The 266003-nt window shown below is 53.4% G+C and overlaps 10 protein-coding genes, 1 long non-coding RNA gene and 1 pseudogene across 40 annotated transcripts; 5 read left to right on the forward strand and 7 right to left on the reverse strand.

Moving 5' to 3' along the window:
- The first annotated feature begins 275 nt into the window (after positions 1–275).
- On the forward strand, positions 276–11807 carry SEMA3G (semaphorin 3G). Of its 3 annotated transcripts, none has more exons than XM_036102623.2 (16): positions 276–469; positions 2221–2381; positions 2480–2542; positions 2806–2925; positions 3199–3289; positions 3414–3530; positions 3778–3923; positions 4126–4240; positions 4335–4404; positions 4709–4853; positions 5129–5360; positions 5463–5554; positions 6235–6276; positions 7015–7243; positions 7515–7654; positions 8975–11807. In XM_036102623.2, the coding sequence occupies exons 1-16, from the start codon at positions 361–363 to the stop codon at positions 9413–9415; spliced, it is 2313 nt and encodes a 770-aa protein (XP_035958516.2). In that variant the 5' UTR covers positions 276–360; the 3' UTR covers positions 9416–11807. The 3 variants fall into 3 exon arrangements, with proteins under 3 accessions (XP_035958516.2, XP_077933472.1, XP_077933466.1); XM_078077346.1 differs by lacking the exon at positions 8975–11807 and adding an exon at positions 8323–8666; XM_078077340.1 differs by lacking the exon at positions 2806–2925.
- Positions 11808–16775: 4968 nt separating this feature from the next.
- PHF7 (PHD finger protein 7) lies at positions 16776–32324 on the reverse strand. Of its 3 annotated transcripts, none has more exons than XM_036102627.2 (11): positions 31597–32324; positions 30251–30371; positions 29199–29251; positions 28726–28817; positions 23948–24049; positions 23443–23567; positions 22818–22977; positions 22159–22265; positions 21569–21685; positions 21027–21151; positions 16776–17548 (listed from the first exon to the last, which is right to left on the reverse strand). In XM_036102627.2, the coding sequence occupies exons 2-11, from the start codon at positions 30292–30294 to the stop codon at positions 17484–17486; spliced, it is 990 nt and encodes a 329-aa protein (XP_035958520.1). In that variant the 5' UTR covers positions 30295–30371; positions 31597–32324; the 3' UTR covers positions 16776–17483. The 3 variants fall into 3 exon arrangements, with proteins under 3 accessions (XP_035958520.1, XP_035958518.1, XP_035958519.1); XM_036102625.2 differs by lacking the exon at positions 16776–17548 and adding an exon at positions 20261–20815; XM_036102626.2 differs by lacking the exons at positions 16776–17548; positions 30251–30371 and adding an exon at positions 20261–20815.
- Positions 32325–32605: 281 nt separating this feature from the next.
- BAP1 (BRCA1 associated deubiquitinase 1) lies at positions 32606–41425 on the forward strand. Of its 3 annotated transcripts, XM_036102628.2 has the most exons (17): positions 32606–32755; positions 32854–32883; positions 32993–33047; positions 33999–34131; positions 34512–34631; positions 35086–35147; positions 35235–35377; positions 35607–35685; positions 36142–36265; positions 36554–36701; positions 37202–37386; positions 37840–37973; positions 38524–39002; positions 39114–39274; positions 39543–39635; positions 39757–39829; positions 40031–41425. In XM_036102628.2, exons 1-17 carry the CDS (start codon positions 32719–32721, stop codon positions 40162–40164), a joined length of 2190 nt encoding a protein of 729 aa, XP_035958521.1. In that variant the 5' UTR covers positions 32606–32718; the 3' UTR covers positions 40165–41425. The 3 variants fall into 3 exon arrangements, with proteins under 3 accessions (XP_035958521.1, XP_077933502.1, XP_035958522.1); XM_036102629.2 differs by lacking the exon at positions 33999–34131 and having other exon boundaries at positions 32705–32755; XM_078077376.1 differs by lacking the exons at positions 32993–33047; positions 33999–34131 and having other exon boundaries at positions 32669–32755.
- A 514-nt stretch (positions 41426–41939) lies between these two features.
- DNAH1 (dynein axonemal heavy chain 1) lies at positions 41940–117986 on the reverse strand. Its single transcript, XM_078077386.1, has 78 exons — positions 117806–117986; positions 114715–115075; positions 113636–113708; positions 111314–111488; positions 110756–110912; positions 109703–109835; positions 107215–107376; positions 106380–106632; positions 92372–92529; positions 90918–91129; positions 89991–90289; positions 88422–88572; positions 87249–87442; positions 86928–87153; positions 86321–86440; positions 85870–85952; positions 84645–84786; positions 84044–84199; positions 83459–83657; positions 83125–83378; positions 82342–82554; positions 80704–80868; positions 79458–79579; positions 79252–79357; positions 78580–78759; positions 77833–77973; positions 77068–77231; positions 76761–76874; positions 76094–76282; positions 75704–75809; positions 74899–75012; positions 74308–74457; positions 72893–72979; positions 72596–72782; positions 70159–70250; positions 69806–69960; positions 68500–68677; positions 67520–67714; positions 67311–67430; positions 66886–67044; positions 66620–66727; positions 65411–65551; positions 65106–65266; positions 64515–64672; positions 63982–64155; positions 63169–63207; positions 61410–61588; positions 60201–60431; positions 59116–59312; positions 58559–58694; positions 57456–57664; positions 57172–57343; positions 56260–56451; positions 55791–55901; positions 54787–54972; positions 54179–54370; positions 52889–53056; positions 52598–52789; positions 52335–52466; positions 51747–51872; positions 50967–51086; positions 50695–50844; positions 50410–50570; positions 49371–49596; positions 49028–49223; positions 48569–48720; positions 47690–47886; positions 47294–47442; positions 46894–47048; positions 46681–46812; positions 45749–45919; positions 45483–45662; positions 45238–45414; positions 44441–44611; positions 44148–44278; positions 43440–43791; positions 42653–42887; positions 41940–42109 (listed from the first exon to the last, which is right to left on the reverse strand). The coding sequence occupies exons 2-78, from the start codon at positions 115054–115056 to the stop codon at positions 41988–41990; spliced, it is 12807 nt and encodes a 4268-aa protein (XP_077933512.1). The 5' UTR covers positions 115057–115075; positions 117806–117986; the 3' UTR covers positions 41940–41987.
- Positions 117987–139846: 21860 nt separating this feature from the next.
- GLYCTK (glycerate kinase) lies at positions 139847–172310 on the reverse strand. Of its 12 annotated transcripts, none has more exons than XM_078077433.1 (8): positions 171058–171268; positions 153012–153048; positions 149661–149927; positions 145192–145363; positions 142621–143036; positions 142228–142379; positions 141434–141609; positions 139847–141092 (listed from the first exon to the last, which is right to left on the reverse strand). In XM_078077433.1, exons 5-8 carry the CDS (start codon positions 142995–142997, stop codon positions 140226–140228), a joined length of 1572 nt encoding a protein of 523 aa, XP_077933559.1. In that variant the 5' UTR covers positions 142998–143036; positions 145192–145363; positions 149661–149927; positions 153012–153048; positions 171058–171268; the 3' UTR covers positions 139847–140225. The 12 variants fall into 12 exon arrangements, with proteins under 12 accessions (XP_077933559.1, XP_077933518.1, XP_077933523.1 ...); XM_078077392.1 differs by having other exon boundaries at positions 145139–145363; XM_078077397.1 differs by lacking the exon at positions 171058–171268 and adding an exon at positions 153788–155108 and having other exon boundaries at positions 145139–145363.
- WDR82 (WD repeat domain 82) lies at positions 171405–190377 on the forward strand. The gene is made up of 9 exons (XM_036088440.2): positions 171405–171858; positions 176134–176231; positions 179180–179246; positions 183642–183741; positions 184242–184358; positions 184812–184967; positions 185391–185460; positions 186021–186163; positions 187555–190377. The coding sequence occupies exons 1-9, from the start codon at positions 171698–171700 to the stop codon at positions 187582–187584; spliced, it is 942 nt and encodes a 313-aa protein (XP_035944333.1). The 5' UTR covers positions 171405–171697; the 3' UTR covers positions 187585–190377.
- LOC118533263 (deoxyuridine 5'-triphosphate nucleotidohydrolase, mitochondrial pseudogene) lies at positions 181850–182259 on the reverse strand (annotated as a pseudogene).
- A 1957-nt stretch (positions 190378–192334) lies between the features above and the next one.
- PPM1M (protein phosphatase, Mg2+/Mn2+ dependent 1M) lies at positions 192335–197042 on the reverse strand. 6 transcript variants are annotated; one of them, XM_036088439.2, is made up of 10 exons: positions 196791–197042; positions 196029–196152; positions 195633–195887; positions 195079–195191; positions 194650–194734; positions 194425–194543; positions 194199–194262; positions 193861–193968; positions 193603–193751; positions 192335–193242 (listed from the first exon to the last, which is right to left on the reverse strand). In XM_036088439.2, the coding sequence occupies exons 1-10, from the start codon at positions 197012–197014 to the stop codon at positions 193098–193100; spliced, it is 1386 nt and encodes a 461-aa protein (XP_035944332.2). In that variant the 5' UTR covers positions 197015–197042; the 3' UTR covers positions 192335–193097. The 6 variants fall into 6 exon arrangements, with proteins under 6 accessions (XP_035944332.2, XP_077933579.1, XP_077933573.1 ...); XM_078077453.1 differs by having other exon boundaries at positions 193099–193727; XM_078077447.1 differs by having other exon boundaries at positions 193099–193751.
- A 2582-nt stretch (positions 197043–199624) lies between these two features.
- Positions 199625–205208, reverse strand: LOC118533265 (uncharacterized). The gene is made up of 3 exons (XR_004916148.2): positions 204495–205208; positions 203493–203964; positions 199625–199761 (listed from the first exon to the last, which is right to left on the reverse strand). It is a non-coding gene; the product is annotated as an uncharacterized LOC118533265 (long non-coding RNA).
- A 94-nt stretch (positions 205209–205302) lies between these two features.
- Positions 205303–215024, forward strand: TWF2 (twinfilin actin binding protein 2). 2 transcript variants are annotated; one of them, XM_036088442.2, is made up of 9 exons: positions 205303–205465; positions 208943–209020; positions 211266–211444; positions 211823–211918; positions 212129–212233; positions 212371–212496; positions 213615–213765; positions 213899–214020; positions 214416–215024. In XM_036088442.2, exons 1-9 carry the CDS (start codon positions 205441–205443, stop codon positions 214581–214583), a joined length of 1050 nt encoding a protein of 349 aa, XP_035944335.1. In that variant the 5' UTR covers positions 205303–205440; the 3' UTR covers positions 214584–215024. The 2 variants fall into 2 exon arrangements, with proteins under 2 accessions (XP_035944335.1, XP_077933649.1); XM_078077523.1 differs by lacking the exon at positions 205303–205465 and having other exon boundaries at positions 211139–211444.
- A 141-nt stretch (positions 215025–215165) lies between these two features.
- On the forward strand, positions 215166–230699 carry TLR9 (toll like receptor 9). 5 transcript variants are annotated; one of them, XR_013449717.1, is made up of 3 exons: positions 215166–218261; positions 219169–223096; positions 230050–230699. XR_013449717.1 is itself a non-coding variant. In XM_078077495.1 (2 exons), the coding sequence occupies exons 1-2, from the start codon at positions 218259–218261 to the stop codon at positions 222262–222264; spliced, it is 3099 nt and encodes a 1032-aa protein (XP_077933621.1). In that variant the 5' UTR covers positions 215166–218258; the 3' UTR covers positions 222265–225939. The 5 variants fall into 5 exon arrangements, 2 of the variants coding, with proteins under 2 accessions (XP_077933621.1, XP_077933630.1); XR_013449716.1 differs by lacking the exon at positions 230050–230699 and adding an exon at positions 223210–225939; XR_013449715.1 differs by lacking the exon at positions 230050–230699 and having other exon boundaries at positions 219169–222454; positions 223028–225939.
- Positions 228700–242611, reverse strand: ALAS1 (5'-aminolevulinate synthase 1). 3 transcript variants are annotated; one of them, XM_036088436.2, is made up of 11 exons: positions 242451–242611; positions 241272–241491; positions 238312–238539; positions 237365–237514; positions 236723–236945; positions 235292–235476; positions 234346–234525; positions 233842–234006; positions 231523–231791; positions 230693–230855; positions 228700–229008 (listed from the first exon to the last, which is right to left on the reverse strand). In XM_036088436.2, the coding sequence occupies exons 2-11, from the start codon at positions 241468–241470 to the stop codon at positions 228848–228850; spliced, it is 1923 nt and encodes a 640-aa protein (XP_035944329.1). In that variant the 5' UTR covers positions 241471–241491; positions 242451–242611; the 3' UTR covers positions 228700–228847. The 3 variants fall into 3 exon arrangements, with proteins under 3 accessions (XP_035944329.1, XP_077933637.1, XP_077933640.1); XM_078077511.1 differs by lacking the exon at positions 242451–242611 and adding an exon at positions 241852–242013; XM_078077514.1 differs by lacking the exon at positions 241272–241491 and having other exon boundaries at positions 242451–242576.
- Between the last annotated feature and the right edge of the window lie 23392 nt (positions 242612–266003).

A 266003-nucleotide genomic window follows, 5' to 3' on the forward strand; every position in this document is an offset into this window, starting at 1 on the left:
CCCCCGACCCCCCGTGACATTTTGTTGGAGCCTGGGGACTTGGGTCTGTGGACATTTTGTGTAAACCACCCACACCCCAGCCGGGAAAGAGTCTCCCCAATGGGAAACCAGCCAATGTGACACAGAGGCATTAACCACGCCCGTGAGGGTGGAGAGAGGCCACAGGTGGATGACGGAGGGGAGGGGGCCTCCCGCTGCTCCCTCCCTCCCTCCTCCTCCTCCCCGCCTTCCTGGCCCTACGGGGGTGGAGCCCTGCCTTATAAGTGTCAGGCCTGGCGGCCGCGGACCAAACTACACCCAGCGGCCAGCAGCGGACCGAGAGCGGCTCGGCCGGCAGCGTGGTGCCCTTGGTTCCCCAGCATGGCCCCCTCGGCCTGGGCCATCTGCTGCCTCCTGGGGGGCCTCCTGCTCCGCGGGGGCAGCCCCAGCCCTGGCCCCAGCGTGCCCCGCCTACGGCTCTCCTACCGAGGTATGGGCGGTGCGCGCCCTGTTCAAGTGCGCGTCTGTGGGAGCCCGGGACCCTGTGACATCCCCAATTGGGGGGCCCAGCCAGCCCCGGGCAGTCTCTTCTGCCAGCTGGAGGGATGCAGTCACTCCCGCACAGCCCGTGGGAAGGACTTCACGGTCATTCCCCGAGATGGTGCTCCAGTTGCCGCCAGAGGCGGGAACTGGGAGGAGGCAGGGGCAGGTCCCAGAAGGGTGGAGGTGGGAGAGACAGAGACACAGGCGGGCAACCTGAAAAAAGGAGAGAGGCGTGGAGGCTGTAAGAGGCCTCAGGAGGGATGGGCAGAGAGAGATGGGGAGGGACGGAGAGGACAGGTCTGCAAGAGGTGTGCACTCAGCCTGGGTGCCTTCGCGAGCTTGGGGCAGCAGCCTGCAGTGGAGTCCCTCTCCCCTATCCCCACAGCCAAGCGCCCCCCTCCCTGTCTGCCTCTTGTATCCCATTTCACAGTGCTGGCCTTAGTCCTTCCCTCTCTGTCCCAGAGGCTCTTCACAGCCCAGGGGCGATCCCAGCTTCCCCTCTTTGCCCATCCTGGCCCAGGAGTTTCCTCTGCAGCTCTAACCTGGTGTGCTGGCACAGACCCCTCTGAATTCGTGGGGATGGTCCACAGGGAAGGTCCCTGAGACACGGGCACTCCATGACACTTCTTGGGGAAACCAGAGGGGTGATCACCTTCCCTGGAACCCCAATCCAAGTGGGGAGACCCAGCCTGCTCTGGGAAGTCTGAGAGGGGAGACATGGCTCCACTCTGGAGAGTCCGTAGTTGGGTCTGGGTGTGTGGGGGGGGATGTGGTCCTGTCCTGGGAGCTATGGTTTGGGGCAAAAGTCAGGCTATAAGAAAAAGCCTAAATAGGGCAAATCCCCTGGCAAGTACTGTCAGCCATGGAGGGCTTCCTGGAAGAGGCTGTTGATGAGTTTTGGGATTGAGTGGGTACTGGGCTGGCCAATTTGAATGGGTCATCCTTTGGGCAGGTGTAGGATATCTGGCTTTCCCAACGGTGGCCAACGCCCCTTCCCACCATATCCTACTGTCTGCCCCTTTGGCCACCTGTTACCTCCACCCCCCTAGCCAAACCCCAGGAACCCATTTCGGGATCCTCAGCTCCTGGGACCAGCATCCCCAGCCAGCCACCCTCCACCCCCACCTCTGGGGCCTGGGAGGACAGTACCCACGGAGGAGAAAGTCTTCCTTAGTCACATCCCTGGACTAGAGCCTTGGGCTCCACCTGGCCACACCTGGCCTTCCCCATACCCAGGGCCTTTGCCAGGTGTTCCCTCTGCTGGGAATGTCTGTCCATCTGTCCCACGGAGTCAGCCTTGCCCACTGCTCACACTCACCCAGGCTTCCTCCAGGCTCTTCCCAGCACTTTGCCCAGCTTGCTACCATAAGTTCTGCCGTGGTACCATCTTCCCTGGGGACTGGGGAGGGCCCAGATGGGCACAGATGAGAAGGAGATGTTAACAGAAAGATCAAGGGACTAAGGGATGGAGGGGTAGGAAGCAGGGCTCAGAGCTCTATGTCCCACCCACCCCCAGGAGCCATTTCCCAGAAGCCCTCCAACAGGCCAAATGGATGGAAACATTTTCCAGATGTGAGTGTGTGTGGGGGGGGTGGTAGTGAATGCACAGCTGGGGCCCTCCACCTCCTGCTAACCAGACCTTAGCAGGGGGATGTGGGCTGAGCAGTAGGCCCTGACCCCCAACCTGCTCCCTCCTAGATCTCCTGTCTACCAACCGTTCTGCTATCTTTCTGGGTCCCCGAGGCTCCCTGGACCTTCGGGCCATGTACCTGGATGAGTACCGGGACCGCCTTTTTCTGGGGGGCCGTGATGCCATCTACTCTCTGAGGCTAGACCAGTCGTGGCTGGATCCCCGGGAGGTGAGCGGGACTGACGGAGGGGAGGGTCTGTCGGAGAGCTGGGAGGCCAGACGGGGAAACCGGCTGTGAGGTCAGGAGTCAGCCAGGCTCTGTTTCAGGTCCTGTGGCCACCGCAGCCAGGACAGAAGGAGGAGTGTGTTCGCAAGGGAAGAGACCCTTTGGTGAGTGCTGTCAGGAGTGACTGCCCCCCCACCCCTGGCCAACACCCTGGGCTTGACCCCCAGGACAGCCTGTGGCCACCCTCCCCAGGTACTTGTGCTGGGGGCATTTGGAGCAGATCCTGAGGGCTCTGGAAGGTCTGTGAAGAATGTCACCCTCGCCCTAGATCCCCAGAGCCGATCAGCCAAGCAGGGCTGAGTCCTGGGGCCCAAGGAGACGGTAAACACCTCCTCACCCCCTCCACCACACCCCTTCTCCCTGCTAGGTGGAGTGTGCTAACTTCATACGGGTGCTGCGGCCCCACAACCGGACCCACCTGCTGGCGTGTGGCACTGGGGCCTTTCAGCCCACCTGTGCCCTCATCACGGTCGGGCACCGTGGGGAGGTGAGCCTGGGGCAGGCCCCACGAGGGACTGGGAGGCAGTGACATTTCCACCCTGCTGTCTGAACACTCCCCATTGAGCCTGGCTCGGGGCAGAGAGGTCAGGGGCCTGAAAGGCATCTTTGTGCCAGGCTGACCCTGTTGGCAAGGCCCTGAATGAGGGCGCCTTCCGCCCAATCTCCAGCTGCACGCGATGGCCGCTGCCTGGGGCGGGGGGGGGGGCTGGGGCTGCTTTCCCAGGTGACACCCTTCCCTCCCTTCCTCCCTCTCCCCCAGCATGTGCTCCACCTTGAGCCCAGCAGTGTGGAAAGTGGGCGGGGGCGGTGCCCACATGAGCCCAGCAGTCCCTTCGCCAGCACCTTTGTAGGTGGGTGATGCCCAGGCCAGGACGGGCATGAGGAGGGTGGGTGCTGGCCGATGTCATTGGGAAGGGTTGGGGCCAGCTATGGGGCCTGGCCCTCCTGCGCTGATTCTGCCCCTTTCTCGCCCAGGTGGGGAGCTGTACACGGGCCTCACGGCTGACTTCCTGGGGCGCGAGGCCATGATCTTCCGGAGTGGGGGTTCCCGGCCAGCTTTGCGTTCTGACTCTGACCAGAACCTCCTACATGGTGAGCCCAGAGTCTGCCCGGGGCAAGGCTGGCTGGGGTCTGCCCCCGGCACCAACAGAGAGGCAGGAGAGCCTGGCACTGGAGTGGGGATGGGAGGGATGGCCCAGCCCCACTCTACTCCCTGGGATTCCAGCCTCCAGTGGGGTCCCTGTGCCTCTTCCCCTCCCCGCTGCGTCCAGCACCTCTCCCCCACCCCCATCCTCCCCTGTGAGGCCCTCCCAACCAGCTGCACCCTGTTACCTCCCAGACCCGCGGTTTGTGATGGCCGCCCGGATTGCTGACAACTCCGACCAGAATGATGACAAGGTGTACTTCTTCTTCTCGGAAACTGTGCCCTCGCCCGATGGTGGCCCAGGCCGTGTCACTGTCAGCCGCGTGGGCCGTGTCTGTGTGGTGAGAGCTGTGAGGAGGCGGTGGGGTTCAGATCCTCACCACACCCCCTTCCTGCACCCGTCCCCACCAGCAGCAGGAGGGAAACTGAGGCGAGCGGGCGAAGCCAGCATCCATGCCTCTCCCCCCAAGGGTGAGGGCGGAGGAGCAGGAGGGGGGCCCATCCCCGGGGAGCTCGAGGCTGACTCTGACCCTCACCCCCCAGAATGACGCCGGTGGCCAGCGAGTGCTGGTGAACAAATGGAGCACTTTCCTCAAGGCCAGGCTGGTGTGCTCAGTGCCTGGCCCTGGTGGTGCCGAGACCCACTTTGACCAGCTGGGTAAGGGCACGGCCAGGGCCAGGCCTGGGTGTGGGTGTGGAGGGCTCAGAGCCAGGGAGGGGGTGGGCATTGACGGTGGCCTTCTGTCTCCCAGAGGACGTGTTCCTGCTGTGGCCCGGCTCAGGGAAGACCCTCGAGGTGTATGCTCTGTTTAGCACAGTCAGGTGGGCACACGGGCTTCCCCTCACATCCCCATCCCTGGTCCAGTCTCCGCACCCCCAGCGTCCTCTGTTGAGCCTCTGCTTTTATGTCCCGACTTTACCAGGGGTCCCTGTCTCTGTCCCTGACTCAAGGACTCGAAGGCTCTCTTCTCTCTCTCCCTCTCCTTGTCTTTGCCTGGGTGTCCTCGTTTTCCGGTCTCTGCTGTCTGCAGGCACCACCCCTCTCTGTACTGTCCATGGAGCCAGGCTGCCCCCTTCCCACCTGTGACAGCCACCCTGGCCTGACTGTCCCTGTCCGCCCTGACAGTGCCGTGTTCCAGGGATTCGCCGTCTGCGTGTACCACATGGAGGATATCTGGGAGGTTTTCAAGGGGCCCTTTGCACACCAAGATGGTCCCCAACACCAGTGGGGACCCTATGGGGGCAAGGTGCCCTTCCCTCGGCCTGGAGTGGTGAGTGTCTGCCTGGAGCCTGACCAGGGGAGAGGGCTGAACGGTGACTAAAGGGACTCCACCTTGGGACAACTTTGCGGCTGAGCTGGGGCTCCAGAGGGGCCAGGTGGGGTAAGGAGGGGAGCCGAGCCCTGACCACGTTAAGGAGCCTCTGCTACAGCCAGCGCGGCCCCTCCGAGGTGGGCGTGCCCGGGCAGGGAGGCCTGGAAACAGGCTGGGGCGGGGAACGTGTGGTCCCAGGATGCTTCAGGTCCTCCCTCTGCTGCCACTCACAGTGTCCTAGCAAGATAACAGCACAGCCGGGACGACCCTTTGGCAGCACCAAGAACTACCCAGACGAGGTGCTGCAGTTTGCCCGAGCGCACCCACTTATGTTCCAGCCTGTGCGGCCACGGCTGGGCCGCCCTGTGCTTGTCAAAACGCACCTGGCCCAGCAGTTGCGCCAGATCGTGGTGGACCGCGTGGAGGCAGAGGATGGGACCTACGACGTCATCTTCCTGGGGACTGGTGGGTGGGCTGAGTGGGGAGTGGGGTGGCCCGGCTGGGGAGGTGTGCCGGTCGGGGGGCGGGGCTCTCCTTCTCCCACTGACCCCTCCTCCCCTGCCCCAGACTCAGGCTCCGTGCTCAAAGTCATCGCCCTCCAGGGTGGGGGCTCCACTGAGTCCGAGGAGGTGGTCTTGGAGGAGCTCCAGGTGTTTAAGGTGAGGACAGGCTGCGGGGAGGAGGTACTGATGGGAAGGGGCCCCTCCAGCCCCACTGCTGCGTCTAGGCCTGGCTCGGGGGACACAGGAGCAAAATGCAGGAGGGGGTGGGCCTGTTCTTACTGACCTCGCAGACAGCGGGAGGAGAAAGTGAGACCTTCGCTGCTGCAGGGCCTTGATGGTGCTCTGTCTGGCCGTGGGGCCCGGAGAAAAGTTGGAGGACCCAGGGAGGGTGTCCAAGGTGGTCACCCCTTGACAAAGCCCTGCCAGGCTCAAGTCACAGTGAGGGGGTGGCTGAGACCCCAAGTCCCTAAGGGCTTCTGTGGGCCCCCCTATAGAGCCAGGCAGGGCGTCATCTGTATCTGGGGGACTGCTGTGCTCCTGACAGGGATGGGTGATGTGGGACGGTTGCCTCATTGCTCAGAACAGGGCTGTGGGAGGGGACGCTGGAGCTTTGTGCTTTTTGCTAAGCCTCCTCCTTGGAGGCCAGCCAGCGTGAGGGGACCTTTCTAATAACCCAGCGTCTGGGAAAGACGGTCTGGCCTTGGTTGCCAGGGAGTGCACTGACCCAGGCTGGGAGGTAGGTGGCTCCCACGCTGGGGCTGGAGGAGGCTGAAGCGGGGACGCAGGGGAGGTCTGGCCCCAGCCCACCCCTCTCTGGGACCCTCCTCCTTCTGCAGGTGCCAGCACCCATCACTGAGCTGGAGATCTCTGTCAAAAGGGTAAGAGCAGCTGCTACCCCGCCCTTCCTCCTTCCTCTAACCCCCCGCTGAAGCTCTTTGAGCACGATGGACTGGCCGCTGTCTGCTGGAAAGCGGTGCTGCGGCAGGCCCCGGGCTGCCTGATAATGAGGCCTTGTAATGAGGCTCGAGAGTCCAGCGGGGAGCTGAGATGCCCATGTAGGAAACCAGTGGGCAGTGGGAGCCCTGAGTCAGCGAGGCTGTGTTCAGAGAAGGGGAGATCCACAAAGGCCAGTCCCCCTGGGTAGACAGCTTCATGCTTGAAAACAAAATCCAGAATTTAAATCCAATAGGGGAGAGCCACTTTTTAGAGGCCTGCTGCGTCCTTTCGCAAGTGGCAAAATCTCAAGCCTATCTGCCATGGTTTATCTTTGGGTAAGTCCCAACTTTTGTATTGGGATTGCTTAAAGCAGAGTGTACTAAGCTCAGAGGCAAGTCGGGATAAAGGTCATCGAGGTAGAGAGCAAAAGTCAGCAGCAGGAAGGGCCTGGAGAAGCCCCTAGAGAAAAGGTCTGCCCCAAGCCCTCCGTGTGCTAGCGCAGGAGCTGCTGTGCGTCAGGTGCGTGAGAAACATTTTTGGTATCTGGGGACGCATCCAAGAGGTTCTGGAAGACTGCCTGCAAGTGGTGGGGCGGTCTCAGGAAGCCCGAGGGGGCCCAGAGCCTAGCTGCTTCTAGATGGGGCCCAGGCTCACGTTGGCCCTGCTTGTGTCCCTCCCAGCAAATGCTGTACGTGGGCTCGAGGCTAGGCGTGGCCCGGCTGCAGCTGCACCAGTGTGAGACTTACGGCAGCGCCTGTGCCGAGTGCTGCCTGGCCCGAGACCCATACTGTGCTTGGGACGGGGCCTCCTGCACCGGCTACCGGCCCGGCACCAGCAAGCGCCGGTTCCGCAGGCAGGACATCCGGCATGGCAACCCTGCCCTGCAGTGCCTGGGCGAGAGCCAGGAAGGTGAGTGGCGGCAGGCACGGGGGCACCAGCCGGGCTCCCACAGGCCCCTCCTCGCCCCTCTGGCCTGGGCTCAAGCCCTGGGAAGTGTGGCCTCAGACTGGTCCCGTGTTAACAACCCGTCCCCCCTCGGTATTCCTACGTGTGCAGTTCCCATCAGTGTATGGGTGGAGGGTCTTTGGACAGAGTGATGGACACCTAGGTCCCTGTCACACTGGTGGGGGCCCCCGGGGTCCCACAGTCCTGAGCTGAGCCCCCCTCCAACACCCCCCAGAAGAGGCTGCAGGCCCCGCAGCGGCCAGCACGGTCTACGGCACGGAGCACAACAGCACCTTCCTGGAGTGCCTGCCCAAGTCCCCCCAGGCTGCCGTGCACTGGTTCTTGCAGAGGCCGGGAGGCCAGGGGCCTGACCAGGTAAGCAAGGACCCAGCCTTGACCCAGTGCAAGGAGCCTGCATGTGTCCTGATGACACATCCCCCCCTGAACCCCAAGTCCTGAACCCTAGGAAGGGGCTCTGGGGGGAACCTGCCAGGGCAACTGAAGAAAAGTACGTATTAAGTCACTGGGGTGACTGGAAGAAGGTGCCCTTCATCCTGCCTCTGGGAACCCCCAGGCGAGATCCAGCTGCAAGGCGTCCCGTGACAGGGAGCCCGCTAACTCCCAGGCACTGAGCTGAGCTCTGGGAGGTGGGTAGCAGAAATGGAAGAGAGGAAGGGGGGCTGGGCGGGTCAAGAAGTCCCCCATGCTTACACATATGGCTCATCTGTGAAGGGATCTCTTTCCCAGGGGTTCTTGGTTCTCCTCCGCCCAGGGTGGCGCCTAACTTGCACTAAAACTTGCACACGCATACCCCCCTACACCCACACCCACTGCCTAGCTCAACACTTCCTCCATGGAGTCCAGCTGTCTGCCCAGGCCCCTCTCCTCCCCCATCCGGAAAGGTCTGTCAACCCCAGAAATGGCTTCAGGCTGGGGCCTACGGAGGGTGTGGGCGGGGCGGGGTGAGGAACCATTCTCCAGCCTCTCCCACAGGCAGGGAAGGGGAGGGAGTGGGTTGATCATAGGAGGGGCTCTCCTTCCAGCTCGGGAACTGGGGGAGGCTGGCTTTGGGCCAGCTGTCGGGCTAGGCACTAAGAAGACACCCCCAGGAGGCCAGAGGCAGCGAGTGACAAGATGGTCACGCAGGACTTACCGCCCAGGCCGTCCAGCCTCCACGTGCAGATGAGCAGACAGGGCCCAGGCCGGGTCAGAATAGCACTGCGGCCTCCTGCACTGTGATGGGTACCCAGCCCGCCCCTGGTTGGGGGGAGTGAGCAGTGCAGACAGGGACTGGGAGGCTGTGTGTGTGTGGGCAGAGTGGGGGGGACTTCTGGTCCCAGGGCTATGGGTATAGCCCTCCCTGAATAAAAGCCCACAAATACCTTTACCCACCCTGGTCCCTGGGACTATGTGGCAGGGCCCCCTAAGGCCAAGGTAGGTGCCCCAGAGCTCTGACTAGGGGAGAAACCAAAAGCCTTCTTTGCAAGCCCCGTCCTGGGTCCTGGGAAGGTGAGACCTTGCCTGCAGGCTCACAGTCTGGAGGAGGAGGCCAGCCTGGGCAGGAGAGAGCGGGGAGGGGGGAGTGCTTCAGCGCCGGGCCCTGAGATGTGAATCTGGAAACGAGGAGCAGAGAGAAACGGATGGTGTGTGCGCGCCGCTCCATGCCCCCCTCACACCCTGCCACGCCCCCAACAGGTAAAGACAGATGAGCGGGTCCTGCAGACAGAGCAGGGGCTGCTCTTCCGCAGACTCAGCCACCTGGACGCTGGCATCTACACCTGCAAGACGCTGGAGCATGGCTTCTCCCAGACCGTGGTCCGCCTGGCTCTGGAGGTGATTGTGGCCTCGCAGCTCGACAGTCTGTTTCCTCGGGAGCCAAGGCCAGAGGAGTCCCCAGCCCGGGGAGGCCTGGCCTCTACCCCCTCCAAGGCCTGGTATAAGGACATCCTGCAGCTCATCGGCTTCGCCAACCTGCCACGGGTGGACGAGTACTGTGAGCGCGTGTGGTGCTCCTCCAGGAGCCGAGGCAAACAGGCCAAGGGCAAGAGCTGGGCGGGGCTGGAGCTGGGCAAGAAGGTGAAGAGCCGGGTGCAGGCCGAGCGCAATCGGACGCCCCGGGAGGTGGAGGCAACGTAGAAGAGCGTGGAGGAGAGGGTGGTCGGGATGCACCAGGTGGCCCAGCAGCCCCCAGAGTCTCCCACCCACCCAGCTAGGGCAGAGGGGGCCCAACATGCCCGATTGCCTCTTAGAGATGGGAGTCCCTGCCCCTTATACTTCTACCAGGCTGCCCACAGGAAAGGCTGGGGCCCGATGGAGGGGCCCCGTGTCCGAGGCCTGTTCCCTGCCCCTCTGTGCTCCCAGTTCTAGGCTGGAGCCAGCACCCTCTGGCTGCGGCCAACCCTGGCGGGCCTGCTGTTTGTTCTCAGATATGGCCCCCAGAGCACATTTCCGGTTGTGCCCGGCGGTGAGAGGGCTGGGTGGTTCTTTCCCAGCCAGCAGAACAATGGCCATTCTGAGTGACCCTTGGAGTGGGTGTGTGGGTGCGTCCGAGGAGGTGCCTGGGCAGGGGGCCTTAGGCAGCCAGAGGAAGATAGAGGTTGCCTCTTGGCTAGCACCCATTAAGAGGACCTAGTGTGACTTGGGGTGGGGAAATGGAGGCCCTGGGAGGGTGGAACAGCAAGACCTCCCCCCCCCACTTTGTGCCCTGGTATCTTGGTGCTCCCTTCTGCTGCCCACCACCTCTTCTCCATCACAGAATCGTAGAAGCATTGGCAGTCAGAGCTCCCTGGCACCCGGGGGATGGTCTGGGTCTCCAGGCCCTACTTCATAAACCAAGCTGTGTCCCACAGCCTGACTTGCCTCCCCAGACCCCAAGCTGCCAGCCCAGGTTCCCTGGGATGCCCAGACCTCCTGATGGGATTCTCCCTTCCCACCGTCAGGGTCTCCATGCTGATGAGCAGGGAGAGGGTGGGTTCTAGGAGAATGTCATCCCCCTCTCTGTGGACTAGACATGGGGAGAGGGGAGCTGGGGAAGTGTGGGGCAGGAGGAGGGGGCTGTCTTTCACAGGGCAATGCAAGCATGCCCACAGCTGGGGAGGGCGGGAATGTGGCAGCTCCCTGAGCAAGCTGCAGCTGGTGGGAGGACCAGGCGCAGGGCTTTGCCAGGGGCCACAGAGGACTGGGAGGCTTCTGGGATGGGGAAAGGGTGACAGACACTAGGATGGGCTATGGGACCCCAGAGCAGGCATTCTCAAGAACCCAAGATAGCATCAATTAGCTCAGGAGCCACAGGAAACCAGATGTTTCCCACCCTGGAATCTTTGGTTTCTACTAAGTAAGGGTTGGTGGTGAATGGTTTCATTTATGAAGACTTTTCTCTTTTAAGGAAAAAAAAATGGAGGGCAAAAACCAGTTCAGTCCTGCTGGTTCTTGGGGGTGAGGCTCAGGTGGCCAGGATGCATTTTGTCTGGGTGTGTAGGGAGGTGTTTTTGCCATTAGCAGTGATGTGTTTCTTGGGCTGGGGAGCACAGAGGGGAGGAGAAGAGGACTGAATGAAAAGTCATTCCCAGCCTGCATATGAGCAGGTTAGTGACGCACAAAACCAACAGGAGGGGGACAAGAGCATCAGGTTCAAGATTCCCTCCACGAAAACAACCAAGGTGAAGAAAGGAGGGGAAAAAAAAAAAAAACAGATAAAAAGCAGGACAGGGCTTCCGGCTCCATTGAACTCAAACCCAGACTGTGCATCTGCCTTGGATATTATCTGAGTCACCCCGTCATGCCCAGAGAACTGGGATCCGAAATAGGCCCCCCCTTCCTCTTTGACTTCACAGGCAATGAACCAGAGGCACTGAGATCGACCTGACAACCCTTTGGGAAGCCTCGGGCCTGGGGTTGCTGTGGCTGGGTTGTCCGCAGGTAAAAGCAGAGGAGAGGAGGACTGTGGGGAGTGGGGCTGGAGAAGGGAGCAGAGGGAGAGGTAGAGGCCATGGAAGAGGGGCAAGAAAGAGCTCCATCCCTGGAGCCCCAGGAATGGGTGTGCAGAACTGCAGCCCCTCTATCCCAGCGAAACAAGGAAGAAATGCCGAGGCTCTCAGGGGCCTCTAGGCTGGACCCAGGCATGGCCCGCTCCAGGCGTGGGCCACTCTACGCAGGGTTCTCTGGGGAAGTTACTCTGGAAAATGGAAGAGAGGAGCTCAAAATCCTGAACAAAGAACACCTGCACTTAGAAAATTATGGACAGCTTCTGCCAACTCCCCACAACTCCCACCCCGGTGGTACTATGTGTGATTAACACCTGGAGATGCTTCTATGTGTGAATTCTATTTTTATATTCATATGTTGAGATCGGCCTTGTGGTTTCTCTGTCTTCAGAGCACCCTTCTTGTAATTACTATTGTTATTTTTATTGTCATGACCACCTCTGTGCTCTGATGAGGATACACGGTGGTCTACCACACAGACCTACAAGGAAGGCGATGGAGTGAATATTTATATCACATAATTATATCATTATTGTATCTCTGTATTTCTGTTCTAAATTGATGCCATCTGTGTGAGCTAGAAAGGAAGAGCCTTTCCATCCATTCCAGGAGGAGACGGCCACCCTAAGGGGTATATTCTAGAAGGGAGGGAGATGGGCAGGAGGGGAAGGAAGGAAGGAGTCAAAGGGCTTTGTCTAGGAAACTGAGTTCGCTTATTAAGTTAGGAAACTCCTGCCCCTCAGGCTTCTGAGACTGACCTTCTTGGGCTTCAGGAAGATCTTGAGTCAGAAAAAAAAGAAATGCTGGCAAAGGGCAGCTGGGCACGTAGGCAGCCCTGTTCCTTCTCCACAATAACACTTGATATTTGTAACAGCAACACTTGGCCTGGTGCCTGTGTTCATCGCAAGCCACATACCAACGTATATTAAGGCCGCCAGTGCTCTTGCCTGGGGTGCTGGGCTGTGCTGTGGGGGTTGAAGCTTCTGAGGAGGAGGGGATGTCTGGATGCCGCTGAAGGCGCCACTGAGTGTGCCCCCCCCCCCCGCCCTCTGACCTCATGCCCCTGCCCAAATAACAGAGCCCAGTGTGCCGGAGGGAGATGGGAAAGGGCAGGAGCCATTCGAAGGTGGGAGGGACATCTTGCCAGGGAGACTAGCCTCTTGCTAGTATGCTGAGTATGAGCCCCTCAATCCATACTACAGAGTAGGGGGGCTTCACGAGTCAGTCATCTGCCCCATCTGGTGGCCCAGGAGCAGGGCCCCTCCTTTTGCCCCTGGGCCTGACAGAACTGAGCCGCTGTGTCCTGCCCTAAGCTGCCACCACCACGGCCACAGCGGCCTGAGAAGCATCAGCAGCAGTCCCTCGGCCCAGAGTGTGGGGCTGGGAGGGACTTGACCTCCACAGCCACTTCTCTCCCTAGGCCACAGCACCTCCGTTCCCACCTTCCCACCCCTTGGGCCTGGACTTCTCCCCCTCATGCCTCCCACCTTGAGCCCTATTTCCTGCCTCAGGGGCCTCCCTCTCTCTCCCTGGCAACTTTTTCCTCCAAGTCTCATACTTCCCCTAGTCTTTGGGCCAGTGTCATCATTACCCAAATGGGTTTAGCGTGACAAGGGTCAAATAAATACGGGGATTTCTGTCCCTTTAGCCCCCCTGGGAGCTGCTGTTTGCCCTGTGAATCCCTAAGAAGCCCACAATAATGTCTCATTAACTTGCATGTCTGCTGCAAGCTACATGATTCTCCCAAACCTGGGGTCCTTTTTTCCCCGTCAAGTAATCACCACCTCATGTTCCTAATGTTTTGAAGCATACTTTAGGAAAATGCAGATTTGATTAATTCCTTCCCCTGCCATGTGAGCTTAGTTTATTCATCTCTGCTTTCTAAGCCTGTAAACTGTGGAGGCCCTGGCCTCCCAGATCGAATAGCCACAACTTGGCTTCCCGTGGCAGGCACCAGAGCGGGACCCGCCATCCCAGGGCCAGGGCTGCCAAGCCACCAGTCTGCTGGCCCCTGGGCCTGGCCTCTGCCCATCCTCCCACACTCAGTCTGCCTCCACAGCCCACTTCCTGGCAAGATCCTCTGTGGATGGCTAGGGTTCACCCCAAGACTGTGGCTGTCCAGCAGTCCAACAGACTCATTTCTAACGGGCGGGCGGGGGGGAGGGGGGTGTGTGTGAGAGGGAGGGAGGGAGCAGAATAGAGGAGGAAAACAGCTCTTTTCACTTTCTCAAGTGGCCTCCTTGCACTCAGCTAAGCCCAGGTCAGTTTCTAGACATCCCTAGAAGCCCCCAATTGGAGGAGGGAGCAGGTGGCAGCCATCAGGAGCCAGGCTGTCCTCTCCATGGGCCCAGGTGCAGGTACAGCGGGGGTGGGGGGGTGACCAGGGAACCCACTCACATGCCTCTGCCAGTCCAGGGCGCTGAGGCTTCCCCAGCCAGCCACATCTCCTTCGTAGAACTAGGAGACACTTGCTCAGAAACAGCCCGATTTCCATTCCTAGTTAGGGATCCACCCCAGCCTTCCCCAAGTGCTGGCTCTCAGGGTCTCCCAAAGAAGTTTCAGGCCACACCAAGATCAAATCCCCAAGGTTTTCTGAGACTACAGACTTGGCCCTGGTGTAGGGAGAGGGTGAGTGGGTGGGGCTAGGTTTCATACAATACCTGACTAGGAGCTTAAGGATTGTTGGGCCCCTGCCCTGGCTCCTCTCCCGGATTCACCCCCCACCCCTGGGGAACAGGAGATGAGGCAACAGCAGCTATGGCCCTGTGCCCACTTCCCACTGCCCTGCCCCTGCCCACCCTTGCCGTGGCTACCACTCCTGGGCCTGTTCCCTAGAGGCCTTGTCCTAATGAAGCCTTTCACTTTCCCCGCTGGATTTTCACTAAGGAAACTCCTGGTTCCTCAATGGAGCCTTTTAAAAGATCATTCTCCACCGAGGATGGGAAATGTTGCCCAGACTCATAGAGAGGCCTCAGAAGGGACACCTGCTCCTATCCTCACCCAGACTTTAGCAGTCAGCTAGGAGCTTGCACTCAGGGACACTGCTGAGGGGTACTCAGGTGACCAGTCTTGACCCCTTTTCCCCAGGGAGGAAGATGACTGGAGTGTACCCTAATCCATCCCAACGGGGTCTGTTTCACTTCCATAAGCATCCTGTTGGGCAGAGAGAGAAGACCAGGAAAAGGGGACCATTGTGGGCTGGCAAGGATTTCAAAATGGACCAACAGAGGCCTGCAGCAGAGTCCAGGTGTCTGTCATCAAATGGAAAGGACTACAGTAGTAGGGACACACGAAGCCCAGATAGTTAGGAGGACAAGGGGGGCTCTGCCCTCACAGATAAAGGTACAGAAGAATGATGTGGCAGACCAGCAGCTTGCTTTATGGACATGACCTCATCTGTTCACGCTGCCCCCCCACCCCCAGCTGATAAGAATCTGGTGCTGTTTCCTGTAGTCCAAGGGTCTCAGACAATGGTGTGAACAGGCTGGCCCTGCTGGAAAGGACATTGTTTAGGGAAGAAAAAACACACCAGCACAAAGACAGGGCAGGACCTGTCTAAATGTAAGGGTCTGTTTACAAATCCCTGATTTCCAAGAGGGGGGAACACAATGGGGAATTGTTTTTGGTGAGTCTGGAGTCCCCTCCAGAATGCTCCTGAGGTCTGGGGATGGCTTTGATGGCCTAGACAGGTCTCAGATGCTCTGAGGGGGATGGACACTGATGGCGTGGATGCCTTCCTGTTTATCAGAGGTGCTCGCAGGGCAGGGTCAAGGAACAAGATTACACCAAAGACAAGGGGGAGAAGCCCTGGGCCTCTCCTTCCATCCGGGCCTCTCTCCTTCCATCCGGGCCTCCTGCCGTTGCACCACTCAGCTGTTGCACATGCTAGAGGTGGTTTGCTACAGAGAAGCTAGAACAAGGTTTTCGTTTTTTGTTTTCTGAAATATATCAACTTTTTGGTTTATGGCCTCCAATTGCCAGATTGCTTTTTGGAAAAAAATGTAAAAGGCATGAGACCCTTCCAAATAGCAGACGCCACCCCCCCCCCCCCCGCCCCGCCACGATGGGGCTTCCTAGCTTAGTCAGTAGGGAGACTTCTCATACCTGCCCCCCCCCATGATGTTGCACTTCACCTCCAGCCAGTCTGGGAGTATATAGGAGCTAACACAGTGTCCCCGGGGGCCGGGCCAATGGAGATGCTATTTCTCATAGCAACCTCCTGTCTGGTCCACACGTTAGAGTCTTTGATGTCACTAGCCAGAGGCCTTAATATCAATGTGTGCGTGTATGTGTAAGGACAGTGGGGCAGAAGAAGAACAGAACTGTATCATCCATTTCCCTTGGGACTGGCAGTCCTCATTTTGGGGGGGAAGAGGAGGGCAGCTGGCATTAGGAGGATCACTTTGGGTCTGGACGGACAGGCAGACCTGTCTGAGGATATGACCCGTGATGGAAGTGTCATTAGTAACTTTTATCCTAATCTCTAAACCCAACAGGAGCCCACCTCGTGAATAAACGCAAATGGATGTGTTTAGAACAAGTGAGGAGCAGTAAGTCCTATGCAATCCCAAAATAGCAGCAAGCTTTAAAAAATAAGCCGTTCTCAACTCTTAAGGGGGCAGCATCTTCTTCCTCACTCTGCTGACAGCGCCCTCTGGTGTTTGACAGCAGAACAACAGGCTCATGAGTACAAGCTACAAGCCCTTCCATCTCTTCAGTAGACATCAAACTGCCTCTGAATGTGGGGTCTGGAGCCACACACCCCGGGGGGGAGAAAGGTTAATAAGACAAACAGGCCCCTGCCTTTAAGGGGCTTCCCATCTAGTGGGAGAGATAGATACACAACTGTAGGGCCAGGTGGAGAACGATGCCTGCTCTAATAGGAGTATAAGCAGAGACCAGTGCAAGTGAAAAATGGCCCTTTTGCTGGGTTCAACAGGCTGAGGATAGAGGCTATGGCTCCCCAGACTGCAAACCTTATGCTCAGGGCCCAGTGTTCCAGGGTAGCCAGGGCAGAGTGCCCGTGGGTGGGGTGTCCAGAGAGATGCTGCTGAGTAGGGCCATGTTTGTGGAAGGTCTTGGATGCCAATCTCAGCAGAGCCATCCTAAGAAAAGAGCTAGCAGATGTTTATGGTAATTAGCAGAAGGGAAAAGGGTGGATTTGTCAGCACAGCAAGTGGACATAGGAAACCATGCAGGGAGAAGGCTTTTGCTGCAGTCCTCTGAGGCACGGGGGTCTGAGCTGAGCACTAGCGATGGGATAGCAAAGAAGGCGAACATTTGTGTAACAGCCAAATTGACAAGAAAGAGGGTGGTTGAGGATAAAGGAAAGTAGAAGCAGATACTGAGATTTTTGGCCCTAGTTTATGGTTCCTACAAAGGTAAGAATTAGAGGAAGTAGAGAAGGTGAATTTGGGGGGAATTTTTATTTAACATCTATTTCTACCCTCTCCAAGTGAACTATTTGTTCTAGGTCCTAAGTTATAAAACAGTAATTAATTCTAACAGACGGATCACTTGTGAAAACATGTATTTAAATCATACAAGAGGAGCCTGGAGCATCTTGTAGTGCCAAAAAGTAAAGAAGGGCTCAAAAAACCCCCAAAACCAAAATAACAAAACAGAACAAAATACACAATAATGGGGGTATGTGAAAAGGACTCAGGAGCTCCCAATGGCCAGAACTGGAATAATTTGAGCAACAAATAAATCAAGCAGTATTGGATTATAACCCAGAATACACTATGCAAATCCCTAAGTCTAGAGTGACATAAACGAATGACCGAATAAATAAGTGGAAGAGAATAGGTAAATCTCCCATGCAGAAGAATTCCAAATAATGTAGATATTCTGTCCTCGAGGAGGGAGGGGACATAGATCGCCACTCATTAATTGTGGGCTACACAGAGCAACTTCCTTCCAAAAGGCACAGTCTGGAAAGTGGGGAAAAGAAGTAACTTTACGCTGGAGAAACCTGACAAACATACCTCACCAGATGATCAAGGTCACCATCAACAGTGGAAGACATGTTGATAGTCTGTAACTTGGATATGATGTGATAACAGCACTTTACCTGTGTGGTCTCCCTCCCCCAGGCCCATAACCCTAGCCTAATCGTGAGAAAAACATCAGACAATACCAACTGAGGGCTCTCAAAATACCTGACCAGTACTCCTCAAAACTGTCAAGGTCATCAAAAACAAGGAAAATCTGACAAACTGTTACAGCCAAGAGGAACCTAAGGAGACAGGACGATTCAATGCAATGTGGTCTCCTGGATAGGGTCCTAGAACAGAAAAGAGACATTAGGTAAAAACTAAGGAAATCTAAATAAACTCTGGGTTTGAAAATAATGTATTGGTTCATTAATTGTTACAAATGTACTACATTAATGTAAGATGGTACTAAGGGGGGAAATAGGGTTTGGGGTATTTGGGGAATCCCTGTACTATCGTCACAATTTTTGTAAATCTAAAACTATCCTAAATTAAAAGTTCATTTAAGACAAAAAACCCAGTTATTTAGTGGGGAATGACTGATTAGGTGAAGAATAGAACATTTCAAAATTGGGGACTTTCCAGTCAGCTATTAAAATCAATGGAGAGTAAAGGTATAGAGATGAAGAAATAGTTAATAGGGAGGAGTGTGACTGTTTTCTAGGTATCCATAAGGTCAACTGCACCCAGAGATCAGGCAACTGAATAAGTGCCCAAAGCACCCCTTATCCTCCCCCCCCAAGCTGTACCTCCCACCCACTGCAGCTGGGTCCCAGAGGTACTGCCAGAGGACCACCACTTTCAGTTAAGATGGTGTCTCTCACACTTGAGTAGTATCCAAGTGGATCCTTTTTTTTCTAAGTTTTATTTATTCATTTGAGAGAGTGCGCACACGAGGTGGGGGGAGGGGAGGGGCCGAGGGCGAGGGGGCCAGAGAAGCAGTCTCCCCACTGAGCAGGGAGCCCGATGTGGGGCTCGATCCCAGGACCCTGAGATCATGACCTGAGCCGAAGGCGGATGCTTAACTGACTGAGCCGCCCAGGCGCCCCTCCAAGTGGATTCTTTTTAAAGGGAAAGATACTACCCCGGATGTCTAAGAATATGCCTGGTGACCCAAGTTATAGAAATTCTAGATTAAGAATCTGAAGTGTTAATCTTGGAAGTGTCTTGCAGTTGTGAATTATCACTACAAGAGTTGAGTCTTGGGGCGCCTGGGTGGCTCAGCGGTTAAGCGTCTGCCTTCGGCTCAGGTCGTGATCTCAGGGTCCTGGGATCGAGCCCCGCATCAGGCTCCCTGCTCGGTGGAAAGCCTGCTTCTCCCTCTCCCACTCCGCCTGCTTGTGTTCCCTCTCCCGCTGTGTCTCTGTCTGTCAAATAAATAAATAAAATCTTTAAAAAAAAAAAAAAAAAAAAAAAAGAGTTGAGTCTTTAGGATAGGTAAAATATCATTTGTTTTTGAAATGAAAATCCACAATTTAAAAACTTAGTCACTTGCAGAGCTCTGACAAGGTGTCCCTGGAAACCCAGGTTAGGAAGCACAGCACTGAGTCATCAAAATCATGGGAGAGAAAAGGAAGAGAAAAGGCAGAGGTGCGGGCCGCCCTAGGGTGTTAGCTGTGCAATAGGCCCAGTGAGAGGCCGGCTCAGGAGTCGGCTCTCGGAGGCCCGTCTTTCAGAAAAGAAGTGCAGCTAATAGTGATCTGATGTTTGGCTTATGAGGAAGATTGTATTTTGAGGCAACTGTCACGTGGAACATTTGGGAAGAATTAGCCATAGGTACCTCACAAATTGAGCAATACAAAAGGGATAGGTATTCATTTCAGGAAAAAAACCAATTACAGGAGAGGAAAAATAATCCTAGCGTACTGCTTGGCTCAGAGGTATACAGCGTTTACATGGTCACAGCAAGTAAACTGAAGGTTACTAATGTAATCACTGAAGGTTAATTCAATAAAAACTGTGATGCAATTATAAAAGATGGAGAGAATGAAAGTGGGGAAGTCTCAAAGGAGCAAGATCTTACATGACATAATAGGAAGTCAGTAACATCTAAGACTAATGAATCAAGAAATGGCTAAAATAATGGACAGTAGTTGCCTTTAAGGAGCGGGATTGAGGGTAGGGAAGGGTAAGACAAGAGACTGTTTTTCATTATAATCCTTTAAGTACTTCTTGACTTTTAAAATTCTGTATTACTTTGCCTGCATACTTTGATAATAACAAAAAGACACAAATAACCTACCCCACATCCCATGTGATTCCAAGTGGATCTGGTCAAATCTGAAAGTGATCGCTGTAAACACCAAGGATGGAAGTCTCCAGGGCTCAACAACTTTTGAACCAAGAACCCCGTCCTCCACCATTGGTTACAATGACTCAGTGAGACCCTGAGCACTGAGTATCTGGCAATGGTCCTGAATTTCCCCCGCTAATCTAAATCCCACAGAATCATTAAAAACAAAAATATGTGAGATAGGTTCCATTCAATTTCTCCCAAGACCTTCTGCCAGATTCCCATCCCAGCTGCCTTGCCTAATGCAACTGTCCTGGCATGGTTCCCTTACCCGAGACGGAATTGCCTGAGGCACCAGGCAGCGAGGTTTTGAGTGGAGGTATGCTGCAGACCACACGGCCTGCAGTGGACGGAGTCCTTCCACCCAATGTGAGCATGGCAGTCCCTGGCCTGTTGGAGTCCAGGGCCCCAAGCCTTGCAATGGTGGCCTATTCTCAGTCCAGTATGGCCCCCTTTGCTGGCTCACTTCCCTGATGAGAGCCTGTGTTTATTTGTGCAATGATGAAATCTCTGTCCCCGCCCATAAAGTTAATTTCCCTGCAAACTGCTTCCCTCCAAAGCAACATGTCTATGTTTGAAGTTGAAAATTCTACATTTATTCACTGAATTTTATAGATTAGAAGGGTACATTTTCTATTTCCTCACTCTACCCTCCGGATTCCTCAGGATGCTAGATAAATTCCAGAGTGAATTTGTAAGGAGACACCAATGGAGAGAAAACCTTTATTTGCATAATAACAAACGTGGGTGCAGTAAGAAGAGGCATATGAGAAGCAGATTAGGGTGGGAGAAGAGGAGAAGGCTCTCTGGGGATCAGGCAGAAAGAGCAGAGGCACGCTCATAACTGCTAACACATTCCGAGGTTGGCATCTGGACTCTGCTCTGTCCTCACGCTCCCCTGGGACTTCTCTTTCCTTGGTTCATACTCTCACTGCCGGCCCTCTTTCCTTGCCTCACAGTCCCAAAGGGCTCCCTCCCTCAAACCCGGTGAAGGAGCACAGCTTCATATCCAAATGTGCTTGGCAGCGACTACTCAGAAGCTGTTACTTGGATTTTTTGCAGCTCTTAGTGACACGCTTGGACCGACAGGAGTGGCCCCTCCTGCCACCAGAGGACTCTGGCTTTTCTAATAAGGAAGGTCCCGGCCAATCAGTCCAAGAAGGGCCTGGATTCTCTTCCAGGCTGGCGTTGCTGCAGAAATGCCCCCCGGGGTGGAAGGTGCTGCTGCAACAAGGGGTGTCACCTGAGTTTTCTGGGGTATAGGCTGCGGTGGAAGGCAAGTGGAGAGGAGGACTCAGGCCTCCGTCTCTCCGGGCTCAGGTCCTTGAGCCCCTCCCTAGCTACTTCCCTTCCCACACCAAAGGCGCAAACTCCGAGTCCCCATCCAGGGGCATACCCTCCTCCTTTCCCAGGCACCACAAGTCCCCCCCCAGCCCCCGCCCAAGTTCGTAGACCAGACCACCCCCCAGTCCCACCTGTGGCTCCAGCAGAAGGGGCACACTCCTCACACTCCCACTTCTTACTGTTGGATCTAAGAGAGGAGCAGTCCCTGTGGGTTCCGTGGGATCCGCAGGTAGCGCACAGAATGAGACGCCACCTCCTGCAGGAGAAGCCAAGGAAGGCTTGTGGGGACAGATAGGACATTCACTACCACTCTCTGAATGTCCGCTAGAGGCCAGGCCTTCGCTGAGGGCTTCCCAGGCAATTTGCACCGTACATTTTACCCAGGACCCACTGTGGCTGAGCGCCAATCCCCGGACCCTGAACTTAGGCACAGATACCCGGAAGGTGGATTTGGAAAGGAACTGGACCCAAGGGTTGCTCCACTGGGCACAAGGACCCTGCAGGAACCTGTCCCCTTGTGCATGAGTGAGTCCTGGGCTGGTCAAGTATGGAACTTGGGTTCACCCTGAGGTCTGTAGACAAGAGCAAGTTTCTTGGTCCTGATAACCATGCCAAGGTCTAACTCCAGGATGGCACCAATGAGAGATCTTTCTAGCAAGGAGCCTTTCCCTACCCTTCTTCCTCAAAGCTGTCTCTGCCTTTTTCATACAGACAGATGGGGGCATCACAATGTTGATAGCGCTCATACAACTCTGAGAAAGCCCCTGGCTCGAGCTCCCAGGCGGCATCTCTGCAGTGGGAAAAGAAACAATGAGTAAGGGGCACATAATTGGTGGTGAAACCTTTGTCTACCTGGGAGGAACTAGAAAGAACTCAAGCTAGCACTGCAAAAGAGCTCAACAGGCTGCATGAATACTTTAAACAAGATGGGCTGAGTGGTCTGGCAGTAGGAGAGGGTGGAAGCAGGATGAGTGGAACATGGGGGTTTCTTAGTTCCACACTGGAATTCAAGAACCAAGCCCCAGGGAGTTCTGATCCCCAAGCACCCTTTTCAGGAACATGTCTACCCCCATTCCCACAGTGCACCCCCACCTCCTTTTCTTTTGATAACTGACAAGCCCTCCCTCCACTCCCTCCCTCTTCACCATACGCCAGTGCCTGGGCTGCTGCTTCATCCTCTGAACTAACCTCACACTCACCTCCTCTCTAGAAATCTAGGCAACCCACTCCCTGGCTCAGTTCCCGCCTTAGAGTTTCCACTACCTGTCTGGAATATGTATTCCCATTCTTAGCATTTCTTGAGGAAACTCTTCTCGATTGTTACACTGGGGACATTTGAAGAAATGTTTTGCCGATGTGTGGGCATACTTCTGTAAGAGAAACATGGAAGAGCGTTGTGTTTATAAAAACACCATCTTTGATCACCTTCTCTCCACCCCAACCCTCATCTCACAAAGAGGGTGTTGCCAAGAGAGCTTGATTGGAGATTTCCATAAAAGGGCTACGGGTGGGCTAGTGTGAGGGGTGCAAATCCAGGCATCAGACCAGAGACCACGCTCAATTCGAGAGAGCTCCCAGGAGTGCCTCAGCTGTCACCTCTGGCTGTGGGGCCTGCACTGCTGACCCATTCAAGGGTCCCTTTCCTTCTGTCCCAGGAAGCAAGGCTGATTCTGAGGCTGCTTGACTCATTCCAGCTCGTTTGCTCTAGCCCTCCTGAGGATTTTGCTCAGTCTAAATGTTATCACGGATGAGGTCTTACAGGTCAGGGGTGACCAGAGATTGGGCTGACTTTCCTCTGCCTGGAACCCTCCCTGCATATAGGCCTCCAGGATGGAACAGAGAAGCTAAGACTGCCTGAGCATTCCTAGGGTGCTCCGAACTAGAGAAAATGTGGAAGGTCCCCAGGGTGGAGAAAGCCCCACCTGTATGCACTTGCGGTGGTAGATAGTTTGACTACAACATGGACTCTGGATATTTTCGACACTTGCTTGGGATAAGTCTTCACAACACAAGACACAGCTTTCCTCCCCTGCCTTCCCCCGTTGGATGTCCTGTGTTGGGCGATGTTTTCCACAAAATGATCTGAGGCAGAACAAACAGACTTGATTTCTGGTTTGTCACTGATGCAGTCTTCCGGCTGCCTGGCCTAGGAAGAGCAGCCACCCAGGCCGATGCCCAGTGAACCTCCATGCTCACGGGGAGGAGGAGGAGCAGGGAGGGGGAAAGCCACATGCCTTCTCACAGCTGTTGCCCCACTGAGCAAAACTCCCGGGACTATCCCCACAGTCTCCTGTTCCTGAAAGCCCTGCTGAGCTCTGAGCAGCTGTCTAAGAACAGCAGCTGCTTGTAATTTAAGAAGGGGCTGGGAAGCAAGAAGGAAGCCCTGGGAAATCGCCAAGTCAAGACACTGTTTCTCATTATTGAATGGTAGGACAGATTCACCAGTGAATCAAAACAGGCCTGTGAGAACCGGACTCTGATTTCATTGGTGGCTAATTAAGAGCAACTTGCAAAAGGGCAGCCCAACTTTTCCCCTTTATCACTCACTTGTACTCTCCAAAAAATTGTGAAAGGCAACCCCTTTCTTGGCCACAAGGAAGATGGAAGTTTCTGACGCATTGATCCTTCTGGCAGTTGATGGCAGCTCCCTTTTTCTTGCACACAAAGCAGATCTGCAAATGAGATGCCAGGCAGTGCTCAGGGCCCCAAGAAAGACAAACAGACATTCTGCGGCACATCATTCTATGGAATGGAAATTCTAGGAAGCAACAGCCATTTCCTTTCCTCAGTTGACCTGAAAGCTCTTGGGGTCACCCTGAAGCTGAGCTTCAAGCAGCACTAAATTATTTTTTTCCCCTAGGATGTTGCTCCTTCTCCTCACTTAGGATACTACACCCCAGAGAAGCATGCAGCTTAAGAGAAGGACCTGTTGAGAAATCCAAGAGTCCTTTGACTTCTGAACTAGCAGCTAGGGAAAAGAACAGAAACAGGGACGATCAGAGAGGTATGAGAAGAGGCCTATCCCGAGGCCCCCGTATTGGGGGATTCTAACCTTCCTAGAAGCCCGGGCTGCCTCCTTTTTGATGTCTTCAGGCAGGAATCCATGGAAACCTCTGTTGGACTGGCCCCTCTGAGGCAGCTTGCTAGATAGGATCTGGGGGAACAGTAGAACCAGGCTGTCAACATTGATGATCGGTGAAACAGTGCAGTGGGGTGAGGAGGATGACAGGGTAAGAGAGCTAGAATATAGAGCGTGGTGCGATATATATGCATTTACAGGATAATTTACTTAACAAAGGCTTATATAGCATTGCTCTAAGTGCTTTTCAAATATTAACTCATTTAATCCTTATAACAACGTCAGGAGGTAGGTACTATCATCATCCCCGTTTTATAGGAGAGATTATGTGATCTGCTTAAGGTCACAGGACTCCAGAACCTGGGCTCTAACATACCTCTGTGTTACACTGTCTCTCATTTACCGAGGATTGCTTTTCTGTGCTGAGCCCTTTGGGGAAACACTCCCTGTATATTGACTCATCTTATGTTCACTGCAACCCTGGGACAGATGCTATTGTGATCCTCATCTTACAGAGGAGCTCTGAGGTGTAGGATGGTAAGTGACACGGCTGGGGTCACACAGCAAGGAGGCAACAGAGCCGGCCTTCACATCCACGCCCACAGAATCCACACTCTTACCCTGCCCACTGTACTGCTCCTTAGTGCAAAATAAATAGTCTTTTCAGAGTGTGTTCTCTACAGGAAGGCAAACAGGGCTTTAAAATCTACCCAGGACCCACTGTGGCTGAGTGCCAATACCCGGACCCTGAACTTAGGCACAGATACCCGAAAGGTGGATTTGGAAAGGAACTGGACCCAAGGGTTGCTCCACTGGGCATAGGGGCGCCTGGGTGGCACAGTTGGTTAAGTATCTAACTCTTGGTTTCAGCTCAGGCCTTGATCTCAGGGTCATGAGATGGGGTCCAACCCACATGGGGCCCCACGCTCAGCACAGAGTCTACTTATGACTCTCTCTCCCTCCCTTTGTCCCTCCCCCCTGTGCTCTCTCTCTCTCTCCCTCCCTCCAAATAAAATAAAATCTCCCAACTATAGTCATTCTGCCCTATTGGGGAAGGGGAGGAATTGAACTCTTCTTTAAAAACACAATTTTAAGGGCCTTTGCTTCTGAAAAGCCCCCAAAGCAGATTCTAGAATGGGAAATCAAGGAAAAGGACAACAAACTGTTCATGTACCCATGAACTGTTGTATGCACATTGGAAGAACGTCAGCACCCCAGCCCCACCCCAAGAATCTTCCAAAAATATGGGGAGGGTGCTGGACTTCCTACAGTGATTACATGTAATGTATAATGGGGACCCAGGTTATTTTATTTTGACATTATAGAAAAGGTGACCCTACAAGGTTAGATGACTTGAAGACACTTGGATTATAGCTATATGTTCCCAATTAGGATTAAAACGTATCTATTCCACACTAATTATCTCAGGGCTTTAGGACTATATGAGTGATTTCTGTTTTATTTATATTTCTAAGTATTACTAATGTTTTCTACAATGAGGATGTATTATTTCTATAAACAGAAAAATCAATAGTGACAGATTAGAAATAATCTAAATGTCCTTTAAAAGCGGTTTGTTTTAATGCTTTTTGGTACCCCCATCCCATGGAATACCAATTAGCTATTAAAAAGAAAAAAACTAGATCAATACGTTCTACGTGGAAAGATCTTCATAAGTATTAAGAGGTAAAAAACAAGCAAAATACAAAATGCTGTGTATAGTATGTTTATTTTTATGTTGAAAATGTGTATGCTTGTAAAGGCACTGAGATTAACCAAGACCTGACACCCTAACCAGACAGGATTTACAAGAGAGGAAAATCACAGACTAGTCTTTCTCACCAGTAGAGGTGTAAAAATGAAACAAAATATTAGCAAATTGAATCCAGCACCATATAGAAAGGATAATACATCATGATCAAGCAGGGTTTATACCAGAAATGCAAGGTTAGTTTAACATTAAAAATTAAATCGACGTAACAAGCCCATAAACAAAATAAAGGAGAAAAAATGATCATCTCAATAGATGCGGAAAAAGCATCTTGACAAAATTCAATACACATTCATGATATCCTCAGCAAACTAGAAATATAAGGAACCTTCTTTAATCTGATGAAAAGTCTACAGCTAACATATTTTAATGTTGAAAAATTGGATGCTATCCTCCAATGTTGGGAGTAACACAAGGATATTTACTCCTGTAACTCCTATTCAACACCTGATCGAAAGTCCTACCTAGTATAATAAGGCAAGAAGAAGAATTAAAAGAATTGAAAGATTGGAAATGAAGAAATAGAACTGTCTTTATTCACACTACATGAGTGTGTACACAGGAAATCCTAAGGCATTTACCAAAAAAACTTAAAAATAAAAACAACTACTGAACTAATAAGTGAACTTAACAAGATTGCAGGATATAAAATCAACATACAAAATAAACTGCACTTATATATACCAACATCCAAACTTGAAACTGAAATTTTAAAATACCATTTATAATAGCATAAAAATCACAAATATTTACACATGCATTTAATAAAAGATGTGCAAGACTTCTTCACTAAAAAAACACTGCTGAATAAAAAATAAGGAAAAAATAAATAAATAAAACATTGCTGAGACAAATTTTAAAAGACCCAAATAGGGTGCCTGGGTGGCTCAGTTGTTTAAGCAACTGCCTTCAGCTCAGGTCATGATCCTGGAGTCCTGGAATCGAATCCCGCATTGGGCTCCCTGCTCAGCGGGGCGTCTGCTTCTCCCTCTGACTCTCCCCCTTCTCATGCTCTCTATCATTATCTCTCTCAATAAATAAATAAAAATGTTTTAAAAAAAAAAAGACCCAAATAAATGGGGAAATATATCACTTCCATGGATTGAAGATTCAATATGTCAATTCTTCCCAAATTGATCTATAAATTCAATGCAATCCCAATATCAATCCCAACAGGCATTTTTTTTTAAAGCAAAACTGACAAGCTAAATGTAAGATTTATATGGAAAAGGACCTGATGGCCAAAACAATCTTAAAAAAGATTGTAGAGGGGCGCCTGGGTGGCTCAGTCGTTGAGCGTCTGCCTTCAGCTCGGGTCATGGTCCCAGGGTCCTGGGATCGAGACCCGCATCGGGCTCCTTGCTCTGCGGGAGGCCTGCTTCTCCCTCTCCCACTCCCCCTGCTTGTGTTCCCTCTCTCGCTGTGTCTCTCTCTCTGTCAAATAAATAAATAAAATCTTAAAAAAAAAAGATTCAAGAACGTATAATACTTAATTTCAAGACACTATAAAGCCACAATAATCAAGATAGTGCAGTACTATTGTAAGGATGATGCACAGATCAATGACATAAAATAAATCATCCAGATCCACAGATATATGGTCAATTGATTTCAACAAAGGCATCAAGGTAATTCAACGGGTAGGCAAAGATATCTTGGGACACACACAAAAAGCACTAATGATAAAAGAAAAACAATTGGTAAACTGAACTTCATCAAAACTAAAAACATTTGTTCTTTGAAAGACACCATTAAGAAAATGAGGCATGCCATGGACTTGGAGAAAATAGTGACAATACACATATCTGAAAAAGGGTTTGCCTCCAGAATATATAAAAAACTCATAAATTGATAAGACAAAATAACCTACTTTTACAAAGGAAAAATACTTGCACAGACACTTCACTAAAGAACATATGTGAATGACCAGTAAGCACACAAAAAGAAGCTCAGCACCTTAAGTCAACAGGGAAATGCAAATTAAAACCACAATGAGATACCAGTACACACCTAATAGGATGGCTAAAATTAAAAAGATTGACCATATCAAGTTCTGGCAAGAATATTGTGCAATTGGAACTCTCATAAATTGCTAGTGCGAGTGTAAACTGGTACAACCACTTTGGAAAGTGATTTGGCAACTTCACAAAAAGTTAAACATACAGTTAGCACACAACCAATAAATCCACTCCTAGGCATTTGCCCAAGGGAAGTGAAAATACGTGTTCACAAAAAGACTTGAACATGAATATTCATAGCAACTTTATTCATAATAGCCCCCAAATAGAAACAATTCAAATGTCCATCAACAGATGGATAAAATAAGCCAATTACAAAATATTCATACAACAGAATACTACTAGGCAACAAAAAGGTACGAGCTACCAAAACACGCAACAACATGGATGAATCTCCAAAACACTGCATTGAGTAAAAGAAGCCAGACGCAAGACTACAATTGCTGTAAGAGGAGACAAAAGTAATCTATAGATCAGAACAGTGATGATCTCTGAGGGGACTGACTGGAAGGGTACGGGAGGGAACTTTCTGGGGTGATGGAAATACTTTGATTGGGATGGTGTTTACACGAGGATATACATTATATCCCCATGATATAGGAGCTTATCAAAACTCATCAAACTGTACACTTAAAATCCGTGCAAACTATAGTATGCAAATTATAGCTAATTAAAAAAAAGCATAGTGGGAAAAAACAGCTCGAAGGACAGTTGACAGCATGTGCTTCTGAGGAGAGGGAGAAAGATTGGGAACACTGTTTTGGGAAGCAACTTTTTATTGTACATTATACTGTCAGGATTTTATAGCAGGTACGTACATTACTTCTTAAAGACTAGATTTTAAAAAGAAAAAAGCTATTAAGAAAAACAAGGCTATGTATTTGAGGCTGGATGAAAAACAGAGAACAGACTATACAGCAAAAGCCATGAAACATTCAAAGCAAAGGGGACCTTATACTCACAAGACAAAAATAATGCACGCTGAGATTGTCTTTCTGAAGAAATTCCCCCAGTTTTTCGGGATCCCCAGGCTCTCGAAGGCATAGCCGGCAAACTGGAAGAAGGAATGTTAAGAATTCATTTTGGGAGCACAAGGAAGAGTCATGTATTGGGAAGAGGACATTTTGACAAGGATGGAGGTTGGGATGAGGTTTTGCATGGTATCAGTTAGGCCTTTATATAATTTTGGCCACATTTGAGTTGGCTGCAGCTGCTCACTTTATACACTTTTCTCTCAAGTGGCTTTAAATAACTTGTTTCTTGAACTTTGGATTAGCCATTTAAAAATCAAGGACCCTGAGTTCTTCAGGATCTTAGAGAATCTGGGAAATGAGTAGGACGGACAGTTAGAGAAGTAAGTCTGCCGCCCTACATAGGTGACCTTGGCTGAGGTTGGAAGGCAGCAGTTGAACAGAACACCTCCAGTCTTTCTTACCAGGCCCCGAAGATGGCTTCCTTTGGGTTACCCTCCTTGTCTTGGCAGATTTTCTATACAAGAGAAGGAAGAAGTACAGGGTGGTCTTTGAGGATCCTGTCAACATCCCTTGTAATATTTCCCTCAAAATGCCTCCCTGGGTCTGATGAAGGACCAAAATATCAAAAGGCTAAGACATCAGTTTCTTTTTTTATTGCATTGTTTTTTTTTTTTTTTTGCGAGCACAAAACATACCCACTAAGTCATTTGAATTATGTGAGATTGTAATTATCTTCCTGTTCTCATTGGCTGTGCTACCTGTGTAGACTGAATGAATGCAGGAGCAAACCCCCTTTTGCTCTTTTACTGTTTCTTCTGCCACCTACTCTGAATCTCTGGTGGCACCATGTTCACAGAGCAGAATGAAATACTAAAATTGAGGGACGCCTGGGTGGCTCAGTCGGTTAAGCGTCAGCCTTCGGCTCAGGTCATGATCCCAGAGTCCTGGGATCAAGCCCCGCATCGGGCTCCCTGCTCGGCGGGAAGCCTGCTTCTCCCTCTCCCTCTGCCTCTCTGCCTGCTTGTGTGCTCTCTCACTTTCTCTCTGTCAAATAAATAAATAAATAATCTTTAAAAAAAAAGAAAAAGAAATACAAAATTGAGTGTAAATTTCCTATTGCGAAGCACTATTCCTGGCTCTGCCCATGTATTAGCTCAATGAATCCACATTCATTGAGGCTCGAAAAAGTGGGTGCTATTATGATGCACATTTTCCAGGTGAGGAAACCGAGGCATAAAGAAATGAAGTAACCTGTCCCAGGTCACCTAGTGTCTAACACCAAGTGTTAGAGCCCAGATATGAATCTAGGCATAGGGCTCCAGAGCCAGCACTTTGCTATTAGGGACAGCCCTGGGGGCACAGGTGACCGGGCAGCTTCCAGGGGACCACTGGTGTATGCTTCCACACTCCCCAACCCCAGCCCTCAAGACCACACAGAGGGGACAAAAAGTGCAGCATATACCACGGGTCTCTGGACAATTTCTCCCGAACTCCCTCATGTCACCTGGTCTACCTCAATCTTTGACGTTCCTTCTTCTTTTCTTTTATAGTCTTCATAGACACTCCAGGGACAGACTCTCTCTCCTAACTGGAATTCTTCTATACTATTATGAGGACAATATAGGCTCTTCCAGCTATAAATATAAACAGGGGTTGATCAGCAATTTAATTCTACATTTGGTTCCACAGGGTCAAAGTAACAGTGTACCTCACCTCCCAACCCACGTGACAAAATAAAAGGGACCCACCCACTATCAAGGCTAGTAGTAGCCAATAAATATTAAATCACATCAAAACTGTTCTAGGCATTTCACCTGTGTTAATACACAAAAACTCTGTGCAGGAAGTACCACTACTATCCCCATTTTCCAGACAAGGAGACTGAGGCACAGAGAGGTCACAGAGAGGCACTTGCCCAAGATCAGAGTTACCGCTATTACTCCGGAGAGTAAGAATGGGAACCACTACCTGAGCTGACTAAATGGGTCTTCGTTTTCTTCGTGCCTACTAAATGCACGAGGTAGCACTCAGGATAAAGGGGCTCATTTGGCATCCAAGTATAGGTGCCTTAATTCTACCCAGTAAAGGCTTAAAGAAGGTAGCTCTTTCCTAGGAAAAGGAGCCCCTGGGATTTTGGCTGCCTGAAGCAGGAACTCCCTCTAGTGGGAGACAAGAGAGAACACCGACAAATCACCCTTTAGCTCCTCTCACTTGTCGCCAGGCTCGGCTGGCCATTGAGGTTTGGTCTGTTCCCAACCTTTCTCTAGATCTGAGCCAAGAGTAAAATGTCCCAAAGTGGAGACGACACCCTGCCTCCCTTCCCCCACCAAGGTCAGCAGACCGCAAATTTAGTTTTCATTGGTTAATGGGGAAATCCCTGAAAGGGAAGAGACCATTGAAAAAGACATAAAATCCACTCCCATGAAGGGAGGACCGTGTCTAGTCAAGGGAGAGGGGAAGGACAGCATTTCTTCGAAGGAGAGCTGCGTGAATCAGGTCACTCCAGGGACAGACACTCCAGCACCCATGTCCTCAGAGCACAGCTGGGAAGCGTAAACATCTGCAGGGGCTGTCCACTGTTCTCCTTGGATACAACTGCTAAGGCAACTAACTAGCTGTTCAGAAAACTAAGACTAGACTACGCTTCCTCTCATTGTGTTTGCTCCATCTCCTCTTCCGACCCATGAGTTGCGCTTGCAGAAGTCATGGCACTTGATGGCTTCTTCTTCAACAAAAGCACTTGGCCGGGCTGGAAGAGGAGAGAGGAGGGCGCGCAGCTAGGGGACCCGCTTTCGGGGCTGCTGAGCGGCTCTGGGTCGTTGGGGGGAAATACCGGCCATCTAGCCATAGAAATAAAACCTTGAAACGTCAGTTCTTTGCATCGCTGGACCAAGACGTTCCTTGAGTGGGATTCTGTGCACACTGGTAATTACGGGAAGACGCAACAATCTTCAGAGCATTTGAGGAGGGACGTTTCAAATGTCGATTTCCACGAGCAGCTCAGTCCGAGATTTCCTAACCGAGCGGATGCTCCCTTGGAACGGTTACCAAGCTCTTTCACTGGATGAGTGCTGGGTAAAGGCTTGTTGAAAAAATTAAAAATAAATTAGCGTGTTCGGCCCCGCCGCCGCAAGAATAAACAGTGATTTATTTGGAAAATACGTGTCGGTGTGGCCACAACCGCCCCCCGGAGGTAACAGCCGGAGAAGGGGCTCAAGGAGCATCCCGCGGATGCCAGACCAGGCTCATGTCGCGCCTGCCGGGCGGCTGGTGTGGGGCCGGGCCGGAGGTCGCCTCCGCCGCTCGCTCCTCACGGTGGCGCACTGGCCGTCGCTCCCGGCCGGGGCCGCCCGCCCAGCTGTCGCCGAGGGCGCCGCTGTCCGGAGCTTTATTCGTTGTCACAAGCCGTGGTAGCTACCTCACGGGCGGCCGCCCCGCGCGGTGACTGCGCCGGCAAAGGGGGCGAGCGCGCAAACTGGAGCCGGGTCACGCGGACTGCGACCCAGGGAGACTGCGGCCGCGGGGACCACCGCGTCGCCGACCGTTAGTAGAGGAGGACCGCTAACGGCCGCGCGCTAACGGCCACGCGCCCAGCCCGCCCCGCCCCTTCCTCTCGCACCGCCTGCTCCCGGCCCTGCTCTCGCACCGCCCCCTCGTCTCGCACCGCCCCCACCCGCCCCGCCTTTTCCTCTTGCACCGCCTGCGCCCAGTACCACCCTCGCCCCGCCCCTTCCCCTCGCCCCGCCCTCTCGCGCGAGCGCCCGGACCTCGAGAATCGATCCCGCGGAAGACAAGCCCAGAGGCGGGGCGGAGAACGTCGCGCCGTGGTGACGTAGTGTCGCCGGCGCGGGCGGGTGACGCCAACTGGGCCCGTTGTCTGTGTGTGGGGCTAGGGGCCCCGGGGCGGCGGGGGCTCCCGGCGCGGGCGGCGGTGGGTCGGGAGGGCCTGGACATGGCGCTGAGGGGCCGCCCCGCGGGAAGATGAATAAGGGCTGGCTGGAGCTGGAGAGCGACCCTGGTGAGGAGGGTGCTGGGCGGGCCGGGGGCTGGGGAGGCCGGGTGGGCCCAAAACTCGCCCGCCTGACCACCACTTGCTCCTCTTGTCGCCCCACCCAGGCCTCTTCACCCTCCTGGTGGAAGATTTCGGTAAGAGCCTCTCCTACTCGCCGGATCCGGGCTGTGGGGGCCCATTCCTGTGCCCTCGCTCTACAGCCTGGGGCTGCCCTTCCCGACTTCTTTCCTTCCCTGATCGCAGGTGTCAAAGGGGTGCAGGTGGAGGAGATCTATGACCTTCAAAGCAAATGTCAGGGGTGAGTGGCTTGGTGCCAGGGCCTTCCCTTACACCCCGAGGGCAAGGGGAGGGCCAGGAGAGGAGTGCCCCTCAAGGGAGGTAGTGTAGGAATCCCAAGTTATAAAATCTCATACATGGAAGCATCCCTCATCTTTGGGTGCCCTCCTCATCAAGCTGATATTTTTGTTTTCTCCCAGTCTTCCTTCAGCACTTCCCTTTATGTAGTAGTCCCTTTCCCGCTGTACAAATCTGACCATCCTTTGGAGTACAGTTCAGCTGCCTTTTCTGGTCTTGTAGCAGGAAGGCAGCCCCTTCTCTTGACTCAGGTCACACAGTGCCTGCTGTAATTTATTAATTACAGTTTTCATGTACTCGTGTGCCAGTGGCTTTCATCCCTTCACAAAGGTCTTGCATTGATTGGTTGGTGTGTGGCATCTGACAAGGCCCCTATAAGGTGACCAACCTCAGGGTCTTGGTCGTCCTGCAGAATAGAGGTGTGGAGCGACTACAGTGCATGAACTGAGAGGTCTGTTTTTATCTTCCAGGAAAGAAGGGACTGATCTAGGTGTTCATTTGCTTTCTTCACTGCACTGGGGCCCAGGCCTTGGGGTTCACAGTGAGAATTAGTGTTCAAATTCCTCGATCAGAGTTTTTTTTCTTTCCTTACCTTCTGTTCCTACCTTGTCATGGGCCATGGGTTCCAGCTTTTCATCTCTTCTCCAAAAACCTTAGACTTCATGAGGACACAGCGTATTCCGGAACATCACAGCCAGATGCTTGACTCTGGGTTCTGGGTGTGAGGGCTGAGGGCCAATTTAGGCATTGTTGGAAAGAAGTGAGGGTAGAGGTGGGATCACGGAAAGGGCACCCGAGTTGTAACACAGTGCGGGGGGACAGGCAGGAAAAGAAAGGGGATGCTGATTGCCTTCCCCCACTTGGCTGGTTTAGCTTTGCCCCTTACTTTCCCCAGCCCAGTGTATGGATTCATCTTCCTGTTCAAATGGATCGAAGAACGCCGATCCCGTCGCAAGGTGTCTACCTTGGTGGATGATACGTCTGTGATTGATGATGATATTGTGAATAACATGTTCTTTGCCCATCAGGTCTGCTGGGCTCTGTGTTCCGTTTGGAGGGTGGGATGCTGCCATTGTCTTTGCTGGGAAGTGGAAGTGGGGGAAGGCAGGAGGAGGAGATAGGCAGATACCAGGAGTGGCGGTTAGAGAAGTCCCCTGGCAGAAGGAACTGAGCTCTTAGTTCATTACAAAAGGGAATATCTTTAGAGCAGGCTGGTGTTGAGTCCCCTCTGCATGTCCCCAGACATCTGGTGGGTATTTAGTTGAATGAACAAATGTTGGGTGGAGATGAGGAGAGCTGATGAGTTTTGTTGTTCAGATAGGACTGTCCCTCTCTGGGTCCCCATTCTCAGTGAGTATGGCTTGGGGTAGGTATGCTGTGTATGAGTGACTGTTCTTGGGTTTCACAGCTGATCCCTAACTCTTGTGCCACTCATGCCCTGCTGAGCGTGCTCCTGAACTGCAGCAATGTGGACCTGGGGCCTACCCTAAGTCGCATGAAGGACTTCACCAAAGGCTTCAGCCCTGAGGTAGGCCGTGCGCAGTCCCTCAATCCTGGCTCACAGCTTGCTGGGCAGATCTGACTCCCAGGCCTACTTGTAATGCTACCATATAGCATATGACACTATGAGGCCCTTTTCTTTCAAATGATTTACCTTATGTTTGGCCCTTAAATTTTAGGCTCAATTGTCAGGAAAGACCTAAGGAGGAAAGGAACATTCCTTAAGTGACACTATGTTAGGAATTTCTTTGTCAGGTCTGTATCAGGCCGCGTTGCTCTCCAGTGTCCACTCATTACCGTGCAAGACTAACCCCATCCTTCTGGGGCTCTGGAGTTCTTTTCTGTCTTCACTAACCTTTCAGGAAAATCCATCTATGCTGCTTCAGGTTCCTGGAACGCCTCCAGGCCTTCTCTCCAGAGCTTTGCTTCCCACCCAGAGGCCCACCTGAGAAATTGTTTTGATGTCTTATTTCCTTCTCTAGAGCAAAGGATATGCGATTGGCAATGCCCCAGAGTTGGCCAAGGCACATAATAGCCATGCCAGGTGTGTGGGCGCTGTGGGAGCTGATGGGAGTGGGGACGGCGGGGGAAGGGTTGTCCCATTCCAGGCCCTGAGTATGTCCTTCCCCAGGCCTGAGCCACGCCACCTCCCCGAGAAGCAGAACGGCCTTAGTGCCGTGCGGACGATGGAGGCGTTCCACTTTGTCAGTTATGTGCCTATCACGGGACGGCTTTTCGAGCTGGATGGGCTGAAGGTCTACCCCATTGACCATGGTAGGGACCCATTGGGTTTTTCTGCTTACCTTCTAGGGAGCTGGGGCTCAGGGTCCTCAGGTGCTTGGGGACCCAGTGGCAGGGGGGTGGTGTTGAGGGCATCCACCTCTGGCTGGGTGGCACCCTGCGCTGTACTACCTGACCACACCTCTCCATCTTCCTTCCCACTCCTGGCCTGCCCAAACTCAGGGCTTCCCACCGGCTGACTCCTCATCTTGGTCTTCCCTAGGGCCCTGGGGGGAGGATGAGGAGTGGACAGACAAGGCCCGGCGGGTCATCATGGAGCGAATCGGCCTCGCCACCGCAGGGTAAGGGCTCTGTGCTTGCCCTTCCCTCTGGAGCTGTGCCCCCGTTGGGAAGGACACAGAAAAGGGAAAGCAGAGGTCAGATGACTCGTGCAAGGCCACATGATGAATCTGGCCAGGTCAAGCTTAGATCTTGGGCTTCCGACTCCTTGCCCTGTTTCCCACCCAGGCTGCCTAGGGCCTGCTTCAGGACAGGCTGGGGAGGGGCAGGCCTGTGGAGCCCTAGGTGGCCCAGGCGTCACTTGCAGGGCTCACTTGCTGGTAGGCCCCTCAGGCAGGTCATTGGAAGGCGCCGGCTCAGCTGCCTGGCGGGCATTACTAGCTGCCGCCCGCCTGTCGGGGTGGGGCCTGTACCTGTGGCTGTAGTTGGGACTTCAGGGGGCCCTGCCAGCTTGTTTGTCTCGACCTGATGGCGGTGCTGGGCGGGAGCTGCTCTCACGGCGGCGGCTGTGACTGCAGGGAGCCCTACCATGACATCCGCTTCAACCTGATGGCGGTGGTGCCCGACCGCAGGATCAAGTACGAGGCCAGGCTGCATGTGCTGAAGGTGAACCGTCAGACAGTACTGGAGGCCCTGCAGCAGGTGGGGACCCTCCCGCCATCCCTCTTCCCCCCACTGGGGCGTGGTCTCTGGTTCCCAGATCACTCTTTATTATGGATCTGTTGAGCTTCACCTGACCATTCCTTTCCTTTGCTTTCCTCTTGGGAAAGCTGGGACTTGGGGTGGAGAGGGGGAATAGCTTCTAAAAGGAAGTTTGGGTTCAGCTGTTGTATTTCCTTGTGAGCGAGTGGGTAGAACCAAGGCCCTCTGCTGTCCAAGCGAGCGGCTGGGTCTGCATTCACGACTCTGAGCCTTGGATTCTGTTTTTAGCTGATCAGGGTAACACAGCCAGAGCTGATTCAGACCCACAAGTCTCAAGAGCCACAGCTGCCTGAGGAGTGCAAACCAGCCAGCAGCAAGTCCCCCCTGGCGCTGGAGGCAAGCAGGGCCGCAGCTGCCTCCGAGGCCACTCACACAGGTACCAGGGATCTTGGCGCCTCCCCTTGGCCTCAGAGCTTGAGCTGAGAGGCCCAAGCAGAGCAGGTCTTTTTGTATGGATGCGCTTGGGCAGAGGTTCAGAGGCTCCTATGGGAGGCCTGAGGCCCTGGTGCCTGCAGCCCTCTCCCCTCGGAACATGGAGGGAGAACAGTCATCCCCTAAAGAAAGGTACCTGTAAAGGGCTGACATTACCACAGTTCCTGAACCTTCTCTATAATAGATATTCCCTTTTTAGTTTTCTTAAGAGGCTTTTCTTTTTTTTCTCCTTCTGTCTCCCTCCCTCCCTTTTTCCATCTCATTCTTCGTCTTGCTCTGGGCCCGTGACCTAGAGCTTGCGGGCTCTCATCCCGTTAGCTAGTGCATCTGTTCTTCTCTGGCAAGGGAGGAGGGAGCAGTGCTCTGTCTGGGGAGATGGTGGGCTGGGACAGGTTTTCTTGGGGATCTGGCTGAAGGTCCTGCCTGTGCTCCTTGTCCTCTCAGATGGTGTGGAGGAGGTGGCTGGTTCATGCCCCCAAGCCCCAACCCACAGCCCTCCCAGCAAACCCAAGCTGGTGGTGAAGCCTCCCGGGAGCAGCCTCAACGGGGTTCCTCCCAACCCCACTCCCATTGTTCAGCGGCTGCCGGCCTTTCTGGACAATCACAACTATGCCAAGTCTCCCATGCAGGTGAGCTGGGAGCACCCTTGCCCAAGCCCCTCCAGTACTTTCTTGAGAGGCTGCAACAAGCTGTTTCCTTAGGTGGTTCTTTGGTGTTCACCCTATACCACCTAGGTGGCCAAGTCTCTCTGCTACCCAGAAGCCCCCACAGGGGCTTAGAGAGGCAGAGAGAACTCCCAACTTTCAGTCCACTCACACAGCAGTGGGGCAGGATGTTTAGGGCATGTTCCCGGTACCACTCGATGAGTTAGGTTTTGCTGGCAAAATAAAGGCACATGTTTCAGGGTGCTCAGTTTGTCTTTGGGTGGGCAGCAGCCTCCCCAGGAGTCACAGGTGGGCTCGGAACACCTGGGGTTCAGTGGACTCGACCTGGAGAGCCGTGTTGGTTTTCTGGCTGTGAGTGCTGTGTCCAGCCGGGGCTGACTGGTCCCTGCTTATGGCTGCCCTTGGTCTCTGCCTCAGGAGGAGGAAGACCTGGCAGCAGGTGTGGGCCGCAGCCGAGTTCCAGTCCGCCCCCCCCAGCAGTACTCCGACGACGAGGACGACTATGAGGATGATGAGGACGACGACGTGCAGAACACCAACTCTGCCATCAGGTCAGCCCCAGCTCTGGAATGCTAGAGGCTCGAGTGCTGCAGATCCTATCTTGACTGTTCCAACCCATGTCTGAGGTTGCCCGAAGCGTATAACACTGAGCACCTGTGGGAGGCTGGCATGCTGGGGCTGACTCCAGATCCCTGGTCCCCAAGACTCCAGGAGGCCTTGGGGGAGTGTTGAAGACATTTAACCAGATAACAAGGCCTGTCCTGTTGGGAGGTGGCCTTTCGGCTAGGCCTCAAAGGATTGGATGAAGCAGGGATGGAGGAGATGGGGCGGGGTGCAGCCCTGTCAGAGGGCACGGCATTGTCAGAAGGCCAGAGTGAGGCGGCTGGAGTAGAGGTGGCCTTCGAGAGCACGTGGCTGTGGCTTTTGGAGTTTAGGGTGCCAGGCTCAGCACGGCCAGGTCAGGCTGCTGGGCCCAGTGCGAGGAGCCGCAGCATCCGTCCCTGGGGGCCAGGATGTGTCCGGGGCTGTTCTGGGCACTGCTGGGCGGGGTCACCCAGCCCCTCCCCTCGGCTCACCTCTCCTTGGCGCCCCCACCCCCAGGTACAAGCGAAAGGGGCCAGGGAAGCCGGGGCCCCTGAGTGGCTCTGGGGACGGGCAGCTGTCAGTGCTGCAGCCCAACACCATCAACGTCTTGGCCGAGAAGCTCAAAGAGTCCCAGAAGGACCTCTCGATTCCTCTGTCCATCAAGACGAGCAGCGGGGCGGCCAGCCCGGCCGTGGCAGTCCCCACACACTCACAGCCCTCGCCCACCCCCAGCAACGAGAGCACGGACACGGCCTCCGAGATCGGCAGTGCTTTCAACTCGCCGCTGCGGTCGCCCATTCGCTCAGCCAACCCGACGCGGCCCTCCAGCCCGGTCACCTCCCATATCTCCAAGGTGCTTTTTGGAGAGGATGACAGCCTGCTGCGTGTTGACTGCATCCGCTACAATCGCGCTGTACGCGACCTGGGTCCTCTTGTCAGCACGGGCCTGCTGCACCTGGCTGAGGACGGGGTGCTGAGCCCCCTGGCACTGACAGGTGCGCCTGGGCCTGGCTCACTGGCCGCTTGGGGCACTGGGGGAGAGGGGGGTGGCCAAGTGACCGCCTGGCCTGCGCTCTGAGGGGTCTTCTCGTGCCTTCTCTTCCCAGAGGGTGGGAAGGGCTCCTCACCCTGCAGCAGACCGAGCCAAGGCAGCCAGGGGTCCAGCAGCCCGGAAGAGAAGGAGGTAGCGGAGGCTTTGGACAGCAGAGAGAAGCCTGGCTTGGCCAGGCCTGGTGAGCCCTTGAGCGGAGAGAAGTACTCTCCCAAGGTGAGTCCCTTTGCGGCTTGCTCTTCCAGTCTGGCCGGAGGTGGGGGCCTGAGGCACTGCTGCCCAGGGGCTGGGGCCTGCGGCTTCTGGCGTAAAGGTGGGGGGGCGGAAGCCGGGCACCAGGAAGCCCGTCTGGGTTGGGGCGCTGCCGGGGCCTTGGTAGGCTCTGTGGACGCTGGCTGCTCGTCCTGGCCTCCAGCTGCCTCCTGGTGGGGGGACTGGGGTGCCGGCCAGCCCCCCTCAGGGCTGCACTGCCGGGTTTTGGCAGGAGTTGCTGGCGCTGCTGAAGTGTGTGGAGGCGGAGATTGCCAACTATGAGGCCTGCCTCAAGGAAGAGGTGGAGAAGAGGAAGAAGTTCAAGGTGGGTCATCCCCCCAGCGGCTGGTTCTCTGCCCGTCTTCCCAGCCGTGGGACCTCCCGAGGCCAGCTGGTGGCTGCTCCGGGGAGCTGGGCTGCGGTGCTCTCATCCTTCTCTCCCGCAGATCGACGACCAGAGAAGGACCCACAACTACGATGAGTTCATCTGCACCTTCATCTCCATGCTGGCCCAGGAAGGTGAGGGCACTTACCGCCGCAGCTGACCTGGCATGCCCTGCCGGGGACCATGTCCCTCAGGCCTGTCTTGGGGCTTGAGCAGACTGGGGGGGCCCAGGGAGGGCCGGGAGAGCCTCAGCTCCTGGCCTGAGGCTGTGGCCCACGGAGCGGGGGGCTGCTGCGTGTGCAGCCGCCTGCTCAAGGGCCCCGGCCTCTTCGCAGGCATGCTGGCCAACCTGGTGGAGCAGAACATCTCGGTGCGGCGGCGCCAAGGGGTCAGCATCGGCCGGCTCCACAAGCAGCGGAAGCCTGACCGGCGGAAACGCTCGCGCCCTTACAAGGCCAAGCGCCAGTGAGGACTGCTGGCCCGTACTCTGCAGCTGCTCTTGCCGCGTGGCCCCCACCGGGGCCCCTTCCCCACCCCACTCCCTCTCTTCCCAGTATTACTGAAAAGTTGCAGCCAGAGAGCCCAGCCCCTGGCAGCGGGAGCCAGGCTGGAGTCCGTGCACTGTGGCCCAGGGCCGGGCAGGGCAGGGCAGCCCCATAGTGCTCTGGGGGCAGCAGGTGGAGCGGGGGCACAGTGAGGTGCTGCGGCTTCCTCCACAGCCGGCTGTGGAGTGGCAGGACCTGGCCTTTCTGCCTTCAGCAGAGTATATATTTTACCTACAGAGACGTCTATTTTTCTGGGCTCTAACCCATCTTGCCACCACTGTGTTGACAGAGCCAGCTTCCTGACTGCATTCTTTCCAACACTTGTCATCCTGGTGGGCCCAGGTCCCTGCGTCATGCTGGAGTCATGACTGCAGGGTCCCAGCTGGGGGCCTGGGTGGGCATTTGGGCCCTGCGCTCTAGCCCCAGCCACCAGTCGTCCCTGTTGTGAGGAAGCCAGGTTTGTTCTTCCTCCCGGGAGAGCTCCAAACTCAGGGACCCGGCTGCTGGGCTGGATTGGGAGTGGGGTGTCCTAGTAAGGGTGGAATGAGCAGCCCGCTGGGGTCCCACGGCCTGAGCAGAGAGAAGTATTGAAGCTGTTTATTGGCCTGTAAACTCCCTTCCTGGCTTTAGCCGTGCTTGTCAAGACTGCTGTCTGCAGCAGGGCTCTGGGGCTCTTTGCCTTCAGTGTTGTAGCCCTGGCAATGGGCCTGCCTTGGGCTCCTGGGCTCTGCCCCTGGAGCCTGGGGTTCAGAGGGGCCCCTGCCCAGCCCCTCAGTATTACCGTGTCTCCCTCCTCTTAGGGATAGCGGAGACAGGGCTGCTTGCAGGAAGCTGACACCACTTGGCTCTCCGTGCCACGCCAGCTTCTTCAGCCTCTGCAAGGCACTCAGGGTGGGGGACAGCAGGACTAAGACAACCAGTTGGAGCCCCAGTGTTCCCAGAGGGCCTAATGCCAAGGGGCAATGGGCCCAGCACTGTCTCTGGAGCTCAGGCCCCAAACAGAGCCCCATGGACTCTGCCAGATGGCTTTGAAGGTGATCTAAGCAGGCCCCTTATCTGTACATAGTGACTGGGGCAGGGGATGGCTGGCCAGTGTAGAAGCCACCTCTCTGTGCTGAGCACAGCCTGACTTCTCTGGCCCCTGTAAATATTGGATCAGTGAATAAAACTCTCCTAAGAAATGAACTCTCCTGTGGTTGCTGGCCTAAGATTTATAGGCTAGGTTGTGGTGAGAGGGAGGACCTAACCAAACCTGGGCCCAAGAGCCTGTGACCCGAGGGGTGAAAAGTACGCATTCTCAGGCATCCATCCTTCTGGGGCAGAGATTCTTGGGACCCTAGACCCAGGATTTAGGACCTGAGCTGAGGAGGGGCTTTGGGTGGGCTGTGGAACCTGAAGAGGACACTTTGGGAGGAGAGAGACCTGGCTTTCATCCGGTTTTCAGGGCCTTGCTACCTGAACAGATGCCGGGGCTCTGGGCTGAGGAGGCGAGGTAGCCTCTAGTCTCGCCCGGTGCACTGTCCCTGGAGGGGTCCCCTTGGAGGGCACAGCTCTACCCTTGTTGCATTTGGACAGGTCCAGCAGGCCAAAGCTGCTAAGCACCCTCACTCCCGAGGCCGCCGCAGCCCCTCACCCCCACCGCTGCCCCGGCAGTGAATCCTGCGGAGGGGCACAGACATGAGCAGCGGGGGCCCAGCTGGACTGCTTAGAAAACGGCTTTAATGGCCCCAGCTCTTCTGTCCTGAGTCTAGTAGTCCAGGGCACAGATGAGAGCCACACCGCGCTTTATCCAGTGTTGCTGGGGCTGATCGGAGGGGAGCTCCACGGCAATGATGTAGTTGGTGGAGTGGCCTGTGGTCGATAGTGTTCCTGGAGCAGACAAGAAGGGAGGGTTGTCTGTCACAAGAGTAGGAACAGGGTAAAGGCAATGGACTCAGCAGATTGAGACGGTGGCAAGCAGGGGCCCTGACCCGAGAGGAAACCTGCCTGGTGAGTGGGTCCGGCCAAGGCTCAGGCCTGCCCAGGGTTATTACACTGACAGTTGAGGACAGGAATGGGAGAGTTGGGGCCACTGCTCATTCCCTGTTGGACCCAGCACAGGCCCACCTCCCCGCTAAGTCTCCCTTACCTACTCTGAACCTTCATTAGCATACTGGGGCTCCCAAGACCCAGGTGGGTCTGCTGAGGGAGGCAAGAGGATGGGGAGCTCAGGGGCCACTTACCACAGACTGAGCCCAAGCTCTGGGCATTACCCTCCCTGCCTGCTGGTGGTCCAGCTCTGGCCTGGCCTGCTCACTCTCAGGAGGGCTGACCGGCCTCTCTCAGCCATTCTGTTCAGCTAACCTGACCAGTTAGGCTGGCCCAGTCCTGGGCCCCCACCCATGGTGCAGGTTCCCCACCCTGGGCCCGTACCCGCTCGGGTCAGCGTCTTGTAGATGGGGCACAGGTAGAAGTCCTGGTTCTGGATCTTGCGGTTCTGCGTCGGCAGAAGCCAGATGACAGCCATCTCTGTGTATAGCTCCTTGGGCCGAGATTCAGCCAGCTGGAAGGCTGCAGGGTCCCAGCGGGCACCTTCCAGGAACAGTCCATGGATGTAGCACCCCTCACTGGGCCTTTTCTTGAGCTCTGGCACTGACTGGTGCATTACCTGTGGTGGGCGCACGGACATGCCCCCGCACGTGGACTGGGCTCAAGAGGCACAAACTCCCTCCTGAGAGTCCTGCCCACCCGCCCATTACTCACCCACCATTTTGTTTTGTTTTATTTATCTGCTTTTCTAAGATTTTTATTTATTTATTTGAGAACGAGAGATAGAACACGAGCAGGGTGAGGGGCAGAGGGAGAGGGAGAAGCAGACTTCCCGCTGAGCAGGGAGCCCGACGCGGGGCTCGATCCCAGCAGCCCAGGATCATGACCTGCGCCGAAGGCAGATGCTTAACCGACTGAGCCACCCAGGCAACCCACTCACCCACCATTTTAGTTGGCAGTCTGCAGTCTGTGTCCAGCCCCTAGGGATTTCTTCGGGGTTCATAGCCACTTCTGGCTTGGCTCTCCCTGCCCCCCAAGACCCACTCAGGACCCCCGACTGGCAGCCAGCTGTGGCCTCGGCGCCCCTCCTGCCTGGCCCCTGTAAGTACTGGGGGCCTGACCCAGGCCATACTCCAGCCTGACCCTGGCCTGACTTTGGCTGTGTGCAAACCTTGAAATCAAACGAGATGGTGTCAATGGAGATGACAGACTTGCGGGCAAAGTTCTGCAGCGTGCCTGTCAGGAAGGCCTGGGGGAAGAAGAAGCCACTGATCCAGAAGACAGCTGGGATGCCCCCTTGGATCCAGGCCTGCAGGAAGTCCAGGCGCTGCATCAGGTCCATGACCCATGAGGACAGCGGCTTGAGCGATGGGTAGGCCTTCGCGTTCCAGAGCTCAGGCACGATGTTGTTGTACAGGCTGGTGGCCATCAGCTCCAGCTGTGAGGACATCACCACCAGCCCCTTGAGTGCCTTGAGCAGGTCTCGCAGCGTCTCTGTGATCACCTGCAGCAGCCGGTTGTACCTGTGGGGCGAGCGGCAAGGAAGCAAGCAGAGGCTGGGGGCTCCACAGCAGTATCTGTACCCCCCACTTGTAGGCCGTGGACAGAAAAACAGTGGCCCAGCGTGGGGGCTAAGAGCACGGAGCTGAGTCGGGCAGCCTAGGTACTGATCTCAGCTCTGCTCCTTAGCAAACATGTAACCTTAGGCCACTTCACCGTTTCGGGCCTTGGTGTACTCATCTGTGAAGTGGGGACAATAAAACGTAGCTGGGTTAGAGCATAGACGCGGCACGGCGCCCGGCCCAGAGTAGCCGTTGCTGACATTTCTCTATAATAACTCTCCGTAATAAGTCAGGGCTGGGGGTGGCAGGGGGATTACCGGATGACCTCCTGTACTAGCACTGTGTTCATTGACTCCTCATACAGCACGGGGTACTTGGCCATCACCAGCTGCAAGTTGATGGGCTCAGGAATCTGGAGCAGAATATTGTGGGCCACATCCTCCACTATCTGTGGGGGCAAAGGGACACGCGGGGGGTCAGGGCCAGCACCCCTTAATTCCTGCAGGATTCCACATGCACAGAGTTCCTTCCCATGGGGGAGCAGGCGGGATAGTGGGTGGGAGACTGGCCCTGCCCAACGCGTGCGCGCCTTTCCCCTGATGCCACCTACCTCCTCCCGGCCCTGGCCGCCCACAGAGGACGATTTGGGCTGCAGCTGGATGATGGCACCGAGCAGGCCGTAAGTCTCATTCTGGGCGAAGGTGATGTTGGCATTGTCGTGCAGGCCAAAGATCTCAGGCATGTCATTGAGAGGGAGGCCTTTGATGTAGGAGAGGTAGCCCTGGAGGGTAGGAGGGCCACAACTGAAACCTCGCTCTACCCCCAGCCTGTGGGGGGTCCTCCAATTGGGCACAACTCCCACTTGCCTCCCCGACTTGGAACCCTTACGCATCTCCCTCTTCTTAGAGCTGCATGGCTTCTGAGGCGCTGTGTGGGGAGCCCTCGCTTCCCTCCCAGCCCTCTGCCTGCTGGCATCCTGCCCCCCCCCCCGCCCCCGCTCCTTCATTCAGCCGCTCCAATCAGTGACGCTCCCCTCCTTACAATCGTGACCCACACTCCGACACACACCCCGGCCCTGTAGCCTCCCTGCACATGTCTTAGCCGAAGCACCATTTCCTCTGGGACCCTTGGAGAGGCTGCCCTGCCTCGACTGAGTAATTACACTCAGGCAGTGGCTGAGCAGCCAGACGTCGCCTCTCCCCACAGAGCCCGAGCTCCAGGGGGCAGGGACTGGGTCCGCCTCCCTCCCTGTGGCTCTCTTTGTGGGAGGGAGTAATCCGTGAACAGCAGCGGCTGGGGGGCCGGGGCCACGCCTCCTCTCACCCAGCTCCCAGGTGTTCATGGCACCCCCGCAACCCAGCCTGGCTGGCTGCCCGCGGCCGTCGGGGGGTGGGGGGGGGCGCTCACATTGAGGTCGTAGGTAGGCTGGATCTGGTGGTAGATGCCCGAGGCGCTGTAGCTGTGATCGTGGAAGAGCACGGAGGGGCTGTAGTAGTCCTCCAGGATGTTCATGACGCAGCGACGGTCCCAGTCATCCGTGACACGGCCCCCGTAGTTGATCTCCCCGGCCGTGTACTTGAGGACCTACGGGGTGGGTGGGTGAGGGCCCCCACAAGCGCCCAGCGCCCCGCCTCAGCCTGTCCCCGGCCCACCTTGTAGGGGATGTCGTCATACTCGTCCAGGAACATCTTGAGCTGGCTGATACAGATGCGCAGGTCCCCGTCTGTGAACTCGTAGGGGATGTTGAAGCCCAGGGGCCCAAACTTGCGGCGCTCCAGCGCATTCCCGTGGAACAGGCACAGAGACAGCAGCAGGGACTTGAACTCCAACACCTGCAAGAGGCAGGGGGCAGGGAGTGAGGGGCGGGCCCAGGCTGAGGCAGTGGTGGGGGGTGGGAGCGTGCACCCCTGCACTTCACCTTGTGGCAGGAGTTGAGGAAGTTGTCGCTCAGGCTGCTGTAAGACTTGAGCAGGTTGGCCTTGACGCCACGTGGCGGCTCAATGGTCATCTTGGAGCCATTCTGCAGGATGGACACTGGGAACTTGTTGCTGGGCAGGCTGGTGAGCCACAGGCGGAAGTCCCGGTGCACCTGGTGGCCACGTACCACGTGAGCATGGGGACCCACGCCTGGTGGCTGCCCCACACCAGGTTCCCTGGGCCACCGGCAGCTTGACCCTCCCCCTGGGTGGGCCGGGCCAGGCCAGGCTGCGCAGACCACTGATTAAGAATATCGGTTTTGGGGCGCCTGGGTGGCTCATTCGGTTAAGCAGCTGCCTTCAGCTCAGGTCATGATCCCAGGGTCCTGGGATCAAGTCCCGCATCGGGCTTCTTGCTCAGCAGGAAGGCTGCTTCTCCCTCTGCCTCTGCCTGCAGCTTCCCCTGCTTGTGCTCTCTCTCTGACAAATAAATAAATAAAATTAAAAAAAAAAAAAAAGAATATCGGTTTTATCAGGTCATGGTCTCAGGGTCGTGAGATCAAGCCCCGCATCGTCTCTGCACTGGGCCTGGAGCCTGCATGGGATTCTGTCTCTCTCTCCCTCTGCCCCCCAACCCCACCCCAAGGGGGAAAAAAAAGAATATGGGCTTTGGCAAGTCTCAGCGTCACCAGTCCACGCTGGGTGGACGTGGGCAAGTCACATCACCACTGGTAGCAGTAACGCGAGGAGCTGCTGAGAAGATAAATCTAGCTGAGGCTTGTTTCATATATCACTTCCTGAGTGCTGTGTGCCCAGGCTGGGCTGGGGGCTCTGTGGGACGATCTCATTCAGCCTCGTCAGGCCTGGATGGACGTGTCGGTAGCCCCTTCAGTGAAGGAGGCCACTGGGTCTGTGGCAGGTGGGGGCAGCACACCTTATCGGGGTTGATGTGCTCGATGAGGCGCTCCAGGGCCGGCATCCAGCTCGGTGCCAGGTGGCAATTCTGGAAGAAGACCCACTTGCCCCTCTCTATGGAGCTGCGCATCATGGCTTCTGCCCGAGGGCCCTGTGGGGGCGGGAGTGCTGAGCGGCGAGGTGCCAACCGGCCCAGCCTCCAGACCTCCGCCCCTGCCCACCCGGTCCTTACCTGGCCCTGGCCCAGGGAGATGGCAGAGAGCTTCTTGGAGAACTTCATCTCTTCGGCAAACTTGTAGAGGTCGGCAGCAGGGTCGGTGCCAGGCGACAGCACAAAGATGAGGGGCGTGGTGGAGCTGGAGTCTTTGAACACCACTGACAGGTCGGCTGCCTGCAGGTCAGGGAGAGATGCTGGGTCACCTGGGGCTGAGGGAGGGCAGGGACCAAGGCAAGGCAGGGGGTCCTGGGGCTTCCAGGGAGGCTTCCCGGTGGGGCCTGGAACCTCCCAGAGCCTTTGGAGGGTGTGGTTAGGAGTCCCAGCCTGACCAAGGCTGCAACATGGTCTGTCCAGGTGCAGCCAGGCCCCCAGGACCCAGAGGTGGGGATTACTCCAGGACACCGGCTGATGGCACTTGCCTGGGGCTCAATGAAGCGTGGCTCCAGGTTGGTGGCCACGAAATCCTGCATGGCATTGGTAACCTTGTCCCCACGCAGGCAACGGAGAACCAGCAGCTTCTGGAACTGGTCCAGGTACTTATCCCAGATGCCAGGCAAGGGCTCCCTGCGACAGTGCCCATGTCCCCCTGAGAGCTGACCTGTGGGAGGGCACTGGCCCCAGGGACTCTGCTGGCTGGATGGCCAGGGAGAGTGGAGGGCCTGCAGGGTACATGGCCCGGGGCACAGAGGGATGGAGCCACAGCTGCAGGGCACCCCTGGGTGGCTCCTCAGAGAAACCTCCTGGGCGGGCCTGTCCCTGGGGTCTCACCCCTCCGTGTGCCCACCCTGCGACCCCCTGGGGCACAGCTCACCGGTGGGGCTCGAGGCTGTCGAAGATGGACTGGAATTCTGAGAGGTGCTTTGGGAAGTCTTCGGCAAAAGAGGAGAAGGTTGGCAGGTTTGAGAGAGCCAGGATATCTCGCCAGGCCCGGTCGGACAGCCAGTCAGGCGCCGGGTTCTCAGTCATGACCTGGATGGAGCCTCCGGACAGGAGGTAGCGCCACTCGCCCTGGCAGGGGACAGGGGGAGCCTAGTGCCCAGGCCCCGTGACCTGCCTCTGGCACCCCAGCCAGCAATGCCCCCCCCACCACCACCCTCAGCCAGAGAAACGGAGTCCTCCCTGGGGCTGGCAGTCAGACCGGTCTGGGTCAGTGTCCCCGTTCCACATTTTCCTGGCTGTGTGTCCTTAGGCAGAGGATGTGACCTCTCTGAGCCGCAGTCTCCTCATTTTGGAAAGTAGGAAGAATGAGAATCTCAGCTGCTTCCCAAGGGTTTTGGGGGTTAGGTAAGAATGTACCCGTTAGCCTGGCACCTGCACACAGATAGGGCTCGAGCCGGAGTAGCCGTAATGCGGTAACGCTCGCTCCCTCCGCGGTGATTTCCAACACTTGGCAGATACCTGGGGCTCATGAGAGCACGAGCTAGGAGGCTCAGGACAGTCTCTGCTCACTTGGCTCCGAGAAGGCTGTGCTCACAGGACAGCGGGGACCACAGTGAACCCAGGGTCTCCCGGCTGTTTTAAGTAAGGAACTGTTTCCTGAGGCCTCTACCCCTTGCTCTCGCTGTGCCCTCATGCCCGGCCCTCTCTTTCCTTTTACCCTGTTCTCCCAGGCCCTGCCACAGGGCACCTCGTCAGGCCATCTGTCCTGGGTCACCGGCCCAGCCAGCTGGTTGCCTCTCTGCTCGCGTACCTGGTCGATCTTGTCCTCATTCATCATGATGCGGACACACAGCAGGAAGGCAAACATCAGCTTGTGCTTCTCAAAGAGGCTGCGGCAGACATTGCTGTAGAGGTCGTAGGTCAGGTGGCGGTTGATGTTGGCGATACGCTTCTTCAGGTTGTCTGCACGGCAGGGAGGGGACGGCAGTGCGTGGGGAGGGGTGAGGGCAGCGAGATCCCCGGGGCTCGGCCCAGGCCAGCCAGTCTGTCCCACAGCCACGGGGGCCATCTGGGCCTCCCTTTGGGGCCTATGGAGTTGCCAGTAAAGGGGCTCTGAGGAGGGTAGGGAGGGGGTGTGTTGTTACACCTGATCTGAGAGAATGTGCAAGTTTACATATGCGTGCCCCCTGTGGATATGTGTCCCCGTGTCACATCTGTGCCAGGCTGGAAGCCCAGCATCTGTGTCCGTGTGCACGCATGCCCGGGCTACCTGCCCTCTCCGAGTTGGCGATGCCCGAGAGGAAGATGCTGAGAAACCACTCCAGGGAGTACTGGTACATGGGGTCCACGTTGGCCAGGTCAGACACACAGAAGAAAAGGATCTGGGTGCGGACGGCCACGGGAATGTACTCCATGCGCGTGAGGTCAATGTCCTTCTCCGTCTGCTCTGCGATCCTGACTTTGGCCTGGAGGTGCAGCACGGGAGAGGTGATCAGGCCCAGGTTGGCTGGTGGAGGGTGGCAGGCAACGTGGGTGGGGACAGGGGTCAGGCCTGGGGCTGGTCGGGGGCTGGGTAGAGGCAGGAGCCGCAGGCAGGGGAGGCCATTGCTGACCTGGATCTCAGCAGCCTTCATCTTGGAAGCCTCCAGCACCTTGATGAGCTCCATGTCATCCACAGGGTTGCCTTCGGAGGAACTGAGCCTGTACAGGATCTGGTCTTCGATGTCCTTCAGCTCCTGGCGCATCTTGGCATTACTGACAATCAGCTGGTTCTTAGCTTCCTCCAGGTCTGGCCGCTCCTCGGCCACTACCTTGCCCAGCAGCTGGTCCTCTAGGCCACTGCCAGGGGAAGGGACAGCATGTCTGGAACACCTGGTAGGCTCCAGAGGGTCAGCCTTGAGCCTGCTCACCTATCTACCTGTGCCCCCAGGGCTCCGAGAGCTGGGAGGCCTAGCCTCTGTCTTGGGCTGCAGGGCTAATGCAGAGCCTGCCTGCAGAGTGACCAGTTCTCAGTGAGACCCCAGGTGGCAGCCTGGAATCCCAGAAGGGGTCAGGTGGTTCAATATGTGAGTTGCTGGGGTCGCTGAAAAACTTCCTCTCGGCAGGAGGGGGCTGGGTGACGGGCAGGGGATAGGCCTTTCACCACCTCGTCTGCGGAGAGGTTCACAGTGGCCACTGCCATGAGGGCCTGAGTGTGGAGTGGGCCTGTGGGCTCCGTGCGGGTGGCCAGCAAAGTGTACCCATGAGCCTGGCACTTGTGCACGGCAGCAAGGCAGGAAACAGGGCCTGGGTGCGAGGTGTCAGGGTGTGCCTGACTCAGGGCTCCGGGACAGCTCTGGGGGTGAGTGCACAAGGGGCTGGCAAGGGCTGAGCTGTGCGGGAAGGGTACCCGGCCAAGATGGGGCTGACCAGGGAGGCTGAGGGGTCCTGACCAATGATCAAGGGCTCTTGATCTTGGGGGTGGGGGTTCTTAGCTGGAAATGGTGGCAAGTAAGGGGAGCTGGTGGAGGTGCTAGAAAGACCTGGGACGCCAGAGCACCTTAGAAGAAGCTGCTGGAGACTCTGGGAAAGACCCACAGTGTCTTGGCCTGCGGGTGGGTGAGAGGCAGCCAGGCAGAGCTGATGCTCTGGGTCTGGGGCCTGGGGGCTTACCTGGGCGACAGGGTGAAGTTGATGAGGGTGAGTTTAGTGGAGATCTCAGGTGTGTAGTGTGGGTTGGGCAGCTTGGTGGTGATATACATCCTGAAGTCCTCATGGTAGGGGATCACCGTGTCTCCCAGCTTCAGCACTGTGTTCCCCTGCTGCTTGTATGTCTATGGTGGGTGGGATGGGCAAGCGCTGTGGCCCGGGCTTCACCGGGGAGGCAGTGAATGGGGCTGCCCTGTCCCCTGTCCAGCCTGACAGGCTGCCCCCACTCCCCTGCCGCTGCAGGCCCACCTGCTTGAGCAGCACAGGCTCCAGGGCCGGGTCCAGCTCCTCGCCCACATTCTCCAGAAGGCAGGGCTTGCCAAAGCGGATGGCATTTTCCATGCTGCGCAGGAAGTCTCGGTCACTCAGCTTGAACACATCCAGCCCACTGTCCTTCTCCTGTGGGCAGAGGGGGCGAGTGGGGGCCGTGGGAGCTGCCAGCCCGCCCGAGGCTCAGCTCCTGTCCCTGCACCTGCTAAGCCCGGCTGCGAGGGGTGGTGGCACCAGGCAGGTGGGCTCACCATGTTCTTGATCCATTTGTTGGCCTGGCCCTGAGGGTCAATGAAGTGGGTCCAGCGCTGGGAGAACTGGTTGATGACCCCGTTCTCCACTGACAGTGTGTCATTGGGGAGGCCAGCAATCTGTGGGGCATCAGGTGCCAGACTGGGTCAGAGTTGTCACACAAGCAGGGTCAGCTGGGGTGCTAGCTACTCCCAGCTTCATGCTTGGCTATCTCTTCCCTCTCCTTATGGCTCCCCCGTGGAGGTAGGCGCAGGTGACAGTGGGCACAGGTGTGAGCCCACAGGGCCCCCTACTCTCTCCTGCTCCTCGGCTGGATCCCGACACCCTCCTTCTCTGGCCTTTCTGCCCTCTTGCCGACGGAGTCCCCCCTCAGTCAGACCATCTCCCCAGAGCCCACAGGCCATCAGTATCCTGGCCTATGCTCTCCCTTGGCCTCTGCCAAAAGCCTCTGGGTTTTCTGCCCGAGCCAACTTTACCTGTCCTTTAGGGTCTAGCTCAAATCTGACTTTTTTGGGGAAAACTTTCTTAACCTCACCCTGGATGCTGCTCTCCTCCCCCAGCCCACTCTGACAAGCACCCCTTGAATTCTCTGCCCCAGTTAGCTAGATCTGTGCCACACCGTGTCAGCTCGCTCCTCTCCTACCCACAGCCTCTTGCTGGGCCCAGGCAGGTCAGGGGAGTCATCTCTAGGCAGGTCCCGGAAAGAGGGTGGGGGGGGGGAGCAGGAGGCTCCTGGCTCAGCCCAGTCACTCCAGCCCTCCCCCTTCCCAGGTAGGCACCTGCCACGAGCGGATCTTCACAGGGTTTCCCAGCGTCCCGATGAGCGTGGGCTCCGAAGTGTGCGGGACCTTGTGTCTTGTGAGCTGCTTGACCCAGTGGTCATAGAGCACTGTGCGGTACTGGCCCTGGGGAGACGCCAGACTCAGGGCCACCCCACCAAGACACGTGGGATGCCCTCCCACCCCCCAGCCCCAGTCCCCCAGCACTCAGTAGTTGCACACAGAGGTAGAGCTCAGACGTGGAGTCAGACACTCGCACTCAGGTCCCACTTTGGGTGACTTCCTTGGCCTCCATAAACCTCAGCCCCTCCTCTGTGAAACAGGCGTGATGACAATAGGCCCACCTGTCAAGGAGGCTGTGAGGACCGAGTGAGATGCACCCAGCAAGCATGCAAGTGCGAGCTCAGGTTTCCCACTAGAAGGCCAGCCCCGCCAGGGCGGGTTTTCTGGCTGTTTCCATGCCTAGAACAGCACCTGGTTCGGATGGGGAGGCTGAGAAGCTGAGTGAGTGCGTGGGGGAAGAGCCGCCCTGCAGGCTGCCCCTCGTGGAGGTGAGGCTGTCGCAGGGAGGGCTGGAAGGCTCCTCACCGTGAAGGGTCCCAGGTAGGCCACAAAGCCAGCGGCCACCAGCACGTCACCAGAGATGTTGCCAAACATATGCTCCAGGTTCTCCACGGTCTCCTGCCAGCGCACCTTCTCATCCGACAGCCCGTTGATGAGCTGCAGAGGCAGCCCCGGGGGGTGGGCTGCGGTTGGCCAGGCCAGGGGCTGGGGAAGGGGTGTAGGCCCTGCACCCCTGCCCCCCGCCAGACCCTCGCAGCCCACAGGCCCTCCCCGCGGGACATGCTGACCTTGTCCGCCCGGCCCAGCCGCTGCTCGCACTGCTCACACTTCAGCTCCAGCTCCTCCTTCTTGGCGATGCATTCCCGGTACTTGGTCTGCATCGTGGCGATGCCGTCCTCCACCTCGTGCAGGCGCTGCTTGGCCTCCTCCAGGATCCTCTGTGTCACCTCCAGGTCGTCCTGGGCCTCCCGCAGGGCTTGCTGCAGGCACAGGGCCCAGGGCCAGCTTGCGGAGCGGCCCCGGGAGAGCCCTCCCCTTCCTCCCCTGCCCCCCCCCCCCAAGCTGGACCCAGGCCTCACCCGCTTGGGCTCCACGGCCTTGGCCACGAAGTGGTACTTGTGCATGGCGCGCACCCACTGGCAGATGGAGGTGCAGGCCTTGGATACCTTGGCAATCGCAGCCGGCTGGAACTCCTCGTTGTCAATGTACGGCTGGATGGCTTTGATCACCGCCTCCCCGATGTTGTCCTGGGGAGGGGAACCAGGGGCATCAGGGGGCTGTTTCCAGCAAGGAAGCGGTGGTGGGGCCTGCTCAGGAACACCCTGCTCGGGCTCTGAGCCCCCTGCCCTGTGTAGGCTTCAATACAGGTATCTTCCTCAGGGAATAAACACAGTCCAGAAAGGATCCAGGATTTCAGATAATACGATTAGAGACTTCGTCCACAAGAAACCGTGCAGTCTCAAGGTCTGGTAATGTGCAGGTCCCATTAAAAACTCACTTAGCGACAAGGGCTGCTCCTGACAGGTGTGGAGACCAGCGAGTGATTCTGATGCCCAACCAGGCTCAAGTTCAATCCTCACCCCGAGAGCTCATCACAACCCAGAGTTCCCGTCCCCCCGGTGACAGTCCAACCGTGTAGTTCAGGATGAGCCCAGGAATCTGCATTGTTCATGAACTCCCAGAGCTCAGAGCCTGGGACCCGGGAGCCTGAGCACTGGCTGAGAGCACTCCTGATTTGGGCTGAATTAGGTGTGTGGGGCCTCTGGTTTCTAGACTGATGGAAGTGGAGGAGGAAGAATGGGGAAGTCTGTAGGGCGTCCTGCTACCTATGGGTCATTATCTCCACCCTCCCAGCGTGGCCTGGGGTGTCTGAGGCCCCACACTGCCTCATGGCGTGGGGGGGGGGCAGCGGGTGCACAGGCAGTTGTCCTCTACCCAATTTCTGGGCTGAAGAAGGTCCCCTAAGAGGGTGGTGGGCTCCAGGCCGACCTAACCATGAAGCAGCCCCCAAGAAAGAACATGGCCATGGATACTGAGAGCCCCAGATAGACAGCAGACGGAGAAACCCAGGGACAGACAGAAGAAGCAGAACCTCAGCTGAGGCTGCATAGACAGTGCAAGTCTAGGCCAAGGCCATGGGGGTCCTAGGAAGGATCTCCAGGCTGCAGAGCTTTGGGGTGACCAGCCAGAGAGCTCCTCCGGGGCCAGGATATGGTCCCAGTCAGCTGTGTGCGGCCACAGGGCTGCATGTGTTCAGATGAAGGGACACGGGACAGAGAGCCCTCCACTGGGGGGGTGGGGGACAGGCTCCTCTGCCTGCTTCCCTGCCTCACTCACGGGCCTGCTCGCTTTGTACCCGGCACACTCACCTTGTCAAACTTGAAGAGGCTGTCGAGGAAGCGGCCAGGGTCCTGCAGCAGCCCCTTGCCCGGCTCCCAGTAGTCATCCACCTTGGAGCCAGGCCTCTCTCCAGGCACCTTCTTGGGCTTGATGCCCTTCATGATGCACATAGCCTCCATGACCAGCTTCACGCCTGGGGGTGGCCGCTGCATGGCCCGGACCTGCGGGTCGGGCCGAGAGTGCGGAAGGGGAGACCCATCACTGCCTGGATACCCCTGGGCAGGGACAGCTGTCAGACAGGGTGGACCCCACCAACGCAGTTCCTACCACCACAAAGGGCATGCCTGGCTGTCCCCCGAGGTCTGCCTCGGCCTGTGGTTCCTTCTGTTCCCCCTCACCCAGGCCTGACCATGAGGTCCTAGATGCTCATTTCTCAGGACCCAAAGCCCTCCATGTGCCCGTCTGGGCCATGGGGGCTTGTGCAAGGAGGTAAGGGCAGACAGCTGGCTTCGAGCCCTAGTTCTACCCACACCTCTCAGCATGTGACCCCCAAGCGATGTGGAGAGAGAGGGCCTGGGGTCCAGAGCCACCAGGACAGATGCCAAGGGGGAACTTCGGGAGCCGCCTGGTCACCCACCTCAGTCACATCATTCTTGTTGAGGTTGCGCAGGCTGGCCAGGGCTGCGTCCAAGGCAGGCAGCGCCTCATCCAGATCCTTCTGGGCATCGTCAGCAATAGCTTGTGCCTTCCTGGCCTTCTCATTGGCCTTGGCCTCCTCTGCTTGCACCGAATTCCGGGTCTCCTGAGCAATGGTTGTGTCCACCTGGGGGCCAAAGAAAGGGAGGGCCCAGCTGCTGGCATGTCGGGGACAGGTGTGTCCCCCCCTTTCTCCTCCCTGCATCTCAGTCTCCCTGGGGTCAAGGGAAATGAGAGCAGGGATGCCCCCTTCTCCAAGGGCCCTCTCGGAGCTCTGGGAATGTGAGAAGCCCATTCCAAGTGCTCATGGTGGTCCCAGCGTGGGGCTCAGGGCTTTACATGCTTGAGCACAACTGCCCTCCAGGGAAGGACCCCCTAAGCCCTCAGGACATCTCCAGGCAACACAGAGAAAGGCGCTCCCCTACATCACGTTCTTTCCATCTGCTGGAAACATTTGCAATACAGTGACTTTGCAGAGCGGGAGGTGACTACTTCTACCAGGAAGCTGTCCTGACGAACTTGCGAATCTGAGATGTCTGCTGGCGCAGCCGGCCCGCGAACTCGGGGATCTCATGGAGACTCAGAGGGACACTTGGGCTTAATGCCCTTCATGATGCACATAGCCTCTATGATCAGCTTCACGCCTGGGGGTGGCCGCTGCGCGCGGCGGCCTGCCACTCTGTCCCTGCTGTGATTATCAGGGTTTGGGTTGCCTGTCTTGCTCTTCACCATATCCCCTGCCCTGGTGCAGGGCCTGGCAGAGAAGAGGTTCCAAGCAAACTCTTGTTGAATAAACAAAGGACTACTGACTGAGGAAAACAGGCACCGAGAAGCTAAGCAACCTGCAGAGGTCAGGCAGCCAGCGACCTCATGGTTGCATGGGGACCCCTAGCATCCTCAGACATGGTCAGACGTCAGGGAAGAGGGCCAGGGAGCGCCCCCCACCTTGATCTCCTCCATGGTCAGCACGGTGTCCTTGGCAGCCTCTTCCAGCAGGGGGCGCATCATCTCCAGCTCCTCCTGCATCTTGGCCACGTCCTCGGAAGTACGCAGCAGCTGGTGGATGGGGGGCACAGAGAGGAAATCAGGTGTGACAGGGTACCAGAAAGAGAGCCGAGTGTGGAGGGGACTGGGGAGAGGGTCCTGCAGGGCTGCCTGGCCCTCACTCATGAGTGAGAGGCTGTGGCCTGTTGCCCAGTGAGCCCTGGAGGAAGGGAGCAGTCCCCTGAAAATCTGTAGGGTGACCTGCTTTGGCCTTGCCCTTGTTCATTTGGTAAGGGAGGAAGCTACCCATTTAAACACTGCAGGCTGCTGACTGAGAGGGTGGGCTGGGCCTCCCCAGGTCAGAGCTAAGCCAGAGTACGCAGAACCATGGGCTGCTAGCCATTGTCCACAAAGCCCCACCCTGGCCCACCTTGTCAAGACCACTCTTCATGCGGTTCTTGGCGGTTTTCAGCTCCTGTTTCTTCTGCCCAATTAGGATGGAGAAAATATTAAGCAGCTCTAGGTAGCTCTTGGGGGTCACGTAGTTGTGACGGGCCAGCTCGGCTAGGTACTCGACACACTTCTTGGCCACCGACTGGTGGATATATACGCAAACCTGGATCTGCGGGGTGGGAGACCACTGATGCCAGCCTTGTAGAGCCCCCAGCAAAGACAGGGCGCAAGGGTGCCCTTGAAGCCATTGCAGCCTGGTCCCAAGGAGGGGGCCACATGTAGGAACCTCAATGCCTCTCACACTCACTGTCTCCCATGATCCTCATAACCTCCAGGTCAAGATCACCTATTCTGCAGAAGAAAAACTTACAACCCAGAGAAGTCAAGGGGCTCGTTTAAGTTCACACATCTGTTAAGGGCAGAGCTGCCTCTGAACGTGGACCCGGGTGTCTCCCAGATCTTGGCCCTATGCTCCCATCACAGCTCCCAAGACCTGCCTCTCTCTGAGAGTCCTAAGGGGGGACCCCCTCTCCCCTTGGAGGCTGGACCTGGGGGAACAGAGGGCCCAAGGCCTCAGCATAGCTGGAGAGGGAAACAGGCTCACTCTAGTTCTTGGCCCCCAGGTGACCATCACTCTCTCAGGTTGTACCAGGCAAATCTAGCCCCCACCCCCCACCCCCCGGCCATCTGTGGTCTTCAATCGTATATCACCATGACAACCTTGTGGCACTCCCATGATACAGATGAGGAAACAGGCTTAGAACAGGTCAAGTTGTCTGCCCCAATGCCCATCGGTGTTGGGCCTGGGACTCTCACCCAGGCCCCAGTGACTGTAAGCCCAAACCTGAACAGTTCCCCCTGACAGTTTCCTCCTCACCAAGACACCTACCAGTCCTCGAATTACTTCAGAGTTGGCTTCCAGGTCTGGGATCTCATTCAGGAACATGGTAGCCACAGACTCCAGGGCCTCTGCCGGCCATTCGTTAAACCAGTCAATGGTACAGCAGTTGACAAGGGAGGGGAACTGCCTCAAACGGGCTCGGAAGACCTCTCCGATGGGGCTGGGGGACCAGGAGGCCAAATGAGCCACTGACTTCCACCCCCAGGAGCCCAGGACCCTCCTCATGGCAGGCCCGGGGGCCGTCCCTGCATGGCCACAATGGCTGCCCGTACCTCATACACAGCACCACGTGGATATTGCTGCGCACACGCCCAGTGTAGGCGGCCATGAGGTTGGCCTTGGTGGGCTGCAGGCCCTGCTCCTGGATGTAGGGCCGCATGGTGTTGACAATCTGGTCCTGCTCATCTGAGCTATAGAGGTTGGGAATGTCGCCCGAGTTCAGGACATTGTTGATGTCCTCCAGGAAAGACTCATTCTTGATCTGGGGAGAGATGAGAGTACAACAGCTAAGCTTTAATGATGGCCCCTGGGTGTTGTCTCCCTGGATCTTCATAGCAGCCCCATTTTACAGATCATACCAGGCTCCAAGAAGCTCAGGGTCATATAGGTGACCTCGCAACTCACAGTCTAGGGCTTATAGCCAGGCCTGCCCTACAGCAGAGACTCTGATCATCACCACTGGGCTGTGGAAGGGCCCTGGGTCCTGGGTGGGAGATGTGGCACCTTACTCTCACTTTCCAGGCCTCCCCATGCCTCAGTTTCCTCACAGGAGGAAACCAGGCCACAGGCAGAAATAGGTCCTTGCCAGACTACATGAGGGGACCCTGGGGGTAGAGGCAGGGCTGGGAACAGATGGGACCCTGCACAGAGTGGGACACATTTCAGGGCTTGGCCCAATTTCAACCACCAGCCAGGTTTAAGTGCTGCTCTACTTGTTTTGAGACCCCAGAGCCACCACCTCCCTTCCCCTTAGAAACCTAGGGACAGGATTCCCCCTTAGGGAGCTCTAGAGGGAGCAGCCCCCAAAAGGGGCATCATGGGCACAGTGCTTCGGGCACGAGTCCTGAGGTGGGGAGTCCTTGGCCAGTGAGTGTGGTACCACTCGTGGTCAGCCATGGTGCCAGGGGCCTTCTTTACCCTTGGGGTACAGTAGTGACCTGTGCCTCCCTAGCTCTGACAGGCTGGGTTTGGCCCCAGGCACCTGACCCACCCAACTGTGGGCCCCCCGCCCCGGGTCCCAGCCATCCCTCCAAACATCCACCCCAACTGACAGTAACCTGGGCATGAAGGACTGACCACTTTCTAGAATGCCACACTGGGGTGGGATTGTATCCAGCCCACCCTGGACCCTGCCCCCTGCCTGTGATAGTGGCACCTGAGTGTCGGAGAACAAGAAGGTGATGGGCAGGCCATGCAGGCCCGCCTTGAGCAAGATCTTCTTGACATCTTCACGCCACTCAGTCATGCCATAGTTCTTGGATAGCTCGATCTGGAAGCACTCGTACTCGGCCCTGGAGACAGGAGTTTGGGTGGAGGCGTGCCAGAGCTTGAGGCCAAGTGCCAAGTGATGGGTGCCCACACCCCACCCCCGCCATCTGGAGTCTGGCTCCCATCCTGGGCAGATCTGTAGATGCTCCAGGCCCTGAACCTGCTCTCTTATCGCCAGACCTCTGCCTAAGCTGTTCCCATGGCCGGGAAAGCCCTTTGCTTCCATCCTCCCAGCTCTGATCCTGAGAGGAGGCCGTGGCCACCTCGTCTAGGAATTCCTCCTGGTCTGCAGCCACGCCTCCCTCCCCACAGTGCCACAGGGCACTGCTGCTGCTTCTCCTTGGAGCCTGGGTCCCCTGCCCAGTGTGTTCAGAAGCCCATGGCTGGGGGACCTGGCCCAGGGTGGCCCCAGCTCCCCTAGCTGTGCACGCCCGGGGCCCTCACATGTGCGAGGCCAGCCGCGTGAGGGAGCTGCGGCCGCTGCCCCCCACGCCCAGCAGGAGCGCGTTGCCCAGTGCCTGGCGCAGGGTGCGGCTGATCCGGCAGATGTGGCTCACGGCATCCATGAAGAGGACCAGCTTCAGCTTGGCTGTGTTGATCTGGTTGTAGTCCTCCATGTACTCCTCAATCACCTGCATCATCTGGGGCCAGGGAGATGGGGAGATCTGGGTCCTCCCTCTATCCCTGTGCACTAGAACCCCCAACAGAACACACCCCCTCCCACGGCCAGCCCTGCTCCTCTGTAGGGAGGGGTGTTGGGCCTGGCTTCAGAAGGGTACGGCCCTATGCACCTGACCCACCCAACGGCCGGCCCCCCCGCCCGCGGTCCCAGCCATCCCTCCAAACATCCACCCCAACTGACAGTAACCTGGGCATGAAGGACTGACCACTTTCTAGGATGCTACACTGGGATGGGGTTGAGTCCAGCCCACCCTGGACCCTGCCCCTGCCTGTGGCAGTGGCACCTGAGTGTTGGGGAACGGGAAGCCAGACCTGTTCAGAAGCCAGACCTAAACGAGGCCAGACCTGTGGGATACTAGAGGCCTGGGGGGCGGGGTCAGAGCCCTGCCTGTTTCCTCTGGGCCTCACCAGGTACACTGAGCCGGGGCCCTCGCGAGAGCTCCTGGGACCGAGGACGGGATGTATGTACTGGGAAAGCATCGGGAGGCCCACTCCAGCCATGCAGCTCCGAGGCCTCTGACGAGGTCTCTTGCATGCCTCCCTGGGGTCCTGACTCAGACCTGTGCCCCCAGGGGCCCTGCCGCCCCTCTGTGGGCGAGATGATAGCCTTCCAACAGGCCAGCACGTCCATGTTTACAGAGCCTGTCCCAGATGAAGCACAGGCTTGTCCCCAGAGGCGGGCCAAGCAGGGCCTGCCGCACCCTTCAGACAGGCGAGGAAACGGGACCTACAGAGGCAAGGGCTGGCCTTCCGAGTCAGAGTCCTGACCCTCCGGTCATAGCGCGCTGGTCTGTTCGCAGGGCTGCAGGGGGCCCGGGGCCTGGGGGCAGAGCGACGGGGCCCCTCACCTTGTTCTCGTTGGTGATGAGCTCATAGGACTTGACGTCAGAGCCTGGCGACATGAAGTCCCCGTAGAGAATGGGCTGGAAGGGACAGACCTCGACGAAGGTCACCCCCCACCGCTCCATGCAGCTCTCCAGGAGCCTGTCGAACCAGCCTCGGTCCTCGTCGCTCACCAGGCGGTCGCGGAACACGCGGCAGCTCTCGTGGTACCACAACCGCAGCAGCTGCACCCCGTCCTGCAGCCGCCCCGTCAGCGCCTGCCCCCTGGCCCCCAGACCCCGTCCCGCGCCGCCCTGCCCGCGCCCCTCCGCCCCGGCTCCACGCCGCCCTGCCCGCGCCCCTCTGCCCCGGCTCCACGCTGCCCAGGTGCCTGCTGGGAGCCGGCCGCTTTATGGTCCTCAGCTTCTCCCCTTAGGGCCCCACGGCTGCTCAAACCCTAAGCCTGGGAGGAACGCCTGGTTCTCCTTACACCTTCCCGACGCCCCGCCGCTAGCCACCCAGCAAGCCCCTCTGACTCGGCTCCCATCTCTGTGTCTGCTGCCGTCTCTATCCCGGCTTTCCCGCCTCCCCCTGGGTGAGTGGATGGCCCTCAGGAAGCCCCCAGGCCCTTCTTTCTACCTCTTTGGCTATAGCTTGGCAAGGCCGGGGCTGGCGTCTGTCCTGTTCACCAAGTCTCCCCGGCCCCAGGCTCTGCACACACCGACCCATCCAGCCCCCATTCCAAGGGCAAATCAGTCCCCCACCCCCAGCCCCCAGGGCTCCCACCACCTTCAGGACCCTATGGCTCCCACAGCTGCCCAGCCCCATCAGCACCCTGACAGCCCACTCCCTGCTACAGTCCTGCTCCGTCCGCCTGGGCTTCTGGTTCCTCGCGTGCATCCCCCTCACTCTTCCTCCCCAGTCTTCTCCTACACAGGGCCTCCACCTGGAACCCTCTCTCTCTCTCCTTTGCCTTGCTCTGGATCCTTCTGTGTGATCCCCATCACTGCTGCCATCGTAGGCATGGATCTGAGCCGCAAGACAGGGCTCAGCTGTAGGAAAGCAGGGGGCTGGAGCACAGCCTGCCCCCCGCCCCACTCAGGGCCTGGCCAGATCAAGGCTGGGCAGTTTTGGAGTGGTAGCAAGCCCTAAAATTGAGGGGCTGGGGAGGACTGTGAGGGCACTGTGGGCTCTCCTCTGCTGGACACGGGGAAGGGAGCCTGCTGGATCCTCACCTCGATCTTAGCCGGGTCGGCCATGAGCATGCCCTGGAAGACCTTGGAGAGGTCCCTGAGGTTGAAGGTGTAGTGGGACTTGGCCGGGGTGGGCAGCAGCTGGGAGGTGATGGTGGAGTACACCATGATGGTGGCTTCCACGAGGGGGTCCGTGAAGTGGGCGATGGTGGGGGCCCCAGCTGTGGGAACAGGAGGGTGGGCCTGAGTCACACTGGCGGGGGCTCCCTGTATGGCCTCTGTGGATGCTACCTCTCTGGCTTTGCCAGTGCTGGGTTCTCCCCCAGGTGCCCTCGCCCCAGCCTGCGGGCTTGGGTTCCACCCAGCCTTCAGCCCCTCTTGGATGCCACCTCCTTCACAAGCTCTCCTGATGCCCCCCAGCCTGGGGTGAGGACTCTCTTGCTCTGAGCTCCCCCCTTCTACCACCTCATTACCAAGGCTGTCGGGCACTGGGGCACATCCATGGAACCAGGCATAGTAACGGGGTCAGTGCTGGGCGGGGCCCTTACTGCCTTGCCCTGTGGGGCTGTGGGAACTTGGGGCAGAGGGAGTGGAAAACAAGTACAGAAGGGGCAGGAGGGCTCATGAGCCCCAAAGGGGGGCTCATCAGTTAATTAACACAGGCACTGTTCTAGGTCCTGGGTCCAGAGGGTGGTCCCAACAGACACACTCCTCACCCACCAGCCGCCATTCTGCAGGGATCTGCAGCAGCGTGGACAGTGGAGTGCCATTAAGAGGCCTGCCACAGGACAGCAGTGGTCGGGAAGCCAGGGTTGGGGACATGTGACATAGTGCTAGGTGAGGCCTGGTGAGGAGGGACGCTGGAGCAGAGAGCTGGACAAGGGAGGTGTGAGCAGGCCTGGAACCGGAGCCAGTGTATTGAGGCCTGGGGTGCCAAGGACCAGTGAGGAGGGGGTGAGAGCAGAGAGGTGACAAGGCGGTCCCAGTGTTGGGACTTGGGCTCTTGCCTGCAGTTGAGCGAGGAGGAGTGTGATCCCAGCGAACATGTGAATGGGTCCCTCAGGCGGGCATGGCTAGAGGGCTGGACGGGATGGTGGGTGGGGTGAGGGAATGGGGATAGGGGGTTGACCTGAGCTGAAAGGAGGGGCCACCCTCCAGCGACAGTGATAGCCCGGGAACGTGAGGACTGCAAGAGCGGACCGTTGGTCGGGCCACAAGACTCCAGTGGTGACAAGGACACTCTCTGGGGAGTATTGACGCACAAGGGAAAGGGGGAGGGGAGTGATGCCAGCCTGAAGAGAAAATGCTCTTGAGCTGTGCTGTCAGTGTGAGCAGAGGAATGGAGAGACGGCCAGGGTGGGTGGGAAGGGGCCCAGAGCGGCTGTTTTGTGTTTTGTTGTTAAGATGGGGGAAATCAATGACCGCCAGACCCGCCCTGCATGAGGCTGCCACACCAGAGATGCCTGCTCCTTGGATAGGGCCGGCCTCTTGGGAGCCTCTGCTTCTTTACACAGGGTGGGAGTTTGTTGGATTCCTTTATTCATTCATTCAACTCACATTTACCTCGCTTTTACTGTGGGTCAGACCTAGCCCAGGCAGTGAAGGACTAACTGCTATGTGAATGGTTGAATGAACCTATGAAGGCGTTTGCTCTAGCAGTAGCTCAAGGTCCCCACGTGAGCCCAAGGATGGTTCTCTGTGGCCACGGGGACCCAGCCACGGCCACACCCAACTGGAGCCTGGGGCTCACCCAGGCACCAGCGCCCCGCGCCATCCAGGCCCTGTCCAGGCCAGCACTTACGCACGGGCTCCCGGTAACTTCTCTCTCCGAGGAGTCCATCTATTGGGTTGAGGGAGAGACATGGGGCTCAGAGTTAGGTGGGTCCCTTGCTGCCCACCTTGGCCAGCTGGGCCAAGCTGGACAGCTCCCAGAGCAGCCACCTAGCACCCACCCCCCTTCTCAGAGCAATGTGGCCCCCACCCCTAGCTGGGCCTGTAGGCAAGTTCTGGCCTATCACCACTGGCGGCAGGGCAGGCCAGGCCAGAGGAGGGAAGGCCTGATTCCCATCACCCACGCCTGGTGCAGTGCCAAGGGGAGTTCAAAGGTCAGAGTGTATGTTAGACAGGAGGTGGGCTGGTGGGGGAAAACTGCACCCTGATGCAGCGGAAGATCAGGACCACTCTGTCTATTCTATCTTGGTGTTTTTTCCTGATTTATAAAAGTAACATCCTTCCACCAGCTTTTCTGGGCAAATACTAACATACACGTGTGTACTTATGCAGGTGAATGCCTAACTGTACGTATGTATAAATCATATATTCAGCAATCACCAAGTGCCAGGCTTCATGCTAGATGCTACATGCAGTGTCTTATTTAACCTCCATGACTTGGGATGGTGGTCACTAATGTCATTGCCCATTATACAGATGGAGAAACTGAGGCTCAGGGAGGTTCATGAATTTGCCAAAGGGTGAAGCCAGGGCTGAGGTCAGTGCCTCCATCACCCCACCCTTTCCAGCAGCTGCCCAGCTGTCCTAGGAGTGGCTTACCTGGCCTGGGCTTCTACCTTTGCCCAGGGCCTCCCTGACTTCCCGACTTCCACCTGGTGCTTACCCATCCAACTGCCCAGGATGGTGGAGAAGATGCGCTTCTTGCTGACCTCGTCCATCTCGGCAAAGCACAGGTAGTTGAAGTGGCGTGTCAGCCGTGGGGTGATGGCATTCCTGCCTCCACCCGGGGGGCCCATGGCACAGACAAAGTTGATGTCCACCAGGTGCTTGAAGGCTCCTGGAGTGGAGGCAGGAAGTCAGGAGGGGGCCCTACCCAGGGCTGAATTATGACTTTTTGTGGGCCCTAGGCACTTGGCCTTCAAGGGCCTCCTCCTCTATAAAAAATATTAAAAATGCTAATTTATAACAGTATTGGAATAAAGACAAATATATTAATATTATACAATAAAAATGTTCTTTGACCCTTGAAAGTTCATTTTTCTGGTGATTTTAAAAGAAATCAAAACATTTCTTTGGACCCTCTAAAAGTACTGTGGGCAATAGGCCTTGTGCCTACCCTGCCTCATGGATGGGGTGACCTGCCCTGCCCAGCACACCCAGCCCGCACCCCGCTGGCCCAGGCCAGCCGGCACGCACCAATGACCTTGCGGTCATACCAGCCGCCGTGGTCCATCCACTGGCGCAACAGCTCGATGGGTGGCTGAGCGCCATATGTCTCCAAGGCTGGCATATTCAGGTCATCGATGAAGAAGATGAAGTTGCGCCCCAGGGGCGGCCCAAACACACCCTTTCGCCTGTGGGGGAGGGGCTGCGTGAGCCCAGCACCCATTGGCACCAGGTCCTCTGGGAATCCAGGGGTGGCAGGATGGCAACTGCCTTCAGCTTCCTATGAATTGTGAAACCTTTTGAGCAGCCCCTCGTCCCAGTCTGAACATCCTGGGACATCATGTTGGCTGCCCCGAGTCTGGGCTCCCTTCAAGTTGAGTCCTGCCTCCCAGGCAGATGTATATCAAGCCCCACCCAAGTACCCAGCCCAGGGCAAGCACCCATGGCGGGGCTTAGGAATTCCTGATGGATGAGGGCTCCAGAACAGTCTGCAAGAGCACCCAGGGCCCTCTAGGAAGTTTTTGGCAAACCCAAGAGTACAATTTGGTGAGGAGCTGGGTAAACAGCTGGTTGAGCCAAGCTGGCAGGACACTGGGGTACAGAAAGGAAGGAGGTGCCTGCCTCTTGTCCAGCTTGCTGTCGATGAGGTCCTGGGTTTGGTTGGCTGACGTTCGGGCTGAGAAGGTGAGGAAGTGGCTGATGTACTCTAGCGGCAGGTTCTTGAGGAGCTTGTCGGAGATGGTGAGGGTCTTCCCCGTGCCTGTCGGCCCGATGCACAGCACCTGGGAGAACGGGGATCACGTGTTCAAGATTCTCACCAGGTCTGGCACACAGCAGGGGCTTCCCCCCCCAACAGTGTGGGAGGTCAGCCACCCCCCGACTTGGGTCTTGGTGTGGGTGAGGCAGGGCACGGCAGGGGCACTCACGGGCTTGTGGTTGATGAGTAGCATGTCCAGCAGGTAGGACATCTGCACTGTGTCCATAGTAGGCACGATGATGTTACAGTAGTTGGTATCTGGCATCATGGTGAATGGAGTCGAGGAGTCCATCCACTTCACCCAGGCCACCTGGAAGCACAGGCAGCTCTGGGCTGGGCCCAGAACCCCATCCCACCGCACCCCGCTCTGGCCAAGTGCACCAGGAGGACAAGGAGACGCACTGCTAGGCCATGGCAAGAGAGCCCAGGCGAGGGGCTGCTTGGGACTGAAACAGGAAGCCCTGTGCCCTCCTCTCTGCTCAGGGTGGGGAATCCCAGAACCAACCACTGGGAGTGGGGGGCTTCCTAGGGACTGCTAGGTCTCGGCATCAGGGAGGTGTTCTGGCAGTTGGACAGCCCAGAAGTCAAAGGCCTTTGCTATTTGGTTTCAGGCTATCCAAGGGTGTGTGGGCCAGAACCGTAAGTGTTGGCATCACTGGGATATGGAGAGATCCCCCAGCCTGGTCTTCCCCAACCATCCCTACCTGTATGAATTCTTTCACCCACAGCCTTGACCCAGCTTGCAGACCTCCTTTCATGAGGGGGCTCGCTACGGTCAAACCACAGGTCACACTGGGGACGTTAGACTCAAAGGTGCCCTCTGAGACCCCAGCAGGACCATGCATAGTGGCCCTCTCTGCAGATGCCTCTCTGCCTCCTCTTCGTCCTGGGCTGGGGTCCTGATCCTGGAAGCACAGCAGGCTCCCGGAGCCCTCGCTGGCTGATAGGAGGGATGGGACACCACGGCAGGCCAGGAGGGCTTGCTGCCCCACCCTAAGGGCACCCTGCCCCTAGGAAAATGGGACTTTTAAGTAGAACTGAGGCAGCCACCCCTGGGCTCAGCATCAACATGGAGGAGGCAATGCATATGGTTGGGAAGGGAGGAATGCCAACATCTCCCAGTCCCATGTTCAAGTCCGGCTCTGCCACCCACTAGCTGGGTGTGGCTCTTCTGAGCCTCAATTTCCTTGTCTGGAAATTGGGCACAATAATAACCACACTGTGGGTCTGTGAGGATCCATGAGGTAATGCAAATACCCCCCACCTGAGACCTGTGGCCATCAGCATGGGCTCCTCTCAGTAGTCATTATTCATCGAGGACAGCCACCACCCAGTGGGCCCTTCCTGTCCTGCCGCCTTAGCACAGGCCTGCATTCACCTGCTTGCCCTCTTCATCTTCGTCCTCATCGTCATTGGTGCTGCTGATGCCTGCGTCCTCCAGCCTGTAATCGAACACCAGCCCCTCCTCCGGGAAGTGCATGGTCAGCTGCGAGGGACCAGAGGAAAACCAGGCTGTGAGGCCCAGGACTTTGCATGGCTGCTTATCCCTGGGGGCCTGGGCTGAGTGCACGGCCCCAAAGCACCCAGCATTCAGCACACACATCTGGGACTTGGGAGCCCAGCCTGGGGGCTGCCACCTCTCACATTTTCTATCTTCATCTTGATCCTGAGCCAGTGGCTGAAGCTGATGCGGCTGGTACTGTCCCCTGTGGCGCCCACACTCCAGATCAGGGAGAAGATGAACCAGGGCTCAATCAACTCCGCGATGCGACTCAGCTTTTCGGCAGGTATCTTCCTGAGGCCCTGGGGACAGTGGGGACCACATCAGGCCCAGGCAAGACCAGTGGTGAGTAGCCTGAGGAAGCGGGGGAAGGGGGCATCCTTGGGTTCTGCTGCATGGTCTGGTGCTCTGCAGCAGACAGGATGGGGTGACCGCATGACCCAGGTGAGCCGATCTGAATCTCTCTTCCAGGAAGCTGGGCTTGAGGTTCAGGGCCCTCAGGTGCCCAGGCACAGAGAGCAGGGACAGGAAGGAGCAGGCACCCAGCCCCACTTGCTCAGAGCTGTACCTCTTTCGGCAGAAAGGGCTTGAAGAAGCAGTCTAGCAGCTTGAGGAGACTCAGGGTCAGGTTGCTGTTGGTTGAGCTGATCACCTCCCTTACCGAGTGCCGGACGAAAGTGATGGATCCCTACAGGGGATGAGCACCTGGCTCTTGTGGCTGGTGGCCATAGAGTGCTGCTGCCCCACCTGGGCCGGGCACACGGTGGCCTCGCTTACCTCCAGGAAGCAGACAAAGAGGGCCTTGAACTGCTCCTCATAGGGCTTGAATAAGTCAGGGAGCCTCCTTAACCAGCACTCGACAAAGGGCATGAGCCCTAGGATGCTGGGCTCCAGGTACACCATGCCACAGCGGGACACTGTGGCTGGGGAGGCCACTGCCAGGTCCTGCACCTCGAACATCATGGTCATCGCCTGGGACCAAGAGGAGCCATGTGAGTGGGCCGGCCGCCAGTTCCTAGGGCCGGGAAAAGGGCCGCAGAGCCACAGGGAGGGGTTGCCCATCCTGCAACTGTGGGCAGGCTGTGGGACAGGCTGTGGACCAGAAGCAGTGGTGGGCTGGAGGGGCCTCAGGAACCCCTTGGTCTTCAGCTAACATAGCTCTCCTTGGGGCCACGAGGAGAACAAAAGTCAGGAGATTCCTGACTGCTCTCTGGCCAGCCTAGGACCAGGGCATCTTGGGGGTCCCTGGAACTATCTGATGAGAGCTGTATGCTATGCTGCAGAAGTTCCAGGTGTTCTCAGAAGGGCTCGAGATCAGCTCAGTGTAGCTACCACAAACGGCCCTAATACCGGGTGACAGCCCTCCTTGTCTGAGAACTGCACCTCACACACCAGGCAGGTGGCCCTGGGGACAGGCGTGTACTGCCAGTCTCCCAGACTCCTGGCACATTGCTAAGATGTCTGACCCAGACTGGGCCCACATGGCTGCAAGTGGGCCTGGGAGGCACGAGGCAGAGTCAGCCGGAGAGCAGTGGGTGGTTGTCCCCGACCTGGGCCCAGCGCATCCCAGAATGTGGTCTACAGAAGGGCAGCCCTGGGCAGCTACCCCCAACATGGCCAAGGTGTGGGAGCTTGGGGATGGCCTGGGATGCAGCCGTGGCCCCGAGAAGGAGAGGGATGAGGCTGGCCAGCATACTGTGGCCCCCGGGGCCGCTCAGCTGCAGAGGAGAGCTGGGAAGGCAGACAGGTAGACGGACCTCTGTGAGCTTGATGATCTCCCCAGAACTGAGGCACAGCTTCTTGTTGTCGTCCAGCACCGTGTTCATGTTCTCTATCCAGACAGCGTCCACCGGCCCGTCGAACATGTACCACTTCTTGTTGGTGTCGGAGGCGGTGGCCCCCACCCGGATGAGGGAGGGGAAAATCCCGTCTGTCCTGCAGCCATCAGGGGGAGGGGGAGACAGGGCCGCACACAGCTGACTCCCAGGGAAACCCGGCTGCTGGTCTGGCCCTGCTCTGCTGGGGTTTTTCTCTTTAATATCTTCATTCATTTAAAAACAATAATGGGGAAAATGGGACTTTTTGGTGTAACATGGTGTTATTAAAATGTGTGTTTGTTCCTTCTCTGCCGAATCTCCACTAAAGTTATATTAAAGGAAGATAAAAGGTGACATACTGGGGAAAAGAAAGGAAATGGGGGAGGAGGCAACAGCAGAAATGGGGGTCCACACAGTTCTGGGAGACGGGAGGAGAAGGAGAAGGGGCAAATGACCCAGCAGAGAAAGCAAGGGATCGGTCATGAGATGCATCCAGGTCCTGCCACAGAACCCAGGAAGGCTCAGGCTTCAGAGGCACCAAGTGCCTGGGAAAGTGGTGGGTAGGGGGACATTTTTCTGGTCTGATCCCCAGGCCCCCCACCCACGCACACAAGAGCCTGGAGTGGGCGTGGATGAGACCCTTCACTAGAAACGGGGAAGCAGGCCAGAGTCACATTTGGAAAGATGGGTGACTGCCCCCCTCCAGTGTCCACACCCCAGAACACTGGAGCCAAGCAGAAACCCCCCACAGAAACTGGACACTTCCCCAGAGAAACAGCATGGCCCCAGAGAAAATCCTCCCACATGCTGATGTTTGGAGGGTCTCCACCTAGTTGCCCTTCTCCAGCTCAACGAGCGCACTTTCCCTGATACGCATATGTCCTCCTGGGGGTGGAGGCCCTGAGAGGGACCACCAGCCCTCTGTGGTCACGACAGCAGGCAACATTTACTAAGGACTTGGTACGTGCCACGCTGTCCAGACATCTTCCTTATATCAAGCTCGTTTTCTCCTTACCATAATCATGGCGCCATTATTATTCCCACTTTGCAGATGACAGCACCAAGGCCCGGCGGGGAGGAAGGTCACTCAGCAAGGAAGTGCGGTGGTGAGTAGAGTCCCAGGCATTTGGGCTCCAGAGCCTGAGCTCCTGACCTCCCACTGGGCTAGGGGAGGGAGGCCCATGGCCCACAGCCCCCAGAGGTCTGGGCGCAAGCTGGTCCCTGGAGAGGGGCCGGGACCACTCACCACTCATGGGTGAGCAGGTCAAATTCTCCGTACAGCTGGCCCATCGTGATGGACTTGGGGTTCAGCACATAGTAGTTGACGGCCTCATACACGCCGCCACTGATGGACGGCTGTCCTTTCAGCAAGGTCATGGCGGCTGCCAGGACTCTGTAACACTGGGGGTTCAGCCACCCAAGAATGAGCCTCCTGGCTCTCCAGAGCACAGGGCTGGAGTGGGCTGCAGGCCACAGGGGGCAGGCAGGGTACTCTAGAGGCTACAGAGGTACAAATGGGGCCCAAGACCCCTGCCGAGGCCCCACCCACCTCTCGGGCCCCTGTCTGGGTAGTGAATTGCCTGGCTTGGGTCCACTTACGTTGCTCTTGCCAGAACCAGTGGGCCCGACGAGCATGAGGCCGTGCCGCACCACCGTGGTCTCGTAGAGCTGGATGCACTTGGTCAGGAAGCCTGGAGGGACATGGCAGTGGAGCTCGGGGGCAGAGCATGGGCTTGGGTCCTGCTCTGCCACTAGCTTGCTGGGCCACCTCAGGTGGGTCACCCTGAGCCTCGGTTTCCTCATCTAGGAAATGCAGCTGGCAATATACCTACCTCATAGGTGGGGGCAGGTGAAGCCCTCAGCGCAGGGACGGGCACAGAGTAGGCACACTGCGTGAATGGCAGCCATGATTGCCACCGTGACTATTATGCCGTACCATGCGTCGGTCGGGTGTCCAACTGGCACGGACCTGCTCAGTGTCAGCTGTCACAGGCCCCAGAAGCAACTCCAGCCCCAAAGCCTCCCCCCGGCCTGCTGAAAGCACTACCCTGAGGAAATGGTGGCCAATACATGGCAAAATCCCAGGGACAAAATCGGAGCGTCAGTCAAGAGCTGCGACTGACCAGGGACAGCTGCCCGCTGTAGGCAGAGGGCCAGACCCACGCAGGTAGGGAATGAGCGTCTCACTTTGGCTCAAGAGCGGCTTGGGGAGCTGGTGGGGGGAGCTGTGGCCCTGCATGTCTGGGAGGCCCTGCTAATGGGACAAGGTCCAATTATTCAGTGATAGCTAAGCTGACCCGAGGCCACGAGGGAGGTTTTGAGGCTTCATCCGACAAGCCCACTGGGACCTGGCGGGCAGGAAGTGGCATCAGAGTTCCCTGTGGAATGAAGGACAGTGGAGGGCGTGGGGGGCAGACCTCGCATCGAGGAGCACACCAGGCCCCAGAGGAGGGCCCCGTGTAGCCAGGGTGGCCCCGTGGCCAGGTGTGACTTCCGGGAGGAGCGTCCCCCCACTCCACAAAGGATTGGCAGGGAGGCTCTAGGAGGAGAGGAAAGGTCCCCCGGCCTAGGGATGGGGGGACCAGATCCGGAGCTGCATGGCTGCGCAGTGGCTGCATTGAGACCCCCGCCTTCTATCAGGAAAGAGGGTTGGGGTCAGAGGGAGCCTGAGGGCGGCATCCCCCAGAGTTCTTCCATCGGTGCGGCGGCCTTTGTAACAAGCTGGTTCAAGAAAGGCTCAAACGTTCCTTAGCCCAACAACACCAGGGCTGTGTTCCACGGGGACTGTGAGCAAGTCCTAGATGAGAGCAATATGCTTTGCTCCAAAAGAGGACAGTATGGGCTGGGGTGTGGTGGGGCAGGAGGCGTGGGCAGGCCATAGCTCACCATTTCCCCCAGTGATGGCATCAAACCCCGTTGCTGCCCCAGGCAGGTAAGGATGGGGTAGAGGAGGGCCTCTACTGGGGAGGAGCAAGGCCCAAGAGGGGCCCACAAGGGGAGGGGGCTAAGCAGGGGGTCTCAGGGAGGTGACAGGATCTGCTTCCCTACTGTAAAATATTCAGCAAAAGATACATTAATCTCTGCCCCCTGTTCCTGATACAGAGCTCCTCAAACCATTGTAAGTAGGATGCTAGGAGAATCTTCTTTTCTGATACTTAGTTTTTGACCCTGGTTCCTGACACAGAGCTCCCAAGACCTTTGTTATTTCCTGAGTGCTAGGAATGTCTTTTGTTCTAATGAGGCACCTCTTGGTTTGGGCTCCTGGGAGCAGACTGGTCACCAGGAAGACCAAACCATGGTTAGACGCTTAGAACTTTTGGGCTCACTCCCCCATTCTCCAGAGAGGGGAGAGGGACTGGAAGTGGATAATAATTGATAATAATAATCTATCATGCCTGCATGATGAAGGCTCCATAAAAAGCCCCAGAGCATGGGGTTTAGAGAGCTTCCTGGTGGGTGAACACATCCATGTGCTGGGAGGGTGGTTCACCCCAAACTCCAAGGGGGTAGACCTCAGCCTATGTATCTCTTCATCTGGCTGTTCATCTGTATCCTTTCTCATACCCTTTATTATATAATAAGTAGTAAACGTGTTTCCCTGAGTTCTGGGAGCTGTTGTAGCCAACGATCAAACCTAAAAAGGGGGTCGTGGGAACCTCTGGTTTGTAGCCAAGCTGCCGAAAAGTTGTGGGTAACCTGGGGACCCACTACTTGTGACTACTTGTGACTTGTAACTCTGCTTAGTGTCAGAACTGAGCCGAATTGCGGGACAGCCAGTGGAAAACCGGTGTCGGAGAATCGGTTGGTGTGGGAAAACGCCCACGTCTGGGGACAGGGGCATGAGTGGGAGAGAGGGCTTTCTTCTACACATCTGTCACCTGCCCTACCCTGGGGACTGCCTGGCGAGAGCCCCAGCCTGCCACATGCTGGGCCAGGTGTGAGCGACCCTGAGGCAGCACTGCCCCGACTCTGCGCCCCTGCGCTGGATCCCGGGGCAGCCACTCCAGGACTGCGAGGGCAGGGGCCAGCGGCTCACCGTCCACAGCCTTAAGGTTGCTGTTCTCACAGGCCTTGCGAATGGCCTTGTCCAGGATGCCATAGTCAGTCTCCTCCTCCTTGATGGTGGGGAACAGATCTGATACGATTCCAGAGAAGAGCTTGAGGTCCTCCTGCAGGAACTTGGGCACATTCACATCTCGGATGGCCCGGAGGCATATCAGTTCCTGCAGCAGAGGCCGGTGGAGCCTTCAGGGGACCCGGGTCAGACATGCCTTCGGCCCCTCTGGCGCCCTCCTGTAGTCCCGCTCCCCGGGCTCCTCTAGATGGAGCTCACCTCATCCATACTGGGGTTTTCTCGCTTGAGGTTCCCGGCAGCCGAGATCACGGTCTTCACAGCTCTCATCCCGAAGTCATAATGATCCTGTCACCACAGCACAGGAGGGGCGGGTGGGCCCTGTGCCTTAGGGGGCCGCTGCCTGGAACGCTCTGCCTCCCCGCCTGGTACCTGGCCCTCACCCAGCTGGAAGCTGCAAGGTCACACCCCCTGCAGGCCCCAGCCTGAGCCAGGTGCCCTCGACTGTATGCCTCCGGCACCTTCTCCTTACCATCCCAGTGGTCCTCTCCCTTCCCAGGCCTACCTAGTCCGCATCCCCTGCTTGACTCTTGGCCCCTGAGGGTGAGGACTCTGTGCGGGTCCGACCCCGCAGAGTCCTGCGGTCTCAGCACTGTACCAGGGGCAGGGACATACTCAGGTTTGTTCAAAACATGAAAGAAGGGGTTCCCATCTGAGCGAAGGCAGGGTTGGCCCGGAGGGCCTTTGAGCTTCCTTCTAACATTGTCTCAACGTCTCTCCAGACCCACCCTTTCGGCCATACCACTGTGGCTTTTCCCTTCTTTGCTGCTTGTTCTGTTTCTCTCCATTATATAGTAGGTGTGTTGGAAATGGTTAAATTTTTATCATTTTCCCCCATGGGGCCAGACCATGAGAGCTACATCTGGACCTGACCCGCAAACCAGCACACTTCCCAGAAGTCTTGGACTTGGAGCAGGATGAGGTGACTGGGCTAGACTTGCCGCTTAAGGTTCTACATTTCCAGAACCATGTGGGTACAGTCGGTCTAATGGGAGGGTAGCGTTTTTGAAAGTGGATGGTAAGAAAGGTGTGTGGAGGTGCGGGCATCCAGGCTGCGCTGTGGTGGGCAGCTGCTGTTTTTCCCAGTAACAGACCACAACTCCTCCAGCCCATGGGCTTGGCGGTGGGGGGGTGGGGGACACGGCCAAAGGCAGCATGGTTTCCCCCTGGCCACAATGATTGGTGTTCATGCAGGAGCAGGTCATGCAGAGAGGGCCCATTAGGATGACACCGGGGACTTTTTCTAGAACTTAGCATGTAAGCCTAGAGCTAGGCTCATCTCTGCCACTGCAGAGGGGAAGCCTGCCTGAGAAGGGAGCCAAACAGGGAAGCTTAGCGAGCAGTGCTGGGGTCTGTACCAATGGCGGCTGCCCCCGGAAGCTGGGCTCAGCACGCTGAGTGGAAGGCCCACGGGGCGGGGGGCTGCTGTCCTGCTCTGGTCCCACAAGACCCAGTGTGCTCGCTCTTCAGCCCTGGGTTGTGTGGCTCTTGGTCTCCTAATGCTTGACCCAACTAGCCCTCAGCTGAGGAGTGGGGATGTAATTCCTATCTCACGGGGCTCACGGAGGGCAGACGGTGGCTCTCACACCCGGAACCTGGTGGGGGCAGGGCCTCACCTGCGAGCTGAGCTGCTCGGAAGACAGCTTGAAGGTGGTTGTGATCTTCTTGGCCAGCACACTGGCCTCATTGAAGCCAAAGGAGTAGAGGGAGATCTCTGCGATCATGGCGTAATCCGGAACCATCATGGCCACAGGCCGGAAGAGCGCCTGGGGCATGGGGCGCCCGTGTGAATGGAAAGGCAGGCCTCCCCTCCCAGAGCCCTGCCGACTCTCTGGACCTCACTGTCCTCAGTGGTCCTCAGGCCTCGGAAGGCAGGCTCACTGCCCTCCTGCCCCACCGATGCTTGGATTCCCCTCTGCACCTCACCCGCCGTGGCTGAGGCTGCTTATTCTCCCCTGTGGCTGGACGGCTCTGCCGTTAGAAACCGGTCCTTCGTGTGGACCTGAACCCCCCGCCCGACTTCTCCCAAGCCTGAGGACAAGCCTGGGGCCTCCTCTCCATGGCTGGGGGGTGGGTCTCAGCACCCCCAGGCAGGAGGGTTCCCCCAGGGAATCCTTGTATAAGCACTTAAGCACCTCTGAGGCCACAGCCCCCGGGCTTTCCAGTACCCTGGGAAGCCCCTTGGGCCACCCTGTGCCTGAACTCACCTTCAGGTTATCGGGCAGCTCGGTCCGGCCAGCGTATCCTGGGTTCATGGTGATAAACACCGCACAGGATGGCACAAGTGGGATCTCGACGCCTTCAAACATGAAGCGTTCTACCTACAGGGGGAAGGGGTTGGCTCACCCGCCTCCTCTCTGGATGGGACCCCTTGTCCCTGTGGAAGCCCTGTCCTGGCTAGAGCTGCTCAGCCCAGGAGAGAGGGTTGGCTCCTCTCTCAGGATCTGGCCTAAGACCTCAGGTCCTGGTGGGCACTGGTGGCCTCCGAGGTCCCGGCTCCCTGAGGTCTTCACGCATCTCCTGCTACAGACACCCACCCCCCAGGTCCTGACACTGGTTCTCCTGGACGTGGGCAAGCTCAGCTCTGACTAGGACCCAGAGCCCTACTGGGGTGGGGTTGGGCTCCTGCCAGCCTCCCAGCTCTTGTCGCTGGGAGGAGACCTCTGGCCCCTCTGAATGAGGCTACAGAAAGGACAAATGGCTGGAGCTTCCCGTAAGGGTCAGGATGTAGGAGGGATCCCTTCATCCACAGCAGCTTGGCCCGGAAGTTGCCCCCAGAGTGGCACAGGGACGTGGGGCTCCCTGACTGGCTACAAAAGCCCCTCAGGGACAGTTCCACACGGGGGAGTGGGACTGCCTGGTCCCCTGCAGGATGAGAGAGTGTGGGCTCAGGGCAGGCCCAAGTGCCCAGGTTTTGGCGCCCGCCAGTACGGGGAGCCCGTGGCAGCGTGGGCGTGCCGGGGCCAGCTGACGTGACGTGCTGGTAACCTGGAGGGGCACCGTGACGCTCACCCGCTGCTGCTGAGCCTTCTGGATGGTGGCGATCTGCTGGGCTACCACCGACAGCACCTCAACATCCATGCGGTTGAACTCATCGAAGCAGGCCCAGGCCCCAGCGCTAAGTGAGGGAAGGACAACGGGGGACGGGAGTTCAGGGCCCACCCGACACCTCCAAGGGCCCCCTGTGACTCTGCTGGGAGGAAGCCTCCAACGGCCACCTTGGCCAGCTCAGCCATATTCCCACCACCCACCACCCCACCCCAGTGCCCACCAGGGGCTGAGCCTTTGACTATTATTCCCTCCTGTCCCCCCCACCATCCTGTGAGGCTCCTCTCAGGCATCGTCCCTGGGAGAGGTCAGCCTTCCTGCCCTGCCCTGCGCCACCCTCATGCACTTCCTCACCTGGCCAGGCCCTTGAAGAACTTGCCCATGGCCATGAAGTCGAGCTGGTCAGAGCAGTTGAACACCACGGTCTGGATGGCCAAGGCCTTGCCCAGGTCTTTGGTGGTCTCAGTTTTCCCTGTGCCAGCCGGGCCAGCAGGGGCGCCCCCAAACTTGAGGTGCAGGGCCCCGGTCAGAGTCAGGTAGCACCTGCAGGAGTGAGAGGAGGTAGGCATGGGCCACACTCCTTCCTCAGGACTCCCGGAGACTTAGGGAGTGGTTCACTTTATAGAGGGGCTGCCTGTTCTTTCTCCCAAGTCAATTCCTCTGGTACCCTGAAAGGCAGCTTTCACTGATGAAACTAGTAAAGTTCATACCCTTTAGATGCTTCCTGAGTGCCATGTGTGTGCTAAAAGCTTTACACCTCGGCTCATGAAATTCTCATAACCACCCTGAGGAGGCTGCAGAGGAAACTGGGGCACAGAGGGTCGAGTCAGCTGTCCAAGGTCGCCCAGCAGAGGGACAGAATTGGTCTTGAACTGGAAGCCCGTGCTCCTAACCCTGCATTGTTTTAATGGACTGGCCCAGCATGGACTCACTGGGCCTCATGGTCCCCAGACTCTCGGGCCAGCCAGAGCTGGAGGGAGGGCGCCAGGGCAGAAGGGTACATGGGGAGGGAGATGCTCACCTGTCTGTCAGGGGCGTGATCACAAGCCTCCCGCTGTTGCCCAGGTACTCATAGCCATAGATGAACTCGGCATTCACAGCCCGGATGTACAGGTTGTTATTTGTCCAATAGTACCTGGCATTGCAGGGAGATAGGTTCCCGGACCATGGGGACCATGGGCCACTGGGTAGGGCATGTGGCCGAGGAGAGGCGGGGAAGGAGGGCATCAAGGTGCCCCGCCCAGCTTGTCTCAGGGCCTACTGGAGACTGACTCTCCACCCTGCCCTGGCCATGGATGTGACCGGGCCAGGGGCCCCTGCATACTCACCTCAGCTGCGAGATCCACTCAAAGTCGTTCACGCTGACTATGTTCTCCTGGATCAGCTTGCTCACCACATCCTTGGCATGGACCTCAATGACAATTAGAGCTGACAACACGGCCCGTTGCATGCGGGACAGCTTCCCCCGCACCAGGGCCACCAGGTCACTGAGCTGTGGGAGCAGGGGGGACACTGTCACATATTGGCATGGTCGAGCTAGGTAGGCTTCCCCTCCCGTGCACAGACGGTGGGCTTCCAGGAACAACCTCTCTATCCTGGGGGCTCCTGGTGGTCTAGGATGGGAAGGGGCTCAGAATGAGGCGGGGGTGGGGGGGGCGGGGCATGGGTCACATGAGAAGTCTGGCAGGAAAGCAAATAAAAACAGAGGCACATGCATGGCGTCTGCCTCCCTGTAGCATGCGGAGACTTGTGAGCCTTCAGGGGCCAGGTGGTAGAGCCTGGCAAGGAGCTTGAGGAAGGCGTGTGGTGAGGAGCCGGGGCACAGAGCAAGGAGAGCCCATGAGACAGTGCAGGAGGGCCCCAGACGTGTGGCTCCCTCACTGACCACTGGGAGAGGGGCACCTGCCTGGCCTCAGAGCTCTCCTCAGACCACCAGACCCTCCCACGGGTGGCGGGTTGTGAGACACTCATTTCAGGAGTGTCTGACCTATTGCTCTTGGATCTAACTCCAAGCCCCTTCCAGGATCAATATAGGGAAGCCCCCCGGAGGGAGCAGTTTCTCCCAGGGTGTGGGGTGGATGGGGGGAGCAGACCTGCCGGGCCAGCTGGGGGAACAGCTGGTTACTGAGGTTACCGGCCCCCAGAGCCTCTGCCACCTCCATGGTCCAGTAGGTCTGGCACCCGGCGATGGTCACCTGGCCAGGCCACTTTAGAACCCACTGGGTCCTGGGCATCTAGAAAGATAACACAGGTAGGGCTGACCCAGGCGGCAGCTAGCCCTGACCATGCATCCTCTTTTTTGCTTAAACTTCCTCTGTGTTTCTGGGCCCAAGTAGTTAATTCCGCCTCAGAAGGAGAGAAGCCATTACGCTCTGGGCCTCTGGAGTTTGGGCCAAGTCCTCACTTCCTCAGCGGAGGAGACCTTGAAGCAGAGGGATGGGAGCCTAGGATCGGGGAACACAGTCCTGGGTTCACTGCCACTTTCAAATCACATGCCTTTGGGCAGAAAGCGTCTCTGAACTAACCCACAGGTGAGCTGACCGTGGACTGAGAGAGGTGCTGTGGGGGGAGGCCCTGCGCCGGGCCAGGTGCACAGTGAGTGCTTAAAACACAACCACAATAGCTGGTCATTATCAGGGGCACGTCTCACTTTTTGGAACGTTTTCAGATTCCTCCTCCAGTGGCCCCAAGGACCACCTGCCCCAGAGATCCTGTGGCTGGCTCACTGAGAGCAGCAGGGTCAAGGCAGAGCCCGAGGACGAGGCAGGCAGGCAGGCAGGCGGCTGTGTGAAGGAGCAGGGGGTCTCCGAGGCTGTGTTGGGATGGGAGGCACGGCTCACCGTGGGGTAGGCCTTGATGGCTCTCTCGATGATGTCCCGCACGCTGGCCTTCATGCTGCGCTCCACCTCCCGCAGCCAGTCCTCCACGTTGCTGGACGGGTAGATGGAGGAGGACAGCTGCACCTCTTCACCCTCCGCCGAGTACATGTGTGTGATCTCCAGGTCCTCCTGGAATTGCAGCTGTGGGCAGGGGAGGAGTGAGAGCAGCCTTACCCCATGTGTGCCCGGAGGCCCCGTGCGCCCCAGCCCCAGGACTGGCCCTGCCCCCGAGACTGCTTGCCCCGACTGCACATGGGTCTGCCTTGTCCCCAGCTGCGGCCCAGCCCACTTGGGGAAGGAAGCTAAGCCTGCCCTGCTTGTCCCCCTCCCCCACAGGTCTGTATGGCCTCCCTTGTAGACGAAGAGAAGGATGAGGTGATTCGTTTCTCGTGTCTCGTGTCTCGGCCCAGCTGGCACCGCAGTGCACTGGCGGGGGTTGGGGGGGCAGGACTCCACTGAGCTGGGGGTTCTACAGCTGCCCTTCCTCCCACAGGCCCCAGCTGTCGCCAAGGGCCAGGAATCTCACAGGCCACCTCAGCTCCTGCTAAAAGGACTTGGGGCCAGAAAAGAGCTATCCTCCCTGGAAAGGTGCCCCAGAGCTCCCGGGCCTGAACCCCAGGCCCAGTTACCCACCCGGGCGATGTTCTCGAAGCACTTGCGCAGGTGGGGCTGCACGGCTGTGGGGTCCTTTGTCTGGGACAGAATCTCGAGTAGTTCGTCATCTGACAGGAAGTAGAATCTGCCAGGGGAACGGGGGTGAGGGAGTGGGTCAAGCAGCCTCACACCCCAGCCCCATGGGCAGACACTGACAGAGTGGGCATGGGCCAGGTGGTGCCCACCTGGGGAAGGCACCCCGCTTGGTCTCCAAGTACTCGCTGAGGCCCTTCTGCACCATGTCCAGCAGCTTATTGCAGTCCCGCAGGCTGTCCAGCAGCCTCTGGTCAGAGCACACATTGATTACCTGCATGGCCCAGGCCAGAGAGTGGAAGCGAGCATGGTCAAACTGGGAGGCAGCAAGGTGGGCTCAGAGGGCACCCATGCTGGCCAGAGACCCCAGTAGGACCTGGGAAGGAGAGAGGGCAGAAAAATGGCCCTGAGCCAGGGCCCACATCCATCACCCCTATCAATCCACAGAAAATAGTCTATGGTAAAAAATATTCGGGTTATGGGCACCTGGGTGGCTCAGTCCGTTAAGCATCTGCCTTTGGCTCAGGTCATGATTGCAGGGTCCTGGGATGGAGCCCTGTGTCAGGCTCCCTTGCTCAGTGGGGAGCCTGCTTCTCCCTCTCCCTCTGCCCCTTCCCCCCACTCATGCTCTCTCTTTCTAATAAATAAAATAAAATCTTTTTTAAAAAATTAGGGTTAAACAAAGCCAAGGAATTTGATTTGTTGTGGGCTTTGTCAGAGCCTTTAAAATCCTAATGTAGGGGCGCCTGGGTGGCTCAGTCAACTGAACATCCAACTCTTGGTTTTGGCTCAGGTCATGATTTCAGGGCCCTGGGATCAAGCCCTGCCTTCAGGCTCTGCGCCCAGCATGGAGTCTGCTTCAGATTCTCTTTTCTCTTTTCCCTTTTCCCTCTGTCGACCCCCCCACACTCTCTCTCTATATATATAATAAAATGAATAAATACAATCTCTAAAATCCTAATAATGTAGGGGTGGCTCAGTTGGCTCAATCGGTTAAGCGTTGGACTCTTAGTTTCAGCTCAGGTCATGATCTCAGGGTTGTGAGACTGAGTCCCATGTCGGGCTCCAAGCTCAGCGCAGAGTCTGCTTGTCCCTCTCCCTTTCCCTCTGCTCCTCCCCTTGCTCATGCTCACTCTCTCAAATAAATACATAAAATCTAAAAAAAAAAAAAAAAAAAAAAATCCTAATGTAGACTGTAAATCTTCAAGGGGAAAACCAACTATTGTGTTTCTGAGGAATATCTCTCAAGACTGGGGAGTCCACTCAAAGGGACACAGGTCTCGGACTTGTCCTTCAGTCTTTCTTGTTCAGAGAGGGAAGAGACCAGGAGGCTCCCAACAACGTGACCAGGCTCCTCAGCGGTCCCGGCTGCCCCCTCCTCTCCCCATGTGAGCTCGCCTCACGGTTCTCATAGGCATTCTTCATGATCTTCCTCCAGATCCGCTCCATTGTCTGGTAGCGCTTGCTCTCCACGGGCAACTGCCGATTGATGTCCTCAGAGCTGAAGATGGGCTCCAAGTAGAGCCAGGCCCGTTGACAGTTCAGCCACTCCTCCAGCACCTCCTGGGCAGGGCATGGACCGTCAGGGCCTGGGGTCCACGTTAGGTCCTGTCCCTGCTGACCTGGAGCTCTCACCCGACCAGAGTGCAGGACCGAGCACGGGACATCAGAGCCAGCACCCACGGGGGGATTTCCAGATGACCCTGCCAGCCACTGCTCCAGGGAGCCAAGGCTGCACAGAGGCCCTGGCTTCCAGAGAAACCTTGCGTCCCCCACAGGACCCCAGAGCCTCCAGCAGAGCCAGGGGAGCCACTCTTCCCTACGAGAGATCCACCCTCACACCAGTGAGCCCTGCAGTCACAGAGGAAAGAGCCCAGTGCATGGAGGCCCAAACCAGTCCCCTTTCCTGGAAGGACTTTTGGGTTTATGACCCCAGGAGTCTCTGAGGTATACTGGGATTTGAGCTTGAGATCCCTAAAATACTCTCTGAAACCTCAGTCCAAGATCGAGACACCTCCAAAACCAGCTGATTTCTCCTTCTACCTTCAAACTCCTCTCTACGGATTTATCTCTTTTCCCATCAGTGCAAACTCATTCATTCATTCGTTCATTCATTCCCTTCCTCGAGAGATGTGTGCTTCAGCCAGTTCCATGCCAGGCCTGTGCTAGGCCCGTGTGGGCATCAGGAGAAACAGAGATACAGGATGGGGTCCTGCACTTGAGATGCCCATAGCCCACGAAGCTGCCAGTTCTGCCTCTGAATCACCAAGGGCCCAGCATGTGTGATGGGCTTTGTAAGAGGCACCAAGGGCCACCTTGCTGGTAGATGTGGGGGAGTCAGTGAGGGCTGCTGGATGCTGAGCCTTGGAGATGGCAGGAAGGAATGGAACTGCAGGTGGGCAGTGTGAGCAAAGGAGGGAGACCCAGGGACAATGCTGACCAACTCAGACATCTCTGGGTGATCCAAGGAACGTACATATAAGCCCTCCTCACTCGGCTCCTGACCTTCACTGGAGGTTCCTGAGCAGCTCCCAGGAAGGTCCCAGGGAAGTGACTGTAAGAATCACGCCAGTAGGCCTAACCCCAGGACAGTCCTCCAAGGCTCAGCAGACAGCCTTAAAGAGGGGCAGTCTCCAACGGCCCGGCCCCCTCACCCCGAGCCAGCTTCAAATGAGAGAGGAATGGGAGGCTCAGAGCAGAGCAGATGGCATTGAGGAGCCTCAGGGCCTTGTGGTGTCCAGCCCAGAAAGTTCTGAGACTGGAGGTCTTAGTGGTCCCAAGACCAAGCATTTCATTCCCCTCCCCAGCCACAGCATCAGACCATACATGGCCCCACCCTCACATCCTGAATCGCCTCCTCTGGTAGCCAAACCTCAGAGATGGAGAGCCTCATCCTAGATGCTCTGCCCTGAATGAGGGGCCTGTCAGAGATCGAGGAGCAGGGCAGACCCGGGTAAGGCACCTCCCCACTTCGAGCCCCACCCAGACACCATCAAGGGCTGCCTATGTGAGGGCTGGGGAGGAGTGAGGGCCCACCTGGGTCAGCTTCAACTTGTTCTCCCAGGAGTTGATGCGCTGCTCGAAGGGCTTCTTGTAGGGCGAGAAGGACATGCTCTGGGTCATGACAATGTGGTCGTCAAGCAGCTGTGAGGCCTCGTCCGGGCTCTTGAGGATATAGGTGTCTGTCTCCTTGTACGGCAGCACATTGAACAGGATGGCTGACCACTCCTTCTCCATCTTGTCCAGTGCCTAGTGTGGGGGGGCAAGTCACGGCCGGGTGCCGGGAGGGAGCCAGCACACTGCTGTATGACCAGCACCGGACAGCGAAGGGCGGGCTCTGCCCAGCCATGACCGTGGCCGTCTGGCAAATAATCTCTGCTGGTCTGGTCACCAAATCCCCCGTGGGGCCTTGTCTGAATTCAAGGTCGGCTGGTACTCCTACATGTGCTGCCCAGGTACAGCATACACACCTATGTTGGGAGGCAACTAAGGTGCTGGTTAGAAGCTCTGGTCCCAGTTCTAGCCCTTACTGGCTATGTCATCCCGGACAGTTGCTGAACCTCTTTGAGCCTTAATGTATTCACCTGTTACAGGAGGGTAATACTATCAGCTCCTTCCTGGGCCAAGAAGTACTTGAGAAGAGTAACTGAGTAATAACAGGGATGGTGAACATTGCACCAAGCACTTCACATCCACAATTAACCCACTGAGTAGAATCCACCTCAACCCCTGAGCCTGGGGAACGACCCCAGGGGTGGGGTCCAGTAGTGTCCTCCTCCTAGGCCCTGGGGCTGGGTGGGCCTCCTGGTGGCCACCCACCTGCTCAATGGAATACTCCTTTCCAGCCACCTCGGCCACCTTGCTGATGCTCTCAATGTGGTCCTGCAGGTTCATCTCGAGGCAGCGAGCGAAGGTCAGGTTGGCCTTGGGCCTGACATTAATGTTGATCTCGTTGGACAGCACCTCCCAGTGCCGGTTCCGCATGCCAGGGTTGCGCAGCCCCTGGATCAGCGGGATGTAGGGCTTGAACTCCTCGATGCGGGCCCTGATGTCTAAGGCCACGTCCTGGCAGGCTGCCGGGCAGGACAGGCAGGTGTGAGAGGCAGCCAGCATGGGCAGGGAAAAGAGGGGACAGGCTGGCTTGGCTGCCTACCTGGTATGTCCTTGAACTGCTTCACACACTTGTGCATGGTCTTGAAGGACTCAATGACATTCTTCTCCAGCTGCTCGGCGTCGATGGCCGACAGGGGGTCATTCATCCAACTCTCAGACCAACGCAGCCAGTCGGAGGCCGTGGTCCAGAGGTCTAGGTAGGGCTGAAACTCCTTCACCATCCTGGAGAGCTTGTCGTACTGTAGGGGCAGACGAACCAGGGCTGTCTGGGGGTGCTTCCCGGGCTCTCTGCACACTGCTCCTTCTTGGGCCAGGTCCTCTCCCCCTCGTTCCTGGCTGCCGTCCCTGCTCCTGTCCCCACGAGCCCTGGCCTGGCCTCCCTTCCTCCTGCTGTGCAGAGGCTCTGGGCTCTGAGTGGCTCAGCGAGGCCTTCTGCCTGGTCCCAGCCAGTCTCCTTGCCCTGAGGGCCAGGACTGGGGAGTCCCTCTCTGCAGCCTGCTCAGTCCTACCCGCCAAATGCCAGGGCCCTGCCACCTGGGAGCTGGGTTCAGATATGACCACAAAGGCCACAGGCTCTTCCTCAAGCCCCGGGGCTTTGGGGCCGGTGTGCCCTCAGGAGGCCTACATTGGTGATGGGCAAGCCGAAGATGCGCTCGCGGTTATTATACAGCATGGCCAGCTGCTGGCAGTCCTTCAGCTGCTTCTTGACCCGCCGCGCCTCATTGGCGATCTCGTGTGCTCGCACAATCTCCACATGGGTGGAGAAGCCAGCTACCACCAGCTGTTGGCCAAGGAGCAAGGGGTCAGAGGCCTCTGGGACCCCAACCGTGTGCATGCATCCCCATACACACCCCATACATGCCCGAGGTCCTCCCAGTTCTCAGGGCACTTTCTTCTCCTGGAGTAAGCGGGTCCCTGGCCCATCACAAGCAGGCTGACTGTCCCAGGGTGACATAGCAAGGTCACAGGGAGACCCAGTGCCCTGAACACTGTGCCCATTTTTTTTGCCCACTGGAGCTTGGAGGACACCATAGAAGAGTTGGGATTCTTTGTAATCCTGAATTTTCTGGAGCTTGCTGCCCAGGCACCCCTCCAGCCATGTGTTCATCCACCCACCAGTCCACCCACCAAACATCCCCATAGCCCTTCCTGCGTGCATGAAGCCAGGCCTGGCCCAGAGCACATGGTGGGGAGTGAGGCGTAACAGAGCCCTGAACCAGCCCCACCTGCAGCCCCTCCAGTTTCTCCTGGAAGTTGTTCTGATCCATGATCTGGATTTTGTGGAACTTCTCCTCATCTTCTATGTGCTGCTGCCGTACCATCTCTATCTGCCCAAGGATCTTAGAAGGCCAGTTGTTGGCAGCCCACCTGGAGGCGGCAGGGGTGGGCATTTGGGGGGGAAGGTTACGGGGGAAATTGTGGGGTGGCTCGGTCAGGCAGGGGCACCCAGCGTGAAGGGGAGAATGGGGGAATCCAGGCGGCGGCTGGAACTGGCCAGGGCTGAGCAACCAGGAAGTGGAAGTGAGCTGGAGACAGCCACTGCCACCATCGGGGTGATGGTGGCCGTCCCTACCCTGAGGCTGTGGTCTGGGAGCTGTGGTGGGCATCCAGAGAGATGCGGGTCCACAGTGCCCAGTGCAGTGATGGGGCAAGGGGGAGAACGGTGTTGGAAATGAGAGAGGTGATGCTGGGTACCCCCTCACATTCCAGGGTCTGGAGGGGCCTCACCTCCCATGAGGCAAAGCAACAGCCTCTAGTCTGCATTTTCTTGGTGACCAGCCAGGCCACCAGGCCAGCTTCCTTCATACCAGCTGACTCCCTTTGCTGGCTGATGTGGGGGATCTGTGAAATTCAGGGATTCTGCCTGCATCTGGCCTAGGAATGCTGACCCCGGGGAGGCGCACCCTGAGTACCAGGATGTCCTTGGAAGCTGGTGCCTTGGGCTCTTGGCAGGGCTCCCAGGGGACAGGGCCAACCTCTTCCAGGCCCCAACATTCTCAAGGCACCCCTGGCCTGTGAGGCAGTGTGGGCAAGGGATTTCTGGGGGCCTCAGTAAGGCAGTCCGAATCTAAGGCTGTTTCCCACAAGGCTCTTGAGCTGGGTGGGGACAAGTGCTGCTCCCCAGGGACCGACCAGGCGGGCTTTGCCTTCTCTCTGTGCTCCCAACGATTCCAAAGGGCCCCCACCACAAACAAGGGGATTCCAGGCCCGTGTGAACATTTGTGTGTCAGGCTGACAATGGTATAGAGAACGGAGACAGGGTGAGGGGGCAGCAGGGTCCCTAGACCAAGAGGCTCAAATGATTTCCTTCTGCGCCACTGGCCACTTGGCCCTGGCCCATGTGGAGCCACGGTCTCGGACATCTTGGCTGGCATTTCCAGTGCAACCACACAGCCCATGGCTGCGGGGATAGCTGAGAGCCATGTGTCTGAGAGCCAAGCTCCCACTCACTTGTCGTTGAAGTCCTCTGTGCTGAGGTTGTAAAGGAATTCATCCATGACCTGGTAGTCATCCATGACCTTCACAATCCGCTCCTGCACGGACAGGTAGGTAATGAGAACTGTGTGGGTGGGACCCCAAAGTGGTCGAGCGCTAAGGAAAGGCGGCTCTCTTCCAGAGAGGGGAGAATTGGGGTTGGGGAGGAGGCGCAGTATGGGCACTGGGCTCAGGGCTCCAAAGGCCATGGCCGCCACACCTCCAACCCCCAGCCCTCGTCCCATACCTTCCACCCTCCTGGCCTTCCAGATAGCATGGCTCTGAACCTCTACCATGTACCCAGCCTCATAACCTCCCAACCCCCCCATCCTCTGTGTCTACCTCACCTCTAGCCTCCTGGCTCCTAATCTCCCAGCCCCTGCCTGTCCCTGACCCCAGCCCCCAGTGCCCCTTACACCCGCCTCACCTCTAGCCCCACCAGCTTCTCAGGGATGGCCTTCATCCACTCGCGAAGTTCAGCCAGCTCCTCGATGCTGTTGGGCTTCTCATAGATCTTGCGGCTGATGCTGCGAAACTCCTCACAGATCTGGCGGTGGGCGGAGGGCGCTAGGGAGGCCATGTCCCTGTCCCTTCCTGGGGCCTGCTCCTCCTCTTTGGATCTCAGTGTCTCCCAACAGGTAACTGCCCCCAACCCACCACATCCTGCAGCCGACTTGCTGGGGAGCTAAGGTCTCCCTAGCTTCCTGGGCCCAGCCAACACATGCATGGGACTTCTGAGGCCACCCGCACACCCTCGGCTCCATGAAATAGCCCATCTTCGGGAGAGATTCCCAGGTCTTTCCAAGTCTAGGAAAAGAGGTAGCAGCCCCCATTTCCTGGGACCTTTCATATGGTACGGCTCCCTGCAGACAGGCGGGGGGTCAAGGCAGGGTGACTTCCAGATCCTTCCACTGGCCTGGGCGTCTGCAGACAGCCCTCACCCTGCCTAGGGACACCTTATTCATGGGAGCTCACTGTGGAGGTGAGAGTGCGTGTGTTGTTGCAGTCACCAGGGCCGGGTGCTGGGCACTTACATTGTCCACCTCCTTGTGCAGGTGTTTGGCCAGGATGTCGAGCATGGAAGTGGCCAGGGCCTTGCGCTTCTTGGACAGGCTCTGCTTGACATTGTCGACGTTGATGTAGAAGGGCCCAATAATGATACTGCTGGGCAGCGAGCTGTCCAGAATCTCTTTTTCCTGCAGGTGGGTGAGCACCACCTCCCGTACTTCCGAGGATGACGGGCAGTGCGTCTGGTAGGCTCTGTGGACAGTGGGCACACACGATGGGCAGAGGGTGGTAAGTGGGTGGCTGGGGGTCACACCAACACCCAGACGCCCTCAGATGTATGCACGCACTTGAGGAAGGTGGCAATGTCATTGTTATTCAGCTCCAAATACTTTTGGTATTCCCTGGCGTAAGCCTGCAGTGGGATCATGGCCTTGCGCACAGCATTGGCAATGACGGTCCGCAGCTCCTCCACCAATGGCTCGTGGAGCCCCACGGACTCCAGCAGGGGGTCGCCGCTGATAAAGATGTCCTCCATCACCAGCTGCGGAGCCAAAGGCAGGAGCGGAGAGCTGGATGAGCCTCGGGGCAGGCGGGCAGAGGGGTTGGGGATGGGATCCGAAGCCTGAGTGGGCAGCAGTGTGGCCAATCACAGACAGCGTGGTGGGGCCGGGGCAGCAGTGTGGCCAATCAAAGACAGCGTGATGGGGTCGGGGCAGCAGTGTGGCCAATCAGAGACAGCGCGGTGGGGTGAGGGCACCAGTGTGGCCAATCACAGACAGCGCGGTGGGGGTCGGGGCACCAGTGTGGCCAATCAGAGACAGCGCGGTGGGGTGGGGGCACCAGTGCGGCAATCAGAGACAGCGTGGTAAGGTAGGGGAGCGGGTTTGCTGTGGTGTCTCTGAGAGCAGGCTGTGGACTAATACAGGGCTGGAAGCCCCGGGAGCCCCACCCAGGGGCAGCGTCTTTCTCTGCCTGGGCCTGACTCAGTCCAGTGCCCAGGAAAGGAGCAGACAGGGCCACCAGGTCACTGATAGCTCTGGCTAACCGGTAAGGAAGACAAGAGGGGCCTGGAGTTCCAGAAGCTCTTGGGCGGGGAGGAGTGAGATGTAACCAGGTGTGTGATGAGTGGGGACTTCTGACAAGGGGTCCCAAGTGTGGAGGTCAGTCTGCGTCCACATCTTAGCTGAAGAGAGAGGCCAGGAGCTGGGTGGGATCAAGAGGGTGGAATCTGGGCCAGAACAGCTGTGGCAGGGGTGGGTGAATGAGCCCAGTTCGAATCGCAGGTCTGACAGTCGCTGTGTGCCCTTATGGGGCACAACAAAATGGGGACACTAACGGTTCCCAGCACAGCTTGTGGTGAGGATTAAGTGAGCTGTTCAAGAAGTGAAGGTCTGAGCACACTGCCGGCCAGGTGGGAGGCCTGAAATAAAGTTGAGCTGCTCCACTACAGTCGGCCTGTGCCTCGGCAGCCACGAGCAGCCAGGCCGGCAGGTGCCCTGGGCCTTGAACTGCGGCCATACCTTCTCCAGTTGGGGCACTGCGTGCGTGGCCAGGATGCCCTTGTCGAAGAGGTTGAGCAGAGATGTCTCGAAATGCTCCAGCGGCGTGCTGTAGTGCACCCCCGAGCTATCCAGCACCAGGTCCACAATGAAGAGGGGATTTTTCCGGGGCCTGTGGGGCAATAGTCGGGCTGACTGTGGGCAGGGGCCCGAGGAGGCCTGTGTGCAGCAGATCCAGCCCTCTGCCCTTCCTGCCAGCACGATGGCTCTTGAGCTTCTCCATGCATAAGAATTGCCTCCTCCCTCCTTCTAGAAACCTCTAAGTTAACAGAAAAACACGCACCAGCCAAATATTACTCCATCCCTGCCCCTTGCCCAGAGGTCCACAGGTACCGGGGAGAGGGAAGACCACCAGCCAGTCCTGAGGTCATCAGGGCAGGTCAGCCAGACCCTGGGTCCTTGCGGCACCCACGCTCTCCCCAAGAGGCCACCATCCTTGACTTGAGATGCCCACTACATGCCAACAACCCTCAAGCCTACATACCAGCCAGGCCTCCCTGCTGCACTCTGGATTGCCACCCACCACCCACCTGGGCCTTTAATGGGCATCTCAAACATTGTGTCCCCTGGCTCCCGCCAGCTCTCCTCAGGGCTCGGTGCTAGCGGTGGACCCCAAGAGTCAGCTTGTCTCCTCCCCTCCCCTCCTCCCCCTGCACATCCTCCTACAGCCAGGCCCATAGCATGCCACCTAGGCACAGCCCCAAATCCGCACCTCCCCCAAGTCCCAGCCGCGTCATCCCTTGTCTAGACAATGGCAGGAAACCTGGTCTGACTTGTCTTCTGCCTCACTTGTCCCCACAAACCCAGAGCATTGTTTAATCGGATTATAACTCCCCTCTGATGGCTTCTGACCACACCTAGAATAAATCTAGCCTCTGACCATGACCCCAGTAGGCTCTGTGATCTGGCCTGTCCCTGTGACCTCTCCCACATCATCCTGACCGGCCCTCCCCACTCCAGCCATAGCAGCCAGCCCCTCCTTCCTTGACTGCCCCAAGGTCTTCCTCCCCTCTGAGCTTCTGCATGTGCTGGGCCTTCCACCTGGTACCTGTCCTTTATATCTCCTTGGCCGCTTTCCTCTCAGGTCTTGACTCAGATGACCCTGACCCCCTGGCGGAGGCCCCTGCCCCACCCAGGGTCTGTCACAGCCCCTGCCAAGATTGGCAGTGACTGTCTATTGATTCATTGCCTTGCTGTCTGTCCCCCATGAGAGCAGGAGTCAGGCCTCTCTGCGTCCCCTAGAACCCCACCAGGTTCATGGCAAGTGCTCAAAGAATATTTCTTTTGACTGAATAACTCAGGGACTGACGGAGAAAATGAAGGTCACCCAGAGATGTGCAAGTCGGAGCTGGTGGGACATTCCCTGGCCACCAGGAACGGGGCCAGGCTCTCCCTGCCATCCAGGACCTGGCAATGCTGGGCACCCTGGTCCCGGCTGCCCCGCTCCCCTCACCCCTGCCAGCCTGGCCACTGGGGCCTAGCGAGGAGGAGTGGTGGCGTCCCCCAGCGCCTGCACTCAGCCAGCCCCACCTGTAGGGGCTGTTGATGAGGTCCTCGCCCCAGACCATGTCATCAGGGCAGTCCAGCACGCCGCAGCAAGCATCGCTGATGAACTGCGAGAAGCTGGCCAGCGAGTCCTGCACCAGGAAGCGCAGCGTGTCCTGCAGCATGTACTTGAGCAGCTCCATCAGCTTGCGCAGCTTTGACATGAGGTATACCTCCCAGTTGGTTTCGTAGAGATTGTACCAGCCCTTGCTCATGTCACGCAGGCTGCTCCGCATGGCCACCTTGAGCGTGCTGATCCAGCTGTCCTTTAGGAACATCTGCACCTGGAGTGGTGGTGGGTGGCATCAGGCAGCACCTCCCCCCCAGGAACCTGCTGCCCACAGTCACCACACTCAGGGACCCTAGGCACCAGGGTGCTGGGGCAGCCTCAGGACCCAGATGACCGGGGAAGGTTCTCCCCTGACCCCAACTGACTGCCAGGCCCTACCAGCCAACACCCTCCTGTGACCCTGGGGACTGGGGCTCCTCTGGGGGAAGGAGGGGGGAGGGGCAGCAGAAGCAGGACTTTCCCTCCAGCTAAGGGAGAGACAGAGAGACTGAGACACAGGGCATGAGCAGAGACAGACACAGAACAAAGCAGGACCGGGAGCTTTTCTCCTGGGCCATCTGGTGATGGTCTCCCACAAGGCTGCACCCTTCTTCCCACATACCCCCATCCTTAGCGGGTATGTGGAGTTCCTGCTCTCCAGGGTTGGATGGAAAGTGACTGGAAAGGGAGCCTACCCTGGGTCTCCTCTCCTCTCTGAGATGAGCCATCCCCCTGGGTACCCCCCCAGCCTCCCACAAAGTCTAGGTTTTAAGGAGAACGGGGGCTCACGGCCTCACTGCTGGCCAGTCAGTTCCAAGGCTCTGGCCTGCGTGTGGCCCTCCAAACCCCGGATGCCCATGTACCTGTGAGAAGGTCTGGGACTGAATCTGCTCGAACTCTTCCAGGCGGCTGTACTTGGAGAGGTTTGAGTGGAACAGGGACATGGCGGTCACCTTGTTGCACTCAGCCCGCACCTTGCTGAGGGCCGTGATGACCTCTGGCCGTGTAAGCAGGGACACAAAGGTGAAGTCTTCCTTCTGCTCCCGGAAAGGGTACTCAGGGACACTCACCAGCCCTGCAGGGGTGGGGGTGGAGGGCCAGTGTCAGATTGGCCTGGGACACACCAGGGGTTAGGATGGATCTACAGGGTGGTGAGGGAGAGATACAACTCGCGTCTCCTCCCTAAGAGACAGCCACATCCCCAGGACCCCTCTCTTTCCACGGCTTGCGAGCATGGCCCCGCAGCTTCGCAGCGAGCGGCCCACTCTGGGGTGAGTAAATGGATCCCCTCCAGGCCCCTCTGGGCCACTGACCCCTTTGAAGTGGATGAGAACCACAGACCCTCTCCCCCTTCACTCCTGCCCACTCTGCACAGAACCCAGCACCAAGCAAGGGAGATGTGGGCACCAGGACCTTCGCAGTGCCCACTGTCCATGCCCTACCCCAGCTCCCTGGACCCTTCACACGTGTAGCTCGGTCCAGGAAACGAAATTCCCAGGCATCAGGGAAGTCAAAGACAGGAGGGCTTGGGGGAACTGCTGTCCTACTCGGAGACGCAGTCTGCCACGGGTCAAATGGGCCACAGCAATGCCACCTGCTCTTGCTGCCCTATGTCCCTCAGACCATCAGAGCCCTTCCATCCACTTCTGAGCACTTGCTGTACTCGAACACATTACCTGCTTCCTTCTGTGCTACTCAGACTACTGGATTTTATTTACTTACTTACTTTCTTACTTATTTATTTATTTATTTTAAGAGGGGCAGAGGGAGAGGGAGAGAGAGAATCTTAAGCAGACTCCATGCCCGTGGAGCTGGATGCGGGGCTGGATTCACGACTCTGAGATCATGACTTGAGCTGAGATCAAGAATCACACACTCAACCGACTGTGCCACCCAGGTGCCCCAAGACTCCTGTTATGTGTGTGGTTTTTTTTTAAGATTTTATTTATTTATTTGAGAGAGTGCAAGGGAGCGAGTGAGCAAAGGAGCGAGCGACATGAAGAGCAGAGGGAGAAGCAGGCTCTCCGCTGAGCAGGGAGCCCGATGTGGGGCTCGATCCCAGGACTCCAGGATCCAGACCCGAGCTGAAGGCAGACGCTTAACCGACTGAGCCACCCAGACGCCCCAAGACTCCTGGTTTTTAAAAGAGCCTTCATGGACCACCAGCCCCCCACCCTGCCCTGGCTCCCTAGGCAGCTGGGGAAGCAGCAGGGTGAGTGCTGGGAGTGTTAGGTTTATGGACCACCTTACAGGGAGGGTGGGAGGGCTCCGGCTAGTGGGGTGGCCACGGGGACCGCCTTTGTCCAGCTGCCCTCACCTTGCCTGGGCACCTTCTCCTCTTCCTTCTCAGGCAGGGTTACGTAGGAGAACGTGTCAGGCTTGGATGAGACAATCTGGTCAAAGTTGATTTTGTTCATGCTGCGCTCATAGTCCAGGTTCACCTCTCTGGAGAGACTGCTGAGGTGCTCCAGAACCCTGCCAATAGGGAAGGGGGACAGGGAAGTCAGGGGGCTCCACACACCCTGTCACCCCCATGCTGTGGGCTGGCTGGGGCCCACTCTGCTCTAGCATTGACCTGTGTTTGGGGATTCCCCTCCAGATTCACGGGCACACCTCCCACCTGGCCCCCAGCCACCAACCTCCATCACCCTTGTCCCCTGCCTTTTAAGTGTCACATCCCCCTCCCCCATCACACCAGTCCAAGTCTGCCTGTTTTGCTTCTCATTTCTCAGTGTCATCCCAGCAGGGCACCATCCCTACCTGGTCCCCTCACTTCCACCCCTGCCCATTCCAATCTACTCCCCACAAAACTCAAGTCTGAGCACATCTTTCTCTTGCTAAAAATCCACCCTGGGCCCCTGCATCCTAGGATAAAGCCAAACCTCTTCCTGGGACTGGCCCTTCCCTGTTCTCCTCTCTGGTCACCTTCCTGTCCCCACCCCCACCCCAGCTCCAGCCACAGGCAGCCCCTCTGGGTTCCTGGAGGCACTCTGAGCTCTCACCTCAGGGCCTTTGCATATACTGTTCCTTCTGGTGGCCACACTCTGATTGATCCAGCCCCTACTGCTGGACCAGCCCAGGCTCTTCCCTTGGGGTTTCTACCCCAGGCATGCTTTGCCCCCTCTAGATGAGGGCAGCCTCATTTGTGCCCCAAAGTTCTTCCCCTGTCTCAATGATCCTGACCCCCTGAGGGCACATTTTTCATTCATGCACTGTTGTTCCCCCAGCCGGAATCCTCTTCTCCCCTTACTTTTTCCAGGACTTAGCTCAAATGTTACCACTCAGTGAGGCCTTCTCTTGACAGGAGAGCCCCTCCATGACATCTCTATCCCCTTGTCTTGCTTTGTCTCCACAGTACCTATCAAAACCCTGAATCACCTTGTTTTCCCATGGTGTCTCTCCCTGGCCAGACTGAAAGCCCAGGAGGGCAGGCCCTTCGTGGGGTATGTTCGCTGCCCCGCCCCTGTGCCTGGCACAAGAGGGAGACTTGCCTGCCTGCCTGACATCCACTTCCTCCTCATTGCACCTCACTGTTGTTCTAGGACTCTCTCCTTTCTCACTTGACTTAGGGGAAGTTGACATGTCCCAGCTCTGGGGTCATCTCACCTGTCTAAGCCAGTTGTGGTGGAGCCTGATCAGACTGTTAATTGGCTTAGGAGTGGGAACATGATCCAGTTATAATCAACAACTGCAGAGCTATAAAATCAAGCCCCCTTGTCCCATCTTCCTCAGGACAAGTTCTGGGGTGTTGTTCATGCTCCAGAGCTCCCTGTGAGATCCGAGGTCCTACTTCTCCTAAAACAGCATCTCTGCCCAGCTGTTCTTCCATTATATCCTGCTGCCTTCACTCCCTTAGATGTCTCCTGGGAGGACTCCATCAATACATCAGTTGTACAAGAATCCCCCCAAACAGGCCCGGCTTCGAGGGAATCCAGTCTAGGGCAGGACCCAGTGGACTCTGGACTTTGTGCTTCTGAAACTGTTGCTGCCATTTGCCTGGGGATGAAGCTAGCACCCGCTGGGGACAGAGCCCTGACGCACTGAGCCTGGCGCGCCCTGCGTCTGATTTCTAGTTATCAGTAAAGCAGGGCGTTTTCCTGCTGTCTAAGCCAATCTGAGCCCAGCATATTTGTTATAAACAGCCCAAAACATTCTCAGGAATATAAAACCCGAGAAATGGCATTCTGGACAACCAAGGTAATGGTGGCCACATCAATGCCAACCTCCCCACATGCTCTCAAAAGACAGAAGGAAAGAGAAAAAAAAAAAAGAAAAGAAAAGCTGGGACAAATAACACTACCAACACCCAAACTGTTAGCATACGCAGCATAAAGAAAACGCCCAAATCTCACATTATCTTTAAGTAGAAAAATAATTGTCAGTTCCCAGGGAGATGCAGCTCACCCTCCTGCTGCCACCCTGCATGGAAGACAGAGGTAGTCTGGGGAAAACGGTGCAGAAGAGGGGTAGCCCCAAGCTTGGTCTGAAGTCCTGCCAGAAAGAGAAAGTCCACCCCAACTGCAAAAACACTGACCATGAGTCCCGGAGAATCAGAGCACTTAGGACAAGGAAGGGACTTCCGTGCATCCATTCAAGGTAATGTTCTCTGAAAGGCATCTTGACGTAGGAGGGAGAAGGTAAAAGAAAAGGAGGACTTTAGAGATTGAAGGGTGATGGGAAAGGAAGCCAAAGTGAAAAATTAGAGTCCTGCAAGGTAAGAAAAAACAACTTGGGAGGACAACCCCTTCCCCAACACACACACACACACACACACACACACACACACACACACACACAGAGCCATCCACTTAGAAAAAGAAAAAAACTGGTTTGCTCTCCTAACAGAAGAGGGCGCCCTGGAACTGGGAATCTTGTAAATCATCCCAAATCCAAGGATGGAATGGGTGAAAGTAGAGGACACATAAAGCTACTGAGAGAGAGAGAGCACCCACCTTACCTGATAAAAATTCTCATCCAACCCTCAAAGAAAAAAACAAAGAAAAAGCAGAAGAAAACTAGCACAGCACTTCAAACCGAACGAAATATCTTTAAACAAGTGTTTGGGAATATGAAAAACACCTTGAATCAGAATTTCACAACTAAGACAGAGAAATGGGCAAATAATAGGAAGAGACGAAAAGCTATTTCATTGAACTCAGGGAAAAAATGGAAGAAACAAAATTAACTCAGGAAGGAAGGCAAAATTAGGAGGTGCCTAAGGAAGAACAGAGTCAAATAAAAAAATGTAATAAAGTACATTGAAGAAAGACCGCAATATAACCAAGAAAATGAAAATGAGGGGAAAAAAGAACTAAAAAGGGACAGAAATGGTTAAATTAGAAATAGGTAAAGAAGAAGCAAGATGATAGATGAGATAGATAGATAGGTAGATAGATAGATGGAGAAATACAAGGGAACCTGATAAGAAAAAACAGGATAATGGAACAGAACTAATATTTAAAACTATAATCCAAGAAAAATTTCCAGAAATAAAGAATATCTGAATCTATGTATTTAAAAGGCCCACTTTGTACTTAGGAAAAATGACCCAGAATGATCAACTCTGAGACATACCCTAGTAAAATGATTAGACTTTAAAAATTAAAAACAAACAAAAAAACCCCCAAGGCTTCCAAGCCAAAAAAATCAAACAACTTACAAGGGAAGGGAAGTTAGACTGGCATCGGGTCTCTCAAAATCAACATTCAAAGCAAGGCAACAAAAGAGCAGCAAAAAAAAAAAAAAAAAAAAAACCTCAAGCAATGACAGTGTGAAACAAGAATTTTATATCAAATCAAGTTGTCTGTCAAGTTTTAAACATGCAAGAACTCTGGGAACACTATACTCTTGAGCCCTTGATGAGAAACATACTAGAAGAGGAGCTTCATCCAACCAAGAGATTGATGGGGTTCAGGACACACTTCCCCAAATATGGCATCTTGACATATTGCATGTTTTAAGCTGAAGGAATTTGAGAAACGGGCTTCCCCTGAAGCAGGTCATAAGATCCTCATGTGAGACGTGCCCTCCTTACCCAGAGGAAAGGGTGTCTTTAGCTCCAAGACGGAATGACACCAAGAGGAATCCCAATGAAGAGGCCTTGCTAAGTTTTCCTCAGTTTACTACCCTTAGCTCATATCCTTCTGTCTTGCCACAATTCCCACGGCCTTCCACTCTTCATCAAACCTAGCATAGGTTTAACCTGTTCAGGTCTTCATTTCCTTATGAAGGCTCTCATGTCAAGGGAAACATATAAATTGGTAAGCTCTTCTCTTGCTAATCTGTCTTTGTTACAGAGCCTCAGCCAAAACCTGGAAGGGTATAAAGAAAGAGGATTGTTCTTTCCTCCCTGCAAAATGATAGGAGGAACTTCAGGAAAAAAGTCTGATATACTCAATCGACTTAATTGTAGATTTAAGACTAAAACAAAGATGGGGCACCTGGCTGGTTCAGTCGGTGGAGTGCGTGATTCTTGATCTCGGGATTGTGAGTTTGAGCCTCACGTTGGACATAGAGCATACAATCAATTAATCACTAAAATATATTTAAAAAAATAAAAATAAAACAAAGATAGAGATGACAGTAGAAGAATATTATATTAAAATGGTAAGGAGAAAAAAGCAACTAAAAATAGGAGGAGAGGGGCGCCTGGGTGGCTCAGTCGGTTGAGCCTCTGACTCTTGGTTTCCACTCAGGTCACCATCTGGGGTGGGGTGGAGGTCCTGGGATTGAGCCCTGCAAAAGGCTCTGTGCCCAGTGGGGAGGCTGCTTCTCTCCCTCTTCCTGTCCCTCTGCCCCTGCCCCTGCTCGTGCTCTCTAAAATAAATAAATAAATCTTTTTTAAAAAATGGGAGGAGAAAGGGATGAGGAAAGTAGAATAAAGTCAAGATTGTTACAAAGGAAATCAAAGGGAGTAGAAGAATACCATTAAAAACGGACAAAGCAGATATTAACAGGTTAAATAAGAAAGCAGGGGACAAGGGGCACTATAAAAGGCTTAACTACAAAAGAAACCGCTAAAATAAGGTACAAATCTGCCCAAATACCAAAAGAAATTTAAAAAGTGAGGGGCGCCTGGCTGCCTCAGTTGGAAGATCATGGGACTCTTGATCTCGGGGTTGTGAGTTCCAGCCCCACGTTGGGTGTAGAGATTATTTAAAAATAAAATCTTTAAAAAAAAGAAATTAAAAAGTTAAAGAACAAAGAAACTACATCACATAAAGAAGGAAACAGAATTGAGATCAAACATAGCAGCTCTATCAATAAATATGAATGGGTTTAACTCACTTATTACAAGAAAAAGATTTTTAATTTGACTCACAAAGTAAGACCTGACTATATGCTGATAACATAAAACTAACTCAGAAAGGCTAAAAATGGAGGGATGGGCAAAAATATATCAGGTAAATGGAAACAACAAAAGTCAGGTTACGGGCGCCTGGGTGGCTCAGATGGTTAAGCGTCTGCCTTCGGCTCAGGTCATGATCCCAGGGTCCTGGGATCGAGTCCCGCATCGGGCTCCCTGCTAGGCGGGGAGCCTGCTTCTCCCTCTGCCTCTGCCTCTCTCTCTCTCTCTCACTCTCATGAATAAATAAATAAAAAACATTAAAAAAAAAAAAAAAAGTCAGGTTACAATTCTGATAGCAAACAAAGTAAAATTCTGGTCAAAAAGTATTTGACCTAAAAAAAAAGAAAGCGGGGCGCCTGGGTGGCTGTCGTTAAGCGTCTGCCTTCGGCTCAGGTCATGATCCCAGAGTCCTGGGATCGAGCCCCACATCCGGGCTCCCTGCTCAGCGGGAAGCCTGCTTCTCCCACTCCCACTCCCTCTGCTTGTGTTCTCTCTCTCGCTATGTCTCTCTCTGTCAAATAAATAAATAAAATCTTTAAAAAAAAAAAAGCATTTGACCTGATCAAGGACACTTTTCAATGCTAAAAGCCACAATTAATAATGACAATATAACACACTATTCTCCGTGGACAAAAATAAGTAAAGATATCGACGAAGTAAATAACATAATCAATAGATAGATTTTTCTGGAATACATGTATATATAAAACTCTTATACCCTAACTATAGGGATATACCTCTTCTCACATGCAAATAGAACATTCAGCAAAAAATTGATTATATATTAGGTCACAGAGAAAACATCAGCAAGTTCTATAGAGTAGAAATATTATAAATAAATTCTCTGATCTCAATGCAATAAAAGTAGAAATTATTAAAAACAAATTTTAACAAGTCCTTTTCATATGGAAAATTGTAAAACCTGATATTAAACAATTCTCTAAAGAAATGGGAAATACAAATCAGATTTTTGGAATGAAAAAAACGAAATACTGCATATCAGAATCTGTGGACTATTTTTATTTATTTATTTATTTATTTTTTAGATTTTTATTTATTTGAGAGAGAGAGAGTACAAGTAGGCAGAGCGGCAGACAGAGGGAGAGGGAGAAGCAGGCTCTCCGCCGAGCAGGGAGCCCGATGCCGGGCTCAATCCCAGTACCCTGGGACCATGACCTGAGCCGAAGGCAGCTGCTTAACCGACTGAGCCACCCAGGCGCCCCTCTGTGGACTCTTTTTAAAGCAGTTATCAGAAGAAAGTTCATTAGCCTTAAACACATTTATCAATAAGAACATAAATAAGTGAATTAAATTCCTATAATATAAATTCCTATAAATAAAATATAAATTCCTATAAACATAACAAAACATAAGCCAAAAGAAGGCACAAGAAAGAAAATAATAAAAAGTGGAAACGGAGGCGCCTGGGTGGTTCAGTCAGTTAAGCATGTCACTTCAGCTCAGGTCATGATTTCAGGGTCCTGGGATGGAGCCCTGTGTCACGCTCCACACTCAGCAGGGAGTCTGCTTGTCCCTCTGCCTTCCTCCCCCTTACTCTCTCTCTCTCAAATAAATAAATAAAATCTTTTTAAAAAGTAGAAATGAATGAGGTAAATGTACCAAACAGTCAAATTAATAAACCCAAGTCCTATTTTTAAAAAATTAACACATCAAACAAATCACTAAGTAACTTAATTAAGCAAAAAAAAGGAAGAGAGCATAACTCTACAAAATAAGAAGAGACCAGGGGAAGTCAACATTGAAACAGAAAAAAATTTTTAGGGGTGCCTGGGTGGCTCAGTTGTTAAGCACCTGCCTTCAGCTCAGGTCATGATCCCAGGGTCCTGGGATCGAGCCCCGCATCGGGCTCCCTGCTCAGCGGGAAGCCTGCTTCTCCCTCCCCCCACTCCCCCAACTTGTGCTCTTCCTCTCTCTCTGTCAAATAAATAAATAAAATCTTTAAAAAAAATTTTTTTTGTTTAAATCATGAGATCACTTATCAAAAGTCTAGGCAAATATATTTTAAAACCTAGAAAACATGGATCATTTTTAAAGAAACAGAGTATATAAAAATTGACCCCCAAATTGGAAATACAAAGCTTAACTAGACCAATTCCTGTAGAAAAATGAAGTTATAGAGGAACTATCCCACCAAAAAGCATCATGTCCAAATGGTTTCAGAACAGAATAACCAGATAGTCTCAATACCATAAAAACTGTTCCAGAGTCTTTTTTTTTTTTTTAAGATTTTATTTATTTATTTGACAGAGAGAGACACAGTGAAAGAGGGAACACAAGCAGGGGGAGTGGAGAGGGAGAAGCAGGCTTCCCGCTGAGCGGGGAGCCCGATGCGGGGCTCGATCCCAGGACCCCGGGATCATGACCTGAGCCGAAGGCAGACACTTAACGACTGAGCCACCCAGGCGCCCTGTTCCAGAGTCTTAAAGATGAAGGAAAACATCAATATTCTTATAAAGCAAGTATAACTTGCTTCAAACCTGATAATGACAGTACAGAAAAAAAATTACAGACCAACAATACTTATATAGATGCAAAAGTTCTAGACAGCATACTAACCAACAGAATCCAATATCACATTTTTAAAAAATGATACACCATGGCCAGGTGGGATTTATTAAAGGAGTCCAAGGTTGTTTCAATATTAGAAAATCAATTAATATAATACACCATGTTAACAGATCTAAGAAGACAAATCATATGATTATCTCCGGAAGTACTTTAAAGGCCTGTGACAGAGACGCCTGGGTGGCTCAGTAGTTAAGCGTCTGCCTTCGGCTCAGGTCCTGATCTCAAGGTCCTGGGATCAAGCCCCGCATGAGCGGGGAGCCCGCTTCTCCCTCTCCCACTCCCCTTGCTTGTGTTCCTGCTCTCACTATCTCTCTCTCTCTGTCAAATAAATAAATAAAATCTTTAAAAAAACAAAACAAAACCTGGGCGCCTGGGTGGCTCAGTCGTTAAGCGTCTGCCTTCTGCTCAGGTCATGATCCCAGGGTCCTGGGATCGGGCCCGCATCAGGCTCCCCGCTCAGCGGGAAGCCTGCTTCTCCCTCTCCCACTCCCGCTGCTTCTGTTCCCTCTCTCGCTGTGTCTCTCTCTCTCAAATAAATAAATAAAATCTTTAAAAAAAGAAAAAAAGAAAAAAGAAAAAAAAAGCCTCTGACAAATAAACACTTAAAAAAACAGAAGTTTCAATGGGTATGTTATTAAATACAGTCCTAAAGCTAGCATTTTCTTAAGGGGGAAACTTACTAGAGGTAGTTCCACTAATATCAGGAACAAGGTAAGAATCCCTACCAACTCCACTACTATTCAGTACTGTACTGGAGGTATTAGAAAATGCAATTAGGCAAGAGAAAGTGATTAGAGGAATAAGAATTGGAGAAGAATAAGTAAAACTATCTCTATCTACAGGTAATGTATACTTAGAAAGGCTTGGAGAATCAATAATAAAACACATTTAAACAATTCAGTAAGGATTGTTTGTAACGGGATATAAAATTAGCATACACAAATCAGTAGACACGATAATAGAGAAAATCCCATTTATAATAGTAACAAAGATAAAATACTTAATATGCAAAACCTATATGAGAAAAACATAAAGCATTCCTAAAGACACAAAAGTAGTCTTGAACAAATGAATGAACATTCTTTGTTCTTGGATAGGACAGTTCAAGATCCTAACTATGTCAGCTGTACCTAAGGTAATTTAAAAATATAATGCAATCCCATTAAAAATACAAAGGGTTTTTGTTTTTGTTTTTGTTTTTTAGAGAGAGATAGCACGAGCTGCAGGAGGGGCAGATGGAGAGGGAGAGAAAGAATCCCAAGCAGGCCTCACACTTAGTGCGGAGCTTGACTAGGGGCTCGATCCCACAACCCCGAGATCGTAACCTGAGCCAGAATCAAGAGTCAGATGCCTAACCAACTGAGCCACCCAGGCACCCCCAAAATATAAAGTGTTTTTAAGATAGAACTAGAGCATACAATGCTCATGGGAAAATAAGCATGCAAATTCTTATCAAAATCCCAGCAACAGGGCGCCTGGGTGGCTCAGTTGGTTAAACGACTGCCTTCGGCTCAGGTCATGATCCTGGAGTCCTGGGATCGAGTCCCACGTCGGGCTCCCTGCTCAGCGGGAGGTCTGCTTCTCCCTCTGACCCTCTTCCCTCTCGTGCTCTCTGTCTCTCATTCTCTCTCTCTCAAATAAATAAATAAAATCTTTAAAAAAAAAAAAAAAACTTAAAAAAAAAAAAAATCCCAGCAACAACCACAAAATCCCAACAACATTTTTGCAAAAATAGAAAAATCTATCCTAAAATTCATATGGAATCTCAAGAGACCCAAATAACCAAAACAATCTTGAAAAAGAACAAAGTGGGAGGACTCACACTTCCTGATTTCAAAACTTAATGCAAAGCTGCAGTAATCAAAACAGTGTGGTACTGGCATAAAGATACAGAGACCAAAGGAAGGGAACAGAGAATCCAGAAATAAACTCTCAAATACATATGGGTCAAATGATTTTCAACAAGGGTGCCAAAACCGTTCAGTGGGGGAAAGAACAGTCTTTTCAACACACTATGCTAGGAAAACTGGATCTCCACGTGCAGAAGAATCAAACTGGACCCTTACCTAACCCCATACATAAAAATTAACTCAAAATGGATCAAAGATCTAATGTAAGAGCTAAAACTATAAAACTCTTAGAACAGATGGGGGAAAGCTTCAGGACAGTGGATTTGGAAATGATCTGGCTATGACACCAAAGGCACGGGCAACAAAAGAAAGAAAAAATAGACAAATTAGAATCCATCAACACGAAAAACCTTGTGTCCTAGTAATATAAAGGACGCTATCAACAGAAAAAAAAAAAGGCAAACCATGAGACGGGAGAAAGTACCATATATCTGATGAGGGATTAATATCCAGAATATATAGACAACTCATAAAACTCAACAACAAAAACCAAACAGCTGGATTCAAATACGGGCAAAGAATCTTAATAGACATTTCTCCAAAGAAAGACCTACTAATGGCCAATAAGCACATGAAAAGATGTCAACATCACTAATCATTAGGGAAATGCAAATAAAAACAATGAAATCCCACAGCACATCCATTAGGATGACTATTTAGAGGAAAAGAAGTGATGGTGAGGATGTGCAGAAATGAGAACCCTGGTGCCCTGCCGGTGCGGCTGCTAAGGCAGCTGGCTGATGGCGTCTCAGAGATTTCAAACGGCTTCGCACGTGCCGCTGACGCCCCCCGTAGCTGCCCTGTACCACCCTGCCACGGTCAACCCCATGATGTTCTAAGATATTTGCCATCAAATTTGCCCTTGGGCCATGTATCTTTCGAGCCGTTTGCAAAGTTCTAAAGAGAGCCAAAAACTTTTGTGCTCTGAGGACTGGAGAAGAAAGGATTTGGTTATAAAGTTTCCTGCTGTCACAGAATTAGGGGGCTCATGTGCCAAGGTGGTGGCTTCACACGCCATAATGGCACTGGCGGCAAGTCCAGCCAGAGGGAGAAATCTGATGATGAGTATTCCAGCCTGAAGCAAACGGGTCCTGGCATCTTGTCCATGGCAAATGTGGGACCCAACACGAATGTTCCCAGTTTTCCATCCGCACTACCAAGACTGAGTGTTTGGGTGGCAAGCATGTGGTCTTTGGCAAGGTGAAAGAGGGCACGAGTTCCATGGAAACCATGGAGTGCTTTGGGTCCAGGAATGGCAAGAGCAGCAAGAAGCTCACTGTTGCCGACTGTGGACAACTCTAATAAATTTAATGTGTGTTTTATCTTAACTACCAGACGGTTCCTTCTCCCGTCTGTTCATAATGGCCTACTATCTGTGCTTTTACTGCAGTTCTTTGGGTTCCATGTTTTCCATACCCCTCTCCAAGTCTAGATGGATTGCAGAGTTAAGTTTATGATTATGAAATAAAAACTAAACGACAACAACAAATAGAATTACCATATGACCTAGCAACTCCACTTCTGGGTATACACCCAAAAGAACAGAAAGCAGGGACACGAAGAGAGATTTGTACACCCACGTTCACAGTAGCCAAAATCTGGCAGCAGCCCAAGTGTCTATCCCCAGATGAGTGGATAAACAAGATGTGGTATATGCACACAATGGAATATTACAAGGAAAAAGAGGAAGGGAATTCCCACACCTACTACAACGTGCATGAACCTGGAAGACGTTATGCTCAGTGAAATAAGCCAGACACAAAAGGACAAAGCCCATATGAGTCTCCTCATATGAGGTACCGAGAGCAGTCAAATTCACAGAGACACAGAGTAGAATGGTGGTTGCCAGGGGCCAGGGGGAGATGGGGACGGGGACGGGGAGTTATTGTTTAACGAATACAGGGTTTCACAAAGTTCTGTGGATGGTTGCACAACAGTGTGAATGCACTTACTTCTATTGAGCTGTACACTTAAAAACAGTTAAAATAGTAAATTTTACATTATGTATATTTTTCCACAGTTTTAAAAAATAACTAAAATAGACAAACATGTAAGAATAGTCAGGAAAACACTGAAAGGGAAGAGCTACAAAGGGGGCTGGCCCTACAAGACATTGAAACATACTGTAAAATGTCTATAATTAAACTGTAGTCCAAGTGCATAAATAGACAAATGGAACAATGGAAGAGAACAGAATGTCCCAAAATAGACCTGAGTACATATGAAAATTAGTCTACGATAAAGGTGGCATCTTAAACCACTGGGCCGAAGATGTAGGTTTTAATAAAGGCTGACAGGCATTTAATAAACCATTTAATAAATGCTGGTCATTTGGAAAAAGATAAAATTGGATCCATACCAGACACCATACATAAGGTAGGAACAAGGATATGAAACCATACAAGTACAGGAAGAAACCTTCAGTATGGGGAAGGGCCCTCGAACTATGACTCAAAACCCAGATGTAATGGAAGAAATGATTAATAACATTGTTTAGATAAATATTTTTAAAGTCATATTGCAAAAATTACCATAAGCAAAGTCAAACTACAACTGACAAACCAGGAGAAAATATTTACAACATAAATCACAGATGAAGGACCAATATCCCTAATATATAAAGAACACTTAAAATCAGAGGAAGAAAAAAAGCTCAAAAGCCTGAGGGGGAAAAGAAAATGGGCAAAAGATATGAATAGGCAAGTCCCCAAAATATAAAATTTGCCCTTAATCATATGAAAAGATGGAAAAAATGTTCCGCCTCACTTATAACACTTCAGTCTTACTTATTACTTACCTTGCTCACTTACTTATCTTCCAGACTGGCAAAAAATCACATAGCATGACAACACACTCTCCGCAAGGCTGTGGGGAAACAGGCATTCACATGCTGCTGGTGTATGCAAAAGGGCACAACCCCCATGGAGGGAAATTTGGCGACACCTAACCAAACTACTGATGGGCTTCCCTTTTGACTTAGCAATCCCGCTTCTCAGCTACCCTTAAAGCTACCCCTCCATCACTATGAACATAGAATGCACAAGGTTTTTCACTGTAGCACTGTTTATGATTGCAACATCCTGGAAATGACCTAAATGCTTATATAATAGAGAATGGTCGAATAAACCACGGTAAGTGTGGTACATTCACATACTAGACTGCTCTGCGGCTATGAAAAAGAAGGAAGAAAATCTCACGAACTCATGTGGATTGATTTCCAGGATGTACCGGAAGTGAGAAAGGTAACATGCAAAAGGATATCCATGGTGTGCTGCTCTCCGAGTAGGAAGGAAGGTGGTCTAAGAATACACATATGTCCACTCATTTGTGCAAAAAGAAATACAGAAAGGACATAGCAGAAGCTAGTGACACTGGCTAGCTATGCGTGTGTGGTGGGAACAGGGTGGAAAAGGGGAGATGCAGAGAGGACAGAATGAATGGAGGTGGGGAGGGACAGATCCGAGGATACCTTTATGAATACTATATATCAGTGAGAGAAACAGACACAGAGAAAATATACATTACATGCATAAAACAAACGGACCACACTGTATTTCATCAAATGAACATATCCCACTGAAGGGGTGGGAAGAAAAGCAAATAACTTTTGAATATGGTATTAGGACTATATGCCCCCAGGGTGAAGAGAAAAGGAATACTAAATGTGTATAAGGTCTACTTAGTAAGGTTTTTCTTCTAAAGAGCACGAATTAGCAGTTTGAAACTACTTTCTGTATATTCTAGGACTGAGCAAATATACTATGAACAATGAATGGGAGCTGGTTTTCTTCTGGAGAAAGAAGTAACAAATATGTGTAAGTGAGAATGAGCCACGTGGTATTAGGGTCAGTTTTAAGGTATCATTATGAACCCATGGTTTTTAGTGGATGGATCAATAAATAGAAATAGACATGGGTGTGTATGGAGGTTATATGTAATAACAATATAATATAATGTCATAATATATGTATTCCCTGATTTGTCTGGTCGAAAAACCTCAAAGCAATGATTTTCCAGTAGCAATGAGAATATCTAGTGCCCAGATCTTGGCTTCTAAACACCACTCCCCATTTAAAGGAACCAGGGCTCCTTGGAGAAATAGCTGATTTCAAGGCTGGGTCGGGGGATGTACAAGATGAGCCCAGAACTTCTTGCTGTGCCCAAAAGTATAGACGTGCTCAAAGAACAATAGGAACATATCAGAAGGACACAGAAATCAGCTTGAAGAGGCTCCCTCTGGCCAAATCTTGGATAATTTGGGCATCAAAACAGAAAACATTAGTAACAGATTATAACCCTTCAAATAAAATAAGAATCCGTGAGTTGTATTGATAATGAGAGATCTGGAGGTGAACAAGACACCATCTAGAGCCCAAGAAGTCCACAGCGCAGCGGGCGAGATAGCCAACAGATGAGCTCCCAGAGGAAGTGATGTCCGGGGCGGGGAGGGGATGGGGAAGGGTCTGGTGGGGACTCACGAGGGCCCTTTGCGCATCCGGGGTGTGCTCATGGCCCACTGCCTGATCTTGCTCAGGCTCTGCTCACTGATGAGCTGGCGGCCCTCGGAGGGCATGCAGTCCACGTAGAGATGGTATAGCAGCAGAGCCTCTGTGTTCTTGCGCAGGCCGTTGGCCTGGACCACGCGCTGCGTGAACACACGTGGGTCTTCGGCACAGAAGAGCAGCTGGATCCGGGGCACCCAGTACTGGCAGGTGAGGAGGGGGGGCCTTCCTGGGGCCGGGTGGGAGGGAGAAGGGGACACAGAGCACAGTCTGACTCTCTGGGCTGGAACACTGGGCTCCAGCCTGGCTCTGTGGCTGAGGCGTGGTGGCCCTGAGCAAGTGGTCTCCCCTTTCTGACACACTGTCACATCTGTAGAATGGGCACACTCCTGGGGCCTGCCTGCCTCACAGTTTGCCATGGGTGAATGTGAAAGTGCTTTGTCAACTGTAAAGAGCTGGGCACAGACAAAGAGTCCCCCGGGGCTGGCTGCCCAAGTGCCCATCCCTCACCGCCACACCCGGTGGCAAACATCACTGATCGATGGACCTCGGATGCCTTCTCTGCAGCACGTGGGAAGTGGCACTGTCAGCGGCTCAGAGCGGGCCTATCAGATAATGGCCATTTGCCCTTCCTGGGGTCTCTCTCTGTGTGATGAGTCCTCTGGTTTTCACTGGTCAGGGGACAGACAGCCGCAGGACACACAGAGCAAGGCAGAATTCAGGCCTGATGGGGCTGTGCTGGGGGGTGGGGGTTGGCCTCAGTCACGGGCCTGCATGGGGGTCTGCGTGGGCTGGGGCAGAGAGCTCCCACCTTCAGCGGTGACCCCTCCGTTCAGGATGCGCTTCCCCGTCTCATCTCGCACCAAGCCATTCTGGTCTGTCTTGTGCACCAGGTACAGCTTCTTCTCCTCGTCATAGTCCAGTACACCAACACTGCACCATTCATACTTCAGCTTCGGACTTTTGGGGTCCTCTGAAACAGGAGGGGAACCCGCCGATGCTCTCTGCCGTAGGGTCGGGCGGGGCCTCTGAGTGTGGGCAGCAGGTGCTGGGAACGAGTCTCAGCGGCCACTAGTCTGGCCTCCCTCCCTCCAGGATGGACCCCCTCTAGCTCCAGCAAAGCAGGCACCCTGCTTCCTCCCAGCTGAGCTGGTGCCTGGGAGACCCCTGGTGAGGAAGAGCCAGAAGGACCAGGCTTCTCTGTCCTTGTGCTCTGTTTGACCCCTTTGGGGCAGACAGACACACAGGCCAGCAGGGCTGGGACAGGAGGCAGGTGAGCCCCAGGCACAGAGACCTGTTGAGGATGTAGTTGTAAAGCTCCTCATGTCTGAACTGGACCCCTTCAGGGTGACCAAGCCCAGAGTGAACCCCTTCCCGTGGGCTGCAGGTGGCAGTTGAGCCCCCAGGCCCCTCATATCAGGACAGGTCAGGGCAAAGTAGAAGATTACCGTCCTACAGTGGCCCCAAAGTGGGCCTCAGGGCCTGTTGGTCAGGATGGGCCTCCCACCCACTTGCTGGGCTGAAAGGCTTTGCCCTATTCTCCAGCTCGTCTCCAGCCACTACCCGCCCTACACATTTCTCTCCAGCCATACTGCACGTCTGGCTCTTCCTGTGACTTTGGAGCTTATTCCTGCCTCAGGCCTATGCTCTCTGCCGGGAATAGTCTTTGCTCAGGTGGTTTGTTCCTTGCTCAAATGGCTTCTCCTTGGAGAAAGCATCGCTGCCTAAAAGAGCACCTTTGCCCCAGGCACTCTCTGACTTGATACCCTATTTGTGTCCCTCACAGAGCCTAAAATCACACTATCTATGCATCCTATCCTGGTTCCGTTGGCCACCTCACACTAGGGACCGCTCCCCAGGGGCAGGCGCGACCTTGTCCGTGTTGGTCACAGCTGTTTCCCAGTACCTAGAATGGAAACTGGAACACAGTAGTGCTCCATATACTTTTGTAGAAGGAAGATGCACGTGGCACGGTGCCTAGCACAAGTGCCTTAAACTGATGGGTTCTACAGACTGGGTTGAGGAAAAATGGCTGGAATTCTGGCTGAAGCTGGAAAGACGAGTAAAGGGGCTTGCTGTGGTAAACCCCCCTGGTTTTGGTTCTGGTTTGCTTTTCCCTTCCCTTCCTTTCCTATAAGCTTCTTTTTTGAAAAGGCTGACCTGTCTTGGCTCAACTCAGAGAAAAAGATGTCACAAGAAGCCCCCCACAGAACACCAGAGGTCTCGGGCAGAATCGCTTCCCCCCGACGGCCAGGGCCTGTGTGAAGGGGCGGAGCCTAGTGACGGGGCGGGGCCTGTGTGAAAGGGCGCGGGCAGAACCACCTCGGGGAGGCTGGTACCCCGTGCATTTAAGGTTAATGCAGCCTCACACCTTCTGGTTTTATCACTAGGAATTGGAGATCTGGGAACAATTGAGTTAAATTATTTTTGTAATTAAGTGCAAAGTAAAGGGAACATTCTGGGTTTCTTGTCTAGTTCAGAGAAATTGATTCCAGCATTAACATATTTTTAAATCGAAACCTAAACTTACAGCCTGCTCAACGGACTTGCTGAGGGGCCCCCTGGAGGCTGCGCAGTCTTAAAACCAATGGGCATGGTTCTCAGTCCCGGACGCAGCCCACCAGGGCGCGCTCCCCATCCCAAAGCGGTGTGTCCGCCCAGGGGGCAGGGAGCAGAGCGGCCCTCAGCCATGCACAGGGGGACAGCCACCTCCAACATCCAACCTCCTAACCTGGATCTTCCTCGGATGCCCACACGGAGACCAGCCACGCAGGCCAGGGTGGCAGTCAAGGAAGCTCCCCCTGGCTCTGTTCCCTCCAGCAGCAAACAGGCCCCAGGGCAGATGTGGGGCCAAAGGAGGGGCAAAGCATTAGAGTGCGTGCGGTCCGCCCATTGGTGAGATCAGAGAGGCCACAGGGACAGCTGGAGCTACACTGATTTCTGGGTGGCAGGATGGAAGGGCTTGAATCGTGCCCCTTATGCACATTTGAACATTTCCAACAAGCTTACATAGTTTTTTATGACCAATAAATCAAAGATTTAAAAAAAAAAAATACTAGACACCATCCAGCTGTCCCTTCCCCAGCCCTCCCACAATGTCATTCTTGGTCCTTGTATTTTTTGCCTCTGTATGGCCTTCCCCTTAGCCTGTATCCCAGCTGGGAGGCCTCAAAAGGTGGGGGCCTCACCTCCCATGGCCCCCAGCCCCCAGGGCAGCCCAGGAGTCCGTGGCTGGGCTGCTGCCAGACAGGGATGATGCAGACCGGGACCCTGCCCCCCACCCCACCCGTCCTGCTCACCGTGCCCCAGGATGTCATCAGTGGGCAGGAGGGCTTTTCCAGGGACAGGTTTCCTGTCCTGAGACCCCGGCTCCACGCCCATGTTGATCCACTCGCTGGGAGTCCGGCAGTCAAACTCCTCATTGTCAAACACCTGGAAGAAACGGACAGAGGCTAGGGGGAGAGAGCTCACCCCTAGAGGGGCCGAAGGGGAAGGGTCTACCAGGGGATGAGGGTGCCTGAGCAGATGCAGGAGCTAGAGACGGGACCAGGGGGATGAATGCCTCCTCTGCTGTTCACAGGGGCCTGTAGGGTCTGGCTCCATGACACCCTGGATCCCAGTCCAACCAGGCCACCCTGAAGCAGGCAGAGGGGGTATCTGGGGGCTCAAAGCAGGATGTGGGCTCTCTCTCCCACTGCCCAAGGATCATCCAGTTCAGACCCAAGGGAAGAGGTGGCCCTTGGACTTTCCTGAGCACCCCACATACGCTCGGAAATGGAGATTCAGGGTTGTTAGGAAGCCACCCTTAGTAGGGTGATCTGGATTCAGCTCTGCCTCCCCATAGAGACCACCAAGCAAGACACGCCAGGTCATGGAGAAGAAGGTGAGGAGGCAAGTGAAAGCCAGAGCAGCAGTTCACTTTCACTATGCTCCCTCTTTCTCCTCCCTGGACTTGGTTTCCCCATCGGTATCTCAAAGGGGCTACAATGATGCCCTCCTCCACCTCCGTTCCCCCCATCTCCGTGAGTCCAGAAGCAGTGGTCAGGGAGGTCTGTTCAGCTGGGCTGCCTCTGGTGCCTGGAGGTGGTGGGGGGAGCAGGGTGGGCAGAGATCGTGGGCACAGCTTCCCCAAGCTCCCAAGGAAGAAGCAGAGTCAGCATCTCAGGGGTTCTGGGCCCCTCCTGCCCCAGCCGAGGATGCTCAAAACCCCTGGCAGGGGGCTCCAATTATGCTTGATAAGTGAGTGCTTAGGACTGTCATGGGTTGGGATTGGGATTGGGATCTGACCCCTCAGCCGGGCTCCTGTAGTCCTCCACCCCTGACCGTCAGCCCTCTATGGAAACTAGGCTCACCTTCAGCGGGAGATAGACGGGGAAGAGCGGGTCGTGGCCCTGCTCAATGGTCTGGGGGTTGTGGGGATCTGGGTGCCTGGGCATGAGCGCGTTGGAGTCGATGCCCTCATGAGCCAGCAGCTGCTCGATGTCCAGACTCAGGTACAGCCGCTTCCTCCTGGCCGAGGGGGACAAGGGGATCTCATGACAGCTCAGCTCAAGTGAGGTGGCTTCATAGATGCCAGCAAGGGCCCACAAGGTGGTGGGGGATAGGGCTGTGGCCCAGGGACGCCCCCAGGCCCCCCGCCCCCGCCCCTCTGGAACTCATCAGGAAGTGGTGTGGTGAGTGGGGCTGGTGTCCTGGGCCCCAGCTGCCCTCTGTCCTGCCTGGCAGTTCCACTACGGTGACTTAAAGGCCACGCTCCCCAATTCCACAGCAAGGAAAGCAATGTGTTCCTATTAAGAAACCAAAGGGCTAGAAGATTTACACAGAGACCCATTTTCGTAACCTCTGCCGTGAGGATGGTCACCTAGTTGCCTCCCAGAGGACCGGCCCGCCCACTGCCAACTCAGCCGTACCTCTCAATCTCAATCTTGCGGGGGCACTGGCCTGGCAGCACCAGGAAAGGCACCTGCACCTTGGGCTCATAGGCCTGCAGCGGGAAGTCAGTCTGGGTGAGCCTCTCGGTGGTGGACCCAATACACTGCTGCTCCAGGTATTCCTTGATGTCCTCAGGAATCTCAAAGGTTCTGACTGCAGGCAGACGCACAGACAGGGGTGGCAGGGGCTCAGGCCAGGGCCCAGTACGCCCCAAGACAAAGTACGAGGTACCAGGCATGCACGCTCAGAGCTTGCCTATGGCTGGCAGTGGTGAGGAGAAGGCAGATTTGGCACCAGGCGCCCAAGAGAGCTCAAGCCTGGAGGGATGAGGGCCTCTGGAAGGTGTGTTTTGGTCCTGCTCTCCCTGCTCAGAGCCAGCATGCTCAACCGTTCTCTTGCACACCACCCACCCCCGCACCAGTGGCCTTTGCTCAAGCCAGATGCTGAATCAAATGACCAGTGGGGATTATAACTGGTCAGGAAGGCGGAGTGGTAGCTCCTTGCCACCCTTACTCCAGAGGCCCTCCTAGGCATATCAATGGCGAATGCTATTCACCCCCTGGGAGCATTTCCAAACTCAAGGCATCCTGGATACGGTATGAGCGGGTGGCGCCATCACCCTGGCCCTGTGGGACATTCAAGGCACAAAATGGCCATCCCTACTTAGACACCCAGGGCAGACAGAGGCTTCCATTCCAGGTCTGGGGGCAGGACAGCTGGTGGGGAGAGACCATTCCAGTCTGCCTGGAACTGAGGGATGCCCAGGACTTGGGATGTTAAGTATAAAGGAAAGTCCCGAGAGGTGGGGAAAGGAGGTGTGGGAATATGCTACAGGAGATGAGCCACCTTTCCCAGGAGGTGGGTGCGCTCAGGAAAGCTCAGTGATGGCCCCGTCCAATCTCCTGGGAGGCCCTAGTGACCCGCTCCTTGGGCCTCACTGCCTCTCCGGAGACAAGAGGTAGTCACACTGCAAGACAGCCCACGTTGGGATTAGCCCCTGGGGCTCCACAGAAGAGAGGCTCAGCAGAGGCCACCCGTTCTCAGCTGAAGTCTGCTCTCCTACCAGAGCTGCCAGGTGCTCAGGGAACCCCACAGTACCAAAAAGGCATGGCTGAGAAGGCAGGTTTCAACCCCCTAATCATCTGCTTTTGAGCCTGTGGGTCCATGACACCATTCCACTCCCAGGAGCACGGGCTTCTGGGCCCAGCCCTGCAACCCAGGGGCCAAGAAGGAGCCAGAGTGAGGACAACCAAGCCTGGCCTCCAGCCCTGCTGTGCCCATGAGTCCCAGGCAGGCTTCTCAAGTCCTGCCCTTGGCCTTCCAGTTGCAGAGTGGACTGTGGCCGGCTTCCACCACCCTGTGGCATTCTGGGGGACTGCTTTTGCTCAGGCGGGTGGGGCTGCAGCGTTGCCGAGCATCCCCACCCAGCCCTACCGTGGATGGTGGGAGCAGCACTGGGCCCACAGATCCGTGCTCTGGAAGCGTTTCTGAGCCCCAGGCGTCTGTGAGACTGTAGAGCGCCATAGCCTGGGGCCTCAGCTCACCGCACGAATGTGCATACACGTGATAGTTCCTGGGCTACGTCTGGGGCTTCCCAGATCCCAGGAAGCTCGTGGGCACTGAGAGGACTAATCTGGGCGATGCCAGCAAAGAGGCCTCTCCTGGGAGCTGGGCCCTCTGGGCCTGATCGAAGGAGGGATCCTGTCTGCCATCCAGGTGGGAGGGTCCCCAGCCAGTTCCTCCCCGCCACTCAGGGCCCCAGCGAGCTTGCTGCCTCTCCTAGAGCCACCCTATTCTCCCCTCTGCCACTGGAGACGGCCCCACACCCCTCAGTCCTGTCCCAGACCTTACAAGACTCAGCGCAGAGCCTGAGAGGAAGGAGAGTCGTCCTTCCCTCCTTCAGCAGAGATCTCCTGTGCTAGGCCCTGCTCTAGGTACTGGGGTCCCAGCAGGGACCACTCAGACACAGCCCTGGCCTCCTCCAAGTTCATGGTCCAGGGGAGGGAGAAAATCGAATTTACACAGGTAAACACCCTAGTGTCTCCAGCCAGGCAGAGAACGGATGCTCTGGCCCTGAGCAGCCCAGCCCACTGTGGCACCCTCGTGACAGCTCTAAGAGGAACAGAAAGCCACGCTTCGCTGAGGACTAACCGTTAGCTTGGTCCTCACAAAGCACCTTATGTCTTGTTACCCCCATTTTACAGCTGAGGAAACTGAGATCCCGAGCCAAGAAGAAACAATCTCCCTAAGACCAGAGCTAAATGCACCCACTCATCCACCCCTCCCCTCCGGGCACTGACCGTTTGGAGTAAACTGGTCAAGGTCGGCCTGTCGCAGGAGGTCTTGGTTCATGCGGGGACCACGGCATACTTCCTAAAACCAAATCCCAGAGCTCTGAGGGGGTGTAAACATCCTGAGGACAGGCAGGACCTGGGAGGGACCACAAGACCAAGTGTCTCCCCCAAGCCCAGGGCGCACGGGGATGGGGCAGAACCAGTGAGTTTTCACAATTCCTCATTCAGAGGCCACAGTGGACAGCAAGCTGCAGCCACCTGGGACACCCCAACCCCACCCCCTTCTGGTCCTGCACAGCTCCCCTCCTTCCTCTGAGGACACTCCTGCTGTGTCCGGGGGCTGAGCCACAAGATGGAGGGACCACAAGGCCAGCAGGTGTCTCTGTGCATGTCTCCCCCACCAAGGGCAACTCTGGCACCCCCAGCATAGTGAGGATTGGTGGGGCCTTGCCCTATCTCTCTTGACCCATCCTGGCTAGAACTTTCCTAAGGCTGTCCAGGATTCTGGGGCTCATCAAACCCTCCCCTAGTTATCCCCTCTCCAGCATCCTCCTACCCCAAGCCTTCATCTGTCCCGTCACCTTCTTTCCTCCTCCTCTACACAGGCCATGGCCTCTGTCAGGGTCCTCAAGCCCCCTGCCAACCACCCAGTAAACACATAGTATGCCACCTTGTCTAAGGAACCCCTCCCCAACCAGAGCTGGGGGAGGACTCCCCCACCAAAGCTACTGCCCCATGACAGTAGGGACATGGATGTCTCATCCTCACTGTCACCAGTGCTCAGTCCAGGGCCTGTCACAGGAGATACTCGGTAATGAACTGTTGAATGAGAAGACAAATAGATGGAGGGACTGATGGATGGACGGTCAGAAGAATGGAGGGGTGGATGGATGGACAAATTACTAGACAGACAGATGGCTAGATGGAGAGAAAGAAGGAAGGGAGGGAGGGAGGAAGGAAGGAAGGAAGGAAGGAAGGAAGGAAGGAAGGAAGGAAGGAAGGAAGGGAGGAAGGAAGAAAGGAAGGAGGGGTGACTGGAACCCACAGGAGGGCTTGGACTTGGAGGGGACAGCTGCCACACTCACCCCAATTTGATCCAAGCTTCCAGGGCTGAGGATGTCAGAGTAGAACCCACGCTGCTTCATCAGGGGGTACTTCTTATCAGTGCCTGTCAGGGGCAACTTCCGGGGCTGCCCCAAGTCTGAGAGCGTGGGTGGGGATAGGGGCAAAGGCAGGGGATTGGGGTCAGCGCTTGGAAGAGGCTTCTCCGACCCAGAATCTGGTCCCAGAAGAATCCTCCCCAGGTTATGCTCTAGGTCTGCATGGGTCCTCTTCAGACTACACTCTTGGCCCACAGGAGTACCATCACACTCTGGGCTCTGAGGCGTCCTTCCGGGGCTCTGGCCTTCTCTGTTAGGCTGCTCCATGCTGCTTCTCGGGGCGCTCCTAGGAGAAGATACTGGCATCACTGGGATCTTGCCAGCTTCTGCTCAGCCCCCAGGGGCACCAGGATACAGGGACACCTTGTCTGCATCCTGCAACAAGCCACAGCCCCCCACGCAGGGGTTGGGGAGGGAGAGAGTGGTCTCCTAATCTGGACAGACACACAGTGGCAGGCAGGTCCCACTTGGAGACAGCAGGGCCTTCCCTGGATGTTGCACATGAGAAATGTCTTAACAAAAGGATACCCTGACCCAAGCAACGCCCTCTCCCCAGGCCCCATCCCATTCCCCACCCCCTGTAGCCAGGAGCTTGTGGTGCAGGGGGCTCTGTTGGCTGGGTGTGTCGTGCTCTGTCATCTCCATTTTAGCCACCAGGTGCGCCTGGCTGGTGTAGGCTTCCTGTTGGATCACTGCAGGGGAATCCTGCCTGGATTGATCTGAAAGGCCCCCGGGGTGGGCAGCCAGGACTGTCTGGATCAAAGCTACCCCAGAGTGCTGAAGCCACCAGCAGCTGCTGAGTCCATTTCTAAAAAGGGGGTGGGGAGTTGGCAAGGCCACTTTAGGGCCCATGAAAGGCAGATGGGGCTCTGGCAGGAAGCCCCAAACTCTGAGCCCAAAGGCTGACCAGCTTCTAGCCAGTCAGGCGTGGCCTACCAGAACTCAGCTCCCTGAATCCACTCCCTGGTGGCCAGCCACCTCCCGGGGCAGTTGCCAAAAACATTGTTGAGGCTGGCCTATCCTCCCGACAGTCACCAGCCCTTCCCAGAGCACCCTAAAGGACAGGGGACCCCCTGGGGCTCAGCCCCATCATGGCTGCAAACCCACAGATGTCTGTTCATCTTTGAACAAAATCACCCAACAGAGCAGCTCTTGGAGAGGTCGGGGACCCCACTCCACAGGAGGGCATCCTACTCCCTGGTTTGCCCAGCTCTCAAATGTGCTTGAATATTTTTGGCTGCTGAGCTGGTGTGTCGTCAGGCTCGGCCAAGATAACAGAGGCAGAAATGTCCAGGAAAGCACAATGTTGCTGGAGGCAAAAGGAGCCTGTGATGGGGGGTTGGGGGGGGTGCAGTTTTTGCTCCTATGAGCCCTCTCCCTCTGAGCAGATTGGCAGTGGGAAACCCATCCAGGCACATCCCAGGAAGGAAGGCGTGAGAGTGAGTTGCAAACCCAGAATCCTGTCTCCCCTCCATCCCTCAGCCCTTTACAAAGATCCAAGGCTCCCTTCCCATCCCACCCCAGCTCTGAGCACCTGTACATTGCTGGTGTGCACAGGACCTGTGACAGAGAGACAGACACACCTCTATCTCCTGTCAGCCCCAAGATGCCTGCGTCTGTGTGGGAACGAGCAGGGCTGGCAAGAGCGTGACGACACCATTGCCAGCAAGCCCCTGCAGGTCACTCTGTGCACTGTCCCCTATTTGCATGAGGAAACTGGCCAGTAAGATGGCGGGGGAGGCCCCGGCAGGCACAGTGTCTGCAATGGGGCGTGCTATCAGAGGCTTAGATGTAGTTTGTGCAACATCTCATTCAAACCTCTGAGGTGAGAACTGAGACTATCCTCCTTTCTCAGAGCTGGGGAAAATGAGGCTCAGAGAGGTTAAGAGACCTGCGCAAGTTCAGACAGCCAGCAAGAGGCGCCGGTGGAATTTAAACCCAAGGTATTCTTTCTCCCCAGTCAGATCACCTGGGAGTCCTAATAGCTTGGCTAGAGGAAGCTTCAGGGTGCAGTCACTGTCATTCAACCCCATGTGACCCAACCACCCACCGGGCACTGGCTGGCTGGACACAAATGAACAAGGGCTTTGGATCCCCACAACAAATACTACTCTCATCACTAATCCACAAACAAGGAAACTAAGGTCTAGAGAAGACAAGAAACTTGGAAAGGACACACAGCCAAGAACTGGGAGAACCAAAATGGAAACGGAGGTCTTCGCTTCTGGCTGACCCAAAGGTCCATGTCCCTAAGCACCACAACCGTGGTTCTCAAACTGTGCACCGAGGAGCCCTGAGGTTCTGCAAAGCGAGTGTTTATTGATTCAATGAAGATCCTGCATCTGTTCCACACACCAGGTTCTAGGTTAGGTGTCATCTAATAAGGGGATCTGTGGCTTAAAGGATTTTTGACGTCTCTTCCCTTGTTGGTGTTAGCTGGCAAACAATACTGTGGATAGTAGTAACCCCCACAGGCTTGGGGTTCTTTCTACCTTTTTGGAGTACTCTCCTAAGGTGAGCCCCTCCGTGTTCCCCCAGCTGTCTGAAGCTCCTCCCTCCAGTGGACATCTCCCTGTATTCTATGTGCACACCTGTCGGCCCTGCCAGGTGATCATGAGAGCGGCAAATGGAGGAATTTTCGAGTAACATTGATCTCTGGAACCTTAGCACCTAGCACGGGACTGACATGGGCCTGGCACACCATAGGTGCCTAGAAAAGTTCTTGCCAAATGATTTCATGAACGAGTGTGGAGTGAGTCAAGCAAGAAAGGAAGTTGATGTCTGTAACCACCCTGAGACAGGTGCAGCGGTACTCTGCGGATTTATATGTGGAGACAGGGAGAACTAAGGGGACCGGACGCAGTGGCGTCAGGAGAGGGACGGAGTGGCTGGTGAGGAGGTGGGCTCCTTCCCTGCAGGGGCCTTCCACAGGGCGGGGAGCGGGGGGAGAGTGTGGCTCCAGCCTCGCCATGTGGGGGGAGGGGCAAAACACCGGCCTAGTAAGTACAGGACTTACCTGCCAGGTTGTTTGTAAGTGCGCCCCACTCCTTTCCCACGGGCCAAGGTTGGGGAAACCGGGTGCGCAGACTCGTAGGCAGGAACGTGGACCCTGCGCCGGGAGGGCGTCCTCCTTCCCGTCCACTCGCCCTCTGCGCCTAGTCGAGGTGCCCCTGCCGCGTCTCGCCCTGCCGACCCTCGGCGCCACCCACTTACCGGCTCCAACGAGCGAGAGTGGGGTCAGGCGACCCGTCTCTAGGGAGGGACGCTGGGCCTGTTGCTAAGGGGCGGGGCCATCCGCGCGGCGGGCGGGACTTCCGTCCGCGGAAGCCCCCGGGGTCTGCACGCCGCGTCTCCGACACTCCTCCCGCCCTGCGCTCGCGGCTTTCCTCCCCAGGACGGCGGCTTGGGGACAGTGGCCGCCCTCTAGGCTGTCCAACCCAGGCTCCGTTACCCATCTCCCCTCCCGGACTCTTCTAGAGTAAGAGACAAAACAGCCAAACGCAGTGCGAGGACTTTGATTGAATCCTTGTAAAAATAAATAAAATAAAAATTAAAGTTATGTAAATAATTTGGGGGTAATAATTGAGGAAGTTCGTATCTAAGCCACAGCTGCGAGCCAGATGGTCAGGTCGCTACGGAAAGGGTCGCTTCTGTTCTCTGGCGGCTCAGCTTACACACACACCACCACCACCACCACCACCACCACCACCACCACCATCACCACCACCCCCGGGCTACAACCCCTCCTCAACCTCCTCAGGGTGGGCGGTGGGTGCTCCTGCCCCCCATCTCTGGCCTCAAGTGCCCATCTCTTCCAAGGACTTGGCATGGGTTCAGGCTTTGATCCTCCTGTCTGTCCTGGTTATTGAATTTCTGTTAATTTTCTTAGATGTGAAAAATGGTATTGTAGTTATACAGGAGACTGTCTTTGTCTTAGCCGATGTGGGCTGAAGAATTTCAGGACAAATGTCAGGATGTCCGCTGCTGTGACTTCCTTTCAAATGGTTCAGCTAAATTTATATATAGAGAAGTATAGAGAGGAGATGAAACAAAAGTGGTCCAATATTAACAATTGAGAAATGTGAAAGTTTACAGATGTCCACTGTACTAGTCTTAACATTTTTTTTCTGTAAGGGTAAGAGGTGGGTTACAACCCAAAAGAAAATTTAAAAACCATCCCACCTCCACCTGAGAACCCTTACCCAGAGAGCTTTCTCAGAGTTGGCCTCATTTTGCAGATGGGGAAACTGAGGCTTGGTAAGGCAGGTTGGTGTTGGGGGAGGTGGTAGGACTTGAGGTTCATTAGACAAATGTCCAATTTTATTTGACCTTTTAGCAATGCTGGCTTAGTGCCAAGTCGGAGCTGGGCACTAAGCATTCAGATTTGAACTGGATTCTACCTTAAAGTCTCTTGTTGAATGGGAGAGCCAGAGAGGGCAGGCCATGAGGACCCCAGAGGCAGAGTGTAAGCTGTGGCTGGAGACAGTGATTTGGCCTTTGCACAGGCTTCGCTTCCTCTGTCCGGAACACCTCTCTCCACCAACTCCTACTCCTGGCCAACTCCTATTCATCCTTCAAGACCCAATGCTGGTGCAACTTTTCCTAAGACCAGACTGTGGTGTTATTTGCTTTTCTTGTTGGCATTCACACAGTAGGTGCTCAGTGACCATTGCGGAAGGAAGGAAGGGGTATGAGGGGGACTGGAGGCAAAGGTGGCCATAGCTCTTTGAGAAGACAAGGACCCTCAAAGCCCTGTTTAGGGCCAGCCTGGCTCCTTTGTGGGTCTGGGGATAGGCTGTGTACCCTATTCGGCCCATAGAGAGGCACCTGCTTCTCGGCTTTTCCTGGCACTCCCCACACTGGGTACAGCTGTCCAAAAAGCTGCAGTACCCATCCGGGTTGCCAGGGCAACATCAGCCCATGGTGGGACGTCAGGGATGACAGGGGCAGAGTGCTAATCCTGGAAAGTTGCCAAGCAACGCAGTGGGTTGATGACATCACAGGGGCCACGACTGCCAGACAGATGGATAGGCCACCGCAGGAAGGGTCCGCTCTCAGAAGGCCGAGCCCACAGATCCACTCACTCCCCCCACCATGAGATGGTCACCGCTGTGTCCCTGGGGGCGTGGGGGCCGGGGGTTGCTTCTTCTCCCAGAAATCCTGCCAGCTCCACTTTGCCCGTCTACAGTGTGGGCAGTGGGTATGACTGCCTCCCTCCCTCCCTGGCAGGACACTGGGGTCAGTCCTGCTCTCTTGGGTCTCAGATGTCCACCCTCTACTGCCTCCAACTTCCCCAGTGGTTTGACACGGGCTCAGGCTTTGCTCTTCCTGCCCTGCCCTGAAGGCCACCACACCTACCTGTCCCCTGAGGGAGGAGCAAAGGGCTGAGACATGACACCAGCCTGGGCCCCTGCCCCTCCTGTTGTGGGAGAGCAGTCTTCTGCCCTGCATGGGCTGGAAGGGAAGCCAGTCTTGCTCTTGTTGAAATAGGGAAGACTGGGTTCCTTCAAGAGCTTGTGCATGGGGGGGAGGGGTTCTCTACACCATCTCTGGTGGGCTGGAAGCTTCGGGCTTGGGCAGACAAGCCTTTCAGGCAGGAAGTCTGAGGGCATGGAAGGTCTGGGCTGCCCCTCCCCTGTGCCTTCCTGCTGCTGGTGCTGAGGCTGGGAGCAATGCTTCACCGGCTGCACAGATGAAAGCCCCATGTGAATAGGAGGCAGAATGAGCCGGAACAGAGGGCGACAGGCATCCGGACAGGACGGCTGGAGCTATCCGCTCCCCACCTGCCCCCAGGCAGCCTCTTGGGCCCCCCAGGATCTCCCTCTGGTTTTCTAGGCCAGGAGCCCTGAGCTGCTGCTGAGAGAAACTGAGTCACAGGCATGGGGGCTTTCAGAGGACTGGGGTTTGAGGTCCGGGGTTCACCCTCTCCCTAGGCCTCCTCTGATCCTCCCCCTCTCTGCCATTGGCCAGCTAGTTTCAGCAGCTCTGACCAGCATTTTCTTTGATGAATAAAAATGGAGACAAATTAATTCTCCTTTGATCCATGAGGTCAGCTTGACAGACAAGACCTTAAAAGCCCAGAACTCAGGGAGGAGTAGGAGTTCCTGGGGGACTGGAAGATTGAGGACCCCCATGAAGGCTCAGTCCTCATCCTGGCCCCCAGCCCAAAGCCATTCCCACCTGGACTCACGTGGAGCTTCCCAGCTGGAATTTCCTCCCTCTTTCAGTTTTTCTACAACTTCCCATCCCGTCTCAGGCTACACTTCCTCAGGAAGCCCTCCCTGATTGCCTCAGCCCACATTACACACTTATACTCTCCTCAGGGGCCCAGAGGACCATGGCCAGTACCACTTAGTAGGCAACCAGACATTGGTCACTGCTGGGTCACCCAACTGGAGGGTGGGCTTGAACAGCAGGGATGGTAGGGGGTGTGGTGCTGCTTTTCCCAGCAGCCCTGCCAGTCCATCAGTCCTGAAAGAGCCCTTAGGGGATGACTAGGAAACGGAGCGACCCACATCTGGAGATGGTGGCCACCGATAGCAGCCCAGTTGCACACAACTCCACCGTCACACCCCTTTCCCCAGCCTACCCCCCTTTGACCTGCAGTTCCAGACCATGCCCCAGAACAGGATGCTGGGAAAAGCAGGAACATCCAGGATGCTGAGGCTCTGCTGTCTAGGAGCAGGAGCCAGGAGGGGAGCCAAGTGATAGGCCCCCAGACAGTGATATCTTCCACAGGAATTTCCATGGGGCCCCGAGGAGCTACACAGGCTGCTGTTGGTCATAATCAGTGCCTCTGACTTCCCCTTGGCCCCAAGGAGCTCAGTGAACACCGGCGGCAGACCGGGACTGGCCTCATCATCTCGGCTCCATGACCCATCGAGGGCCCCCACCCCACTCCTCCAGGGAGCCTGAGTTTACTGAGTCTGGAAACCAGACTGCCATTCTGACCCACCCCTAGAAAGTTCTATGAACAGGGCAGGAGGCCCGGATTTTGCGGCCAACTCACTGGCAAGTCTCTTCCCTTGCTAGGTCTTAGTTTTTCCATCTGCACAGTGGGGTACACAGAACGTGCCGAGGCCCGCACCGGGGCCACCTGTACGGAATGGTCTGAGGGACACCAGGACTGTTGCCGTGCCCCAAAATGCCTCCATTCCTGGCAAAAGCTTCGCTCCCACCACACCTCTGGGAGGGAGCGCGTAAGGAATTCCAGACAGGTCAATAAGGATGGTTTGTTCTAGAGAGGGAATTCCTCATTAGCAGAGAGGAGGGGGCAGCCATCAGTGGCCAGCGTGTGATGAGCAGGGGGCGTTCACACAGCAGGGCAGCAGCTGGAGCTGACAGCCTCCTTGGGAATCTGCTCCCACACTCTAGGTAGGCAAACTGAGGGGGGAAGAAGGGAAGGGCCTTGCCCCAAGTATGAGGGGAACTTGGGGCTGGTGCATAGGATATACGGAGCCACTAGAATGTGGGTCACAAGACAAAAACCAGTTGCCGTGGGGACCCCCAATCCTTTCCAGGAGCAGTGGGGACATTGGCAGGCATCCCACTTCTTCGGCTCCATTGTCCCTCCATTCTACCATCTGGTGGTAGGATACCAGAGACCCAGACACTACAGTTCCTAGGATCTCAGTTTCCCCACCTGAACTGGATTACCAGAGACCCCTCAGGCCATCCCCTGGGAGCATGCATTCTTCCTGTTGTGGGGGGTTGGTCCCTAGTACTCCTGATAGGCCACTCAAGAACCTGGCACTGATGGGTTCCCTGCCCAGATACCCTCTACCCCGGAGGGTCCCCTGGAAAATGTCATCTCCCCCTCCAAGCTGTGGCCCTTAAGTGTGCAGGAGGGCATTCAGGTCTCCAAGTGTTCTAACAGAGGTGGCCCTGAGAGTATGGCCCAAGACAACCCCTTCCCTCTGCTCTTCCCAACCTCGCTGTCTACCTTGATCCAGCTCTGGCGATATCCTGGCCTCAGATCTCCTTCCAAGCAGAGAGAAACTTACTCTTGGAGGCCCTGAGGGCAGAAATGGCTATTCCCATTTTACAGGTGAGGAGACTGAGGCCCAAAGGAGGCCTTGTCATGGGCACACACACTGCTGGTCAGGCAGAGCTGACTTGGCAGCTGGACCCTCCGTCCTTCCCCAGGGCTCTCCCTGTGACCCCTCCTGGGTCCACGGCCCCTCTTGACTGGCCCTCAGAGCAGGCAGCTGGGCCTGGGGATGGGCAGGGAGCACCTTGGGAAGAGCGCCTGGGCTGGGGAGCAGATGTGGGGGAGGGCAGCAGGTGCAGGATAATGGGGCCACCAAGGGAGGCGCAGGGAGCAGGTGCTGCCGCGGAGGGGGTGAGGTTGCCATTGTGCGCCCAGTTCTGGTGGGCCTGAAACAGGAGGGGAAGTCCTGTGAGCCCCTGGGCCACCCTGGCTTATGCTCAAAGGTCATCCAGATGCCTGGACTCAGGCACACAGCCAAGCCCCTCCCCTGGGTCCCAGCAACCCTCCAGGTTGCCATGACAACCAGCACTTTCATCCCTATCCCTTTGTCTGGTCACGGTCCAGCTTTTGTGACCAGTCATAATTGGGGGCGGGGGGAGATGCACTCAGCAGGGGTGGAGCTGTGAACCCAAGACAGAGGGGGCTGGAGGGCAGGTTAAAGAACACTGGAGACCAAAAAGCCTGGGCTTCTCTGGCCACCAAGCCTGCAGCCTCCTCTCCTGGCCTCTGACCACACCCTCGGAGCTGGGTCAACAGGCCTGGGGGTGACCTGCGCCCCAGGTGCTCCTATCCCTTCCCTGCACCTCATTTTCCTATCTGTGCCTGGAGCTATAGACCACCTATCTCCCCTGGTGCACTGTGAGGGGGGGCAAAAGAGTCCAGGCCAAACCTGAGTTGATTTGTTAACTCCCCTGTACAACTGGGGAAACTGAGACACACGGCAAAGCTGGGCCTTGGCCTGGATCAGGCCACAGTTAATGAGACCTCCTGGGGGACCCAGGACCTCAAGGCTGGCCCTCAAATCAAACAAAATTGAGCCTCAGGAGGTTAGGTGGTCTCTCCTCTGATGAGCGCCATTGGGAGGAGCCTGGCCACCAGGATTTGGCAGGAGTGGGAGCCAGCTGGTGGCCCAGGTCCCACCTGCTATGTGACTTTGGGCAAGTCCCTTCTTCTCTTGGAGCCCCAGTCTATAAAAACAAGGTGGGTCTGCAGTAACAGCAAGCCCTCCCTCCTATAGACGGAGTGAGAAGGAGAAGGACCTACTCTGCACAAAGCTCCTTGCCCAGCCCCACAAAGACCCCCCATCCTCTGCTCCCCCAGCATCACCCCTGGTACCCAGAACTTGGCAGCCCTGCATCCACCCGTCCTCACTGCTCTGGGCCTTTGCACCCTTGGTTCCTCCTCAGTGGTGTTCTTTTCCCTCAGACAAGAATCCGGAGGTCCCGGGTCCCCAGGAGTTGGTGAGCACGACCACTGCAGTCTTAAATCTAAAGGAGTCCCCTTGAGACAAGCCCTGATTGTCAACTGGAACGGGAGAGCACAGAGGAGGGTCCCAGGATGGCGTTAGGGATTAGGCTACAGCACCACGTGCCCTTCCTTCCTGGGCTGGGTTTTCTGATTCTTGAGGGGAGTCAGGGATTCCAGTCTCATGGGTGCCCTGAGAATGATCCGCACCACTGCGCTATGTGGAGTGAGCTGCTGTAGGGACTGCCAGCCTCCATGGGATCCAGGGCTCTGCAGGCACCTCAGGCTCGGGAGAGACCCCCCCTCCCCTGGGACAGCGCCACAGATATGAGGAGTCCCAGTGATGTGCCCCAGAGACGCCTATTGGCAGACATCTCAGTCCGGGTCGGTCTGCGTCCCCCTGAATGAGAGACTTGAGGAGAAGGGGGCCAGAGAGGAGGGGCCAAGGCTGCTCGTGCAGCCGGAGTGCATTCTGAGCAGAGAACCGATTAGAACCAGCAGGGCAGGTGTCTCACATCTCAGCACCCCTCGGCCATCTCAGGAAAACGTTACTTCCTCCTCCCCACGAACATCTTCCTCTGGGATTAGCTCTGTGTCTGGGCTGGATGTGAGAGGGACAGAGCAGAGCCTGCCTCCTGAGGCCGACAGGGGAGTTCTGGGGCCCAGGCTGAGGCTACATCACCGGCAGCCCGCGCCAGGAGGAAGACAGCGTCTACCTATATAGTTGTTCAGGGTTGTTAGGAGTTAGTGACCCATTATTGAGGAATTAGCATGTGTCCCGAGGTTTATGCACATCATGTCATTTTTTTTTTAAAGATTTTATTTATTTGACAGAGAGAGAGAGGGAACACAAGCAGGGGGAGTGGGAGAGGGAGAAGCAGGCTTCCCGCTGAGCAGGGAGCCCAACGTGGGGCTCGATCCCAGGACCCTGAGATCATGACCTGAGCCGGAGGCAGACGCTTAACTACCGAGCCACCCAGGTGCCCCCATGTCATTTTTTTTAAAGATTTTATTTATTTCTTGTCAGAGAGAGAGAGAGCATGAGTCAGCAGGGCAAGGGGGGGGGGTGCTGTGCAGAGGGAGAGGGAGAAGACTCCCTGAGCAGGGCTTGATCCCAGGACCTGAGCCAAAGGTAGACGCTTAACCAACTGAGCCACCCAGGCGCCCCGCACATCGTGTCATTAATCCTCACGCCAGCCCTAGAAGGTGGTGACTAGATTATTTCCCCTTTTAAGGTGGGGACACTAAAGCTCAGAGAGGTTAAGCTGTCTTGGGAAACTCAGCAGACCCACCAGAGGGGTGGGAAACGGTCAGAGGCAGAGCTGAGGCCACTGTTAGATAGAAGACACTGCGAGGCTCAGGGTTTTTGAGCTCAGGGTAAAATTTATTTATTTATTTATTTATTTTAGGGACGTCTGGGTGGCTCAGTTGGTTAAGCATCTGCCTTCAGCTCAGGTCATGACCCCAGGGTTCTGGGAAAGAGTTCTGCATCAGGTTCCTTGCTCAGCGGGGAGCCTGCTTCACCCTCTGTCTGCCGCTCCCCGTGCTTGTGCTCACGTGCGTGTGCTCTCTGACAAATAAAATCTTTAAAAAAACAAAAAATATTTTTTTTAAGTAGGCTCCACACCCAGCGTGGAGCCCAACATGGCGCTCGAACTCACGGCCCTGAGATCAAGACCTGAGCTGATGGGGTGCCTGGGTGGCTCAGTCGTTAAGCGTCTGCCTTCGGCTCAGCTCGTGATCCCAGGGTCCTGGGATCGAGCCCCGCATCGGGCTCCCCGCTCTGCGGGAAGCCTGCTTCTCCCTCTCCCACTCCCCCTGCTTGTGTTCCTGCTCTCGCTATCTCTCTCTCTGTCAAATAAATAAATAAAATCTTTAAAAAAAAAAAAAAAAAAGACCTGAGCTGAGATCAAGAATCAGACGCTTAACTGACTGAGCCAACAGGCGCCCTGGTGAAACACTTTTTATAATGGCTGGAGCCAAGGTGGCAGGGAGTTCCCTGCCATGAGAGGCATGCAGGAAGAAGCCAGATGGGGTACCTGTCACTGAGCATCAGAATGGAAATGGAGTACCTGTCCCGAACATGTCAGACCCTAAGGTGTCAATCCCAGCCCCACTCCAGCCTGGAGGATGCAGAGAAGGCAGCACTTCCCAAGTAGGGATTAAAGGACAGAGGGGGGCACCCTGTCCAGAATTATCCCTCTTGCCCCAACCCTCAGGGTGGCTTCCACTTTGTTAGTGAGAAATTTCAGAGGACCAGGGACAGGGCACAGATGGGGACACAAGGCTGGGAGTGAATGCCCCCAATTTTGCATCCTAGGCACTTTACTTGCCTCACCCTAGTCCCAGCCCCATGGGGTCTCAGAAGCCAACCCCACTCCCAAAGCCCCTCCCCTGGGGGCTGCGGGCTCTTCTTTGCCTACCCCCTTTCAGCCACAACCAGTGCACCAAATCCCACCCCTACTACCTCAAACCCCCCCTCAAGTCCAGCCACTCTTCCCTGGCCTTAGACCCCTCCACGGCCCACCCGGCCCCTCCCTGACATGGCCCCTCATTCTCCACACTCCCTCTGACCAGAAGGAGGCCCTTGTAGTTTCTGGCTCAGACCAGCTGCCTGACCCCCTCCTCACCTGGATCGTGTTCACAGCAGCTCAGACAGCTTTCCTCCCGGGTCTGACAATACTGTGTGGCCAGGGCCATTAGTAGGTCTGCCTCCTCCGAGACACCAAAGGTGCCATGGGCAGGGTCCAACCTGCCTCAGCCAGCCTTGCGTCCCCAGCCCTGGCCCCGCTGCCTGGCACAGAGGAGAGGCCCAGTGAGCCACAGCCAAATGGATGAGTGAATGGGATGGGACCACGGCTGGCAGGGCCGTCCTGAAGCTGGGGCAGGAAGTGGGTTTGGGGAGACAACTGGGCAGGAGACTGAAGGGGCCAGCAGGGCCTCTGCAGAGACCCCAGACTTGAGCGGCCCCACTCCCACCCTGAACCGCAAAGACAGGGCATCACTTAGAGCCACACGCCTGCAGGAGAAAGGAACCAGAGTAGGGATCCGAGCCAAATGGAGAGGGTGGCTTAGCTGGATTCCTACGGGTCCGACCGGCTGCCTCCCTCTGAGTCACACGTCCCCCTTCAGCAAAGCCATTTGACAGTCTTCGTGGGGACCGCCATGGGGCGTGAAGGAATCCAAAGGACAAGCCACAGCGGGCCCACCCTACTCGGCCAGTGGGGACGATGCCTGCCAGTGACTTTGTGCCCCGCCCCCCGCCCAGTCTCCCAGCCCCCCGCACCCCTGCGGAGAGAAGAGCTAGCAAGGTTGAGAGTGCAGGTTTCCCTGAGCCTGGCTGACCTTGAACCTGGGCCACTGCTCTCTGCGGGTGGTCCAGGCCTGCTGGGCTTCCCCCCCCTCCCAGCTCAGCGGCAGCCTCTCGAACTCCCTGGCGGGCTTCCAGGCCTCGGAGGAAGCCACCGCCTCTGCCGTCACTGCTGCTTCGAAAATGCAATTACAGCGAACAGCCGCCGCCTCACTTGAGCCTCGCCATCCACACCTGGAACTAATTAACTTAATTAGGCCTTAATGAGCTACACTGGTCGGAAGGCCTATTTTTACTTAATTATCCCCTGATGTGCTTGGCATGGGGGAGCGAGGGACGTGGAGGACGGCTTTGGCGGCCACCTCCTCGCCCTGCAGAGGGGATACCCAGGAGTGATGCCCGCCTACCGCGAGTGGGCCCCACGGAACTGGGAGTCTGGGCGGGGGAGTGAGGCAGGGGCCACGGGCCACGCCTGTGGGGACAGCGCCCCCTCCCCCGGCCCCATCATTCTGCCTGTCCTGCCTCAGCTGGAGCTGAAGGGAATTACTCCTCCAACTGCCTCCGATGGGGAGGCCACTGCCCAGAGAGGTCGGAGACTTACCTGAGGACACACAGCTAACTTGTGATGATAGAGGGGGAGGTAGTCCCAGACACTCTGAAGGAGCATTTTAAGGCATGATGGGGTCCTGTGAAGGTGGGCACGAGGCCCGGTTACCTGGACAGCTGGCCTCTGGGGTTTCCATGGCAACACCTTCCAGCCCATTTGGGCCTTGGCTCAGGAAAGCCAAGTTTGTGGAATCAGCTTATTTCTCCAGCTTTGGGGTGGGGTGAGGTGGTCTTGACTCACTGGGCAGATATGGGGGCGGGCATTGAGAGCAGAGTCCTTCCCAACTGGCCCCTGCCTCCCTTCTGGAGACCTCCAGACGATTGGCTTGTTTGAATCTCTGGGCTCCTAGAGCTGACTGGGGACCTTGGGGCTTGTGTCTCCACTAAATATGGATGAGCTCCCTCTCTCTCTGTCTCTGGAACTCCAGACTTAAACCTGACAACTGTTTCCTTGGTGCCTCCAGCCCTCAATCTCCCTGTCACCAGCTAGTTCTTCCCAGCATTCCCCTCTTCTGAAAATGGCCACACCGTTGGCTCATGTGCCCAAGCCAGGAACTGAAGAGCTGCCCTGACAACCCTCCCTCACACCCCACAGCCAACACTCAGGAAGAGCCCTGTTGGTCCGGCTTCCAAACAACATCCCGGATACCATCTTCCCATCACCTCCCAGCAAGCATCCTGGTCCTAGCCACCATCCTCTCCCAGCTCTGCCCTGGTCTTCCAGCCTCCATACCACTGCCACAGTGATTTTTAAAAATCACTCCCGCGGCGGGGGGGTGGTCACTCCCCAGTTTAAAACCCTTTAATGACTTCCTGTCACACACAGAATGAAATCCATGGGCCTCAGCCTGACCTGTAGATGCCTGCCTGTCTCCCAGGTCTCATCCACCTCCTTTCTCCTCTTTTCCCTGCCCCAGTCATGTGAGCTGTCCTTCAGTGCCTCAGGGCCTTTGCACTTGCTGCTCCTTCTGCCTGGAATGCTCTTCCCCCAGTCTCTGGATCCCTCAGATCTTGGTTTAAATGTCACTGCAGGCTTCCCTGGCCCCACAGACTAAAGTGTCCCCCAGCCCTGGCACCTCACTGTGTTAGGATCTTCTGCATCACACCTGCATGATGCTGCTCTTGTTTTCCTATCCCTCACAACTAGGGTACAGGCTCCATCCATGAGGGCAGGGATTGCATCTGTCTTGGTCCCTACTGAATTCCCAACCTAGAACATCATACGCCTAACACATGAAAGGGACTTTATGTTGAATGGATGTCGAGGGAATGCCTTGACCCTCCCACAAACAGCCAGGGTCCCCAGCCCCTTCCTCAAGCTCCCCAGAGCCCACCCAAATATGTCGTGCCTGCAGATGGCATCCCCACATCCTCACTCTGGCCTCCCAGCCTCTGCTCACGCTGGTCCCACCTGAAGTACATCCTCTGTGCACTGAAAGCCTTGCCTCCCCCAGGCCCAGCAGGTGCTGCCCCTCCTGACCAGTGAGGGAGAAGGTCAGAGCTCTCTACGCAGTGTGGCCCTTAGTCTTGGCTCTTCCCGGTGCTTACCTTTGCCTCCCCTTTGGAGGACACTTGTTGCACCTGGGTCTGTCTGAACTCTGAGGTTGTGAGTCCCTGGAGGCATTTACCCTCATCTCTGCCTGCCCATCCCTTCCCACCCCTGCCCCCCAGCAACCAGGCCCAAGGTGCTTGGCCCAGAGTCAGCAATGAGCAAACAAGTCAGCCTCAACCTGACCATATAGATCTGGGACCAGCTCAGATAAGAGCAGAGTCTGGCCATCTGGAGGTATCGCCTATAAGATGAGGCACCACCGGGTGGGAGAGTCTAGGATGGCCCCCAGAGCCCAGGCCTCCCAGAAAGGAGACAGGGACTCCGCAGTTCTGAAGGGCAGAGGGCCCCGCCTGGAACAGACAGAAATGCCAGTTAGAGCTGCCTCCCCAGAGGCCCTGACAGCCAGGCAGGGCTCAAGTGGGACATAAAGGGGAGGGACATCTGTGATGACACAATTTAGAGGGGGATTAAATAGATGTCAAGGTGAGTCCCACCTCCCCAGGGGCTCTGGACAGTCCCAGGATGTCTGAGACCATGGATCATAGACTCTCTCCTTTCACACAGGGAAACTGAGGCCTGAGGGAGAGGATAGCCCAGGTGACTCAGCCTGCCAGGGAGTAGGTTTGCTGAGGCCTGATTTCGGTTCTCACAGCAGGTCCCGGAGCCTCAGTTTCCCCTTTGGCACAACAGTGGCACTGTCTCCCATCTCCTCTCACTTCCCTGCTTCCGCCACCTAGAAAAGCTATGGATGGTCTTGGAAAGGTCCGGGCCCTGCCTCCCGGCCTTGTGGAAGGGAGGGGAGGCAGGGGTCTGGGGAACCCCTCCCCCGCACCAGGGAAAGGAGCCTAAAGGGCAGGAGACCTCCCTGAGCCTGAGGATGATCTGCCTGGGCTCAAGAAGTCTCCAGCCATGTTGGGCTGCCTCTTAGGGTCAGCACTGCCATGATGGGCTTTACCACCCACTTGCTCTGAGCCTCAGTTTCCCTACGAGTCCAATGAGGATAACAGTAGACCTTCCGGTCTGTGGCCTCACAGGGCCACCATGAGCAGCCACCAGGCCAGTGGGTATGAGACAGTGGCTCTTGTGAGCAGCAAAGCCCTGAAGACAAAAGACAGATCCCACTAACGGTGGCATCTCGGGGAGACACCCTGGGGGCCGAGGGGCCTGGAGTGCTCAGGCCCCCAGTCTCAGTCACCCCAGCCAAGCCAAGGCTCCTGCACTGTCCTGGGGTTGTGCGGGTGGCAGCGTCCATACGTGATGAGGGAGGCGGGGTCCGGTCACCCCTCAGCCCCGGAAACTGCCTTTCCGCCCCCCCCCCACTGCCTCTCCGGTCCTATGCTGTCCCAGGCCGCCTGCAGTCACCCCCACGCACAGCGGCCGCTGCCTCCCTCCCAAGCACGGGCAGCTGCTCCGGCCTCCATGCCTGAACCTAAACTGAATGAGCTTTTCCACAATGTCGCCTCCCGCTGGCGGCTCTTAATTGCATGTTGAAGCCATGCGATGGAGCCCAACTTATACTAATTATGTCATTACCCTAATTAAGTAAATACCGTATGTGTTAATTGGCAGAAATCGCTTTGGGGGATGGGCGGGGGGGGGAGGAGGCCTGTGTACCCTGGGCTCTCAACATGGGTGGGGGGTGGGTCGGGGGTAACAGATGCAGGGGATGCATTCGTCCCTCGCTTCTGCAGGTCCTGTGATCACCCGAGTGGGGTTTGGAGAGGACCCTCGGCCTCCACCCTGCACAGGCTCCCCCATGCCCCGGGGGAAGAAGCACAAGGTGCTGAATAGGTGGTCAGAGACCCAAGCTGGAGGCCTGCCTCTGCCCTGACAGGCTGGTGGTTTTGAACAAGCCTTTTTCCTCTCTCGGGTGCATCCCCTTGCCCAACACCCTCCTGCCACTTCAGCCACCCCAGAGCCTGTGGACTCTCAGTCAGTGGGCACAGGAGCATCAGAGAGACTCAATGTCCTGGCAGGACTAACCAAGCCACTGCCATCCATCTATGGGACACCAGTTATCTGACTGGCCATGGGCCACAGGAGGGAGAAAGGCTGATGGCAGAGCAAAGCCGTAGGCCGATATAGCACCAGTGTGAACCAGCAAAGGAACAAACAAGGCTGGCATTCTCCAGAAGCCATGTGAGGTGGGAAGATCTGAAGAAGTCTGGAGGGCTTCCTGGAGGAAGAGGAATTCATCTATAAGGGAGAGGAAATCTGGGCTTCAGAGTTCAGATCATCTTTCCCCATGTGATTTTGTTCTCCAAATTTTTAAGTTTATTATTATGACTCATTCGATTCAGGAGGTTTTAGTTTTTTTGTTTTTTTTAAGTAAGCTCTACACCTAATGTGGGGCTAGAACTCATGACCCCAAGATCAAGAGTCACAGGCTCCAACAACTGAGCCAGCCAGGTGCCCCTCACCGTGTGATTTTTAAATGCCACACCTAACCATAACTTTTGGATGGGGGTGAGGAGGGATAAGAGAGAAGTCGTCCGAAGGACAGCCTCCAGATGGGACTGCAACCATTTGAGAGCACCAGGGGGACAGAAGGAATGCCAGCCCTGTGTCAGGGACCATCTCATAAGCCCAGTATGACCAGAGCCCCCATCCTGCCCTCTTTAAGCCAATCAGCATGGACCAGCTATCAAGTGGGGCCCCCTCCCTGCCCTGTCCTTCATGGGGCTGTGGGGAGGGCCCAAAGGCAAGAATTCAAGGCCTCAAGCCCACTCAGGGCCAGGCAGGCAGGACCTCATCTCCCGAGTGGGCCCAGCTGCTGCAGAGAGGGCGTCCCTGCTCTTCAGGCTCTACCCTGCCCGCCGGCCGCGGGCCACAGACGTATGCAACCCAACTCTCAGGGGCCTTGGCCAAGGGCCTCCAGTCCCCAGGCCTCAAGCTCCCAGGAGGTGATGTCCACTCATTCCTTGCCTCTTCCAGACCTTCATTCATTCCACACAACATGATCCGGGCTCCCTTAGGCTGGCTCCACGAGATAGAAACAGAAGCAGATAGGAAACCATCCTTTCAGCCACATGCCTGCAACTTACTCTCAAATAGCTCAGGAAACAAATGATGCATGATTCTCTCTCTCTCTCTCTCTCTCACAGAGCAAATACGTAGAGCAAGTGAAACAAAATAATAACAATAATTGAATATGGCCAAAGGGTATATGAGTATCTTAGACTATTCTTATTTTGACAACTTTTCTGTAAGTTTGAAATTATTTCTAAATAAAAAGTGGAAGGAGGGAAGAGAGGATAAAAGGGAGGGAGGAAAGGAAGGAGGGAGGTAGTTTCTTTCCTTTCTCAGGCTTCCAGGCTACTGGAAGATGTAGTAAGACCAGTGGCAGCTGGGTTGATGTGGCCTGGCTCAGTGGGGCTGGGAGGGCTTCCCTGAGGAGGTGGTAGGGGGTGGGGCTAGGCAGAGTCTAAGGGGCATCTAGCTCTTACCCTTTCCCTGTGGGGTGGGGCTGGGGGCTGAGTGTCTCCCCCTCTCCCTGTCACGGCTTCAGGCCAGCCCATGGTTCCCTCCCCTCTCCTGTTCTCCAGAGAAGGTAGATGCTCTGGAATTTCTACGAGGAGTCTTCAGTGGGACAAGGGGAACTTCCTTTGGTCAGAAGGCTTAGGAGGGCATTCTGTGCCTCTGGGCCTGAGAGGAGCCTGGACCAGCCCAGAGCACTATGCCCAGGGCCAGAGAGGGATGGGATGCCTCTGGTCAAGGCCACCCTGGCTTCCCTGCCACCTGCAGCACTAACAGGACCAACACAGACTTGTCCCTGGGCAGCCCAGACTGACTTCCTTGGTGCCCTTGCCTGTCACAGCAGCGCTTCAATGCAGGAGGGAAGTGGCTCATTAGCCTATCCTGTATTAGGCAGCCCCAGAATTGTGGGGTGTGGAGAGGGAGGCCTCTGCTGCCCTTGGGCCTGTTGAGGGGCTGCAGCTCTGGACCCACCCTTGTGGCCCCTTTTCCCGCCTCATCTCTGCCCTGTCCCCAGCTCCCCACTCCCTCATCCCCAACCCTCCTGTTCCCTGAAGTGCCCACCGCCCTCCCCTCCTCCCCAGGACCCCAAATGCTTTTCTGTAAAAGGGGGCTTGCCCCACCCAGCTTTCAGGCCCAGCTTCAGACCCTATTGACCATCCCCTCCCCCAAAGAGACAGTGACACTGGCATCCTGATATGTGGTCAGTCCCTGCGGCCAGCGCGTACGACCTCTCTCAGAAGGAAGGGGCCCTGCCCACTCTCACAGCCCATCCCCTCTCCCCTTGACCTCGGGCTGCCACTTCAGAGCCTGGACCGCCCCAGTGTGGACCTGCCCTCCATTCGGGAGATTCTGTCCAGGACGCTGGGGACTGCGGCACCCGGAGGTCAGCAGGGGCTGATTCCTCCATTCGGACACCTTTGTTCTTCTCCCGCCTTTGTCCCCGGCCCCCCGTGCTCCCAGCCAGCCCGCCCGCCAGCCCAGCCCCTCAGCCCTCGCCTGGCGGCCCGCCTCCCCCTCCCATTCCCCTTCGTGGCCTTTGCCCACCCACCCAAGTGCCAGAGCGGGCAGAGGACGGGTGGGGCCCCCTGCCCCCCGCGCCCGGCCCAGCCCCCAGCCCGCTGCCGGCCCGCAGCCCTGCCTGTCACCCGGCTCCCTCTCCTGCCCACGCCCCTCGCCGTGCGGCCCCTCGAACAATCTCTCCCCTCCGTCCCCTCCCCACTTCCTCTCCCTTCACGCCGGCCCTTCAGTCCCAGGAGTCCGGCGCGATCTCCCTGCGTTCCCCTCCCTCCTGTCTCCTCCCTCGCCCTCTCCCTTCTCTCTTCCCCTCCAGCCTCCGCTCCTTCCCGCTCACTCACCCTCTCCCTCTCCCGCTGCCCCCCTCTCTCTCCCCCACCTCTTTGTTTCAGCGGAGAACTGGCTCCTCGGGACAGTTCCCACACTGCAGTGCCTCTGGTGCGGAGACAGCGCCACCGAGGTGAGCGGGGAGCCCTGGGGGCCGGCGGGTGGGGACAGGGAGCAGTCCGGCGCGGCGCCTCCCAGCCCGGGGCAGCGGGCACAGCAGTCACAGTGCCCGCTGCCCCGGCGGCCGGCAGGAGCCCAGGGCAGAGGGGCAGCCAGTTGGCCGCGGGGCGGGGGGGGCGGCAAAGCTGCCCGGTGCCTGGCTTCTGCGGGTGGTCTTGGGCTGATGGGGACGTGGGGGGCGGGGGGAGGGGGCTGGGCTGCAGGAATAGCCACACCTGAAGGTCTGAGTGCATGCCCAGTCCTGGAGTCCCGGGAGCTGAACGCTGCCTCTGGCAGGGCTGTGGCTGTGAGGTTACCAGGTGGTAGCAGAGGCGCTGTCCACGGGGCTGTGACCCCTAAAGTGCCTGTCCCTGCTGGGCTTTGGGTTGCTGGTCGGGCATGTGCTGGGCTGCTCCCACTGCCCAGGTTGGGGGGTGTGGGCAGAGAAGGAGCGATCTGCCCCCCCGCCACAGGCTGGCTGTTTCACCCCCAGCTCCTGACCGCCAGACCCACAGAGCCACATGTGGGGAGGGGCGCTTCTCCCTCTGCGAGGGGTCTCTGACCAGCTCCCCCAAAATAGGATCCCCAGGACAGCTTTACCCACAGTAGTGAACAGTAGGGATTCAGGCCAGAGCCCAGATGCTCCTGTGGTCAGCTTCCTGAGCTGGACGGGGAGGAAAACCGGGGGACAGGGGGAGGAAGAGAACAGGTGGAGACAGAGCCCTGGCTCCAGCATGAGGGCTACAAGCGCAGTTATACGAGATGACCCAAGGCTACCAGGAGATCCAGAGACCCTGAAGCTGGGCGGGTGGGTGGGAGTGGATGGAAAAGGGCAGAAACCAGTGCTGGGGGCCCCGCCCCCTTCTCAACTGGAGCTGGGGATGGAAAGGCAGGGCTGCATGGGGACAGAGCGTGCTGCTCACACTTCTCTAGAGAAGCAAGCAGGGTGGCTCTTCTGGCTGCCAGAGGAGGGGCAGGAAAGGTGGGGACTATGCAGAGCCCAGGGGGGAGCTCCCCAGTGGGGTGCATCTTGGGCATGCAGCCTCTGGCTATCTGGCTGGAGCAGAGCCAGGTCCTAGAGCTCCCTGAATCCCCCCAGGGAGCCATCCGTGTACAAGGTCATGATGGGTAGTGACCCATAAGGCAGAGCTGCCGGGGACATTTGTCTCCCTGGGACTGGTCAGATGGAGCACTTGTTTCTGGGGCCCAACTCTCCCTCACCCTCTTCCCTAATACGGCCTCCTCAACTGAGCAGGCAACAACCCCAGATGGACCAACATGTACAGAGAGGTGGAATCAGAGCTATGGGCGTCAGATCTCAAGGGCCCAGATGGGTTGCCACAGCTCAACCCAGCCAGGCCCAAGGGCAGCCCAAGTCAGGGGAAGTGGGAGAGGATAAGCCTCAGGACTGGCCCCAGTGATTCCCCAGGAGCGGCTGACCTCCAGACACCCCTGTCCCAGGGAACAAGGCCACCCCTCCTGGCTTGGACTCAGCTCAGCACAGCTCCGTGACCCCACTCTCGTGCAGCACCCTGCCTGGGCCATTGGCTACACCCTGAGTGGCATGTCAGTATCCCCCCAGCCCTCCATGACCCCTGTCCTCCCCAGCACACCCCAAATTCTCTCACTCGGCTAGGGATTCCTAGCCTGCAGTCAAGCCGGTTCTCCCCCACCCCAGTCTGGGCCTCATCATGTCCCTCACACATGATCCAGATCCAGAGGGATCAGGCTATCCTGTCCTTTTTTTTTTTTCTGAGACAGGAGGGGGCTCTCCCCCAGGGTGGGTCAGCTCACTTTGGTTCTGTGACCTCTCAGGGCACTGTGCACACCAGCAGCCATTTAAAACTCAAAGACCACCCCTTGTGAGTGCTAGTCCAGTGCCGGAGGGCCTCAGTCAGTGAGGACCAAGGCTTTACTGGCTCTAACCCAGGCCCTGCCTGGAAGAAGGGGGCCTCCCTGTGTGGAGAGCTCCCTGAGCTTCTCCTTGGAAGAGGCTAGCACCTCTCCCTTCTTTGCCTCCCTCCCGGAGCACCCCCACTTCCACAGATCTTTCCTACCCAGATCCATCTACTGCTGACACCTCCCCAGAGCGGTGAGTGGGACAGGATGTTGTCCCCATTAGACAGAAAAGCAAGACCTGGAGAAAGGAAGGTGGCCAGGCCAGGACCTAGGGCCCGACTCCCACTGCAGGGCTCCTTCCAGGTCTTTTAACTGCCATCCTGTGAGAGCCCACATAAGGGCAGGGTGCCTATGCTCACCAAAGCATCCACTGGTTGCCCAGCTGCTCCGCCTTCCAGATCCTCAAGACCCTGAAGGCACTGAGAGGGGTGTCTGAGCCAGGGCTTCTAGCCTTGGTTCCAAAGTGGCCCCCTAAATGTTTACCTGGACTGGCAGAAGCCTGCTGGGGTGAGGCTGCAGAAGGCAGGCAGAGGGGAGCTGGGAGGGGCTCCCCAGCTTAGTGACGCACCTCTCTCTCATCTGTGGCACCTCCTCCACCTCCTGGCATGTCCACCTGGCATCCCCCATCCCTGCAGTAAAGAAGGCCCCAGCACCTGAGTCCTAAAACAGCCTCCCGGCTGATCCTTGCCAAAATCCCAGGAGGCTTGTCACCACCATCCATGGGAAGTCTCACCCCCTCAGCCAGGCACACAAAGCCCTTCATGTTGGCCTCTGCCAGCCTTTATGGCCTCCTTGTCCAACTTGCTTCACCGTATCCCCAGTAGGTTGACCACACCAAACTGTGTGTCCTCACCCGGGGGTGGAGGGGAGCCAGCTCAGATGCCTGCTCAGGAGCTGGACACACAGATGCCCACAGGCATCCACACGCACACATACACAGACATGCAGACAGATGCAGACACGACCTGTGCAGGAGCCCATCACCCAAGTGCACGTGGTTCTCTACCAAATCATACATGCAATGGAACTGTGAAATCTAAACCAAAAAGGGACCAACAAATCTGTTTTATGGTTCCCAGAGAGGCCAGGCATGGTCACGTCACCATCCCCAAGCCCTTGAAGGGCAGCGGGGAGGCAAGAGGGGATCCCTGACTCTGGCTGAGCTCTCTCTGGGCCCCAGGGTCTCTGAGCCCCACAGGGTGGGCAAGCAGGTCCCGACCAGGCTTTCTGGTTCTGTGGCAGACTTGCTGGGCAGCCCCAGGCAAGCCACCTTCCCTATTTCTCCAGCTATAAAATAAGGGGACTGGGATTAGCTGATACCTAAGGGCTGTCCAGGCCCCCTGCCCAGCTCTTTTTAGTTCATGCCAAGTACAGAGAATGGAAGGGCCTGTAAAGGTGGCAGCAGTGAGGAGGGGCTGGGCACACTGCATGGCAAAAGCCTCCAGGTGGGCCGGGAAAGCTGCAGGGAATGGAAATGAGGTGGGCACAAGGGTAAGAGGAACCTGAGCCAGGAGAGACAGAAGCCAAGAGCCACAGGATGGGAACAACTATTATGACCCATAATTGAAATTTATGGAGCAAATAATAAGTCCTATTGAACACTCACCATGCAGCGTTTATCTCATATTTTCATCTAGATTGAGGCCAAATATATCTGTTCTCATCTTGGGGATATCAAATGAGCAAAGCTAATGGGTTAGGCCCGATCCAGGCCCTGGCCTCCCAGCCCCCACAAACACAGACATAGGGCAAGGGTCAAAGGGACACAGGGGTACCCTCCGGCAAGCTCCCACCCACACCCAACCCCCTCAGCAGGCATGTAAGCAGCCTAGTGCACAAGCAGCAGCCCGGCCCTACCCCTGGCCACCCACGTGTGTGTGCTTACATGCCACCCCCCACACACACACTGTGGACAGGACAGACAAGTACTGCCGCAGGCCCTGCCCTCCCGTCCTGCTTTTGCCTGTAACTTGACACCCCGCACTAATGCTCGTGCTCCCAAGGGCAAGGACTGAAAACAGGAGGTTGTCAGAGGAGGAACAGGGCACAGGTACTTCCACGTAGGGACCATACCCCCTAGACTGTGACCCTGCAGTCAGTGGAAACTCTGTGCCGGTACAGAAGGGAAGGAAGCGGTGCCCTGCATCAGAGGGGTGCCAACTCCCCTCTTCCCTAAATCTCCCTGACCTCCAGAGCCTGGCTCACGTGACTCACCTCGCCTGTCCTCAGGTCATGAGCTATCTGCAAGCCGGGCTGTCCAGAGCCCAAGTGGGTAAGGGAGACTCTTCCCCGGGGGAGGGCGTGCCAGCCCAGGTCCGAGCCCCTCACACCGTCAGAGAGAAGGGCACAGCCGGGCTGGAGGAGGGGCCGGCAGGAGCAGCCCCAGGCCTCGCTGTTCTCTATGGCTTTTTATTCCTATGTGATTTTACTGCTCACTCATATAGGGATTGGAGCCGTGGCGTACGGCGGGGGCGGCCAACGGAGGGCTGGGATCCTGAGCGAGAGGGCCCGGAAAGAGGTAGGACAGCAGCCCCGCCATCTCCCAGTGCAGGCCGCTAGCCTAGCCGAGGGAACCTTTCCTCTGTTGCTCTCTTCCCCACTGACCTCCTCCCTAGCCAACAGTAACAGGGGGGTGCGCAGGGGGCTGCTGGACCCCCTCAGTACTCTGACCCACCATCTCAGCAGTAGAGACCCCCACTGCAAGGCTGGCACCAGGAACTGCACTGTGTCCCGAAGTAGCAGCTAAAGAAACTGGGATGTTCAGCCTGAGAAAATGGGCCTGACACAAGGAAATAAGGTCCAGAATCCTGTGTGGCTCGGAATAGCCCCTGGATACACAAAGGGCAGCTCAACCAACGGTGTGGTCTGTCCCTAAGGGCTGTCCAAATACAGAAGGCGAGGACAGCCTTAGTGGCTAGTGGGCTTGTACCCAGCAAGGTTTGCAGCAGAGCCTGGAGACTACAACAGGGATGCCACAGGGGAGTCACAGTTGGGACGGGTGGCCCGCCCCGCTCAGACCCCACAGACCGCAGTCCTTCGGCCTGTCCTCCCAGGGGTCTCTGCTGGCCCACACTGCGTGTGACAAAGCCAAGCTCAACCTTCCTCAGCTCCTGTTTCAGTGAGACAGGTGCTGAGTGTGTCCTGCAGAGAAGGGTATGGGGAACCCTTGTGGAGTCCTAGAGCTCGGGCCGCAGCCTGACCCCACTCCTTTTCCCGGCAGCTCTGAGTCTTTGCTCTGAGGGAAAACACACGGAGAACCCACAGTGTGGTTCTTTTTATTTGCAGTCCTTCTCGCTTCACCCCACAGAAAAGACACTCAAGAGCTTGGCAGAGGGGCTGCCCGCTGTGGGGGAAGACCAAGAATAGCAAACGGGCCAAGGGGCTCATCCCAGTCCTCAGGGTTAGCTGCTGTCATGGCAGAAAGGGGGGAGAGGAGAGAGCCCCCATCTGCCAGTCTGGCTGGGGGAACGAACACAGAGCAGAGGCCCTGAGTATGAGGTGTCAGGGTCACCCAGGCAGCCAGCACCAAGGAGAGAAGGGGCCCTCAGGCCTGCTGAGGCCTTGGGGACCAACCCTGGTCTGCCCCAGGCTGCTACCCCGTAGGTCTCCTCTGTACTCCTACAACATGACCTACACCATCACCGCGGCCGCAGCAACAGGAGGTGAGCGTCCATGACGTTGGTGCCAGTCAGCCCCGTGTGCAGCAGGTGCACCCCGCCGCGGAAGCAGCGGAAGAACGTATGTGAGTCACTGCGGGACAGGAAGGAGGCCACGTCCAGGCCCTCAGCGGCAGCCTGGCTGGCAAGCTCAGGCACGACCCACGCCCCGGCTGCCTCCGTGGGCCCATCCTGCCCATCGGTGCCACCACTCAAAAACAGCACATCCACGGGCCCCAGCGGCCACCGTCCCAGCTCTGCTCCAACACGCAGAGCCAGTTCCTGGTTCCGGCCACCCTTTCCAGAGCCCTGCAACTGCACGGTGGGCTCGCCACCAGCCAGCAGGCAGATGGGGCCCTCAGCCCCCACCACGGTCTCCAGAGCCTCCTTTAGCCGCAGGTCCGGGAGCTGGAGCTCAGCTGCCAGCTCGTGGAGTTGTTCCTCCTGCTCCACGGTGGCTGCAGTCCCAGGCAGGGTGAGGTGGGCTCCAGCCACTCGGGCGAGCAGCCCGTAGAACTGGGCCACGCTTTTCACATCGCCCTGTATGGCTGCACTCAGCACCACGGCCCGGTACCCCAGCGCCTCGGCCCGCTGCTGGGCTTCAGCCAGTGCCAGTGCGTTGGAGCCGATGATCACGTTGAGCACGTGGCCACAGGTGTGCGGCCCGTGAGGGTCAGAGTCAGCCCGAGCCAGCACAGTCTTCACGGAACGTGGCAGGGCTGCACGAAGGCCGTAGCGATTGAGGATGTGCAGGCAATCTTGCACGTTGTGGACGCTGGCCACTGTGGGGCCGCTGGCGATCACCTCCACCGGGTCCCCCACCACGTCTGACAGAATCAGGCTCACCACCTGGGGAGGCGGCACAGAGGCAAGGCTCAGTCCCTCCGGGTCCTCACCCCACAGCCATCGAGAACAAGCAGCTACCCATCCCCTGCCATGTGTCCGCACAGCCTCAGACGGCCCCGGTGCGTTTCCTCACCCTTTCCTAACCCCTCTCCAGGGGGTCTGCAGAACACGTGCCATTTGGACACCCCACCCCCATCCGCTCGGAGGCCCCTCCCAGCCAGCTCCGTGGATTCCTACGCCAGGCCCCTGCCAATTTGTATGCCGTTCCAGGCTTTTGTCTCCCTGGCACATGTGGTCTGGCTCCAGCAGCCCAGGGCTGCCTAGGGTAGCAAGGACCCACGCACCTGGGCAGGGTAGGCAGCCTGCGCCAGCCCCCCACCCTTGAGCTGGGACAGCGCCTTCCGGATGGTGTTCAGCTCCTGGATGTTGGCCCCGCGGGCTGCCAGCAGCTTGGTGAGTGTCTGCTTTTCCTCCAGTGTCACGGGGGGGATAGGCGCGGGCAGCAAGGCTGAGCCCCCACCTGCAGAGACAGTGAAGAAGTTGGGCAGAGGGGATAAGACTGCAAAGGAACCTCCCCACTTAAGGAAGCAGGCAGGAAGTACCCACGTTAGGGAAGGGGCTGCTGGAAAGGTGGGGTTAGGGTGCCCCCGTGTGGACATGCAGGGACCGTGCGTACAGTCACCACACCCTGGGCTGTGCCCTGCCTTGGAGCCCAGGTCCCAGCAGGCACTAGAAGAACTATTCACATTAAGAGCTTGGAATAGAGGGTAGACCAGGAGGAGACAGCGAGACCAAGGATGGGCTCCGTGGGAGCTAGAGACCTGGGTTCTAGCCCCAGATCACACTGGCACAGATAACAGAAACAGCAGGGACGTTTCACCCCTGCGACACCCTGAGTTATATGCTCCCTATATGCCCTCTTATGGTCGCCAAACAAGGTCATTCTGGGGAGGACCCCCAGCTCGGAGGAGGCCAGATAACCTGCCCAGGGCCACCCAGAGGTCAGCCATCCAGGCTCTTTACTGCCTCCCTTGCTCTGTGACCCTGGGGGCTCAGACCAACCATCTCTCGCAGACCTGATATTTGGGACCACCACCACCGCCCCCTAAACTGTCCTGAGCCAATCTGGCACCCACACCTGAGATGAGTACAAGCAGCAGATCGTCAGCTGTGAGACCTTCAGCCAGCTGCCGGATGGCCAGTGCAGCCCGAAGTGCATCACGGTCTGGCAGGTTGTCCTCTGCACCCTCGAATACCTGGACACGGCTGTGTGGCTTCAGCAGCATCTCCCTGAAGAGAGAGAGAGAGAGAGAACAGACAGCAGGAGATGGGGCAGGTTCCCCTCCTCCCACCTGATTTCTCAGCTCTATAGGTGAAGAATGCCAACTGACACCCATCCCGGAGCCAGTCCAGACCCAGAAGAAAAGGGATGCTGGTGAGGGAGGGAGGCCTGCCTGATCCAGCGCTGAGTTTGGGCCTCGCTTCCCCCCCACCTGGGGACAGTGGGCAGCAGCCCCCCAAGGCTCCTTACTGCTTGCCAGCATGCTCCATGGCAGCTCGGATCCCCTTGGGCACGCTGATCACACCTTGCACGAGATGCTGGCCCAGGAGCTCCTCAGCTGCAGCGGCCATGCCCAGCACAGCCTTGCCAAAGCCCACCAGGTGGAGGTTTTGCCGCAGTTGAAAGCTCCGGTCCCGCACCTTCAGCAGCCCGCCGCTGGGATCCAAGGACAGTGCCCGGTGCAGCATGGGGCCTGGGAGCATGGCACCCACAGTGCTCTCGAAGAGCTGCTGAGCCTGCTCTGCCAGGGCCATGCCACTGGCCTGCCGGACCACTGCGCCCCCCGAGAGGAGCGGGCGAAAGGGGGCTCGGGCCACGCAGGGCAGAACCTGCAGGACTGCAGCCATGCCCCACTGCTCTCAGCACCACCGGGCACCCATGGCTGCCTAGGGGGAAGAAAGCACTAGTGAGGCTGCTGCAAGACCAGAGACAGACGCCCCCCCACACACACAGCCACCTCTCTGAGGGCTTGGGGCTGCTGGACCCCACAGCGGCTGCTGCAGTGGGCCAACTGGCAGGCCAAGACTTTCTGAGGCCCTCAGCTGCCTGATCTCACTCCAGTTCTCAGAGCCCAAGCCTGCCACCTACCATGTCCTCCTCTTCTGCAGGCTCTCCTCGAACCCTCTGGACACTCTGTCCTGAGTCCAAAGGTCCTGTTAGCTGAGCCCTCCCCCTAGGCCACCCGCTCTGGCCGGAGAGTTAATCATTCACAGAGGGAGCAATTCCTATCAGTGGGCTCCTGCCCCACCCCTTTTCCACCCCCTGCACTTCTGAGCGTTCCTCCAGGGGCAACACCCCTTTCTGGCACTCCTTCCTTGCCTCTTTACCACTTCTGTTGCCAAGAGGCTGCTGGCTGTCCCGCTGACTGACCCCGAGCCTGAGGACCTGCAGCCTGCTCTACGTCATTAGCTCGCGGATCTGGGCTGGGGAGCCTAGGTTTATGTGGGGAGGCTGCAGGCTCACGGGAGCACTGATAGGCTCAGAGCACATCCTCAGGACACACAGCCTGCGGAATCCCAGCACTCAAGGCCAGTTCAGCAAAAGGTTCAGGTTCAAATGAGAAGTGGCAGCAAAGACTGGCTCATGCTGGGACCTTAGAGAAGTCACTAGACACCACATTGAGGCCACGTATCATGGGGCCCAAGCTGGACAGAAAAGGACACCCTTCCACCTGCTTGGCTGGCCAGACCCAGCCCTGCCAAGAAAACGCCTTTCGCTCCCACATAACAAGTCTTGGGTCACACCACCCGCAGGAGTGAGAGCCGAGTGTCTAGAGCAGGAAAGGCCAGCCTCCCACAGCTGAGGCCAAATAGTCATTTTCCCCACTGGGCAAGGTAAAGGCTAAAGAAGACTTGGGGTGAAGGTCAGGAGGCTGTAAAGGAGTTCAGGGACAATGAAGCCCCAAAGAGATCATCCCTAAAAAAGGCATCCACTTTAGTGATGCCCACCATAAATACCACCGGCTGACTGCAGCAGCAAGCGTGGACAGAGCAGGGGAAGGAGGCTGGGAAACAGGCTCCAGCTCTACCACAAAGACAGCTCCTTTTCTTTCACTGGGCCTCATGTCAAAAATGAGAGGTGGGATGAAAGTAAGACTAGTGCTCTCCCCTTGACATCCTTGGCCTCTCTGATGCTGCCCACTGTTAACACAGAAAACTTGAACCCCAAACACTTTATCCCACACTCAAAAAACCTAACAACGTGTAGCCCTCAGTCACTTAGCCAGCATGGTTCTCAGCTTTCCCATAAGACCAATACTGCCTGACTCCAGCCCTGAAAGGGAACACAGAGGGTGCCGCCATGGGGACTCGGAAAATGGGCTCCGCTTTTGCCAGGAAGCCCCTGGGACTGGCCCCATTGGACTAGGAACCAAAAGCAGCTTAGAATCTAACAACAGCTTGACAGCCTGGGTGAACTCTGTACCTGTTTCCCAGATGGACACTAGCCTAGAGGATCCCAGCCTTGCCACGGTATACCAGGGCCCAGGGAAGGGGGTGGTGAGAATGGGGTGTCTTCAAGGCTAAGGTTGCCAGTTAAAATATAGGACGTCCAGTTAAATTTGAACTTCAGATAAACGAGGAATTTAAAATATAAGTATGTTCCATACCATATTTGAACATACCTACACTAAATAACTGTTGCTTATCTGAAATTAAAATTTAACTAGACGTCCTGTATTTGTATTTGCTAACCAGCCACTCTCTACCCAGGACACCCTCCTAAACGCCCAGGTGCTTCAGAACGAAACGCGGAAACACCGAGAAGACCCTCCTTGACTCCGCCCCGCCACCAAGTGGGACTGGAGCCACTTCCGGCCTTCTCCTGCCTGCACATGCCCCGGAAGTAACGTCAGCCACAGGCCTTTGCCAGGGAAGTGGCTGCCGCGTGATGTCCGGTGGTGACCCGAGGAATAAGTGCCCGCCGCCACCTGGACCGCCACTGCCCCGCCCAAGGACTGCTTCCGTGGGGCCCCGCGCCGTAGACTCACCGCTCCCCGGCTCAGGGACGCGGCTTCCGGTGCCGGAGACCGGAAGTACTCACGGGAGGGCGGAGCGGAATCTGTAGGGTGGGAGGGGCGGAGTCGGGGTACCGGCGCGAGCTGCGGTGGGACTCCGGTGCGGGGGAAGCAGGGGGTAGAGACTGAGGGCTTGGCTCCGCCCTGAGCTCTGGGAGGCTTGGATGGAATCACCTTCGGGCCTCACTGCCTTCATCTCTGCAATGGGGCAACGAATCCTGACTCACCGATTGCCGTAACCGTCCCCTCCTTTATGCCGTAGGATCCCATCAGTCAGCACATACATTCCTTGCTCCTATTAGGTGCCCGGCACTGGACTGAGCAAACGGGCTGAGAATTACTACTTCCCCACAACCCACCCCTTCTGGAGCCAGATTAAATCATCCTGGCTCTTCCCCAACGCTGTAATCCCCCAACAACTTTGTGTTCGCCTCTCTCCCCCTTGGCCAACCTAGTAACAGCTCGGACTCGGAAAGTTCTATTCCGTGATCCTTGAACACACAAGCTGTGTGAACAACGAATGACCCTGGGCCTCCCTGACTCTCCGCTCTCAGCCTGTGTCCACCCTTGAGCTCGACTTGATGCCCTCCCACATTCAAAAGACAAGTTCTGACCAGATTCTAAAGACACAAAAGAGTGCACTTTTTTTAACTGATGTTTTCTTGGGGAGAGAGGGAAGGGAGTTACATCACAAATCACACAGCAGACTTTCTAAAAATCTTAAAACATATACCCCCCTCGCTTTTGCAATTGCCACATCTCTCCATATCGTGCTCTGCTCTCCCGAACTCCTACCTCCTTCCTAGCTGTTTGCCTGGATTTTTCTTTCCCTTTATAATAGAGGACCTTTTTTTCCTATCATTCTCTCCCAAACTTCCCCACTCCATCGTCAAAACAAAGGCACTTCTTTAGATGTGGGGAGATTGTAAATACTTAAAAGTTTGGCTTTTCTTTGCTTATAGTAAGAAGTCTTTATCAATTGTGAATTTATTCATTCCTCCATCATTCAAGGGACATTTCCTGACCTATGTGGGTCAAATGGTATAGCTACTGGGATGAATAAGAAGTGGTACTTTTAGTTAGGAATTTTACTCTGCTTTTGTAATGACAGTCCCACACTGCCGGAAGGAATGTGTATTTGAGGACCTTTTCCATTATTTACTGCCAGAGACTCATGAACAGACACCATTTACTATGCCAGTGCTGTTCTTCTGTCAGACTGTAAGCAGGAATATACCCATTTGTGAAATCCCCCATCCCAACCCACAGCTACTCACAAGATGTATTTAACATCAAGGTTTAGATGCCCACTGGACTGTGAGTTCTTAGAAGGTGATGACTTGGTCTAATTCATATTTGCATCTCTACTGCCTTACATAGGACCAGGCACTAATAAAAGCTGGGATTTCTAATTCCCCCCCGCCTTTCTTTCTTTCTTTTTTTAATGAATTAACAAGAGAACAGTGAAGTACTCAGCTGCAAAGTGCTGCAGACCCAAGGTGGAAAGAATTTCACAAAAGGAAAAGAGATGGTGGTGAATAGAAGGTGAAGCCTTCATGAAGCAGTGGGATTTAAGTCTAAGAAAACAATTAGGCTCATTAGACTGTAGACACATACCTTGAGAGTAGGCGTGAATATGTCTATCATCTTTTTTTAACAATGTTAACTATTTTATTTTTTCTAAGATTTTATTTATTTATTTACTTGAGAGAGAGAGAAAGAGAGCATGAGCAGAGGGAGGGGCAGATAGCAGACTCTCTGCTGAGTGTGGAGCCCAAAACACTCCATCCCAGGGCTTCATCCCAGGACCCTGAGATCAAACCCGGAGGGGAAGCCAGATGCTTAACTGATCGAGCCACCCAGACACCCCTGTCTATAGTCTTTTTAAGTGCACTTGGGCAATAAGTATCAATGTCTAAAATGTGACAGGCGACTTCAGTCCAGGGAAATAACTGGATGTATAGACAAAGATAATGTAGGGGTGGGACACCTGGGTGGCTCAATTGGTTGAGCATCCATCTGACTCTTGATTTCGGCTCAGGTCATGATCTCATGGGTTGTGAGATCGAGCTCCACGTAAGGCGCGTACATGCTCTTTCTCTCTAAAAATAAATAAATAAATCTTAAAAAAAAAAAAAAAAAGATGAGGTAGGGGAGGAAAAAACCTTTTCCCTCTATTCTCTTAGGTTCAGTGGCTGAGGCCCTGGGACAAACTAAACCGACGGAAGACAGATTAAAGGAGAAAAAAGTTTATTTAAAAGTATATGGGGGGAGGGGGCTCACAGAAATGAAGTAAAAACCCCAAAGAAGCCATTAGGCCTGAGAGCTTATATACCATTTTTAACAAAGAGCGATAAATTTGAGAGATGTGATAAGACAAAAGGAGTTCGAACTTCTCGGGGCAGTAAATTGTGGGAAAGTAAATATATGGGGGAAACTAATGGAAGATAAGGATTACTGTAGTAAGATTTGTTTGTACAGATTCATCTTGGCCTTGGCTCTCCATCTCCTGGTACAGGCAGGACTCCTTTCTCATGGGAAATTTATGTTCTGCTTTTAGGTAGGAAGGAGGAGGACAGGGAGCCTTTTCTGCATCTATTCTCAAATGCCTTCAACTCAAAATAATCCTTATGCCAAAGTGACATATTTTGGGGTGGCATATTCTGATCCCCTTCAAATGGACATGAGATATTCAGCCCAGAGTTGTTAGGAGTATAAAGCAATCTAAAAACTCATTGATAAGAGAATTTATACAAATAAGTTATAGTACTTTTTTTTTTTTTTTAAAGATTTTATTTATTTGAGAGAGGATGAGAGGAGAGAGAGAGAGCACATGAGAGGGGGGAGGGTCAGAGGGAGAAGCAGACTCCCTGCTGAGCAGGGAGCCCGATGCGGGACTCGATCCAGGGACTCCAGGATCATGACCTGAGCCGAAGGCAGTCGCTTAACCAACTGAGCCACCCAGGCGCCCAAGTTATAGTACTTCTAAACAGACATTAAAAATGGTATTCTAATGTTACTAAGGTTTACATACATGTTACTATTTGCAATGCTATTTTATGTTTTTAAAAAAACTATTGAAGGGCTCCTGAGTGGCTCAGTTGTTAAGCATCTGCCTTTGGCTCAGGTCATGATCCCAGGGTCCTGGGATCGAGTCCCACATCAGGCTCCTTGCTCGGCGGGAAGCCTGCTTTTCCCTCTCCCTCTCCCGCTCCTTGTGTTCTTGCTCTTGTTATCTCTGTCTCTGTCAAATAAATAAATAAATCTTTAAAAATAAAAATAAAAAAACTATTGAAAAGACCATTTAAGGGGCGCCTGGCTGGCTCAGTCGGTAGAGCACATGACTTAGATCTCAGGATTGTGAGTTCAAGCCCCCCGTTGGGTGTAGAGCTTACTTTAAAAAAAAAAAAAAAAAAAGACTATTTAAGTCAAATATAAGCCTTCCCCATTATTCAAGCAAGCCGAAGGAGAGAAGGCAATGTACTAGGGTAACATTACTCATACCTTATTGAGGGAGGGTTTACTGAATTTATTCATTCAGATTAAGCTTTAATTTAAATGTTCCCATTTAGAGGAAAGGAGAAAGTCATTTCTGGGTGATGTTAGGTCATCAGTGACCAGGGGAAGGTGGCAGTAATGGTACCCATTCTCCACTAACAGTGCTGAATCTCAGGAGTTCAACATGGATAAAGTACTTGGTCCCTATGACTCTGAAATCACCCTCCCACTCCGGCATACAAGCTCAAGAGGGTCACTGGGGTAGTGAATGGTACAAATTCGTGAGAACAGCGCTCAGCCTTGGGCTTTCTGACTTGGAACTTTGCTATAAATAAGTCCTGCTTGTCGAAGAAGCTGATTACACATGACTGCAGCCATCTGAGGTTTCAGATGCCTGAGGAGGTCTGGAGTGTTACTGCAAGCTGTCAGTCCAGCAGAGCCAGCCATCCCCCTAAATTACCTGCTCCTCTATCGACATTCACCCTGCTATCCTCCAACCTCAAACCACGGTGGTGGTTACTAGCTCTATTTACCACCTAAGTCCAGTTCTCTCCCCCTCCAGCACTTCCTGGCCCCCTTGTAGTTGAGAAGGGTCATTCAACTAATTCTGGCCAATGAGTAGCAAGTGGAAGTGGTGTGATTCATTTCTGGGCAGTTAACTGCCCAAGTGAGGCCTTCCTGAGCATTTTCCCTTTGGACTTGGCCAACCGACAACATTCAAGATGGTGGCTTCTTTGCCAACCTAAGACCTGAGTGACTGATGGGAAGAGCCACCCTGCCAACCTAGAAAGGACAGGTATTGAAAGTGGAAAATAAACCTTTGATGTTTAAAGCCACTAAGATGTGGGAGAGAAAAAAAAAAAGCCACAAAATGTGAGGGTTTGTGTTATTGCACCATAACTCAGCCTATGCTGGTTGATATGCACACTTTATCCTGTTGCAACTTGGTTTCAGAAATCAGGACCTGCATCTCAGAATCTTGATCTACTCTTGATACCTTTATCATCTGGAAAATGTTGGTTCTCACTGGCATTCATCTTGCTAGATGCACCAAGAGCTGAAGAACATCTTGCTGTGCATTCATAAATTCAGGAGAGTCTTGTGCACTAATCAATACCACAAGGCAGGAGCACAAAGCAGAAAGCAGCTTCCCTGAAGAGAAATTCTTTGCATCCGTCTTGGGTTTCTGTGGCACGGCAGATTTTTAGTCCATCAGTTCATGTGGTTTCTGGAGTCTTCCTCCTTTATTGCATTTTAATTGTGACTAGACAAAGATAAATGATAGCAAGAATTCAGGACCAGCAAGAAATGTAAGATTGATGTAGAACCAAAAATAGTGAATAGGAACGTTTTCAGTCTTTTCTCCAGTAAGATGCACTCAGTTTGGGGATTCAATCAAGAAAGTATTGTGAATTATTATACTGCATCCATAAGAGAACCTGTAAAATGTTCTGCCACCTTAAAATCCACTGTGAAGGGGCACTGGGTGGCTCAGTCGTTAAATGTCTGACTTGAGCTCAGGTCATGATCCCAGGGTCCTGGGATCGAGCCTGGGATCAGCGGGAAGCCTACTTCTCCTTCTCCCACTCCCCCTGCTTGTGTTCCCTCTCTTGCTGTCTCTCTCTGTCAAATAAATAAATATTTTTTTAAAAATCCACTGTGAAAATAAAGTAGTGATTTTTTAAATTTATTTATGCAAAACCTGAGATAAGTCAGAGGCTCTCCGTCCTCAACTCGAGGTAGCTGCCTCCTCAGGGAGGCACTCCTGGTGTCTCTGGCCTCCCTTCCCACTTGTCCTTGACATCCTGGGCCTTTTCCTTAGCATTCAGCCCCTAATGCCTCACAGAGTTGGCACTGAGGGGTAGAAGAGCGCCCTTTTCAGGGTTTCCAGGGCCAGCTCTGCAGTGACCTTCCACCCTCCACCCCAGCCCTTGTCTCTGCAGTGCTGGACACTTCTCTGGGGCAGGCCCAAGGTGGGGTGCTCTGGGAGATGCAGAGCTCTGATGTGGGGATGGGGGAGTGAAGGGCCACTCAGTGGGAGAGGGTCAGGAGGTAGGGAGGAGCTGTGAAGGCTGTGAAACCCTTCACAGCTATTTTTCTTGGAAGGAGGTGTGGGGGATCCAAACAATGCACCCAGAAGAAGCTCAGCTGTGACCGAGGAGGGGCTGCTGAAGCACGAGAGGCTGAGTTATCAGAAAGGGTTTTTAAGCCTTTTCAAACAGTTCTGTAGGCTTAGAGGCAGAGGCCCTGGGGCTCTACGCAGTCCTTCCTGGATCTGGGCAGTCTAGGCTTATCTGGGAAGAACCCATCCCTTCCTTCCAGAACAAAAAGGCATTGTCTACCAACAATGGACTTTTTAAAATGTGAATGATTACCTACCCTTTGCCCTAGAAACAGGGCTGGAAGTTTCCAGTTAGAAATCCAGACTCTAGGCTTATTGGCTGTGTGACTCTGGGAAAGTTACTTAACCTCTCAGAACCTCAGCCTTCAGCACTAAAATGGGGTTGAGCATTAAATAAACAAGTGTTTAAAGTGCCTGCAGGGGGCACCTGGGTGGCTCAGTCGGTTAAGCATCCAACTCTTGATCTCAGCTCAGGTCTTGATCTCAGGGGTTCCAAGTTCAAGCCCCACGTTGGGCTTGGGGGCTCTGCCTTCGGCTCAGGTCATGATTCCAAGGTCCTGGGATCGAGCCCCATGTTGGGCTCCCTGCTTTGCGGGGAGCCTGCTTCTCCTTCTCCCCCACTTGTGCTCTCTAGCTCTCTGTGTCTCTCAAATAAATAAATGAAATCTTTAAAAAATATATTAAAAAAAAATAAAGTGTATGTAGAAAGTCTCCAACTTGTGGCTGGGCCAGCTTTGTGGGTATGTGGCCTGTGCAATTCACACAGGGAACCAAGGTCAGAAGGGTTCCGCAATTGAATATTGAATATTGTCGAATATTCTACTGTTGCTGTCTTGCATTTCTTACATTTTTTGAGAGGGTGTCCATATTTGTATTTTGTCCTGGGCTGTGAAAATTATGTAGTCGATCATGCTACCAGGGGGAAGATGCCCTCCTTTCAGATCCCTCTGGTCCTGGAGCTCAGGACCTCTCTGAAGAATTCCAGCAAGTGGCCACATGTTAGGAGTGCCCGAGCTCCATGCTGGAGGGACTAGGGGAAGCAGAGGCGGCACTGCGCTTCCTGAGTGAGCAATGCTGAGGCTGTCCTGAGAAAGTCTGAGCCCCCTGCTAGGACAGGCACATCCTTGCCACTTGGCCCAGGAGAGCTCTTTAAGCAAGAGACCTAGAAACCCTCGGCTGGGCTCATTCAGTAGCCGAGGGCCAGGCTGATCACTTGGGGAACAGAACGCTGCAGGTAATTCAGGCAGGGTACAAGCCACATGAATTAGATGAAATCAGCCCGGGGTTCCTTGGGGAAAAAAATCAAATGTTCTAATCGTCTAATATGCTTTTTAAAAAAAAAAAAAAAAGATTTTATTTATTTGACAGAGAGAGCATAAGCAGAGGGAGAGGGAGAAGCAGGCTCCCCACTGAGCAGGGAGCCCGATGCGGGACTTGATCCCAGGACCCTGAGATCATGACCCGAGCCGAAGGCAGCCGCTCAACCGACTGAGCCACCCAGGCGTCCCTAAAATGCTTTTAAGTATATATTAATTTGATCAACAGAAGGAAAAACAAAAAAAAACAAAAAACCAGTAGAAAATATGTTTCACTGAATGAAAGCACTGCTAAGGTGCCTTTAATGCCGCAGAAGAGATTTGTAACTTCCATTTGGTGTAAAATGTTACCTCCACTGATGGCCATCATTATTTCCTCTTGGTGGTAAGTGAAATGAAGCATTCATTTAGTGAATCAGGCAATTTGTCAGGTACGAAGTGGTTCTATGCGAACTGAGTGTGACAGCTGAAGCGTGCTGTACAGTCACCATGGGATGCAATTGTGTTCCAGCATTCTGCTCTTCCTCTGTGGCAATTATGTCCACACACACACACCCTTCCCAGAGAAGAGCCACCCAACTCTAGGTATTGTGAGGGCTGGTTTTAAGAAGTTGAGGGGGAGTTTAGAAAACAACACCCCTAGGGGTGCCTGGGTGGCTTAGTCATTAAGTGTCTGCCTTCGGCTCAGGTCATGATCCCAGGGTCCTCGGATCCAGCCCCGCATCGGGCTCCCTGCTCGGTGGGAAGCCTGCTTCTCCCTCTCCCACTCCCCCTGCTTGTGTTCCTCTCTCTGTCAAATAAAATCTTTTAAAAAGAACCCCCCCCCCCAACAAAGTATGCCGCTTTGACATGTAGATTGTTTTGAGCTGAAGGCAATTAAGACCTAGCCGACTCAGGAAAAGCTTCTTACCTCTCCCTAAACTGCCTGAGGAATTCAGATACGGGGCCTGTAAAGGAAGAGAGCTGTTACCAGAGACGAATGTTTACATCAGAAAGACTTACCTGCAGGGCATGGCAAACATTTGTTTACCAACCGTTTGCTTTTATCATCTTCTTATGAATTGTCTTCCTCCCCCTTGAAGCCCCAGCCCCCTAGGCTTTTCTCCTTAGTTCAGGATGGTATAGAAACCTCAAGTGCCGGAGCACCTGGCTGGTTCAGTCGGAAGAGCAAGCGACTCCTGTTCTCGCGGTTGTGAGTTTGAGCCCCACGTTGGGTGTAGAGATTACTTTAAGTGAATAAATAAAAACAAAAAACAAAAACAAACCCCTCCCCCAAAACCCTCAATTGCCTGACTGCCTGTAGGGGCCAAGGGCAGACTGCCCAAAATGTGCCACTTTGACATATTGCTTATTTTAAATAAAAGTTACTGAAGAGACAACCTATGCAGGAAAGACACTCAGACCTTCCTCTGTCCCCCTGAAAGCAGGAAATAAATCTCCCAGATGAAAGACGCCCTCCCTGTACCAGGACCTAAAGAGACATCCTTATCACCAGAGATGGGAAATTTAGAGCCCAGAAGGCTATATGAACAGCTCTTGTTACTTTTTACTAATTTATGACCCCAGGACAAATTCTGTTTAGAATTCCTTACTAATTGAACCTCCCAAAGTATGAAGTTTTCTTTGGTCTGTCAATTCCTCACAGATTTATTGTCTCTTTGTGTAAAAAGTATAAAAACTGCTCACCTTGGTTATTTCCTGAGGTCTCAATTCCATAACTGGGCCTCCATGCACATGTAATGAAACTTTATTTTTTTTCTCCTGTTAATCTGTCTCATGTCAGTTTAATTCTTAGTCCAGCTGGAAGAGCTTGCAAGTAAAGAAGCATTTTTCCTTCCCTTCTGTTGGCGTAGTTGCCAGGGTACTTTAACTCACTGGACATCACTTGCTCCAGATACTGCAGCCCCTGAGAGATCCTGGGACATCTGACATACAACTGGCCGAAGGTAAGATTTCGTACCATGTCAGCTTCCTGGAATCTCTGTGTGTGGAATCCAGTGGATCTAGAGTAAGGAGAATCTTTTCTTTCTCTAAATTCAGACTAGCAGAAGAAACTATGGAACAAAATCCTTGGGTTTAGCAACTCTTGGTAAAAATTTGATAGAGTAGTCTTTGGTTATTGATTCATTTTCTCCCAGCGATTGTCTTTGTTTTCCTTTCTCTGTGTCTTTTGTGTTGTCATAAAAAGGAATTACCATAGGGCAGAACACAGACAAAGGCCCCATAAGCTTGCTGTTCCAGCTGGCCTCAGGAAATGGCATCTCTTGAGACAAACTTTGCTGTGGATCCTCTATGTAAAGACAGGATGAGGTTTTTCCTTTTGTTCTGTGTCCTAAGAGCTTGGCTGTGACCAGTGAGAACATTCTCTCTGGTCTCTGCCTTCGGGAGGGTATACATACCGGAGTGCACTTTGATGGCCAGCACAACAGAGACACGCAGTTACAAGTCGCCCTCTGCCCATGACAGCTTACAGGGGAATTTGTCATAAAAGGTCCCAGAGCAAAAGGGGCCTTTGTTGTCTAACCTTCATTGCTTGTCAGTGCTGGAAAAATCCCATTCCCGTAGCACCTGCCCAGTGTCAGTTTAGCGGATCTATGACTGGAGGCATCTCACAATTTCAAGGGAGACCGGAGACATCCTTACCTCCTGTGCAATGAAGATCTTTGTTCTTACACTAATTTTGGGAATGAACTCTTGGACCATGGATTCTGCATCATCTATGCCCTCTCTGGAAGCCTCTTGCATCTTTGGGTAAGCAATTAAAAGGCTTATTGGTTTGAGTCGCTATTAATGGGTCCTATTCATCAATGGTGAGACGATAAATCCTTTAAATTGGCTATATTTGAAAAAAAAATCCTTTACAAAGAGAACTCTCGAGATGCCTGGATGGCTCAGTCGTTAAGCGTCTGCCTTTGGCTTAGGTCATGATCCCAGGGTCTTGGGATCGAGCCCTGCTTCGGGTTCCCTGCTCCGCGGGAAGCCTGCTTCTCCCTCTGCTACTCCCCCTGCTTGTGTTCCCTCTCTCACTGTGTCTGTCAAATAAATAAATAAAATCTTTACCAAAGGAAAAAAAAAATCTTCCAACTCTTGATCTCAGCTCAGATCTTGATCCCAGGGTCATGAGTTCAAGCCCCATGTTGGGCTCCATGCCAGGTATGGAACCTACTTTAAAAAAAAGAAAAAAAACAACTCTCTTTCAAAAAGGGGTGGGGGCAGCTGTGCCTGAGTGGCTCCATTGGGTAAGCATCTGTCTTAGGCTCAGGTCTTGATCTCCCCACATGGACGTTGGCGCTATCAGCTCCTTGCTCAGCAGGAAGTCTGCCTCTCTCTCTGCTCATGCTCTTTCTCACTTGCTCAATCTCTCAAATAAATAAATAAAATCTTAAAAAAAAAAAAGATAATGGCTAGCCTTAGGATTCTCTTGACAAGGGGGGCCTCGGTGGCTCAGTTGTTACGCGTCTGCCTTTGGCTCAGGTCATGATCCCAGTGTCCTAGGATCGAGCCCCACATCGAGCCCCACATCGGGCTCCCTGCTCAGCAGGGGAGTCTGCTTCTCCTCCTTCCCCTCCCCCTGTTCATGCTCTCTCATCACTCTCTTTCAAATAAATAAAATCTTGGGCGCCTGGGTGGCTCAGTTGGTTAGGTGACTGCCTTCGGCTCAGGTCATGATCCTGGAGTCCCTGGATCGAGTCCCGCATCGGGCTCCCTGCTCAGCAGGGAGCCTGCTTCTCCCTATGACCCTCACCCCTCTCATGTGCTCTCTCTCTCTGTCTCAAATAAATAAATAAAATCTTAAAAAAAAATAAATAAATAAATAAATAAAATCTTTTTAAAAACTTAGACTTGGGGCCCCTGGGTGGCTCAGATGGTTAAGCGTCTGCCTTCGGCTCGGGTCATGATCCCATGGTCCCGGGATCGAGTCCCGCATCGGGCTCCCTGCTGGGCGGGAAGCCTGCTTCTCCCTCTGCCTCTCTCTCTCTCTCTCTCTGACTCTCATGAATAAATAAATAAAACATTAACAACAAAAAAAATTTTTTAAATAAATAAATAAATAAATAAATAAGACTTAAGACAAATGACAACTAAGGTAAATTTCCTTTCTTAAAATACAGTCCTACCTGCCTATTTTAACTTCTCTTTCCCTAAAAGACTTGCAGAGAGCATTCCAGCCTAATCTCTAGGTTCAAAATATACAGGCTATTCTTGTAAATGCCGAAAGCCAGAAAGCGAATTTAGCAGAAGCACCTGGGACAGGCAGTAGGGCTCACTTTGCTGTAATCCAGTCCGCCAGCTTCAGGCATTTCTATGCAATAACCTTCACAGATGTATTGGACACCATCCCCCTACCCGCCCCCCCTACGTTCCCCATTTCAAAGAGTTCATATCCCTTGAACAGCAGCAGATCTTTTAAATTATAAAGCCCTTTTCCCTCCACTTTCAGAAGATCCTACCAAATTTAGAGAGGAATTAGAAAGATTAATTGCTATTCACAACCCCACTCACAGAGACCTTGACTAGCTGCTAAGGGGAGTTCTTCTGGCCCAAGATTATACTGTGGTTATTAGACAGGCCACTCTGCCCCCTGAAGAAATCCCCCTTCACAGAAGAAACAGGTGACCAAAATTTCTCCGAGGCCCTCCTACAAATGATCTGCAAAAGGGCAATATTCAGACACGAATAAAAGCCTAGGTTAGACTGTTAGTACTCAGAAAGAAGGCTTTTGTTAAAATGCCTTATGCAGACTGTACAAAGGCATAAATCTTTTGATTCCCATTTTAGATTTAAAAATCTCCATGATATAAAGAAACAAATTTAGTTAAAGGTTGGACAAATCCCTTGATATTCAGGCTGTAATCCAGTTCTTTAGGGAATTAACATCTTTGTCTTACAAATATCTATAAAACCAGGTACTCAATCCTAGAAACAAGTCACAGCCAAACTTGCTTTACAAACCTCACCTATTTCTCTAATAATGTTTATGGATATTATACTTTTTTTTTTTAAGTAGCTTCTTGCCCAGTGTGGGGCTTGAACCCACCCTGAGATCAAGAGTCACATGCTCTACTGCCTGAGCCAGCCAGGTGCCTCTGTTTATGGATATTGTAAAAGATCAAGATACTGGAACAAAATTGTCCTATACTAAGAAAAAACCACTTACATTCTTTCTCTGCCCTTTAAAGTTATAAATCTTATGTCTTTTAATGACATAGCCCACAACTGCCTGAGAATAAAGGGGAAAAAAGCGGGGAGGGGAGTAGGCCTTTTTAAAATACAGGTTGCTGGGGCCCCTGGGTGGCTCATCAGGCTCCCTTGCTCGCGGGAGGCCTGCTTCTCCCTCTCCTACTCCCCCTGCCTGTGTTCCTTCTCTCGCTGTGTCTCTGTCAAATAAATAAATAAAATCTTTTAAAAATAAAATAAAATACAAGTTGCTAAAAGGGCTCTTTAAGACGGCACCTCTGATAACAGGCAGATTTGCTCCAAATATGGGATATTTTGTTCACTTCTGGATGGTCTTGCTAAAATTGATTTGTAAAAGAGCTCTATTTAGTTGGTTTGAAGGCAAGTGCTTGTAAAGATTGGGCATTCTAAAACTCAGAAATCTAGACACTAACCCAAATGTTTTTAAAGGTCATGTGATCTGGGAAGATGTTTGGTACTAAAGCTAATTTAAAGTTGGTTTAATACATTTTTTTTAAAAGATTTTATTTAGGGCACCTGGGTGGCTCAGTCGTTTGAGCGGCTGCCTTCGGCTCAGGTCATGATCCCAGGGTTCTGGGATCGAGTCTGGCATTGGGCTCCCTGCTCAGCGGGGAGTCTGCTTCTCCCTCGGTCCTCCTCTTTGCTCGTGCTGGCTCTCACGCTCTCTCTCCCAAATAAATAAATAAAAATATTTAAAAATAAATAAAAGATTTTATTTACTTGAGAGAGAGCACAAGCAGAGAGGAGAGGCAGAAGGAGAGGAGGAAGCAGGCTCCCCGCCAAGCAGGCAGCCCCATGTGGGGCTCAATCCCAGGACCCCGAGATCATGACCTGAGCCAAAGGCAGACGCCCAAATGATTGAGCCACCCAGGTGCCCCTAAGGTTGGTTTAATCAAGGTAGACATGTCTTTAAAGTTATCAGCATGAAAATTAAAACTCTTATTCTGCCTGTGTTTACTTAAAGTCAAGTAAGCTGATGTTATCTGTTACAAATTGTTTAAAATAATAGTGATAGTTTGAAAGGATGACTAACTTTGAAGTCTCAAAGTTTTTATGGGTAGTCTAAGCATAATTGTCAAGAACAAGTAAATTAAATAGATGTAAATAAGATAAAAAGTTTCAGGTAAACTTTTTAAATAGTTTCTCCAAATCTTTTTGTAACCTGAAAGTTTAAAGTTTTGCTAAGTTAAATAATTCATTTAATATCTAATAACTCATTTAATTAATTTAATTTAAATCATTTAATTTTAAATTAAATTTAATATCTCACTGCCAAATATGATAAAATTATAAAAATTGAGTATTGGACATAGGTTTATCTACTTTTGTTTTAGTACAAAGAAACTAAAGATAAACTTGGGTCTGTTAGAAAATAGGTTTTGAGCCCATTAATGAAAGATTGTACTATAAAGAAACACATGTTTCTAAATTATGAAATGTATTTTTTTTTTAAGATTTTATTTATTTATTTGAAAGAGAGAGAGCAGGAACCACCAGAAGGGGGAGTGGGAGAGGGAGAAGCAGGCTCCCGCGGAGCAGGGAGCCCGATGTGGGGCTTGATCCCAGGACCCTGGGATCATGACCTGAGCCGAAGGCACTTAACAACTGAGCCACCCAGGCGCCCCTGAAATGTATTTTTTTTAAAGATTTTATTTATCTATTATATTTGAGAAAGAGAGAGCATGCAAGCAGGGGGAGGGGCAGAGGGAAAGGGAGAGATGTCAAGCAGACACCCTGCTGAGCACGGAGCCCCACATGGGGCTCAATCTCATGACCGGGAGATCATGACCTGAGCTGAAACCAAGAGTCCAACGCTCAACTGACTGAGCCACCCAGGCGTCCCAGAATTATGAAAGGTATTCATAAATTTACCAATCTAAAGAACTCTAGTGTAACAGTTCACAATTGCTTACTTCTTAGTTTTCACTAGAAATTAAGGTTTCTAAGAGTTAAGCATTCTAATAAATGTAGTAATTAAGACAACTGGAAATAATAAGGGAAACAACTCTGTATACAAGGAAAATAAGGTATGTGCTTTTCGTAAGAAAAATATATGAAGAATGGGAACACATTTTCATTGAGGGAAAAGAAAATAATTTTGTCCTAAAGTGAGGCTGGTTATAAAAGAGGAAAAACTTAGGACAAAATCTGAATGTAAAAAGAAAATTATACAGGCGTCTGGATTGCTCAATCGGTTAAGTATCTGCCTTCAGCTGAGATCATGATCCCAGGGTCCTGGGATCAAGTCCCACATGAGGCTCCTTGCTCAGCAGGGGTCTGCTTCTCCCTCTCCCTCTGTGCTCACTCTCTCTCTCAAGTAAATAAATAAAATCTTTAGAAAGAAAAAGAAAGTTGTAAAATATTTATGAAAAAAAAAGAATCTTTGGAAAGAGACTTATGTGGTCAGTAATGGACACTTAGAATAAATTTATTTAAAATGAGTTTTAGGGGTGGCAGCCTGGCTCAGTTGGTGGAATGTGCGACTCCTGATCTCAGGGTTGTAAGTTCCAGTCCCATGTTAGGTAGAGACATTACTTAAAAATAAAAATCTTTTATTTTATTTTTTTAAGATTTTATTTATTTGTCAGAGAGAGAGAGAGTAAAGCAGGGGAAGCAACAGGCAGAGGGACAAGCAGGCTCCCTGCCGAGCAAGGAACTCCATGCAGAACTCGATCCCAGAACCCTGAGATCATGACCTGAGCCGAAGGCAGACACTTAACCAATTGAGCCACCCAGGCATCCCAAAAATAAAAATCTTTTAGAAAAAAATAAATAAAAATAAAATGAGTTTTAATATCAAAAGTACATTGATGCAAAATTAGAATTTGTCTTTTGTCCTTAAAAAATTTTTTCTTAGAGGGGCGCCTGGGTGGCTCAGTCGGTTAAGCGTCTGCCTTCAGCTCAGGTCATGATCCCAGGGTCCTGGGATCGAGCCTCACATCGGGCTCCTTGCTCAGCAGAGAGCCTGCTTCTCCCTCTCCCATTCCCCCTGCTTGTATTCCCTCTCTCGCTGTGTCTCTCTCTGTCAAATAAATAAATAAAATCTTTTAAAAAAAAATAAATAAATAAATAAAGAGCTAAGTTTTATTCAGAACTATGTAACCTTCTGTATTTGCTTTTAAAATCTTCTATTGCCACTTTGGTTAAATAGATAAATATTGTTTCATAATGATCTGTGATCCGGTTTAGCCAAATATTCAAACCTTGTGGCATTTTTTTGACAAACTTCCCAAAATCAAATTCTAAAATGAAATCTTTTGACATTAATCTAACAGGTGTTCCAGAGAGCTTCTGGAGCATGTGAAAGATTTTGTGAGAGATTAAACTAATTAGGTTTATTTTATATGTTGAATTACCTGGGAAGCATTGTCAAGTAAGTGTTCTAAAATTTTATGAAACTCCTAGAAATTTGATATGTTGTGGTATGTTATTATCTTGAAGTGTTGTATGTCACAGACGTAACTGAATTTCCTTGTCAATCGCACTGTAACGAACTTTAATCAGATCTTTAACCATGGCCATTTTTAAGTCTTTTATCATTTAAAGAGTTATACTTTTACTCAGATGCTTTTACAAAAGCTTCCTACAAATGTGTTTGATCTTCAGAGAGATTCATGGAAAAGAGTTTTTGACAAATATAGGTTTCTGATAACCTTAAGATCATAAAACTGAACTGGGTAAGAATTTCCAGAACCAGTGGAATAACTGGATTCAAGCAGAATAAGAATTAGTAACATGGGACTAAAGGAACTGAGGAGGATGATTGTATTTTTATGAAATTTTTTGTTTAAAACATTGCTAATTTTTTAAAGATTTTATGTATTTATTTATTTGAGAGAGAGCGTGCACACGCTCAAGAGCGGGGGGGGGGGCGGGGGAGGGTGGGTAGGGGCAGAGGGAGAGGGAGAGAGAGAATTCCAAGCAGACTCCAAGCTCAGAGCAGAGCCCCAAATGGGGCTTGATTCCATGGCTCCGAGATCACCACCTGAGCTGAAACCAAGAGTTGGATGCCCAACTGACTGAACCACCCAGGTGCCCCACATTGCTGATTTTTTTTAACGTTTTATTTTTCCAGGTTTAAGGAAACTTTCTCTTAGCTACCTGATTACAGCAATTTGATAAAATAGACCTTTGTGACCAAATTGAAACATTTTATTTTCTCCCTACTGGATCCCTCCAGAATTCAGAACTCTCAGTGAGAATTCTTTTATTTTCATGGCAATGTGTTTCTTTTTTTTTTCTTTTTTTTTAAAGCTTAATTTTTTTTGGGGGGCGCCTGGGTGGCTCAGTCGTTAAGCGTCTGCCTTCGGCTCAGGTCATGATCCCAGGGTCCTGGGATCGAGCCCCGCGTCGGGCTCCCTGCTCTGCGGGAAGCCTGCTTCTCCCTCTCCCACTCCCCCTGCTTGTGTTCCCGCTCTCGCTGTGTCTCTCTCTGTCAAAAAAATAAATAAAATCTTTAAAAAAAAAAAAATAAATAAAGCTTAATTTTTTTTTTAAAGATTATTTATTTATTTATTTATTTTGACAGGGAGAGACACAGCGAGAGAGGGAACACAAGCAGGGGGTGTGGGAGAGGGAGAAGCAGGCTTCCCGCTGAGCAGGGAGCCCGACGCGGGGCTCGATCCCAGGACCCTGGGATCATGACCTGAGCCGAAGGCAGACGCTTAATGACTGAGCCATCCAGGTGCCCCTGGCAATGTGTTTATTTGCAAAGAAAAAAGAATAAGTTCAGTGAGAATCTGTTTTCCTTGTAACGGGACACAACTGGAAGCATCAGTTATATTACCAAGGCTTTGGAATGTTGTATTTGAGAGACATGCATAGACTCAGATATGACCAGAGACCTTTAAGGAACTAAGGTTGACTATATGGAGCCAACAAAGCCCCTTAGAAAAACAGCCCGGTACACCTTACTTCTGGGGTTCCTAGCAGCCTTTACCAGGTGAATAAAGAAGGTCACTTCCTGGCAGGTGCAGGAACTCAGGATATTTTGGGGACCTCAAAAAGAGAGGAATTAACCCAGATCTATAAGTATTGCAGGTAAAGTCTGATGGCAAGTATTTGGCTTGACTTCTAGCCTCAAGAGGTTAAAAGTTCAACCTCGAGGGGTGCCTGGCTGGTTCAGTCGGTAGAGCATTTGACTCTTGATCTTTCAGGGTCGTGAGTTCAAGCCCTATGTTGGGCATAAAGCTTAAAAATAATAAAGTTTCAAGATGCATTTAAAAAAAGTTCAACCTAGAGATTCTTTATTAAAAATTTCCAGGGGCACCTGGGTGGCTCAGTCGGTTAAGCGTCTGCCTTCGGCTCAGGTCATGGTCTTGAGCATCAGTGGGGAGTCTGCTACTCCTCCCTCTGTTCCTCTCCGTTTGTGCACTCTTTCTCTCTCTCTCCCTCGTGAGCATGCGTGCACACTCTCTCTCTAATAAATAAAATCTTAAAAAAAAAAAAAAATTCCAGCAAAGCAAGTTTAAAATCCTGTATGACCAATCACTATTCTCGCTGCACTTACAAAGAATCAGGCCAAGTTTTTTGAAACTAGACTTATTTTGCAAACAAATTAGTCTTAATTTGATGGTCTTTTGTAAAAAAAAGAATGAGGGTGATTGTAGAGAGCAAAATTATGTTCCAATAATACACTTGTGTAAATATTAGATTCTAATACAGCTTATTATAAACTGGACTAGATCCTGATTTCTTCTAGTTTCTTCCAATGCCTGGCTCCAACTCTCCAAACTAATGTTTTTTATTTTTTCCCATCCTTTTGACTTGGAATCATTTGATAATTAACACCGCCCATTTTCCTGAAGCCCTGAAAACTAAATATGAACAACTTGATGTAAACTTCAGAGAAATCACCACAACAGCTCAAATATAGACAATCTTTCTGCCTCTTGCTCTGTGGGCCACTCAAAGACAGTCAGAGACATTGGAATTACTAACCAGGAAAATTCGTCAGACTGCCACTGTTTTCTATCTGAAGATGCTTTGAGCCTGACATCTAGAAATCTTGACTAGCTGGCCTAAAAACTCAAAAACTGGTTTACAGTTTGATCTAATCATTAACCATTATTTTTCTTGTTTTATAGGAATGCCTCTTATTTAATACCTTATCTGAATCATAGGCCTAATTTTAAAAACACACCTGCATCATTGCCTCCTGAAAGGAGTTTAGCTGAACTAACCCATTGTCAAGACTAACAGACCGATTCAACAAGATGGAACAATCTACCAGCTCAACTTGGAATGTGTGAAATTTCCAGGGAAGTTTCAAAGGAGGGAACTATAGAGGCTGAGGGCAGGCTGCCCCAAAATATGCCACTCTGACATATTGCTTATTTTAAATAAAAGTTACTGAAGAGACAACCTATGCAGGAAGGACACTCAGACCCCTTCTCTCTCCCCCTGAAAGCTGGAAATAAATCTCCAGCTGAAAAGTACCTCCAGGTGAAAAGTACCTCCCTGTACCAGGAGCTCTTTTAAAGAGACATTCCCAGAGATGGGACATTTAGAGCAGAGAAGGCTGTATAAACAACACTTACCTTTTACTAATTTATGACCCCAGCCCAAATTCTGTTTAGAATTCTTTACTAATTGAAGCTCCCAAAGTGAGGTTTCCTTTTGGTCTGTAAATTACTCGCAGATTTATTCTCTTTGTATAACGTATAAAAACTGCTCACCTTGGTCATTTCTTGGTCTCAATTTCATAACTGGGCTTCTGGGCACATATAATAAAACTTCGTTTTTTTCTCCTGTTAATCTATCTCATGTCAACTTAATTCTTAGTCTATCTGGAAGATCTTGAGAGTAGAGAAGAAATGTTCCTTCCCTTCATGCCTTTGAATCTGTCTTTGTGGGGTTCCCAAACCTACATACGTAATTAAATTTGTTTTTCTCCTGTTGACCTGCCTTATTTCAAAGATATTATTTATTCACTTATTTGAGAGACAAAGAGAGCACAGGCTTGGGAGCAAGCAAGGGGAGGCACAGAGGGGAGGAGCAGAGGGGGAGGGAGAGGGAAAGGGAGAGAATCCCAAGCCAACTCCACACTTGGGAGGGTTCAAATTCACGACCCTTAGATCATGACCTGAGCCAAAACCAAGCTTAACCGACTGAGCCACCCAGATGCCCCTGTCTTATTTCAGTTTAATTATTAGACCAGCCAGCAAACCTAGAAGGAAAGAAGGGAAAATTTTTCCTCTAAAACCATCTTAATCAAGCTCCAGGGAAGCCCCAGAAGGCATTCTAGCTCAGAAATTTATCTCAAAGAATTGGAATTCATAAGGAACCCTCAGTTTTAGAAGCTATATTGTTTAGGAGAGGTTCCACTTTAAATTGTGTAACACGAAATTTAAAAATTTAATAAATGGGCCAATCCTAACCCAATTGTGGTACTAATTTCACAATATATAAGTGTATTAAATCATCATCACCTTGTACACCTTACATAATGTTACATGTCAATGACATCTCAATACAGCTGGGGGAATAAACCTTTCCACCTAGTCTAAACAATAAGGAATAATTGTTATTTCACGTAACAAGTGATCTCAAGGTAGGATGGCTGTAGGGTTGGTGTGTGGGTCACAAAGACTGTGGGTCAGTGTCCTAGAGCTGCCCTAACAGCCACACAAGGTGGGTAGCTTAAAACAATAGGATTTTATTGTCTCAGTTCTAGAGGCCAGTAGTCCAAAATCAAGCTGTTAGCAGAGTCATGTTCCCTCTGAAACCTACAGGAGAGACTCCCATTTCTACCTCTAATGTCACATTGCTATCTTCTTTCTGTCTCTTCTTATAAGGACACCAGTCATGTTGGGTTTAGGATCCACCTTACTCCAGTATGACTGTATCTTTACTAATTACATCTACTACGAATCTATTTCCAAATTTGGTCACATTCTGGTGTACTGGGGGTGAGGACTTCAGTATGCCTTTTGGAGGGACACAATTCAACCCATAACAGACCTTTCCCATCTTTCTGCTCTGCCATTCTCATCCTGCTGGCTGCCTTCCTCATGGTCCAACTTGGCTACAGCAGTCCCAGGCATCACATTCAGCACAGCAGTGTCCACCAGATGGAGAGGGATCATCCCTTCCTTGTATCTCTTTTAGAAGCAAAGAAACCTTCAGAGACCCCTTCCCCAGGAGACTTCCTCTCATTTCTCATTGGCAAAAATATCATCACACATGTAAGCCTAATCCTATCACTGGGAAGGGAAACAAGACCACTCATCATGATTGGCTTAGACCAGAGGTTCTCAAATTTGAAAAAGTATCATGATCATCTGGAAGGGTTGTTGAAACAGATTGCTGGGCTCCATCCCCCCACCCCCCCACCCCCCCACCCCCGAGGTTCTGGTTCAGTAGGTCTGCTGTGAGTTCTGAGGATTTGACTTTTTGATGAGTTCTCAGGCGAGGCTGATGCTGCTGGTGCTGAGACCACACTTTGAGAACCAGTGGTTTAAACTAATCAGGATTTATCTCAGAGGACTGGGGTCAACTCTTGGAAAATACACTGCTATCCAGAGGAGGGAGGAATACCCGAAAAAAAAAAAAAAAAAGAATCAGGATTCCATCAGAAAAGAGCCAAGAGGAGGAAACTTTTGGGTAGGTATCCAGTAGTGTCTGCCATACAGTGGCCAAAGAGCAGCTAGGAAGAGACCAGGAATGTGTCCAGACAGGTGAGAAGAGAGTCAGAATGATGTCAAGGGAGCCATGGAGAAGAGACTGGGGAATGGTCAACCCCTTTAATGTCACAGACAGGAACAGGAGTGTAAGCACTGAAAAGTGACCAGTGGAGGGGCGCCTGGGTGGCTCAGTCGTTAAGCATCTGCCTTCGGCTCAGGTCATGATCCCAGGGTCCTGAGATCGAGTCCCACGTCGGGCTCCCTGCTCAGCGGGAAGCCTGCTTCTCCCTCTCCCACACCCCCTGCTTGTGTTCCCTCTCTCGCTGTCTCTCTGTCAGATAAATAAATAAAATCTTTAAAAAAAAAAAGACCAGTGGATTGAACCACTAGAAGATCTTTGTTGATCTTAGCAAAAGCAGTTTTATTTTGAAGACACCACATAGGAAGAGTTATAGGAAATACAGAAATTAACTCCCTTGCACTGTTGGTGGGAATGCAAAGTGGTGTAGCCACTCTGAAAAACAGTACGGAAGTTCTTCAAAAAGTTAAAAATAGAACTACGATATTCCACCAATTGTACTACTAGGTAGTGCCTCAAAGGATACAAAAATACTAATTCAAAAGGCTACATGCACCTCCATGTTTGTAGCAGCATTATCTACAATAGCGAAAATATGGAACAGCCCAAGTGTTCATCAACTGATGAATGGATAGGGAAATATATATAGACAATAAAAATGAAATAATACTCAGCCATAAAAAGAATGAAATCTTGCCTTTTGCAAGGACATGGATGAAACTAGAGAGTATATCATAAGTGACATGTCAGTCAGAGCAAGACAAATACCATCTGATTTCACTCATAGGTGGAATTTAAGAAAAAAAACAAATGATCCTAGGGGAAAAAAAGAGAGAGGCAAACCAAGAAACAAACTCTTAACTATAGAGAACAGACTGATGGTTACCAGAGGGGAGGTGGGTGGGGGGATGGATTAAATAGGTGATGGGGATTAAGAAGGGCACTTATGATGACCACCAGCTGTTGTAATGAAGTGTTGAATCACTATATTGTACACCTGAAACTAATATTACATTGTATGTTGACTAGAATGTGAACAAAACTTTTAAAAAATAAAATACTGTGAGTTCCAAAAAAAAGGTTAACTTTTTGGGGTGCCTGGGTGGCTCAGTTGTTAAGCGTCTGCCTTCGGCTCAGGTCATGATCCCAGGGTCCTGGGATCGAGCCCCACATTGGGCTCCCTGCTCCGCGGGAAACCTGCTTCTCTCTCGCCCACTCCCCCTGCTTGTGTTCCCTCTCTTGCTGTCTCTTTCTCTGTGTCAAATAAAAAAAAAACAAACCAAAAAAACGAAAAACAAAAAAAAGGTTAACTTTTAAATCCCAATATAATTTTCTAGCTGGAATTATTATTAAGGTTCATTTTTGTTTCATCATGATTATTTCACAAATTCAGTTTAATTGTTTAAAGTACATAAATCCTCTCATGGCCAAAACTTCTGATGGTCCTGTCCTCTTTCCTTAAAAACCAAACCAATCAAACTTTTGTTGTAATCAACCTGAAACAATCAGTTTACCTTTGTCTTGCATGACATGACATTATTTTCTGGTGAACTGAACTTGGTATTATACATTTCTCTTTGACATTTTTGCTTGTTCTCCCCCTCCCTTTTTTGTTTGCTTTGTTTTCTTTTTACTTTGGCTCTGGAATGTACTTCTATGTGAGCCTCTTTTGAAATGAGTTTTGAAATCAATTGGGCAAAATTAATTCAATTATTAAAGTAGCAGACATTTCCTTCTTCAGTTACTTTTGTCACATAGTCATGGCCAATATCTCAATTTCCAGACAGAATCAGATACACACATGTGCGGATTTCTGGTCCATTATATATTGTTGCAGATTCAAAATAATGAGGCACAATTAGAAACAATTCTTATTTAATGGTGGTATTACTGCTCTGAACATAATCTGAGCACATAATGCAAGTGGGCATTTCAGTTCCTTTGAAATGACTTTTCCATTGGGTGAACATCTGATAAATTCCTCCTTTTATGCAGGCTCCCGTGGACCAGATGTTACAGAAGATGGGGTATGCACAGGGGTCCATAAAATGTGTGGGGGCAGGAAGTATACAGGACATTTCTGTATCTTCCTCTTAATTTTGACATGAACCTACAACTGCTCTAAAAAAATTAAGTCTTGGGGCACCTGGGTGGCTCAGTCGGTTAAGTATCCGACCCTGATTTCAGCTCAGGTCATGGTCTCAGGATGGTGAGGTCGAGCCCCATGGTGGGCTCCACGCTGCAGCATGGAGTCAGCTTGAGATTCTCTCTCTCCCTCTCCCTTTGCCCCTCCGCCTGCTCTCAGTCTCTCTCTCTCTCTCTCGCTCTCTGTTGGTCTCTCTCCTTCTCCCTAAAATCAATCAATCAATCTAAAAAAAATTTAAGTCTTAGAAGAAAGAGAGAGTGGGGCACCTGGGTGGCTCAGTCGTTAAGCGTCTGCCTTCCGCTCAGGTCATGATCCCAGGGTCCTGGGATCGAGCCCCACATCGGGCTGCCTGTTCAGTGGGGAGCCTACTTCTCCCTCTGCCTGCCGCTCTGTCTCTGACAAATAAACAAAATCTTAAAAAAAAAAACAACAACAAATTGAGCCAGATCTTGGCTGGACCCTAGATAAAATGAGAAGTAAAATTACTTTACAAACACATGATGGAATAGCATGTAGCCATTCAAAATGGTTATGTAGTTCTCTACTTATTGACCTGGAAGATGTTCATAGCATTACATGAAAAGGGTAGGTTATAAATATATTATGAGCCCATTAAAAATATATTTCAGGGGAAAAGTCTGAAAAGCTCTACATCAAAATGGTAAAATTTATGTTATGTATATTGTACCCTAATAAAAACAAATGTAACAGTAGTTACTTCTGGATGCTATGTTTTTTTACTACTAATTTGTATTTTTTTAGTTTTTTTGCAATGGGTGTGTATTATTTGTATGAAAACTAAGTAAATAAATGAAATAATGGTTTAAAAGAAAAGGAAAAATAAAAAAAATAAGTCTGATGCCCTTCAAGAAGCCTGATGCATTTCTGACTGCAGCTTTCCCCTCTACCTATCCCCCACTGGAGCCAGCCTTTCTGGGTCACCTTTTAAAGTCCAGCCTTTAAGGCACTGTTGGACCGGAAGCTAGGAGAGCCCCACTCTAATAGGGCAGGGAGCCAGACGAGGAATGGGAAACAAGCTGAGCCATTTCAGGACACTCTTAAAATATGAAAAAATGACTTTTTCCATCCCAAAAATAATTCGGGGAGTCAAGTCTTGGGAGGGAATTTCAGTCTTAACAGTTAAATCTGGGAAAGGTACAGGAAGTACAAAACTCAAAAGATACCCTACAGAGATTTCTTTTAGCTGACAACATTTAGTTGTTTCATAAGAGGGATCCAAAAAATGGTATTTCATTGGGTATATTCACTTCCCGAAAGTTCCAGGACATGGCACCAGATCTGTTCTTAGTGCCATTTAACTAACCATTCAAAGCCGACTCTAATAAAGAAGGAGGAATTGCAGGGAAGTGAGTGCTTCAGGGCACAGAGGACTTTTCTTCCATTGCTTCGCAGTTTGGGAAAGTTGCCATCCATTCGGGTTTCACTCAGACTTTTGCCAGATCCCAAAACAAATTGTAGCCAGAAGTTCTGCTCTTTGTCAGGAGGCAACTGCAGTCCAGACTTAGCCAGGATCTTGCCCTCTCCCTTCAAAGAACAACTTCCCTTTCTGTGTGGGGATCCTGGTTCTCCTTTTACCCAGGGACATCCTTTCTTTCTAGAAAGACTCGACTGTCCCAGGGTTTCTGTTTTGTTTTTACCATCGTCCGGGTTTTATCTGGATCTCTGGATATCACGTCTTCCTAATATCAGTGATTTTAATGTTTAAGGCTTTCTTCTCTGTTTTTCTTCCTCTTTAGCCACTGCAGTTTAGTGAAGCAAAATAAACAGGCCTGTTTCCATTGTTAGAGACCCCAGCAATTAATCTTTGAGGAGTTGCCCACAAGTTAGAGATCTATGAACTCTGAGTCTGACCCCTTGCACAGAAAGTTAAAGCCAAGGTGCCCGGTACCTATTTTGTGATCAGATATCGCTTCCCTTTGTTAGAGATCAACTTTCCTTCCTTTTAAGGCAAAGAATCCTTAAACAAACCACTGAGACAATCCCATTGACTACAAAGAGGTTAAGGCAACTGTTTTATATTTTAAACGTGGTGGTGGTTGCACAACTGAATATGGGTGTCAAAACTTACAAAACTGTCAATTTAAAAGGCCAGTTTTTACTGTACATAAATTATACCTCTATTAAAAACACCACCGCCAATTCGGTTTACTAGCATGGAAAAATGTGTAACATATAATACTGACCTAGGAAAAAAGATGGTAGCATTTATAAAGTTTATGTTGATATGTGAAAAAGGAGGAGGAAATCCGGAGAACTTAAAACTATATTTTGTTGAATAAGGAGATAATTTTCCCTTCTAAAAATTTCTTTGTAATCGGTGCTTTGAGTTTCCAGGCTATAAATACGTCTTAAAACTTAAAGATAAGGGGCCCCTGGGTGGCTCAGTCGTTAAGCGTCTGCCTTCGGCTCAGGTCATGATCCCAGGGTCCTAGGATGGAGCCCCGCATCGGGCTCCCCGCTGGCATTGGGCTCCCCGCTCAGCGGGAAGCCTGCTTCTCCCTCTCCCACTCCCCCTGCTTGTGTTCCCTCTCTCGCTGTGTCTCTCTCTCTGTCAAATAAATAAATAAAATCTTTTTTAAAAAAAACTTAAAGTTTTTACAAAAATGTGTCGAGCTGTACACTTAAAATTAGTTCACTTTATGCACTTCATGTTACGTGTCAATTAAAAAGTTTTTAAAGAAGGCTTAAAGAAAACTTCTGGGTAGTAGTCACAAGGGTATCTAACCAAATGAAAAAAAAAAAGAACATTTAAAATGTGCGCAGTCTACCGTATATTCTACCTCAAAAAAATAAAAACCAAACAAAAAAAACCTCTGAAATGGAAACTATGCAGGCGCTGTGGTGCTCGAGCAGTCAAAGCCCGCCAGCGATCCGTGCACTGACTCACCCCCAGAACAAGCCTCCAGTGGCGCAGCCGACCCCCGCAGTACCTGCTCCCCGTGGCCTGCGGTAGGGGGGAGCCTCTCGGGAGGCTGCGACCCCGCACAATTACCCACGGCTCCCCGGCACCAGCGGCCTTCGGGCCCACCCGGGAAGGCCGTGGACATCCCCGCCCCTCGGGCCCCACGGCTGGTCAGAGAATCGCTGCCTCCGGCCACCCGCCACTCCACTCCTGGGCGGCCGCACTGACGTCACCGCCTCGCCGCCCCGCCTCGCGCCGCCGTTCCACCCCGCCCCCTTTCCCGGCGTGCGCCGCGGTGAGGCTCCTCGCCCTCGGCTTCTGCCTGTCGTCCCAAGATGGCGGACACAATGAGCCGGCGCCGCGCCGGTTGGCTCTGAGGCGACTGTGAGGAGGAACGGTCCGCGAGCCCTCGCAGCCCGGGCAGAAGAGCGTCGCACGTGCAGGAGGAAGAAGGGGAGGAGGTGGCCCGACTGTCGGCCGCCTTTGCGCTCGCCGCCGGCGCGGCGCCCGCCCCGCCCGGGTCGGCCCCTCGGCAGCCAGCCCTCCCGCCCGCTCGCTCGCCGCCGGGCCCCGCCCCAGCCCTGCGCCGCCGCCGCCGCCGCCGCCGCCTCCAGCAGCCGCCGCCATGAAGCTGACCGACAGCGTGCTGCGGAGTTTCCGCGTCGCGAAGGTGTTCCGCGAGAACTCGGACAAGATTAACTGCTTCGACTTCAGCCCCAACGGCGAGACGGTCATCTCGAGCAGCGACGACGACTCCATCGTGCTCTATGACTGCCAGGAGGGCAAGTGAGTGCGGCGGTGGCCCTGGGCCCGGGCCCGAGTCCGTCGTCGGTCCGTCCCACCCTCCTTCCCTCCCGTGGCCCAGCGCTCGCCCCCGCCGCCCTCCCCCGGCCTGTTTTGCATTCGCTGCTGCCAGGGCCGCTTCCACTCCTAAGCCGCCCAGGAGACCTTTAATTTTCTTTTTAAAAATAATGAGAGTGATAATAACATCGTTATTATTTTGTATGCCTTCGGCCTCCTGGAAAAGCGCTTCTGCATTGCTTGCCAAACCCCACCTTGACCTTGACCTTTAAACGCCCGGTCCGCCCACTTCAGCCCCAGCAGGTAGCTTTTCCGCTCCTCCGACTCTGTCAGAGGTGCCCGTCAGCTCTAGCCCCCGCGCAGAACCGCAAAGGCAGCTCTCCTACCTCAGTCAGCAGCGTCACAGCTCGCTCTCTCTGCCCTCCTCTGTGACCTCGATTCAGCCCTGGCACCCCGCCCATCCCCTGCCCCTCAGCTTCCCGCGGCCTTCTGCCGGAAGGCCGCGTGGGTTGCAGTTCTTAGCTGTCAGGATTTATTTGTTTTGCCTCTTTGGGCCCCCTGTCTTTTCCTTTCTGTTCTAAATCCTTCTCTTACTCCCTACTCCCTGAGACCCGATGCCCGCATTTGTAGTTAACTTTTGAACAACATCAGAAACTTTTCCTTTTTGCCAGAAGAAAACGAACTTGGTTGTCCCATCCCGACCTGAATGGGAACCTGCTATGAAAACAAAAAGGCATCCTATAACAATCTCGTGTTTCCTCTTATACTTTTTTTTATTATTATTACATGGTCCACTTGGAATTATCAGAATTCAGGGCCTGATCCTGAAATTTCTCTGTTGCCCTAAGTCCTCTGGAGACCCACTGCTCTGCATCTCATCTCATTCTGTAAAGTCTTAAAAGCACATTTTGCCTTTTTCTTTGGGCCCTTGTCAGCTTCACCTCACCCTTTGTAGACCTGCTTTGCTTTCTCCTTGCCAAATTGTGAGCTCCTTTGGAGGAGAAACTGGTTTAGGCTAGATTTGATTTTCCTCAGCCACTGTCCCCACATAGGCTTGTGGATGTTTGGTTTAATTCGGTGGCTACTGGTTTTGTCAGATTTCATTTTATTACCTAGCTCCAGATAATATTTTTTGAATTCTCGGAGTTTTCTCTATTTTCTCCAACTGTTCCTTTTGCCTTTTGTTTTAAAACCGATGTCTTCTATAAACTTTCTTTTGGAACTTGTCTCTTCATTTGTGAATTTGGTTATCTAAAGTAATTCTGTTTTGGTCTAAGCTGTATCCTCTCCCCAATTTTTTCCCACGGGGGCTATGAAAAAATATTATGTAACTGGCTCTGATTCCGCCTGCAGTATGCGGAAGAGAGGCCTATAATGGTGGTCCTGGGTGAGGAGAGAATTGTTAGCTGGACCATTATTCATTTAGTAGGTGGATTTCTGTCCAGGTCTGGCCATTTGAATCAGATTGGAAGAGAAAGTGACATAGAGCTGGAGTGGGCATCAGGGTTGCTGGGTCCTGGAGCTAGAAGTAATTTGAAGCTGGCTGGCTTCAAATGTTTAGTGCTTGTGCACAGATTAGAACTTCTTCCTGTAACCTGAGGATAGAGATGTATATTCTCATTCAAAGGAAATGAAGGTTGTGACATGTGACAGCATTCCTTAGCAGTTTGTCTCCAAATGTGGCATAATTTCTAGTTGTTGGGAGCAATGACTTGGAAGTCCTGTCTTGTTAAAAGTAAAATGTTAATTTCATGACCTAATGCAGTTTATTCACTCATGTAGCAGTTTTACATAATTACAAACTTGCAGAAAAGTTAAAACAGTATTTCATATATCCCATATCATCCAGTAATCGGTTACATTTTACCCCTTTTGCTTTATCACTCTGTATGTAAGTATTTAGGTACGCATTTTTCTCTGAACCATTAGGGAATGAATTGGAGGTATCAAGCCCCTTATCTCTAAACACTTCAACATGAATTTCCTGAGCACAGGGACATTCTTTTACATAACCAGAGCACAGTTATCCAAATTAGAAAATTTAACATTGATATAGTAGTATAAGGCACACTTTTTTAAAATTTTCTCTTATCAGTGAATTGTGACATTGTGGTCTGTGGCAAGAGAGTGGCCTCGTAGTTAGGAGACCTGGGTTCTAGTTTGGCCTTGTGACCAGGTATGTGACAGTGGTCAGATCACTTTAGATGACATCTTTCACCTTTAAGAGTCCATGATCCTAAGTGGTAATGTGAAGAAAAAATTTGCCACTAGTGTAAGTCAAATGAACATTGGTAGAAGAGTAGTGTTTTTTTGGAAGGCATAGTATCTCTACTAGATGGTACTAATGTTAGAATTTGGGAGCTTGAAAATGGCTAAAACAGGGTTCCTTATGCTTAACATTTTCCAGTTTTTTGTTCATTTTGTCTGTGTTTTGTTAACATCCACTGAATGATTTTTCATCTTGAAAGAATATGAAAGATATTATCTGCTAGGTGATGCAAATTATTCATAGAGAAGGCTTTAATATTACTTACTCATACCTGATCACAAGAATCATAGTTTGTGGAAAGAAACTTCCCAAAATATTCATGGAAAAATGTAGTGCATGGGCTTTGTAAAGATCCTGTGAAATGGATGTAAAAATCAGGCTCTTGCTTTCAAACTAGGAAGTGATAAGAAGTAAAATTTTCTGTTATTAAGGACAAATCTTCGATTAGTGTACTTGATAAATTTGAGACAAATAGACCATATATAAGTGGAACTGAAAATTTTCCTTATACCACACCCTTTAACATTGGGTCTTCAGGATATGTCTTCACTATTTTATTTTATTTTTTTTTTAAGATTTTTATTTATTTATTTGACAGAGAGAGAGCACAAGTAGGCAGAGCAGCAGGCAAAGGGAGAGGGGGAAGCAGGCTCCTTGCAGAGCAGGGAGCCCGGTGTGGGGTTCGATCCCAGGATCCTGGGATCATGACCTGAGCCGAAGGCAGACGCTTAACGACTGAGCCACCCAGGCTCCCCTGTCTTCACTATTTTAGACAGACCAAATTATTGGGATAAGTAAGCTTCTTTTTCCACTTGCAGAAACAAAGTCAACTTTTTTGAGAGCAAGAACATGTGCCTGTGCATGCATGTGCTCACTCACTGTTTACCACACAGTAACCCCACAGCAGAACTCAGGATGGTGGACTCAGCAGGGTAGCCTTTGGGCTGATCTTTTTAGCTGAGCTTTCAGTTAAAGGTGAGAAAGTGGAAAATTCAGTGCATATGGAGTGAGAAGTCTTGTTTGGAAATAGGTTTTATCTATCGAAACTCTTGACCCTCCCTAACATTAACAAAAATTGAAAGTGCAAATATTTGACTTCTTAAAGCCGCCTGAGTAATCTGATTGTTTAGCATCTAGGTTCCATTGAGAGGGTGAACTTCTTTCTTTTTCAAAATTGTAACTCTTTGTAAACATTGGTATAGGATTTATGAAATCCTCCTATACCTAAATGTAGAACATGGTGAAGTTTTTGGTTAAAGATTTTGCTGAGATCCGTTTTAGCTTGATCTTTGATTTTCAAGGCTCTTTAGAGGGAAACACTGAAGGAACTTCAAATGGATTGGTAACCTCTAGCTTGGAAATACGTGATTTTGCTTTAAAAAAGAAAAGAAGTAATGACTAGTTTTTTTTCCTAGGGAGAGTTAGTCTTGCCTTCTATAAGGCTCAGTAAGTACTTCAGACTTGTAGGATAGGGAGGATGGATAGCTTCTGCAACAGCAGGTTATGTTAGGAAAGGCAGGCAGTTTTGCATCTAGTTTCAGTTTTGATAAATCATTTCTTCTTGAAAAAAGGACCTTATTTCTTAAGTGATGGCTTAAGAAAAGTTATGGCCTCATTGGTATGACGTATTCCCATATCCGTCTTTGTTATAAGTTGTGACTTGTGTTTTATGTGCCTTTCTTCCCAAATAGATGTACTTTTTCTCAAAACTTACTTCTGAACATTGTAGTAAAGACTCATTTGAGCCCTCAGATTTACTTCCACTTCTTAACCTCAGCATTTGGTGTTCAGAGGTGAAAGTCTGTTGTACTTGATTGATTCCATTTGTTTCCTCCCTTTTGGAAGAATTTCTGTTTCTCTCCAGTGTTAGAGTTTCCCAAGAATGCTCATCCTTGCCACATCATTCAAGTGCTTCTTTTTATATGAAGATCCCAGATTTTGGTGATGGAGGATTTTGATGGTTTTCTTTCTCTGTCCCATTTCCTCATCAGACCAAAGAGAACCCTGTACAGTAAGAAATATGGCGTGGACCTCATCAGATATACCCATGCAGCAAACACAGTCGTGTACAGCTCTAACAAAATAGACGGTAAGCAAGCCTTCTTTTTAGGAAGTTATGGTCATGGTTTCTTTTGTTAAATAGTTCTTGGAATCTTGTGACTACTTCTGCTTTGGTTAGAGTTACTTTAATTTAAATATTTTCCTATGATGTTAGCAATGCCAACATTGTTATGACTCAGGGGATGCTGGAAGCAATCCACTAGTACTTTTGAAGGATTTGAAATGGACTATGAAAGGTCTCCAGATTAGAATGGTATAGGAAGCAATGAATTATATTTGTAGTTTGTACTTCTTTAAACTTGAAAGAATACTTTTAGAATAAATAAAAGGAAAGAATACTTCACATACAGCAAGTGGTAAATAACCACAAATGCTTGAACTATGCTAATTTAGGGACCTTAGAAGAGTTTCTGGTGTATGCCTACCTTTTATGGTCTGTGTCATAAAGGACAGTGTATTGACCTTAATTATCTTTGATTTCAGGGGCTTCTTTTGTAATCTGAATTTGTCCCTTTTCTCTTTTTACTTTATTTATTTTTAAAGATTTTATTTTTAAGTAATCTCTACAACTAACGTGGGGCTCGAACTCATTAACCTGAGATCAAGAGTAGCATGCTCTACTGACTGAGCCGATCAGGCGTGCCCTCCCCTTTTAATTTTTAAATAAAACTAATGTCTTTGAAGAGTAAAGAGTTATTTTTAGAAATTAAACTTGTGAATTTTTTTCTCTAATAAGTGATCGCCGTTTTTACCTGTATTTCCCCTGGAATAAGTCATTCTCAGTTGACAGTTCATCTTGGTAATTGAGCTATGTAACACTTACTTTTGTGTTAGGACTCTTTTTTTTTTTTTAATCTCACTGGATTTATTGATTGTTTCACTTTTTGCAGTAATTTATTTATCTATTTATATTTATATATTTATATATATATATATATATATATAGAAAGCGTGATGAGGGTGGGGGGAGGGAGAGAGAGAAAATCTTAAGCAGGCTCCACACCTAGCACGGAGCCCATCGCAGACCCAACTTGGGGCTCGATCTCACAACCCTGAGATCATGATCTGAGCTGAAATAAGGAGTTGGACACTTTACTGACTGAGCCTCTCAGGTGCCCCTACAGTAAGATTTTTCTAATGTCATCCAACAAAGATCACTTAGACTGCTATTTTGGCTGTGCCTATCTCAGGGCAGATGTGCAGAAGTCTTTTTATTTTTTTAATGGGACTTTTCTGCCTGTACTTGATTTTTAGTAAGTATATCATTTCTACTTTTCATGCCTCTATTTCAGAAGTGGTTTTCTAAGTAAGCAGTGCAGTTGATGCTTTTGGACAAGAATATAAATCATTAGGATCCTGAGGAAACATATCTATGTGATCATCTGAATGACTGGTATACTTCTTCTGTTGGGGTATTTTTCTGGGTGAATAAATGTGAGGATTCTCCAAATATGGTGCAAAATGAGGCAAATGTGTGGCACTTGCAGCTTTGCTGCCAGGCCTCTGCTGTGAGGATGTTGTTGCCTTTCCTGTCTCGAGTGCATCCTGAAGAGTTCCTCCAACGCTCCGTTTCCTTTTGCCTGATTCCAGGCTGAGGTAGTAGTTTGTACAGTTTGAGGGTCTGTGATACCACCCGGTACAGGAGATAACTGTACAGGCCACTGCCTTGCCAGGAACAGCGCACCAGCTACTGAGTGGGGCAGAGAGGATGGCGACGCCCTGCTTATCCCGGGGAGCACAGGTAATGGGGAGGAAGTCTTTTTCTGCTTAGGGCAGGTGAGTCGTTTTTAGAAGTAGAACAACCAGGAAGACTTTGTAGTTGTCATTCTAGAACTTTGAAGATTTTCAAAGAAAACTATGTTAGAGTTCCGTTTTGGAACATACAAAGAGTGTGATTTTCCCTCTCCCAGGTCAAATGCCCTGTTATTAGAAAGTACCCCTGTGAACCACTGAAATGACTTGGTGCTTTCAGCCTCTTTGTTTCTGTGTTCTGTTTGCCTCTAGAATGTTCTTTTGTGCTTTCCTGTTTGTGTTTTGGCACCGTTTCTTACTGCCTCTTTCTCAACAATTGCTTCTTATTCCTAGTCTTTTTGGGGGCATAGCACTTTCCAGTTCTATTCTTTATGGCACTTCATTCCTTTCCCACCACCATCTTTTTTGTTTGCTTACTTTTTCAGATAAAATCCCTTGGTTTTTAAGAGTGTTTGTCTTTTTCTCCCCAAGTACAAGCCTCTATGAATTATTCCTTTCTTTGGTATTGACAAAATCTCACTGCTATGATTTGTTGGTATATTCATGAGTTTGATTTTTAAATGTTTTAAGATCTTTTTAACCCAAATATTCTCATTCTTTTGGTTATTATTATTTTAACTGACTTCTTTGATGCACAAAGGACCAGTGGATAGTTGGTTAATTTAAAAAGTAGTAGGACATTACTTCTCTTTCCATCTGTTTAGTTTTGATGTAAATTGTATATCCAGTTAACATTTAGGTCAGGGTTGGGTCGACACACTGTTGAAGAACCCTGGACAAAAATATTATGCCAGAGTCCAGCCTGATCCTCAGTTTAGCATGGCTGCTTAATTCTTTGAGCCTGTTTCTGAGCAGCTAAATGTTCTTCTTTAAGGCTTGCCGTTCTGTAGGTACTGAAACTATTGTGTTTTGGGGGGTGGTGCGGGCAGGGTAATTTTGCAGGACAGGTTGCACTGTAACTATGCAGAAGCCAAAGATGGTGGTAACAATGATTTTAAACATTGCTCTATATGACGTCAACTTGAGAACTCTGCTTTTGAATTATGTGAAATCTGTAGTGCCCATTCTTCAGCTGTGGAGAGGAATTACTTAACCTTATTTATTCACACCTTGCTTGAGTTATGAAAAACAATGAATTGTTTGGCCTTGTTTTCAAGATGAAAATACAAAGCAATTCCTTTAAAAATAATAGGATATCATCATGCCTTATTTGTCTTCTTACAGATACTATTCGTTACCTGTCCTTGCATGACAACAAATACATCAGATACTTTCCTGGACATAGCAAAAGGTAAGAACCAAGTGTTACAGAAGTAGATAGTTCTTTTATCCCTGAGGTTATCCAGAGACCAGGAGAGTAGAGAGATTTTATTAGTGAACTGAAGCTAGTTCCTCACTGCTGTTTGGCATCCTTCTTAGTCTTCTCTTGTTAACCCTCCCTAAAATAGTCAACACTTGATTAACTGAGGTTGTGGAAGCAGGGGTGGGATTTTGTAGAATAAACCAAGATCTCAGTTAAAACATAATTAGGAGAAAAGAGGATTAAAGATACTCGGTGGAAACCTAGGTAATACAAATTATGTTCATCATTTAGAAACCCCAGACAAGCAGATGTCCCTTCATGAAAGGACCATTTACGTGTTTGAGGCCTCTTCCAGTATTGGCAGCCCCATTTCAGCAGGCCTTTGCTTTACATAAATGTGTTCCATGTGAAGATCTTAATGAGGATGAAAAAATATTAATAAAATTGTCCTTTGTTACTTTTGAAAGTCCAAAAGCTTGTTTCCTATTCTTTGTAATGCATTTTGTTTCTCTGTCTCCTACCCCAGTTCCCCCAGTGTTTTTTCCTCCCAATTTTTCAAGTTTGGATTGAATGTTGAACATTTTCCTTTGGATGATACTTAATCATTGAGGGTATTTCCTCGTCCTTTTGTTTGCAAATATACATGAGCCTAGTACAACTTGGAGTGGTACAGAACCCTGACAGGAGGTGGACGAAGAGCACCCTGTTTTCGGCTGTGCTTCTGATTGGGCAGGGCAAATCTGTGTTGCTGAAGATGAAAGGTGGCAGCTATTGGTTACTGTGTAGTTCCAAACAAAGAGTGGCTTGTGACAAGTAGATGTTTTTGCTTGTTAGTCAAATTAATGTTCACAAATGTACTGTCTGTAATTATAAGTTGATTGCAGTTGTGTAAAATTCTTTCCAATCTTCCCGATTATCCATCCTCCTGATGTTCTGATTCTTAGATGACTTTGTGCCTCTTTTGTTGTTTTGAGAAAATCAAGGCCATCCCAAATGAGTTCTTTTCAACTTCTATCTCTTCTGTCTCTTTCTTGGAACCCTTTCCTTAAAAAGAAATAGCCTTTTTTCCTTGACAAAACCAACCTCCCTTTTTCTGCTTGCTTCCGTCTTCTTAATTAGACCTTTCCTTGCTGCCTGCAGACTTACTTGGTCTTCCTTGTTTTAATTCTCCCACTGCTTTTAACTGTCCAGCGTGACAGAATAATCTGCATACTCCCATCTCCACCTGCTTATACTCATTCACTGTTTAAATCACTCGGTCTAGTCCTAGAATCATTTATGGAGGTTTTTCCACGCTGTTTTATTTCCCTTTCCCTGCTGCCTCCAGTTAAAATCTACTGCCTTGGGGTTTGGTTTGTTTGTTTTTGGGTTTTTTTGGTAACTTTTTTTTTTTCCTTTGGCATCTTAACTTTTCCCATCTTGGTGCTACTCTTGCTATTCTTGGCCTCTCTTTCTCCTTTTGACTTTAAAGTAAACAAGACTCTACCCTCGTTTTTCTTCCTCTCTTGATATTTTTTCAGATATCTCCATCACTAAGTTCATTCAGTGGTGAATGGCTTCCCAAATCAGTATTTTTAGCTCATGTCTATCCTGATTTCCAGACTCAGTTTCCACCTCCAGGTTTTATATTCATCTACGTAGGTGTTTCTTTCATGCCCCACCTGACAGGTCCAGCACACCTCGTTGTTATATGCCTTGGGCCAGCTCCTCTCTGTTTGCCTCGTATTTCTTCATCACTGTCCCTTCTGATTATCCTGACTCAAAGCCTCTGTTACCTGTTTGTTTTCTTTCCCCTGCTTTCACATCTAGTGAGCGGTTAATCCTGTTGATTCTGCCTAGGTTTAACCTCATGTGTCACTCAGCTCTGTACTCTCTCCTTTTTGTCTGCCCCGGCTCATGCCCTGTCAAGTGAATTATTGGCAAATCCTAATTAATCTCCCCATCCCTCATCATCCTGCTTTAGCATCCTGTATTACAGCTCTGACCACTTCACATTCTGTGTCCGGAAGCTTTAATGGTTCTCTACATCTGTCTGCTCCTTCCCCTTGGAGTCAGGCTCACCTCCATCCAGCTCTGACTCATTTTCCCAGCATTATCTCCTGCCACTTGAGTTGAGGTGAACTCTGCGCTGCTTCATGAATGTGGGCCTCATGCTTTCCTATGTGGCACCTTTTTCATAAAGGCATCTCCCATTGAAATCCTGTCCACTACATGTGCTGCTTCTTTGAGAAAGCCTTCTCTGACCCTCTCTTGGAATTCTCTGAACTAGACAAGCTTCCTTAGAGTCAAGATTTTGCTCCTCATTGCATTCCCTTTACCTCTCAGCATAGAGCCTTGTGCCAAGATAGACTTCCTCTGAGCTTTTCACCTGAATACCACAGCATTAAAATTACATGTCCATATGCATTCTGCTCATTCTGTTTTATTACCACCCCAGCATTCCCAGGAAATTTTGGCTTACAGTATCTTTAAATGTTTAGGTTGAGGAACTAGTATGAATGTTAGTTGAGTTATAGTGCAAGAAATTTTTCTTTAGGTAAAAGCTTTAAGAAAAAAGTACATTTTCTTATTTTCTATTCATGGCATAAATTTTAATTCTTTCCAGTGGAACCAAAACTTCCTGAACCCCTTTCAGTGTCATCTAAAACTTGAACTTCCTCTATTTCTAGATTAAAACAAAAAAAATCCATTCACAAATGAGCTGTGCAATTTGGTCATCTTTTTGATTTCAGACTTTTGTCCAAATGAAATAACACAATAACATTTCCTTTATAATCTTCATCTATGACATCAGCTCCTATATCTATGAAGTGTTTTACAGCCGAACCCGAATGTGGAACTACTCTTCCATAATCCAGAAGAAGAGTTACCCAGATGTCTGTTTCCACAAGGGCTTTCTCTATAGCTGGTACTGACTAGAATCGTAGGCATTGTACAGGTCATAGCTGCCCTCAGTTGGGGCTGTGATGTGCTCTGAGAGGTGAGTGAAGTAGAGCCACATGCTGTCCTTCCTTGCAGGCCAGGCCCAAATGCTTGGGAGGCGGCCGGTGTCTTCAGAGCAGGGCGTGGCAAAGTGAGAACATGAGCAGAGGGGACAGGAGAGCTTGGAGTGAGCCTTTGGAAGAAGTGTCTTTGAGTGAGCGACTCTTAATGCTATAACCATAGGAGTGGACCCATATCCGAAATACAGTTGCTGTTAGCACAGGCCTGTGGCTTAGTAAGTGTGGTGCCCAAACCAACAGTCTCACCATCACCTAGGAGCTTGTTAGAAGTGCAGGTTCTCAGTCTTCACCACAGACCGACTGGATTAGAAGTTCTGGGAGTGGATCCCAGTAGTCTGCGTTTCAGTCCACCCTCGGGTGATGCTGATGGTACTCGGGTTTGAGACTTAGTGTAGTCCACAAAACTGTAGTTAAGGAATCATGAGGATTTTTTGTTTTGTTTTTTGATTGAGATATAGCTTTTAGTACCATAAATTCACCCTCTTATTAAAGTACGCAATTTAGGTTTTTAGTATATTCACAGAGTTGGGCAAACCCATCACCCCAATCCAGAACATTTTCATCACTCCCAAATAGAAACCCTGCACCCCTCAGCAGTCACTCCCTATCCCCCTTCCTCCACGATCCCAGTAACCACTAATCTACTTTCTCTCTCTATAGCTTTGCTTATTCTGGACATTTTGTGTAAATGAAATGAGGCAGTGTGTGGCCTTTTATGTCCAGTTCTTTTCACTTACCATGTTTCCAAGGTGCATACATGTTGTAGCATGAATCAGTGCTTTCATTTCTTTTCATTAACAGATAATAACATTTTGCTTATCCATTCATTAGATGATGGGTATTTGGGTTGTTTCCACTTTTTGGCTAATATGAATAATGCTGCTGTGGACATATGTGTACCTTTTTGTGTAGACATACATTTTCATTTTTCTTGGGTATATACCTAGAAGCGCAATTTCTGGGTCATATAGTAATTATCTGTCTTTAACTTTTTTGAAGAACTGTAAAGCCTAAAAAGCAGCTGCACCATTTTACATTCCTGTCAATAATGCAGGAGGGTCCTAATTTCTCCATATCGTCACCAGCACTTGTTCTCTCTTGTGAGGTGGGATCTCCTTATGGTTTGATTTACACTGGAATCTTACATTTTTATGCTGTAGTTTTAAGTTTCTCTTTTCATTGCTATTAGTTTCATTCATAGGGCTTTTCATTATATTAGTTGCCTTTGGTTATTCCAGATTGCTTGTATATGGATGTTTCTTAAAATGGCAGTTTTGGGAGAACAGGTGTGTGTAGGTAGGAAAGTACCTGTGGTTTAGAGTTCACATCCAATTTTTGCAAATATTTTGCTTCAACTCCTATTTATCTTGATGCATTGCAGGGTGGTGGCCTTGTCCATGTCACCTGTGGATGACACTTTCATTTCTGGGTCTCTTGATAAGACCATTCGACTCTGGGATCTCCGGTCTCCTAACTGCCAGGTAATGGTACCTCACGGTTACACTTTGAGTGTTTCCTATGTAGGCAATGTCATCAGCTCTTCCTCTCAAACAAGGGAGAAAGTAATGGTTCCATTCTGAGATCCCAGAGTCTTTCTAAACTTTGGAGAAAATCTTTCTTCCTGGTAGGTAGCTGGTAATTAAGCAAATACCCTAATCCAGTGCATATTGCATTATGCTCTGTGGCTTTTTGCTTTCAAAACCATTTTCCTGAAACCTGTGAGCTATAGCTTTTATCCTCAAGGAATTTGTTTTTATTTGAATTCAGTGTCTATAGAATTGTACCGTTAGGGTTGATGAAGCCAGTTGTATGGAGACCTGTTTGTAAAAAGTCTCATTTTACTTAGTTTTGTTTGCTTTTTCTGTTCCCTAGGTAGGCAGGTGTCTATTTGTGTCCCTTTCTTAAGTTTTCATTGGAAAAAGTAAATTATATAGTGGTAGGATCCTGGGTTCATTAACTTTTTTTTCTCATTTTTTCTTAGGGCCTCATGCATCTACAAGGCAAGCCAGTTTGTTCCTTTGATCCAGAAGGGTTAATTTTTGCTGCAGGTGTCAATTCTGAAATGGTCAAACTTTATGACCTTCGCTCTTTTGATAAGGTAAAATCTTTTGAGTCTTTGAGCTATCTTGGTATCATGGAAGTGTTGAAGGGTAAGATGAGAGCCTTTTCCTTGGTAGAGGAGGTATGTGGTAGACATTAGAGAATGTCGGAGCAATAGTTCTTGTCTCTCCTTTTCCTAGTCAAAAAGGAATCTTTTTTTTTTTTTTTTTTAAGATTTTATTTATTTATTTGACAGAGAGACAGATAGAGAGGGAACACAAGCAGGGGGAGTGGGAGAGGGAGAAGCAGGCTTCCCGCTAAGCAGGGAACCCGATGCGGGGCTCGATCCCAGGACCCTGGGATCATGACCTGAGCCGAAGGCAGACGCTCAACAACTGAGCCACCCAGGTGCCCTGTCAAAAAGGAATCTAAAGGGATAGAGTGAGAGTTGGCTCTGCCAGGAGGAACACTGATGGGCCTTGGGCTGGGGCTACTGTCTTTATCATTTCAGGGGCCATTTGCGACTTTTAAGATGCAGTACGATCGGACTTGTGAGTGGACAGGACTTAAGTTCAGCAATGATGGTAAACTCATCCTCATCTCCACCAATGGCAGCTTCATCCGTCTCATCGATGCATTCAAGGGAGTGGTGATGCACACCTTTGGGGTGAGCTGACAACCTTTGAGCATGGCTATTTCCATGCTTCTACCTCCTGGGCTGAGATTTATGTTAGCTGGTTGATGGAGACCAGCAGTTATCCTGGACTCACCAATGGAGGCACGGCTTGCGTTTTCATTCTGAACATGAACTTCTCTTGGATTCTGAGACATTCACTTCTCACCTAGTGACCCAAGTTTGGAGTTTAGATACAAAATAATTCTTGACCAAAATAATTTTCTTGCCGCACTGAATATGGAGTTGGAGATAGGGTTGAATTGTAAAGGGTGGCAGCCTTGTGTGGAACATTGGTGATGCTATGCATGAAGAGGAGAGGGTTTCATGGAAAGGAAGGTGATGTGTGTGCTGGCTCAGTGTTTGCAGGTAATTATGTTAACAGGGCTGTGATAAGAGAACTGTTCTTGTTTTTAGGGTTATGCCAACAGCAAAGCTGTCACTCTGGAGGCCTCGTTTACTCCAGACTCCCAGTTTATTATGATCGGTAAGCTTGCTTTATCCCCCTTAGGGGTTATTTCTCTGGTACTGTGCATTTATTTGTGTTATTTTTATTAGTTTTAACTAATTAAGATACTATCTATTATCCTTTTGATAGACATTATCAGATTTCTGTATAACAGCACGTTATGCCAAAGGTGTAGTGTCTTTATCCTGATTTTGCAGTTCCTTACCGGGAACTGGCATTAATAATGTTGGTCTTCCCTGGACCAGCATAAGAGTTAAACTCTACAAGCACGATCTTATTAGTAATACTAACTTCCTGATTTAACCCTGCATTCGGTTGTCAGTGGCCCGATGTTGGTAGAATGTGATGGTATTCAGCCCCGTTGAGAAAACTGAAGTTAGAGGAGAAGTGACATGCTCAGGAACAAATAACTGAGAATTAAGATCAGTTTCCTTTCTTCACTGCCTCTCCTCCCTCAGTTTCTGATGAGGGGCCAGGTCCTGAAGCTTGGCTTTTCTCCAGATGTCAATTTGTGTCTTTCCCATTTGTCTTTGCATTGCACCTTGAGCTGTTATATTTTCCCTTATCATTCCCTTTAGGTTCAGAGGATGGCAAGATCCATGTCTGGAATGGAGAGAGTGGTATAAAAGTAGCTGTGTTGGATGGCAAACACACAGGCCCCATTACCTGTTTGCAGTTCAACCCCAAGTTCATGACCTTTGCCAGTGCATGTTCCAACATGGTATGTGAACATGGGAGATGTCTTCCATTTAGGGGCCCTTTATAGTTGGGGTGGTGGGTGCTTCAGTGAGCACAGCAAGCTGTGTTCTATATAGGTATGTGACAAGCCTCCAGGTTCTTCCTCCTCAACTGGTGGCTTCTCTGGTTCACCTATTATCTGATCTCTGGTTGGACTAGTCTTCCCCCCTCCTTTTTCAAGATTGATTTATTTATTTCCGGGGGGAGGGGAGAGGGAGAAGCAGACTCCCTGCTGAGCAGGGAGCCCGGCTCAGGGCTTGATCCCAGGACCCTGAGATCACGACCTGAGCCGAAATCAAGAGTCAGACGCTTATGGACTGATCTTTCACTTTTACTTTTACTCTTCCTGATCTGAGATCACCTCTGTTCTGCTGGGAGATCTCAGGCCAGTTTTTGCTGTGGCCCCTGGTTTTATGCCCAAACTACTTGGGACTACACCTCATAGTTTTTTGGCCTTTTTTTTTCCTTTTAAGATTTTATTTATTTGAGAGAGTGCGTTCGCACGAGCGAGGGGGAGGGGCAGAGGGAGAAGGAGAAGCTGACTCCCCGCTGAGCAGGGAGCCTGATGTGGGACTCAATCCCAGGACCCCGGGATCATGACCTGAGCCGAAGGCAGACGCTTAACTAACCGACTAAGCCACCCAGGCATCCCGTTTTTTGGCCTTTTTAAAAAATACTTTGAACCAGCCTTTTGTGGCTGCAAACTCTCACTGTGCCGTTTCTTTCAGTTTATGCTGAATTCCTCAGAAAATCATACAGTTGATCATAACTCACTACTTAGAATTTCCTCTAGGCCCCTGTCTCTTCCTAGGCAACGCTAGCAGAACAAAGCAAAGTGTGTCTCAGTCTCAAGTTTCTTTTTGGCATCTCTTAAATCTTCCTGGGTATTTGAGGATGAGGGATTTCGCTTCTAGCCTATCCAGAACACATTGCCCCCTTGGCTCTTTTTTTTTTCCTTTTTTTCCAACTAAGGAAACCGTGTCAGAAGGAAATGCAGCAAAACCATCTAGTTCAATTCTTCTCACTTTTTTACAGCTCAGGAAGGAGAGGGCCTGTTGGAGGTCGCCTGGCAGATTAGCAATGAGTCCAGGTTACCCAGACACCCACCTTCCAGACAGCTTTCCTGTTTTTCCTTACCACTGGGCCACTGGCATGGAAGGTAGACAGTGTTGAAGACAAGACCAGCTTACTTTCGCATGGAGGGGGTGTTTCTCCCTAGATTGCCAGAATTGATTGGTCATGAGGGAAGGCCACCAGCCAAAATTCTTCCACCGTTGGGGTTGGGCACCTTGATGCTATGGGGAGGGGTAAGAACCCTCAGCAGTGAGGAGAGAGGCTTGGCTTTTAAAAATTGACTTCTGTTTCTCCTTCCAGGCCTTCTGGTTGCCCACCATTGATGACTGACCTTGGTGCTGCTCGGCTGTTTGTGTACAGTGAGGGTGGCCAGCAGGAAAGAACTCAGAGGGGACTGAGATAATGGATTGGATCATTTGGGCTGGAGAGCATCCTTCCACATGGCCTTCCCATGGATGTGCTGTACATCTGCTCAAAAGAAAAAAAGTACTTTGCCGAGCTTCTTCAAAAAGACTCTTGGTGTGGCAGATTCTATCAGGACTTAGATTTTACAGCTGTCACTGCACTGAGCTCCTCCAGAGGAGTGACCAGATTCATGATTAGGGTATACTAGGGCCCTCAAGACGCCTTCAATTTTGAATGTATTTGCTGCTGAGGAGCCGGTGAAGTTGTTAATTCTGCACATCCCTTCTCCCACCCCCATAAATGCATGGGAAGCCACAGTTCTGGTTTTGAGATGCTAAGGGCAGCTCAGCACCCCTTGCCCTCACCCTGCATGTCTTGTTACTGGGTCTCCCTCTGTCATTGTGGCATTATTCCACAACCATCATGTTACTTAGGTGCCAAACATTTACAGAAATAATTCTTCATATATCTTGGGGTAAGAAAGGGATAGATACAGAAAGAAGGACCTTGCTTGCCAGGAAGCCTTGTGAGTTAGTCATGTGAGGGTGGGTGATCTGGGCATGCCTCAGGGCTCTGAGTGTTGGGTGGGAAATGGCCCAAGAGCCTGAAAGGGAGGAAGTAGGGGTTGCAGGTAGTCTCTATGGCTGGGAGATTTAGCAGTAGCCTAGTGTGATCCCCCGTCATCAAGACAAACCTGCGGTCTTTCTGGGTGCCTGCCAAGCTTGGTTTTGTACAAAAGCAAGGTGGGAGTCTATTTTTGTACATGAGTTACATCACACTTTCCTGTGGGCCAGTATTGTGCAGTGAGTCTGAGTTGTTTACACTGATGCCTTCCCTGCCCACCACAAATTGTGTACAGAGTCTCCAGATGATAGCACCCCTTCCCAGCTCCCAAGCAAGAGCTGGCTCTAGGCCTGTGTTATATGTTATATTTAGCCTTTTTATATATGACATGGGGTTTCTGTTGTTTGTATTTTAGCACAGTGTGTACACCTTCATTTAAATATATCCGTGTGTGCATACATATATATGTATATGTATGTATGCATATATATATATGTATATAGAATATGTCATTTCTCACAGTTCAGCAGAAGGCGGTGGAGTCCGGCAGCCCAGGAGAAAGACTGAATCCTTACTAATAGTGTTTGCCACAAGTGTTAGTGAGTCTTCTTTATTACCTTTATTCCTTTGGGAGACAGAACGAAGCAAAGCTTCAAGTGTTTGCTGTTCCCATGGCAGCTAAACGAGGGTCTTGGGATAACTTCCCTTGTGTTCCTCAAGCCGCACTTTGGGGCCCTTTCTGCAGTATTAGCCCCTTTTTGCTCGGTGATGCTCTGTCTGCGCCTATACATGTGTGACAGTCACTCTTGCATGCCTTTTGTGTCTGGCTTCTGGCGTTTGGGGACACGATGCTGGAACCAGAGCATTTTCAGTTTGTCTGAAGCTTCTTTTCCAATTACAGGTCATTCCTGTTTACCTGGTATGTCTGCTGCTTTTCCTTGCCTTCTCTTGGAAGGGGGAGAGGTCTTGATCAGGGTTGCGATGAGCTAAGGCTGGCTCATGGCCTTTCCTTCCCCTGCATGGCCTTCTTAGAGCAGGACCAGTGGCATATTATTTCACTAAGTTCCCAAACATGTAAGCAGGTCACATGTTCCCTGCAGATACAGAAACAGGCTCAACAAGGTTATGACTTGCCCAAGAGTACATAGCTGCTAAGGGGAAGCAAGCCATTAACTGCCTTCATTCAGCAGCAGGAATACGCTGTGAGTTGCTAGCAGTTACAGTTTTGTTAGCAGTTACTTTTGACTTGTTCCTCAAACTTAAAGGGCAAGGGGCATACATCTTTCCAAAACGTAGACTGGAATCTGCAGCTTTTCTCCAATGCCACCCACTATCTATAGCTCTGCCTTCTCAAGAGTGGAGGGATTTTTAGAAACCAGGTGATCTGAGCTATTACTGCCCACTTCTGGCTCTCCAGGGTAGAGAATTCATGGTAGGAATGACTGTTCAGAGTGCTTGAGACTGGGGGTTTCCAAGAAGAGCTGCGTAATGAACATACCTGCAACCACAGCAGCCACTTGCCTGGCAGCAAGGAAGAGGATTTCTATTGAGTTACTGGTGTCCAAAGCTAAGGTACCATGTCCTTTGAAATATGCACGGCACTGCCTGTCTTTCTAGGGACCCATGGCTACAGAGCTGGCTCCTGAGTGTGCAAGGAGAGGAAAGGGCTGGAAGTGACTGGGGACGATGTGTGGGAATAAGGCAGAACAAAGGGAGCAGAGGGGCTGGGGCTGCAGGGATGCTCTCCATGGAGCCAGGGGAACCCTAGCTCTCGGGGTGGGAGGGGGCGCAAACCATGCTCTTGAGAGTCCAGGCCAAAGCCACCAATTTGTATGTGACACTGCACTGCTCAACCACCAGCCAGTGGGGTGTTGTTTTTTTTATTTTTATTTTTTTTTTAAGAAAAAAAAAAAACTTCCTGTTGCAATCATAATTAATGCTTATTGAGGAAATTTGGGGAATTTTAAAATGAATCAGTTCGCCACCCAAATGCTACCACTGTTAATCTTTTGGTGTTAAATGTTCCTCTAGATATTTCTGTGCATAGATTTTTGGTGTGTTTACATAGTTGTTATTCTACTGTATATACAATTTTATGTCCCTTTTGTACTTAACATATAAACATTTTTTCCATGTTAACAGTCTTAAACAGAATTTTATGGCTGTAGCCTCTCTCTTGTTGAGTTTCCATAGCCTTGTTTGCCTGGTTCCCAGAGTTGGAGGGAGGGGTGGGTCGTCTCCTGTCAGTCCTCCTGACTCACCCTGGGACTGTCCCCTGCCTGTCCCTGGTGACCAAGGCCTGGGGGCTGGTGGGAAGACCTCCTAGACCCAGACCTCAATGCATCGCAGCCTGGGTCTCAACCACAGGTGCTAATAAGCAGCCACAGGACCAGAAATGAGTGGGAAGAGCCAACCTGAGCCAGCACTGAAGTAGCATTTCAGACTACCTGGTATGTACCTTAGGCTGCCTTTCATCCCCCATTGTTACCTCAACGCTTGATCAGATTGGCAGCCTCTAGCTGGAATACAGTTTGGCCCGCTAGGCCCTGGCTTCTGTGGGGCAGGGAGAATGGGGCCTCTTCTTTGGCTCCTGCACTAGTTCTGGCAGAGGGCCTGGCCAGTAGCTTGATAACCCATTGCCTGGCTGGTGAGTTGGCAACTCCTAGAGCCCATGCACTAACTCAGTATCCTCAGAGCTGCCTGCCTCTTCCTGGCCGCCTCTGAACCAGAGAAGACACCCTTGGGCCTGCCACTTTGCCCATGGTCGTTGGAGGTTGGCCAAGGATTATGAAGAGCAGCAGAGGGAACATGCCAGCATGTGAGTGATGATAGGCCATGCATAGGTTCTCCTGCAGACGGCTCAAGGAGAAAGAGGCCTGGTGGGAGGCCTGCTGCAGCCTTTGGCTCTGCTGAGACGCATGAACACATAGGTCAGTGTGGCTGACCCTGCAGCAGTCACTCCCGCCAGTTTGACGTGCTTGCAGTTGAGAGACCAGGGTGCCCACCCCCTGGGCTTTGGCCTTGTGTGAGAAGCAAGAGCAGAGACAGCGGGCTGCCAGGGTGAGCTGCCTCCGCAGTTGATGGGGGTGAGAGGCAGGCACAGGATGCTGCCCACACTGCTGGGGGGCAGGGGTGGTTGCTGAAGAGAGGAAGTCAAAGTGCAGGCTGCTAAGGCACACTCCTGCGTTGACTAGCCACCTAACTAGAGCAGTCCTGGGGAGGCTGCCAGCACTTTGGGGGCCCCCAGGGCGTCAGGGCCTAGCTGTGCCCAGACCGAGGCCCAGAAGTGCCGAGAAATTTGGTAGTTTTCCCTATCCCTTCCCTGGAGAATGTATAGGAAATGGGAGTCTAAAATGAGTTAATGAGGGGCGCCTGGCTGGCTCAGTAGCGCATGTGACTCTTGATCTCAGGGTTGTGAGTTCAAGCTCCACACTGGGCATGGAGCTTTCTTTAAAAAAAATAAATGAGCAAATTAAAAAATAAAAATAAAATGAGTTAATGGGCAGGAAAGGGGGCCTGAGAGCCTCCCCAGTAATCTAAACATGTAAGTTTTACCATCAGTTCTGGTGCCTCTTAGCCCATGTCCCTCCTGCCCCCATCTAGGGTTGTGAATTGCCTGAATAGAATTTATCCCAGTTGTAAACTAAAGTAGGAGTGTGAGGCTGAAATCATAAAGGTGGTCGCCTTGTAATTCAACAGATGCTTCCGAGCACCTGGGCCTTGGCAAGTGCTAGGTGATGACAGTCTTGTGGGGAAGGTGAAGAACTAAGCTGTTCATCAGACAGTAAGCCCTGGAACAGGGTGATTTGTCTCCAGCTAATTCCTGGTTTATTGAAGTAGGCATGCAAAACCAAGTTAAAGGCATTCCTTCTGGTACATCAAGCCCAGAGCTCACGGATGGTGGTAGAGACTTTTTTGTGTCCTAGACCACAGTTCTCACTGGGGCTCACCCCATGCTGGGGACTAGGGAGGCCCTCGGAGAAAATGCAGTCCTGACTATAGACAAACTTGCAAGGGGGAGCGGAGACCAATTCTTTGGAAAGTAACAAGAAAGAGCAAAAAGTGTACTATAACGCCAAGCTTTACAGCAATCCATGATCCACAAGGGCTCTTCAGCACACAAACATTTAATAATAGGAGGTGATGGGGAGCAACAAAACCAAACGCATTCCTGGCACATCAGCCTATGGCAGGGCTGGGGCCAGGAGGGAGTGATCGGGGGACATTCCCGGCTCAGCAAACTCTGGGGCTCCTCTTGCCTCTTTCTGTTCTGCCCCAACTTTAGCTCCCCGAGCCTCTGCCTCCCCTCCAGTGGCAGAAGGGGGCAAGGCAGGACCTGGGCTGGTCTCTCCCAAGGGGCTGATTCAAGATGGCTGTTGAGCAGATAGGAGACTACCCACAGCTTCCCATAAGGCACCTTGCATGGGCTTTGGGGGTTATTGAGTAACTACCCTGACATTCATGGGTTGGAGACCTGGATCCAAACAGGCTCTTCTGCCCTTCCTGGCATTCGTGGCCAATGCCCTTAGTCCGGCTGTCCCCATCTGGGAATAACGTTGGGCTGCTATGACCCTGTCAGAGGAGCCGTCCCCACCCCCCACCCCCCCCCGCCCCGGGTTTCCTACATTGTAAAGGGAGGTTATCGATACTGCGCTCTTGCCCTGCCTGCCAAAGGGCGGACCTGGGGAGCTGGGCTCTCCATACTCTTCCTGCCTTGGCTGCCTGGTATAAACGCTCTCCTTGAAATAGGCTGGGGTGGGGGATCACCCCATTGTGTCTGGGGCAGGGCAGGTAGGCCTGCTGTTGACCATGGTGGAGGGATGCCCAGACTACACCCGGCCCCAGAGTGGTTCTGGGATGTGTTGTCTGAATCCTCAGTGGCCGCCGCTCCTCTGGCCCTGGCTGTGCAACGGAATCACGAACACCGAGATGTCGTCATAGGACACCTGCCCGTCCCCTGTGGGACCGTCGTCCTTTCCCTGCGTGCTGTGTATCAGCCTTTGGGCCAGCTCCGAGAACCTGTGGGGGTCATCCTACAGATGCACTTCGGAGCCACAGCAAAGAGGCAAGGGCCCCCCTCAGGGAGAACTTGCTGCGGAGGGCTGGACACGTGGGAACCCAAACAATGCAGTCCAGCTGTGGAGCCAGGCAAGCCACAAGCATGGGAGGGCCACAGGCTGGACCACGGAGATTTTTGGTCCTGGGGATTTCGGAACCCAGAGATTTGGGGGACCCACAGTCACCCCCCCAGAAGCATGAGACAGCCCCACTCCTGACCACATGCCCCGAGCCGGGCTCATCATCAGCACTGTCCGCTTAGCCACAACCATATCCTGGTGTCGCTGCTGGTACCAGGCAGGTCCCCAGAAGCGACAGTACCTGTGTGGGTCCTCTCGGTTGCCAGGGAGGAAGCTCCGTACTAGCCGTGCCACCTGCTCATTGGACAGGACATCCCAGAGACCATCAGTTGCCATGACAACCACATCCTCCTCCTGCAGCTGCAGCTGGTCCACATCCAGTACAGTCACCTGCAAGTTAAGCCTGAGGGTCCCTCAGCACTCCCTTCCCGGCTCCCGCCAGCCTCCTTATCTGCTTTTCTGGGCAGATGGAAGCTGGTGTGGGCTGTTGCCCGCTCACCTGTGGGACAGAGAGCAAGAAGGGCTTGAGCTGAATGTTTGTGTCCAGGACTTTGAGCTGATGGTCTCCCAGGCCCCGGGAGACAGCCAGTGTTCCCAGTAACCGAGCCTGGGGACAAGGGAGACGTGAGGTGACAGCAAACAGCCCCAGCCAATGTGCAAATAAAGCACACAGAAGCGTACTGTGGCCCTCAGGGGCCCTGGGTTGAGGGACAAACATCCTGTAGCCTTGGAGGAAACCCCGAGACCCAGGCCACAGCCCCCAACAAGGAAGAAAGGAGCTCCCACCTCTGCAGGGGGCGATTTAAGAGGGGCTCTTCGAGGGGGCCATTCACTGACCTGCCTACCCTGCCCATGGATCAGTGGGTACTTGAGATCCGACTTCTCCACGCACTTGTAGCTCCTACCAGGAGCAGACCCAGCATCAACCCAGGCCCCACCCAGCCCCTCACCTCCCCGCACCAGGGAGCCCACCCCGCCCAGATGGAGGAGGACGGCCCCAAGGCCACACACTGGGCCTGGACACCAGGGCTCTCCCCACTGTCTCCAACCCCACCTCACTCACCAGCCTCTCATGTGGTGATCCCGGAACAAAACCTTCTGCCCCAAGTCATCCCCCTTCAGTCGCCGAGGGAACTCCAGTCGGGTGAACTCACCTGCCAGAAGCTCGGGGTAGACGAAGGCCTGGGGTAGGGAGGACAGGCACAGATCAGGCTCTCTCTGGTGGCCTCTGGTGACTCTGGACTCACAAGTTGGGGCTCCACAGCCTCCCTCTGCCAAAGGCACCTACCAGCTGCTGGATCCGCTGCCGCTCAGTCTCCGGGGTGAACTCGGAGCTCAGGGGCCGAACCTCATCTTTCCGTACCAGTATGGCCCTGGACGGGGTTGCCGAAGAGAGGGAGAGGTCTGTGGGGCAGATTCCACCCTCGTTCATAGCCTCCCTCCTGTCGGCCCCTCCTCCAGCCACCAGGGACCAGCTCTGCCCCCCCCCCGCCCCCCCGTGACTACCTACAGCCTGCAGAGTAAAGGCTCAGCCCTTGGGCCTGGCGCTCGAGGTGTCTGCCCTTCCTGGCATCTGCTGCCCACTCACACCTGACACGCCAGGTCCACCCAGCCAGTCAATCCCCATTTCCATCCCTCACTTCCAGCCCCCTTTCACTGTCCCCCTGCCCGTGGTGCCCGCCGGCCCGCACCACCACACCTACCCTCCAGCTCTTACCTGCTGTCCCCAGCATTGGCCACATACAGCTTGCCCTGCAGGGACACAGCCACCAGGGCTGTGCAGCCGCCCACCTGGCCTGAGGCCTCCAGCTCCCGCCCGATCACCTCATCCTGGGGTAAACCGAAGCCACCTGAGCTGCTGCCGGTACCACCACCACGCCACTCCGTCCCCAGTCCCCAACCCACCGTTCACTTCCCCACCAGCCAGCCTGGCGGTCCCCACCCAGAGTCTAGTTCTGACTCCAGGATCCCTGTGGTCAGAGGATCTAGGCGTATCCCCTGGGAGGGAAGGAAGTCCTAACCAGAACTGAGGAAGGGAAAGCAGGCCCCGCACCAGGGACGGGCAGGGCGCGCGAGGTACGTGGCGCGGAAAAGCTCCTGGGGCGTACCAGGCACCGGGTAAACGGGAGGGCTTATGATGACAACGATGACCGTTACTAACAAGCCAACCCCATCCTGTCCTCCCCATGCAAAGATCCAAGGAGACCACCGCTGTGGGCAGGGGTGCCGCTCAAGTCCCTGGTCCCTTCCCCAGCCAAAGGCCACACTCACACATTCCTGGAAGGCACTCTCCAGAGCCCCGATCACCAAGTCTTCCGCCCTAATGCCCTTTTCTTCCACAAACTGGGGATCACTGGGGCAGACGCAACGGCCGCTGAGGTGCATGGGGGGCCGAGTGGCCACCATGCCCTCTACCACGGCCTCCAGCTGCCGGCGCAGGCAGGAGTGCAGGGTGTTGGCGGCCAGAATGGCTGCAGCCGGACCGCCGTGCCCATCGAACAGGGCCCAGTAATGACCTGTCAGGAACTGTGCAGGAAGGGCTTGGCGTCAGGCTCTACCTGGCTTCCGCAGCTGTCCCCTGGCCCGGAGTGGGACACTAGAGCAAGAACCTCAACCTGCAGTCCTGGTCCCAGCCTGAAAGCCGGGCTCGGACCCAGCTGTACTCACCTCCTCTGGGCACAAGGTCAGCCACTCCTGGTCCTCTTCGCCCCCAAACTCACATCTCCGTATGCACAGCTGCCCACAGGCCGCCTGATCCTCATTGAACTCAGACTTCTCTGCATTGATGATCCTGAGACCGGTAAGTGGTCAGTGACCCTTCAGGGACACACCCATGTCCCCACGGGCAGAGACCAGAGCTGGTACACCGAAGGAGGAGCCCTACCTCTGAGGCAGCAGCCCCCATGCTGCCCCTGACACACATCTGGACAAAGCTCAGGCTAAGGCAAAACTCGGGGCCCAGCCCCCCTGGAGCCTACCCGCTGACCTAGGCTGGGAGGTGAGGGTGCCTGGGGAGATCTGGGCTCCTTTGCCTATCCTCCATCCCATCTCAGCCAGATTTCCTGTCCCATACAGCACAGGCCACAACCCAGGGTGAGATGCGTGCGTGCGGGGCTGGAGGGTGGCTCCAAGGCCCACGATGCTGGAACTCTACCCAGCGTCCCTGCCTCATCTTGGAAGCCCCAGAGGTGCAGGTCCTTCCCGCTCGCAAGCCTCTCTGAGGGAGGCTGGAGTCCCCAAGAAAAGGCCGCGGTGGGACTGGGAGTCGGGGGGAGGCTGTCACCAGGGGAGGACCAGAGGGAGGAATATCCGCAAGGCTGGGGGGCGGGGGCACTCGCTCAGCTTAGGCTGTTTTCCAGGTTGGTCCCGGCGCCGGGGCTGGCCCAGCAGGGCCGGGGAGCGGGGGAACCCGGGGAGGGGGGCACTCACTCGGCGTAGCCTGCGTTCCAGGGCAGCGCGCGGCCCCGCGCCGGGCTGCGCACGGGCCGGGCCTCCGGGCGGCGCGGGGCGTCGGCGGTGCCGGGGCCCGAGCCCGAGCCGCGCAGGAAGCGGGGCCGCCGGTAGGGCACCGGGCTGGCGCGCGGCCGGGGGGGCCGCGGCGCGGGGAGCGGACCCCCCGGCAGGAAGCGGCGCCGGAACCAGCCGGCGGACATGGCGCGGCGGCAGGGGGCTGCCCGCGGGGCGCCGGGCGGGAGGAGGAAGCGGGCCGGGGGGCGGGGCCGGGGCGGGGCGGCGACGCCCCCAAACCCCGGCCTCCCGCGGGGAGTGCGCGCGCGGCTGGGCGCCCTCGGGCCTGCCGAGCCTCGTCACGACCCCGAGAGGCCGAGGCTGTTGTGGAGCCCACTTCACAGGCAGGAAAACTGAGGCCTCGAGAAGCGAAGCGGCTCGCCCGCGTCACACAGCCGCCCGAGCAGGCCGGGTGCTGCTGCACACGCGGGGGGGGGGGGGGCCGGCCTGGGCGAGGGAAAAGGCCCTCCCGGCCACCCAGCGAGGTGACGGGGTCGTTCGGAGCGCAGGTCGTTCGGAGGCTGGGCACCCCCCGTCCGCCGCAGAGCCCCCGGCCTCCTCCTGCTGGGCCCCAGCCTTGCGCAAGGGGAAGATGAGAACAGGATGTGCTTGGAGGTGTCAGGCTGACGCGTTGAGTAAGAGTCTCAGGGCACAGGGTTCCCCCAGGTGGCCTTCATTCCCCACCCCCGCAGTCTGTCACCCCTCTGCCCCCAGACGGGGCTTGGTGGTCACCCCGGCCGTCCTCATCGTGGGAGGCCGCTCCCCATTTCGGGGACAACCTCCCAAACGACCCCTTGATGTCCTCTCTGGATAGACAGCAGGATCTTCACTAGAGTGTTCGTGCCTGGTGGACAAGAGGAATTCATGGTCCCCAAAAGGCTCCAACCAGAGTTCAGACCTGGAACTAAGGGAAGTGAAAGACTTTGATCTTCGCTGGACGCGGGGTTTGCAGTCTCTTCACCCCTGACCAGCTGTCGCAGTGGGGTCCGCCGCAGTGTCTCCCTTCACATCTGCTTTGTCACCCTTCTGTCACTTAAGCCCAACTCCTGGTGCAGGAGTGTTCTTTCTGCCTCCTAAGGGGGTCTCTGAGGCCCACAGAGGGGAAGTGTCCTGCTGCCCAGGGTGTGCTGTTTCCATTATGACAGTTCAGCTGACTCAGACCCCCCCCCCCAGGGGATTTCTCTTCCCTTTTCCGCCTCCAAAAACGCAGGCTTGCCAACTCAAAGGCCCTTAGCCCAGGGTCCCCGGGGAGAGCTGCAGGAGGAGTCCCTACCTTTGCCTCCACTGCCCAAGCCTAGCACGTGCTCACAAGACCCTACTTCCTCTGGGCTGCCAGCCCTGCCCCATTGGGAGGTCCCTCTGCCCCAGGAGGATTGTTCTTGAGACGGGAAGGTGTGCCCCATGTCCGCTCCCTCAGATGACTCCAGAGCAGCCTGGGGGCTAACTTACTGACCCCACTGTGTGCGCCAGGCCCCACGCTGGGGACAGGAGCACAGCACTAATGGAGATGGGTGAAGTCCTAGTGGACGGTGCTGGATCCAGCTGGCAAGGGTGTGGGGGCTAAGTCAGAAAAAGCTTCCTAAAGGACCCCTCCCTGAGCTGTGCCCTATCATTGGGACAGAAATGGACCAGGGACCCAGGGTGAGGCAGACCCAATTCAGTCTGTGGGGTCACCTCCTCATCCCTACCAGCCAATGGCTCAGAGGGTTTTAAAGTCTTAAAATGAGAGGAAACAACACACAGTCTATTCCTCCAACCCACTGTCTTGGACTCCCCTGGGTGGGATGACTCCTGTCCTATAAAGTCTATTCAGAGAAGCTCCCGAGGTGTCACAGGGGGTCTGTTGCTCAGCGTAGCTGTGGAGCCCTACGGCAGCCCCATCCTCCCTTGTCCCAAGGCAGCCTGAGTGTTCCTTCAAGGCCACAGAGGCTCCTCTGGCCTCTAGATTCCTGGGAGCCTCCACTCTTATTTGGATCCCAAGCCCGACTCTCTTAGTTTTCTATCTCATTTTGCTGAAACACATCCTCTAACAACTCTTCAAGGAAGGATGACTGGAAGGTAATTCCCTGGGTCCTTGCAAGTCTGAAAGGGTTTTTCTCAAAAGCCCCCCCAACCCCCCCGCCAAAGTAAGCTCTACACCCAACATGGGGCAAAAGCCTTTGCTTTTTTTGCCTGATATTTTGGTTCAGAATTCTGACTTCTCTGTTCATTGTCTTTTGACTATTGCTGCTTCTGCAATCCAGTGCCCCTTTCATTCCCAGACCTTTGGATTGGCCATTTGCCTTTTTCTTTCTCCAGAAGTTTCCAGGCACTTCCGTCTCTGTTGTCTGAAATTGTAGGTGAGTTTCCTTGGGGTTGGTCTCTCTTCATTTCTGGGCTGAGCCCTCCCTGGGGGCCATGCACTCCCCACCCTGCAGTGACACCCTTCTCCCGACTGTTCAAATGAACCCAAGGTTGCCCCCCTCCTGGCCAGACACCTCTCCTCAGCTAACTCAGCCAGCGTGTGAGGGATGGGGGTGGGGAGGAGCAGTTTAGAAAAAAAAAAAAGATTTTTATGCTACATTTTTTTCACTCACAATGAGAATAGCTATTGTTGAGTCCCATGGCTCAAAATTTCAAAGGTGGGGTGTATGACTGGCTCAGTCAGTAGAACATGCAAAACTTGATCTCGTGGTCATGAGTTCAAGCCCCACGTTGGGCATAGAGATTACTTTAAAAAAAAAAAAAAAAAAAGAAGCCTTTTAAAAAACCCCAAATTCGAAAGGTGTAAAAGTATATTTAGTAACAAGTCTCCACCCACAACTCCATCCCCTCCCTGGCCACGCAGTTCCTCTCCTTGGAGATATCCAATATTACTAGTTTCTTGCAGATCCTTCCAGAGATGCCAGGTATTCTGTGCAAATTCAAGCAAAAAAAAAAAAAAAATTACCTATAAGACAAGAAATAATGAGTGTTGGCAAGGATGTGGGGAAAAGGAAACTCTTGTGCACTGTTGGTAGGACTGTAAACGGGTTGCAGCTGCTGCAGAAAACAGTATGGAGGTTCCTCAAAAATTAAAAATAGAACCACCATATGATCCAGCAATTCCACTTCTGCGTATCTGTCTGAAGAAAGTGAGGGGTCCCTGGGTGGCTCAGTCGTTAAGTGTCTGCCTTCGGCTCAGGTCATGATCCCAGGGTCCTGGGATCGAGCCCCGCATCGGGCTCCCTGCTCAGCGGGAAGCCTGCTTCTCCCTCTCCCGCTCCCCCTGCTTGTGTTCCTGCTCTCACTCTCTCTCTCTCTCTGTGAAATAAATAAAATCTTTAAAAAAAAAAAAAAAAAAAAAAAAAAAAAAAAAAAAAAGAAAGTGAAATCAACATCTCGAAAGCATGTGCACCCTCATGTTCACTGCAGCATTATTTACAATAGCTAAGACATGGAAACAACCAAAGTGTCCACTGACAGATGAATGGATGAAGACAGTGTGGTGTACACACACATACACACACACATACACACACACACACACACGAATATTACTCGGCCATAAAAAAGAAGGAAATTCTGCCATTTGCAACAACACAAATAGACCTTGAGTGCATTAAGCTAAATGAAATAAGAGAAAGATTAAACACTGTATGATCTCACTTATATGTGGAATCTAAACAAACAAATCCCAAATTCATAGACACAGAGAACAGGTTGCTGGTTGTCAGAGGCAGGGGGTAGGGTTGGGCAAAATGAGGGGAAGTTGGTCAAAAGGTATGAACTCCCAGTTATAAGGTAAGTAAGTTCTGGGATGTAATCTCTAACATGGTAACTCTATTAACGTGATGTACTGCACATTTGAAAGTTGCTAAGAGAGTAGAACTTAAAAGTTCTCATCACAAGAAAAATCATTGTAGCTATGTGGTGATGGATGTTAACTTATCATGGTCGTTTCACAAAATATACAAATAATAAATCATGTTGTACACCTAAAATTGATACAATGTGATATGTCTATATCTCAGTTTAAATTAAATAATTTAAAAAATATATGTAAAATCTTTCCTCCTCTCCTCCTTTTCTTTACACGAACGATAGCATACTCTAGGCCGTAGCCTACACCTGACGTTTTCAGAGAAGATACCTCTATCTTTTAGTATTAGTCCCTGAAGAGCTGCCTTATTGTTAAGGCTACAGAGTAGTTTCTGCAAAAATGCAGATTTTATGTAGCTAGCCTCTCAGTGATGGACATTTAGCTTGTTTTCAGTTATCGGCTTTACAGTTTTTTGTGGAGGCGTATTGGTAGGATCAGTTCCTAGTAATGGAACTGTTGGGGCAAAGGCATTTATTGTTCTCATAGCAGCCCTATTCACAATAGCCCAGAGGTGGAAATGACACAAATGTCCATCATCTGGATGAATGGATAAACAAATTGTGGTATACATGTGCAATGGAATATTCTTCAGCCATAAAAAAAGAAGTACTGTCACATGCCACAATGTGGATGAGCCTCCAAAGCATTATGCTAAGTGAAAAAAGCCAGATATAAAAGGTCACACGTTTTATGCTTCCATTCATATGAAATATCCAGAAAAGGTCAATCCATGGAAACGGAAAGCAGACTGCAGGTGGCCAGGGGCTGGAGGAGGGAGGAATGGGGAATAACTGCTTAACGAGTACAGTTTTCTTTCGGAGTGATGAAAATGTTTCAGAACTAGAGATGGTGGTTACACAACATAGTGAATACATTCACTTGATCACCTTAAGATGGTTAATTTTTTTTTAAGATTTTATTTATTTATTTGACAGAGAGCGCACAAGCAGGGGGAGAGGCAAAGGGAGAGGGAGAAGCAGGCTCCCCATTGAGCAGGGAGCCGGACATGGGGCTCCATCCCAGGATCCTGGGATCATGACCTGAGCAGACGCTCAACTGACTGGGCCGCACAGGCACCCTGGTTAATTTTATGTTATGTGAATTTCACCTTAATTCATAAAAGGACGGGAGCATACACATTTACAATTTTGTAGATATTGTCCTACATGAAGGTTGCACCGATTTACTCTCCCATCAGCCTATTTTCCCATCATAGTTTTTCATTAAAGTTTTTAATCTTCCCTATAAAGATATGCAAGTCTAGTTTGATTTCCATTTAACTTTGTGAGAAAGGATAATCAATTTTCTATAGTTCTGAGAGACCTATTTGTATTTCTTTTTCTGTGGATAGTCTGTATCCTTTGCCCAGTTTCTTAGTGAGCCATTCGGTTTTTTCTTATTGATTTGAGAGCTCTTTATTTATTTATTAAGATTTATTTATTTATTGAGAGAGAGAGAAAGAGAGAGGGAGAGAGAGAATCTCCAGCAGACTCCCCACTGAGCAGGGAGCCCACCTCGGGACTTGACCCCTGACCCCGAGACCGTGACCTGACCCAAAATCAAGAGTTGGACACCTAACTGACTGAGCCACTCAGGTGCCCTAGAGCTCTTTATTTTGAAGTGAGTTACAAGTATGTTGTTTGTAGCCAATTACAGTTTGTTGTTTGTGTTTTGGCTTTGATGGTGGCTTTTTCCACACAGGCTTTCAATTTTTAATGTAAATGAATTTATCGATTTTTTTTTTCTTTTATGGTTGCTGAGTTTGGTGACATACTCAGAAGGCCTCCTTCATTCCAAGATTCTACAAAATTTTCCCTTTGTTTCTTCAGTACTTTTATAGCTCTTTTTTTTTTTTTCTGAAACATTTAATTAAACCTTGGATCCACCTGAAAAAAACAGTATGTTCTAATAATTTCAATGGCTGACTCTGTACTGAGAAACATCAGGAAGGAGCAATCAACCTGTTCCTGGATCCTGTGTTCATCCTGGACTCATGTGAGGAGCTGTGTGCAGCTTTCTCATCTTTCCACCTGAAACCAGATCTCAGCCAGGGATGGAGTCTGGGCACTCTGCTGGCCCTTGGGCTCCTTGCCTGCATCCCAGGCTGTGAAGCTGAGCACGACTGGGCTCGAACCCACCTCCCAAGGAGTTTCCTTCCCTGGTCAAACCCTCACCACTGAGGTGTGAGATACTGATGGAGGGCGCGAGGACCACTGCCCAGTAGGACTTCTCATCCTTTGATTGTTCCATTGTCTTGAGTAAAGGAAACTAAGTTCCTGGGGACACTCACTACCTCGTAACCTGCATCAAATCACTTCATCTCTCCAAACCTCAGATTCTTCAACTGTAAAATACAGTAACACCTCCCTCATAGGGTTGTCATGAGGATTAAATAAATGTGCCCAGTACATAGTAAGTGTGCAACAGAAAGACTCTAATTTGATTTTGTTTTGTTTTCTTAAGTAAACACTACACCCAACATGGGGCTCAAACTCAAGACCCTGAGATCCAGAGTCTCGTGCTCTACTGACTGAGCCAGCCAAGTGCCCCAAGACTCTAATTGTTCATTCATTTGTTTATTTGGCGAATATTACTGAACACTTACCAATGCTGGGCACTGTCCTAGGTGTTGGGGATGCGGCAGGGGCAAAAACTTAACTACCGGTAGAGGGAAAATAAGTAAGCAGGTCAATATAGGTATCAGGCAGCAATAAAAACAAAGAGAGTGATGCAGGCAGGGGTTAGTCAGGCAACAGGGAAGACCATGCAGTTAAGGTACTCACAGTTCATCCAGTGATGGACATTTCTACAGGGAACATACATTATTATTTCATGAACCTGTTTTCTTGGCTAATTCCCGTTTCCAAGAACTTGAGGCTCTTCTGCTGCTGTGGAATTGCCAAGTGCTCCCGTGGAGGTGGCCAGGTCTGAGAGCTGATGTAACTGTTCGCTCTGTGTGGCTCGTCCCATCTGCGATGTGGCAGGGCTGAGTTGGGGACTTGCCTATGAACTATTCTTTCAAGGGCAGGCCATGAGGCCTCACAGTCTTTATCTTCCATTGTGAGTTCTGAGGTGGCCAAAGTGAGCACACTACACAGGTTCAGTCCTCAGGGTGTGCACAGGAAGATAAAGAAGAAAATCCTTCAGGGGTAGCCTGGGTGGCTCAGGTGGTGATCTCGGGGTTCTGGGATCCCGCCCCACATCCAGCTCTCCGCTCAGCAGCAAGTCTGCTTCTCCCTCTCAAATAAATAAAATCTTAAAAAAAAAAAAAGAAAAAGAAAATTCTTCAGGCCGCCTGGGTGGCTCAGTGGGTTAAGCAACCAAGTCCTGATTTCCGAGCAGGTCATGATCTCAGGGTTGTGGAATCAAGCCTGGCGTTGGGCTCTGCACCGGGCGGTGAGACTGCTTAAGATTCTCTCTCTCCCTCTCTCTCTCCATCCCCCCACCCCGCGCTCCCTCTCTCTCTCTTAAAAAAAAAAAAAGAAGAAGAAGAGAAGAGAAAAGAAAATCCTTCAGTTTTGTGTTTGCTGGACTCTCAGGAAATGAGAGACCCAGGGCTTGGGGCACACAGAGGAGGGCGCAATGCTCCTTGCTCAGTGTGGGGTAGTGGGACAGTGGGTAGCAGGGAGCTCAAGCTAGGGCCAGACGGCAGGCAGGCCCCCACTCCATCATTAATTCTCAGCAACCCCAACCCCAAAACGTGGCCTCCCTCCCCATCTTCCCAGCCAAAGTCTGGGACAGGCTCTGATTGGACTGACTGGGTCACGTGTTCACGCATGACTCACCGGGGCCTGGAAGATACGTTCTGTTGATGGGCCAGTCACAGCAGGGCTGATGCCAGAGAAGGTAAAGCCGCTGGGTATGGAGCCAGAAGTTGATTAGGAGTTGGGAAGTTCCTCACTCGCCAAGCTCTGGCCCTCCATCAACCTCCGGGCCTTTGCACATGTAGTTTCCTCTTCTCAGAAAACTTTTCCCTCTGTTCTACTAGGCTGACCTCCAGGTCTCCACCCAAACTTCACCTCTTGGTGGCCCCTGCGCTCGGGGCTGGGCCCTCACTGCCACAGGTTCATCTGCTAACCACCTGGTCTGTCAGTCTGACTCCTACTCTCAGGATAGGGCCTGCAGCCAGGCCAGCCTCGAGGGGCCAGGGAACATACATTATTATTTCAGGAGGCGCTCAGGAAACGCCTCTGGGAAAAGGGATGCGGCACAAACACACGCGCGCACATCCGCACACGAACCCTCTTCCCGGCCATAAATGGCCATAAATGGGGCGCGGATCCCACCCCACTTGGAAACCCGCCTATCCTGGGGCGCACAGACTCGCGCGCGCACTCCCGGACGCGCCCCAGCCACAGACCCCTCGGCTCAGGGCGCACAGACACACACGCCCGCGTGCGCCCACGCACGCTCGACCACACGCACGCCCTGTTCTCCGCCACAAACAGGCACGCGCAGGCGCGCGGACACACCGATCAACTCCCGGCGATAGGCCCACCCGGAACAAGGCGCACGGTGCGCGCACGCGCGGCCCCGAGATCCCGCCCCCTCCCGGCCTCGCCCGTCGGGGGCGGGGCGCGCTGGGCCGGGTCCTGCGGCACCGCCCGGGAAGCTGCGCGAGGCTGGGCGGTCGCCGCCACATCCTCCTCCTCCTCCCGGGCCGGGCGAGCGGAGCGGGTCCAGGGCTGAGCCGAGGGCTCCAAGGGCGCGGGCGGAGCGGGGCACGGAGCCATGGCGCACCAGACGGGCATCCACGGTGAGGGCGGATGGTGGGCGGGCAGGGGGCCGAGGGTCTCCGCTCGCGGCTGCGCCCCCTCCCTGGCGCTCAGCCCCTCTCTCCTCCCTGGCACCAGCCTGGGGAAGCTTCCTGTTCTCTTTTGCAGCCGCGGGTCGCCTGGGGTGGGCACATCTGGGGGCGTGCGACTTACTGTGCATGGTTAGGAGTGGGTGTACATGTAGGTACACAGCTGGAGTGGAAATATCTGTGTGCCCATCTGGGGGTGGATGTGCCTGTGTGTACCCATCTATATATTTTTGTTCCTTTCTGGGGGTGGGGGTACCGGATGTGCATATCTGGGGGTGTGTGCACGCATGTGCACTTGTGTGTACAGTCCTGTGTTTGCACATCTGGATGTGACTGCTTGTGTATGTCTAGGGTCATTCATGCACATGCACTAATAGCTGATTGAATGACCACTGTCGCATGGAACCATCTTCAGGCATCAGTGTTTTGTGACTATGTGCACATGTCTGTGGGTGTCTGTGTGTGTGTGCACAGTTTGGGTACATCTCAGTGTGCATTTGTTACCACGGATGCATGTGTCAGATGTGTCTGTGTTTGGCTTCTGTGGGTTTGTGGCCGTGTGAGGAGTGGTCCCTGACCTTTGGCTCCTCCCAGGACCCTCACACATTTGAGCAAGCTAGACTAGGGAAAACCGGGGCCAGGGCCCTCAAAGCGGGATGGGGAGAGTTGCCAATCTGACCTTGACCTCTGACCTCCCTACAATTTTCCACTCTGATCTCCTGAGTCTGCTCCAGCCAGGGTTGGAAGGTCCCAGCTCCAGGACAGAGGAAGAAAAGAGGGTCCACGTATGGGGTTTGTGAGGGAGGGTCCTGGCTTTAGAGACTCCAGGCCAATACCCCCTACCCTAAGCTTCTCCAGCCTAGAGCATCACCCCCTCCCCAGGAGCCAGGTGTCCTAACCCTACCCCGGTCTGAGTGTCCCCACTCTGTCACTGGCTTGGGAGGACTGCCTAGCCTGTGGGAAAGGCCCAGGCTGCTTGCCCAGACAGCCGACAGCCTGGTGGTTTGGCCATCAGCCACTCCTCCCACCACACCAGGATCCCCAGCCCGGAGACACCACCACCATCGACCAGCCCGACTGCCTGGATCTCAGCTTGGCTTGTGGTCGTAGTGGCTGCTTGGTGGCCAGACCAGCTAGAGGGTTTCCCTGGCCGCGCCCCACAGGACCAGAGAAGGCTGGGGTCTGGGTCAGGGCCAGCCTCCTGCCAGTGGGCCAGCCTCTGCTGGAGGGGCTGGAGGGTGGCTTCGTGACTCAGCCCCACAGAAGGGAACAGATGCCCCCTGGACCTGCCCCTTCCTTCCCCTTTGTCTGGTCACTGCTGCTGCCTCCATCTGAGAGTGGATCGGAAGTCAGGGCCGCTCCTCCCTGCTCAGGACTGACAGGTCCCGTGGTCAAGGCCCTGCCTCACACCTTCATTTCCCATGTGGTGAGACAGGCCTGCCTAGGGGATCACTGGGGACTGGGCCATCCCCAGCCCTCCTGCCTATGAGCAGCCCACTCCTTCCCATTTCTGGCCCGGGGAGGTGGCAGGTGAGATCGAATGACTTGGATGCCCAGATGCCAGCCCAGTCGTGGCCATAAGTGTGGATCTGTTGACCTCAGAGCAGGGAAGGGAGCGGGGGGGACTTGTAACTTGAGGCTTACCAGGGTGGAGGGTGGGCAGGGCAGCAGAGGCGGGGGCAGGGAGGTGGGAGAGCATGAATCTTTGATGATAGAGGCTCAGGTGTCCCAGGCCTGGCCTCTGGATTATTGATGGTGGCTGAGGAGTCATGGAGGGGGATGTCTCTTCCACTACTGGGGTGTCACTCTGTCCTAGTAACTCTAGAAGGGACGTGGCAGCCTCCCTTAGGGGAGCTTCTTGGCTTTACCTCCCAGAAGGTCTGAGCAGGTGGAAAGGTGCCATCATTAAAGTAATAAAATTTAACAATTGTTATTCATAGAGGCCCCATTACTGAGCATTTTTTTCCATTCACTCCTCAGCATGGCTTTCTACAGCTTGGGAGTATTAGCTCCACAGTATGGATGAGTTTGAGGCTCAGCAAGGTCAGAGGTCACACACAGCTGTGGGAAAGATGGAGACCCAGAGGCCAGGCTTTACCTCGGCGACCTGCTTGTGGGGTCTGCTGATAGGCAGCTCTGTCCTGGCCCAGTGGGGTTGTGTCTCCATACCATGGTCACTTGGTTGGGACTCCACTCGTCCAGCAGCCATGGAGGGTGGTATACAGCCTGAGGTCTCAGGCTCAGAGTCACCCTGCCTGACGGGCCCCTGAGGACATGACCTGAGTTTGTTTTCCTAATCCCCCCCACACACCCCCCCAAGCTGCCCAGTCTGGGCCCTATAAATATTCTCTGACCTCAGCCCTCCAGCTGTGTTCCTGCAGAATTCTCCTGACCCCTGGGTAGCCTCAAGGTCATGCTGGCCTGGCCCTGCACACCCAGAGACCCAAGTCGGGCCCTTCCCCAATTGGACTTTGGTTACTGCGTCTAAACCACTGCTAGATCTGTGAGGTCCCTGGTCCTCACCTCTGCCCGTGGGATCCTGGGTCATTGGATGTCACCTTCCAGCTCTGTGACACGAGGACCAAGACGGTCTGTTCTGAAGAGTTCCTGATTGCCACTCCTCGTCTGGAAGCCTTCTGGATGGCCTTAGGGCTGGGGCCTTGTTGCCCCTGGCAGGGCTGGGCGTGGGCTGGGCGTGGGCTGGGCTTGGGCTGGGCTCCTGGCCTGTCAGGGTGAGGCACCTGGTTGACGGGCTGGGGCCGGGTGTACGGGCCTGTGTGTTTGTTACTCCGGGACCGTGTCTGTGTGTGTGTTGGAGTGTCTCAATGCGTGTGTCCACTATGTTTGACCAAATGAGTGGGTTTTCACGTGTGAGGGTATTTGCATTTCTACTCCACTCTGTCACATACGGGTTTATTTGTTACATTCACACATGCTGGACTGAGTAGGTATCCGATGGCATACGCAACAGGTGACGCACGTGTGCCCGTGTGTGTGTGTGTGTTCATGGACATAGGGGTCAGTGCACAGTGGGGGCATTTGCTCACCTATTTCTGTGCTTGTGGATATGACAGAGAGTGTCACGGGCCAGTTCAGTGCTGGGCCTTCCTAGGGGGCAAGGGACAGGTGGGGGCCATTCGCTCTGGTGGGCCTGGCCTGTCCAGAGCCCCCCCCTTCCTTAAGTGGGCTGGCCGATCCCTGCCTCCCCTGTCACCAGAGCTGTCTCAGCCAGCAGGCCACACTGCTGGCTAAATTTGGGAGCTTCTGTTCATGGGCCGTGTCAGGTTCCCAGTCACATGGGGGGCCCTATTTAACCCGGCTCCCAGCTCCACCAGCAGACCCCACAGGACGGAGCGGGCCCTGAACGTGTCCCAGTCCACCCTGCTCACCCTTCCCGCTCATCCCTCACCATGTTTCTTGTTCTCGTAGCCACCGAGGAGCTGAAGGAATTCTTTGCCAAGGCTCGGGCCGGCTCTGTCCGGCTCATCAAAGTCGTCATTGAGGATGGTGAGTGCCCCCTACTGCCCCCTTTGATGAGCTAGGGCATAGGCCGGCAGCTGGACCCTGCTGCTTCTCTGGGAGCTGCTTGGACCTTGGCCTCCAGCCCCTTCAGGACCTCACTTTCTCCATCTGGGGACGGGAGGGGTGTTGTAGAAGAGCAGCGGAGGTGGGCATGATCATTAGCCCTGTTACACAGAACAGGAGTCAAAAGCTGGGGAGACAGCAAGGAGAGCCCTGCCCGGGGTCCTGTCCAGCTCCCCAGAGGCTATGTAGGGGTCAGAGGCCCAGTCGGGATGCTGGGCTGGGCGTGGGGGCAGGGGACCAGTGAGGCCAGGCACTGCCCCATGTGGCGAGTGCCACTCACCTCCCTCTGTGATCGGTAGGCTGGCCTGGCTTGGCTGCTGGCCGGGGGGAGTCCCTAGGAGAAGCCCGGGGCCCTGCCCTTGGGAAGTGCCCCTGCAACAGGGCAAGGGGCCTCGTGCCCAGCTTGCTTTGAGAGCATGACTGGGGGATTCCAGGCTTGGCCAGGCCTTGGCCTGGACGCTGGGAACCCGAGGCTTGCAGAGGGTGGGTGCTCAGCATATAGGGGTTGCGGGTAGGTGAGCTTGAGCTGAGGCCTGAAGTGGGGGGAGAGTTTGAGGAGGTAGAGGACTAGACTGAGGCTTGGTGGCAATACCTCTGCCTTCCCTTCATGCTGAGGCGTTGTCCCTGGAGGTGAGGGGGAGAGACACTGGGAGTGGGCTGGGCCCCCCCACGAATCCTTGCAGTCCTCGGTAGCCAGCAGTTGTGGGCCCTCCAAATGGGCTTGGTTCCCACTTTTGACTCATGGAATTGGTGCAAAGCAGGGTCTGCCCAGACCCAGAATTCACCCCAGGCTTCAGTGCCAGAGCTGTGCTGGGTTTTGTCTGGGGTCCCCAAATTCAGATGCCCTCAGAGGCTGGGTCAGGGTCACTATGGTAGGTCAAGAGTAAAGGCTTCCTGGGGTGACAGGCCACAAGCCCCCTGCTCCCCAAAGGGATAGACTCATTGGCCCTAGTCCTCAGCCTCCCTGTTGCCTCCCAGACAGGACATACGTGCAGGTGTTTAGCAGGAGGGATCTCGGGGTGGGCTCTTAGCTCCGTTATGCATTGTGGTTGTTGGGGCACCTGGGAGTCCCCAGGAAGGTTCAGGCCCCCTGACAGGCGGCCACTGCCCACCTCCTACCGAGTGCAGCTTGAGCACCTTCTAGAGAATCTGTCCATCCCACTTCTTATGTAAACTTCCCATTTTGAAAATGTTGGCAACAAATTAAACAGTGTTGGCAGTGCTGTTGGGCCGACTGTGCCTGCTGGTTTTCACCCTTGATCCCGTCTGAATTCTGGGAGGATCGGTGAGGAGGCCAAGACCTGCAAAGAAGCTTCTGGGCTGGTGGGCCTGACATGCTTGGGCTCCAGACAGCTGGGCCCCTTGCCCTCATGAGGAGGGCCTGGTGGTCAGGTACCCCCTGGCCAGGCGGTGATCAGCCCATGCCTGTGCACGCCTGGGCTGGTGTTTGGTGCCCCGCTAAGGCTCTGTGGGTGGATAGGTCAAATGTATGTCCAGCCTCAGTGGCCCATTCGGCCAATGCGCACCAGCCAGGGAGGTGGCCAGCCTATCGGCCCCAGGCGCTAAGAGGTTTGTGACTTTTTGGGGAGGGGACTACAGCTGGCTGGTGGCAGCAGGGTACAGGTTTGTACGGTGTCTGGGAGGAGCCCCCGTTCTCCCTCTTTGCTCCCGCAGCTCCCTGTGGCCTGAGGCTGGACCCCCCACCTCCCTCAGCACAGTTGTTCTGAGAAGGGTGGGCTGGGGCTTGTGCGGGAGCCTCAGGCTAAGGGAGGAGGCGCAGGAGGTGGTACCGTGCGCCCAGGAGCTGGCGGGATGGGTCTGAGCGTGCGGGTGTTTGTGAGGGGACCACGTTGTTGGTGGCCGTGGGCAACACGGCTGCGTGTCTCCTCGTGCTTGCCGGTGTTCGGTCACCTGCGGGCGCGTTCTCGGGGCCCTTCCGTGCGTGCGTGTGCGTGCGCGCGCTCGTATAGCTGGCGGCGCCGTGGCCTCGTGCATTCCTTGGCTCACTCATGGATTCAGTCACGTCGCCTCCTCCTTCAGGGACTTGCGAGCTCCCGGGGAAGGTGGTGGAGTGGCCCGCAGATCTGAGCCCCCGCCGAGGAGGTCCGCAGTCCGAGGTGGGGACAGGAGATGGCTACTCCTCGGCTCACCCGGCCTCTGCCCCCAGAGCAGCTCGTGCTGGGTGCCTCGCGGGAGCTGATGGGCCGCTGGGACCAGGACTACGACAGGGCCGTGCTGCCTCTGCTGGACGCCCAGGAGCCTTGCTATCTGCTCTACCGCCTGGACTCGCAGAACGCCCAGGGCTTTGAGTGGCTCTTCCTCGCCTGGTCGCCCGACAATTCTCCCGTGAGTCCTGGGGACCCCTGCCCAGCCCCCCAGGTCAGGGGAGAGGGGAAGCTGGGTCTGAGCAGGGGACCAACGCCCTGCCCTGGGAATTCTGAGGGGAGAGACACCAGGTCCTGCCCCAGAGTCTGAGAGGGCCAGGCCCTGTGCTTGGAGCCTGGCTTCTCCCAGAGGCCCCCCAGCCACCTCAGCCTGGTTCTGGGAGGCAGAGAGGTCAGGGTGGAGAGGGCTCCACCCCATCGCATCCTGGCCCTGTGCTGCGCCCTCTGCTGGGTATATGGGCACAAAGCCACAGCCCGGTCCCCACCCAGAGCCTCCTGCCTGCTCCTGGAGAGCCAGCCCTGCCTGGAGGGGTCTCACGGCTCAGCTCCTCCCCTCCAGGTGCGGCGGAAGATGCTGTATGCAGCCACACGGGCCACGGTGAAGAAGGAGTTTGGGGGCGGCCACATCAAGGATGAGCTCTTTGGGACCGTGAAGGTAGGCCCCCTAGGCCAGACTCCACCAGGCCGGAATCACAGGCCCACAGAGGGTGGGATGTTAATGCAGGGTCCCACAGGAAGTGGGTGCCAGGAGTGGGGAGGCGTGGGGAGGGCTGGGAGAGTCCAGGGGCTTCCAGCTGGGGTGCTCAGTGGGCTTCTGCCAGCCCACCCCCCGGTGCCCATTTATGCTTCTGCATCTACCGGCCAGGACGACCTCTCCTTTGCTGGGTACCAGAAGCACCTGTCGTCCTGTGCGGCGCCCGCCCCGCTGACCTCGGCCGAGAGAGAGCTTCAGCAGATCCGTATTAATGAGGTAGGTGCGCCAGACCGGGTGGGCGGCAGTCCCGGCCTGAGGCCCTCCGGGTCCCATGAGGCCCAGCCGGCTGGCCTGTGCTCCGAGGGCTCTGGTCAGGCAGGTCAGGGCCTCCCTCACTCTTCACCCACCCCCAGGTGAAGACAGAGATCAGTGTGGAGAGCAAGCATCAGACCCTGCAGGGCCTCACCTTCCCACTGCAGCCTGCAGCTCAGAGGGCGCTACAGCAGCTCAGACAGAAGACCATCAACTACATCCAGCTGGTGAGTGGCCGTGTCCCCCCCCCAGAGCACTGTGCCACTGCCCTGCTCCTGCTCAGGCCCGGGGACGGGTGTGCGCCCGGCCCCCAGTCTGTGCCCTTCAGCTCCCCGGTGTACTCGCGGATCGCACTGGCTCCCACCCCCTCCCCCTCCCTGTCCCTACTGGTTCCTGTTTGCCGCGTACAGGGGAAGCACAGGGTTCCCCTGCCTTGCCCAGTCCTTGCTCACGTGCAGGGACATCTGTGAGATCCTGTCCCTCACCATGCCCTCCTCACTGCACACACATACTCACCCTGGAGTTCACGCTGACCCCTCAGACCTGAGCCCCTGTCTGTCCGAGATGCCCTCTGCAGCCCCCCTGGCTGCCCCCTCTCCTCGGGTAGGACCTCTTGGCCCGGTGGCCAGGCTTCCCCCTTTCTTTGTTTCTTTTCTTTTTTTTTAAGATTTATTTATTTATTAGAGAGAGAGCACGAGCTGGTGGGGAGGGGCAGAGGAAGAGGGAGAGAGAGAATCTCAAGCAGACTCCCCACTGAGTGTGAATCCTGACCCGGGGCTCGGTCCCACGACCCTGAGATCATGACCTGAGCTGAAATCAGAAGTTGGATGCTTAACGCACCCCTGCCCTTTCTTTTGTTCTTCCTTTTTTTTTTAAAAGTAAGCTCTACACCCAACGTGGGGCTTGAACTCAAGACCCTCAGATCAAGAGTCACATGCTCCACTGACTGAGCCAGCCGGGTGCCCCGTGCATCCCCCTGCCAAGCAGAATGGCTCCTTCCTTCTGAGGCGGGTCCCCCCCCAGAAGCCTCATCCTTGAGGATGGGCCAGCCTGACAGTGGGGCCTGCCTCAGGTCGAGGCTCTCCCCGCTGTCCTGTCCACTGCCCTTGGTGGGGCTTCCTCCTCTAGCGGAGCTTCAAAGGGGCAGAGGTCGGGGCCCATGTGTGACCTCTTCATAGGGACCCCTGTGGTGGGATGGCCACTGGGGTGGGGAGTCCTGAGAGAGGGAGACCACAAACAGCCTCCACCCTGGCTCCTGCCTGTCCCCTCGGGGACTTCTTGTTCGCCAGGGTGGCCCAGGCCCTCCCCCCGCTCATGTTCTCGTGTCTCCCCTTGCCCTGGGCAGAAGCTGGACCTGGAGCGGGAGACGATCGAGCTGGTGCACACGGAGCCCACAGAGGTGGCCCAGTTGCCTTCAAGGGTTCCCCGAGATGCTGCCCGCTACCACTTCTTCCTCTACAAGCATACCCATGAGGGTGACCCCCTCGAGTCTGTGGGTGAGTGGCCACAGCAGGGTCCCACGCCTGTGTCTGGACAGGAGCTGGGTAGCCTTGCTGCAGGGGGCGTGGGTGGGTCAGCAGGTCTCCAGCCTCGGCTCACCCCCCCCCCCCCCCCCCCCCCCGCCCACAGTGTTCATCTACTCGATGCCGGGATACAAGTGCAGCATCAAGGAGCGCATGCTCTATTCCAGCTGCAAGAGTCGCCTCCTCGACTCTGTGGAGCAGGACTTCCAGCTGGAGATCTCCAAGAAGGTGGGTGCCCATTCCCCAGAGCCTCAGCGCCCAGGGGCCAGTACCACCAGCCTCCAGCTGGGGCACTGGAGTCCGAGGCAGTGGCGAGGCAGGGGTTATTGGTTCTGTGTCACATGGATGGGCATGGGGCCAGCTGACTGGTGGCGTGGACAAGCCCCAGCCTTGGCCACCCATGATCCTCCTCTCCCTGGGTCTGAAGGCAGGGAGGGGGTCACCAAAGCGTGCAGGGCAGCAGACCCAACTCTGTGTTCCTGGGGGTGGCTTTCCAGGTGGGGATCTGGGAGAAGACCCCAGGGCTAGAGTGTGAGAGGTCGAGGGGGTGCCCTGGGAGTGGGGGTGACCCAGGGTGGTTTGTGTCGGGGCCCCCCACCAGACCACTGCCTTGCCCCATGCAGATTGAGATTGGCGATGGGGCGGAGCTGACAGCCGAGTTCCTCTACGACGAGGTGCACCCCAAACAACATGCCTTCAAGCAGGCCTTCGCCAAGCCCAAGGGCCCAGGGGGCAAGCGGGGCCACAAACGCCTCATCCGTGGCCCCAGTGAGAATGGGGATGACAGCTAGGTGGCCGGACCTGAGCTGTGCCGGCACGTGGACCGTGGGGCTCTGCGCCCGACTGCTCCTGGCCACCTGCCTCCTTCCCAGCCTGGGCTCCGGGGAGGGGGTGGTTGCTTCCTGTGGGGCAGGAGGGCTGGTGACAGAACATTCTTGCAGCTTCCGAGGGCCACCGGGCTGGCATTTTGTGACCTTACCCCTGTTGCTGTCCTTGCCTCTCACCTATGTGCCCAAGGGGTCCGGGGACCCCACCTGGCTGGCTCAAGGGAGCTGGGTAGGGAGCCGGAAAGAATGAGCTTGGCCCCCAGGGGAACTGAGACTAGGGTCCTAGCACAGCCCCAAAGCCTTTGGCCACAGGGGTGGGTTCAGTCAGGGCTGGGATAGGGGGTCACTGAAGGATAAGATGGTTGAATGCTGTATTTTTTAAAGAATAAAATATTTTTAAATCAACACCTGAGTCTGGCCCTGAGGAATCACCTCTGGCACTGGGAATTGGGAAACTGTGTATATAAGTGCCCCCCCTCAACTCGGAAGGGGCCCGTCAGCCTGCTAGGTGGGGCTGCAGCACCCCTGGCTACAGGAATGTGGGAGAGAGAGAGAGAGAGAGAGAGTGTGTACACATAAGCCTCACACGGGTCTCCTTGTTGATGGGAGCTCAGCCCGAGAGGCAGGCACACCTTCACCATGATAGGGGGCATCTGGGCATATTTATTTCCTACGGCCGCTGTAACAAAGTACCAAACATAGCGGCTTAAACCCACACTAATTTACTGTCAGTAGTTCTTGTAAATCTAAGGCTAAAGTCTGACAGGGCTGACATCCAGCTGTTGGCAGGACTTGTTCCTTCTGGAGGCCTCAGGGGCGAGTCTGTTATCTTACCTTCTCCAGCTTGAAAGGCTGCCCACATTCCTTTGCTCATGGCCCCGACTCCCTCTTCAAAGCCAGAGAGGTAGCATCTTCTCTGTGATTCCGCTTCCTTCTGCTTCCCGGTCACATGGCCTCCCTCTGTAGTCAGATCCTCCTCTGCCTCTGTCTTCTAAGGATGCTTGTGATTATATTCACTTCCCCACTTTCCAGATACTCTCCCCACCTCAGGATCCTTCACTTAATCCCACCTGCAAGGCCCCTTTTGTCCTGTATAGGAACGTATCCACAGGTTTGGGGATTAGGCCGTGGATCTCCTTGGGGCATTCTTCAGCCTGCCACACTGGGTCTGCTCTGCCCGCTGGGGTTCCTGGACCCTTTGGGGCTGAGGTGTAGACCTGGACCTCTAATCTGTGTGTATGCATGCAGACCTGAGCTCTGTCAGTTCGTTGGTCCTCTCTGCTACTTTTGTTCCTGCCCCCAAGGGTCTGGCTCCCTGGTCCCTGGGACTCTAGGAGAGTCTCTAGGCTCAGGGATTCGGCAGGAGCCAGAACTTCAGCCCATGCCTCTGGGAAGGGGGTGAGAGGCCCCTCCTATCCCAGGTAGGAGGTGTGCAGGGGTGGGGGCATGAAGGGTCATTGGCTGGGATTCAGCTGCTGAGTGGGCACGGTCTTTCTCTTGGGAGCATGTCTTGGGCTGGGGCTCCAGGGAGTGTCCCATCCCTGGGGCCTTTCACACTCCCTACTCAAGACCCTAGAATTATAGAAAGGAGAGCTGGAACCCTAGCTAGGACCCAGAGAAGGAGGCCTATCCTTGCCCACCCCAAACGCTGGTTCCCAGGTGGGCAGGAAGACAGTGGCATTGCCCCCCTTGCACTGCTGAAGCCCTGGGCCTATGTACCAGCTGGATGCCTGGCAGCCTGGAGCCTGCCTGCCATGACAGCCACCCAGAAGTGGGCATGGAGAAGCAGGGGTGAGCAGGTGTCCAGCCCTGCCTCCTCCCAGCAGAAGCTCTATTTGTTCATTCATTCATTCATCCAGCCATCATTCAGAGACATTCTCTTTGCCCAGAGCTGAGTGCTGGAGACTCATGGACTCAGTAAATATTGAGCATCTATGATGTTCTGGGCACTGTGCTGGACCCTGTGTATACAGACAAAAAACTCTTGCCATTGAGAAGCAGAAATTCCAGGGCGCCTGGGTGGCTCAGTCAGTTAAGTGTCTGCCTTCGGCTCAGGTCATGATCTCAGAGTCCTGGCATCGAGCCCCACATCAGGCTCCCTGCTCAGTGAGGAGTCTGCTTCTCCCTCTCCCTCAGCCCCTCTCCCTGCTTGTTCTCTCTCTCTCTCTCTATCTCTCTGTCTCAAATGAATAAATAAAAATCTTAAGAAAAGAAGCAGACATTCCAGCAGGGGAATAGGACAATATACAATAGACCATGGAAAATCAATGATATGTTAGCAGGTAAAAAGTTACGACAATGAAAAGCAGCAGGTAAAGGGGCTGAGTAGTGTCAGATCTAGGGTGAGAGGTTTAAAAGGAGGTCAGGGAAGGCCTCCTGAGGGTCATGTGTGAGCCAAGATATAAAGGAGGCAATGGAGGGGGCCAAGTGAATAGGAAAAGAGTTTCCAGGCAGAGCAAACAGTAAGTCCAAAGGCCCTGGGGCAAAGTATTCAAGCCCCAGCCAAGGAGGCCAGTGTGGCTGGAGATTGGTCAGGGAGGCCATGGGAGGGCAGATCTCATAGGACCTTGTTGGCCAGGATGTGGACTGTGCCTTGGATTCCAGAAAGGGCCAGGAAGGAGTCTGAGCCAAGGAAGGGCCTAGTGTGACTTAGGGGCGGAATTTGAATAGGCTGTGGAGTGTGAGCGCAGAAGTAGGGCAATCCGTGGGGCGGCGGTGACTGCACTGGTCCAGGCGAGAGATGAGGACGGCTCAGGCCAGCCTGGTGAATGTGAAGATGGTGGGCAACGGGCAGATTCTGAAGCTGGAGCCAACGGGACTTGCCGTGGGCCCAGGTCACCCTGAGGCTTTGGGCCTGAGTCACCTGTTAGGATCAGCTCAGTCAGAGGGAGCGTGGCAAGAGCCGTCCCAGCTGGCCTGGCCATGGGGCAGGTGCTCTGACGGGGGGCCCCCCGGCACACTGGGCACGCGGAAGAGGAGGCCCTGCCCCTGGAGGAAATGGCAGGCTGCGGTGGAGGCAGGTGCAGCCAAGGTGAGGCCCATGCTGCTGCACCCCCGGGTGTGCCAGGCCCCCCCGGAGCCCTGGGGACAGGACCAAGGGGGCAGGAACGGGCAGGTGTGGGAGCCACTGGCCCAAGAGAGCTCCCTTTGGGGCAGGGGCCAAGGGGCTGAGGTGTGAGGGTGCCAGTCCTCTTGGGACAGGGAGCGCCCTGGCAGGGGTGTCAGCATGCCCAGCCCACATCTGGTACTGCCCCCAATCCCAGTCTCTCACTGACCTGAGCCTGGGCTCTGGGCCTGTTCCTCCCCAGACTGTCCCTGACGACAGGTGTGAGGCGCACTGGGGCAGTGGCGCACTGTTAGGCCGGGGTGGGGGTGGTGGGGGACTGGAAAGAGGAAGGATTGAAGGGGCTTGTCTGCCAACTGCCTATGCAAATGGCTTCTGACTCAGTGCACCTCCCAACACTCGCACGGGCCCGGTGGGAGTGAGGGAGGGGCCTACTAGGTTTTTTCTTAATTCTCATTTCCTCTATTCTCTGAGCCCATGAGGGAAGGGGCTGTGAGCTCTAAGCATCCTTTCCTGTAGCCGCTGCCCAGTCTGCCAGCCAGACCCTCTGGAGAAGCCCCCCCCCGCTCCCTGTCATGGTAAGACAGCAGCCCTCAGCCCCTCAGGGAAGGGGGCAGTGGGAAGTGGTGGTGGTGGGGGGGGGTTGGTGGCTGCAGACAACAGTGAAAGGGCTGTCCCTGACATGGCCCTGAGGACACTCACTGAACCCCGAAGACATCAAAGCAGAAGCCTTTCTCTGAGCAATGAGACCAGAACCCATTGTGTGGCTGGGGAGGCTGAGGCCTGGGGCTTTGCTCAGTGGTGGTGCTGGGGCGACAAGCCAGGTGGACGCCCTGGACTAGGCGCTGTCTGGCCCTGTGCTGCCCTCCCTGTCTGATCCGTTCTGACCTACAGTGGCTTAGGTGCTTGGTCTGGTAGAGGTAGAGGAGTTGGGAGAGCTGGGCAGTGCCCCCTTCCCCCCACCCCGCCCCAGCCGGGGCCCTGGGTGGTACTCAGCCCAGACCCCAGCAGAAGACCCTTGTGCCTGCCTGGGACTTGGCCAGAGGCAGAGGGAGGCGTTGGGGGAGGCTGGTGGAGGACATGGAGGGCTTTTCAGGGCAGCTGGGTGGAAGGGAGCCAGGTGTCCCCTGGCTTGGGAGGAAAGAGAAGTGGCCCCTGAGGCAGGAAAAGGGAAGGTGGGGGAGAACCCGGTGGGCCTGCTGACTGCTAGTCTGGCTCTCCTGTCTGGCTGGGGTTTGGTTTTGAGTGAAAGTTCTAGATCGTGAGTCTGGATTCCAGGTCTCAGACGCAGCTCTGACTTGAAGACCGGGTCTGAGACCCGAGTCTACGTTCTCCGTGAGCCTTAGACGGGGGTGGGCGCTGAGCAGAGGCAGGAGCCTCCCCGGGGAGGGCTTGGAGAGAGGGGTGTGGGAGCCCTGCTGGGAGCCCCCAGGAAGTGGGGGCAGGTGGGGGCGGGGCTGGGGCGGTTGTCTCACAGGCCCGCAGGGCCCCTGCTGTGGTGCCCTGCACCCCCTGTCTCTCCTGGTGCAGGCCGCCGTGCTGGCCGTGGTCCTGGCCCCGGGTGCCCTGCCTCCCTTCCTGCCCTGTGAGCTCCAGCCCAACGGCCTGGTGGACTGCAACTGGCTGTTCCTCAAGTCTGTGCCCCGCTTCTCGGCGGCAGCGCCCCGCGGGAACATCACCAGCCTCTCCCTCTACTCCAACCGCATCCACCACCTCCACAACTCTGACTTTGTCCACCTGTCCAGCCTGCGGCGTCTCAACCTCAAGTGGAACTGCCCCCCTGCCGGCCTCAGCCCCATGCACTTCCCCTGCCACATGACCATCGAGCCCAATACCTTCCTGGCCGTGCCCACCCTGGAGGACCTGAACCTGAGCTACAATGGCATCACCACCGTGCCCGCCCTGCCCAGTTCTCTCGTGTCCCTGTCCCTGAGCCGCACCAACATCCTGGTGCTGGACCCTGCCCACCTCGCAGGCCTGCACGCCCTGCGCTTCCTCTTCCTGGATGGCAACTGCTACTACAAGAACCCCTGCCGACAGGCCCTGCAGGTGGCCCCGGGCGCCCTCCTGGGCCTGGGCAACCTCACACACCTGTCGCTCAAGTACAACAACCTGACCGTGGTGCCCCGCCGCCTGCCCCCCAGCCTGGAGTACCTGCTCTTGTCCTACAACCACATCATCACCCTGGCCCCCGATGACCTGGCCAATCTGACCGCCCTGCGCGTGCTTGACGTGGGCGGGAACTGTCGCCGCTGTGACCACGCCCGCAACCCCTGCAGGGAGTGCCCCCACGGCTTCCCCAAGCTGCACCCTGACACCTTCAGCCACCTGAGCCGCCTCGAAGGCCTGGTGTTGAAGGACAGCTCTCTCCACAGCCTGGACCCCAGGTGGTTCCATGGCCTGGGCAACCTCCTGGTGCTGGACCTGAGCGAGAACTTCCTGTACGGCTGCATCACCAAAACCACAGCCTTCCACGGCCTGGCCCGGCTGCGCAGGCTCAACCTGTCCTTCAATTACCACAAGAAGGTGTCCTTCGCCCACCTGCATCTGGCGCCCTCCTTCGGGAGCCTGCTGTCCCTGCAGGAGCTGGACATGCATGGCATCTTCTTCCGCTCGCTCAGCGAGACCACGCTCCGGCCGCTGGCCCGCCTGCCCGTGCTCCAGCGTCTGCATCTGCAGCTGAACTTCATCAACCAGGCCCAGCTCGGCATCTTCGGGGCCTTCCCGGGCCTGCGCTACGTGGACCTGTCGGACAACCGCATTAGCGGAGCTGCGGGGCGGGCGGCGGGGGCCACGGGGGAGGCGGGCGGGGCGGAGAAAGTCTGGCGGCCGTCCAGGGACCTGGCTGCGGGCCCACCGGGCCCCCCGAGCTCTGAGGACTTCATGCCAAGCTGCAGGACCCTCAACTTCACCTTGGACCTGTCGCGGAACAACGTAGTGACGATCCAGCCGGAGATGTTCGCCCAGCTCTCGCACCTGCAGTGCCTGTGCCTGAGCCACAACAGCATCTCTCAGGCGGTCAACGGCTCACAGTTCGTGCCGCTGAGCAGCCTGCGCGTGCTGGACCTGTCCCACAACAAGCTGGACCTGTACCACGGGCGCTCCTTCACCGAGCTGCCGCGGCTGGAGGCCCTGGACCTCAGCTACAACAGCCAGCCCTTCGGCATGCGCGGCGTGGGCCACAACCTCAGCTTTGTGGCGCAGCTGCCGGCCCTGCGCTTCCTCAGCCTGGCGCACAACGCCATCCACAGCCGCGTGTCCCAGCAGCTCCGCAGCGCCTCGCTCTGGGCCCTGGACTTCAGCGGCAATGCCCTGAGCCAGATGTGGGCCGAGGGGGACCTCTACCTGCGCTTCTTCCAAGGCCTGAGGAGCCTGGTCCGGCTGGACCTTTCCCAGAATCGCCTGCACACCCTCCTGCCCCGCAACCTGGACAACCTCCCCAAGGGCCTGCGGCTGCTGCGTCTCCGTGACAACTACCTGGCTTTCTTCAACTGGACCAGCCTGGCCCTCCTCCCCATGCTGGAGGCCCTGGACCTGGCGGGGAACCAGTTGAAGGCCCTGAGCAACGGCAGCTTGCCGAACGGCACCCGGCTCCAGAGGCTGGACCTCAGCAGCAACAGCATCGGCTTCGTGGTCCCCGGCTTTTTCGCCCTGGCCACGAGGCTGCGAGAGCTCAACCTCAGTGCCAACGCCCTCAAGACGGTGGAGCCCTCCTGGTTTGGCCCCGTGGCAGGCGCCCTGAAAGTCCTCGACGTGACCGCCAACCCGCTGCACTGCGCCTGTGGGGCGGCCTTCGTGGACTTCTTGCTGGAGGTGCAGGCCGCGGTGCCCGGGCTGCCCAGCCACGTCCGCTGTGGCAGCCCCGGCCAGCTCCAGGGCCGCAGCATCTTCGAGCAGGACCTGCGCCTCTGCCTGGACGAGGCCCTCTCCTGGGACTGCTTCGGCCTCTCGCTGCTGGCCGTGGCCCTGAGCCTGGCCGTGCCCACGCTGCACCGCCTGTGTGGCTGGGACCTCTGGTACTGCTTCCACCTGTGCCTGGCCTGGCTGCCGCGGCGCGGCCGACGGCGGGACGCCGCCGCCCTGCCCTACGACGCCTTCGTGGTCTTCGACAAGGCGCAGAGCTCGGTGGCCGACTGGGTGTACAACGAGCTGCGGGTGCAGCTGGAGGAGCGCCGCGGGCGCCGGGCGCTGCGCCTGTGCCTGGAGGAGCGCGACTGGCTGCCCGGCAGAACGCTCTTCGAGAACCTGTGGGCCTCGGTCTACAGCAGCCGCAAGACGCTGTTCGTGCTGGCCCGCACCGACCGCCTGGGCGGCCTCCTGCGCGCCAGCTTCCTGCTGGCCCAGCAGCGCCTGCTGGAGGACCGCAAGGACGTGGTGGTGCTGGTGATCCTGCGCGCCGACGCGCACCGCTCCCGCTACGTGCGCCTGCGTCAGCGCCTGTGCCGCCAGAGCGTCCTCCTGTGGCCTCGGCAGCCCCGCGGCCAGCGCGCCTTCTGGGCGCAGCTGGGCACCGCCCTGACCAGGGACAACCGCCACTTCTACAACCAGAACTTCTGCCGCGGCCCCACGACGGCCGAATAGCCCGGGCCTGCCCGCCCCGCCGCGCCGCCGCCCGGCCGCCCCTGCTCCCGGCCGGCGTGCAGCGGGCGCTCACTAAGCGAACGCCCCTCGGAGGCCCAACGGCTAACCCTGAGCTCCCCGGAGGCGTGAGCGGGAGGCCAGAAGGGGGACTGCACCGGGCTTTCCTGCCTGCAGTGAGGAGGGACGAGAGGTGATTCGGGAGAAATTGCCGAGCAGGAAAACGGGGGGCCCAGACACCGTAGGGCTGCAGGGCAGGGAAGCTGCTGAGGGCTGTTGTGTTGACGAGCATCTTCTCAGGGAGTCTGAGGAAGGTCCCTGAATGTGGTCTCGGTCCGTCGCAGGGAGCAGGCTGGGTCTCCGGTCCCATCCAGGCCCCTCCTCACACGCCCTCCCCTCCCCATCCCAGGCCGCTCCAGGCAGCCCAGTGCAGGCTGGGTCGCATACTGGCCTCAGGATCTGCCTCCCACACCCGCACGCCTGAAAATGCCTTGAGGGCAGAGAACTGGCAGGCCTGCTTCATTTCTGGCCCCCAGCAAAATCCTGAGAGGCAGCGGCCCTGCGGAGTGTTCATTCCGGCGGGGTGGAAGCTTTGTGCTGAGTTCGGGGGGCGTTGGCGCCCTCTGGTGGTCATGCCTGTGCTGTGCCCTGGAGACTGGCCCGGGGCTGGGGAGAAGCCTCTGAGTAGCTCCCCGTGGCAGGGAGCTGGGAGCCACAGAAGATGCTAGAGTGGGCTCACAATACGTCCGTTTCTGTTTTCACCTAGAATGGATACTGGGTCTCTCTGTTCTGACATCAAAGGGACACCTGGGTGAGCCCCCACCTGGCTACAAAGGTGAGGTCTGCCTTCCCGGCCCCTGCGTTTCACCGCGGATTGCCCTTAGGTGGGAGACAGCCACATCTGATGAGGGTGGAGTACGTGTGTACATTTCTGGTTCTCATATCCAGTGTAGGGTTCCAGACACTGCTTGGAGCACTAATGACCGGTGTTTGGAGACAGCCGAGTGTGTGGGGAGTTGTGGGTCACGTCAGGCCTGGAGCCTTGGAGGTTGCTTTGTCCTGGACTACTGCCTCACTGTCCCCACAACTGAACCTGCCCTCTGAGGAGCAGAAGAGACGTGTGCAGCCAGATAGCTGACGCTGGGGCCTGGGGTGGCGGGAGAGTGGAACCAGCTTGGCTGGCTCAGGACATTTGGGGGCCGGCCCAGCCACTCCAGGTCTCTGCAGTGGAAGGTGGGTGCTGGCCGAAGACTTGGCTATAACCTTACACAGCCTGACTGTGGGCAGCCCTGGGGTTTGAGGGGGAGCATAGCTGGGAGAGAAATGTAGGCCAACTTCCTCTTTCTGACTTGGGCACAGGGGCTCCTGTGGTAGGCTGGTGGCCCCTGTTATCTGCTTGCCTGACAGAAAGAGGGGCGCCTGGGTGGCTCAGTCGGTTAAGCGTCTGCCTTCAGCTTGGGTCATGATCCCAGGGTCCTGGGATCAAGTCCCGCGTCAGGCTCCTTGCTCAGCGGGAAGTCTGCTTCTCCCTCTGCCGCTCCCCCTGCTAGTACTCTCTCTCTCTCTCTCTGACAAATAAATAAATAGAATCTTTAAAAAAAAAGGAAGAAAGACAGAAAGGTCTGATCCACCAGTTGGAAGTCCCACATGGGCTCTGTCCTGTCTTGAGAAGGCCTGTTAGCTTCTGGAGGAGCAGACCGAGGCACGGCATGGCCCCGCATACTTCCTTGGCCTGTGCCTGGGGAGAAAAGAAAACAAGAACTGTCTTTTCGGCCAGCCTGGAGTCGAGGGGAAGCCCCTGCCGCACGGCTCGTGGGCTGATCTGGCCGCGTCTAGGAGCAGGAAGCAGGGCCTTATCCAGGGCCCCACAGTTTGCATGTGGGGAGCACCATCTGCCTGTCTCTCAGGACAGCTGAGTCGGCCCTCAGGCAGTTCTCAGATAGAATCCTCATGTACCCACCCACCCACTCATGCTCACAGTCCTGGTTCTTTTGGGGCTTCGGATTCAGAAGAGCATTTTCCGAAATGAAGCACGGGGTTATGGTAGGACGGTTGGCTTGGCTTAAGTGAGTCTGAGGATCCATGGCCCTTGGTTCAACCTGCAGAAAAAAGATCTGCTGTCTACAGGATCAGAAGGGGCAGAGCTCCGTTATCCTGGGTGTTAGGCTCAGGTGGGGCTGGGGGAGAGGCGGCTGCCGCTGCACTGTGCTCAGGAAGGGCGCTCATGGTTGACTCCAGGCCCTCTCCTCCACGCTGCTGGACATCCTTGACCATGAGACTAGCTGCGACCTCGCCCCGCAAGGCTGGGGAAGAGTGGGACTCAGGTCGGGCTACCTGGGCTAACTATTGGCTCTGCCATTTGGATTATCTCGGGCAGGCGACCTCCTGTTTGGAGCTTCAGTTTGCTCATCTGTAAATGGGGGTGGCCAGGGTTACTCTGCCGGCTATTAAGAAGGCTTGGTGCTAATGCATGTGAAGGTCTGAGAAACTAGCAGCCCTCAGCCATCATTATTAGGTAAGGGGCTTCTGCGGAGGACAGCTAGCTGATGCGGTTTCGGTATTTTATCTCTGTAACCCAGAGACTGATCCTCCACCCAGAGCACTGAATGGGGTTCAGAGGCAGATGTGGTTGAATTAGAGGCACATGAAGCTCCGAGCAGGCCCCTGGGGTTGCCTCCTGTGCTTTTTGCTGTCGTGGGGGCAGTGAGTACTAGACAGACGTCTGGGCACAAGACTTAGGAAAACCTGATAGGAGGAAAACGTAAATGTAAGAAAATTCTCCCTGCTAAGATTAGAAACGACAACTCTCTCTTTTCCCTCAAGGATACTTTCATGCCCCGGGCATCTATATATTCTTGGAAAACTTCGATGACATCATACATTTCCATACTCAAGTCCTTATTATGATGAGGGAGCAGAAGGCTAGCTGAAGACAAAGCACAAGCTGATACCCTGCAACCTCCCTGCACCCCCCACTCCCGGGCAGGACAGGTGTGACACTCTTCCAGGAATCTCCCAACTATCTTAATGCCTTGCCAGAGGGAAAAACAACCTTAGCTTGATGATAGCCAGGCCTCTAGTATCCTGAGGGTCTTCTTTAACATATGAAAATCCTTTTTTTTTTTTTTTAAAGATTTTATTTATTTATTTGAGACAGAGAGAATGAGAGAGAGAGAGAGAGCACATGAGAGGGGGGAGGGTCAGAGGGAGAAGCAGGCTCCCTGCTCGGCAGGGAGCCCGATGTGGGACTCGATCCAGGGACTCCAGGATCATGACCTGAGCAGAAGGCAGTCACTTAACCAACTGAGCCACCCAGGCGCCCTGAAAATCCTTTTGAAACCTCCCTTTTCCGGCGCACCTGGGTGGCTCAGTCATTGGGCGTCTGCCTTGGGCTCAAGGGGTCCTGGGATCGAGCCCCGCATCGAGCCCCGCATCAGGCTCCCCGCTAAGCGGGAAGCCTGCTTCTCCCTCTCCCACTCCCCCTGCTTGTGTTCCCTCTCTCGCTGTGTCTCTCTGTCAAATAAATAAATAAAATCTTAAAAAAAAAACCTCCCTTTTCCTTACTTCCCCCAACTGCTGAGTATATAATCAGCCACTTCTCAAGACCCCTGGGGGAACAGCTGTTTCCACCCACGGTTCTGTCCCCATGCTTTAATAAAACCACCTTTTTGCACCAAAGATGTCTCAAGAATACTTTCTTGGTCGTTGGCTCTGGACTTCACCCCACCGAACCTCACCTATATTCTAAAACCACATCAATTAGAAGCCCAGCTCCTTATTGTGAAGCAGTTCACAAATCCTGTCCACTTCCTGCAGACAGGTCCATCATCCTGTCTTCTCATAACCATGAGTAGCAGTGAGAAAAGGGGCGTGACCAACCCCCTTGACCCAGCAGATTCTGGGTCTTATGAGAAGGAGGGGGGGTGGGTCTTGCTAAGTGTTCAGAGAGAAACAGGACCTGCACTAGAGGGAACAAGTCACCCTGGGAGGAAGGGGGCGGAGGGAGTTCCTGCCTGGTGTAGGAGTGTGGGGGACGATGGGAAAGCCCGGCCAGCGCTCTGGAGGGACCGGGGCTGGGAAAGCAAGTCAGGCGTGTTTCCCGAGCAGAAAGGAACCATGTGCAGTTTGCAAGGTGACGGGACTTGCATCATGCCCAGGGGCCTGCCTAGATGGGTGGCTTTGATGGGACCAGGACTCGGCCGCTCTCTCCAGACCCAGTCCGGAGAAGGGGGCGCCCTGGGAAGGCGTGCCAGGACAACGGTGTCCAGGGAGGAGAGAGCACAGCCCCCCCTCTAGAGATAAGAGCGGGGGGGCAAGGCCACGCATTCTCTGTCCTCCAGCTGCTTGTTGTTTCCTCAGCTCACTTCTGCTTTCCGGTGAAGTAGACTTGGATGTCTCCCTTGGTCCCTGTTATGGGCTGAATGCGTACGTCCCCAATTCATGTATTAAAGCCCTAACCCCAATGTGGTGACGTTTGGAAGTATGGCCCTTGTGATGGGATTAGTGGCCTTAGGAGAAAGAAAAAGGCGGCGATCTCTCTCCACCCACATTCTGAAGAAAGGTCATGTGAATTTATAGCAAGGAGAGAATGGTCCGCAAGCCAGGAAGAGGGCTCTCACCAGGAACTGAATCTGCTAGCACCCTGGCGTTGACCTTCCCGGCCTCCGTAACTGTGAGAGATGGAGGTCTCCTGGTGTCTGGTGTCTGCAGTGGTTTGTGAGGGCAGCCGAGTGAAGAAAGCCCCCTCTCCTTCATTCAACGCACATTTGCTCAGTGCGTGCTGTGTTGTCAGGTGCTGTGCTGGCCGCCGGGGATACAGAAGGGGTAAGTCGGGGCAGATGACCAACAGGGGCAAAGTCACTGCGGGTGGTGACCAGTGCTCTGAAGGGCAGCACAGGAGGAGGTCAAGTGATGGGAAGAACAGAGGGGCTGGGCTGCCTCATCCTGGGGGCTCAGGGAAGGTCTCCTCAGGACCCTTGCCCTGTGTAAAGACAGGCAGCCGCGCCAGGATCCAGAGTAGCAAACTCCAGGGAAGAAACAATGGCGAACACCAAGGCCTGGAAGCCAGGGAGCACCTGGGGGAGCTGAGGCCCGGGAGCGTGCGCCAACACATGAAGCAGAGGGAGCAGATGGGAGGCGGATGGGCTCCCCACCTCAGAGGACGCGGTCAGCCTGTGTGAGGAAGCTAGAACCTAACCTGAGTGCCCCTGGAAGGCCCAGGAAAGTCTTCTGCAGGGGAGGAACATAATCCGCTTTATAATTTTAAAAGCTCTCTCGGGCTGCCATGTGGGGTCGAGGCTGCGGCAGATGCCAGGATGAAGGTGGCACCCCCGGGGTCACAGCAGCCGGGCTGACAAGAATTGGCCTGGCCCGAGATGGAGCTTACAGGTAGAACCTAAGAGGACTCAAGTGAGTCTCAAGTGACGCGAGAGAGCGGACTTGTCCGTAAGCGGCCAGCACAAGCTGGTAGAGGCCGGGGAGGCGGGCAGACCGGCTGCCCCGGGCCTGTGTGGCTCGAGAGGCCTGTCTGCCGGCCGTCAGCGGCCAACAGCTGGCAGCGGGAACCCAGGGCTGGGGGAGGTCGCATGGCGTGAGGGGCAGCGCCGAGGGCAGGTACTGTGCAACTGGGGGGGCTCGGCCTTCAAAGGAAGACCAGCTCATGAAGCAGGAGGGCCGTGTTCAGGAGAGGTTAGTGACACGGAAGCTGTGAAGGCCAAGGACAGCCAGCCACCTCAAAGACCCCGGGGGGGTCAGTGAGAGGAAAACAGAACCACTGGATTTGGCGCGGTAGAGGCAAGACGTGGTAAGAAAAGGGCAGCCTCCACAGGGAACAGGATGAGGGAGCGAGCGGGGCAGCAAAACAGAAAACAGGCAGAAGAGAGGGGTGCGGTAGCAGCCAGCAGGGGGTCTAGGCGGAGGGAGCGCTTGTTTCTTTTTAAGGTGGACAACAAAGCCTGCTGCGGGGTTAGGGTTAGGCTTAGAGAGGGTTGTAGGAAGGCACTAGGAACCAGGGGACGCAGAATACACGCGGAAGGAGTTGGAGAGGAGCACGAACACCTGCACCGTCCCTGTAAGGGACACCATCACAGGTGGCAGGGGCAGATGGGCTGGAGGACTCGGTGGCGACAGACAAGCGTTCCCTCCTGCTGTCCTACCTGCAGAGGGAAGCCTGAGGCCAAGGTGGTGGCAGGGGAGGGACAGCAGGGAGGGCGACAGCGATCAGAGGCGGAGTGATGGGGCCGCCGCCAGGTGGCTGGCATGGCGGGCAGCCGAGAGGTAGCTGGGTTCAAGCCGAGGAGGAAGCCCGGCCGCTGCAGCAGGGGCAGAGGGCCCAGTGTATGTTCCTCATCACTTCACAGAGCGCCACCACACAGACCGCATTGAAAGGGAGGAAAAAAATGATTTCTTTGATTCAGTGGCCAATAACAGGAGGACCCATCACTTACACAAGAATTTATTTCCAGGACTGTGCTTTTACTATAGATTAAAATTTAATATAATTTAATTCACATATAAAGACAGCTCTGGAGACTATCTGGATACGACATGGCCTGGGGTTAAGTGAGTAACTGAGGTCATGACACACTCAGGCCTGGGCAGATACCAACTTGCTCATGCCGGAGAAGTAGGATTTCTCTCTTTCACTCATCACTTCGAAATGCAGTGGCCTCCTGCAGAAGTTGCACTCGGCTGAAGAATGTGGCTTGAGTTCCAGCCCCACTCGCTTCCATGTGGCCAGCAGATTCTCTGTGAGGAGTTTTTAAAAATTGAAGGGAGTATGTATCCAAGAGAAATGCAAACATCGGCCCACACAAAAAGTCGAACACAAACATTGGCAGCACTATTATCTTCCTAACAGTCAAAAAGCAGAAACAACCTAAATGTCCACAGACTGATGGACAACACCGTGTGGTATATCCACACCAAAGAAGATTAGTTGGTACTAGAAAGAAAGAGAGGATTCGTGCTACAACGCGGATGGGCCCTGAAAACACTGTGCTGTCCAAGAAGCCAGGCACACAGGACCCATGCAGTGTTACATGGAAAGTAAAGCCTGGGCGCACGGGCAGAAGGGGGTCAGCAGCTGATAGGGGCTGGGGCTGGGGAAACACGCAGTGGCTGCTCGTGAGTATGCGGTTTCTCTCTGGGCTTATGAAAATGTTCTGGAATCAGATAGTAGTGACGGTTGCCCAACATCACGACACACTTAGAACCCATGGAACTGTATACTTTATGTATAATTTTTAAAGATTTTATTTATTAATTTGCATGCACGCGCGTGACAGAGAGGGCGCATGAGAGAGCACAAGCAGGGGGAGCGGCAGGCAGGCCACTCCCCGCCGGCAGGGAGCCTGCTTCTCCCTCTCCCACTCCCCCTGCTTGTGCTCTCTCTCTCTCTCTCTCTCTCTCGCTGTATCGCTGTCAAATAAATAAATAAAATCTTAAAAAAAAAAAAGGTGAAACTAGGGGTGCCTGGGTGGCTCAGTCGGTTAAGCGGCTGACTCTTCTTGATTTTGGCTCAGGTTGTGATCTTAGAGTTATGAGATCGAGCCCCATGTCATCGGGCTCTGTGCTCAGTGGGGAGTCTGCTTGGGATTCTCTCCCTCTCTCCCCCTCTGCCCGTCCCCCTTCCCCTCTCCGCACTCACATACTCTCTCTTGCTCTCTAAATGACTAAAAAAACCAAAAGGGTGAAATTTGTGATATGTGAATTATATCTCAATAAAGCTATTATAAAAATAAGCAAAAATCGAGCAACAAAACCCAAGTCTGGCTTTGTTTCACACAGCTTCAGGGAAGAAGTTGCTCCAACATCGTTCCACTACACTGAAACTGAACATTCCTGGCAGAACGGCCCAAAGCCCGCAAGGCAGCAAGACCATCTTGGGAGCCTCAGGAGGCAAAGGCGACCTGTGGCTGAAAGCAGCCCCTCCATCTTTGCCTTTAGGTTGGACACAGAGGGTGCTGGGACGGTTGAACAGAGCTGCAAGCCTTATAAAACACTGAACGATTACTCTTACGAGAAGAGGTTAGGTGGGGGGTTGCCTCAGGGACCATACACCAGAGAAACGGAGAGAAGCACAGAGCTGACCTCCAGAGGACCAGGGCTGACTCAGGCCTCCAGAGGCCTCTCTCTCCTCCCCTGCACTAGCCATTCCTGTGCATCTTTGAGTCATCCCGACAAGGGGGCACTGGAAACAGTGGATGGATGAGCAGGGACGAGCCCTCAGAGCTTCTAAGTCGTGTCTGCACCCCCTAAAGCGAATCCAACAACTAAATGTCTTTTACAGTTTTAAAGCATCTGAGAGCATTCTTAATTTCTTGGAGAGAAGAAACGGATCTGAATGCCTTTGAAAGGCTCCAATCACACACACTGCAAGGACAGCTTGGTGCAACTTTCTAGCGAGGTACCGCAGCTCTGCAGTACTCACCGAGGAAATAGTTCATCATCTGTGGTGTGTGGTGAGGGGTGGGGGCGATCCGCAGAAGCTCCTCCCCCCGGGGCACCGTGGGGTAGTTGATGGCTTGGACGTAGATGTTATGCCTGCTCATTAGTTCATCACAGACTTCGGTGTTTTTAGCAGCATCTGCAACCTGCGTTTGTAACAGAAGGTAAGGTCACTGCAGGACAGACCACCCCTTAGCAGCGATTCTAATGAACACGGCACTCAGGAGGGAGGTTCAGGCTCGAGCAGCCACGCAAGCTGCCACTTAAAGGGCCCAGGAGTGCTTAGTACGGACTAGAGAACTGAAAGCACATTAGAAGATCACACACTGATCTCCCTCCCAGGCTTCAACTCCAGGTGCCGCCAGCTGATCCTCCTACCCAGGGATGTGTGTAACCGTGGGAATAAAGCAGCTTTGATTATACTAGCTATATTAATTCTACTAATTCAACTGTGACACCAACAGGGCTACCATTTATAGTGGAAAGGGCAAGACCTATTTCCATATTAACTGAATAAAAAGCTAGACTTCAAAGCCAGCCATGTGGAGGCTTCCGGAACTTTTTACACAGAAGCGCTTTTAAGGCTAGTGCTCTGGAGAAGGAACCTCTGCTCTAGCCTGCTGGGTTCAAAGGCTTCATTCTCACTGTGAAGTCAGCCCAAGGCAGGGACAGAGCAGAGGGCCACTGACTACAGCCCCCTGCCCCAGCAGTCACCCTGCCCCAGCCCAACCTCAGGAAGGCGTGAACCAGAACATCCCAGGTCCCGTACGGAGGCACAGCCCCCAGCAAGTCCAGTCCCGGACAGGTCATTACCCGGACAGGGATGATGTGACTGGGGCAGTGGACGACCGGGAGGCCTGCGTCCATGAGCATCTGCCTCATGAGCTTGACGTTGCGCTGGTGCTGACGGCGAAGCGCCCGCCCCTCGGCGCTCTTCAGAATCCGCACAGACTCCAGGGCTCCGGCCAGCAGCATGGGCGGCAGGGAGGTGGTGAAGATGAAGCCGGCCGCATAGGACCGCACAGTGTCGATCAGAGAACTCGTGCTGGCGATGTACCCTCCGACACAGCCGAAGGCTTTGCCTGCGAGGAGAAAGCTTCATGTACTCCGTAACGGCCCCCGTATGTGCCCAGCAGGGTGCCACAGAGCCTCGGAGCCCTTCTGTCTTTATCCTCTCTATGTGCCCTAAGACTCAAGTCAAGGGATGTCCACCCATTTCTGAAAGGGAGAAAGTGGAGGTTAGGGTCCTCCCCTAAATCACAGGACCAAGCTGGTGTCTAACGAGGACCAAAGAACAGGTCTCCACACCAGTCCTGACGCTGAGGGACCTGTCCCCGTGTGCCCCAACAGCGAGCGGCAGCCTCTCGTCGCCCCTGCCTTTCCCACCCGGACTCGCTGCTCCGCGGCAGGTAAAGTGCCAACTCCCACGGCAGGCCTGGTGCGTGCGTCCTCTCACCACGAGCATCCCCCTGGGGCCAGAAGGTAACCCAGCTAAGACATGAGCTGTTTTGGTGTGACCAGTATTATTTCCTTCCAAAGTAAACACAGAACTCTTGACGAGCAGCATTGCCCAGAGAAACATGAAAACTCAGAACCTATTAGGGCTGATTTAGGGCCAACCTCATTTATCAATTCTCCTTAAATCCCTTTGTATAATCTGTAGCTCAAGTTTCAGGGTTAAGGACTGCAGAAGGGTCCTTCTAGATGTCAACGCTGTGTTCTGTACCGAACACCCCTGCTTGAACCCCATGTGGGGCTGGGCTGGCATAAGCTCTTACAGCGGCCAGTCTCTCTCTGCAGCCCGCCCCAGTGTGCAGCGACTACACCTTTCCCGCTGCAAGAAAAGCGTTGCTGGAAGGAAGACACGTGAACGAGTGCTTTCCTCCTGACAAGGCTCTGCCCTGCAACCCCTGGGCTCTCCTGGTCTCCCCGAGGTCCTCAGCCCCGACAGTGCCAAAGGGCACTCTTTTTGGCCTGCCCTTCCTTTACCAAGTGCAGGCTGTGAACTGGCATTTTAGCTAAGTGCTACCTGGGTCTCCAACTGCCTTATTAACTTTGAAATCCTCACATTTGTTTAATTCATGTTTTCATCTCTCTGGAGTCCTCACAGGCAAAGAGAATGTCTATGGCAACTGTCTGCACACAATTCATTTATCTTCTCCACAAAAACTGAGGTAGGGTCTGTTATCTCCATCACATAAGCGTCCCTACTTTCCGAAAGTTGTTATGCCACCTCACTTTTACGAGAGACCTACATTACACTTGTTTTCGCTAACTGAAAGAAATCTGAAGAGGACTTTCACTTTTACGATGAAAGGTGAAAAGCGAAAATATTTGGTGTGTGGCAGCGAGCCATGAGAGAGGCAGCGTGCACCCCAAGCACCCAGAGTGGCCCCACTGAGCCCCGGCTCCGGGAACCACTCGGCACCCCAGCAGCAGGCCGCCACAGCTTTGACCTCGGTCTGTGAGCACCTGTGTCTCTGCTTTATGCCATTTTGGCTGACGAGAGGTTTCAAAGGAACACTCCGCTTCTGGGTCATGGGGAAACCTATACTGGTGAGGAAGCGGAAGGGCAGAGAGATGAACTACCAGCCCAAGGTCACAGAGGCGGGAGTCAGGCAGCCAGGATTCCCAGCCAGCAGGCAGCACGGCGACAGCGCCCAGCTCCGTGACACGATGCTTCTCACCCAGGAGCAGCAAATACAAAGTAGAGCTCAGTGCTTCACGCCACCTGAACCCACAGGTCCTCACGAATGCTCTAGGAGAACAGCACTCCATCTTTTTTTTTTTTTTTTAATATAACAGAACAATCTGAAGTAGAGAGAGTAAAGGCTGTCACCATGGCGTGTAGCTAGAACCACTACTACACTTGCAATGAGCCCGAATGGCAACAAAGAGTATTTCTGTCAGGTGAGGCTGTGAGATTTCCTTTGGTTCTGGGAGCCATGCCTCTCTGACTGAAGGGGTTCTGCTAAGCTGTACCACCACTGAGCAGATACAAACTCATCCAGAAAGTGGCCCAGGCTTTATAGGCCACCACCCTGTCTCCTCACCCGATCCCAGCTAGTCCTTGGCCTTGATAGGAGAATAGAATTTTAGTGCAGATTGCAGAATGTGCAGGAGTATACGTACCAAGTGTTCCAGAAATGATGTCCATTTTAGGCATAACTCCATCCCGATCACCAATCCCTCCACCTTGAGCCCCGTACAGTCCCACTGCGTGGACCTCATCCACGAAGGTGATTGCTCCAAACTCATGCGCCACATCACACAGCTCTTCCAGTGGGCACACTGCTCCTGAAGAAAGAGCACAGACTCCTCTGAAGAGCTTGCTACTTCACAAATTCCTGTTTTGGTAAGAGTCAGAACAAAATAACTTCTGTTCTAAAGGTATTATTTTAATATTGGGAAAAATAATGAACTTCCCCCAGTTTCTAGATCATCTTGGGGTCTGAGAGCCTAGTAAGAGCCAGAATAGAAAATCTACATTCACCCAAACCTCCACAATGTCCACCAAATACAAAATCCTAGCAGAGTAAGAAGAAATTGCAGAAACAAAATAAACATCACACTTTTCAAAGAGTCCAGGCCTAGTTTTTCATCTAAGGTTTCAAACTGGCCTCTACTTCGACTTACCATCCATTGAGTGGACGGTTTCAAATGCGACAATCTTGGGGACCGAAGGGTCAGATCTTTGCAGCAGTTCTCTGAGGTGGCTGACGTCATTGTGGCGGAAGATGTACTTTGGCACGCGGCTGTTCCGAATCCCTTGGATCATGGAGGCATGGTTCCCAGAATCGGAGTAAATCTCACAGCCTAACATGATAAAAACAAAAACAAAACACTACTTATTGCCATCTGCACCAAAGACAAATTATTTCCTAGACAGGGACAACAGACTTTGCCCTGAAAGTGCTGCTTTGCCCAGTAGGAAAGACACTCCTGGCCAGTTTCTTCCTGGGAAAATCGTGAGCTAGTGCTTCTCCTTTGAGAAGGCCCATAGGTGTAGAATAACCCAATGGCAGACACCAATCTGCTTTTGCATCCGGCCACCTCATTCCAAACTCCATCAAAAGATAACTACGAATGATTAAGAGAATTCTCCGAAGGATTTGCCTCGAATACAAAGCACGTTTGAAGCAATTAGCTTAAGGACAAGCCCTTAATTAGTATCTTTTGCTACTTCATCTTCTCATGTGCAGTGAGCACTTCATGTTTCAATTCAAGAAAAAAATGCTCCCGGGGCGCCTGGGTGGCTCAGTCGTTAGGCGTCTGCCTTCGGCTCAGGTCATGATCCCAGGGTCCTGGGATCGAGTCCCGCATCGGGCTCCCTGCTCCGCGGGAAGCGTGCTTCTCCCTCTCCCACTCCCCCTGCTTGTGGTCCCTCTCTCGCCGTCTCTCTGTCAAAAAATAAATAAAATCTTTAAAAACAAAACAAAACAAAAAAAGAAAGAAAAAATGCTCCCAGATACTTTCATTGCTCATAACTGTTTCTGGTAAGCCCTCTGTGTTGTCACTATCCCTGCTATTCCTAAGAAACCCAAAACACTCTAAGGCACCAGGACAGGCTTCCTTAACCTACCCGGCATCATCCTAGCCAGAGTGAAGAGGGTGGAGTCGTTGGCCACAAAGCACGAGGAAAACAAGAGTGCTGCATCCTTCCCATGTAAATCAGCCAGCTCCTGCTCCAGGTCCACATGGAATTTACTGGTTCCAGAAATATTTCTGGTACCACCAGCTCCAGCACCATGCTGTTTCAAAGTGTCCCTTTTATTTAAAAAAAAAAAAAAAAAAAAGAAGGCAGACAGAAAATAAATCTCATGGTTCCAGATACTCTGTGAATCATTCCTCTCCCCAGGAGCTGGGACACTGAATCTTATGTTCATCTAGCAAGTCTCTCACGGTGAAACCAGGGGCCAGAAGTTTCAACTGCCTTCATCTTTAGACTAGGTGGCAGGTGTCAACACTAGGGTGAGGGTATCCTGAATACCTCTAGGGATCATCAAAAACAAGTGTTTGTCACTAGGTACTTAGTATCAGCTGACTTAATTTACTAAGGCATCTTTTCTCTGACAAACATCCTTCTCTCCAAACACAACCTCAGTCTCTACCAGTCACATAATGTTAGAAGAGATCTACTACTACACCTCAGACTGGACTCTCTTTAGCAAGCCTCCCTACAGGTTTTGGCAAGCAACTCTCTCAAGTGTCTCTAGCCATGGACAACCTCCCGAAGCACATGAATGAGGGGATCTACCACCCTTGTTAATGTCTTTCCTCCAGTGCTGCTACATTTGTATCTCTCCATCTGCCTGTGCAAAGTGGCCTACCACTGGGAGCCGTGGGAAGTGAACGGACACGAGTAGTCAATGAGCCCATACACTTGAACCCTCACACACAAAGGGGCTCCACACCTACTTGTCAATTCCAGTCTAAAAGTCATCTGTCAGTATTTTCTTTTTAAGATTTTATTTACTGGGGCGCCTGGGTGGCTCAGTCGTTAAGCGTCTGCCTTCGGCTTGGTCATGATCCTGGGGTCCTGGGATCGAGCCCCGCATCGGGCTCCTTGCTCCGTGGGGAGGCTGCTTCTCCCGCTCCCATTCCCCCTGCTGTGTTCCCTCTCTTGAGGTCTCTCTCTCTGTGTCAAATAAATAAATAAAATCTTAAAAAAAAAATAGATTTTATTTACTTACTTGACACAGAGAGAGATAGTGAGAGAGGGAACACAAGCACAGGGAATGGGAGAGGGAAAAGCACGCTTCCCGCCGAGCAGAGAGCCCAATATGGGGCTCGATCCCAGGACCTTGGGATCATGACCTGAGCCGAAGGCAGACGCTTAAGGACTGAGCCACCCATGCGCCCCATCTGTAGATATTTTTGAAGGCTAAGATAGTATTTGTTATGGCACACTTTCAGCGGCTGAATATTGCCCCCATAAAAGATCCAATCCCTCTAAATCATCAATGTCTTGCCAAATAAAGTCAGTGGTATCTGAAAGCTGAGGGCTACTTACATGACTGCCCCACACACTCGTGGGTGTCGACTCATTCCTAGGTAGTCATTGCTACACCAGACTGACACCTGCTTTTTGGTGATCAAAGAGTCGGAATAGTCATCTGCCATGGGGAAGATGTGAGCCCTCCGGTTCACAGTTTTAAAAACTCGATAGGTATGGTCATTTTTTTTCTCATCAATTTTCTTCTCAAAGAAACGATCATACTGAAAAGTGGAAACAGCTAAAAACCAAACAAAAAACAGGACAAACATGGTTAGGAAGGCATGTCTGGGTTTTGGCAAGAGACCTGGGTTCCAACCCCAGCTTGGTCATCCAACAGCAGGGTGATTCTGGACAAATTAATGAAGTACTCATGTGAGCCAGTTATAGGACATCCTCATTTTGAGACCGTGAAGGTCTCAAATGAGACTGTGTATGTCAATTGTTTAGCACAGGGCCAGGGCATAAAAGGTAGGTACTAAGGGAGAGAAGGCAGTTTACCAACAGGGTTTGTATTTACTGTGGCCGAGAACACCTACGTGCATCAAGCAAGAGACATGGCTTTTAATCCTCAACTCACCAAGCAATTTTGTGTTTAATCTAATATATGTTTAAGTTAAAAACCCTCTCATGCATCAGGCAAGTAACAATGAGACCTACATTTTGGCAAGTTATCTTGAAGAAGATGGGACACTCTTTCCGGTCTTTGCTTTCGCATGATATCCTGGAAGTTCTTGAGCAATCCACTTGTCTCCCCTTTGTCGGCCTTCACACTAATCACACTGGGGTTCACTGAGGTTTGGGCAACCTCTGTAACAAAAGTAACAAGAAAAGAGGACAAGCATTCTATTCTGAGTTCACAATACTTTCCAGAAATATTGTCAAAAATGAATTACTGCCTAGTTCACCAAAAAAAGCTGATCATAACCAAAGTTAGTAGTAACCGAGTGTATGAGGCTTTTCTTCTCCCCTTCTATTTTAATGGCCAATGCCTGGTGTTGTTTTGTTTTCAGAGCTACCAGACAGCTTTAATGAATATTAGAGTCCAAAGCTTTCTAGCTGGTTGGCAGGTCTTCCCCACCTTCCCACTCCACCCAACCCTAATCTCAATTTTCTTCATGGAAGACAATTCCAGCCATATGCATCATTTCTGCTGGTGCGGTTTTCTGGGGACTTTTGGTGCTCTGTGGCTATAGCCACAACTGGAATTAAAGTTGCCTCTTAATGACCATCAGTAAGACACACAGCTTGGGAGTCCTAAGACCATCAATTACTGCAGGAACACTATTTTTTTACCTTTTATCCCACTGATGGCAGGAAAGAAACAAAGGGCAGTTGGTAACAGCTTACACCGCAGGGTATTTTCAGAAATGAAGCAATTACTATAAAAAGTGGTCACATCCTACCCACACACCCCAGAAAGAAAGTCCCACATTTTCTCAAGCAGTCCTCTGACCGACTATCTTGATGACCTTCCTCCTTGGCCCTAAAAGAGGAAGTTTTTTATACAAATGCTACCCTAATAATAGCTCATACATAAATCTGAAGGATCAAAAGAACCAAAGGGACCTCTTGGTTCTTCCTAATGGTTCCAGTCATGTGTTTACCTTTCCTCACGGCATGCATTTCCTGCACATCCTCCTGAAGCTCGAGACTGGCTTTGCAGAAGACACTGCTGCCCTTCTGGCTCATCTGGGCTGCCAGGAAAGGGCATTTGCTTGCAGTGCCCTGGCTCGTGGCAAGGGAGGGATGTCCAGATGAAAGCTGCGTGCCATCTGGAGTCTGCTGGGATCCATCAGCAGCTTGCTCAACCTCAGCTTTGGCAGTTTTGTCCTCTGCGGGGTGAAATGGAAAAACCGAAGCATCAGATCTAGTTGCACAATACACAAGAAAGCCCCTTGTTTCTCCTATTGCCTCAAAGACAATAGGAGCCCTCCGGTTCACAGTTTTAAAAACTCGATAGGTATGGTCATTTTTTTTCTCATCAATTTTCTTCTCAAAGAAACGATCATATTGAAAAGTGAAACTGCTAAAAACCAAACAAAAAACAGGACAAACTGATGGTTAGGAAGGCATATCTGGGTTTTGGCAAGAGACCTGGGTTCCAACCCCAGCTTGGGTCTTATACTTACTCTACCCCCACATTTCAGGCACAAATTTATTTTTATTAGGTTCTGCTAATTGAACTGTTTTCTCATCTGCCTCACTGGAAACAATGTTTCTGTGAGGAGTTAACTGGCACAATCCAGCTATCTCTTAAACCCATATTTATCCCTTATAAATCCACCAAAAAGTAGTATTTTCTAGTTTCAGATAGCCTAGAGTTCTTGAGTTGGAGGATTTCCAGTAAATCTACCCAAAGGACACATAGCATATTTCATGAGAGGACACACTCTTGAAGATAAATAGAAGCGTTTATACAATTTTTTCTCTGCTAATATTTTTGAAACAGATTCTTGACAAAGAAGCTTGCTGTTGCTTAACATATAAATTACTGATTTTCTTCTTAACAAAAGAAATTGGCGGGACGCCTGGGTGGCTCAGTCGTTGAGCGTCTGCCTTCGGCTCAGGTCATGATCCCGGGGTCCTGGGATCAAGTCCCACATCGGGCTCCCTGCTCAGTGGGGAGCCTGCTTCTCCCTCTGTCCTGCCCCTCCCCCTGCTCGTGCTCCCTTGCTCTCTCTCAAATAAATAAAATCTTTAAAAAAAAAGAAATTGGGCTAAAATTGAGGTCTTTCGATTGTTGTCTATAAATTACTAGTATGCTGAGAAAAAACCACAGAAATATCACATTCACACACGTCATCTACTTGCTCATCTAAATGCATCAAAGAAATGCACTGACTTAACAAAGCTGGCTGGTAATTATGCTTTTAGTCACAATGACTTTCCTCTCCCCTGGAGCAAATTCATTCACCTTTCTTCTAGTAAAGTCTTACTCTGCATCATCCTGGAATACTGTGAGTCACAGGCTAACCTTGCCTACAACTTGGGTAAGATGTCTCAATACAGTTTTTATTAAAATCTTCTATGAAGTAAAAAAAACTGCTTTGAAGTTCATTTCATTCATTATAAAAGTAATATACATTCACTGTGGGAAACCTAGAATAATAGTGTTCTGTCTCTCAAAAAATAACCATTACAGGCATCTTGGTAAGTTATCTTTTTTTCCCTATGTACAAGTTTAAAAAAAGTTTTACTTATTCTGCATGTGCTTGCTTATTTTTCCCTTTCCATTATAAAGATCTGCCTAAGCTAGTAAATAGTTTGTTAATATCATTTGCAATGGTTTCCTGAGAGTCTACCAAGTGAACAAATCATGTTCTACTCAACATCCTCTATAGCAGGGAGAGAATTGTAAAAGAGTATTTTGATTGTTCAGTAAAAAAAACATAACTCCTAAAAGAGGAAAAGAAATCCTACAAAGGATTAAATCCCTTCTGCTTACAGAAAAAAACAAAACAAAACAAAACAAACACTCCTTTCTTACAAGGAACACATCCAGAGAATACACCCAGAAGAGCCTGTAAGGTAAATTATTCTCTAGGATTAAGTGAAATCTGAAAAGCCTCATTCTCTCCTGGTACAGCCAGAACAAAACAAAAGCCAACTCTGATCTCTTTATTAAAAACAAAATTTAAAAATTCACATATAAAATAAAGATACATGTGTTAAAAAAAATCACTAACAAATTCTGTATGATTCCATTTATTGAGGTTCCTACAGCAGTCAAATTCACAGAGACAGAAAGTAGAATGGTGTTTGCCAGGGGGCGGGGGAGGGGAAGTTAGAGTTGAAGGAGCAGAGTTTCACTTTGGGATGTTGGAATAGCTCTGGAAATTGGATGGTGGTGACAGTTGCACAATAATATGAATGTACTTAATACCACTGAACTGTACAATTGGTAAGAGATGGTAAGTTTTATGTTAGGTGCATTTTACCACAATAAAAAAATAATTTTAAGGAGAAAAAAGTCACAACTTTTTTTTAAGTCAGAGCTTTAAAAGCCAAAAGCTTCCACTCAATTTTGCTGCAAACCTAAGACTGCTCCAGAAAGTTAAGTCTATTAAAAAAAAAAAAAAGCCAAAGGGCCCAATATTTAATGAAGGAAAGGTTGAAACAGAACATTCCAACTTTTTTTTTAAGTAGTGTGGAGCCCAATGTGGGGCTTGAACTCATGACCCTGAGATCAAGACCTGAGCTGAAATCAAGAGTCGGACGCTTCACCGACTGAGCCACCCAGACGCCTCAGAACATTCCAACTTTATATTTACATAAATGAGGTACTGATGAACACTAAAACTCCAAAAGACACCGACATGCAATCCAGAAACCTGTAAGGTACACACTGGCCACCGTCTCACTTTTAAAGATGGGAAAACTAAAAGTGCCTACTTGCGGGGTTAGGATGACAAGTATGAGATACTCCATGCAAAGAACCAAGCCTGGCACAGAGTAACGCCCTCAGTTACTGTGCCCCTCGTCACCGCTGTGGACTAGAAATGCTTCTAGTCTAGTGATAAATGCAAACACTGCCACCTCCTACGTTATTGCCAATGACACTTACTCTCATTAGCTGGAGGGGTTTCTTTGACCTGCTGACAGTGTACTGTGGAAGTGGACAGGGCCCGAGGGGCTGGCTTGCCCCCAACTTCCATCATCTTAGGGCAGTTTTGGGCATAGAACAACAGAGATTTTCCTGCCTTCTGCAGAAAGGCCTGAGGCACTCGGGATAAGAATGGGCAGCGGCGAACAACAGTCTCCATGTCCGAGAGGGTACACTGATCCTATAGAAAGACAATGAGTGACATCAACACTTGTTAATAATCAGGCAAATACCACGCAAGGTCACTGGGTTCAGGTGTCACCTGCAGTTTATAGCAAGGGTACCCTTATAACAAGTCTCACTCAAAAATGTCTAAGGACCGCACTCATGTGGGACTCAACTAAGGAGTGGTAACCATACTCGACCCAGGTCACCAACTTCTTCTTTCATTCCCCAGCTCTACACAAAAGCACCTGCAAAGCAACTTTACCAAGTGAAGTAAATGCCGATGATTAACAACCAAGGGGCTGGAGCAACGAAGGACAGACAAGTCGGGAACAGGTTTGGGAGGACAGGGAAATGCACAGTGCAGATAAGCCACCTTGGCATACACCCGAGTGAAGTGAGGCTAGGGAAGAAGTCACTGTCATCCATCCAGGCAGAGAGGACTCCCAGGGATCCTGAACTTCTCCTGGTCCTCACATCCCCAAACCTGAGGAAGGCACCCAGCTGGGCTCTGGGTCCCTGAGGCAAGGATTTCCCTGAGGTCATCCCTCACAGCTCCAACAGGACATAACTGAGAGAGGAGGAGACATAAAAGCAGGGGTAGGAGGGGACGCGGTTGGGGCTAACTGGGGAGAGGCAGGAGCTATAAAATCGAGGGCGTTAGGTCTGGAGATAGGTGGTGGCCCTGGACAGGGGAAGGTCAGAGGTTATCCGGGGTCGAGGGCTCAAGAATAACGGGGAAAAAGGAATTCTAAAGAAGCGGCCAGTTAAAAGGGAATGTAGGAAGAGGGCCGAATGGGTGAAACTGAGGCAACCCAGTGGGCTCAGGGTCTGGAGATGAACGCTGACCCCAAGGAGGCGAGGGACGGGAGCAGTGGGGGATGGGGTCCCAAAGACCGGGCAAGCGGGGCGCGCGCTGGCAGGACACGCGGGGGCTTCCCTGGCCGGCGCCGCACCCAGAGCGCGGGCCCTCACCTGCGCGGGGGACTGCGGAGGAGGAGGCGGCGGCGACGGCGGCGGCGGCGGCGGCGGCAGGCACCCAAGACAACTCGAACCAACCCGTTGCCCTTTTCGGCGAGGAACCTCAGGCCGCGGGCGCCGTCTTCCTAATATACAGCCGGAGGGAGCGCTGCGCATGCGCTGTGGGCGCGGGCTTCCTTCACGCAGGCGCCCTGCGTCGCGCTCCCAGAGTAGGAAGGGCAGGGCGGGGAGTGTGGGACCAGGACTTTCCCGAGCGCCTGCCCGGAGGAGTGGGGGAACGGCGGTTGATCAACGACTTTATCCTACCCACCCCGCCCTTCTCGCCTCCCTACTAACTGCCCTATACTTTAGAACCCTACGTATGCCTCCGTGTAGGGCATAAAAGGGCAGAGTCAGAGGGGAGGTGCCACTGGAGACAACTCGAGGGTTACGGGGCTGTAGAAACGGGTCCCTTGGATACAGAAGAAGGAGAGTAAAGAAGGGGGTTCCGGGCCATGGTCGAAAGCAGGATCCGCCCCGTCTGTGACTAAGGGCTTCCCGGAAGAGGTGGGTGTGTAGTTACCCAAGGATGGAGTGGTTCTGGGAGTGATGGGGGTGGTGGGCAGCTGAAGGGGGAGTTCTTGGAGTGAGGAGGCGCAGAAGCGGAAGGAAACCCACCTGTGGCACTTTCGGTTTGAGATGAAGGGACTTAACCTGAGGCAGAGAAGGGGCAGGATGGAACCTGTGGACTACACAGCTCTGAGAACCTGAAGGGGGTGTGGAGGCACAGGGCCTGACACATGGTTAGGGTTTGACACATACTATTGAAGAGGGAGCAGAAGGTTAGCTGAAGACAAAGCATAAGCTGACACCCTGCAACCTCCTTCCACCCCCCCCACCCCCCCCCACCCCCGGCTCCTGGGTGGGACGAGTGTGGCATTCTTCCAGGAATCTCCTAAGTATCTTAATGTTAATAACTTGCTAGAGGGGACAACAACCTTAACTTGAGGATGGCAAGGCCTCCTGTATCTTGTAGGTCGGTCCTCTTTAGCATATGAACGTTCTTTTGAAACCTCCCTTTTCATTACTTCCCCCCAGCTCCCCGAGTATATAAACACCACTCCACAAGACCCACTCCACAAGACCCGGGTGCAGCAGCTCTTTCTGCCCACAGGTCCTGTCCCTGTGCTTTAATAAAACCACCATTTTGCACCAAAGACATCTCAAGAATTCTTTCTTGGTTGTCGGCTCTGGACTCCCCCCCCCACTGAACCTCACCTATATTCCAAAACCACACCACTATTATTTTTATTTTCCATTGCTGGCTGTCCAAGATCCCTTGCTGGCCACCCTGGGCACCAACTGGGTGGCTCAGGACTCCAACCCAAAGTTCAGAGTTGGGCCATGCCTCCTTTGGGTCTCCCCCAGTCCACACCTGCATGGTAGGGTTAGGCAAACCCCTCTCAGGAATGCCCGTCTGGCCTCCTTGCTCCACACCCTTCCCAGCTTAACCTGAGCCGGGTTGGCCTGGGCCTGTGCCAGGCTCAGAGCTACCCTCCTCCACTCTTGAAGAAGGGGCCATCCAGGTTGCTTCTTCCCCAGCTGGGCATTAATAAAAGGGACAGTTACTTCTCAATTCCCTTTCGATTCTCCAGCCAGCTGAGAGGGAAGTAAGGTGAGTCTCCACATGCTGAGGAGGCAGCTGGGTCCAGATTGGCACTGGGACCAGTCCAGGGCCCGGGAAGAGGGCTCTGGCCTGGGAGCCTGGGGCCCAGCTCTGCCGCATCCTGCTGAGGGGCCCTGGGAAGTGCCCATTAGCCCAAGAGGAGGCATGAGGAAAGGTCAGCACTTGGACTCAGACCCAAGTGCAGCTAGAAGTGAAAACATAGTAAAGATGGTGTTGGGTGGTTTGCCCATCTCGAGCCTCACTTTCCTTATCTGGGCAATGGGATCATAATCTCTGTTCTACCTGCCTCACAGATCTGTTTGAGTAGCCAGAGGCAAAACAGAAGCAGAAAGAACTGGATGTTGGAACTAATTATGGGTTCCAACCCTGGCTCTGAATCTTACTTGGCTTTGGGCAGGTCGCAATCTCTCTGAGGCTCGTTGTCCTCATTGTAAAGCTCTGTCAGCCCTGCCACTTGTGGTTGGCAGGAGGGTCAGGTGAAGTCATGGATTTCAGAGGCTTATTGTTTAAACCAGCAAGTCTCCAGCTCTCTGGGAGTTTCCTGTTTAGTAGAGGGAAAGCTTAAGAAACAAAGAAACTCATATGGAAAATGAAATAGATTGTTGTAAACAATTCCAGATGGAGCAGGCTATTACTCCCCAGACGCTGAAGGAGGGGGGATCCCAACCACCAGGAAGGCTTCCGGAAAAGAGGTGCCAGCTGGAAGGGTGGGTCTACATGGGACCGGGAGACTGATAAGTGAAGCCTTGAGTGGGAAGGTCCCAGGCCTGTCCTGGGGTGGGTAGTATGAGTCAGCCCGAATAGCTGGGCTTCAGGGATGCAGCCAGAATGTGAGGTCAGGAGGTCAGACAGAGGCCACAAAAGCGCCACAGAGATTCTGGTGTCAGAGCTCAAGAACCTCCGCCCAGGGCACTGGTCAAAGTGCATATTCCCAGGCAATGCCCCTTTGATCCTGGCCCAGGAATCTACATTTTCACCAGGCCTCTCTCTCGGTAATGTGGGGGTGGCATATCTTAGGGCCACATTTTGGGAAATGCTTGCCGAGTGGTTTCCAGTTTGAGACTTTGAAGGGCAAGTGCTAAAGCCATGATTTCTAATCCTGGCTCTGCCCTCAACCTCAGTTTTTGCATCTGGGAAGTGAAAGTAGCCCACCTGCCTCCCTGAGGAGTCTGGGTGGGCCCCATTCTGGCAGAGTTGTGACCCCTCTCCTGAGTTCAGCCTTCGTCCTCTCCTCTCCCTCCCCTCTTCTTTTTCCTTTCTTCCCTCTGCTCCTCCCTCCCTTTTCTCCCTCACTGCTGGCTTGCTTCCCTCAGAGCTGCAGTACAAATTCACCTCATCACCCTGCTTCTGGGCAGCGGAGCCCAGGCTGCTGGAGTTCAGGCAAGGTCAGACCCCATGCTGGGGCCTGGCCTCCCCCATTTCTTCCCTCCACCCCAGTGTGCGTCATCATCATTGTTGTCACAGTCACCGTCAGGGGCTGCTACACACAGCATTCATCCAGCAGTCAAGGCGGAGGGAGAATGTCAACCCCAGCCCCAGAACTCAGCCTTCTCCACTCTGGGCCCCAGAAGCTACTTGTAGTAGTGCCCCTCTGTGAAGGTCAAGGAGCCGACGAGGGGCCTTAGACAAGCTTACTGCTTTCCCCTGGGCCTCGGTTTCAACCTCTATCTGTCAGGCAAAAAATCCCTCTGGCCCCCCACCCCAAGGAGATCCACATGGACATGGGACAGGGTTTTTTTTTGTTTTTTTTGTTTTTAATTTTTAAAATATTTTTTAAAGATTTTATTTATCCATTTGAGAGAGAGAAAGCGTGCACCAGCGAGCGGGGCGGGGAGGGGGGTGGCGCAGAGGCAGAGGGAGAAGCAGGCTCCCCGCTGAGCAGGGAGCCTGTCCCTCTGGGCGCTGGGCGGGGCTGGATCCCAGGACCCCGAGATCATGAGATCATGACCCGAGCAGAGCCCAGGGCAGACGCTTAACGGCTTAACTGACTGAGCCACCCAGCCTCCCCTGGACAGTTTGGAAGATGGGCAAAACCTCCAGCCTGGTGCTGCTTCGCTCCGTGTAGCCCTGGCTGTGAGTCAGCTGTTCTCCTTGGGGCGGCTGGCAATGAGGGGGAGCCCAGCCTTGCAAAATGGCTAGAGATTCTGGAAACAGCTCAGTTCTGCCCTGGAGGGTTGGAAATGTGAGCTCCAGGATTTATAGTAATAGGGTCCAAGAATTACCATAGGAAATGGAATTTAAGGGTTGGGCAGGGTAGGAGGGTCCTGAAGTCCCCAACACCTGCCTTGTGCTGGCCCTTCCTTAGGCTCTAGCCCACCAGGGACAGGCCTGGGCCTGGGTTTGTAAAGCCAGCTTTGGAGCAAGGGGTAGGCTCTGACCAGCTAGGGGAGAGAGGGGCTGGGTTGGGGCAAAGCCATCAAATGCTCCAGGTGTGTGTGTCAGGGGTGGGCGGATTGTACACAGGAAATAACATCACCCCGCAAAGAGCAAACACTATTCTCCCAGAAAGCCCCAGAGGACCCCTGAACCTAGTCCTCCAGGATAGAACCCACAGACTGTGGTCCAGACATATTCTCTTTGACCCACACATGGCTTTTTAAAAATGTGAATTAGTTGTCAACATTCAACAGTCAGGAGATTGTTAAATTGAAAGATTTCCAACTTCTCTTGAGGGATCAGCAAACCTGGAGCCCCTGAGCCGGCCCAGGCAGGATGTGTTCTCTCCAGTTCTCTACCAGCCCTCCCATCAGTGGGTCCCCAACCCTAAGGATTTGTGATGTCTAAGCAATGACATATGTTTGCTCTCTAGGCACCTGAGTGTGTGTCTGCAGCCCTAACCCATTTTAGAGCTAGAGTGACTAAGACCCGGAGAGGGGAGAAGACTCAAGATCACGTAACAAGTGAGGTTTGGGCTGTGAGGGGACACAGGTGTCCTGCTTTCTAGGCCACACGCTAGGCTCTTCTGCCCTCACAGCCTCTAGGGGACGGTCTGAGGCAGGGGCTTAGAGGAAAGATCAGGCTGGCTGTGAGGGGCTTTCTGGAAGGGACTGACCAAGAGGTGGGTTCCCTGGTGCTTGTCCTCCTTCATGCCCCACCCTCAGCTCCTGCATGTGGATCAGGCCAGGGCAGGCCCCGTGAGGTGATGGGCTGGTGTTGAATAGAGCAGACTGAGCCCCCGCCCCTCTGGCCCGTGCTGGATGCACAGCATGGAGGAGCCTCCTTCCCTGCCCTCCTGGGCTGCTGCAGAGACAGATGCTAGGAAAGTGCTATTTTCAAGGCCATGACCAGTGTGAGCAAGGGTGCTGGGACAGAGAATGGCAGGGAGGGAGACCCACCTCAAAGCCGGAGACTGGTGTCAAAGAGATGCCTCCTCGGACAGGCAGCTAGGCTGAGCAGTGCCCAGTGAAGGCTCGAGGAGGCTGGTATGGAGGAGGGACATCAGGAGGCCAGGGAGGCCGGGGCTCAGCAGGAGAAGGAGGAGGTGTGTGGTGGAGGTTGGGGGGAGAATGGAGTCCCAACCAACTACTACCAGGATCCCCCTGTTATCAACAATGCGATGATCAACCCAGGCAAGGCCCTTAATTTCTCACTGGCCCCAGAGGCATTTAAAGGCCTGCCCCGCACCCCTTCTGTCCAGATGTTGAGGAGCTGGAAGAGAGGAGGAATGGGAAAGAGTGAGTGAGGCCCAGAGAAGTGGTACTGGGTGGGCAAGGGTAACTGGGAGAAGGCCAGGGAAGATAACACTACGGTGAACAAGTATGGCAGCAAGGACAGCTCTATTCAATGTTTTGGCCTGGTGCCATGATGATATGCACAACCTCGGGTCCCCTTGGAGAACCCTATAGGTCAGTGGAATGATGAGCCCCATACACGGGGCAGAAGCCTAGAATGGTTAAGTAGTCTGCCCAAGTTCACACAGCCAGCAAGTGGAGAGCATGGCTCACCTGTTGGCCTTGTGCTTTCTGGTCTAGTGCTCCACCCCGAGGAGGATGAGGAGGCTGGGAGGAGACTGGGGCTGTGTCAAGGGTCAAGGTCTAAGTGGAAGCTCTTCTCTACTTCCAGGACATAGGTCTAGTTTGGGTAGGCAGATGGGAGTGCCCAGCCAAGGAGCCAGCCAGCCTGACTCTTAGTGGGAGTCACCTATTTTCAGGGGCCTCTGGGCAGCCAGCCACGGCTTCAGGGTCCTTCCAGAACCCACACCCTGGTGGACACTGCGTTCACTCTCTATCCCCTGCACCTGGGTGAGTGGCTCTGGGCCCAGAGCATTGCACCGGGGCTCACAGCCTGGCAGAGGCCTCCTCCTGCCCTCCTCTCTCCTTAGGGCGCCTGGAAGGAGGAAAGGGGGCCCTGCCTACAGGTTTTCTGTCCCATACTCCAGAACTTACCTCCTTTCTGCCTCCTCCCCCAGACCCCCCTCAGCGCCTCCAACCTTCTTCAGTGCTAACAGCAATCCCTAAGAACAGCTCCTGCCTTGTTGAGTTCTGCCTCTCTGCCCGGCCCCTGTGCGTGTCTTGGCATCTAATTCCCACACGTGCCCTCGAAGAGGCAATGAGCAGCCCCATTCTTAGGGAGTGGAGGCGGGCTGCTGCTGGTGTTCGGCTCCCAGCTCCGTTCTCGGTGTTCTCCCTGGCCCTCAGCAGATGGCACAGGCTCTCTGAGCTTCTGTTCCCTCATGCACAAAAAGGGAGTGGTACTTTCTGTGGTGGCTGAATATTATGTGTCCCCTTGACCAGGCCATGATAACGTAGGTAGGCCTCATAGAATCAGCTGAAGGCCTTAAAGAACAACAACCGAGGTTTCCTGGAGAAGGGCTTTTGCTGCGGGCTGTGACATAAGAAGCCTACCTGAGTTTCTGGCTTGCCGGCCTGCCCTGCATATTTCAGATTTGCAAGCCTCCACCGTCATGTGAGCCAATTCCTTAAAATGAAATAAATTTCTCTCTTCATGTAGCTATATCTATCTACTGGCTCTGTCTCTCTGGAGAAGCCTGACTGATACAGCTCCTGCATGCAAGGTTGACACAGGGGTTCACTGGGACACGGCCTCTGCGCTGGGGGGCAGGGATCAGCCCCTCCAACAGCACGCAGTTCGTATTAACTGCTGGCTACAGATGAGGGAACTGAGGCTTGGAAAAGTGACTTGTCCCAAGTGTCAGAGCTGGAGTCAGTATTCGAGCCAGTCCTGCCTTCCCACCTCTCTCATTGTATCTTTGCCCTGTCACCCTCCTCCTTGCCAAAAACCTCGGGGGGAGGGGCCCAAGGGGCCACTGTGGCTCCCTCTCTCCAGGGGTTCCCTTGGGGTTGAACGAAAGCCCTCAGGCCCTGGTGGGGGAGGTAAGGCCAGAGGCACTGTTGGGCCCTGGCTGGGACTGAGTTAACAGGTTCTTGTGCCAGACTAGCAGGCTTGTGACAGGCTGACATTCACCAGCCCCTGAACTGCTGTGGCCCTGCGGTGGCCTTTGGAGTGTTGGAATGAGATCAGCCCAGGAGTGATGGCCAAATAACCACCCCTTTGCTTTGGGGAAGTCTTCTTAGCCCTGCTTCCACCCTGCAGACCTAGCAAGCTAGTTCCTTTGCATATCCACCTGGGGTTTGCAGCACAGGGGCCCACAGGGGCCAGCTGGGAGAGGGCAGTGGGCGCCCTGGGCCCTCCTACATCTCAGCCTTGCTCACTGTCATCCCCAGGAACACAGCCTAGTGTGGCCAGGCCTTCTTCCCCTTTCTCAAGAAAAACCTCACATCCAGACTTTTATGTGAGCACTTGGAATTCTTATATACATATTTTTTATTATTATGTTATGTTAATCACCATACATTACATCATTAATTTTTGATGTAGTGTTCCATGATTCATTGTTTGTGTATAACACCCAGTGCTCCATGCAGAACGTGCCCTCTTTAATACCCATCACCGGGCTGACCCATCCCCCCACCCTCCTCCCCTCTAAAACCCTGTTTGTTTCTCAGAGTCCATAGTCTCCATAGTCTCTCATGGTTCGTCTCCCCCTCCGATCTCCTCCCTTTCATTCTTCCCCTCCTGCTATCTTTTTCTTTTTTTTTTTAACATATGATATATTATTTGTTTCAGAGGTATAGGTCTGTGATTCAACAGTCTTACACAATTCACAATGCTCACCCTTATTTGGGTAGATAATATTTGCGTATGGCTAAAATGCAAATAGCATGACACGGTAAACAAAGAAATTTCCCTCATCCAGGTCTGTCCCCAGACACAGCTACTGTTCCCAAGTTCTCATGGGTCCTTCCAGAAAGATCCTGCTCATTCATTCAACATTGATCAGTTGATTGCCTATTATAAATGAACTCCATGTATAAAACATATTCCTCTTTGTTCCATGCTTTTTGTTTTTAACACTATAGCTTGGAGAGGGCCCCATTGTGAGCAGAGAGCCTTTTTATGGCTACATAGTACTCCACGGCACTGAAGTTCCTAGTTCACTGGCCTAGCTCCTCACCAGTCCTTTGGCGGTTTCCAGTAGGTTTCCCCTACAAATTCTTGAACATGCTTCCTTGTGGGGATGTGGGATATTTAGAAAGGAAATCACTAGGTCACAGGTCAAAATCTTTGATTCCAACATTGTTTTTTCCTCTCCTGTTGAATTGTATGTGTTCTTGTAATAAGCAGCCTCAGACCTTTGATGAAGTGAGGTAGCTTTCACGAAATGGATAAATAGGTTTATTTATTCAGCAAATATTTACTGTGCACGCACTAGGTTTTAAGACAGAACAAGGCAGATGTAGTCCTATTCTCATGTGATGGATGGTCTAGTGGGGGAGACTGTGTGTGTGTGTGTGTGTGTATATATATATATTAAATATGAGCCCATGCAAACGTGATCACAGAGCGAGTGTTCACATGGGTGGTCTGAGTGACAAGGACAGAGACTGCTTTATTTGGGGGCTTGAAGAGGCCTCTCTGAGAAGGGGATGTTCAAGGTGAGTCCTAATGGATGGGAAGGAGCCAACCTGGTGATGACTAGGGGTGGAGCAGGCCAGGCTGGGGAATCCATGCTCTTGGCACCTCCAGCTCTGGCCAGTGCGCTTTATAACATGGGAAGTTGGGAACACCAGCCATCATGCCCTGGACCAAGGAGGTGTGGGTATGTTTCATTATATTACTACTATTATGTCAAAGATGTGAGCAAGGAGGCATGCGCGAGAAGTCTGGGGGAGGTGGGTAGCACTCAGATGGGCTCTCTAGACCTTTGAGGACCCTGAGGAGGGAGAGTAGGGAGAAGCTGGGAGGCCTCCAGGTCCTCCGAACCCTCCCTGAAGGCGTGGAGGCTGGTGCAGCTGGTGGGAAGGGGCGTGAAGGGCAGCCAAGGCCGCCTGGGCCCAATGGAGGGGCCCTGAGAGCCAGCCTAGAGATGAACCTTGTGTGGGGTTTGGGATTGAGGGACGGCTCTGAAGCCTTGGGGCTCAATCTCAGCTGAGACAGACCCTGGGCTTCAGGCAGAGTGGCAGGACCCAGCTAGGGGGGCCTGGCATGGGAGGAGGCCACCCCATGACATTTACCCAACCTCCAGAGCCCATCCGGCTTGCTGCAGCCGCTGGGTTGTGACACCGGCTCAGTGCTTCCCTCCAGCTAACGGCCGCCATGGTATCTAGCCCCGAGGTTCCTCTTTTCTGAGCTACTCACATTGAAGTTCGTTGGGATTTTGCCTTCACTGCTCTGACTTGGGGGGGGGGGGGGACTTGAGGGGGTCAGCAGTGCTGGTGGCTCACAAGAGCTCCTCAATGAGCATTTGTTGAATGGATGGATGGATGGACGAACAAATGCATGCATGAATGAATAAATCGAATGGGTAAATAAACGAGGATTCCCTGTGGACTGTGTGTGAATGCATGTGTGTGGGTGGGTTCTCAGGACCCAGAGATGGGGCAGTTTGTGGGCAGGTTGTGTCAGCAAAGAGGCAAGTGTGGAAAGCAAGAAGCAGATGGCTGGTCAGGAGATAGCCCAGAGATGGGCAGGGGAATTCGCAAGGTCATTGACCAGGCACCTGCTTGCTTGGGCATTTGCAGGAGCCTGCCCTGGGGAGATCTGTGAGTGCCCACGTCCTGAACATCATGCCACCACACCTCCTCTCATCCAGATACAAGCACACATGGACCCTCGCAGGTGTCCACGCAGTCCTCCTCCACGCCTCTCTCTGTGCTCGTCCTGGGTCAGGCCATCTCTGATCCTGGGCCCGGTCTGTGGACTGTGTGTGTGGCCAGGAACCCACTGAGCCCCATGGAGCAGAGCTGGGGTGGGGATTGCAGGACAGACCACGGGGCAGGTGGCCAGTCTTCCCCATCCCAGGCCTTCACCCTTTCTCTTGGTCTTTCTCCCGCTGCCTTCTGTGGCCAGCACGTCAGAGGATGGCCCTGGCCGTGCAGCAGGAAGGCTCTCCCTTTACCCCCGGGGAGCTACATTTACAAAATAGGCTTTCCACAGTCGGCCCGTGTCTTTGCTGATAGCTCTGAAGTGACAGATCAGGTTTGTGAGTTCTTAGGGCCAAGTTTCTGCCGGAGCAACCCGCTAGTCACATTCAGAGGTGCACACGCTGGATATCGCTCCAGTGGTCCCAGGCCCACAGGCGCCAGAGTCACCAACACCCCTCTGCCCGGCCACAGGCCCAGCCACTCTGATCAGAGGGATGGCAGACCCGTGCTCACAGCCATCCGCAGCTGCGAAGTCACACTGTTATAGGCAAACGCCCAGGCAGCCGCAATACACCACCGCTGTGACGTTGTCATACATGGGGTCGTGCAGGGCCACGGGGTGGTGCACACTGCTTCACCCCTTCCTCCTGCCGCTATCCAACCCCCACAAGTGCTCACTAGTTCCCTGGGATGGGGCATCACCATCCCTTCCCCCACCCACATCCCTGATGAGGTCAAAGCTATCATGAGCCCTGACTGTCCCTCCCTCAGCCTGCCTTTTCGGTGGCCCTCCTACTCATGGATGCCCAGATGGCCCTGCACAACTCTGAGAAGTCCCCAACTAACCTGTGTGGCCTCAGGGATCTCCCTGGGGCATCACAGTCAAGCTGGGTGACAATAACAGTTTCTTCTTTTGGGGCCTCAATTTCTTCACCTGTTTACCAGGGGCATGGACCTGGTGGCTCCAAGTCTTTTCCGGCACTCGTGATAGGGACAGCTATGATCCTATGGCCCCTCTGGCATTTCGCCATGCACTCCTTGGAACCATCTGGCTCCCGAGTCTCTACTCGAACTTTAAGGCAGATGCCTCTCACCAATGAATGGGCCCCTAGTGAAGTTTCCTTGGAAACAAAGGAGAGGCCGGCTATGCTTGAGGACTCAAAGGGGCCCCTCATGCAAGCCTGACACCTGGCTGTCTGCCAGGGCCTGAGGAGGAGGCGCCCAGCTTGGAGCTAGGGGGCCAGCAAGACTGACCTGTGGGGACTCACGCAAGCCTTCTACGAGCAACACGTTGGCAAAAAGAACCTTCTAGAAAAGCTGCCGTGTAACTCAGCCACGAGCTCAGGCAGGGTGTCTCAGCACCAGAGACGGGTCATTGTTCTGGAAGGGCCAAGTGGCAGCCCCTCCCTCTTCCCCTTCTTGTTCCTGATCTTCTCAGATCCCCGGGATTCCAGGGCAACACAGAAGTCAGTATGTCTCCCCGGAGCTCGGGAAAGGTCAGTGGGTTTGTGAATCACCCAAGTCTAGTCAGGGTCACCATGGAGAGATTTGCGTACTTTCCAAAGGGCAGTTGTTGAGTGGGCACCGTGTACCAGGTACAGTGCAGGAACCCAGAGAAAATAAATCAAAGTGCACCCGGAGCATTGGTGCAGGACGTTTAACAGTGTTCTCTGGGGGAAAAAAAAAATTCTGTGGTCAAGTAAGTTAGGAAAGCCTATTATATAATTCAGCTGGGCTGAACCAAGGCCAACCGGTTTCGTGCTCGTGGGCTTTGGCAGAGTCTCTGTCAGGCTGTGTGCCACACAGGGTTTTCAGGGAGTGGGTGGGGAGATGGCAGCGGCCTCCTTTCCCGCCCTGCGCTCTTCTCCAAGCCTCTGGTGGGGTGGGAGACCTTGAGCAATGCTGCTTGAGGGGCACGAGGATTCCAGATTCAGCAGGGCGCCAGGGAATCTGCATTTCTGCAAGTTCTGTCAGGACATCACCGGGAAAACCACTGATCTTCTCTCAGAGCAGCCAGAGGGATCTTTTTAAAGCAAAACCCCAGAGGGCCTCCTCTGCTCCAAGCTCTCCTGTGGCTCCCTCTCGCTCAGGAGAAGCCAAGTCCTCATGGCGTCTATAAGGCCCACGCACCTCACTGACACCCTCCCTCTACTTGTTTCTCTGTCCCTTAACCCTACCCAGCAAGTCCCCGCATGGGGCCTTTGCCGTAGTTGTTCCTTGTGCCCTGTGATGCTCCTTCCCCAGATCTTGCTGGGGGCAACCCTCCCCCCACCCCTTCATTCTCACCCCCCGACCCAGCCTTGTACCCCTGGCCTTCCAAGAGGCCCCCCGGGGGCCACAGCAGTTTCCACAGCCCTGCGTGTTGGCTCCATGAAGCCAGGCCGTGCTGTCTCATGACCGGTCCCAGCACCAAGCACGGTGCTCAGCAAAGGTTGGGGGCGGGAGGCGTGGGGGAGGGGGAGGACTGTTAAGTGAATGGAGCCAGAGCAGCCCAGAGCCCCAGCAGGGCTAAAGCTTGGGCCTCCCAGGCCAGGCAGGCCTGAGCAGCTGGGAACTCTCTCACAGGGCTCTCTGGTCTGAGGTCAGGTCTGGTGCCCTGGGAGGGGCTAGGGAGGAAGACAGAGGTGTCCAGGCTGAGGCGGTGGGGAGTGGCCCTGTGGCAGCCAGGCTCTGTCACTGGCTCAATGAACCTTATCAATGCCTATCCTTGGAGTACTCGGTGTTCCTGGTGCTTCTCCCCAGAGGTCATGGCTGTGCTGATGACCTGCGTTGCCCGCAGTGATCCTGATGAGCTCAGAGGGTGTCTGATGGCAGAGACCAGAAGGTTCTGAGGAACTGGGGCCAGGTGTTCTCCCCACTGCACCCTCCACTAGCTCTGGCGACCCCAGCTGGGGGAAGGAGGGTTAGCCAGGCCTGTCTGACAGGTACAGAGGAGTTGTGGGGAGGGGGTGGGGGAGTGGTAGACTCTCCTCTCACCTCCTCTTGGATGGGGGGTGTAGGGTGTAGGGTGGGGGGTGGCTGCCCAGCATTTTCACTGGGGTCCCTGGGGCCGGTCTGATTCTGTGTCTCACCTTGCCCACAAAAAGCTCTGTTGGCAGTACCCCTATGGCCCCCCGCCATCATGCCAAGGCTGTGTTTGGGTAGCCTTGAGTAGCCCCCCACAGGGACAGTGTGAACTTGCACATGATGTCAGTGGTGGCCTTGTTCAGGATTCCCAAGGAATTTTCTGACAAACAAGGCTTTGGCTTTGGGCCTCCTGCCCAGTGAGATGACATTAGGCCCCGAGCCTTGCCCTGAATGGCTCTGCGGGGTGGGTAGACTGAGGGCTGAGGTCCCAGGGCCACCTGTCCTGGCCTTCCTGGCTGGGTGTCACTCCCTGAGCAGTGTTTTGCTTCCTGTGCACTCGTATCTGCCCAGGCACCCACAAGTGTTCATGTGTGAGTACGTGGGTACCCGCAGGGAAAGTCTGCCAGTCTGAGCTCCCATAATCCTCCCGCCCCACCCTGCTTTTTTAAAACCACCATTTATTGAGAGCCTGCTGTGTACCAGGTCTGTAGTTTAACCCTTACGGCAACCCTATGCCCTAGGGTTGTGTTCCCCAAAGGGATATGTTGAAGTCCTAACCATCCCCTCCCCGCTGTACCTGTGAATGTGACTTTATTTGGAAATAGGGTCTTTGCAAATATAATCACGTTGAAATGAGATCATACCGGTTGAGGATGGGCCCTAATCCCATGACTGGTGTCCTTACAAGGAGAGGGAAATTTGGACACAAAGAGAAGACAGCCACCTGAAGAAGGAGACAGAGAGTGGAGTCATGTCGCCCTACGCTGAGGAACTCAGGGGCTACCAGAAGCTAGAAGGGGCCAGAGAATGTCTTCTGCTAGAGTCTTCAGAAGGAGAATGACCATGTCAATGCCTCAGCTTCTGACTTCAGGCCTCCTGAACTATGACAGAATCAATTTTTGTTGTTTTAAGCCACCCAATTTGTAGTACTTTGTTATGGAAGCCCTAGGAACCTGGTTCACCTAGTTTCTGTTATGATCTCCACGGGATCTCCATTACATGAGGAAACAAGGCTCAGAGCGGTTAAGCTCTTACTCACAGTTACACAGCAAGTCAGTGTTGTACCTGGGATTAGAACCCAGATCTGCACAGCTCCAGCCTTTCCCTTATGGACCCCAGAAATGTCACCTTCTGCCTTGCCTCCATCCCCTGACCCACTAAAGCACACCACCCCCCAGCCCCCGGGGAGGTCCCATGCTCTCCCTGCTGGTGTCCTCCCATCTTCCTTGCTAGCTCCTAGACTGTTCCAGTGTCCTGGCTTCCCCAAGCTCCAGCCCTACCTCTCTCCTTCTCTTCCCCAGCAGGCCTCAGGGGCATACCTCCCTATCCCCCGGGCCCCACAATGGCCTCAGCCCATGTGGGAATCCTGGTTGCCCCACAGCCCAGCACCCCACTGCTCTTCCTGCTGCATCCCTGTGCTGTCCCCATCTCCCTGCAGGTGGACCCCTTACTCCTGCTGCTCCCTAGGTCTGAATGACCCAGGCCTCTCTGTTCCCAGATGTCTCCCTTTTCTGAAGGGGCTTCTTTGGGGCTGTTCCTGCTGGGACCCCCATGCTCTCTCTTTGCCAAGGACAATTCCCCTGGGTCACTCAGACTCCTGTCTTACCCCATGGGTCCTCACCGATGGCCATCAGACCAAGCCGATGAGACTGGGTAGTTCCCCTTTCCCCATTCCCATGGTCCCCTAGCCCCAGCTCTGTCCTGCAGCTCCTGAATTCCTAAACTTTGCTGAGACAGTAACTGGATACCAGCCCTCCCCAAAGAGGAGCAGCCTGCTGGCCAGTATCACCCCATCCACATTCCCTTGAGCCCTGGCCCAGTCACCTGTCATACTTGGGGCTTTGTCCAATCTGCCCAGTTAAGCACCTCCTCTGAGTGCTCGGGCTTCCAGGCTCACAGAGCGATCCTCCTGAAGGGGAACACCGACTGTATTTCTTGCTGGCGCACCAAGGCTCTAGTACTCCCCACTGCCTATAGGATGGAGGCCAAGTTCCCCTGTGTGGCCTTCGTGGCCTTTCCCGCTACTGTCCAGGCTCCCGTGGGCAGCAACTTCCCTTCCCCACCCTGGCCCAAGGGTAGAAATTGCCACTGCCCAAAGCAAGTGCGGGTCTGTTTGGCCACATTTGGCATAGCCCTGGCATGTCTGGCAAATTCTGAGCCGACCAGTTGGGAGAGGGAAGGAGGGAAAGGCCAGTTGTTGCCCAATGTGCTGACCTCTCCTGAACCTGCAGAAGTTTGCAGAGAGGTGATTGGAGTCCCTGTGTCTATGTGGCATAACAGGGCACCAGCACAAACATGGTGTAGCAGTTTGTGTGGGCGCTCTCCCTGGTCCCCCCCCCCCCACTGACCCCTGTCACGCACACAAGCCTGACTTCCTTGCTGGCACCCAAGACCCCGTGCTGAGGGCTTTCTTCCCCCAGAAGGCCCTAGGCCCGGCCTAGGAGAGCCTGGAAGCACCAGGCCTCCACCATGGCTGTCAGAAACGTGTGGATAAACCCCGTCTCCCTGATCCTCAGGAGGGACGGCCCCGAGGCCTGTTCTGTGTTGTGTCCCCAAGCGCTCCAGTGTGACTGGGCCCCAGTCACCCACAGTGGTCACATGCTTCATAACACACCCTTCACTGGCTGCCCTCCCTTCTCTGTCTCTCATTCCTTCTCCCTACGGCTGTTTTCCAGAATCACCTCCCAAATAAATGAGTTATCCCTGAATCTGTTCTCAGGGTCAGTTTCTGGAAGAACCTACACTAAGATACGCAGGCACACACACAAGCAACAGACACATGCCACCACACTCCGTCAGGCCCGGTGACACAGCCAGGCACACACGGTCAGCCATACGCAGACGTGCACACGTACGCACGCGCACAGACGCACTCACACACACAGACACACGCACGCATCCTCAACCACAATGCAGACACGTGCACGCACAGCCATGCACACACCTGTTTCCAGGTGTGCTAGAGGGGGCCAGCAACAACTGACAAGACCTTCCTTCCAGGAGCCATAGAAGTGGAGGGTCTGGCCTAAGGGAGTCTCAGCAGCCTGAGCCCTGCGGAGGCCTGAGGAGAGGCAGCCATTCATTCTGCTCATGGGGGATGGGGGCATTTGAACCAAGGGTAGAGGATAGGATTTCCCTGAGGGGCCGAATGCAGGGGCCTCCCAGGCAGAGGGAACAGTGTAGACCAGGCACAAGGGTGGGAAGGTCTGGCCTATGGGGTGGGGTGGGGTGTGAGGCAAGCCTGGAGGAGGGGAGGGCAGAGGGGCTATGGGGAACCTGGCCTTCTTCTGAGAGTGGGGAGCCATGGAAGGGTTTTAAGTGAGGGACCGCAATGCAAGCCCCAGGGAATACTGACTGACAAGTGCAATGGTCCCACATCTACGCCAAACCCCTTCTCCCCCGCCACCAGGAACAGAAGACAAGCCCCGTCCTCTCTGGAACTCAGTGTCTCCCCTGCACAGGGTGGCTGTTCTGGCCCTGAGCATGTGAGTAATCTGGGGGGGGGGGGTGAACATACCTGGGACCCAAGGATGACTCACCACAGGAGGCCTTTGTCACCTGGATGAACCTCTTGGCTCCTGGCAGCTGGGATGGGAGCTCCTCAAGGAGCACAGGAGCAGTCGGTGGTCAGCTAGGCGGTGGAGGTGAGTCCACAACACGCAGACATGTCACTGCCCACCTTGGCCTAGAGGAGCTGTGTATTTCTTCCAACCCATACCTTCCCCTTCTGGGGCCTGGGATGCCATTTCTCTGTGGAAGACCTGCTTGTTCTTCAAGTCCCCTTCCCTACTTGCCTCCTCCTGGAAGCCCCTCCCATCTTGTCAACAGAGGGACACCCCAGTGCTGAGCTGGAACCCCTAGGAGGACACTCACGGAGCTCCTCCTCCCCGGAGGAGCCAGGCACGGGGGCTGCTATACCTCTGACTCTCCATAAGGTGGAGGTGCCAGAATAGGGCTAGGCACGTAGCGGGGACTTCGCAGATGCTTGTAGAATTGAGTTGCCTGCTTCCCAACCTGATAGAAAGCCCTTCCCTGAGTCTGAGCATCACTGGGGCCCTTGAAGGGAGTTCCTGGTGTTCCTCAGGTCCTGTGACTCCTGGGACTGAACTGTCAAAGTCTGGGTGACCTTTCCCTGTGTCAGGCCAGGAATGAGTGCCCAGCACCCCCCAATGTGACCAGAAGGGGGGGGCGGTTTCCTGCTCTCCTGGAGCTCATAGTCCAGGGAAGGTGCATGAGAAAGCAATGGCATATAACCATGAGGAGGATGGAGGCAGGCGAGAGCCCGTAGAGGTGTCTCTGAGGAGTTAATGTTCAGGCTGAGGCCTGAAGGTCCAGGCCTGAGGCAAGCCATGATCTCAGGGAAGGGCAGGTCAGGCGGAGGAAACAGCCAGTGCAAAGGCCCAGGAGGGCCTGAGCTTGGAATGTGGGAGGCCAGAGTGGCACAATGAGGAAGAGGAAACAAAGGAGGCCTCACTAGGTGTGCCTCCAGCCCCTTGCCTCAGGAAGTCTGCCGAACCACATACACCCATTGAGACCAAAAGGGCTTTTGAAGTCCCCTATGGATGTCCTTATTGGACAATGGGGAAACTGAGGCCCGAGATGGGACCACAGAGCAAGTTAGGGTCAGAGTTGAGACTTGTCTAGTCTTGGGTCCCTGGCCGGAGCATCAGAGATGGGTGAGAGCTCCCGCTGAGGGCAGGGCAGGGCTGTCCAGGCCCCCACTGTGCCCGGGGCTTCTTGGCGAGGTATGAGGACCATCACATAAGAGTCAGCCAGACCCATGGAGTCAGGGTCTATAGCTGACCTAGGAATAGGCATTTAAACCAGCTGCACCCTGGATTCTGGAAGCCCTGAGCCCTAGGCCCTAGGAGCAGGCTCACCTCATTGGACGACCAGCTGAGAGACTCTTCTACAGCCTGCTTCTCACACTGATGGGTGGTGGAGGGGGGACATGAAACCGCAGGGCACACTGGGGCGTGGTCCTGAGTATCAGCACGACTTGGAGTTAACTGGTCCGTCATCAAAACATTAATTTTATATTAAAAAGTTATTAAAAGAGAAGTAGATGCTAAACTTACTTGCCTATTTAAGATGAACTATAAGACAACAAAGGACTTTCTAGTGTGGGGTTGGCCACTTTGGGATACTCTGGGTCCCATCTCTGCTGTTGGGAGTGAAAGTCTTTTTTTTTTTTTCCCCAGAGAGGGAGTGAGGGAAGGGCAGAGGGAGATGGAGAGACTCTCAAGCCGACTCATGTCCAGCATGGAGCCTGACGCGGGGTTAGGTCTCACAACCCTGACATTCTGACCTGAGCCGAAATCAAGTCAGACACATCTGATTGAGCCACCCAGGCGCCCTGGGGGTGAAAGTCTTGAGGCCCTTTTTAGTTCTACTGGGGCCTGAACTATTTAAGGGTTCTTAGTTCTTGGGTTCTAATCCCGGCTCCCCACTTACTAACTCTGTGCCTCAGTTTTTCCATCAATAAAATGGGCAAAATGCTGCATTGCTCCTGGGTTCGGGGCTAAGACTTCATGTGACATTTGGTGTAGAGTGACTCTGTGGTAAATTAAAGTTGTCAGTTACTTTGTTGCTGACCCCCTTCTAGGCCGGTTCACTGCACCACAATTCAGGATTCCCTGGAGGAGAGAAATCCAATTATCCTCTGATTCTCAGGCCCCTGGCCCCGTCTTCTCACTCCAAATGCTCTGGGGCCAGCCAGCAAAGTCCTGCTGTGGGGCCCGATGGGCTATGGCCTGCATCTTACCGTCTTGCTCCTTGTCCCTGGGGTTGGGCTGGTATCTCCAACCACCCTGCCGGCTTCTCCCCCTTCTCCCCCGCAGCTGGGCAATGGGGCATAGGGACAGAGAGTTACCTTGGCTACTGTGGACTGGGCCTATATTCCTCACGGCCTCACCAGAAGACTGAAGTCCAAGAGTCCCAGTGACTTGCCTAAGACCACAGAGCCAATTTATAGTCTAGGGCTGTGCTGTTCAATACGATGGCCACTAGACACATACAGCTTTTACGTTTAAATTAATGAAAATTAAATGCAATTTAAAATTCAGTTCTTTAGGCACAGTAGCCACATTTCAAGTGTTCGACAGTCACATGTAACCAAGGGTTACTGTATTAGACAGTGTAGATACAGAACATTCTCATCATCATAGAAAGTTCTCTTGGTCCCCCTGGTTTAGAGCAGCCTTGGCCCAATGGACTTACTTGGGGAACTCTTAAGCCGCTGGTGCTGGTCCCACCTGCAGAGGTTCTAAACAGCAGCTGGGGCTGAATGTTGCTGCTCTGAAGCCCTGTCTGCATTATCTACCAGGAAGGTTCTCAGGTTTAAGTTCAGACCTTTTATGGCATTTGCACCCCACCCCAGCACTCCTGTATAGAGCCAAGGTCAGGGGGCCTCAGCTTTGTGGGATTTGTTCTATCCCCACTGGGCTTTTCTGGCCTCTTCCCTTTTTCCTGGACAACGTGAAACGGAGGCCCAGCATCTCCCAAGGGGTTGCTTGGGGTTATGGGAGGGAGGACACTGGTCATGGGATGTGGGTAGAAGGACTCAGCACACAGAGGCTTCCCCATCTGACTTGAGTGGATGGTGTGGTGTGGCTACCAACAAGCTCTGTTTCTTCACGCATCCTGAAAACTGGTCCCAGTTTCGTTAACATCACTGCCCCAGGAACTGCCGTAGCAGCTCTAGCCATGCCATTCACTGTTTGCAATATGGAAGGACAGTCTCAAGGCGGAGGCTCACCCAGAGGGATTCCCTAGTGTTCCCACCAGTGTGGGCTTCTTAGCAGAGTGGCCAATGCTGCCGGATGGAGGAGCAGGGCTGAGCAAGGATGAAGGCTTGTGGCCCCTTAGACTCCTCCCTGCTTGGGGTATGGCCTGTCTTCAAAGAAGTCTGCCCTGCAGGGGCATACCGTTTCTACAGCGGATATGACTGAGGCCCAGAATCGCAATGGGACTTCCCCCTGCAGGCGCCACTCCCACCACAGGCAGTCCTGATATCATAGCCACATCTGTGAGAGGTCTCTTTTGGCTCCCCTCAGCCCTGGGAGGGGACATGTGGCTGGCCTCCTGACCCATTGAGCCCGATCCCCACGATTCTTGTCAATGTTTGTGACCTTACAGTCTAGCCTTACTTCTGAGCCCACCTGCTTTATCCCTGCTGTCCAGATATTCCACATTCAATCCTGCCACCAGACCTTTGCCTAGTCTGCTCCCTGCGCTGGAATTGTCCTGTGTGTCCGTCCCCTGCCCCTCTAAGCCCCATTTGTGCTCTAAAGCTCAGGTTTCCCTGCCCCCAGAGAGAAGCTTTTCCTGATCACCCTAATCCCTTCCTCTTCTCTCCCACTGGGAACAAGTCCTGCCCTTCACAGGCTCTGGAACCATCTCTGAGCAATCTTGTCATGATTGATTTATTTCACTGACAAATATGTACTGTGGACCCACTCTGTCTGGGCCTTGTGCCGGGTGCAGGGATACACTCACAGCCTTTCCCTGGAGCTGATGTTCTAAGAGGGGAGAAGATAACAACCCAAGAAGTCCAATGTGTCAGATGGCAAAGGCACTGGGGAAAAATAAAGCCAGGAGAGGGAAGGTGGGTTGGCATTTTAAGTGGGGTGGCCAGGGAAAGCCACACTGAGAAGGTGACATATGACAAAGTCCTGATGGGAGTGATAGGTTGAGCCAAGTGGACACAGGGACAACAGCCAGTGCAAAAGCCCTGAGATGGGAGGGTGCCTGGCACATTCTTGTTCAAGGAACGGCAAGAAGGCCAACGTGGCTGGAGCCAAGGCAGCCCAGGAGAGAGAGGTGGGAGCAGAAGCAGAGAGGTAGCAGCTAGATGGCTGGAGCAGAGGAGGTATGTGATGTGACTGAGGTCATGGTAAAATGTCAAATGTATTAAGTGGCAGCTCAATATCAAGCTCTCACATTAATTAATGGCTCATGGAATCCCTCCTCCCCCACTGCGGTAGATATGTTATGATTATTTTACAATCAAGGACATGGAGGCTCAGAGATATGGCGTGACTCCTGCTAGATCACCCAGCTTAGAGGTGGCAGGGCCTGGGCTCATCCCAAGATGTGTCTGACCCTGGGACAAGCCCTAAGCTGCCATGCTCAGAGTTTCAAGCCCAGGCCACAGTGCAGGGCTGAGTGATAGAACTGATGGGGCTTTCCAGGTGCAGGATGGATTGGGCTATGTGGGTGGGTGTGATCCCTGCTTTTCCTCCTTCTTTCTCTGCCTCACCCTGAGGTGGCATTGGCTCTTGGGCAGGGCATCTGGGAGTGATGACTGGAGGAGAGTCTCTTGCAGGGGTTTTATGGGCTTTCTACCAGGATAGAGTTTCTAGCATTCCTGCCACAAGGGGGCTTGAAAAAGGAGCTCTCTTCCAGCCCCCCTCAACATGGAGGTCCCCTCAACATGGAGGCTCAGTGTTGGCTCCTCCAACTTTGAGCATACTCATCCGCAATATGAGGGACTTAGAAATGGAGTCCAATCTGATGGAGGTGGCAGAGGGTAGGGGCTGCTCAGTCAGAAGGCAGAGGCACCAATCTTTATACAGGTTGTGTCGGTGGTGGATCATGGCTCGTCTTTGTGGTGTTGGCAGAATGTGGTGTTGCAATTTTTGGAGAATAAATGAGCAAGAGTGGGTGGGGCATCCCCAGCTCCTCTTCCAGTGGATAAGGATAGAAGATAGTAGGATCTGGAAAGACTAGGGAGAATGAGTAAAATCTTCTAGGGCCTGTTACTTTGAGCAAGCTTGACATTTGAAAATCATTTTACAGAAGGGTTTCTCTAAATTCAGTTTTGTAGACTACGAGCTCCAATAGACCAGGGATGTTCCGTAGCTAAAATTACACAAACAAAACAAAACAACAAAACGAGACCAAAAACACTACCAATAACAGCAATAAAAGAACTCTAAATTTGGGGCGCCTGGGTGGCTCAGTTGGTTAAGTGACTGCCTTCGGCTCAGGTCATGATCCCAGGGTCCGGGATCGAGCCCCGCGTCAGGCTCCCTGCTCAGCAGAGAGCCTGCTTCTCCCTCTCCCTCTGCCTGCGGCTCTGCCTACCTGTGCTCTCTATCTCTGTGTCAAATAAATAAATAAAATCTTAAAAAAAAACAAAAACAAACAAACTCTAAATTTAATGGATAGATATTTCTGTATTTAATTTTTTTTTTCTTCCTTAACTTTTTCACTTTAAGTGTTTGGACAGCAGACAAGAGAATCGCTGAATGAGTTGTGAATGTTGGCGGGAAGACTTGAAAGTCATCCTTTGAACAATGTTGAACAATTTTGAGGTGTATGAATAATACAATACTTGTTGTTTAAGGAGAATTTCAGTGTCTGAGTTAAATGAGCTTGAACATTTGTAATGTAAAGAAGCCAATTCTATGCCAAATCACAGTGAAGATGTCTCTGTTTCTTCCGTCTGGCCCCAGACTTTCTAGGTCCGAAGGAGAGACCCAGTCCTCTACATGCCAGCTACCAACCTGTGCCAGGTTCTGATTCTGCTCTGGTTTGGAGGTCCATGGAGAAACCATCTTTGGTCTCAGGATGTAATGAGAAAACTCCGGGCCTGGCCAGATCCTAATCAGTGTTGGAGTCTGGCCAAACTGGCCTGTCCAGGGAGGTGACAGAAGGTTCCTGAATGTTGCATAATATCCGGTCCAGGTCAGCTCCAGGTTGGGAAGATGCCCAGAGACAGGGTAAAAGTTCTGGACAAGGACAGCCTGGACGTTCTGACAGCATAGAGTGAGCAGGGATGGCCCCTGGTGGCCAGGCCCTTAGAATGTCTCCTCTTTTATTAATTTTCTGTTATTTTTTATTTTAATTCCAGTATAGTTAACATACAGTGTTAAGATTAATTTCAGCTTTATGATATCGTGATTCAATAATTCTATACATTATGCAGTGCTCATCATGGTAATTGTATTCTTAATCCCCTTTACCTATTTCACCCATCTCCCCACCCACCTCCTCTCAGACAACCACCAGTTTGTTCTCTATATAGTTAAGAATCTGTTTTTTGGTTTGTCTCTTTTTTTCTTTGTTCATTTGTTTTGTTTCTTAAATTCCACATGTAAGTGAAATCATATGGTATTTGTCTTTCTCTGTCTGACTTATTTCACTTAACATTATACTCTCTAGATCCATCCATATTGTTGGAAATGGCAAGATTTCATCATTATTTTTTTTTTTTTAAAGATTTTATTCATTCATTTGAGACACAGAGATACAGAGAGAGAGCATGAGCAGGGGGAGAGGCAGAGGGAGAGGGAGAAGCAGACTCCCCGCTGAGCAGGGAGCCCCATGTGGAGCTCGATCCCAGGATCCTGGGATCATGACCTGAGCTGAAGGCAGCCGCTTAACCAACTGAGCCACCCAGGCGCCCCAAGATTTCATTATATTTTATGGCCAAGTAATATTTCATTGTATATATACATATATGTATATATATATATATCTGTGTGTGTGTATATACATACATATATATACACACACACCACATCTTCTTTATCTATTCATCTACTGATGGATACTTGGATTGCTTCCATAATTCAGCTTTTGTAAATAATGCTACAATAAACATAGGGGGACATATATCTTTTTGAATTAGGGTTTTCCTATTCT

Source organism: Halichoerus grypus, chromosome 1, assembly GCF_964656455.1.
Source record: "Halichoerus grypus chromosome 1, mHalGry1.hap1.1, whole genome shotgun sequence".
In the NCBI taxonomy this organism is placed as follows: domain Eukaryota; kingdom Metazoa; phylum Chordata; class Mammalia; order Carnivora; family Phocidae; genus Halichoerus; species Halichoerus grypus.

Bases quoted from the DNA above. Each gene is read 5' to 3' on its own strand.
- BAP1 (XM_036102628.2), top strand. From the start codon at position 32,719: ATGAATAAGGGCTGGCTGGAGCTGGAGAGCGACCCTG. The intron at 34,132-34,511 runs GTCTGCTGGGCT...TGGGTTTCACAG, and splicing joins ACATGTTCTTTGCCCATCAG to CTGATCCCTAACTCTTGTGC. The intron at 39,830-40,030 runs GTGAGGGCACTT...GCCTCTTCGCAG, and splicing joins CTCCATGCTGGCCCAGGAAG to GCATGCTGGCCAACCTGGTG.
- PHF7 (XM_036102625.2), bottom strand. From the start codon at position 30,294: ATGAAGACTATAAAAGAAAAGAAGAAGGAACGTCAAAGATTGAG. The intron at 28,818-29,198 runs GTAAGAAAGACT...TCCTTCTTCCAG, and splicing joins GAAGCCATCTTCGGGGCCTG to TTTGCCGGCTATGCCTTCGA. The intron at 22,978-23,442 runs GTGAGTGATAAA...GTTCTGCCTCAG, and splicing joins CAATTTTTTGGAGAGTACAA to ATCATTTTGTGGAAAACATC.
- ALAS1 (XM_036088436.2), bottom strand. From the start codon at position 241,470: ATGGAGACTGTTGTTCGCCGCTGCCCATTCTTATCCCGAGTGCCTCAG. The intron at 234,007-234,345 runs GTAAGTCGAAGT...CTCTTTCTTCAG, and splicing joins AACCGTCCACTCAATGGATG to GAGCAGTGTGCCCACTGGAA. The intron at 231,792-233,841 runs GTACGTATACTC...TTCTCCTCGCAG, and splicing joins CATCATTTCTGGAACACTTG to GCAAAGCCTTCGGCTGTGTC.
- PPM1M (XM_078077447.1), bottom strand. From the start codon at position 197,014: ATGTCCGCCGGCTGGTTCCGGCGCCGCTTCCTGCCGGGGGGTCCGCTC. The intron at 194,735-195,078 runs GTAAGAGCTGGA...AACCCCGTCCAG, and splicing joins GCCAATGCTGGGGACAGCAG to GGCCATACTGGTACGGAAAG. The intron at 193,752-193,860 runs GTGAGCGGGCAA...CTTAACTTGCAG, and splicing joins TCTTGCTCTCTGTCCCACAG to GTGACTGTACTGGATGTGGA.
- GLYCTK (XM_078077413.1), bottom strand. From the start codon at position 142,997: ATGGCTGCAGTCCTGCAGGTTCTGCCCTGCGTGGCCCGAGCCCCCTTT. The intron at 142,380-142,620 runs GTAAGGAGCCTT...CTCTCTCTTCAG, and splicing joins ATGGAGCATGCTGGCAAGCA to GGAGATGCTGCTGAAGCCAC. The intron at 141,093-141,433 runs GTGCGTGGGTCC...CCGCCTCCCCAG, and splicing joins AGGCTGCCTACCCTGCCCAG to GTGGTGAGCCTGATTCTGTC.
- TWF2 (XM_036088442.2), top strand. From the start codon at position 205,441: ATGGCGCACCAGACGGGCATCCACG. The intron at 211,445-211,822 runs GTGAGTCCTGGG...CCTCCCCTCCAG, and splicing joins GGTCGCCCGACAATTCTCCC to GTGCGGCGGAAGATGCTGTA. The intron at 212,497-213,614 runs GTGAGTGGCCGT...TGCCCTGGGCAG, and splicing joins CCATCAACTACATCCAGCTG to AAGCTGGACCTGGAGCGGGA.
- SEMA3G (XM_036102623.2), top strand. From the start codon at position 361: ATGGCCCCCTCGGCCTGGGCCATCTGCTGCCTCCTGGGGGGCCTCCTG. The intron at 3,924-4,125 runs GTGAGAGCTGTG...CTCACCCCCCAG, and splicing joins GCGTGGGCCGTGTCTGTGTG to AATGACGCCGGTGGCCAGCG. The intron at 7,244-7,514 runs GTGAGTGGCGGC...AACACCCCCCAG, and splicing joins CCTGGGCGAGAGCCAGGAAG to AAGAGGCTGCAGGCCCCGCA.
- WDR82 (XM_036088440.2), top strand. From the start codon at position 171,698: ATGAAGCTGACCGACAGCGTGCTGCGGAGTTTCCGCGTCGCGAAGGTG. The intron at 179,247-183,641 runs GTAAGAACCAAG...GATGCATTGCAG, and splicing joins TTTCCTGGACATAGCAAAAG to GGTGGTGGCCTTGTCCATGT. The intron at 184,968-185,390 runs GTGAGCTGACAA...TCTTGTTTTTAG, and splicing joins TGGTGATGCACACCTTTGGG to GGTTATGCCAACAGCAAAGC.
- DNAH1 (XM_078077386.1), bottom strand. From the start codon at position 115,056: ATGGAGCAGCCTAACAGAGAAGGCCAGAGCCCCGGAAGGACGCCTCAG. The intron at 82,555-83,124 runs GTGGGTGGCCAC...CCCCCACACTAG, and splicing joins AGGAGTATTCCATTGAGCAG to GCACTGGACAAGATGGAGAA. The intron at 78,760-79,251 runs GTGGGTAACTGG...CCCTGCCCACAG, and splicing joins GCTTCGAGAACATCGCCCGG to CTGCAATTCCAGGAGGACCT.